Below are 270,383 nucleotides of genomic sequence, written 5' to 3'. Positions count from 1 at the left end.
ATTCAATCACTGAGATGTAAACAACGTCATTCAGAGTGGTTTGGCGTGAAATGGTTTAATGTAGAAAAACTTACAGACTTAGATTTCTTTACAGTGGTGGTGATAGGAACCAGAGGTCACCATGTGTACAATACAAATATAGACATTTTATTTACTATCCAAAACCACCAGTGAACCTACATGTGTCTTATGAGTTTTGATATGGAATGCTGATAATGGTGAAATAGTGGTAAGTCAGAAAAAATACATTTTCTTTGTAGGCTATTTTGCCTGCCTATTCACAAAACTATGTCACAGACATGAGGCAGTTTATTGATAACCATTTCATGTAATAACTTTCTGTCAGGGAGCTTTTAGAGGAATTTAACTCTGAAGATGTCTGGTTCCTATCACCACCACTGTGAACAATTCTGAGAAGTTCTAAGTTTCTCTTCAACAGAGCATTTCACATTAAAGCACTTCCTTAAATGAATCTTACTAATTTTGAAGAATCATTTAAGAATGTTTCTTCTTCCTGAAAATGCTAGTTGCCCTTTACATTGCGTTAAAATTCTGTCATGAATGGAGGAATAGAAATGCTCCATAATTAATTAGAAAAAGATCTTTTTTGCATCTTTTTTGCAAAGCCCAATCCTTTTTCACCCCTCGCCCCTTCCACTTAGCCCAACCCCTCCGTTTTGCGCGTTCATGCCTAGAGGTAGGTTGTCCCAATGTTTTATGAGATAGAGGGGTAGGGTGAAGTGTTAGGGCTACACAGCCCTCCAAACTGAGATTTGGAGGGCCATATCTGAGAATGTTATAAGAAAAGAAAATCCGGCAAGATGACTGCGCAAGCGACCAAAGAAACCCACAAATGTGAGGATTTTCTGCGTTAAAAAATTATAATAAACATTGTATTTTCTTAGTTTAAAGTCGTTTCAGTGTATTATGTATATTATGTATATTAATACTAGTAGTATGCTGATGTCACGGTAGCCAGCAAGCTATATTTCTAAAAATTAGAATGAGAAGCTGGCAAATATCTGACTTCAGCTTTATATCACCGAAGAATTAGGGGTGGGTGATAATAAATAATTGTCTCATCCCGCCTCTTTGCCCAGCAGTGAGGTTGCTGAACTTTACCCTCCTCTGCTGTCACTGCAGGCTGGCAGGGTCGCCTACAGAGCAGCGCTAGTAGCTGTTAATGAAGTAATGTTTTATTATTTGAGGGTCCCATTTCGTAGAGGAAGATTTCTACCCCTTGTAACTCAATTCCAAAGGGTAAGAGTAAAAATAAGAAATGGGATTAGGACTTCTATTAATTTTCACTCCAGATACAAAAGGTTTCCTTGCGGTAATAATGATATGTAAATGCAGAATCGGTAAGATCTTGTATGTAAGATGGAGAGTCTTTTACTTTCAGAGGGAGAGAAACCTTATTGACCACTGGAATCTCAAAGAGTTCCACCAGTTTCGCCTCCATCATATAAAAGAAATGGATCGGCCTGTCTGGCTCAGTCACTCTGAGTGTGAAGTGTTTGCCAGCTCTGATCTGCAGAGGCAAGCGTGGACAGGACTCATCTGTGGAAGAGTGAATTGCTCTGCTTTGCTCTGCAGCTGTGTTAACATCAGCCGCTCCATCCATCATCTTAAAATACACAGATTTGATCCCAAACTTTCAGCACGTCACAACAGCATTCAGCTTCTGCATTCATACACCACGCCTTACAGCAGTGATCTAGTCTCAGGTTGCTCCACACCCGTTAGGAATTACGTATCGGTAAAAAGGTGTCGGTCTCATGTACAGTAACTCGACAGATGCCCAAAGGTTAAAGTTAATCCACTAACAGACTAAAAACTGTGTGTTGAAGTGGTAATATTGGTAAGGTAAATGTAAACTAATGTGACCAATTTGCTTAGTATAGTCGATGTCCGAACAAAACTTGTATCTCCATTTTTGCTGATTTTTAATTTAATGCCAGTTGCCTTCTTAACATGTTAAAATTTAGCGATGAATGGAGGAATAGAGATGCTCTAAAATTACTTAGAAAAAGATCTTTTGACCTTAATGTTCATTTATTTTTCTTTCCTTTTGTGAAGTTAGCGTTTTGGAGATGCAAGATTTTGTGATGATATGCTGAATGTGTGAAAAATGCTGTGCACTGCAGCTATGAGGCTAATGTAGCCAGCTAGTAATGGAAGCTTATACTCTACTGATCAGTATTATGAAAACTGAACTAAACTGAATCTCTTTACTATCCCAGCTTGAATGAATACTTTATGGACTTCACCTCTAAAGACTTTCGAAGACACTGACTGTGTTTTTGGACAGAACCTCACTTAAGTCTGTTTCTGAGCTAAATTAATTAAAAGGACATGTTATATGTAAATGTAAAACTATATTATCTGCATTTGATTTAAACCAGCATTATGCAAGAATTGTTGTTTTTTGCTCTTGGGCTCCCCCTACCATTGCAGAATGTTGTTTTACTTTTACGCCACTGTTGTAAATACGAATCATGCTGTGAGCCCCCCTCATGTACACGTGCATTTGTTGAGGAGCTAAAGGATACAGAATCCGACTCCCCTTGTATGTGTGTTGCACAGGCATATGTATGCTACAGATTTCTATGTTTCTGTAAACAACCAGAATCACAAGTGTAATCTGTAGCATCCATATGCCTGTGTGACATGCATGCACGGGAAGGGGAGTCGGATTCTGCTGGCTAGACAGAATTTGGCACAACACTGGCAAAGTCAACATGAGATGAGAAAGAACCATGTTGGCTTTTAAGGTAGAGTAACATTACTGGATTTTATTACAGGAAACTTTCCAGGCTTACTTGGCGTGAGATTGAGAAAAAACTGCAAAACTCTGTGAGACAGGAATGACACAGGTAAGGTTGCAGCCTACGTCACAGTTTTTCATAATAACATTAGCAGGGATGTACGCTCTGCTGTCGAATTTTCGTTGTATTCCCGTAAGCCGTGAGACTGTCTTCCATCCTTTTATCTCTTTTAGCTTTTAGCAACAAGTAAAAGCCAGTCCAAGAGTTAGCATTGTCTGGTCTCTTTGTTTGGGGGCAGTCATGGGCTGGAGGTTAGGGAATCAGCCTTGTGACCGGAATGTTGCCGGTTCGATCCCCTCAGCTGACAGTATGTGACTGAAGTGCCCTTGAGCAACCCCCATCTGCTCCCCAGGTGCCGTGGATAGGGCTGCCCACCGATCTGGGCAAGTGTGCTCAATGCCCACTAGTCTGTGTGTGTTCACAAGTGTGTATGTGGTGTTTCACTGCACGGATGGGTTAAATGTGGAGGTCTAATTCTGATGTGTTCAGACACAGTTGGCTAAAAAAGGTTCATTTTTTATTTTCACTTCCTCCATCAACATTTTCTTTGGTCTTTTGGCAGCCTCTGCCATGTTGTCCATGCTGGGAATACCGAGCTACTTCTTATAGCTAGCTAAAGACCCATAGCTGTTGGAGTGTGACGTTGTGGTGTAAATCATTAGGCAGTTATTGCAAGAGGTTTCGTGCCCACTCCTCTAAAGTTACATAGCGCTGTAGTAGGCTGCTCTGGACTGGAGTGGCGATGACAGAGACGCCATTCTCCCTAATACAATTCAGTGTACCATTAAAATGATTTTAAAGTTGTTATTTTAAGGTAAAACTGTTACATAATAAGTATCTGCACAGTAGATTTAGAAGACTGGGTTCATTTATTTCTGATTATAGGAGAAGATGCTTTACTTTGCTGAATGTATCCTTTTTCTGATTCTGTGAAATAAATATTTCTACCCCCGATGCTTCTTCATATGTTAATGTATTAAGATTAAAAAAGCAGTTTAATTCAGGAAATACAATGCATCTCTGAAGTTCATGAGTATATTCTAATGAGTGATTATAGCTACTTTTAGCTGTATTCACTGTATTACTGTCACTGTATTTAGCTGTACTTGCTATATTAATGTCCCGCATACCTGCAGACCAGTCAGGTCTTAGGCAGGTGGTCGTTATGTTTTCATTCATCGGTATGAAGCCCCCCAGCACATCACAATATCTTTGTGATGAGTTGGAGTTCCAGAACTAATCATCCAACATCACTCCCTGACCTCACTAATGATCTTGTTGCTGAATGCAATCAAATCCTCACAGCAATGTTCAACATCTAGAGTAAAGCCTTAACAGAAGAGTAGGGGCTGTTATTGCAGCAAAGAAAGAACAAACATTCTATTAATACCTTTGATTTCAGACGAAATTGGTGAGTGGATTAGTGAGTGTCTATAAACTTTTGGACAAGTTGTGAAGGTACTATGTAATTGGTTCAGATCAGCATTCTCACTGTGAAAAGCTTTATGATTACGGGTCGCGATCTGTCCCAGCCGCTCTGTGTCTGTGAGGGATTTCCCCCATTGCTGACACACTGCACGTGAGCGGAGAGCGAAGGAGCTGTTACGTAATAGTGGGGGAGGAGATGGAACTGCCTCTGTCCCTCCATGCTCCAGTACACCAGTGACTGGAGTCCACAGAGTCCACTGTCTTTTTTCTTTATTAAGAACAAGAGCAAGACCGAATGCCTATGTCTGTAAAACCCAGTACAAAGACAACACGGCCTTTTCATATGGGGGCTTTTTCAAACAATCAGGATAAGAATCACGAAGTATGTTACACATACAAGGAATGTGTCTTGGTGAGTGCACGCATGTAACATACTAAACAGAAGAGTACACAGACTTGTAAAGTGGAATTCAACCCATTTTTTCAAAATCTTGAAATCTGCTTAAATGGTTAAGATGTAAACAAAGTCATTCAGGGTTATGTGATGTGAAATGCCTTGTTCTAGAGAAACTTATTGTTTCCATTCACGGCAGAGAGGTATATGCAGAACATTGTGTGGTAGCCAAAGCATAACCATTTCACATCATTCTGAATGACTTTTACATGTACATTAATTATGCAGAAATTTTGAAAAATCTGTGGAATTCCCCTTTTACAGACGGGCAAAAGATTTTTTGGTATAATGGCAGTGGATGCATTTCTGTTAGTTGATATGAAAAGGGAGCTCCTACATATTGGATAGTTACACTGAGAATTCCACCAATTTTTCAAAATTTCTATAGAATTCAATCATTTGAAAACGAAGTCAGTTTGAGTGGTTTGATGTGAAACTGTTCATTGAGAGAAACTCACCAACTATGTTTACAGTGGTTCTGATAGGAACCAGGCGTCACACTGTCTACAACACGAATATATAGTCATTTTATTTACTTTCAAACCACCAGTGAATCTACAGGTGTCCTCCAAGTTCTTATATTTAAGGTTTATCATAGTAAAATAGAGATAAAACTGAAATAAATACGCTTTTGCTTTACAGCTCCTTAGATGTACCTCTCTACCATAAATGGATTTTTCAAAAATACTGTTTTTTAAAGGACAAAACCTTGATTTAAACCTACTGTCAGGCATCAGGCTGCGTATTTGTAACCATTTAGTTTAAAGGGCCCATATCATGGAAAACCCTTCTTCTTTTTGAGAGTTTGATGTAGCACATAAACACTGTTAAAGTTTCAAAACGTGCCATTACCTTTCCTAGTCCATACTGTCCCTAAATGGAAACTGATCTGCACACCAGCGTGTTGAGAATTCATCGTTTTTTGTGATGTCAGTGCCACACAGACAGACAGGGAAAAATGATTTATAAGAAAAATGAGCTTCTGTGAGGGAGCTTTTAGAGGCATTAAACTCAGACATCTGGTTCCTATCACCTCCACTGTAAACAATTCTGGCTGAAGAGGTTCCTCTATATCAGAGCAGTACACATCCAGCTGGGTGACTTTATTCACATCTTAACCATTTAATTATGCAGATGAAATTTAGAAAAGTGGGTGGAACTCCCCTTTAATGTGAAGCTCGGTGCGCACCATGCAACGAGGCAAGCGCATTCAGAGAGATTTCTCAGTTTAGCCAGGTAACTGCCGCCCAGTCGGTCGAGTCTGTCCAGTAGGAGAAGAGCTGAGGGACATTCCTACTGGACGATCCACATCTTTGGGCTTAATATATCTGGATAACTGAGATATCCTGCTTGGAAAACCGCACGAGGCTGAACTTGGCTTCCTATTCGCCAGCTTCTTGTTCGAATTTGCCCGTTCCACCTTAAATGGTGCAGCAGTTCCATTCTGGCGTAACGGCAGTAACGGCTGCACTATTTAAGGTGGAACGGGGATATTAGAACTAGAAGCTGGCGAATAGGAAGCCAAGTTCAGCTTCGTGAAAAACAGCATCGTTTTGACGCTGTGGGGACATCTGGCGGGTCCTCATGAGGAAAACACCCCACAAATATAGAAATGTAAACGCGTCTGTGTGTGTCTGTGTGTGTGTCTGTGTGTGTGTGTGTGTGTGTGTTTAAACTCCTGCGCCTGCGCGTTGGCCCTCTGTGTTCGCCATATTGGAGTGTCCGTAGCCCAGGCTAGCAGCGTTAGCAGGGCTTCAGCGCTCCTGTGCGGTTTTAATCTCGCTGTGTCGTTTTTCCGTTTCTCCGCTGTTTATTCTTACCGGCGCGGTTGATGCTCGCGGGCGGCTGGCCGGTTGTGTCGGGTCGGTCTCGGGGCTGAGCGGCGGCTCGCCGGTGGATTCGCTCTGCGGGGGTCGGCGAAGAGGAGGAAGGTGAAGTTTGGATGGATCCGAGGGTCGCCTGGATTCAGCCGGAGCAGAAGGGACCTGCCAACGCGCTGTGGATGCATGTGTGGGAAACCTCTCAGGGACTCCGGTCCGGCTCCGGCAACCACCACCACCACCACCACCATCACCACCACCATCATCATCATCACCACCTTCATCACCACAGCCACGGCAAAAACGCAGCAGCGGCGTCGGCCAGAGACGCGTGTAACGTTAATGTTAATGTCATCGACCCCGCATCCAGCATTAGCCACCATCAGCACCACCAGAGCAACGCCGATGCTCGAAGCGGCGCCGCGGTTACCGGTATGGCGATATTACCGAACGATATTAACCGCGATATCCAGCCGCTGACCAGGACTGGTGGAGACGGGGAGGACAAAGCTGCCTCAGCAGCTTCTCCTTCTGCACAAACTGGCACGGACAGCCCTTCCACGATAAGGACTAACGAAGTGACCACTGCTGGCCTCGTGTCTGGAAACATGAACCAGAACACCGGAGGCGCCCGCTTCTTGCTGAACTTTGCCGAGAACATCTTGAACAATGTCAACGTCAACCAGCACCATCACTACCATCATCATCCTCTCCCTCCTCCCCTTCTCCCCCCTCATCCGAGGTACCCTCAGCAGGAGCAGCGGCAGGACTGCATGAAGCGCCACCCGTTACAGCCCGCCGGCTTCAGCAACCACCTCCACCATCACCCCGGGCGGAGGAAAAGTGACAACAAGGCCAGCACGTACGGCATCAACTACTTACTCTCCAATTGGACTAATGGCAACAATGTGAACTCCGGCACGCCTTGGAAGACCCGGACGTACAGCCCAGGAGTCAACGGGTGATTATCTCATTGGTCTTTGCTGTGTTTAGTGTGTGTAATGTGCTGGGAAGGTGATTTCTAGCTACGTATTTGTGTCAGAGTCTGTGAATGTTTGCCCTCTGAAAGTAGTGGCTCAGCAGGCCAGCTGGAGCAGGATGTCACAGGTGAGGGCTGGTTACCTCTTTTTGCAGGGTTGGGTCAGTCGGTCACTAGAACTGTAATGATACATGTTTTCAGGTTCAATACAATTTGTCCAAACTCCCTTTTATATACTTTATCTTTTTTTTTTCACTTTACTCCTATAGGATGCACCAGATGCCTAATTTTGATCATTTACAGTGGTTTCCATAAAAGACAGCAAATGAAAACGCTCATACGAGAATGTGGTGGATATCAGCTATACAGTTTTAAAGCAACCAGCCTTTATTTCGACTCAGAAGTACATTGGGGGTGACCCTCATTTACAGTGTAGCCGAGCAAATTACAAGGAATTGAAAAAGTTGAAATGAAATTTACCAACTAAAACAAATTTAAAAAATCAAGACAAAAAAATAAAAATAGAATAAATAAAATAAAATAACAGCTCAAACAGAAAACGGGCAAAAATAAAATCAATAAAATATATAATAAACACATTAACATGAAGAAAAAGAACTAACTTGGAAAGTAAGTAATTAGAAAAGTAAAATTTTAGAAAAATCGAATTATTTGCTAGAACAGAACATCAAATAAAACAGTTGCAATAAAATATTAACAATGTGTAATTATAGCAATAATATTATTAATAATAACAACCATAAATATGAATAATAAAAATGAATAAATAAAAGGGGAGAGAAAAAATTAAACTCAACTAAAACAGTTGCAGGCTGTCTGATGGTGTCTAGAGACTAAAAGTTCTAAATTTCAGTAAATAATATAAATAAAGATAACGTGAATATGGAATAGGTATTCTATATTCAGTTGAATACATTTATATAATACTATACAACATTCGATAATAAACAGTATAGAATAAAGAATAAAAAGTATGATCCACTTTGATCCACTACTAAAAGTAGGCCGTCATGCTCAGCCTACTCACACTACTACTATACTAGTAATAAGAGGCCGATATCATAATTAATCTTTCCTCACTTTCTTTAAATGAAGGAGTTTGATGTTGTGTGTAACCAAAAACATACTTTCCTCAGGTTCCATATATGGAAACTAAGCTGCAAAAACAGCCTGTTTTGAATTCACTGTTTCTGTGATTTAAAGAAAACACGTTTACATACATCCAGCATATTTAAACATTCAGCCTATAGCAGTTTAGCCCCGCTCATTCATAATGAAGTTATAAGGAGTGTTTCAGCTCTGAGTGCATTTTGAATGAGGTACAACACAGGGCAGCCAATCAGAACAGAGCTTATTTAAGTATTAGACCTAAAGGCTCAGCAACGAAAACAGCCTGTTTAATTCTAAGTGTTAAAGAGAGGTTGCGAAATGGTGATGTAACGGTGAATTATGGCTGTTTTTGGTAAATAAAACCATATATATGTCATAAGGGGACCTCAGGGGAAAATAACAATACAAACGAAGGGTACGGGCCCTTTAACTGATGTGCTGATAACTATTACCATACTAGTTTCTGCTGATCTCATTCTGATGCCTGTTAGCAGATCAGTGCCATCTCTAGCTCTGAATGTCTGTTTTTTCTATTATTCTATTCTACGTTGAAATCGTTACACATTTATTGGTCACCTGTCCATCCTGTGTGCATTCCTCCATGTGTAGGAGGATATTTTGCAGGCCGTACAATCTGCCTGCCCAGTTTTGTTGTTGCAGTCTTTCCAGTGAAGGCTCTCTCGGGCCAGCTGTAATTCCTCAGAACCCTTTAGGGGTCATTTTTTTCAGTAAAGCTATGCTTGGTGGCCAACATCTTAGGGATTTTTCTTCCAAGATCACATATTTTTATGTAACTATTTTTTGTATTTTTATGAAGGGTTTTCAGTCATCCAGATCCAAGTCCAGTAGCCTTGGCTACTTGTATTAGACATCACATTCTTATTGTCCCAACCTGGACAGTGAGTTGCCTCAGCATTAAGATAAGAAGTGATGAAAATGGTGTTGGTGGAAAAGGATGTAGGTGATCTGTCCATTTGGACAGTAAGGCCCCTTTTCGCAGACGCAGATTAAGCCTGGCCTTAGACTAAAAAGGATTTCCAGTGAAGAGCAGCTGGCTGTCTTAATTCAGTCCAGGCTGTGGGACTGTCCTTAGATGTCCCCCTGAAAAATAATGTTCTGTGCAAATTCTTGTTGTTGAATATGCATGACTGGAGTCCATTAACCACACTTAAACATGTCTTTTGTAACCAGTGCATGTCATAGCATGTTGCAGGACCTGGCATTCGTTTGGTTGCAGCAGTTTGGGACATTTCTTGTGAGGAAATGTGTTGAGGATATTTCACATCTGGCACCACACACGTCATAGGGTTAAGATTTGGACAGTTCAACTCTTAGACAGTTACGGCAAATGTTCAGTGACCACAGCTATGTTTATGAAGGGACTGGCCGGTTCAGCGCTGCTTTATTTTAAGTCATATTTAAAGCCAGTGGATGTTTACTTCCTCTCTGTGTTTTTACAATTGGCAGTTTAGCTGGTACTGTCAGTGTCTCAGCTAGAAGGCCTACATTCATAAGTTATGGGGAGTGCTTCATGTGGACCAGCAGCTCCAAACCCAGTTCCAGAACATATTGTTCAGATCCTGATCTTGTTCTGCCTCTAATGGGATTGTGTAATGCTGGTATTAAGATTTCTTGGCCAGCTACTATAAATGAGTTCATATATTTGACATTTAATTAACTCCTGCCGAGCTGGACAGTTTTAGTGACTGTTAGAAATGAAAAACTGCCTACGTGCTCAGTTAGGCTTTAACCAGTAGGTGGCGAAGGCTCAGTGAAATACGCTTTGTGTTCTGGAACCAGAACAAGGTTTCAAGTTATTTTTAAAGCTCTTTAAAGACGGAGCCAGAAACTTTGATTTTAGTTTTTTCATTTTTCATTTATTAGAGCTTCTATTAGAGCTTATTAGATACTTCTCTCTGTCTGCTCCTACGAAACGTTAGCGTAAGTTTTGCTTCAGACCACATCGGCTTCTTTAACATTTGTATCATTAGCTATTCGCCTCAGTTTAAACCCAACACTTACGTTTAAAAGTGTCTCCTCAGCCGCCGTTCACTCCTCCGCAGACGCTGCCATGTTCTTGGATCATCGCCGCCACACAGTGAACCTTGGGATATGTTAGCTGGCGAAGGAGCCACCCATTGGATCCTTCGTTTCTCGGTCACATGAAGGAGCCTTAAAAATGGGACATCCTAGTCGTGTCGCTGTGATACAATCGGTCTTCAAATGCAGACTTTGAAGGCTGCAGCCCCTGAATTGGGAAGCAGCTAATATATATTGCTATTGGGATAAATGATGTCACAATACTATATGCTTTTCTGAACATATCGTGCATATCGTCAGTACTTGTCCAACACTGGGAAAACTATGTTTCATTATAAGGAGAGCAAAATTAGTCCAGTTTAACTGGATTTAGTTCACCACAGTATTCAAAATAATGAAGGAATATCGTTGTGTTCACAGTTTTAGATAGTAGTATTTAAAGTGTAGCTCTACTGGTTCTTTTCTCTCTGTTCCAACTGATCACATGTCTGAAAAAATAAATATTGTGACATATGGTGTATCGTGGAAATTTCTTAAGGTATCACGATATTAGATTTTTGCCGTATTACCCACCTCTAGATGATGGTCAGGGATACTTGATTTGACCTCTCTGTGAGCAGTAGGGGTGTCAGAATAGTAGACTTCAATACCAATACCATGCATATTGATATGCTTGATACCAAAACGATAAAAAAGGGCCTATGTCTTACATTTTGTAGGTTTTTTCACTGGTGATGTTTATATGGGTTTGTGCATCTAAAGCAACAACAACAAAATGTTTACATGACCGTTTTCGAGCCTCAATTTATCGTTCTGAGTTAAACAGGCTACTATTATACATGGCAAGCAGGCAGGGCTGAAACACTCCTTATATCTTTAGCATTAATAGGCAGAGCTAAACTGCTGTAGGCTAAACAGGTGGGTATATGAAACTTTGTTGGTTTTTGTGCCTAATTTCCATATATGGTCTATACGAACTGTTGAGTAAATGGCTTTAGCAGTGCTTATGTACTACGTCAAGCTCTTTTATTTCACAAAGAGAGGATACACGATATAGGCCCTTTTAAATAAAGAATTGATTTAGGATGTGGGATTGTTTATAATGTTGTATTGAAGATTTATCGAACTTTCAATACTTCGTACAACACTAGTAGACAGGAGGTAATCAAATGTCAAATGTGCCAATTCACTCAACATCAGCTCTATACGATATCGTTCTGTAACTGGAGTTGGAGCCACTAGTCAACATGAAGCCCTGCACATAGCTGTTCTAAGTGAGACACTGAGTGTGTTTACATGCATTTAATAATCCGATAGCTGCGGAAAAACAAATTTTGTCAGTAATCCGATCAATGCGTTTATATTCACTTGGGTGATCAGATAATGTGAAACTCCATGTCTGCATGAGTCAGACAGTAATCCGATTTCTGCTTTGCTGCCAGCCGGTAATCTCACAGAAGACGACGTGATGTAAACGTAACAAAAAACTTAAACTTTGTGACGTAGCTTTTTAAAAAAAAACATTGCACCGGTTTACCAGAAAATATGAACGTACGTCAGCTAGAAGATGTAGAATATTTAAATCCTTTATTTCGTCAAGCATGTATTTGTTTTCAGCATCGCCCCAAAAGTGTTTCGCTGCGTCTCGCGGCAACTCTGCTTGCTTATTTCTTGTACCCCCGTCTGTTTCGCACACGCGCAGACTGAGAAATCCGAAAGAAATCAGAGTAAGAGTTCACATGCACCGAGAAATCAGATTACTGAGCTAAAATCCAGCTCTCTTTATCAGATTTCTTAAACAGATTTTTAGACCTTACTCCGATATAAGAAATACGCTGTTTATGTGACCATTTGAATGATCAGATAACTGCTCGGATTTTTTGAGTGCATGTAAACACACTCGCTGACATTGCCAGCTCAACTGCTAACTGTCAAACTAAAAGGAGAACATTGAGACCTTGCCATGCCGACAGGCTAATCCTGACCAGTAAACGCAAGCAAGTCAGACTAATCAGCTGAATCCCATTGTATGATTATTTCACTAGGTTATAAAACAAATGTGCATGTATGTGTCGTCATCCCTCAGTGAAGACCTGTTTTGCTTTTCCATCCTTCTCAGGCACATCAAACATCTGTGCAAAATGAACTTCAAAGCGAGCAGCGTTCATTTTCTTCAGCTGCTGTTTCTTTGAGCAAAGCAGTTCTCTTTAGCACTAAACTTGAGCCTGCTTGTGTAGAGGGCACAGTATTTAACTGGACTTATTCTGACTTTACATTAAAATGGCTTCTGCGGTAGTACTCGAGTCTGAAACTGACGAGCCCAGCAGCTGATTGAAGCAGATTTGTAACTGTGGGATGGAATTATGAATATTTCCCCTTAAAGTATGAACTAACGTTTTAATACAAATCGTATTAAAAGCTGCAAATCGAACCAATTAAACTTTGAACATTTATCATAATTAGAGATCAAGGCTCAGGAATAAGGAATGACAGTTCAGTCTTCTGTCATGTGCCAGGTTTTTGAATCTGCCTTATAGGGGGTGCTGGAGGGTAAGGCAGTCCAGATTGTACAGTCAATACCATCTAAAGTTAAACCAGACCTTCATAAATTGTGGCGCATGACCAGGAATTGTTATGAGAGAAAATGATCGATTTCCCTTCCTTGATCGTTTGAAAGAAAATGGCAAGTATTTGTATTGACACCAAAGTACTATTCAGCATGTAAATTAGTGTAACTGAATAAGACCTTTTGAAGGTGAACATTAGGAGAGATTATCTTATGCAAACATGATTTGGCAAGTTTTCATGCTCCTTATGAAAAACTGGCCTAAACCTGTCGTTTAATATGCTGTTCGTCATGTTGTGAGGTATTCTGAAGTGCTGTGTTGTATCCCAGTGTATTGTATCATTGAATGTGTTTTACATGCACTTCATAATCCGGTAACTGCAGGAAATCCAATTTTGTCAGTAATCTGATTAATGCATTTACATGCACTTGAGTAATCAGATAATGGGGAAACTCTGGTGCTACATGAGTCAGACAGTAATCAGATTTCTGCTTTGCAACCAGCCAATAAACTCACAGAAGAAGACGTGACGTAAACGTACTGTAAAGCTCAAACTTCGTGCCACGGCTTTTTTTTTTAACACATTGGCCCACTTTGCCTGAGAATATGAACGTACATCACGTGTAAGATGAAGAATATTTAACTCCTTCATTTCGTCAAGCATGTATTTGGTTTCCGCGTCTCTCCCAAGTGTTTTGCTGCGTCTCTCAGCCGACGTTTACCGCCGTCTGTTTTCATGCATGCGCAGACTGACTAAGAAATCCGAAAGAAATCAGAGTAAGAGTTCACATGCACTGAGAAATCTGATTACTGAGCTAAAATCCAGCTCTCTGTTTTGTGTCTGTCCTCTTATCCGGTGTCGACCAGAGGAGGATGGGTTCCCCTTTTGAGTCTGGTTCCTCTCAAGGTTTCTTCCTCCTTTTGAGGGAGTTTTTCCTTGCCACTGTCGCCAAGGCTTGCTCACTGGGGGCTCGGACCTGGATTCTTTGTAAAGCTGCTTTGTGACAACATCTGTTGTAAAAGGCGCTATATAAATAAATTTGACTTGACTTGACTTGACTCTCTTTATCAGATTTCTTCATCAGATTTCTAGACCTTACTCCGACCTAAGAAATCGGAGTATTCTGTTAACATGACCATTTTAATAATCAGACAGCTGCAGAAATCCGATTATCTGTTTGAGTGCATGTAAACACACTCATTGTTCTCTCACTACAATACCCGACATGTAGCATGCAAGTATGTGTGCAGATGCAGAGATGGTTGTTTTTTTTTCATTTTCAGAACCACATCATTTGTGAAAGACATGGTAACGAAAAAAGGCTGTTTAATTATAAGGGTTAATGAGATGTTGGAGAAAAAGGGTCATGTAAAAATGACAGTTCAATTGACTGACGTCATAAATGTAAACAATAAAATGAAAGAAAGAATGAACGTAGGGTACGGACCCTTTAACAGGGAATTCTGTCCTGTCACACACTGAAAAGTCTGGAAAAATGTCCTGGATGATTCCATCCCAGATGACTGTGTATCAACACCACCTGCCACTCGCAGGTGCTGTTTGAGCTTTTTTGCGAAAAGGAAAAAAAGCGGAGAAACTGAAAGTGTTACAGGCTGAGTTGCCCATTTGGTGACCCAGTCGTTTCTTCTTAACTCTTAATAACGGTTCAATAAGAACCATCTGTCTGGTCCAGCTATTTCAGCAGATGTGCTCGGTCACATATTTAAAGGCTCGAGCAGGAAAGCGTTTGCTGATTGTGTATTATGCCTTTCTTCTCTTCTGCCTTGTGTCCTTTTGTGTTCTTGTTGTGAACAGATTGCCTACCAGGCAGAGCTGTAGTTTGGGGCTGTCTAGTTAAGAGCCTCGATTAATAACTGCTTTCTCGTGTCTCGCTAGTGATGTGTGGCTTGTTTGCACTTGCACTTTTTCAGACTCTAATTAAGCCGTCTGTGGGGCTGTAACGTATGTTTGTTTTCCAGGTTGTAGTAGTGATCACTGCAGGTTGATACCCACAAGTCTGATATCTTTTAGATGTTATTGTAGATGGTGCTTTGATAGCACAGTCCTATCAGTATCAGCTTTCTCTGTGATTTCCTGTTTGAGATCTACAGTCAACATTTGTGCAACAATTCTCGATAATTAATTCACAGTTTCACTGGGTGAGATTTATATCGCCTGTACTGATATACTGTGATATTGCTTTTCAGATTTAGTGGTATTTTTAGTTATATATTTTGAAGATGCTATAATAAAGGTGATATAATGTACATAGTATAGTGATGTTCATGTTGCCAAGTACACTGTTGTATATTAGTGTATTGTGCGCATGGTATCCAGGACCTGACAGTTAACTGCACTGAATGCCATTTGCTGGGTCTACAGATTGTTTTGGGGGAAAAAAAACCAGTTCAAAATCCATAAAGATGTAAAATAATTTAAAAAGTAAGAAAGGTAATAGAACAATCCAAACTGAATTCTGTATAGTAATTATGTAAGAATTGTTTCACAAAATAATTCAGGGGTTAGGGTTTCTGACAGACACCTCCTAATAGAAATTACCCCATAAACCATGATTTTGTATATATTTGGTTTATTACGATCTCAGTTCATGCAAATTGGGTTTAAATAGATCATATATCATATATCATATCATAATCCATGTAAATATCCAAGGTCTGAATACTTGTTTTTCTGTGTTTTAGTGTTTTGTTTTTGAAGAGCTATAAATGCATATATTTTGTTTAAAAAATGTGTAACAAAAATGACCGTTGTGGAAAAAAACCCTTTAAATTCCAGAGCACAGAAACTCCTCCTTCCCCAGCAAACTGTAACAAACCCTAATTTTGGTTGGTGTGATTTGTGAATGTTCTTGTCCGTTCACACTCTTCTAGAATATTATCTCCTGCATTCACACTCTTCTAGAATATTATCTCCTGCATTCACACTCTTCTAGAATGTTCTGCCTCCATTCACACTGTTCTAGAATGTTGTCCCCTTTTCACGTTGTTCTAGAATGCTCTCCCTCTGTGTTCTAGAAAGCTCTCCCTCACACTATTCCTGACTCCTCTACTGCACACACTGTTCTAGAATGCTCTCCCTCACACTATTCCTGACTCCTCTACTGCACACACTGTTCTAGAATGCTCTCCCTCACACTATTCCTGACTCCTCTACTGCACACACTGTTCTAGAATGCTCTCCCTCACACTATTCCTGACTCCTCTACTGCGCACACTGTTCTAGAAAGCTCTCCCTCACACTATTCTTGACTCCTCTACTGCGCACACTGTTCTAGAATGCTCTCCCTCACACTATTCCTGACTCCTCTACTGCACACACTGTTCTAGAATGCTCTCCCTCACACTATTCTTGACTCCTCTACTGCACACACTGTTCTAGAAAGCTCTCCCTCACACTATTCCTGACTCCTCTACTGCACACACTGTTCTAGAATGTTGTCTGCCTTATTCATGTTATTGTAGAATGTTGGGCCTCATTCATCAATATCTTCCTAGGGTTTTTCTTAGATATCTTCTTGAGAAAGGTCCTAAGAAAATGTCTGTCAGATTCTAGAAGAGCTCTGCCCTTTTGGAAAATTTAGTCTAATGTAATAAAAATATATTTTTTTAAATGTTTTATCTGTTTGGCCCTCAGCCCACCACAAACTTTGTACTTTGGTTCAAGTCTGGATGCACCAGTTCATGCAGAATGTTCACCCTAAATTCAGACTTTTCTAGTATTATACCCCTCCATTCACACTGTTCTAGACTTTTCTCTCACATTCATACTTACTGGTTCCTCAGTTCTTAGTCTGGAAATGTGTAAAGCTGATTTCCAACATAAGAGTGTTCGTTTTTTTCTGGTTATTTTTTGGTTATTTTTAGTGAGTGTTAAAGTGTTTAACATTAAACCCGAGCTGACTGTCCCTAACTCTATAAACCAGACTGTCCCCCATCAGTGGCCTGGTCTGAAAATAATAAATAAATACATATTTTTCTTTTCTCTTCTTTATCCAAGGCTTCATGAGGAGATTATAGACTTCTACAACTTCATGTCCCCTCGTCCTGAGGAGGCCACTATGAGGCAAGAGGTGGTTGACCGAATAGAATCTGTCATCAAAGAGCAGTGGCCAAGTGCTGACGTAAGTGAATGGACGATTATTGTATACAAGTGCGCGCACACACACACACACACACACACGCACGCACTATGCAACTGCACAGAGCGATTTGTGTAGGGCCAGATGGGCAGGCTTGTGCATCGCAGATGTTAAAGTTGCACAGACTGGGATTTCTAAGTACAGCTAAAGAGCACGTTAATTGGTATCACTAAGGTAATGAAACGAACTGATCCTGCAGAGTTTGCCGTAGTGCAAAATGCAGTGGCTGCTGCTTGAAGACAACAGCATCCCTGCCCTAATTTATTAGAATTTTCTTTCTCAGATTGGCTGTTTTACCTCTCTCTCACTCTCTTTGGCTTTCACTGTCTCTCTCTCTCTCTCTCTCTCTTCAGGTTCAGATATTTGGCAGCTTTAGCACTGGACTGTACCTCCCGACCAGGTGAGTTGTTCTCAGATTCTTCTCGGTGCACAAAGATGAAGACCAGTCCAGAGTCACACTTGTCAAATAGGATTCATAATGACATGTTGTTGATCTGCAATCACATCTGCCCATTTTTCAATCTCTGAAATTAGTAGGCAAAGCTGACTTAATGTAAGAATTGTTAAAAAAAGGTTCTGCTGTTGTTACAATGTCAGGCTTGTTACAATAGACGAACCCTTTTTGGTCCTACATAGAACTCTTTTCAAAAAGGTTCTGTACAGAACCATCTACACACTAAAAAACACTTTCATGTTACAAAGAACCCTTTAATCATGCCAGGGGTTCTTTGAGTGTCTATGGTTCTACTCAGAACAGTTTTCCTTACTTAAGGACCCTTGAAGAACCATCGTTTTTAAGCGTGTACTGATCAAATTACAAATTAAAATCAGTTAACATGTCCTCTACAGAGAACACACACAAATATGGCATTTCACTGCAAGTTGTTAGTGCACAACGTAATTTATTTGTTGTGCGGAGTTTAAAACATTGGGGGGAATAGAACATAAAATAGGTCATAACTTTTGCACAGCCAACATTTTCTCTTTTATTTTTTTCCAGTATGTTAAATTCAGCAAACAAACAGCAATTGTGCAATAAAATCTGCAGAGGTCTGTTCTTTGTAGAAGATGTGTTCATTTATTTCCTTTTGGAAAATCAACAAAACTTCTTATACAACTGTCACAGAAATCACAAATACAGTGCCTGTGAGGTGATGTATTGCTACTCAAGCTGGGCACAGGATGCCTTTTTAATGTCAGGCAGTTTGCAGAGGTGCAGTTTTAGTGGTTTGTTTTGTTTTTTTGTCTGGTTGTGTTTGTGTGAGGGGGGAGGTGATGCCCCACTGACATCTGCTCACATGCCCTGGTGAAAACTAATCAATTTCCAGATTTTTGAAGGAAGGGCTGTTATTGATCCAGGTTCCCTGGTTGTGGACCCTTGATCCCTGATTTAAATATGCGAACTTTAATGCGTCTTTAATATTTGTTTTACTACTACTATTATTAGTCTTTTTTATTTTTATTATTATTATTATTATTATTATTATTATTATTATTTCATTCTTTGTTATTATGCAATATCTATGAAATGCCTAATTAGTACTTGTTGTTGTTTATTTTGTAGTGACATCGACTTGGTGGTGTTTGGGAAATGGGAGAGACCCCCCTTACAGCAGTTGGAGCAGGCCCTCCGAAAGAATAATGTGGCGGAGCCGTACTCCATCAAAGTACTTGACAAAGCTACGGTGAGAGACTTACAGATACCACCTCCACAGCCCCCTGCCTGACATTTAGTTAGTTGCAGGGAAATGCAGGGATGCACAGTGATATGGGAATCGTATTAAAATGGCAGGGATGTCAAGCTCAACCATTAAAAGGACAATGTTAAAAAACCTCAACTAACTCTATTCCAGGTGGATCTACTCTCATTGGCACACATGTACATGAAAAATATCACATATCAGCATCAGTCAAGAATCCCCATATCCGTGCAGCCCCAGTGAAACACATGCATGTTATGATGTTCGAGTTATTCGATTAGAGAACCTTTGATTGGTTTTGTGCTTTTGAAAGACTTTTTTCTGTTTTTTGCTAATCGTGGCATTTTTCACATTTCCAGATTTTCCTCACTCAAAATGTTTTATTTTCAAGGTACCGATTATCAAACTGACAGACCAGGAAACAGAGGTCAAAGTGGACATCAGTTTCAACGTGGAGACTGGGGTCAAAGCTGCCCGCTTCATCAAAGATTATGTGAAGGTAAAGCTGCATTACTAGTTTGTAGGATACAATGACTGATTAGGACCAGTTATGAGGAACGAAGGCTTCCCAGTGGGAATAGCCGTTACTGGAAAGCCTTTTTGGGAGCTGTTTTAATCACAGTGATGGTGAGCAGGATCGCATGATGTAGTACAAATATGCACAGTCGGCAGTTTGAATGCCTGTAGTAGTTTGTGACCTAGATTTGCCAGGTGCGTAACGAGCTGGCGTTGGGCATGTAGCATCCTGGATTGTTTGACTAAGGCTGGAAGAATGTGGTCTGAACGTTTGGTGGTGGAAGGAGTGGAATATCGTCATATTCTTGACACATTTCTTTTTGCTCCACATACCTGCGAAACATCATACGGTCGCTTTTGACAGTCAGTCAACTTCATAGACCTTCGCCTGCTCCTGAATGAGTGTGAACAGATAAGGATGCGTTCAGTGCATGCGAGGTTCTCAGCAGAGGGGTCTGTTTTTGAGGCGTGTAGCAGGATGACTGATTGCTAGCATTTCTCTAGTGTGTGGATTGGAACATGAATAAGAATTCCAGCGTACTTGTTACGGATCAGTAGGCGATAAATATCTAGAACAGAGGTCTGTTGAAGTCATTTTTACAATATGCAGGATTTGTCATGATATTTGCCTTTCTGAGGTTTGCTGACAAGTTAGAACAGACAAAAACGCACCAACAAAAAGGTAGTAGCTTTAAAAAAAAAGGAAACACATTTGAAAAAGAAAAGTGATTTTTTTTTATTATTCAATTTGCAAAAAGCAAGTATTTGGGAAGGAGTGGGAAGAAAAAAACAATAGTTGGTAAAAAATAAATTAACGGAAGTATTTAGGAAAGAATGAGAAGAAAAAAGTTAAAATAAATTAATGAAATTCATAAAATAGGATAATAGGTTGACGTGTGTGTGTGTGTGTGTGTGTGTGTGTGTGTGTGTGTGTGTGTGTGTGTGTGTGTGTGTGTGTGTTGCTTATTGTCGAAACCAAACCTTGCATCTCCAAACTGGTAACTTTACAGGAGAAGGACAAAAACATACTTTACTTTTAATGTAAGTCAATGGAACCAGACTTCTTTCCAAGTAAATTTGGGTCATTTCTTTTGGTCTGTTCATCATAAAATTTACACACAATGTAAAGGTCAGGTATTTTTAAATTATGTAAAAAACTGAAAAATGACAAAAATGGAGATACGAGGTTTTGTTCCGACAACAGTGATAATTATATAATATGTGTGTCTATAGTTTATATATATATATATGTAAGCATTTGGACATTAGACTGTTCTAGCCTTGGCTTTTACTGTGGTTGTTGCTGGTAATTCTTTATCCCTGGATGTTGTAGTGTTTGTCTCTTCACATTGTTTTTGTGTTTGCTTCTCCCTGCGAGTGTGAACATCTTAGAACGTGAGCACACACACATTGCCAACACGTAGATCATTTAAATGTCTAGATACACTAGCTTAGAGGGCAGTTAGCACCCCCTGTATTTTGGTATAGTTCAGCCTAGTGTAGCAGTTCATTTTCTGTTAGCTCTGCTAAATAGGCAAGATACTAAAATACAGCCTAGTGTAGCTTTTTATGGCTTTCTTTCATTTAGTGCTGTCCATATTGTCCCTCCCAAGGTTGGGTTAGCCCTGCAGGACCCCGGTAACTCTTGTCTACCAGTGTCTGTTTTACGTTTTTTTTAAATGTCTAAGTCCTCTGGTTTTGTGGTTTTATTTGAAAATAAAACTCATGGCTGTTATGTTTGGCTGGTTTCTTCTCTGGTTGGCCGCCTCCATCTGCTCACTTCGTGAATGTTACTGTGCCCACATCCACCTCTATACTGTGGGAACATTACATATCAAATGCAAATGTTTTTATTATTCAAAAATTAACCTGCTTTGCAAGATATTCAGTGCAGACGTGAGACGTTTAAGAACTGACGGAATATGGATGTGGGCCAATTTAAAGCAACAAAAAGGATTCCGCAAATCGTGTTTACATTAATCAAAGCAGGGAAATCTGTCAGCCACCGGGTGATAAAGCAGTAGATTGCCATGTCTAATGAAGTTTAAGCTACCTCTTCAAGTGAGCTAACGCTAAAGCCAAAGCACGAGCTACACCAAGCAGATGCTGAAGAGGACCCGTCATCTTGTACACGAGGTCTTTTTAGCAGACCTTAATGAAATAATACAACTAATAGTGTCCATACGAGAAACATTAATACTGATTTTTAAGCATGATGTTTAGAATCACTGTCCAGTACTTTAATGAACAGTAGGGCTGCTAAAATATTTTGATAGTCGATTATTCCTGTGAGGAGCAATGCGCAACTGTATTGTTATCCGATTTATATCATTCTTCTTTTTATTATTCCAACTCCAGATTGTCCGGTCTGATTGTGTGATTCAGGCCTGTATACAGCTTTTTGATTGGATGCATGCTTTCCGTGTAGCAATGGAATTGAGTGGAATTTTTTCCCATAGGAATGAATGGGATGAAAAATTTCATAACAATCTACTGGACTTCTGTTTGCCCGAAAGACACCGTTTCGCATATACAATCTCAGGGCAGGCCCCCAAGCACGAATTCAGTGTTGTTCTGACCTGCACTCATCTGTTTGTCTTTTTTTTTCCCCATCCCTTGTTTCTCCCTTAGACTCCCATTCATTTTCACCACCACACAAGCTCTATTACTTCTTTGTCCGACAACCACCAAAATGCATGTACTTACTAAGGATAGGACCTCAGTCTCTACTGCACAGCCGTCCTGACCCGCATTCCTCCATATGTTGTTTTTTCATCTCTCGTTCCTCCCATAGAGCCCCATTCATTTTCACACACAAACAAGGCATATGCTTTTCTTTGCCCGACAGCCACCAAACTACATGTACTCACTCAGGACAGGTCCTCAAGCTGTAATCCACAGCCACACTGACCCGCACTCCTCTATGTATTGTTTTTTCATCCCTCGTTCGTCACGTAGACTCCAATTCATTTTCAACAACGCATAGCTAACACTTGGCAACTCCCTACAAACAACTAAATACACACCCCATACACCATTGCACCTGCCTAGCAACACCTTAGCAACCACCTGGGATATCATAGTAACCACTGCGCAACCATTCTGCGTTTCCTTCAGGAAGTGTACGTTTCTAGTTAGTTAATGTTGTAGCTGGTCAGGCTGCAACATAATTTAACCGGTTTAACATTTTGATAGGCTAGTTCACTAGATGAGCTGTGTGTGAACTGCTTTCAGTTTGTAATCAGAAATGTTTGAAGATTAATGCTGAAATGTTGAAGTAATGTTGATGTCAAATAATTGTTTCAGCCCTGCTGTACAGTCCTGTTTAATCTGACTGATTTATCAAGCTAATTCTTAGCAGCTAGAAAACCTGCTTAACTCCCTGGTCTTTATCCACAGATTTGAGAAAAAATATTTATTAGTTTATTATTTTTTTTAATTGTTCTTGTACATCAAATAAAGGTTAGATTTTTGTTAATATTTTGAATGAAAGATCAAACAGATAAGCAGTAAGGATTGTTTTTACAGCCTGTTTTGCTCATGTTTAACAAGGGTGCCAATGTTGGTGAAGGGCACTGCTTTGCTCTGTAATGCTAGACATCATATTACATTGATTGTTAGCAAATACAGCACTTGACTATACCCCCATATATATATATATATATATATATGCGCCACAACAACACATTGTTGTATCTCCCACCCTAGTAAGGACTTCACATGATGAGGCTGTGCATGTCTTACACTCACTTTTTGCTGGGCTGGTTTTCAGTTTTTGGTGCTCTTTCTTTCTGGAGTCGGAGCCAGAACGTTGCTGCTGCTCTGCGACTGAACAGATGGAGAAGTCCCATGTGAAATGAGGCTTTCTTTACCTTCCTTTTCTGATCTCAGTCCCGTGTCTTTGTTTCTCCTACAGCTGACCTGTCCCTCCTGCTGCCTGAGTGGGTTGTCTAAAGCTTCTCCATGTTTTTTTTCTCCTCCTTCTTTGCAGAAGTATACCGTGCTGCCTTACTTGATCTTCGTTCTGAAGCAGTTCCTCCTGCAGAGAGACCTGAATGAAGTCTTTACTGGAGGCATCAGTTCCTACAGCCTCATCCTGATGGTCATCAGCTTTCTGCAAGTGAGCCACAACAGCTTACGTGATAGTTTGGTGAAAATACCGTTTGATATACTGTCCATCAAAACTTTGACAAAATGTTACATTTCCAGCTATGCAACATGCTTTATGTCCATGTTTATAGATGTAAGTATATCATGCAGTGTCAGAAGCGACATAATCATGTGTATTTGAGATTGTTTCCTATCTAAAGAGCCATGTTTTAAAGGGCCTGTGTCCTGCTTTTTCCCCCTTTGAGGTCTGGTTATAATTGTGGGATTTTTATGTACCAAAAATGGTCATAATTATTAGACCATTAAGACCATTTTTTAACCTCTTTATCCCTTGGAATTATACACATTGTTGTTACTGTGCCTTTAAGACTTAGAAACCTCTTATCTACAAAATGGTAACTGTACAGGAGAGGGGGAATAAAACTTTCTTGAATTTGAATAAAGGTTAATAGAACTAAATTTTTTAATTGATTTTTCAGCTTTTCAGTTTTTTAGCACTTTGTAAAGGGCAGCTGGCAAATTTTAAATTCTGTTTAAAAAAAAAAAGTACAGAATGACAAAACTGGAGATACAAGGTTTTGCTTCTGACAGTAGCGATAAAATAAATGAGCTCTGTTGTTTGGCTGTCCTGTATTGTGCCTCATTCAAAAAGCACTCAGAGCTGTAACACTTCTCAGACCTTCATTATGAATGGACAGGGTTAAACTGCAGAAGACTAGATAAGTAGATAGAGGTAAATTAGTTGGTTCTCTAACATCACAGAAATAAAGAATTCAAAATGACAGCTTAGTTGCCATATATGGACTGTATGGACTGGACAGTGAACAGTATGTTTTGAACTTCTAACAGTGTTTACACAACTTCAAGCGTCAAGGAAAATTTGATTTCCATAAAGCCAAATTTCATGCCCTTTAACTGAAATGAAAGTTGTAGTATGTAAACATTTTCCAAAGCTTCTAAACATATATTTCGCTCCTCAGCCCATACAGTCCATATATCAACAATAAGTTGCAAAAACAGCCTGTCTTGAGTTCATAGTTCTTATGGTGCCACAAAATCCAACACTTTTATCTATTTATTCACCCTACAGCATAACAGCAAATGAGAACAGAGCTCCTATATATATATATATATATATATATATGTGTGTGTATATGTGCGTGTGTATGAAATTGTAAAGGCACAGTAACAAAAACAGCCTGTTGTATAAGGTATAAAGAGAGGTTGGAAAATGGTTACACAAGAATGAATTATGGTGTTTTTGTACATAAACCCACACTATTTTCAGAAGTAGACCTCATAAAAAGAAAAGACAAAAAAAAATGTTGGTTTATGGGCTTTTCAGCTTTGCATGGCTTGTGGAATGTGTGATGATTTAGACATGCAGTTTGCACAGTGCTAAAGGATAAAACGTATTGTTCTAATCCTTGTTAGTTATATTAGCCTCATAGCTCAAGTCCAAAATAAAGAAACAAGCCTTAGACACTAAAATGTAGCCAAGTAACTACACTTGGGGTAAATGGATCATTTTATTATATTTATCTCTTTGGTCTGTACTGTATGGGTCAGTAGCTGTGTGTGAGAAGAGGCTTTATGTTCTTTATGCTGACTGTTGCTTGTTCCTGTCTTATAGTTACACCCACGATTCGATGCCCGAACTCCGAACACAAACCTGGGCGTTCTGCTCATCGAGTTCTTCGAGCTGTACGGCAGACATTTCAACTACCTGAAAACGGGCATCAGGATAAAGAACGGCGGAGCGTACATGGCTAAAGAGGACATCATGAAGGCCATGGGCAATGGCTACAGGCCCTCCATGCTCTGCATAGAGGACCCTCTGCTGCCAGGTGCTCGTTTGCTCCTCAACCTACTCGTGACTCGTCTTCAGCAAATAAACTGACAGATGTTATACTGTAGTTGGTTCAAAGTGAATTGTAGTAAAACCTGCAAGTTTGTTGATAAGATATAATCATCATGTATTTAACTGGCTTTTTTCCTGATTGATATGTCAGGTAATGATGTGGGCAGGAGCTCGTATGGAGCCATGCAGGTGAAGCAGGTTTTTGACTATGCCTATATCGTCCTCGGCCACGCAGTGTCACCACTGGCAAACTCCTATCCCAACAAAGACAGCGACAGGTAGGATATACATGCGCACGCACAGTATCATGCTCATCTTTTCTTACCAGGTGTCCCCTATTAAAGGAATCCGTATTGTGTTTGTGTTGTCAGTAAGGGCGTTTTCACACGAGAGCTTTTTCCGGACCCAGGACCGCTTGCTCTGTGAGTGCGAAACGTTTGGTCAAGGGTGAAAGCTGTTTTTGAGCCTGGGGGCGGTCCAGAGAACCGATCTCTGGTCCTCTCCGTGGTCTGGGGTTCACTTCCAGTGAGCTCCGATGCGGTGTGCCACGTGTGTGGAAGCTATTCACTCCTGGCGCTGCACTGTGTATGAGCTTGCGTGATTTGTTCGTTTTATAACATGACTTTTCGACTTATTGTATTACTTTCTTTCTAAAGTTTTGTGATAGCAAGGAAAGGAGTGTTGCGGACAAAAAGCGATGTTGTTCTCCACTTGAGTGTTCGTATTTTCCTTGGATACAAAGCAGCAAACGAATGATGGTGCCTACAATTTTGCAAACCTGCACGCAGAAAAAAGTGACGTATGGAATTGCGCAATCGATCCATAGTTCAAATGGAATTCTTGGGTGTGAAAACAAGCCGGTGATAATGAGCCCCTCCCCCAAACAAGCCCAGAATGGAAGAAAAATGAAAAATGTCTAGAAATAAATTTTTATTATTATTATTATTATTATTATTATTTTGGACTAATTTTTTGTCCATTTGCACTATATTGAGGGGAAACAAGTAGTCATACACTTCTGTTTTTGTTATTTAATATACTTCCAAGACATATAGACACTTCAAATCCATTATGTACGTAATTTTTGACTGTGGACTTAATATGAAGAAAATGTATGTGTTCATAAGTGTAAACAAGTATCTCTAAAAAACAAAATTGATAAGGAAAAAAAGAATTCAGACACTATATTAAAACACGTGTGTGCATAGAAAAATAAGTCAAGTTCTACATATTAATGCTGCAGAAAAAGTGTTTCACCTGTTGTTGCCATAAAAGAAGCTGCCATTGGTTGTAGTAGAAATCATGGTGAAGGAGCTTCTTAAAGTCCTCAGGGACAACATTATTAAACAACACTCTAATGGAAAAAGCTACAGAGCTTACAGAGAAGGAAGGTTGCATGCATGATCCCTTGAACACCGCACCCACAGTGAAGTACGGAAGTTCGGAGCATCATGATGTGGGGCTGCTACTCTGCAAACGGTACTGGGACATTACATGTTATTGAAGGAAATATGAATGGAATGATTTATTAGGAGATATTGGAGAATTTTATCTCTAAGGGCAAGAAGCTAAATCTGGGAAGAAGATGGACGTTTCAACAAGGCAACGACCTCAAACATACAGCAAAAACAATGCAAGACTGGTTTCTAAAAGTGTGAAGGTGCTTCATGGCCTAGACTTGTATCCCATTAAAAATTCGTAGAGGATTGTGAAATTGTGAGTCCATGAAACGGGTCTTCATGAGGAAAGAGCCAAAACTGAACCGCAGTGATGCAAAAAAGCTAGTTACTTTGTTACCAGAGAGGCTCTAATTGGCAAAAACAACTTCTAACAAAGTATGATGTTATTAATCTGTGGTCTCTGAGTCCTTTTGACTATCGATTTCACTTTTTAAACATATTTAAACATATTTGGTCGTTCATATTTATAAATATGAAGTGAAAAGACACTGTGTGTAAATGTAAAGTGGAAATGTGCGCTGGAAATCTCTAAAATAACAAAAACAAAAGTATCTGAATATCTGCCATATTGTCACACTTGTGCATGTCACAGTAAAGTCTGCACAATAAAGAACTTGACTAAACTGCTCTGCTCTTTGCTCTTTTGCTACAGCACATTGGGGCGCATCATTAAGGTCACCCAGGAAGTGATCGACTACAGGGAGTGGATCGTTCAGAAGTGGGGCAGCAAGCACGTTTCCCGTTCAGAGAGGAATGGCGGTAAGCTGCCTGTATCCCTTCTCTGCCCCGGAGTCTGAAGAGCTGTAGATGAGGATTAAATAGGTGTTTGGAGGGGGTGGAGCTCTTCCGAAGTTCACTAAAGTTAGCCTGGTTAGCTACTGTAGGCTAAAATATTGACTGAGCTGATGATCAAGCCACAAGTTTGGTAGATTAAGGTGTGGTAGCCTTGGTAGCTTACACCATGCACATAGCAAGCTAACCAGCTAGCCAGCTCCATTTTCACATAATCTGATTGTGATTTATTGAAGATGACCACGCATATAATTAAATGTTTGGTTTAGTGAATCAGCTCGCCAGAACAGTTGGTTACAGTGAGCTCAACCAGCACAGTTAATTAATTAATTATTATTATGGGTGGCACTGTGATGCAGTGGTTAGCGCTGTTGCCTCACAGCAAGAAGGGCCTGGGTTCGATTCCTGGCCGGGCGACCAGAATCCTTTCTGTGTGGAGACATGCAGTCAGGCCAGTTGGACATGCTAAATTGCACCTAGGTGTGTGTGTGTGTGTGTGTGTGTGTGTGTGTGTGTGTGTGTGTGTGTGTACACGTCAATGTGTCTGGCGACCTGTCCAGGGTGCTGCCTGCCTTCCGCCCAGTAACCGCTGGGATAGGCTCCAGCGCCCCCGTGACCCAGAGTCAAATACATTTTGTCAATGCTAACGCTGTTTATAAAAGTCACTGAAAGATATTGTTAAATACTCTGGAGACACAGTTTACACAGAGGGTGCTGAAATGCTTTTTCCTAGTTGTTCTGCCCCGTTTTAACCCCTGTCTGTAGGTCTCCCACTCCACAACCAGTATCTCTTTGTAGTATGCAGCATCCCAGCAGTTGGTTAAAATGCTGATCAGGGCTGGAAATCTAATTGGACCTCTGCAGAATGTCACTTGTCTGTGATGGGGAAAGTGTCTGTCGCTCACTCAGCAGTCCGTCCACCATACAGTCCCTTTTCTCCTCATTAATGAGCTTAAATATGATGGATGACTTTTATTAGGGCACAACATTAGTTCTGTAATGGTGTGCATAGCCTTTTGAACACTGACCAAGGGAGCTCTCCCAAATGTCAGAATTCTTTGCTAACTTCTAGTGCTGGGAAAAGTGGTCAGTGTATTATCACCCCTTCTTTGTTTATATATATATATATATATATATATATATATATATATATATATATATATTGTGTGTGTGTGTGTGTGTGTGTGTTACAGACTTTTTTGTCCTTAAAAAAGCAAATAAATACAGTTTCTAACTATCGGGTGTGCTCTGAGTGGTATGGCTGTAAGCACCTTACAGCACCTGGTATTCCCAGGCAGTCTCCCATCCAAGCACTAACCAGACCCGACCCTGCTTAACTTCCGAGATCCGTCCAATAGCCGCTGCCCCATATAATTCGATTGTGTGTTTGTTTGTTTGTTTCTAACTATGTGCTAAGTAATATAGTCAAAGTAAAAGTAGGAAACACCAATTGTGAATAATGAACTACGGTACACAAACTTCATAGCTGTAAAATGGAGTGGAATATGTGCACCCTTTCAGTGTCCCTCTAGTCGTATAATGCTAAAGTTTCCTAGATATTATACAGCCTTAAAGGAATAGTTACTCAAAACATCTAATGCACCTAAATTTTGACTTAGCCCAGATGTAGTCAGTCAGCCAAGGGATGTTTAGAGCCTAGTTTTTTTCTTGTGTAGTTTAAAACTGGAGCTATAAGACTTCCATTGCTAACAATCACTAGAACTCAGTCACCCAAATCATTTAAAATGCATCCCCAAACTTCCCCAGTCAATTTAAACTGCAACCAGGTCTTCAGGTCACGCAGACTTGCCAGTGTGGTTTAGAGCACAGTTTGACTTAATATGAACTATTTAAATGAGCAGAACTCTGCAATGGGCAGCCATTTCAACAACAGGGCTGGTATTTACAAAGCAGGACTGATCTTGGATCAGATTCCTCTGTATTTAGTATGAACAGAATTGTCACAAATTCTGATTCTAGATCAGCACTCCGTCTCCTGAGGTGGTCTGTGAACACAGACCCTGTTGTCTGGATTGTTTGCCTGCTGGTTTGTTCACAGTGAGTCATACTGTGTCCTGAATGACACTGAGAAGTTTGACCTTAATGAAGACCTGGATGCAGTTGAGCAGACAGAGGGAAGTGTTGTGGATGTAACTAAGTTCTAGTGTTTGTTAGCCTGTAGCCAGACTCCAGTCATGTCTTGGCTGATTGACTACATCTGAGCTAAGTGAAAAACTGGGTAAATTTGGGTTTTCCACACCCTTCCTTTAAAGACGAGTTCTAATGACATTCTCATATTCTCTCCGTGTGCATGTTTGTGCAGGTCCGGCTCATAAAGACTCTGTGGATCAGGCGGACCCCAGCGCTCTGCTCGGTGTGGGTGTGGAGGAGCCGCCCCAGAGGGACTCTGTTTCTCCGAACAGTGCCGACTCACCCATGTCTCTGTCCAGCCCCCAGCAGCACTCCTCTGCCTCCTCGCTGTCCGGCAGTGATATCGTAAGCCTTAAACCGCTCCTCTTCTGAGATTTCACCCAGCAGGATTTCTCAGTGTAGCCAGATCACTGAAGGTCAAAGTCAAGCCTGTCCAACAGGAGAAGATGTCAGGGACGTTACTGTTGGACTGTCCTCACTTTTGCCTTAAAGCCACGATTTGACCAGAGATCAGAAGTACAGAATTTCCCCCCGAAACACAGTCAATCAGCCAAGAATGTAGCTCACAGAAGTTAACGCTAACTGAGTTTATCCTGTGTTATGAATGTATATTTACAACTGTTTACTCTTTCTGACCTTACAAACACGTTCCTTATTTGTACCTGTCTCTCTCTCTCTCTCTCTCTGTCTGTCTTGCTCTCTGATGCTCTCTGCCTCTCATTGTCTCTCTCTCCCTGCCCCTCTCTTTCGCTCTCCCCCATTTGCTCACTTTCTTTTTTTTCCTTCGCTTTCTTTCGTCTGCATTTCTTTTTCTTTTCTTTTGCTCCTTCTCTCTCTCTCTCTCTCTCTCTCTCTTTCTCACTCTCACTCTCTCTCTCTCTCTCTCTCTCTCTCTGTCTCTGTCTCTCTCTCCCTCTGCAGGACTCAGACTGTACGCCCTGTGCAGCTCCAGCAGTGACGTCCTATCCTCTGCAGACTGTGGCCCTTGGCCCGCTGCCTGCTGACCTGCAGATGGGCAAAGCTAACATCAGCGCTCCGCTCTCAATGCCCCCGACCAACCAGGTGAGCGCAGACAGACAGCATTCTGCTTTGAGCTGCATCTCCTTGTGAAAGCAGTGGGGCAGGGTGGGTCCGGAAGCTTGCAGACCTTGCTGACTTATCCGAACTAGGTGTTTGCAAGTCCACCATAAACAGTAAAGGCCCAACATGTAGTTACACCATCTGCTCCAGCTTCTCCACTGACTGTACCGTTATGTCTTCGTTTATAATGAGATAAGGCCTTTAAGCCGACTGGGCCTTTAAGCCGAGCAGAGTGTCCCTCTGAGCCTGACTGAGCATTTAACACAGGAGGAGTCACATATTTGGTAGTGTGGGGATAAATGACTGTCTCTCTGCAATGACTGAGATTGGGCTTTGTTGTTCTTGGATAGTTGTGCTATTTCTATCAATAATTGCTAATAAAAGGCTCTTAAGCACAACAGTAAAGTTAGCAGCAGCTGTTTTCCTCCTCTTTTTTGCCTGTACTGTTGTCTGTACCAGTAGTCACCAACCTTGGTCCTGGGAATCTGCCTTCCTGTAGAGTCTAGATCCAACTGCAGTCTGCCACACCCGCTACAGCTAATTAACGTCTTCAGACGTCCTTGACTGACTGGATCAGATGCATTGGCATTGTGTGATGGGAGGAGCGGCATGTTAGACGTAGGTTGGAACTGAACTCTGCAGGAAAGTAGATCTCCAGAAAGAGGATTGATCACTAGTCCATACAAACCCACATCAGTATAGGATGATTCTGTGTACTTGGACATGAGTATTACTGCACCACCTGCTCAGTTCTGTCTGAATGGACCACAGTCTGGGTCTGGCATATGATTTGAAAGTGGACCTGCTAAAGATGAATGTGGTTCAGTTCTTTTACTGGTAAGCCTGCTGTGGACATTGTTGGTATGTAAACTGAAGGTGTTTAACTCTGATTTCTCCCTCTTAGGGGAGAGTGTCGATGGCAGGGAGTCTTCCTATCCACGTTTTACCTGGCAGGCAGGTATGTAAAGGTCTTACTGTCTTACTTCCACAAGATAACAGTCCCACTAACGCTCTGCTGAGTCCCAAAAATGTTTTGGCTTCCCTGGTCAAATTACTTGTTCTGTTGATTTTAGAGCTTTAGAGTGAAAATAAGTTAACATTAACACGTCTTCTACAGTGAACACACTTCTGCACATCTTTATACACAATTACTGTTTATTAGCTGAATTTCACATATTTGACAAAAAGTTATGGCCCATGTTTTTGTTTTCAGTATGCTAAACCCAGCAAATAAATGTAAACTGTGCACTAAATATGCAGACAAATGTGATAATTGTGTGTGTTCTCTGTAGAGGATGTGTTAACATACTTTCTCTTAGAAAATCAACAAAACATGTAATTGGACTGGGGTGTTCAAACTTCTTGCATATGGCTGTGTTCTTATTTTGGAGCGGCAACAAATTCATAACTGGCTACAAGAGCTATTGGTTTTGTTAAAGAACAATTTTTTTTTTAACTATTATTTTATAATAACAGTGTAGAGCAGATTGTGTTATTTGTTATTTAAACAAATTGTTTTCATACACTCTCATTGTTGAGTATTGTTTTATTATTTGATTTTATGTTTGTACTCCAGCACTTTATTATTATTATCATTATCACTATTATTTATTACTTATTTTCGTTGCTAAGATTCTTGTTTTTGTGTGTTATTGTCAAAACCAGTAAAATTTCTGACCTCACAGCAATTTGATTTCAGGATGATTCTTCGGGAAAATAATCTGTGCATTAAGAAATCTTAAATTTCACATCGCTTTGATTCGGTTTGATTATTTATTTTGCTACAATAGACAGTTATTTTCAAAATAGGTTTTCAAAATGTTTAAGAATATTGGTTGGTAAATACTTGGCGACCTCAAGGAGAGTTTTGGAAAAGATTTAGCTAACACCCTCACATATATCAGTTAACAGTGTGATGTTTATTTATTTGTTTTTTCAGTATAATGTTTGTTTGTTTGTTTGTTATGTGTTTCTTGAACAAATATGTGTATATTGACTAAATAGCTTTATATAGCTTTTTCACTGATCTCTATGAATGTAGCACAGGATTTCAGAATTGATGCAGCCGATTCCTGTCGCCATCATGACACATGCATGCAAATGCAGCACACTTCAAACCCATTTTTAACACACAAACTTGGTCAACTTGACACCTTATGTTCTTCTCCTCTGTCTGTCTGTCTATCTGTCTGTCTTTCAGGCAGGTCCCAAGTTCCCCCTGAAGGGCTTCCACAACCCTGCAGTGGTGCACAGCCCCGTCCTGGCCAACCGCAGCCACATGCAGTATAACCGCAACCCGGCCCGCCGCAGGAAGAGGGACAGTTTGCCGGCCAGTGTCAGCAGATAAACACCACAGCGCCCCCTACCTCCAGCCCCTCTCTCACCCTCCTCTTATCATCACCCTCCTCTTCCTATTCGTCCCTGTCCCGTCTTTAAAATGATGCGAACTCAACGGCCTTCGCCCCTGCTGGTGGGGTGTGGACGGAGAGACCAGCGGTTCCTGCCCCAGCTCACTGCAGTAGCTGTGGTCATGGTGGTGCTACTTTCACTCTACCACACAATCTCTGCATGGTTTCTCTTTCTTTCTTTTTTTTTTTGGTTTTCTTACCTGAACGATGCCCTTAAGGATGCTTCAGAAACAGAAACATCATTAACCCCGTAACGTCCTTTCACAAGGAAAATCTGTTTGTTTTATGTGTTTGTTTTTTTTGTTGTTGTAAACATTGTCTGTGTGATTTCATTTTTAAATCTTCTTTTAATGTTTGTTTTGTTTTGTTTTTTTTGCCTTAAAGGACCCCATCTATAGATGGGATGTGCTGGATTAAGGCTGTTGCATCATTGGTTGCATCAGGGGGTTGGTTGGAGGTGAGGGCGAGCGGGTTGTGTGTGTGTTTGTTTTTTTTGTTTTTTGTGATGAGGCCGTTACACACTTAGTGCGTCACAAATAAACAAGACACGAAGACGAAATAGTTGAACACTTTTTTCACCACGTCAAAAACACAGTGGACGCGTCAATTTTATTGGATTTTTGCCATGTTGTTCATGGAGCAGAAGCAACAAATAAAATTGGTAGATTGTCTTAAAGTGCTAAACTGCTCCTTCATAAAAAGTTCAAACAGTGACATTTGGTATACTGCATTTTGGGAAAGTGACAGAAGCACAGAGAGTTTCACTGCCTCATACAGGAACTGAAACTTTAAGAGCTTTTGCACAGACATCTCTGTAACTCAATTTGAGCTGATTTTAGAGATGCTAACACAATCCGTGATAAAGCAGAGGACAAGCTAGGCCTGTCACGGTTAAGATTTTAGCTAACACTTAATTTCCATTTAAATAATTGAGCTGAATGATTGTCTTTTTTTGTTCACTGTATGCAGCTTTTAAAGTACAATGTTGGCTGATCAGCTGTCAATACTTAGTTACTCCCAACTGACAACAGAAACAGTAAGAGCTCAAACAGACACTCACTGCTGCCCTCTAAAGGTGTTATTAATAAGCATCAAGTAAATATTACTCACTGTCACCATCTAGAGATGTTAACAAACAACAGAAATGAACAAATATTACTCACTACTGCCCTCTAAAGTTATTAACTGCCAAATAAACAATTACTCACAGCCACCCTCTAAAGGTGTTATTAACAAACATCAGATAAACAAACATTACTCACTGCTGCCCTCTAGAGGTGTTATTAACAAACATCAGATAAACAAACATTACTCATCACAAGTTACTCACAAATAAACAAACATTAGTGACCAACGCCCTCTAAAGGTGTTACTAAGAACAAATAACCATTGGTCACCGTTGCCCTCTAAAGATGTTATTAACAAATGTTCAAATAAACAAATGTTAATCACTCCTGCCTCTAAAGGTTTTATTACTAATGGTGGTGTTAACGAACTTCGAATAAACAAACATTGCTCACCGCTGCCCTCTAAAGATAATAACAACCGTCAAATAAACAAACATTGCTCACTGCTGCCCTCTAAAGGTGTTAAAGCACCAAATCAAAAGTAAGAACTTGTTTTTTGTGAGAGGCATTGTGTTTTTGTCTTATTTCCCTTTTTACATTTTAGCCTAAAGGATGAAATTGGATCCTGTTCACCTGTTTGATAAACATATGGTTGTGAAAGCTAACAAAAGTGAAAAATAATCCTTTTGACGTTTGTTAAAAGTTCCAGTCGATGGGACACTGAAGCCGATCAGTCCGCCTGGCTGTCGCCATGCCAACGGCAGAGACTACAGTGATTGGCAAGTGAGTTCATATCACCTGTGAAAGTTCACAACAGTCAAACAGAGGGCGAATAAAATAATGTCACATATTCACCTTCCATTAAATAGTGTTCGGCGTGCAAGATCTCATCGGTAATGCACACGGTCTAATTGATTTATTGATGGTCGATTAAATCGCGCTCTGTGTGTAAAGGCCTTTAGTGCGTATGTGAGGCACAAACATATGAGTGGGTGACTCAGAGTGGGTTATTTGTGCAATAATTTCTTAATTTTTACTTTTTCCACTTTAGATAAGAAGCATATTTATGTGTTGTGTCATGTTTTGTTTTTTTAAATGCTTTTATTTTTGTAGAGTTGTTTTAATTTTGTTAGACCTTTATGATCTCTGTCATTCCTTTCCCCATTTACAAAGGATGCACACTCTGAGCTTTATTTGCGTAACCTCAGATGGCTGAGATGCGCGCACGTGTGTGGTGTGTTTGTAAGTTTGTTCATTCTGTGGAATGATTTTATCGCTCTGCCTGCAGGTGGCGACATTTATCCTAGATTGTGCATTATTGGAGCCCTTCTTAGCACTCAGCTGTCTTTCCTGTTTGTTTTAAATAACTTGTTTCTTTCTGTGTTTGTGTGTGTGTGAGCGAGAGGGGGTGGTTGTATCTCGTCAAAACCTTAATAATATATCTGTCTTACCTATAGCTTGGCTGGAAAGTCTTGGCTTAAGTTAGAGCTGTGCTGTGTGGCAGCCAAAGAAGCCTGTTTTCCGTTGTTCAAGCCTCTGTGGTAGACCCAGTTCTAGTGTGCGTGTGATTCCCTTTTAGATCGCTGTAAGTACATAATGAGGGGTGCAGGGAGCCTGAACATGCAGTTAATGCTGAGTGGCCTCTTAAACAGTGCAATTTTATGCAAAGTGTCCACCTCAAATTCTTAGGGCTGTTTTTGCACACATGGATTAAGCCTCGTCTTGGGCTGAAGTGCCAATGGTGAAGGGGAAATCCGCAGATTTTTTAGAATTTCATCATAATTCAGTCGTTGGGATGTAAACAGCCATTCAAAGTGGTTTAAATCAAGAGAAACTTACTGACTTCTTACTGATTTCTTTACAGTGGTGGTGATAGGAACCAGGGGTTGTGATGTCTTTAACACAAATATAGCGACTATCCAACATGACCAGTGAACCTACACGTCTTCTGAGATTTATATGTAATGTTGATGATGGTAAAGTAGTTGTAAATCTAAAAATTAAGTTTTCTTTGGGGACTGTTTTGCCTCCCTACTTGTACCTCCCCAACACGAATGGATTAAAATTAATAGGTTGAAATGCATTTAAGCCAAAACCTGATCACAAAACTATCATAAGACATTGTGTCCAAACATAAAACAGCATACATCTACCCATTTCATGTGATAACTTTCTGTGAGGGAGCTCTTAGAGGCATTCAGCTCCTCATAATACAGTTTAGGCCAAAAGCTTATCTCAAAACTGTTGTAAAGTAAGATCAGGCAGTGTATTCTGAACTGTTTTATGTAAAAACTTTTTCGCGAGGGAGCTTTTAAAGGCGTTTTTGAGAGTTTCTCTAAAACAGAGCATTTCACGCCAAACCATTCTGAATGGCTGTTTATATCTGAACAATATAATTATGCCAAAATATAGAAAATTTGCTGGAATTCCCCTTTAAAGTCCCATTTAATGTTTAAGCTTAATCTAGACATGAGAAACAGGCCCCCAGAGCTGTGTTTGGGCATGAGATCAAACAGCGTAGATGAGAAAGGGAAACTTACTATGATTCCTTTCTGGAATCTTTAATGTGCATTTCCAGGTACTTATTGTATTGCCTTGCCATTTATTTTTATTGTTTTTATTTTGGTCTGAATTCTGTACTGTACTGTATGGTTTCCGTCTGTATATGGCACACTAAACTGTATTGCTGTTACTCTGAGCGTTACAGGCATACAGGTTATTGTTACTATGCAAAGTGGAGTTCCTCTTGAGCCTCTCTTCGTTTGTCTCTCATGACGGCGCCTGCTGAAAGCCAGCGAGGACAGAAACGCGACAGCGCTTTCAGCTGGCCAATCAAAGTACATGTGAACAGTTCCTGTATGCAAGTTCAGTCTGTTTAAAAAAAAATGGAAAAATGAAAGAGAAAAAAAGTATTTGGACTCTCTGAACACCGCCTGCTCCTCTGAACTGGACTGATTTAGCAGCGGACTCTCTCTCTCTTTCTCTCTCTCTCTCTCTCTCTCTCTCTCTCTTTCTATTTACTTTTTCCTTTTCTCTCCTCCTTCTTTTTTTCATTTTCTTTTCCTTTCTCTCCATCTCTTTCTGTCAACCTCTTTTTCTTTCTTCTTTCTCATTCAACTCTCTCTTTTATCTCTCTCTCTATCTCTCTGTCTTCCTCTTTATCCCTCTCTCTGTCTTTATCGCTCCCTCTCTTTATCTCACTCTCTCTCTTTTTCTCTATTTCTCTCTCTCCCTCTCTTTATCTCACTCTCTTTATCTCTTTTTCTCTCTCCCTCTCTCTCACTCTCTTTTTTGTCTTCATCTCTGTCCCTCACTTTATCTCACTCTTTTTTCTGTCTTTATCTCTCTCCCTCTCTTTATCTCTCTTTTATCTCTCTCTCTATCTCTCTTTCTCTCTCTCAATGCTGTTACAACAGCCCTAAAACCATGTTTGTGGCGACTGCCAAAAAAAAACAAAAAAACAGAACAAAAAAAACAAAACAAAAAAGCAGACGTTGAATGCCTCCTGTGTATGGAATGACTTTTGCCGTCACAAAAACTTGTCTGTAAAGTGCTTTTCTGAGGTCTGATCTGTCACACAGAGACTGTACACACTCCCAGTCTAAGCTGCAGGAGGGTCCTTTGAACTCTGGACTTGCCCACCTATCGATGCAATACAGCTAATATAACCACGACGGCAGTGTCCGCTTTTAGGTAGAACCAGCGTCCTTGCGAGTGGTCAGACACTGGGCTGCTCATGAAGAGGGTCCTGCTTTCTGCCAGGAGTTTGTCGGACTGGTGGCCGTTGGTGTTGGTGGGTTTGGCCTCAGTGGCCGCGTACTGTTAGCTCAGTGTGACTCGCCCCTGTTAGATGTCAGTGAGTGATTTTAAATGTACCTTTTTTGCTGACGTCTGTACTTTTCGCAGTGGCCAAAAAGCACTCCTGAACTTCTCAACGCAGAAAGTCCTCCCAGCGTCCGAGAGGTCATTTAGAGGGACGTTTGTTTTTGTTTTGTCATTTTATTTCTCTTCAATATTTCTATGTACTTTTTTTTCTATTTTATTTTTTAAATAAAAGTCTCAAAACCGTCCACACGTGTGACTCTGCAAGCATCGTCAAAGTTTGGGTACTTTTCATTATAAGTGTTTTACTGGCTGATTGTCAGTTAAGTGCCACACTTCTTAATCTCAAACAGCAGAATCTCACAGTCTTAAAGGGGAACTCCACTGATTTTTCAAACATTTTCTGGATAATTATGTCACTGAGATGTAAACAAAATCATTCAGACTGGTTTGATGTGAAATGGTTCATTTTAGAGAAATGTACAGACTTCGATTCCTTTACAGTGGTGGTGATGGGAACCAAGGGTTGCCATGTCTACAACACAAATATAGCCATTTTATTCACTATGCAAAACCACCAGTGAGCACATGCCGTCTGGGTATTTATAAGTAATGCTGATGATCCTAAAATAGTGAAAAAAGAAGTTTTCTTTTCGGACTATTTTGCCTCACAGGGCCCTTTATGCACCTTGCCAACATGAATGGATTACAGTGAATGGATTAAAATGCATTTAAGCCAAAACCTAATCACGAAACTATCATAAGACAAAATGTCAGACATCAAGCAGCCTGTATCATTTATCTGTATATATCATCTATCCATTTCATATAATAACTTTCTGTGAGGAGCTTTTAGAGGCGTTAAACTCTTCAGACGTCTGGTTCCCATCACTACCACTGTGAACAATTCTGACTCTTTTTCTATAAAGGAGCATTTCACACCAAACCACTCTGACTGACTTTGTTTACATCTCAACCACTGAATTATGTAGAATTATTGAAAATTTTTAAATTAGTATTGCAGCCCTGGGGGTGGAGCTACCCAGAATACTTTGTGTTTTGGCTTTCTGTTTGTCGTTCTAATTTTTCAATATTTTTTGTGCTTTACAACATGTTATCCTTCTGCTACAGGTTAGGTTTGGATGCATTGTATACATTTCGTGCACTGTTGGTTTTCTAAGTGAAAATAACATCCTGTACAGAGAACAAGTGTACATGTGGCATTTTTCTGCAAACTTTAACGCACAATTCGTGTTTAGTCACTGAGTTTAATATATTGAAAAAAATGTAGAATATAAACTGTGCCACAACTTTTGCACAGGGCACTGTTTTTTTTTTTTTCCCCAATATGTGAAATTCAGCAAATAATTGGTAGTTGTGCATTAAAATGTGCAGAAGTGTGCTCTCTGTAGAGGATGTGTTCACTTATTTACACTTATTTCAAATCAACAAAGCATCATTTGCCCAGGGGTGCTCAAATATTTGCATATGACTGTATTTTTCTAATATTACCATGATGTTTGAGCTGGAAAGGTTGCGAGTTTGAATGAAAAAGGCGCTAATTAATTAACATAATATTATTGCCCAATACTAATAATTCGGAGGGTCACTAACATTGGCTGATATTATTGCCAACCAATATATCGGTTGGGCCCTATTTTGCAATTTCAAGTCTAAATGCATTGAAGACCGAACCCCCTTCTGGTGATGAACCTTGTAGGTGGGATGAACATTTGAAAAACTACAAGCAGATACAAATTCCAAATTTGTGGACAGTAGGTAATAAAAAAAAACAATTAGTGATTGGTAAACTGTCTTTTACAGGTATTTAACTAAAAAACAGCAAAACAAAGAGGTATTTAATACACACACAAACTCATTATCTAAACCGCTTATCCTCCAGGGGGGCCGGGGTGCCAGAGCCTATCCCAGCGTCCAGTGGGACGAAGGCAGAAAACACCCCAGTCCATCATAGGGCAGACACACATACTCACACCTAGGGCCAATTTAGCATCTCCAATTAATCTGACTGCGTGTCTTCAGACTGTGGGAGGAAACCCACGCAAACACGGGGAGAACATGCAAACTCAAATTCCCCCGCCCGGGGAATCAAACCCAGGCCCCTCTTGTTGTGAGGCGACAGCGCTGACCACTATTAAATGCCTTTATTGATTAGCTTTATTGATTATTGTAAATATACACTAATTCCAAATTTGATGCCTGCAACACATTCCAAAAAAGCTGCGACAGCAGACTGGGAAATTTGTGGAATGATCAAAAACACTTGTTTTGGAACTTTTCACAGCTAAACAGGTGAAAGGTGATGCTATCATGATTGGGTACAAAAGTTCACCACTGTGTGAGTAAATAGTGCAGCAGTTTAACAACAACGTTTCTCAACGCACAAGCAGAAAGAATTTAGAGATTTCACCATCTATGGTCCATAAAATTATTTCAAAGAATCCAGAGAAATCTCTGTGTGTAAAGGGGAAGACCAAAAACCAATACTGAATGCCTGTGACCTACGACCCCGCAGGCAGCCCTGCTTTAAAAAATAACATGCTTCTGTAATGAAGCCACACAGACTTGGGAATCCTACGGAAAACTCCCCTCAACCAACACAGTTTGTTGCTGTGTCTACAAATGCATGTTAAGACTCTATTAAGCTTATCTGAGATGGACAGATGCGAAGAGGAAATGTGCTGTGGTCTGATCCGTCCACCTTTCAAACTGTTTTTGGAAATAATGGACATTGTGTTCTCCAGGTCAAACAGGAAACGGACCTTCCCGGTTGTGACCAACTCAAAGTTCAAAAGCCAGCGTCTGTCATGGTGTGAGGGTGTGTTAGTGGGTAACTTGCACATCTGTGAAGGTACCATTAATGCTAAGGGGTACATACACATGTTGGGCAACATATGCAGGCATTTAGATTGCAGCATACGTTATTTTCAGAGATGTCCCACCTTGCATTCTGCATGTTACAACAGTGTGACTTCATAGTAAGAGAGTCCAGGAGCTAGAAAGGCCTACCTGCAGTCCAGACCTGTCTCCTATAGAAAACACGAAGCACAATATAAAGCCCAATACATACGACAACGGAGACCCCAGAATGCTGAGCAGCTGAAGTGTTATATCAAGCAAGAATGGGGAATAATCACGCTTTCACAACTACAGCGATCAGTGTCCTCAGCTCCCAAATGATTATTGAACATCATTAAAAGGAAAGCTGATAGGTAACACAGTGTTAACATGTCCCTGTTATCATTTTTTATTTCAAAACTGTTTAATCAAATATATTTTTGCAATGTATGAAAATGGCCAAAGGCATTTGTTAAATATATCTTCAAAATGCATTTGAATTTGAGAAATAACTAAATGGTACTGACTTGTGTGCTTTGCATTGTACTTTGCATTAACCATGTGCAAATGCAGTAAGACAGTCACACAAAATATATCAAATAAACAAGATATCAAATCATAACTGCATTTTCACAGAGTATCAATACCTGTAATACCTGCTTTTGTCATGTTAAGGGTTCATTTGCTAGTATTTAAAATGAAGATACTAGAATACAAATTCACTTCAAAGGGTATCCAAACAGTGCATTAGACAGTGTTTTGGCTATACGTTATTTATTACTAATAATAATAATAATAATTTATTACTAATTATTTACATTTCTATGTGTAATGTTTCCCTTTACATTTTCAAATAAATCTATTTGGTTGGTATGGCAATATATTCTGAAATACATTGTAGTGTTTGGAATGTATTTCAGTATGGATTGCAATGCATTTGAAATGTATTTCAAATATATAAAAATACATATCCTCATATTTTTTTAGAATAAGCCTATATACAAAAAACAATAAAGTTAATTACATGAAACATTAAATATCTTGTCTTTGCACTTCTTTCAACTGAATAAAGGTCAAAAAGGCTTTGCAAATCGTTGTTGTCTGTTTTTTATTTACATTTTTTTCTACTGTCCCAATTTTTTTGGAATTGGGTTTGAATTTGAGGGCAGGCTGTTTGCATTTTTCCTCACTAGCTGGCTAGACTGGAAACCACACATCACATATGTGCTTATTAGCTGCTACATCAGTGGCTACGCTATCAGTCAGGATTTTAAATGGTTACCGTGCTGAAAAAAGACCATTAGAACCATTAGGAATAAAACTTGATAGATTTTCTTTCTAAGCAGAATTGACTTAACAGTGACCACTAGTTTCACCTTTAGATCCTATTAGGAAAACGTCAAATGCATCTGGAATCAGTCTCAGAACATCTGTTAAACCATTAGAGTCCTTTACGCTGTGACATCAACCCATCAAGCAAACACAGAATACAACTACCTTTTTTTGTTGTTATTGTTCTGTAGTTATTGATTAAGAAGCCTTAGGATAATAAATAATAAAGCTGAAATTTTAAGGCTATAAACCAAAAAACACCTTTAAAAAGGCAACATGTCCCTTTTGATAGGCAGTGTAATTGTTATGAACTGTTTTATTAGAGTGGCTGTTCTAGAAAAACCAGCATAGATCAGCATTGCTGGTCACCAGCAACACCAACATATCGTCGCTGTCCAAACAAAAACAAGTATCTCCAAAACAGTAACTTTACAGGAGAGGACAAAATGTTCTTAACTTTTAATGTAAGTCAATGGAAAGAGATTTTTCTCGAAGCAGTTTTGGAGGATTTCTGTTGGTCCGTTCATCACAAAATTTTCACACAATATAAAGAACAGCTGTTTTTAAGTAATGTAGAAAAGTAAAAATCACAAAAATGGACATGCATATTTTTCTTTGGACAGCGGCAATATGTTGTGTTTTGGATGCTGGTCAGCAGCAAGGGAAGGTGATAAGCTCATCACTACTAAATCCAGCATATTTTGTGTTTTGACGCTGGTATGCTGGTCAACCAGCATGACCATGCTGAGGTGCCCAGCTAAAGCAGCACTAGACCAGCAAAGACCATCTTAGGCCAGCATGAAGTGTGTGCTGGTCTGTGCTGTTTTTTTCAGCAGGGTACTCTGTGCTCCACCACTGGAGAGCGCCATAACTCCATAGTTCACCACACAGGGGATGGAAACTGCCGATATGCAGCTGCTTTATCTTGGTGGCTCTCATTCTCTTTAATCCCCAACCAGGACTTTAAAGGCTCTCAGTTTCTCTTTCTCTCTCTTTGTTGTCACTACTTTCCATCAGTTCTATGATTTAGTGTGGCTTTGTGGTCCTGTTGCCACGTTATTAGAAATGTCGGAGCTGTAGAGAGAATTGGAGTTAGTCGATATATAGTTTTGTAGAGTAAATGTAGGTATGTATTTAAAGGGTCAACATCATAGACATTTAATTTTCATTCATTCTTTTTAACAAAGTAAATAAGGTATGCTTTGTAAACACTGTTAAAGTTTAATCATACTGTCTTCATGCTCTTCATGGAAACTAAGCTGCAGCCTAGTTTGAACTCATCATGGTTGTGATGTCACAATCATGGGCACATTTACCTTTAACAGTAGTAGTTTTAAGGTCCAATTGTGCACCTTAAATAAGTTTTTCAACCTAATGTTTTAAAACAGAGCTATAAAATAAAAAGCCTGGAGACGAGACGGGGTGTGTGGAGTCAATACAACTTAGAAAATATAATTTCAATGGATTATGGTACAATTATGTTCCCTAACTAAAGGTACTGAGATGTACCCTTGAGAGTACCCCCCCAGTGACAAGAGGGGGGCTGCCCCAGTGACAATTTCGTACCGTTATTTCTAAAAGTGTAATAAGGACTGATGTGAACTCACTCTCTCTCTCTCTGTCTCAAGCAGTCGTGCTTCCGGGTGAAAGGAGTGCCCTAGCATAATGAGATAATGATATAGAGACACAATGAAATGAAGAAACACAGACTGATGGACACACAGAGAAAGTGAGAGAGAGAGAGAGAGAGAGAGAGAGAGAGAGAGAGAGAGAGAGAGAGAGAGAGAAAGAGAGAGAGAGAATGAAGGTGAAGTCTGCTGCCCTTTGAAGAGGCTGTACGGAGGAGTCTGAGACAGAAAATAGCCTCAGCAGCAGGATTAGGAGGGATGAGCTGAAGGAGAGGAAGAAGAGAGCATCAGAAATTTGCTTAAATCTCTCTGGGAACTATTACGGCTAATGAGCTCCAGCAGGCCTGAGGATGAATAAACCAGTCACCTTTTCTCACAATTAAGGGGGCTCAAAATGGGATTATATTTTGCAGGGATTCTTATGCTGTTCTTGTCAATGTGGACACAAAAAGAGTTTATTTTATACCAACACAAGGCACTGCTGTGTTACCCCAGTTCAGTATTAGGAATGTTGGCGCTATAGAGAGAACTGGAGTTCGTTAACAGACAGTTTTGTACAGTATTTTTTTTCCATCTATGGCCCTGAAATATAGGTTGCCGTTTGTCCAATTGCAGTGCTAAATTTCACACGTTCTCTCTATGGTCCAAATATGGAAACTTAGCTGCAATAATAGCCTGTTTTGAATTCATCACAACCATAAACAGCTTAACATATGACCACCCGTTCAGCCCATAGCAGTTCAGACTGCCAGTTCAGGTGTTCTTACTAGAAATTCAATACTTTCACTGAATTACTGTTGAAATTCTGTGTCATTCAATACCAAATTTCACTTCCTAAGTCCGTCTTATAAGCATTCATGAGACAATAAGCTATTGAGTTCAGGTGTTTCAGCCACACCCATTGCTAACAGGTGTATAAAATCAAGCACACAGCCATACAGTCCCCATAGACAGACACTGCCAGTAGAACGAGTCGTACTGAAGAGCTCAGAGACCTTAAACGTGGCACTGTTATAGAATGTCACCTTTGCCACAAGTCAGTTTGTAAAATTTGTGTCCTGCTAGATCTGCCCTGGTCAGCTGTAGGTGCTATTACTTTTCAAATGGAAGCTTCTAGCAGCAACAGCAGCTCAGCTACGAAGCTGTGGACCACTCAAACTCACAGTGCTGAAGTAAAAATCGCCTATTCTCTGTTGTATAACCCACTGTGAGTTCCAAACTAGCTCTGGAAGCATCATCAGTACAAGAACTGGGTGTCAGGAGCTTCATGAAATGGGTTTCTATGGCTGAGCAGCTGTACACAAGCCTAAGATCACTATGCGCAGTGTCAAGTGTCCAACATGCTCATATAGGTGTGATGGTTAGCTGTCCACATACTTTTGGCCATGAAGCTGACATATAATGGAAAACACATTTTTATTTCTTCCAACAATGTATATCAGGACAAATAAGAAAATTCCTAAAAATGTTCTGTAATGTGTTTTGGAATGAAAACCTTCAAATACAGCCGCTCTCTGCTCACAGTGAGTGCGTTTACATGCACTCAATAATCTGATCATAATTGGATTTCTGCAGTTACCTGATTATTCAAATGGTCATGTAAATAGCATACTCTGATTTCTGAGATCAGAGTAAGGTCTAGAAATCTGATTAAGAAATCCGATAAAGAGAGCTGGATTTTAGCTCAGTAATCAGATTTCTCAGTGCATGTGAACTCTTACTCTGATTTCTTTCGGATTTCTCAGTCGTATGTGTGAAAACAGACCACGGCACCGGAAATAAGCAAGCAGAGTTGCCGCGAGACGGAGCAAAACACTTTTGGAGCAACACTGAAACCAACTACATGCTTGATGAAATGAAGGATTTAAATATTCTTCATCTTCTAGATGATGTATGTTCATATTTTCAGGTAAAGTGGCGCGATGTAAAAAAGCCACGGCATGAAGTTAGAGTGTTACATGACATCATCACATCTTCTTGGGTTGCAAAGCAGAAATCCGATTATTGTCTGACTCATGTAGAACAAGAGTTTCCCATTATCTGATTTCCTATTAGCATGTAAACATGTTGATCGGATTACTGACAAAATCTGATTTTCTGCAGTTATCAGATTATTAAGTGCATGTAAATACACTCAGTCATTTCTGGTGGTTAAGACATGGTTTGTTTATTCATAGAACATATCGAAAAAAGCATAATTCAGTTATGGGCATCAAAGTCAAAGTATTGGTATTGAATAATTTTGAGCATACCCAGTCTGAGCTGCTCCTGCAGGCAATAGGGTTACTGGAGTGAAAGAAGTGGGAAAAGATTCAATGTGGTGCTGTTCCTGGCTGCCAGGAAGCAGATGGATCATTACTGCCTTCCAAAGAATCCAAAATGAGTGACTGAAGTTTGTTTTTCCTGCCGTCCCTAAGGACTTCAGTGTTTGTATCTCAGCCTGGACTGGTTTTTGAAGGAGGCACAATACACGACAGCAATTCAGAACAGAGGTAATTTACATATATGAGTCTTAAAGGCACAGGAAACAGCCTGAGGACAAAGAGAGGATGGAAAATGTTCGTTTTGAAATGAATCAATGGTTCAGGTCCATGAAAACATACATCACAAGTGCACTTCAGGTACAAAATAAACATAAGAAAGATGCTACATATGAGCCCTTGTAGCTTTCTGAAGCCTCTTAACATCATTTGCAATTTCCCTATGCTGGTCTATGTGCTTTCTCGAGTGCACTAATGCCTGTGTATCAGACAGAGCTGATGGGAGTGCAGGCAGAGAGGAACCTGTTGCCAGGAACCAGACAGCTTATTTAGCTTCATTAATACTTCCTCTCTGAGCTCCACCATTATGTCTGTGTAATTAATTACCTTCTGCATCAGTCTACATACACGCAGTGTAGGTGAAATCCTCTCTGTTTGCACTCTCTCCACAACTCCACTCCCACTGACACGCTGCAGTGTAACTCACTTAATTATACAGACAATAGCTTGTCGACCTGTGTGGCAAGGAGCGTTTATGGAATCTAACAATAACCGCTGGCAAAGTATTATTCACTGATGAGCACATGCAAAAATATGTATTTTACCATTATAATTTATTTGTGCAATGCATTTAGTTTCAGGGATATTACATATATAGAACTTAATAAAGGAGAATTCCACCAATCTTCCAAAATTTCTGCATAATTAAAACACTGTGATGTAAACAAAGTCTTCCAGAGTGGTTTGATGTGAAATGATACATTGTAGAGAAACTTGCCAACTCCACTCCAGGAACCAGGGGTCACTACAACTAAAGAATCAACACCTTAAATGACCAGGGCCCAAGTTTTATTACACACTTCTATAACCTAAGATTAGCTCCACCAGTTTGCATTGAAGTCCCTGTAGTTACTGACTAGTAAGCCTGGGATTTTAAGGGGTTAAAGGGAAATGCCACCACACACACACACATAGGCTAGAGCCTATCCCAGCGGTCATTGGACAGAAGGCAGGAAACACCCCGGACAGGTCTCCAGTCCATCGCAGGGCGGAAAAAAAAAAAATCAATGGTTGTGTGGTAGACATAGTCATTTAGAGTGGTATGAAATGAAATGGTTCATTCCGGAGATTTCTTTACAGTGGTGGTGATAAGAACCAGTGGTCATGATTTCTATAATGCAAATACACCGATCAGTCATAACATTATGACCACCTCCTTGTTTCTATGCTCATTGTCCATTTTATCAGCTCCACTTACTATATAGGTGCACTTTGTAGTTCTACAATTACAGACTGTAGTCCATCTGTTTCTCTGCATATTTTGTTACCCCCCTTTCACCCTGTTCCTCAGTGGTCAGGCCCCCATGGACCCTCACAGAGCAGGTACTATTTGGGTGGTGGATCATTCTCAGCACTGCAGTAACACTGACGTGGTGGTGGTGTGTTAGTGTGTGTTGTGCTGGTATGAGTGGATCAGACACAGCAGTGCTGCTGGAGTTATTACACACCTCAGTGTCACTGCTGGACTGAGAATAATCCACCAACCAAAAATATCCAGACAACAGCATCCTGTGACCACCGATTAGGACTAGAGGATGACCAACACAAACTGTGCAGCAGCAGATGAGCTATCGTCTCTGACTTTACATCTACAAGGTGGACTGACAAGGTAGGAGTGTCTAATAGAGTGGACAGTGAGTGGACACATTGTTTAAAAACTCCAGCAGCACTGCTGTGTCTGATCCACTCGTACCAGCGCAACACACACTAACACACCACCACCATGTACCATGTGTATAGTCATTTTATTTACTTTCCAGCACCACTGGTGAACCTACACATGTCAAACCCATTTAAGTTTTATATATATTCCTGATAATGGCAAAATTGTGTAAATCTGAAAATAAAATGTTTTCCTTTGGTTTTATTTTTCCATACAATGTCCTGCAAGTACCTGTCCACAATGAATTTCATTTCATGGAATTCTGTAAAGGATGCATTAAGCTCTTCAGACATCCTGTCACCACCACTGTAAACAGTTCTGACTCAGAACAGAGCGTTTCTCATAACACAGCTCTGAATGACTACATCTTTTACACTTTTACAACTTAACCATTTAATTATATATTCCCTTTAAGAGGAATATGCTTTGTAAGAACTTTATTACACGCTATATGACAGAGATTATGTATTCGAATCAGACTTGTGCGGCATGCAGGCTCTGCCCGTGCCGTACCCAGTGAGATTACGTTATCAGTCATACTCTTTTTGGCACAATCCAGGATGCAAGTATAATGCAGCTAAAAGGTAAGTTAGATTAATAAACAAATGCATTTTAACTCATCCCTAAAATCTTCTCCACCTCACTGATTAGAAGGCTGTAAACAAAACCACTTTAATTGTGCTCGTGTTGCTCTGATCATCAGGCCACAGGTGCATCATGTGCAGAAGACTTTTTATCTGTAAAAATGTATATTAATTCTAATATACAGCAGTTAATTCTATTGTTGATATAGTTAAATATCAAGAAACATCCTCAGAGAGAGGAGCTGAGAGGCTGAGGAAAAGATGCAAGGAAAGGAAATGAGGATGAACAATTAAAGACATGAGATACATGCAATTCTTTATGTAATGCACAATTTTTGGAAAAACTGAGCCCACTCATACGGAAATCTGATATATGACCATATATGCACATATATATTTTAAAGGGTTAAGCATAAATTTCAAAATATATGGTCATATATGTTGTGTACATATATGTATGTATTAAATATTGGACATATATGTACAAAATACAGATCAAACTGCTATGTCTGACAGGTGGGTGAATAAAATATGGATCATGCATATACTGTATGTCCGATATATGTTTGATATAAACACTGAAAGATTTTTTAAAGCAAAAATCAAAATAAAATACAAAAATGTATATAACATGAAGCTAGCATATTTGATAATGATGACGTTTTCTATCATATATTTTTTAAATATATGATAGAAAACACAACATATATGTTTGTTTAAACAATTGCAAATAAGTTGGCATATATGTCACATATATGTGCATATATGACCAAATCCGAGGTGGATATAAGAGAAGCTCATAAATGCTAATATATGTCACATATTTGAAATCCATACATTGTCATATATCAGATTTCCATGTTGGCAGAAGTAGTGCAGTGGTCATTACGGTGCTGCTTAGACAGCAATGTGAAAGGAATTTCAAATCCAATTGATCGTTCCAATCTTCATCCCGTCTCTGATAATATGATGTGTTTCTGGTTGGAGATTCTGATGAAAGCCTCATTTCACTCTGCTAAAACTGACTCCTTTCTGGTTACCATGGTGGCCGGACTCGCCGCATGTATGCACTGAGAGCACAAGTACTGCTCTCAGGTGATGACTGGAAAACACAAAGCTCATGTTTGTCTTCACTTGTTATCAGTACTGCAACAGTCTATTAAACACAAATCCCTTATTTTCCCAGCAGATTTTTAAATGGGTAAAGGTGCCATTTTGTGACTCATTTCTTGTACGAGTCATAAGTTTGATGATGTCTACTCACAAAGTGTTTTATTTTTACTGTCTTCCACATTTTAGAATAACAGTGAAGACATCTACACTACGAAATGACACAAACAGAATTATATAGTGATCTTATTGTGGCATGCGCCCGTCCCCTGGGCCCTGATGATGGCTGCGAGAGCCGGTGGGCTCCGCTTTCCTGCCAGCTCTCACGGCTGTAATCGGGGCCCAGGGGATGGGCGCATGACACACTTATATTTTTGATTATTTGTCCTGATGTAGTTTTGCACACTATTGGCGTTCTCTCAAACCATGTGAATGAGAAAAGAACATTCTAGAACAGTGTGAATGAGAACTTTTCAGAAAAGATGAGTGTAAATAGAGGAGAATGTTCTAGAAAGTGTGAAAGGGGAGAGAACATACTGGAAACTGAATGTGAATTGAGGAGAACATTGTAGAACAGAGTGAATGGAGGAGAACGTTGTAGAATAGTGCAAATGGGGAGAGAACATTCTAGAAGAAATGAATGTGAATGGAGGAGAACATTCTACAGCGATGTGAACGATAAGACAACGTTCCAGAAGAGATGAGTGTGAATGGAGGAGAATGTTCTAGAATAGTATGAATGGGGAGAAAACATTCCAGAAGAAACAAATGTGAATGGAGGGGGACATACTTAGAACAGTGTGAATGATGGGAGAACACTCAAACATAGTAAAAATGGGGGGTTATTCTGAAACGAATGGGGGTATTCTAGAACAGGGTAAATGTGAAAACATTTTAGAAGAGTGTGAATGGATACAGATTATTCTAGAACAGTATGAAAGGGGAGAAAGCATTCTAGAACAGTGTGAATAATGGAGAACATCCTACAATGTGAATGGGAGAACATTCTACAATGGCATGAATGGAGGAACATTTTAGAACAGTGAGAATGGAGGGAGAACATTCTAGAGTGGCGTGCTGAAACGTCTTGTCTTGGGGAGGCCAGAGTACAATGTTTGTGGTGGGCCGAGGGCCAAAAAGACGAAGTATACAAATAAGGAAGATAAGCAGGTTTCAAATTTTTATTTATTTTATAACATTAGACCACATTTTGTTATTAGAATACTTTAAAAATACAATTTTAAACTTAAAATAAGAAATTAAAAAATATACAGTGTGTGGTATCATTTTTTAATTCATTCTCTGACTGGGTGAGGGGGTGGGATCAGGGTACCCATCTGGTGGGCCTAATCAAACATCCTTACAGGCTAACTTTGTCCCCCAGCAATCACACTTGGGTACACCGCACCAACTCAGCGTTGCTGTTTGTTGGAAGATGCTGGCTCTTAGTCCTCAGGCCTTAAGGCAGGAAAATCATGGTTGTTCAGACGTAGTGCTGAGTGAACATTCTCAAGTTTACACGATTTGTTGCATTAAAGTATTAAAGCATGATTCACAGAAGTTCAGACCGATGTCACCCAGCAAGTGGGAGAACCTGTTTTTCTCAAAGTTGGTTGCAGTTTCTACTTTCGTCTCTTAGCTAATTTCCAGCTTGTGCTTCTCCAGCCTCGTACTGTACACGTGTTATCAAAGGCATTTCATTAGTGCACACAGGCACCGAGTAGTTCCTTCTTCAGCGTGTCCTTATTCTGTCATGTCACCCTTTTTAAAGCAGGTGTTTTGCATCCTGTATCCCCATTTGGACGCATGTGAAGAAAGAGAATAAACAATCAGGACTACGTTTCCCACACTGCACGTCAGCACGTTTAAAAATACAAAATGAGAGTTGTAACTTTTTCTTTACAAAAGTTTGGGGACACCAAGTTACCTGCTGATAGCCTGATACAAAGGAGCATGTTTGCTTTGTTGGTTTGCAGTAACGTCACAGATTAATGACTAAGGAGGTTTTTTGGGGGGATCAAAGACAACAACACAGAGTTGTAAATATTAGTGACAGCGCTATCCTGGGAATTAATCCATGCATTTCATCCCTTGTTTGTGATCTCATCAGCAATGAACTGAGGTTGGTAATCCAGAAAGTAAAAACCATCTCCAGGATTTTGTTCCAACCGCCTGACCAGCTGTGCCGCTGATTTGAGCAAACTAGAGAAGCCAGGCAACTGGAACAAAATCCTGAGGAGGGGTCCTTTTGGACCTGGATTAACCACCGCTAGCACTCAAACCTTTCAGGTGTTGAAACCAATCTTGGGCCTAAAGAGTGTCAACATGTGCTTTTAACAACAATTTGGGAAAAAAATCCCCAAATCATTGTTTAGGTAAATTCTGGTCTCCGTATTAAGGAGAACACCTGGATGAACAGAAAACTCAATATACTCAAAGGATTAGCACATAGCTGTTTTACGGTGACGTAACCCTTTGTAGGTATATTCATTTAGTTGTTACTTAAAGAGAAGCTCTGGCCAAAATGAAAAATGTAAGAATTGCTGCATCTGTTGTAAACATGCTTATTCTGCTCCTACAGCAGTGCTGCAACGGTCTTGAGGTGAATTTTTCTGCTTTAAAGACTAGGAAAACCTATTTCTGATAATGTAGTTTGAAGGTGGAAGGAACTTTTCAAAAACTACAGCTGCTTTGTGGGGGATAAACGAGGGGAAACTGTTTGAAATGTTTTTTTGTTTTTTTTGGTGACACTTTATTTTGAGTGGTCTTTTTTAGATGGAACAAACATTTAACGGACACTCAGTCAGTTTTGACACACATGTCAAAAACATATGAGGGTTAGGTTTTGGGTTGAGGTTGAGGTTAGGGTTAGGATTAGGGCCAGGGTGAGGGTTTTGGTGAGGCTCTGTAAGGTTAGGTTTTGTGAATGGAAGTAACATATTAACAATACATCTCCTTAATGTAAGTAATGTATCAACAGAACATCTACAAGATATTTACTTCAGTGTATTCAGATGCTTCACTACTTCACTGATATGTTGTTAATATGTTATTGATAATCTGTTAAGAGTTTATTAATCATCCACAAAGGACCACTCCGAATAAAGTGTCTTTATTCTGCTAGATGGCCAGTGCAGGACGTCTGATAGATAATTGTACTGCAAAGTGAAATATCATGTCTGTATTTATTAGCCTCCAGTGGCTAAGCTAGCAGTCAGGATTTCTTTATCACACTGAGGGGGATCCACTATGGTTGTATGACATATTTGTGTGATGTAAGTGTAGTAAGATAACATTAATGAAGAAAAGCAATATAAAATTGTGAATTTGGTCAAAGTGATGAGGCTGAGGACTGCAATGCTGTTCTACATTCTAGAACAGTCTGAATAAAGGGAGAACATTCTAGAAGAATTGTAGGACAACAATCTAGAACAGTGGGAATGACAGAGAACATTCTAGAACAGTGAAGAAAGGGCATTGCATTATAAAGCAGTATGAATGGAGAGAACACTTAAAAACAGAATGAAGTGGAGAGAACATTATAGAAGACTATAATTCTAGAACAGTGTGAATGAGGGAGAACACCACAGAACAGTGTGAGTGGAAGGAGAGCATTCTAGAATACTGTGAATAGAGAGAGAGCATCCTAGACCAATGTGAATGACGGAGAACATCCTAGAACTGTCTGAGTGGAAGGAGAACATTCTAGACCATTGTGAATGAAGGAGAATACCCTAGAATAGTATCAATAAAGGGGAGTGTTCTAGAACATTGTGAATGGACAGAGAACATTGTAGGAAAGCGTTAATGTTGGAGAACATTCTAGAATAGTGTAAATGGACAGAGAGCATTCCAGAACAGTATGAATGAGGGAGAACACCCTAGAATCATGCGAATGACGGAGAACATTCTAGAACACTGTGAATGGAGAGAGAACATTCTAGAATAGTGTTAACATGGGAGAAGACCCTAGAACATTGTGAGTGGAGAGAGAGCATCCTAGAACCGTGTGAATGAGGGAGATCGTCCTAGAACAGTGTGAGCGGAAATAGAACATTGTAGAACAATGTGGATGGACAGAGAACATTCTGGAACATTGTGAATGAGGGAGAACACCCTAGAATCATGAGAATGAGGGAGAACATTCTAGAACACTGTGAATGGAGAGAGAAAGTTCTGGAGTAGTATTAACGTGGGAGAACACCCTAGAACATTGTGAATGAGGGACAGCGTTCTAGACCATTGCGAATGGAGAGAGAGCATCATGGAACAGTGTGAATGGGGACGTAACACGCTAGAACAGTTTGAATGGACAAAGAACACTCTAGAACAGAGTGAATGAGGGAGAACACTCTAGAACAAGGTGGATGGACAAAGACCATTTTAAAACGGCGCAAATGGAGGGAAAATCGTGAATTCAGTCAAACCGATGCAGCTGAGGGACGCAGTGCTGCTCTACAATATTTAATACCTCAGGACAAATGACATATTAAATGCTAATTTTAGGCCAGAAGTTCCCTTCAGCTGAAAAGTAATGGGCAGAAAATTCAAATTTCAATAGAAGCCAAGGTGTCCTCAATCTTTTGACAAGCTGTATAATTTCCCCTTCTTTGGTTACTCCAAAATACAATTTCTGACCATCCACTTTCCACCGGCTCGGCCTAACTCATGCCTTTCATTCCTTTATCCTTTCTCTTCTTGCTGTGTCGTCATTCTCTCCTTTCACACTTCTTTGTCAGCTCTTTCTTTCAGAGAAGTGAAGGTCCTCGCCTCCGTGTGCTTTCTTAAAAACTCTGCCAGAGCCAGAATGTCCCCTTCTCCCTCAGTCCCCTGCGACAGCTCTGTCCGGATTAGTTCCGGAGGCAGCAGCCTGAGACCGGCCTGTCTGAGCTCAGTCGCTTCACATAGGCCGCTCCGGTGGCTCTGCAAATTAAAGGCAAGAGAGGATTGTTGGATTTGCATGTCACCTTCAAGAGCAATTTCGTCTCTAGTGCAGGCCGGGTAGACAGGATTGAGTCTCATCTTGACTTGATTAAATACTATTGAACTGTGATTGTGGAATTGGGCTCTTGACCTTCATATGTGAAATAGAGACAATAATCCTTTGCAAAAAAGCAAAAAAAAGTCATTTTGTGTCATTGACCTTCTCATATTGATGCAGATTCATCTCGCTAGTGCTCAATAACAGTGACTGAAAACTGACATTAAGAGGATTCAACCCAAGATTATGGCTGTTACCTTTACATGCTCGTTGGAGGGTCCTACTTCCCACTTGTAAAGTCGTAATTGACTGTTTGCAAAATAATGATCATAATCACTGCAGGCGACCGTCTCTGAGCACTATCTTCTCCATAAAGCAAAGGAAAAACTCTTCAGAACAAACCTGCAGTGAGAACGCCAATGGTAGTAAATTAGTAGGAATGATTATGATAAGAAATGGTGGAAAGGTGTTTCTGATAATGGGGGGAAACAATGAGGAGAGGGGAGACATGGTGAGCAATAACCTCTTCAACTCCTTGAGACTACCGGTGGTTCCAAAACACACTTCGTCATATTCTTCATAACTTTTTCATAAGCTACATTCAAAAGGTGGGGGTCGTATGAGAGCTGTAACTGTCTTCTTTCCAGTCAAATAGATGGGTGATGTAATTTTAAACCCTTATAATAAAAGAAGCTGAACTCAGTTTTTTTCCTACTGAAAGTCGACCCATTTTTCCACAAATCTGGACTATAAACTATAAACAGACGGCGTCTCTTCAGTGATCTGCTCTGTAAAAATTATTTTTATAAAATAATACAAAGAGCGTCTAAGATTTTTGGCTTTCAGCAGTAAATTGTAAGCATATAGCGATATGTATGATCATAAAACACATTCTGTTAATTTGAGGGGTTGCTTTACAAAAAAATTCAGATGGAAAAACCAAAATATACCCTGGTCAATAAGAGGATATACTTTCACAAAAGAATGACAAACATGACAGTGATGTTCATTTGTATCCACAATGCAAAAAATTTAATCTTAACAAGCCAGAAAATCTTGAAAATGAAAAATAGATCATGCTTTTTTATTCACAGATTAACAGACTTGGCTAGATTTGTATGTCTGTATTGTATGTATGAGATTCCTCAACTTGCTTTTAGCTCCGTTGTCTACAGTTATCTTACTTATTTAGACAAACGAGCTAATTATACTGACTTCCTAAAATGAAAAAAGATAAAAGTTTTGAGGCTCTCCATTATAAAAGAGGAAATTTCAAGAAAACTTTACTCATTTTAAAATTTCAAGTTGAGTGAAGTCGGACTTCATACTCTCCAAAACATTGCAAAACATTGCATTCTTAAAATAAGTAAAGTTGTCTTGAAATTTTTTTAAAAACTATCCAAATTCTTGAAGCTAGCTGATACAAATCTAGCCTAGTTTCTTTGATATGGTGGCCGCCAAGACTCTATTCATAGTACAATTAAAAAAAACTTTGCTAACTCATAAACGCACTGCAAACACAGAAAACACTTTCATACGAGGCTTTGCTCCGAAAACAGCTGTATATCCTCCATTTTTATTTTTCTACATTTCATGATGATTGAACCAATAGAAATGCTCCAAAACCTCTTCACATGAACTTTGAACATTTTTGCCCCTCTTATAAAGTTACCATTTTGGAAATATGTGTTTTTCTTTAGACAGCCAGATAAGTTATTACTAAACAAAACAACAACAACTATAAATATGAATAGAAGTGATTCCGGCAGTGGTGTATTTATTTTTAGTTAGTGGTAAAATAGATGTCAAAAGGACAACTGCAGTCTTTCTAAGCTAAAATATAAGAAAGTGACCTCTTGGAGAGCAAAACTCTCTTTCTGATGGCCGTGTTTCATCCAAGAGGCAGCTGTATGATATACTGAGCTGTCTGGTCTAGTCTCCTCATTGATTACAGCATTACGACATGGCCGCACAGGGATATGAGCTACAGCGCGTCATCATCATTACTGAGGCCAAGTAGCAATAATACCTAAAACACTTGAATTAGATTAGGTTCACACCATGAAAAAGGAAGGTCATCCGGATACAGTGGTACAGCTGCAGCCACTCGTTTGCGAGTGCGTGTGGATCCGTGTGTGTGAGTGTAGCTCTAAAGAGCCACACGGTTAATGAGATCATCAGGCCATTTCACTGGGCAGACTCAGTGGGATCACGGTCCGGGAGAGAGCCGCAGTCGGAGCCATTAGAGCAGGCCACTGTAATGGAGACGGATTAATGAAGTCCCTCAGCGCTCTTTTTAAAACGCTGTGCTAAACCATATATACTCCTTCATTACACCTGTTTAAAGAATGGGTGCGTATCACTGCTGCCGAGGTGTTACGTGTGCTTGCTAAAGTGTGAAAGGCCATTTTTTTCTATGTGAGCTTCCTTACTGCCTCACTTCACGCTTCAGCATTTCTGAAGTGATTTGTAAGTGCATGTGTCCAGAGCTCATCATTCCACTGGTGCTGTAATCTCTGATAGGGTCACTCAGTAATGTCACCCTGAAACGTAATTACCTTAGATGATGTATATAATTGCTGGGGAAGGGCCGATCAATACTGAAATATCGATATTTCGGATGCTGACGTTTCCTTTTAAGAACTGACCCTTGCATAAAAGCATCAATACAGAGTTTCAGCATTTAGTGCAGGGATGTCCAATCGTACCCGCGAAGGGCTGGTGTGGCTGCCGGTTTTCGTTCCAAACAAGAAGGGCGCACCTGACTGTTCTCTGTTCATCAGTCAGTCTCAGTCTGTAAACAACTGATCATGTATGCTCTGCTTTGCTGCAGTGAAAACCTGCAGCCACACCAGCCCTTTGCGGATAAGGTTGGAAACCCCTGATTTAGTGTGTCCACTCCTTACCTTTGTCTTTTTCTATTCTTTTCAGCAGACTCACTTTTAGCTTTTCAAAGAAATCTGCAGGGATGTTTTTCCACACCTCCAAAGATCAGCCTCAGAAGTTGGTTGCATTTTTTGCTTCTCACAATCCAAGAAATATCAAACACATTCAGTGATGGTGAGGTTTCGGCTCCAGGGCAAGCTCCAACCTTTTGAGGGTCCCCAGCATTTGTATCAGTATAAATGCTTTGCTTTCTGTACATATCAGAGTTAGTATAGTTTTGAAATTTTCAGTGGTTTTTATTTTTATTTCGTTTTTCATTTTGGTTTTAATTGCAGTTTAGTTACAGTTAGTCTTAAGGGTGCATCAACAGTTTTACTTTTGTTTTACTTTCTGAAAAGTAATAGTTTTAGTCTCAACCTGGTATAATCACAGTCTAAGTATCTAAACCTGGATTAATCACAGTCTGAGTATCTAAACCTGGATTGATCACAGTCTGAGTGTCTAAACCTGGATTTATCACAGTCTGAGTATCTCTACCTGGTATAATCATAGTCTAAGTATCTAAACCTGGTATAGTCACAGTCTGAGTATCTAAACTTGGGTTAATCACAGTCTGAGTCTGAGTATATAAATCTGGATTAATCATAGCCTGAGTATCTAAACCTGGATTAATCACAGTCTGAGTATATAAATCTGGATTAATCACAGTCTGAGTATATAAATCTGGATCAATCACAGTCTGAGTATCTCTACCTGGTATAATCATAGTCTGAGTATCTAAACCTGGTATAGTCACAGTCTGAGTATCTAAACCTGGTTTAGTCGCAGTCTGAGTATCTAAACCGGGTATAATCATAGTCTAAGTATCTAAACCTGGATTAATCACAGCCTGAGTATATAAATCTGGATCAATCACAGTCTGAGTATCTCTACCTGGTATAATCATAGTCTAAGTATCTAAACCTGGTATAATCACAGTCTGAGTATCTAAACCTGGTTTAGTCACAGTCTGAGTATCTAAACCTGATTAATCACAGTCTGTGTATATAAATCTGGTTTAATCACAGTCTGAGTATATAAATCTGGATCAATCACAGTCTGAGTATCTCTACCTGGTATAATCATAGTCTGAGTATCTAAACGTGGTATAGTCACAGTCTGAGTATCTAAACCTGGTTTAGTCACAGTCTGAGTATCTAAACCTGATTAATCACAGTCTGTGTATCTAAACCTGGATTAATCACAGTCTGAGTATATAAATCTGGATCAAGCACAGCCTGAGTATCTAAACCTGGTATAATCACAGTCTAAGTATCTAAACCTGGATTAATCACAATCTGAGTACCTAAACCTGGATTATTCACAGTCTGGGTATCTGAACTTGGATTAATCTATTAGTATCTAATAATTAATAATTAGTATCTAGACCTGATTAATCACAGCCTGAGTATGTAAACCTGGTATAATCACAGACGGAGTATCTGAATTTGGATTCATCACAGTCTGAATATCTAAAGCTGGATTAACCACAGCCTGGGTGTTTTATGCTGGCATAATTACAGCCTGAGTATCTAAACCTGGATTAATCACAGTCTGAGTCTCTAAACCTGGTATAGTCACAGCCTGAGTTCATGTTCCTTTGACTTTCTCCTTCCTTATGCAAGTAGATTGTCATTAATCCTTTCAGAAATATGAATAAATTGTATTAGAACTGTACTGTCTTTTGCGTGGTACTGTATACAGTGATTGGCCAAAGATTTCTTGAGGATTACAGTTTTACAGCCCTACATTGGATAGTTTATCTCACACCTTTGTCCCAAACCAGAACATTCTGTGAATGATCACTGAAGCTATCTTTATCATGTGTGAGTGTCAGAGAGCAGTGCACTGTTTTGGAAGGACTGCTGATTTCTAGTTTTGTCGTGTCACATCTTCTCACGCTGATGTTCCACATGAACAGAAATGGATAAGGAGAAACTAATCTAAGATAAAGAAAAGAACTGAGTTTTTGACTCTTCCTCTAAAATGTATCACAAAGCAAGAGAGCATTTCCAAATATTGTCTTAATTTTAAATGATATCAAGTTTATCTGCTTTATTTGACCAGGTTAGCTAATGTTATGTCAGTTGCCACTTTCTGCTCAATTTTTTATTTTATTTAAAATAAAGTATTATGACCCTGTAACAGATTAATGACACTTAAAATGGTTCTTTGCATCATAAAATGTTCTTCAGATTGCTAGAGAATGTGCTGCAAATGCTTCTATATAGAACCTTTTTGATAAGGGTTTCATAAAGCACCAAAAAGAGTTCTATTGTTAAAAGCTAAAGAACTCTTTTTGGTACTATATCGAACCATTTTTGCTAACACTGTAGGACATTGTTGTTGTTGAGAAAGCACAACGATTTGCCCTTTTTCTGTGCACAAAAAGCCTTTGAAAGGTATTGATATTGGTATTGTGATATTAGCCTTGGTATTTCATGGTTTCATTTATCAGGATATCACCCATTCCTGATAATGGGTCTCCTGCATACTTTTGCCACTCAAAGATATATACAATTGGATCATTTTCCTCAGTAAATAAATGACAAAGTCTAATATTTGGTTGTCTTTATCTACTTTTAGGACTATTTAGTGAACGTCTGATGAAGTCAGAGTTATACAATAATATAGAAAATGCTAAAAGGTTCACAAACTTTCAAGCACCACTGTAAATGATACAGCAGTTACATTCAGATGCCAGCACAGGCGGTAGCGCATAACAAAGTGGCACCAAGAAGACAAGAATGAAAAAGCTACCCAAGGAGGATGAGGACCTAGCCGAGCAGGTGGGCAGAAAAAAATTCGGACCTTAACTTAGTTACCTTAACTTAGTTACCCTTTTTCTGTGCACAAAAAGCCTTTGAAAGGTATTGATATTGGTATTGTGATGTTAGCCTTGGTATTTCATGGTATCGTTTATCAGGATATCGCCCATTCCTAATAATATCCCGATCCTTGCTGACTGTTATCTGGTGCTCCTGCAGGCCCAGAAGCTTTGAACCTTGACCCATCTCCCCTTATCTGCATCAGCAGAGGCACACTGATATTTCTGTTGGTCAAACCTTAAGGCGTAGAGTAAAAAGTCTGATTTCTCTCGCTAATGAGAGCCCCTCACCCCCCCCCAAACACACACACACACAAATACTGTGCTCCCGCTAACGCCCGTCTTCCTGTGTTTGTTTACAAAAATAGCCACTTAAATCTCAAAGTTGAACACAGCCCCCTAAGCTAGGCTGACTTCATTAACATTGCAAACCGTGTGCAGCCATAAAGCAGCTGTGAAATGAATCGGTTGTGGTCTCTCTGGACAGTGCAAGGACTGTTGATTTTGACATACTTCTACCTGAGAGATCAACCACAGCACTTGGACACAATAGCCACGACTTGTTTGCATGAATGGCACGCTGGCCAAGGAGCAAATACACAGTTACTCTATTCACTGCCTTAACAAAGCTGATTATTATTTACATTTGAAATAGACTCGAGCCTTAACACAGGGACTGAAAGAGCCTCTCTAATTGCAGATGGAATTAACTTTCCAGGAAATATGCAGATTAGCTTAGACCGGGTTGTATTTCACATTATGATTACAGTGGAAAAGGTAGTAGTATTTGTAAAACAGAGGACTGTAGTGCAGTGCCACTGAAAGTTTCCTGAATATTAATTATGCTTATCATCATATTATCAGATGCTTATCATGAATTAATAAAGAAAGTCCACTTTCATATTATCAGAAATTGTGAAAGAGCCTTGTACAGGTCATTAATGCAGTTATTCAGGATTAACAAGGAGTTCGATTCTGTTAAAAAAGCCCATGTCCAACATTTTTTTTTGTTTTATTTTTCTACCTGATGTCCACTGATATGATATTTTTCATGGGTCAAATGACCTCAATGACAGTTTCCAGTTTAAAGACTCAGAAAATGTCTACAAAATGATGGATCTTTAAGGTTGGAGAAACTTTTGACTTTTTGCCCCTTTGGTTTTCTTTTTTGTTTTTTGTTTTTTTGCTAGCTGGTGAATGTTGTTTTCCTAATGTCACTGGAAACTGAATCTTATATATATATATATATATATATATATATATATATATATATATATATATATTTCCTCTGTTTGTACACAGTCTGTCTGACTGTGAATTGGTCCAAACTTTTTAGAGAGGGTTTTGTAACCTTTTCCAGCCCGATGAGCATCAACAACTCTTCTTCTGAGGTCCTCAGAAATCTCCTTTGTTTATACCATGATACACTTCCACAAGCATGTGTTGTGAAGATCAGGCTGTGATAGATCCCTGTTCTTTAAATAAAACAGGGTGGCCACTCACACCTGATTGACATCCCATTGATTGAAAACACCTGACTCTAATTTCACCTTCAAATTATCTGCTAATTCTAAAGATTCACATACTTTTGCCACTCAAAATGTACAATTGGATCATTTTCCTCAGTAAATAAATGACAAAGTCTAATATTCAGTTGTCTTTATCTACTTTTAGGACTATTTAGTGAACATCTGATGAAGTCAGAGTTATGCAGAAATATAGAAAATGCTAAAAGGTTCACAAACTTTCAAGCACCACCGTAAATGATGTAGCAGTTACATTCAGATGCCAGTACAGGCGGTAGCGCATAACAAAGTGGCACCAAGAAGACAAGAATGAAAAAGCTACCCAAGGAGGATGAGGACCTAGCCGAGCAGGTGGGCAGAAAAAAATTCGGACCTTAACTTAGTTACCTTAACTTAATCACCTGGCATTAGGTTTTATGACTTTACAAAAACAATTGATTAACACTGGGCTATCTTCGGCTCCATATATGGACTGTGTGGAGTGAATGATCGATTTCAAAATTTTATATGCTACATCAAGCATTCGAAAAAAGTGAAGAAAATGTTTTTCAACGTGTCCTTTAAAAGCACTTTTGCAGTGAACCATCTTTTCTATGTGTCTTCTTCCCATTTCTGTTCTTTAGTTTAGGTCTCACTCTAAAAATAATGACAAGAAATCACAGTGTCTCCTCCTCAGCTCCTGAGCCTGCATATCTGCTGCCCCACCTGAAGGACACTCACTGTGGCCTAATTAGCAGAGTCCATCTCTGATAGTGTTTAACACAACTGACTGCTGAGATAGAGTGGCTAAATGACTGACTGAGAGAGCTGGACAATAACAGTGCAGACTCTTTTTCATCTAACTATATGTAGAGCAATTAATTATATAATAATATGAATTCCCACCTACTTGTTTACTCCCTTGGATTAGTGATATTATGTACTTTTTTAAACAGGTTGGGTCCATTGCCTTATAAATATTTTACTGCTTCATATTTAGTTCCCAGTTCCTTTTTGAGTTTAATTTTCTGGACTTATTTCTTCACATTCTCACTTTAGCATATTGTTTTAGACCAAAAAGGACCAAAAAACAGAAGAATAGAGTCAAATAAAATTCAGTTCCAATTAGGGGTGTAATGATACACATATTGATTTTCAAATCTGAGGCCAAGTTTCAACTTCATTTTCAATAATTTATGTGTTAACAAGGATACACAGCAACACTTTACGTGAAGCTGTTATGAAGCAACACCGTTTGACTGTTAATAGCACCCCCTTGAATTTTCAGCCTGCTAAACATGAGTGAGTGAGTTACAAGCCGCTTTCCTGAGATGCTTCACGCATCACAAAGTGATTTGGCTCAGATTCTCTAACACAGTTAGCAACATCTTCTGCTCAGCCCTCTACAGCCGGCAATATACTTCAAACAAAAACAGCACTTTGGAGCAAAACGTTGTCTTTTTGACCAAAATGTTGCCCTGGTTTAAGTTTGTACAGTGCAGTGTGTGCTGCTTACTGAACACAACTCCCAATCACTGAGTCGCTTGTTCTGAGAACGTTCCTTTACTGCGATTGATCTTAATCACCATGTCGCATGTTCTGAGATTTCCCTCTGACTACAATTGGTCCTAATCACCATGTCATTTGTTTTGAGACCTCCCCTTGAATGTGATTGGTCCTAATCACCATTCCATTTGTTTTGAGACCTTCCCCTGACTGTGATTGGTTCTAATCACCATTTCATTTGTTTTGAGACCTTCCCCTGACTGTGATTGGTTCTAATCACCATTTCATTTGTTTTGAGACCTCCCCCTGACTGTGATCGGTCCTAATCACCATGTCGTTTGTTTTGAGACATCTCCTTATTGTGATTGGTCCTAATCACCATGTCATTAGTTTTGAGACCTCCCCCTGACTGTGATTGGTCCTAATCACCATGTCACTTGTTTTGAGACCTCCCCCTGACTGTGATTGGTCCTAATCACCATGTCATTTGTTTTGAGACCTCCCCCTGACTGTGATTGGTCCTAATCACCATGTCATTAATTTTGAGACCTCCCCTTGATTGTGATCGGTCCTACTCACCGTGTCATTAGTTTTGAGACCTCCCCCTGACTGTGATTGGTCCTAATCACCATGTCATTAGTTTTGAGACCTCCCCCTGACTGTGATTAGTCCTAATCACCATGTCATTAATTTTGAGACCTCCCCTTGATTGTGATCGGTCCTACTCACCATGTCGTTTGTTTTGAGACCTCCCCTGTCTGTGATTGGTCCTATTCACCATATTATTAGTTTTGGGTCCTCCCCCTGACTGTGATTGGCCCTCATCACCACATTATTTGTTGTGAGACCTCCGCCTGACTGTGGTTAGTCCTAATCACCACATTGTTTGTTCTGAGGCCTCTGATTGGGCCTAATCACCTCATCATTCAATGTAAAACCTTCCCCTGACTGCAACTGGTCCACTGCACAATACAAGCTTCTAGCAGTGCTGAGATGCACACCGAGTTCTTGTTAAGTACATTAATTCCAGCCTTCCCAGCAGAGAGAAGGAAACGCGTTCATATGCCCCCACCTTAGCAGATTATGGCAGTCTGAAAGTGATGGTGCGTAAGCTGACTTCCATTGCTGAATGAGTGGTCTCCTGCCCAACATAATAGCAGTCTCAACCAATTCAGTGTAGATAGAGGGAATTGTGTCTTTCAGAGTGGATGGGTCACCCAATAGAAAAGGACGAATGCAAAAGGGGTCTTTTTGGCCAACAATTCTCTGAATACAATCGTGAACTAATGTCCAAAAGTCCTGTACTTTGGGGCAAGACCATGGGACATGAGTTAATGTATCCTCATCAGTGCACTTCCAGCACCTAGGGTCGTTTTTAAGGTTAACCTCATATAGTCTAGAGGGTGTCTAATACATTCTGTTAATAATCTTGAATTGAACTAACCTAGTGTGAATATCGTGTGACATGATCTTTGAGTAACGTAGAATGTTGGTCCATCCTTCGTAATATCTGCTGTTTTTGCTTTTTTGCTTTTTCATACTCCACCTCTCTCTGATTGTCTCTGATTGTGCAAGTAATTATTATTGCCATGCACTAGGATCTCATTCCCACAGCTTACTAAGTCATGGCCACACATTAGGATGTCATTCCCACACCTTACGACTTAATTATCTTGTTCCTACGCCTTACTAAGTTACAGAGCCCCGCTGGTGACGCAAGAGATCCCAGTGCATGGCCACAACCTAGTAAGCCGTGGGAATGAGCTCTTGGTGCATGGCCACAACTTAGTAAGGTGTGGGAATGAGATCCTAAAGCGTGGCCATGGTTTAGTAAGGCATGATCTCGTTCCCACGCCTTACTAAGTCATGGCCATGCATTAGGATCTCATTCCCATGCATTATTTTTATTTATACAAGATGTCACGGCTCTGTAGAAACATAAACATAAACTTGGTCAGTGTTGTTTAAGCGCTGGCGAGATCTACAATATGCTCAGAAAAGCACACTGTGATGTAACTTAGATTGCCATATTTCCCATTTTTTAATTGTTACAGTGCTGATATTTTTAAGCATATGATATCATGTATTGTAGTAGGTTGAATGTAGATGTTATGATTTGTCTGATTGAGCTAATTTTGTACTATTTTTCAATAGTAAAACGTGTACTGTGAGTGAGTGAGTTACACTCTGAATATCCCTCATCGCTGGAGCTGTTGGATCTCTGGTTCTTCCGTCACTCCTCCCTCCTGTTTCCTCTCCTCTGTCTCTGCCCCCTGAAATACTTTCTACCTCGCTTTCCTTTCTCATACACAAACACATGCCATAGAGTCACTTTCTCTCTCGCTGACGCTTCCCCTCTCCCTCCCACTCAAACAAACACTCTCTCTCTCTCTTTCTCTCTCTCTCTCTCTCTCTCTCCCTGTCTCGCACTCTCTCTCTCCCTCCCTCCCTTCCTCCCTCCCTCCCTCCCTCCCTCTCTTCCTCTCTCTCTGCTCCGTGGCTGCTGTGCTCAGTTCATCATGTTGGCTGGAGGATGCTGCGCACGGGCATTCTCTCTCTCCTGCCCCTGAGCGCTCACCCGGAGGAGGACGAGCAGGAGCAGGAGGAAGAGGAGGAAGAAGAAGAAGAAGAAGAAGAAGAGGAAGAGGAGAAAGAGGAAGAGGAGGAGGCGGTGGAGGAGGGCTCCGGGGCCGGCGGGGTCCAGGCTGCTGACCCCATGCTCCGGTCTCACAGAGCGTATCTGCTGGAGGGTCCGGAGGAGGCTGGCCTGAAGTCTCCAGACTGGCTGTACGAATCTTATTACCGCATGAGCCAGCAGCACCCGCTCATCGTCTTCCTGCTGCTCATCGTCATGGGAGCCTGTCTCGCCCTCATCTCCGTCTTCTTCGCCTCGGGACTGGTGAGGGCACGCACTCCAGCTTTCCTCTCTCTCTCTGTGTCTCTCTTTCTCTCTCTCTGTGTGTGTCTCTCTCCTATGTGGTGCAAGTACTTCTTCACTCTTCTTTTTGTGCTGTTCACTCTCACTCTTTTCTGATGTATTTATTGTGTGACAGCTTTACTTTTCCGGCTGTTCTTTTTCCTTTCAGCTTTTCCCTCATTCTCTCTTCTTTTCTTTCACTACAAAATCTGCCGTTTTTACTTTTGCTTTTTCTACCCCACCTCTCTCTCTCTGTGCGAGTTATTCTTTACTTTTTTTGTACGGTTATTGCTCCCTCCCCTCTTTCTCTCTCTCTCTCTCTCTCTCTCTCTCTCTTTCCCTTAGATAGAAAGATAGATGCATAAACAAAGTGACAGTGCGATGTGCGATCTTTTCTGTCTTCCACTCTTCCCCATTTCTCTCCTTTATTTACTCACTGTCTTTCTTTCTTTCCTTCTTTCCTTCCTTCTTTCTTTCCTTCTTTCTTACTCTCATCACTTTTCTCTCACTTTCCTCTCCATTTTTTCTCTCTTTATCTCTTTTCCTCTTCTCTTCTATTTGTCCCTCTCTTTTTGTTCTCTCAGCTCTCTTTTTCCTCTTTCTTCCACTCTTCCCTGTTTCTTTCCTTTATTTATTCACGCTTTTTCTTTCTTTCTTTCTTTCTTTCTTTCTTTCTTTCTTTCTTTCTTTCACTTTACTTTTCTTTCTCTCTCCTCTCCATCTCTTCACTGTCTCTCTTCTCTTTTTTCTCTTTCCTTCATTCTTTCCTTTATTTCTCTATTTTCTCCTTTTCTCTCTTTTTTATGTTCCTCTTCTCTCCTCTTCTTCTTTCTATTTTCTTCTTCTCTCTCGTCAGTGATCTGGGTGTGATATCATTTCATTGGTGAATCTTTGTGGATGGGTGGATTTTCTTTGGGGATCCTCATTATTATTAATATAACTATTAGGATGTAACATTCTTTAATTATTAATGCTTCAATAAAAGGGGTGTTGAAAGTCTTCTCTCTTCTTTTTCTCTCCTTTCTGTCTCTCTTCACTCTCCGTTTCTCGTTTTTTCTCTCCCTTTCCCTTTCTCTCTCCTCCACCTCGCTCTTCTTTTTTATGTCGTTCTCTTTTCAGCTTTTCTCTCATTCTCGTTGTATTTTATTACAGTTCCTGCTCTTCTGAAAAGGTTTTCAGTTGCTTTGAGAAGAGTGAATAGATTCTTAATGTCATTGTGAAATTAGTCTCGTAACTGTAGTCTGTGTTTAACAGTAATTCTGATGGTATTTTACCACAGCAGGATAGAATGAGGTTTCTTTGTACCTGTGGTTCAGCTGTTCTCTCTCAGGAGGAGAGGAACTCCAGGCTTTTCTCTCATTCTCTCTCGTTTTCACGCATGGTAGTGATCTGGTGATGGTACTTCATCACCTTGGCTGCTCTCCCTGTTCTCCTTCCCCATTCCCTCTCTGCTTCTCTCTCTCTCCTTTCCCATTCTCTCTCTGTCTCTCCGTCTCTCTCTCTCTCTCTCTTTCTCTCTCTTTCTCTCTCCCTTTCTCTCGGTTTGTGACCAGCTTGTTTTGGAAAAATCATTTGGTTGCTTTGAAATGTGTGCAATGTGTCTTCATGCCAGGGTTGGTTTTGTGACGTTCGTCTTACTTTGATTTTCTTCTGCAAAGTAGATCAGCGCTCAGTGGAGACCCATAAAATGTTTCAGTTCAGTTCGGTTCAGTTCAGTTTCAGTTGAAGATGGAGTTATTAGCATGATTACTCTAAATAAAAGCTCTCTAGTTTGGTAGGGGGGTGAAGTCTAGCTCTGGTCATCACAGTGCGTCTGTAAGAGATTGAAAATGTGCTCTATTTCTAATTTGGTTTTTCTTACATATGTTCTATAAATTCATACTAAATGTTTTTGTAACTGAAATGGTTTGAATATCTTTTAATATTATTTGGTATTATTCCAGTTATGGTGTGTCAACGCTGTAACTAAATATGGTCAGTAAATCAAATTGAACTGAACTGAATTGAACTGAAATGAATTGAATAGAACCTAAACAGTAGCTTTACAGTAGAAGGCAAAAACATTCTTAACTTTTAATGTAAGTTAAAGTAAAAGGGTTTTATTCCAAGTTATTTTGGAGCATTTCTATTGTTCCATTCATCATAAGATTTTCACACAGTGTTAGTAAGAGCCACCATGTTCACCAACTTTTTCAGGGGTCGGCTACATGCGGCTCTTTAACTGTCCTTTTGAGGCTCCACAGCAGAATTAGATTTTCAGATAAAAATAAAATAATCCTCCTTTACAGTAAAATAAAGCTCTGCTGATCGTTCAACACAGTTTTAGCAATAAAATGCTGGAGTTAATGTAGAACTGCCAATTCACCCTTTAACCATGAGGGTTGGTGCACAGACTGCTGGTCGCCATAGCAACACAGACAACAGCAAAGATAAAGATTGAAGACGAACATGGATCATTTGAAGATGAATGGACTTATTTTCATTTATAATCACTCCAGGTTGTTTCCTGATACGTTTAATCTGCAATGAGAAACTGTCAAACACTAAAAAGTCACAAAGATAAAGTCAGTTTCTCATTCGCCAGCTTTTTGTTCGAATTGTTCCGTTCCACCTTAAATGGTGCTGCAGTTACATTCTGGCACCTCTGGCACCATGTAAGGTGGAACGGGAAAATTCGAATAAGATGCTGACAAATGAGAAGCGACTTGTAAAAAATCGAACGTTGAGAGATATTTTACAAGAAACTATTATATTTTTGGAAAAGTTTCCTGCTGGAGATTTGAGAAAAGCAGCTATAGCTGGGCTGAAGCTTAAAGCAGAGCAAAGTAAGTCTGCGTTTTTGTTCATATTATATGTTTAGCCTATTCAAGTACATTAGCACATACTAGGGGTGGGGATCTCTAGGCATCTCACGGTTCTATTCGATTACGATTCAGCGGGCTGCGATGCGATTATAAAATGATTATCGATGCATCTCGATGCATCTTTTTTTTCTATAGCATTTGTATTTTCTCACTGTGTGAGCTCAAGTTTCGAGTTCAAGTTTCAAGTTTATTTGTCATTTGCCCAACATGTCAGGACATTTATTAATTGAAATGCTTGTGGTGAGGCTCAGCTAATCACTCTACAGAAAGTAAATAAATATAAATAGAAGAAAAACCATCTGAAATATATTAAATATACACAAAATATACACAAAATATACACAGAATTTAGAGACAATATACTTTTAAAGTGACTAAGTAACTCGGTGTTGTTATTTAAAGTGACTTGGTATTTTTAAAGCAAAGTATTTGTAATGATCCATGATGAATTTACTTCCAGTATCTTTTTTAATAAATCAAATGGAAGTGATGTGGCAAGTGAACTAGAAGACTTTCATTCAGGGCTCTTGTTTGGAGCACGAGACGCTGCTGCCACTCATCTGCGATAAAATGCGCAGTTACGGTGAAATAAGATCCAGTGGTGATGGATGACCACGCAGCACATGTTACAGCTGTTCTACACGTTTTGTTTAGTGATTTTATAACTTCGGTTTTGGTCTCGTTGTAGAGAGTAGGGCAGGGGAATCGCTGTGTCAGTAAAATATCTTTGAGACGGGACGTGAGCAACATAGCGCGAAAGCCCTGTTTCACAACGACTGAGGACCGGCGTGCAGACTGCAGGTCGCATAGCAGTGATGCGTTATTCGCGTTTATAAGCAGCGCAGTTGGTTTCCTGGTACATTAAACAACAAGACACTGTCAAACACTAAAAAGTGGCGGAGCTGAAGTCAGCTTCTCTTTCGAATTCTCCCGTTCCACCTTAAATGCATTTACATTCGGCGCCTCAGTTACAATTTAAGGTGGAACAGGTAAATTCGAACAAGAAGCTGGAGAACAAGAAGCGACTTCAGCCTCGTAAAACAGTCGAACGCTGAGAGACATTTAACTGATCTACTTCTGAGGAAACGTTTTCAGGTGGAGATGGGAGGAAAGTAAATCTGCGCTCTCGTTTATATTGTTTAGCCTATACTAGGACATTATCACATACTGAGACATACTGGACATTAAATGTTGTGGCTCCCAAGGTGGTTTGATTTTTGTTGAAAGGACAAAATGTCTCTTCTTATCATTTGTGTTGTGACTCCTGACCTAACCTGGCTTTAATGCAGAGGGAGCCGGTCGGATTTCTCGCTCATCCAGCTGTGTTTTTGTTATGTGCCGCCACAGACTGTCCGGGCGCTGCACTTCCGCACTTCCAAGTTCTGCCTTTTGCATCCGTCAACATTACATTATAGATTAAATATTTAGAAAATCGATTTTTGACATTTGTGAATCGATTGAGAATCGTTCACGTCCGCATCGCGATGCATCTAAGAATCGTTTTTTTCCCGCACCCCTAGCACATACTGAGACATATTTACAGCCAAGAAGTTAAAATGGACGTAAAATGTTGTGGCTCCCAAGGTGGTTTGATTTTTGTTGAAAGGACAAAATAGCTCTTCTTAACATTTGGGCTGTCAACCTATATTACTATTGAGTTTTACCTCCTTTGCTGCAGTAACAGCCTCTACTATTCTGGAAAGGCCATTCAGCCACAAGAGCATTATTGAGGTCAGGTACTGATGTTGGATGATCAGTTAGGGAACTCCAACTCATGCCAAAGGTATTGGATGGAGCTCCATCACTCCAGAGTTCCACTGCTCCACAGCCCGATGTTGGGGGGCTTTATACTCCCTAGCCAACACTTGACTTTGGGCGTGGTGACTTTAGGCTCATGTGTAGCTACAGAGAATCCTATTCTATATATCAGCACTTTTCTTTAAAGTTTATCCAAGTTTATCCAAGCTGTGTGTCAGCACTGGATGTACCTAAATGTAGCTGAATTCACCAGAAGTAAAGTCTGGACACTTTTGGACATGTAGTGTCTGTGTCTGACCCGTGTTCTATGCTGTTGTTATAAGAGGGTGTTGAACACCTTATCAGGGAACCAGCAGCTGCCACACAATAGAGCAGCTAATGGGGCAGAAAATGCCAAGAAATACAAACTTCAATCTATCTCACCTCTCGACCTTTTCATATTTTATTCCCTCTGCTCATGCAGGAAGTCCTTTTCTTTCTGGAAACACTTATCTCATTTTTACAGCGCAAACACTGTGATTGTTGAGCGTCCGTGGCACACCAAAGCATGATTACACCAGCACTTCAATTCTACAGAGACTTACACAGAGAAAAAAGGGCAGATAATTGGAAAAAGCAAGTGAATTTGATAAGCTCAGTTCATCATTAGCTGCATGTGAAATGTATTCTGAGACAGTGTCAGAGGAATTTGCTTTAAAGTTGTGACAAATGTTTTTGAAAAGGCTTTCAGTTGCTGTGAATTGATTTCTTGTGGCGGGGTAGACATTGTGAATTTCATCTTAGAGTGATTCCATGAAAAGCATGCTGATTGAGGCCGTAACATTTGATACAGAGTATAAAAGACAAAATCTGCTAATGTGTGTATTTCAAGCTTAAATATATTAATTGTTAATAGGTTCATCCATTGTTTAGTATGACAAAGTGCATAAACTATATAGCAAATGATTATATATATCGCTGTTGTCGGAAGAAAACCTCATATCTCCATTTTTGACATTTTTCAGTTTTTGACATGGTTTAAAAATACCTGTTGTCCCTTACATTGTTTCTAAATTTCACGATGAATGGACTTAAAGAAATGATCCAAAATGACTTGGAAAAAATTCTGGTTCCATTAACTTACATTAAAAGTAAAGAAGGTTTTTTTCTTCTAGTGTAAAGTTACCATTTTGGAGATACAAGGTTTTCTTCCAACAACAGCCATATAGACATATATATGTATGTAGATATGTATATCTATATGTATGTATGTATGTATGTATGTAGATATGTATTTACAATATAGATATATACATACATATAAAATATACATATACATTAAATTTACAGTATATATAATATAAATGTTCAGGCCACATTTTATGTTTTATTTATTAATTTCTCCAATATGTCTTAAATGGCCAGGGCCAAAGGGTCTAAAGATTTATTAGACACTTCTATAATATAACCTGTAGTTACTGAATAATAATTAGCTTAAACTCAGCAAATAAATACAAAAAAATTTGCACATTTGTAGAAACATGCTACATTTAAGTTCCGTATGTTGACTAATTTTCACTTCGAAATCAACAAAGCATGTAATTTGACCAGGGGTGTTCAAACTTCTGCATACTACCACATCTTCCAGACGGCATACATTTGGAAATGATGAGAAGAAAATGTATTGATACATTTTAAAATATACTGTAATATCTAAAGATAAGCTGGCTTATATATCATATCTGACTAACTGCCAGGCCAATAATCAGTTGACCCTCAGTATTTAGTTTCTCTCTGATTGTGTAGATGAGGTAGAGTGATTGAGTTGGTGCCGCTCTGTGCTGGTTCGGCTGTGTTCTATTAGGAGCGGGTGAACTTGTGGCGTGGCGGCCTGCGAAATGTTTCTGTGTTGTGCATTAAGTGAATTCTAAAGCAGGTTGAATTTCATGTTTATCAGCGACAGTGAGGCAGAAATGGGTGCAGTTTTTCACTCAGCCAGATGAGGCTTTTATGAGTGAGATTTGATTTCTAACGATCTGACTCCCCGCTTCCATCCTTTTCAAATTACACTGAGAGCCAAACCTTGGGCTGGTGTTTTGGCCCACAGCCACACAACCAAACCCTTACACACACACACACACACACATACACACACACATCCACTTTTGACTCACAATCCATTTTCTTTTCGGAGCTCAGCTCCTCCACAGAGACAGTGCAGTGGGAGGCACTCGGCTCTTCCTCGGTTCGAGTGCATCTGCATAAGTGCAGGATTTGTGGAAGTGTGACAGGATCGGGGTTTATTGCTCTGGGACACTGATTAAAGGCGGTCCACTGCTGGAGAAAGAAAATATTCCAGTGGAAATAAGAGGAAGGAAGAGGAAATGATCAGCTCCCATAAAATCCATTCTGTAATCCTTTTTAATCACTTTCTTTACAAGCCCCAACACCATGAGGCCCAACTACACAGATCTTCACATACTCTATGGGCCAGATGTACATATGAGTGCAGGCACAGCTCAAGATGTGCCAAAAAACAGCCACAATGTTCCTAAATTTAAAACCTGATTAACTAAAACTGCAGCTAAAACTGTGCCAAACAGTGAAATAATAGAGCCAAATAAATAAAACTTCACTGATGAAGAGAGAATGGTGTGATAAATGAAGTTCTTTCCACTCAAAACATTCTACAAGGGTGTTATTTTACTCTAGGTAAGAAAATAGAGAGTATAAAATGATAACACAGACTGTGTGCACTTATTGCTGCTGCGTTATGGTGTGTTTTGCGTCACCTTTTCTCACATATATACAGGGTGTCTCAAAAGTAAGGAAACACCCATAGAAAATTAAAATGGTTGGCAGACATTGATCCAATTTTAGACACAAGCTGTGGGGGAAGAGGGGAACCTGTTAGGCCACGTCTTGGATTCAACTTCAGTTTTACAAATGGGAAGGTGGGTGTGTGACACATCAAACTGGTAGAGAACTTCACCAGAAAAACAGTGGTGTGCTTCACGTCAGTGTAACTTTATTCATTCTCATGTTGAAACAGTGATTTTATGTGAAACCAGACAATTGACCGTAAGGTCTACAGAATGTGTTCAATATGCTGTCCACCATGTGCCGTATCTTCACAGAGTAAACTCCATAGATAGAGGGTGTTTGTGTCTGAACAGTATCAGTATTTCTGTTTGTTGACCTCACCACTCACCACAAAGAAATTTGCTTCATCACTGAATAGCACCTGATAGAGAAAATGAGGGTTTATCTGAAGTTGCTGTGTCACCCCTTCTGCAAATTCTATCTGACAGTCTGGGTCATCCTCGGTCAGACAACGTGAGCTATGGTGCGGGCTCTTGCTGAATGAGGCCAGAACAGTGGGTGCTGTGGCTACATCTGTAGTGTTTTTTGCTCATCCAGCCTTCGGTTTATTGGTGAAAGAACCTGAAATGAGGACGATCTCAACATGTTCTGCTTGGGATAATGCCATCCTTCACAGCCTGAACAGAGGAAGAATCACTGTTTTAACATGAGATTGAATGACAATATGTTAACAGGAAGCACACCACTGCTCTTCTGGTGAAATTCTCTACCAGTTTGATGTGTCACACACCCACCTTCCCATTTGTAAAACTGAAGTTGAATCCAAGATGGCAGTATTCAAGATGGCTGCCATGTTGGTGACATGGACTAACAGGTTCCCCTCTTCCCCCACAGCTTGTGTCTGAAATTGGATCACCGTCTGCCAAACCATTTTCATTTTATATGGGTGTTTGCTTACTTTTGAGACACGCTGTATATCTCGTCCTGAGAGTTTGAACAGTGTTAAGGCCCAGTCACACTTGTATTCATTTCAGTGGAATTCACTGTGATGACCTATGCTGTATTTCAGACTTCCAGAGTGAAAACATTTTAGCTGTGAAACTTCGCACTGAGTTCATTTTGGTTGAATTTTGACACAGAAATTTACATCTTCTAACAGCAGCACTACTGCTTTGGCTTTGCTGACTTCTGAAGGGGTAGAGCTTCATAGCAGTACTGAACCTCCAAAATGCAGGAAATGCTAATTTAACCATTTTTTTAGCACTGTTTGGCATTCTTCCCCACTGGCTATAAACACATAAAAGGGAGATGGCATGATATGCAGTCAATTGGAAGATTATCTATACTTTTGCAGTTTTGCAGACTGTTTAGGGAGAGTTAGCCAGCTCGCTAACTGCAATGTTAGCCCCACAGCTGCACACAAGTCATCCCTCTGCCACCAACCATGCCACACCAGTTATTTTCACTGATTATGTTCACTTCTGTGCCATTACGGTTTATGGTTAGCAAGTTAGCACAGACATGGAGGATTTGTTTTGTTGTCAATTTTCCAGACCAGCCAAACATGTTTTTTGAGACCCTAATTTATGTCTGAATGCAGGGGAAAGTCAATGCAACACCAACCGCTGCAAATGGTCAAGCCTTAATTTGAGTGGCATATGCAATCAGCCACACTGCTAAAATCTCTGCCATCCCTCAGCGTATGCATGAGGAAGAGAAGCACATTTTGCATTTTATCATCCGCATGGCCCAGAAATTGCGTATTTAGGCTCGTGTGTTAGTTTCAGACATACAGTGCCTTGAAAAAGTATTCATACCCCTTGAACTTTTCCAAATTTTTTCATGTTACACTCACAAACTTAAATGTATTTTATTGGGATTTTATGTGATAGACCAACACAAAAAAGCAAGTAATAATAAAGTAATAATAAATAAAAATGTGAAAAGTGTGACGTGCATTTGTATTCAGCCCCCTGTACTCTAATACCCCTAAATAAAATCCAGTGTGACCAGTCACCTAATTAGTAATTAGTCCACCTGTGTGTAATTTATTATTAGTATAACTAGAGCTGTTCTGTGAAGACCTCAGAGGTTTGTTAGAGAACATTAGTGATCAAACAGCATCATGAAAACCAAGGGATACACCAGACAGGTCAGGGATAAAGTTGTGAAGAAATGTAAAGCAGGGTTAGGTTATAAAAAAATATCCCAAGCTATGAACATCTCACGGAGCACTGTTCAATCCATCATCCGAAAATGGAAGGAGTATGGCACAACTGCAAACCAACCAAGACATGGCCGTCCACCTAAACTGACAGCCCAGGCAAGGAGAGCACTAATTAGAGAAGCAGCCAAGAGGCCCATGGTCACTCTGGAGGAGCTGCAGAGATCCACGGCTCAGGTGGGAGAATCTTTCCACAGGACAACTGTTAATCGTGCACTCCACAAATCTGGCCTTTATGGAAGAGTGGCAAGAAGAAAGCCATTTTTGAAAGCAAGCCATAAGAAGTCCCATTTGCCGTTTGCCACAAGCCATGTAGGGGACATAGCAAACATGTGGAAGAAGGTGCTCTAGTCAGATGAGACCAAAGTTGAACTTTTTGACCTAAATGCAAAACGCTATGTGTGGCGGGAAACTAACACCACACATCACCCTGAACACACCATCCCCACCGTGAAACATGGTGGTGGCAGCATCATGCTGTGGGGATGCTTCTCTTCAGCAGGGACAGGGAAACTGGTCAGAGTTGATGGGAAGATGGATGGAGCTGAATACAGGGCAATCCTGGAGGAAAACCTGTTAGAAGCTGCAAAAGACTTGAGACTGGGACGGAGGTTCACCTTCCAGCAGGACAACAACCCTAAACATACAGCCAGAGCTACAATGGAATGGCTTAGATCAAAGCATATTCATGTGTTAGAATGGCCCAGTCAAAGTCCAGACCTAAATCCCACTGAGAATCTGTGGCAAGACTTGAAAATTGCTGTTCACAGAAGCTCTCCATCCAATCTGACTGAGCTTGAGCTATTTTGCAAAGAAGAATGGGCAAAAATCTCAGCCTCTAGATGTGCAAAGCTGGTAGAGACATACCCCAAAAGACTTGCAGCTGTAATTGCAGCGAAAGGTGGCCCTACAAAGTATTGACTCAGGGGGCTGAATCCTAATGCACGCCACACTTTCCAGATTTTTATTAGTAAAAAATTTCGAAAACCATGTATAATTTTCTTTTCACTTCACAATTACTTGCTACTTTGTGTTGGTCTATCACATAAAATCCCAATAAAATACATTCAAGTTTGTGGGTGTAATGTGAAAAAATGTGGAAAAGTTCAAGGGGTATTTATTATCAGTATGACTAGAGCTGTTCTGTGAAGACCTCAGAGGTTTGTTAGAGAACATTAGTGATCAAACAGCATCATGAAAACCAAGGCAGGTCAGGGATAAAGTTGTGGAGAAATGTAAAGCAGGGTTACGTTATAAAAAAATATCCCAAGCTATGTACACTCACGGAGCACTGTTCAATCCATCATCTGAAAATGGAAGGAGTATGGCACAACTGCAAACCAACCAAGACATGGCCGTCCACCTAAACTGACAGCCCAGGCAAGGAGAGCACTAATTAGAGGAGCTGCAGAGATCCACGGCTCAGGTGGGAGAATCTGTCCACAGGACAACTGTTAATCGTGCACGTAATGTGAAAAAATGGAAAAGTTCAAGGGGTATGAATATTTCCAAGGCACTGTAGAGCTCAGGCAGAACGCCTGAAGCTGATGCAAAAGGCTCAGTATGTCAGGCCCTGTATGTCTAAAAGTTTGTAGACTCCTACTCATCCGATGTTTGTACACATTTTTTTGCAGCCTCTACTCTTCTTGAAAGTCTAGATTTTGGAACATTGCTGTGAGGATTTGATTGCATTCAGTCACAAGAGCATTGGTGAGGTCAGGTGCTGATGTTGGATGAATAGTTCTCGATCACTCCAGCTCATCCCAAAGGAACTGGATGGAGCTCCATCACACAGAGAACACAGTTCCATTGCTCCACAGTCCAGTGCCTGGGGCACTTCATACCCCTTTAGTCAGTGCCTGGCATTGGGCATGGTGAGCCTCATGTGCAACTGCACCAGAGTGTCCCATTCAATTGGTCAATGCTTTTCTATAGTGTGCCTTAGGGAACACGCTGAATCTGTAGGTCCTTCTTTTATACTCTACACATATACTGTACTTTTATATAAATAAAAGCACAAGATTCAGCTGTGGTTGAGTTTTAGAATGAAATCTGTTATTCTTCATTTTAACAATATCGTCATTGTTCCGTTTCAACTACAAAGTGATCTCACAAGCATACTGTATCTGTACCACGATATAACAATCATTTAACAGAGTATTTGATTTCAGGGATGGATTGCAGCCACCCTCTCTTGCACTTCTGATCTGATCCATTAGAGTGCTTTACATTATTTCATGTGTTGTAAACACTTGAGGGAGATATCATCTGCCTCTGTTTCTTCTGATTCCTTAAGAACCCTGTGATCTTTTATGGTTTTATTTTTAAACTCTTAAACGGTCAGGAGCCACTGTCCAGTCCAGGTTTCTATTCCTCACTTCTATTACTTTAAAGAGACATTTTATTCGGCGGTAGAATAACCCAATAATGGTGGAACACAGTTTAAAGTGACCGTACATGTTCAATGTTTTAAGCTTGTTTGCTCTGAGAGTCAGATATAGTACTACACCATGGACATGTGTGAGAACAAACCATTACACAGCAATACTTAATGCAGAAATCTTATAACTCACTTTGAAAGTATATTTTATTGGCCTGTTTACCACTGTTAAGGTATTGCTAATTTTCACTAGTACACTAATGGAGTTTTTCAAATTTCAACTCAAAGCCTGTAAATATTGTTGGAGCCTTTTTAGCTTCTGTAATGAGGACAGAATATGATCAAATTAGCCCCAGAAAGTCTGTTAACATAAATAAGTGAATGCTGAATTGGTTACTAACACACAAATGTAATGTTTAGGATATGTGACATCACAACACTGTTTTGCACTCCAGTTGTGAAGCTGCAGCTGTGATGGTAAAAGTATGAAGACTAGATGAGTGGGCAGGGTCATTTGAGTGGTGGCAGGGCATTTGCTTGATGTGATGTAGCATCTGCATGTTCAGTCCCACACAGCAATCGGATTTCGGTTTGACTAACTGGAGACACGTCTGAATACCAAGTGTAAATGCATGTTCCTAAAATCTTATCAGGATAAAATCCAGAATCTAGACACATGGAGTGACCAGGTGTAAATGGGGTATGGGAGGTTTCCCACCTCCAAGTGGAAAAAAAATATTTTTATTGTATTTAAACGTCCTTCCAACTGGAAATTCTCACTTTGAAAGTCAAGGTTTTTCTATAGTTGCGGTTCTGTGACATAATTTCACCTCCATATCATGAAAGACTGAGTTTCCCTGGCTTCTTTGAAATACTGTTTGAAGTAATAAGTAAACACTGTTAAGCCAATTTCATACTGGATGCAACACAGCGCACATGGTAATCCGCAACCACTCCACAGTGCTTGTTATTTCACACCAGATGTGACACACACATGAGGCAAAAGCTGTTTCTGTTTGTGCTGCATTTTTACAGGATGCAAATGTTTTTAGTGTTGCTTAAATAAACTTTTATTGCTTAAATAAACTTAAATAAACTCTAGGTAGAACTTTAGAAGATCTCACTGAAGAGGAGGAGATGCACGTGGGTTCACAGCATTAACCTATACAAGCAATGTGTTGATTTGTTTATTAGCCTAGATCAGGGACGTCCAATCTTATCCACAAAGGGCCGGTGTGAGTGCAGGTTTTCGTTCCAAACCAGAAGAGCACACCTGATTCCACTTGTTTAATCAGTCAGTCTCACTCGCTAAACAACAGATAATGTGATCTCCTGCTTTGTTGCCACGAAAACCTGTAGCCACACCAGCCCTTTGCAGATAAGATTGAACACCCCTGGCCTAGATTGTATGTTGTAGCATAAATGCTGTATTTCTCTGCTGTTTTTACCTAAAACTGGCACCACTTGTGGCACATGTCAAATATAGACCCAAAGTGCATTTTATTCATTCACATCACATGACAGTAACACACAACAGCAACTCATTTACATATGTCCACTTATTCTGCCTACAGCAGGTTAGCCCCGCCCATTCATAATGAGGTTCTAAGGAGTGTGTTAGCTCACAGTGCTTTTTGAAAAAGGACAACCAATCAGAACAGAGCTCATTTATATCAGTCTTAAAGGCAGTGTTACAAAATCATGCCTACTTAATTTCAAGAGAAAAAGAGAGGTTCGAAAATGGACGTAAAAATGAACAGTGACTATTTTTGGTACATAAAACTACACAAAAGTTATAAGAGGACCTCAACAGAGAAAATGCAAGAAAAATGTAGGATTTAGGCCCTTTAAGTTTCTATTTGATTAGCATGAGCTGTTTTTTTCAACACTTAAGTGTTCATTGAGTTTTTTACAGTAAAAGAATGTCGCAACAGAATAACACCAAAGTGCGGAAAAAAGGGGTGTCTGTGCCACAAAACTCTTATCAAATAAGTTCATTTAAAGGTGTAGTATCCTTGTTTTTGTGTGTATTTGTCTCTATGTATTTCTATGGTGTCATACATGGTCCATTTCTGCCACCTGTTAACAAATGTATTTTGTCTCCATGTGCTATTTTTTACGATATCACTAAACACTGGGGGGAAATGTGAGGTTAAACTGTGCCAAAACCTACATCCACTCAAAACAAATGAAGCACTAACCAAACAACTCTTTAATACAGCAGTAAGCCACAAGAGGCAGTGTGTTACTGCGATTTTAAAATCACAAAATCTCAGGAAAGTCACAGTAACGCTCGGCCTCTCATGGTTTATTGCTTTTATAAAACGGTGGCCAACATTAGCATCACAAAACGTGATGAAATACAGAATTTTTCAGAAAATAATTTCTGTTTCAGTTTTAGTGATAATCGACATAAACAAGTATTTCGCCAAGAACTGTGCCTTTATCGTTGCCAAGCAACCACTGAATGAGGAGAATGTTCGGTCACCCATTGCTGTATAATGCTGTCATTTCATGAATTTTAAACTTCATGTCGTATAAGAATGGACATATGACAATAGCACTGTTCAATGCAGACATTTCGCTTTATAAGCACTTTTTGGTCACCAAATTACCACTGTGAGTCTTATTTAGCACCAATCCAGCGGCGCCCCTCTTCTCACACTGGGGTTGAATCTCAAATGGCTCCCCGCTCCCTACATAGTGCACTACATAGGAGTTTAAATACTGGATCCTGCAGCCCAACAGTGCAAAATACAGCTAAAAAACAGTCATTTGGGATTCAGACACATCCACACTCAACAAATGATGCACTGTTTGGCTGTAAAGGCTACAATTTCCAAACTTTCATAGCTAGAACACTATTTAGGGAGTAGAAGTTGTTTGGGATTCAGCCTGGGTTTTACACGACTTCTGACTGAATAACAAACACTTGAGGCATGTAAGCCATTCAAGTGACATTTTTTAGATGTTTATACTGCCGTTTTACAGTTAATCAGACTGTAAGTACTTTAATTCAAGCCTGTCATATGAACGACAGAGATGCTTAGGCTGTTTATTATCTCTTAGCCTGTTAGCTAGCTGACCGGCCTGGTTCTAGTTAAGAACATAAGTTGCCAGCCCCCTCAGTTTAAACAGAAACTGGTTCTCAGTATACTCGGTGGTCATAGTTGAGCGTATATCATGGATTTTACAACAGTTTCGAACACAGCTCAACCAATCAGATTTTAGGACCAGAACTATCCATTTTATAATTCCAATTTAAATGTTTTTAGAGCCTTTTAAAGTCTAGTGTATTGTGAGTGTCCATCCAACATCAGCTAAAGCTGAAGTTGCATGAACACTTTTAGATGAGAAGAAGGAGATTCCGCATTGGAATTCCTAGTTATATCATCAATGCGGCATAAACCTTATAATGTAATAATCCTGTGAACTGTAGGGGTTAAAGAGTTCATTATAAAGGACAGTAGGAGGCCATTACCCAGTAATAATAATGCCTGGATGATGGATTGTGTGTTTCTGGGAACTGTAGTTTTATCTCCGTGACCACCCGAAGGGACGTATGTTCACTTTCCAGTCTCAGTGCAGTGACAAGCTGTACATCTGCTGTTGCAGACGTGTAATCGTCTACAGTAATTGCAGCCTGTAGATGTTCAGCTCTGTTCAGCACTCTGAGGCCTCAGTACATGAGAAATGCATGTGGCTTCCTGTGGTGAAGGTGTTAATAGGCTCTGGTTACTCCCACTGCACACCCACACGCACAGAAACAGATTAAAAATATACCAGCAGGAACAAAAAAACAAGTGTTTCCCTATCAGTCAGGTTTTTCTCTCCTGCTCAGTTTTATGTCTTCTTAAACAACAGCAGAGAAACTGAAGCTGTGGCTCACTGTGGCTCTGTGTGTGTCTGTGTTTGGCAAGTTTGCTCCAAATTGCTGACACCGGGTGACATTTCTCACATTCCTGTCCCATCAGCAGGTCTGCAGCGGCATCCGAAACCACAGACGCATACAGTCATATGCAAAAGTTTAGGCGCCCCGGTCAACTGACATGTTTTGTTGATTTTCCGAGTGAAAATAAACAAACATGTTCTCTACATTTTATATTTCATTTTATTGTTTTCTAATATGTTAAACTCAGCACATAAACAGAAATTGTGCACTGAAATATTTAAGAGTGTTCCCTTCAAAAGATTTCTTAATTTTCACTTAGAAAATGAACAGAACATGTCAAACTATACACATTCAGAGGAGAACAAGGCGAGAACCTAACACATTTTGGCTTTTCTTAAAGGGAAATTCCACTGATTTTTGCATAATTAAATGGTTGACACATCAAGTGGTAAGTAGTCATTCAGAGTGGTTTGTCATGAAATGCTCTGTTCTAGAGAAGTGTTACCCCTGTACTTGCGTCATTGCACTGGTTATTATAGAATTGAATTTAAAGTTTTATTATTCACTTTTAAAGCATTGCATGGCTTGTCTCCCAGCTATATCACTGACCTCCTCTGCTTCCATTCCACCTCATCAGTCCTATGATCTTATAATCCTTGTTGAATGTATTGCATAGTCTTGATTAGTTAGTAGTGGTTATTTTAATTGATACTATTGTGCAGCACTTTGGCCGACACTTGTTGTCTTTTAAATGTTCTATAGAAATAAAGGTGACTTGACTTGACTTACCAGTCAGAATTGCTGACAGTGGTGGTGAAACCAGACGTCTAAAGAGTTTAATGCCTCGAAAAGTTACATCACAGAAAGTTATTACATGATTGTTAGGATTGAATGGTTATGAATACACTGCTTGATGCCTGAGACATTGTTTTGTGACAGTTTGGAGAAGGTTTTGCTCTAAAATCAATCTTTTAAAAGCCATTTCTGGGGAACAGGTGTATGCAGGGTAAGAGAGTGCCTAAAGAAAACTTTATTTTTAGTTTTATCATTCTTGACGTTACATATAAAAAACTCATGTGTATATTCATTGATGGTTTTGGATAGTAAATAAAATATATATATTTGCATTGTACGTATTGCAGAAAGTTGCATTTATGGTACAAAAACAGTTTTTAGGGTGAAATATTTGATTTTTGATTTTTGTCAAAATTCTTTGGTGACGTTTGCTTGTGCCCCGCTCTCCCTTACATGCATAAAATACAACAACACAAACACACACACACACAGTGTGCAGTCAGACAGAAGTGTAGATCAGGCAGATGAACAGGAAGAGCCTCTATAGTGACAAAACAGCCTGGTGATGAGGAGACCGTTGGCTTTTGTAACGGCTGTAAAATGGGTTTAAATGGATTTAAATGGGTTCAAAAGCTCAATCAGTGTGCTGCGTGAGTTCTGCCCTCTGTTCGCTGGGAGCAGAGAGGCTGCTCTGCCAGCTTCCGGCTCGGAGTGATAACATAGGCATCCAGCAGCGCTGCGGTGACAGAGGTTAATGCAGAGAGTCTACTGTTCTAGGGCTAATCATGCAATCAGAGACTGAAAGCACTAATTGGATTTTGATGTGTTCGTTTAGCATATTCATATATACTCAGTCAAAGCTAGGAGTGAAAAACTCTCTGTCTTTCTGATATTATATGTACATATATATATATATATATATATACACTTATAGGGTCAGATGTCAGAAATGGAAAACAGTGGCAGTTTTATCAGTTTTATGCAGTGCAGGCTCTACCTAGTGAGCAACATTTGTTGGCTCCAGATGCCTACTATTTATAGAGAGACAGTTGTGAACTGCTGTTGTAAAATGAGTTCACCACATCTGTTTGTTAGGTTTTGTGAAGCTGAAACTGAAAAGTCAGAAAGTTTAAGTTGAACCTGCTTCATTAGACAGACTCCAGATCCACTACTTCTTGTTGTCCAACTACAAGCCAAAACAACAAAACACCACACGAAAAACATACCTTTATCTCTAAGCTTTTTCTTCTCATCATTTCCTTTTCTATTTCTTTTGTTGGCTGCAGATGCATACTTTTTTTAGACTTGATCTTTTTCTCTTTACTTGAGCATCTTAACAGTACAGTAATAACCCAGAAGCTGTTAGTGGGAGTTAAGCAGCTGCTTATGTCACTTATTAGGTAAAGCCAACACTGCATAGAGCAGCCACTGTTTTCCATTTCTAACATCTGACCTGTCAAGCTATGTATCTATATATCTAGAATCCTATTCTCTGCAGGGAACAAACTCAAATATGACATTTTCTATTTATTTGCTGATTTTGACATATTGGAAAAAAATATAAATGAAATATAAAATAAACCAAAATGTTTGTAGAGGCCATATTTTATGTTTTATTTATTTTTTATTTTTCACAAACGGTCAGGAGGCCCAAAGTTTTATTTCAGACTTCCATAACCTAAGAATAGCTCAGCCAGTTTGCATTGAAGTCCAGTTACTGAATAACAAGCCTTAGTATGCAATAATCCTGATATTTTAAGGGTTTAAATTTAGTGTGCAGAATATTTATTTAGATAAATAAAGTGTGCAGAAGTGTTATATATACACAGACCTGTTGATAGATAGATAGATAGATAGATAGATAGATAGATAGATAGATAGATAGATAGATAGATAGATAGATAGATGCAAGTTTTATGTGAATGTAAGTGTGGTAGTGATGGAGACAGTGAGGCAGTGTGAGTTCCTCCAGACTTCATTGAGATTCAGTGTGTGTGCGAGTGTTTTCCTGCTCCCGCGGGTGTCTCCCCTTACGTCTGGTGACTCATTCAGCGCTGACGGTATTATTTTAGACTCACTCTACTGGCTCCAACTCTTACCCACTAATCAGATCACCCATACACACCAGGCCATTTACCTAAAACATAACTCACACACACACACACACCGAGCATATGCTGAACGATGAGGAAATCACTGAAAAAGAATTCTGAAAAAGTCAAAAATACTGTTAGAAACTCCTCTGAGATGAGAATATGTTTGGAATTCTCTATGTGTGAGGCCTCTCCTCCGTCTCTGCTTCTCTGGAATGTACTGTCTGTGCTGTAACAGTGTGACCCTGAGGATAAAACTTCATGCATTTCAGAGCGACGCCCCCGACACACATGCACAGACAGAAGAGGAGCGAGAGGAGAGACAAAATGTATAAAGGTCATGTTGACTTCTGAATATTTCATACACATGTTGTCTGCCTCCTGGCTAATGTGTGTGTTGGAAGCTTTAGATATAGACCTAAAGTGTGTCATGCAGGTTTGTTAGGGCATATCACTCCAAACTTAATCCTCCAGATCGCCTGTGAACATATTCAATGGTGAATATACTGTCTGTAATGTGTTTATGGATATGTAATACACTTAGAGAGTAGAGGTGTAACAATACAGCATATCATGTTGTATTATCTCATATCATACTGTACTATAACATGTTGCATTGTGCTGTTTCATAATGTATCACATTGTCTCATAGCTTATTGTATTGAATCATATTGTATCATATCACATTGTAGTTATGTATCGTATTCTGTCATAGCATAGTGTATTGTATTGTATCGAGCTGCAGCATAACGTATTGTGTTGCACTATTATGTATTGTATTGTATCATGACATATTGCAGTGTGTCATAACATATTGTATTATAATGTATCGCATTCCATTATAACATTGTATGGAGCCATATCATATTGCATCATAGCATATTGTATCATAACATATCTTTACCTATTGTATTATACTGTATTGTATCTTAATGTGTCGTATTGTGTCATATGTATTGTATTATGCTGTATCATATTGTGTCATTACATTGTATTGAGACATATATTACATCATAACATATTGTATCATAACAAATCTTATTGAACCAGATTATATTGTAACATATCATATTGCAACATTACCTATTGTATTACACCATATTGTATCTTAACTTATCGTATCATGACATATCATACTGTGTCATCCCATATTTTAATTTTATTGTACTTTATTGTATCTTAATATATCAAATTATATCATTGCACAGTGTTATTGCATTGTATTATATCATAATGTATCATAATATGTCATATTATAACATATTGTATTACATTACAACATATCATACTCTCAGCACATCGTATTGTATCATATTGCATTGTCATATGTCATAATGTATTATATTGTATGGTATTGGATCATAACACGTTGTTCCATATTGTATAATAGTGTATCTTGTTGTACCATATGATAACATATTGTACTGTATTATATCATATCACATTGTACTGTGACATCATACTGTAATTTAACATATTGTGTTGTGTCATAACATATCATATCACAACTTGTATTGTATCTTTGCATCATGTCTCTAGTGCATAAGCCCAGGGCTTACATATCAGCCTGTGGCAAGTGCATTAGATCAGGGTCCTGTGAAGCACAGCTTTGGTCTAGTGTTTGGTCCAGTATATGCTGTTAAGAAACAGTCTGAATGGATGCAAAACTCCACTGTGCCATTCAAAGGAAGTACAAATATTGTATGTGTGTTGAATGCTGTATTAATGTAGGGAATGGAAACATTAAAATATTAACATAAGGCAATACTTTTTATTTTGCTACACTGTTACTGTTACTGTTAGCTACATTTTTCATTCATCAAGGTACAAACAATGTAAATGTTCCCTCAAAGGTACAACAGTGTTTTTAAGGTCCAACTGTGAACTTTAACCCTCTATTGCATGGTGTTGCCATATCTTAATTTTACTGAAAAGCAGTAAAACAAAATCTGTGTTTTCCTATTTAATTGTGGAAAAATGGTCTTTTACTTTGAAAGGACAAATACTTTATGACATCACATGACCAGAGATTCTTATTATGATGTTGTTATTACCATACATTCCAAATACCAACTGAAATTGTATTAATTTCCATTTTATTTGTAAATATTGGGTCATACATTTCACTAATTATAAGTTGGATTTGTTTGGTCTTGTTTTCAATAAAAGGACGTTTTTAGAGAAAAAATAGATTTTATTTCATGGTGCTATGGTATGATTGTGCATTGTTGCCATATGGCAACAATTTGCCAAATATCCCACTTTAAATTTTTTTTTTTTCAAATATTTCCATTATTTAAATTTCAAAAACACATTAAAACATTTTTATCATGTTTAAGTAATAATTCATGCAATAGAGGGTTAAATATTGTTTTTTTTTCCCAGGTGAAAAGTACATATTTGTATCTTTTCATAATCTAATGTTGTAAAACAGAAACAATAAAATAAAAAGCCTGGAGACGAGACGGGGTGCGTGGAGTCAACACAACTTAATTCCAATGGATTATGGTACAATTATGTTCCCTGACTAAAAGGGTCCCACCCCAGTGACAAGAGGGGTACTGCCCCAGTGACAGTTTTGTCAACAAATGTACTGAATCTAGACAGCGCTGTTTCACATCGAACTGAATTATAAATTTGTGAATAATGATAACTTTACTAAATAGATATAAATTATTTAAATTAATAAAGTATAGATAGATTGATGTACTTCATTTGGAGGGGGGTAAGAGACAGAAAAGGCTTTCAAGATTGATGTCATTTCTCTTCTTAAAAACATACATACAGTACCTCTTAGAAAAGCACCCAACCACAAAAACAACAACATAAACAAACAGATTTAAGGCTGCTGTGGTTGGTTTTACTGCTATAGACCACGTTTTCTCTCTTCGTTTGCTCCTGAAAGCTCTTCATTTTATTGTTTTTGTGAACAGCAACCTCTTTTTCTCTCTCTACAGGACATAGAGGAGCATGTGGCCTTCCTCATCACCGTGCCCACCACACTGGCCATCTTCCTCACCATCTTCATCCTCGTCTGTATCGAGTCCATCTTCAAGAAGCTTCTCCGCCTCTTCTCTTTGCTCATCTGGGGCTGCCTGGTTGCCATGGGTTACCTCTTTATGTTCTTCGGAGGGATCATCTGTCCGTGGGACCAGGTGAGACCAAGAAACAGCTCAGAATTCCTGTCTCACCTCACACCATCCGTTCTTTAAAGCCCATGCTCCTGTACTGACCATAAAACACTGGCCAATTAGTCGTTAGCCAGTGGATTAATTAACTGCACACATGACTGATTGGACTCTTTCGCTCACATAATCATTCATTTATTCAGAACATCTGTTTTCCTGTTTGATTCTACAGAATGTCGATAAATTGTAGGGAGTAAATATTAACTTCGTTCATACATGAGCGCAGCTAACGGCTTCAGCACAGCATTAGCGTGAGTGCATGACTAACAGTCATTATGAAAATGCTCTCTCTCTCTCTCTCTCTCTTCCCTCCACCTCTCTCTCTCTCTTTCTGTCTCTCCCCTCCACCTCTCTCTCTCTCTTTCTGTCTCTCCCCTCCACCTCTCTCTCTCTTTCTCTCTCACTATCTCTCTCTCTCTCTTTCTGTCTCCCCCTCCACCTCTCTCTCTCTCACTATCTCTCTCTCTCTCTCTCTCTCTCACTGTCTTTCTCTCTCTTTCTGTCTCCCCCCTCTTTCTCTCTCTCTCTTGCTCTCACTATCTCTCTCTCTCTCTCTTTCTGTCTCCCCCCTCCACCTCTCTCTCTCTCTCACTATCTCTCTCTCTCTCTCTCTCTCTGTCTCTCTCTCTCTCTCTCTCTCTCTCTCTCTCTCTCTCTCTCTCTCTCTCTCTCTCTCTCTCTCTCTCTTTCTGTCTCCCTCTCTCATGCTCTCAAATGTATTCCTGTTTGTTGTCCAGCTACTTTGTCCAAACTCATTTAGCAGCTCCATACAGCACCTAATGCACCAGCTTTCGGCTCAACACTTAATTATGATACAGTTTCAGTCCATGTTTTGAAGAAGCGACATCAACAGAGTGCCAGTAGCAACAGAAAGCAGCTCGTACTATCCAGGCTACTCACACTAAGTGTGTTATTAGTGTGAGGATAGCGCTGAGATAAGGAGTCCGTTCATTGAAGAATGAATGTGACTCGGTGAGTCATCTGAACTGTAGGCCGTACATCACTTAATGGAGGGGAGGCGACCTGGAAATGAGCAGAGGTAAAATATGTGCAACACTGAGTGACTCTGACTCAGAAGATTGGTAACACTTCACTGAGGAGCTCCAGCAACAAGAGCTGTGATACCTAATGCCCTGCATCCTTTTCAGAGTAGCTTCCATAAATAGGACCGAAGCTGCTCCTGTGGGAAGTTGTTAACATGCAGTGTGTGTGAAGAGCTGTTGCTCTACTCTTAAGCTGTGGCAGTGCAGAGTCTGAGCAGTTGTACACAGTTTGAAACCTACTTACCTGAAATGTAGTCGTCATGATTTGTTATCATAATCTTGCCTCTTTAGTTTTGCACAGGATATACAATGTTAATGCAACTAACATATGGAGCCCCACTGGCAACATCCTGTATAATATGTGTGGCCATGACTTAGTAAGGCGTGGGAACAAGATAATTAAGTAGTTGCCACGACTTAGTAAGGTGTGGGAATGAGATCCTAATGCATGGCTATGACTTAGTAAGGCATGGGAACAAGATCCTAATGCATGGCCATGACTTAGTAAGGTGTGGGAATGAGATCCGAATGCATGGCTACAACTAAGTAAGGTGTGAGAATGAGATCCTAATGTGTGGCCATGACTTAGTAAGGTGTGGGAACAAGATCCTAATGCATGGCCATGATTTAGTAAGGTGTGGGAACGAGATCCTAATGCATGGCTATGACTTAGTAAGGCATGGGAATGAGATCCTAATGCATGGCCATGACTTAGTAAGGTGTGGGAATGAGATCCGAATGCATGGCTACAACTAAGTAAGGTGTGAGAATGAGATTCTAATGTATGGCCATGACTTAGTAAGGTGTGGGAACAAGATCCTAATGTGTGGCCATGACTTAGTAAGGTGTGGGAACGAGATCCTAATGCATGGCTATGATTTAGTAAGGTGTGGGAACGAGATCCTAATGCATGGCTATGACTTAGTAAGGCATGGGAATGAGATCCTAATGCATGGCCATGACTTAGTAAGGTGTGGGAATGAGATCCGAATGCATGGCTACAACTAAGTAAGGTGTGAGAATGAGATCCTAATGCATGGCCATGACTTAGTAAGGTGTGGGAAAGAGATCTTAATGTGTGGCCACAACAATCTCATTCCCATGCCTTACTAAGCTGTGGACACGACTTATCTCATTTGTATGTCTTACTAAGTTGTGGCCACGCATTAGGATCTCGTTCCCACGCGTTAATATTATTTTTATTAATATGGGATGTCACCAGCAGGGCTCCGTACTAACATGTAATTGTTAGCTACTCACCAATTAGCACCGTGCACACTGCCTGCCTAATTCATCTCACACTTGCCTCAAACTGTGATGAGTAGTTGGCAGCCAATAACTGTCCAACCCTGCCCCATCCATTAAGCCATAATACCCACATGCATGAGCCTATATCCTTCCAATTTCCCAAAATTCATGCATAAATACATCTTTTCAATGTAAACAAAGTCATTCATAGTGGTTTGATGTGAAATGTACAGAACTGTTCACAGTGCTGGTGATAGAAACCAGACGTTTTAGATGTTTAATGCTTATAAAAGTTCCCTCACAGAAAGTTATTACATGAAATGATTAAGAATATGCTGCCTTATACCTGAGACAGATAGTTTTGAGATGAGCTTTTGGCCTGGAAAATATCTTTTTTTAATCCATTCATCGCAGAGAGGTACATGCAGCATGTTATAAGGCAAACTAGTACCCAAAGAGAACTTATTATTCAGATTAGCCACTACTTTATCATTGTCTACATTACATATAAAATCTCAGAAGATGTGTAGGTTCAGTGGTCATTTTGGATTACAAATAAAATAGCATTGCAAATCCTGGTTCTAGTGTATTTAAATATCAAGCCAGACTTCAAGCCTGTGCGTGTGATGTTTAATATGTAAAGAGGTAAGACGTACCTAATGCACCAGCTTTCAGCTCAACACTTAATTATGGTACAGATTCAGTCCATGTTTTGAAGAAGCGACATCAACAGAGTGCCAGTAGCAAAAGAAAGCAGCTCGTACTATCCAGGCTACTCACACTAAGTGTGGTCATTTTGGATTACAATAAAATAGCATTGCAAATCCTGGTTCTTATCACTACTAGTGCATTTAAGTATCCAGCCAGACTTCAAGCCTGCGCGTGTGATGTTTAATATGTAAAGAGGTAAGACGTGGTCTGAGAAACTCACGAAATCCATTCTGATGACTTTGAATGATTCATTGAATGATTTTTTCAGGCCTTACAAAGTGACTCACAGCAGCTCACGCACATCATGTTTTAGCATTTTTTTCCTTACAAAATAAGTTATGCAACTTCTTTCAATTTTAACTAAAACACTTACATAGTGCAGCTTAGTTGACTTTTCCACTCCACCTTAAATGGAGCCGTGGTAAAATGGTGCATTTTACAGATACCAGAATGTAAGTGCTGCACTATTTAAGGTGGGATGGAAACTTTGAAAAAGAAGCTAACTTCAGTCTCGTTTGTGCAAAGTAAGAAATAAAAGTAGGATTTTTTTTTCAATTGTGAGCTCCAAGTCTTAAGGTGTTCGGTGTGACAAGCAAGCTGGTGTCTTTGAACAATGCTTAACGAACACCTCAGTTTCATTTTTGTAGCCTACATTCCTGGAGCACGAGAGAAATTCAAGGTTCAGCCCCCCTGGAGAGAAAACAGAGCTACTTTTTGTTTACTTTGTTTTGCAATGCTGCTGGTCATAAGCTACCCGCCCAGGGTGTTTCCTGCCTTCCGCCCAATGACAGCTGGGATAGGCTCCAGCTCCCCATATGACCCAGAAGGATAAGTGGTTTAGATGATGTGTGTGTGTGTGTGTGTGTTTGGGTGTGTGTGTGTGTGTGTGTGTGCGTGTGTGTTTGGGTGTGTGGGTGTGTGTGTGGTCATAAGCTGAAATACCCTCTCCTGGTTGATTGAGTGGAAGCGTTCCTATCAGGCAGTTAAGTGAAAGTAAGTTTAGGATGGTACTGAGGGTGGCCAACAGAGTTGGCAGAGATAAACAAGTCCTTTGCTTAAGTAAAAGTACTAGTACTCAAGTAAAAGTTGAAGTATGACAGATTTTTTACTCAAGCAGAAGTATTAAAGTGCATGCTCATAAATGTATTTAAAGTAAAAAAGTATTTCTTTAAAATCACTTCTAATTCAATTAATAAACAGGATATCTTTTTATCGAGGTTACATATCCATGAAACTGAGCTTACATAAGGGTTTATACTAGAACTACATGCATCATCCACAGAAATCCACTCTTCTGGAGCACCCAGATACGTTTACATGTTTGATTTCCTTTACAAGGATTTAAGATTGACAGTGTTGCAGAGATATAAAATGGATAAATACATAGATTGATAAAACTAAAGTTAAACTAAATCAGCTTTATCACCCTAAGAACATCATCAAGATCAGAGATTTTCAGACTAAAGCAGACCTGGAGAAACTGGTCCACTCTTTCATTTCTAGCAGGATTGATCACTGCAATGATCTCCAAACTGGACTCCCAAACAGACAATCAAACAGCTTTAGATGATTCGAAATGCAGCTGCCAGAGTCTCACTAGGAGTAAAAGAAGGGAACACATCACCCCCCCCCCACCACCACCACCCCCCATTCTCAAATCCTTACACTGGCTACCAGTCTGTTACAGAACTTTAAGATACTGTTACTGCTCTATAAATCACTCAGTGGTGCAGGACCAGCATATTGCTTTCACATGATGCAGAGATATGAGCCGAGCAGAACTCTCAGATCATTGTGAACTGGTCAGTTAGTCCTGCCGAAGGTGAAGACTAAATATGGAGAAGCAGCGTTTAGCTACTATACTATCTTAAATGGAACAGACAGCATTAGAAGAGCCCCAACACTGGACACTTTTAAATACAGGCTGAAAACGTTCCTATTTAATCAGCTTTCAGCTCAGTTTAAAGCACCGTTTCTAGCCCCTTTTTTATCCTAATCTAATTTTTTTCACCATCTTTATTTAATTTCTAGTTTGATTTTAAATTTAATGTTTTTCTCTTTTAAACCTATTGTTTCAAAATGACTTTACTTCTTTTAAACAAGTCTGTATTTCCTGTATTTCCTCATTTGTGAAGCACTTTATATAAATAAACTTGCCTTGCCAAAAGTAAGGAGTCTGTTTTGAAGAGCCAGATTTTTCTTTTGAACTGTAGTGAGGAAAACTAAAAAGTATTACGTGACAGAAACACTAATGTGAACTTGTCAGGAAGTCAAAACAGATCAGATGCTTGCAGATTAAAAGACAAGGTTTTAGTTTACTTGAGGACTTTGGAGGATCACAAAGAATGTAGTCATAACAGGCCAGGGTCAAAACCAGAGAGCACGATTACCAAAACAAACAGGACATCCAGAGAGAGTCCAGTAACCAGTCCAAGTTTAAAAAAATTAAAGAGGTCAGTAATGTTTAGCAATACAACAAAAAGGGAAAACAGAAAAAAGACAAGTGAAAGACACAAAAAACGGGTCATACACAGATCAGGCTTACAGAGAGAGAACACTCAGTATGCGAATGCTGGCAGTACAATAAGATAGACTAAAGCCTGGGCTTAAATACTCACTGACTGATTACCAGTAATGAAAAACAGGTGCACAGACTCAGAACTCTGATGAGATGGAGCACTGGAATGTATTTCTATTTGTAGAAGGTGGTGACAGGGTATGTGATCCCCCCACTGACTCATGGGAAATGGAGTTCCTTAGACAATCCATGGACTCAAATGAGCCTGCAGGAGAGAGAGAACAGGCAGATGAGGTGTCCTCAGCAGGAGTTGATACAAAACTACAGAAATCACAAAGTTCTTTGTTATCTACCACTTCTGGTGGCCATTCAACATTCAGGGGTAGCCAGTGCCACCCTGGCCACCCTTTTGGGTACACCCCTGCCCAGCACCTAACTAACATGTCTTAGCTGATCGACTAGGATTGGGGTAAGGGGTGAAAAATGTGTACTTTCAGATGGTAGATATTAAAGGTGAATGGACGCAGGATGCTTTATAATGCTGCCACAGAATCATTATCAGCGATGTTAGAGCCGCTCTCTACGCGCTCTATTTAAAGACGCCGCTCTATTAGTGCTTCAAAGGCTTTCGCCTAAGTGGCCTAAAGTGGCTTAATGTCCTCTTGGAAGAGTTTAGATGGTTGTTACCTGACAGTGGTGGCGCTCGGGAGGGCTTTTAATTTATGCAGAATTTTCTTGCCTGTGATTATTCGATGGTTGTTCGGGGAAATGGTGACAAATCATTGTAATTTTCCAGATATACTAATTTAGCAGCCACATCCTTCACATCGTATCTAATTTTGTCTTTTCTTTTCTTTCCATTTGCTTCTTCCTTTCTCAGGATATTAATACCTGTTGGTGCTGCATTATTAAGAAGCCTGCTCTGCTCTGCTGGCGCTCTCCTCTCTCTCTCCATCTCACTCTCTCTCTCTCTCTCTCTCTCTCTGGCTCACTATTGGTGCAGTATATGAAAGCAGACACCAGAACTAACTCTTTATCACCTCAGTCCATTAAGCTCATACTGCAATTGCTCTGTTCAAAGCCAGCGTGATCAGGTGGCACTTTGAAGCATTGCTGTACTTTCACAGCTCTTAGCGCGCTCTATAGCTTATTACAGTTGACAGCTGGAAGCTGGGGTCCTTTGTTCACGGGGGGGTATTATGGACGGTTGGGAGGTTTTAGCGTTTAGGTTGGAAGCGCAAATAGCATCATGGAAGAAATTGGCTTGGCCCATGACACGGGTCCTCTGGCGTTTTGGGGGGTCAATGTGGAGGCAGAAACACAATGGCAAGACAATTGTGTTTGAGTCAGCCCCACCAGGCCTCTAAATGCCATTGTGTTTATCCTCCGGGGGGAAAAGCGCAAAGTCAGGGGTGATTTGGTCTAACAAACACACTGACCGCTGGCTTCTTTTAGACCAAGAGTCAGTGTCAGTGGGAGTTCATGGAACAGTCAGAGGGTCATTGTTCCGTGTTTCTTTAGTCTTCATGAAGCCCTGCACCCTGATGAGTGATCGGACAATGCCTGGGAAGTTTTCACCGATGCTCCAAGACCCTGCTGACTCAGAAATGACCACAGAGGGGCTTGAACTGAAACAAATACAGATGCACTACTGATCAAAAGTTTGGAATCACATGTTATGTAATTTTTTGTTGTTGTTGTTGTTATTTTACGTGCAGTACTCATACAGTGTAGATTGAACTACTTTAAACTAGACCACAAAAGCTGATTTTAGATGTTTAATCCAGTTAGTATTTTGGGAACAAGCAGTTACAAAATTATATGATATACCATAGTTCAGTATTTCCTCAGCACTTTTAAAATATGAGAATTTCTGGACATTCATTTTAGAACAACTTCATTCTTAATGCTGTAGAGCAGCTTTCCCAACTGAGGCCAACATTTAAAGTTGATTTAGAGTTACTCTAACCCCACCCCTGCACCCAATAAAGAAACAAACATTTGTATAAGCATTATTGACATTTTATTAATTTATTACATTAATTGGTGTGGACATGCAGCCACTCATGCTCTCACTGGATGTCAGTGATGTAATTTTCATGTTCAGATTACAGTCAAAACAAAAGCTTTATAATGGAAAAATCAAAAAGTCAAAATGCGATTAATTGCGATTAACTGCACAAAGTAATGTGACTAACTGCAATTAATAGCACAAAGTAATTTGATTCATTGCAGTTAACTGCAAAAAATAATGTGATTAATTGCAATTAACTACAGAAACTAATGTGCTTAATCATGATTAATCATGATTAGTCAAAATTGATTGTTTAATTGTTTGATAACTCTAATTATTAAATTCTTATTTTCCACTTAAGGTTATTTTTGAAGTACTTTTATTAACAAAATGTAGTGTAATGTTGTAAAAATACATTTTAAAACATTCAATTTGAAACCTACCTACCTTCTTTTTTGTATAATACCTACATTTATTTGTTAACATAAGTATATTTTGTTGACTTTTTGGACCTCGGCCCACTCCAAACAGTGAGACAAAGACAAAACCCCTGCTACAGAGTTTTCTCTGTCATTTTAGAATCAAAGTACAGCACCATTTATCATCCTGGACCCATCAAACATTTCATTACAGCTTTCTAGCACCCTATTTTATAACTGCATAGGTCTAGGGTGTTAGAATCATTTCATACATTACATTGTTGAAAACATTTACCTAAAACTCAAAATTGAAACTGCACAACCCCTGGATGTTCAAATCCATATCGATTAACTGATATCGTATGTCGGTGCATCCTCCACCGGAGCTGCACAGCCAGTGTGTACAAACAGAGTGATTTCTTTGATTGACAGTTTCCTATACCACAGGGGTGGTCATAACAAACCAACAGCAGCACCGCCTTGTTGCTCTTAATAAATTCATTACCTCTTCAATGATGACATCCCCTCAGCGGCCGATCAGCAAGTCTAGCTGCTTGCATCATTCGCAGTAGCGAACATGAGGGAAGAAAGCAAGGACACCTGTCAGCATGAGGCTTTATTGATGCAGATGAAAAGAGCGCACTGTATGACACACAGCTCCACACTGTAGGCAGTATTTTCCTCGGGCAGCCCAAGTCTCCATTAGAGGAACGTTAAAAGCTAAAGGCCTTTTTATGTTGTTCAAAAGAAAGTGCATAATCAAACTCTTTAATCAGGAAAAGGGTGGGAAAAAAGTGGATCTTACCCACCTTCCTCCAGTCAGCCTGCGGCCAGCGCCGGAGAAAAGCACCCTGAATGCGCGCGGCCCCAGAGGTCCTTTACTTCCTCCAATTAAAGTCATTTAGCTCTAATCAATAGGCGCCCTGGAGGCCGTGTTAGGCCATTATATCCGGGGTGTGAGAGTGAACGATGCGGAGGGTCGCGGTAGGAGGGGAAAAAGGATGTATGGTTGAAAGGGAGAGAAATGGAAAGATCAGAAGGCTGTTTTTCTTCCTCTGAAGAATCATGCTGCATCAAAGAGATGTGCGTCATCTGTGAGTCCATTAAATGTGCATTCATATTACACTGCTAATTAATCAATTAGTGCGAGGTTGAGGGTTTTGATTCCAGATTGTGGTATTCTTAACCCTTTCACAAGTAGGTCCCACCGGTGGGCTTAGCCATGGCTGGTCTTTAAATAGTGCGGCCGCACCGGTGGGGTTCTAACACTGTGTTGGCTCTGCAAGACCTCTGAAGGTGGCCTGTGGTATCTGGCACCAAGACATTAGCAATTCTGCCAGAAAGATTATAAAATTTTTATATCCTCAATGGAATTTTACAAGTTAAAAGATAACAATTCAGTAGAAATTAAAGAGTATTTGGCGTAGGCCCTGTCCCTGCTGGATAGAGACGGCAGAGGCAGAGCCTACCCCTGGACAACCAGACAGTGACCCAACTGGTGGTGGTGGGGAGGAAGGAGGGAAACATCAAAACATAGACACCTGAAAGCAGCAGAATGGGTACGCAAGTCGAGACAGGTGTAGGCCTGTGATTGGTCAGGAGTAATGAATGAATGAATGACATAGCATTAGAGTCTTCCTGGCAGGACTTTTCCTAAAGCTTCCTTTTCTGTATGTTGCGAAGTGCAGCTGCTGCTGATTGGACTTCCTGTCCAAGCACATCCAGGAATTTATCAATCTATTTATTTATCCAAATTCCATGAATTTGGAGAACAGGGCAACATCTTGAACTCTTCGTCTTCCTCCTCAAACCATTCAGAAACAATGTGTGCAGTGTAGCAGGATGTATCATCCTGCTGAAAGAAACCACAGCTAGTGAGGAATACCATTGCTATGAAGGGGTGTACCGGTCAAACTGATGTCCACATGAATGCTCAGGGCTAAGGTTTCAGAGCTGAACATTACACAGAGCATCACACTTCCCCCCACCGGCCTTCCTGGACGTCCATGTGATGTTAACAGAAAACAGGACTCAACAGATCAAGTGACCTTCCATTGCTCCAAGGTCCAGCTCCGAAGCTTGCATGCTTATTGAAGGGCACTGTGTTCTGTGTGTTGGGGCACATTTTTCCCGTAACCATCATTGAAATATTTTTGTGACTTATGTCACAGTGGCCCTTCTGTCAGTTAGGGATAGACAGGACCGATCACTGCCCTCGCTTTGGGCCACAACACTGTTGCTGGTTCATGGTTTGCCCCTCCGCGGACCACTGTCGGTAGGTTTTCACCGCTGCTGACTGAAAGCACCCCACAAGCCTTGAGTTTCAGAGATGACCTGACCGAGTCGTCTGGCCATGGCAATTTGGCCCTTGTCAAAGTTGCTCAGGTCTTCACGTCTGCACACTTCTCCTGTCAACTATAAGAGCTGACTGGTCACTTGTGTGTGGGTTTATGAACCATAAACAGTCATACCTCATTTTTACACAAACGTTTTACAACCTCTCTTTATCCCAAAGGGATATTCAGACATGAAACCATGTTTGTTTACACAGACATGAATTACTGGATATGATGACTAAACCTCCTTCTGAGATCATGTGGTGAGATGGGGAAGTCATCCTATGTTAATAACACCCACTGAGGCAGCATTAACATTATACAACAAGTTACACAGCAAGGCTCTTGCTGGTAATGGTTCCTGTGGCCATTTGCAATAGACTAATTGCAACAAACATTTATTAGCCTGCTGCATGCTGTGTATCTGATGCATTCCATAGAGTATATGGCAAAGCGGAACATTTCCCTGATACTTCTTTTCGTGAGTGAAGGACTGTATTTGCTTTGTGCCTCTAAAATGCACACTTACCACACAGCCATGCTGTTCATTATGTGCAACCGGTGAAGACTAAAGGCGGGTTTTCACCCATTTAGTCTACAGCAATTAAGCCCCATCTGTTTACAATGAAATTATAAGCAGTGTTTCAGCCTGGACTGCTTTTTGGCTGCCCACAGTATAGGCCGTCCAGTCAGAACAGAGCTCATTTACATATAATCAGTAACAAAAACTGCTTATCTTTAATTAGGGATTCAGAGAGGTTGATACAATGGTCATATAAAAATTAATTATAACTGTTTTTGTTATGTAAAGTGATAAAAAGGTCATAAATGGTCCTCAGGGACAAAAATAAAAGACAAGAAAAATGTAGGGTAGAGGTCCTTTGAAGAGGCCCTTCCTGAACCGTTTGAGGAAGCACATGGTTAGCTGCTCCCTCCAGAAGTGATTAAGAACTAGGAAGGAAGGGTCAACAAAACTACTTTTGGAAGAAAAAACAGAAAATAAATGCTGAATAGCATTTGCTTAATGGTGATGGTGGTCTGGAGGGAGGAAGTTTGCTGTCTGAAGCTCAACAGCCTAATGGAACAAACTGCACTGAATACCCTGTTAGGGAAATCTGAGCTGACTACTCTACTGTTCAAAAGCTTCGAATCACTTGCCATTTCAATATTTTTTTATAAATAATTTATACAATGTCAATGTAAATATGACAAACTATTCAGCAATTGCTATTTTTAGATGTGTTGTTGAATATTTCAAGTACTATGTGAACAAGAATTTATGATATTTATGAAATTTATGAGATTACACTGTAATTACCTATTAACACATATTTTTGTCAAGTTATCTGCCTTGAGATTTGATCTGTATTTTTGGAATACACTGAACACCGATGTTAATTTTATTATATACAAATGCATTGGATTCTGTGACATCACGAAAACAGTGAACTAAAAATGGGCTGTTTTTGCAGCGCAGTGTCCACATCTGTATGGAGATTGTATGGTGTGGGGAATAAATTGCATGTTCTGAAACTTAAACCATGATTCTGTCCTAAATCACTCTCTCTCTCTTCTATTTCAAACAATTGAGGAAAAAGTGAGGAAAAAATGCGATTTGGTCCCTTTAAATATTCCCATCTACCTACCAGGAAAAGAAAGCTTGAGCACATCACTCCTGTCTTATTTGCTTTATACCAGCTTCCTGTCAAACTTCTCCTTGATAACAATATATTGTATAATGTAATGGCCTGGTATAGTGCTCTGTGGAGTGTTATAGTGCATTACAACATAAGGGCGTATCTGTTCTTATGAACAGATATTATAGTGCGTTTTGGAACCTGACCTTATCTTGCTTTATAAAGTGTTATGTAACTATAACTATTTAACCCTTTTACCAAGCCAGGCCCAAAGTTTATTACACACTTAACAACCTAAGAATAGCTCCATTAGTTTGCATTGAAGTCCCTGTAGTTACTGAATAATAAGCCTTAGTATGTAATAAGCCTGGAATAGTAAGGGGTTAAAAGCAATAATACAAGCTTATGCCTGGTATTATAAGGTGTTTTTTGTGTCATATAACACCTTTTAAATGCATATAAATGCAGCTACTTAAGAGCAATTATACAAGCTTTTGCTTGTTATTATAAGGCACTATGCATGGCAAATAATGTCTCACAAATGCATTTATAATGCATCATAAATACAGGATTTATAACAAGTGTTACTATTTTTTATATACCTCCTAAATTTTGAGCATTGCAGAGAATATTAGGAATGCAAACTTGATAGATGCTTTTAAATCCAGATTAATAACATATTTGTTTAAGCTAGCATATCACTGTTGTCAGAAGAAAACCTCGTATCTCCATTTTTTTTTTGTTTTTCAGTTTTTGACATTATTTGAAAATGCCTGCTGCTCCTCATATTGTTTGTAAATTTCAAAAAGAATGGACCAAAAGAAATGGTCCAAAATGACTTAGAAAAAATTCTGGTTCCATTGACTTACACTAAAAGTAAAGTAGTTTTTTCCTTCTCCTGTAAAGTTACCATTTTGGAGATACGAGGTTTTCTTCAGACAGCAGCGACATACCAAGATTATTGTGATTCATTTTCTCTTGTTGTTTATACTGTTATTGTAGAGCGTAGTGTTTTTAGCTTTCCAATGTTTTACGTATATTTCTATGTAAAGTACTTTGAGATTTTGTGACTAAATTGAAATGTGTTGTTATTATTATTATTATTATATTATTAAATGATAAATCTCTCAGAAATACAGACTTTAAATTCTAGGCTTACAGGTAGTAGTAACTCTTTTTAAATTAGTCATTTATGTTCAAAATGAAGTAGTTAGCATATCCTGTATGTGTCCATATAGTGAGATGTGATCTCAATGAAAGCTTGTCCATCTCAAGAAGAATATAAGCATCTTGCTTTGCTACAGCTGTATGCAAATTTTGAGGAGCCTTAATCAAATAACCTGTTTTGTTGATTTTCTCAGTGTAAATAAGTGAACACATCCTCTACAGAGAACAAGCTTCTGCACATTTTAATGCACAATTACTGTTTGTTTGCTGAATTTAACATATTGGGGAAAAAAAACTATAAAACTAAAAATAAAAAAATACAATCTGGCAAGTGAAAAAGAAAGAGAAATATTTTTTAGAATGGCAAGAAAATGGCACATTTAAGAGAGAAAATCTACAAAACATGTCATTTGACCAGAGGTGCTCAAACTTTTGCATGCGATTGCATATAAACTACAATGTACATGCATTTGAAAAGCAGGTTAAGGGTGTGGCTGCTTTACTTAAGAGTGACTTCATGTATATGATCACTCTGTCCACTACCAAGACCCAAAAATAGGACCTTGTCTGGTTTATATGAAAGTCTTAAATAATACATAATACATAATTGCAAAATGAAATATCTTTGATTAAGTTTCATACGTTTCCTCAAGGCTGTATTAATAATAAGCTAAAATTATCATCACTGTTAATATTTGATGAACTATTAAATTGGTTTTGTGATATTTTGAGACTGCTGTGTTAGACCTTTCACACTGTGGGAGGTAAATTTTCAGCAGTAGACTACAGCATCGCGAGAGACCGCCTCTTAGGAGAAGGGGAGGTGTTGTGTGTGAACGTTTATGTCTCAGAGCGAATCATATTGGCAGGAGTGTGTGAAGTGCAATGGTGTGTGAAAGTGAGATGGCTTACAGTAGAACTGATTGACACCTACAAACTGCTCCAGAGTTCAGACACCCTGCTAACCTGAGCCGACAGGGAGTCTACTGTCTCTGCAGTAGTGCGGTACTTCATAAAAACGCAGTGGGAGCTCGCGCCATATGAGTCAGAAATTTTATTACACTGTTCCAAAGCATAATGAACTCAGTTTTTAACATCATCTACTCCTCTGTATCATTTCATATATCTGACGCACTCTGGGCCAGATGTACTGAGACTTTTGTGCGAGTATCAGGTGCAATTTCAGGTGGATGTTATGCACAAAATTGGCAATTTCTGCACCAAAAAACCCCACAAAATTAGTGTGTATTGTATCGTTTTTATTGATTTTTCCAGAGGTACTTCTGATAATATTAGATATATAATAATCCACACATAGAATGAAAGGGAAAGTTAAAGCAAAATAAGTGAAGAAAGTAGGATACATTCATCATCACTGAATGTGTTTGGAATACTTGAATTAAATACAGGCAGAAAATACAACCAACTTCTAAGACTGAACTTTGAAGGTGTGGAAAAATATCACTGCAGATTTCTTAAAAAAAAAACTGAAAGCAAGGCTTCAGAAAAGAGTGGATGAAAAGTTAAAGATTGGACGCACTAAATGCTGAAAAAATATTATATTTAGTTGTTAACAGGGATGCATTGATACCGATACTGGTAAATACTAAATGTGTTACTCTTCCTCACACATATGCATTAAAGGGAGGATCACGCAAATGATGGTCACAGACTATGGAAATGTGGATGATTACATATACCGTTAATAAAGCTTGGGCAACTAGAAGCGGACAGTTTTGCATGAACTTTAAATGAGCGGCAGTGTCTGAAAAAAGACAAAGGCACAGGCCTCAGAGACGTGCTTAAAGCATATTCACCACCAGCATGGCACTATTTCAGCTCTCAGTTTGAAAAGATATGGTGGCACTCCACAGGTCTCTGATGAAGCCTCTGCTCGCCTTCACTCTTCCAGCTTAGTAGCATCTTGTGATTGGGGGAGACCAAACTAGCAGGTAGAACTGGACACAAAAAAACTGATCAGAGAAAAAAACCAGACGAAGCTTTATTGTCATTCCTCTGAACATGGCCAGGTTTTGAGCAAAGACCAAGTTATAGTTCCTTCAGAACCACAGTGCAAAAGTCAAGATGTACAATAAATACAGACAGTAAACTGTTCAGTTCACCAACCATTAGCACAACAGACATTAATGCACAGCTCTTAGCAGCATTAACTATTTCATAGATGTATTGTTCAGCAGAATAAACTGAGTAAACTGAATCTTTAGCAGCACATTAAATTGTCAAGAGTGCTGACAATGTGAACAATAGAAAGTGTCTTCGTGTGAAGTGAAATGTAACGTCTCTTGTGTAAAGTGAATAGGTGCTGTAGGTGGAGAACAGCAGACGCCGTCGAGTTCTTCTCAGTCTGGGTTTGCTGTGGATCAGTAGTCGAAGGGCAGACCTGGTTAAAATGCACAGTGGAGGCCGGACGTCCACTAAACAGCTGATAGGGGAAGAAGCAGCCGAATTGGCCTGTCAGTCTCAATCCTGCTTCACCAACCAGACAGGGCCTGTGCTATACATTTCCACAGGCCAAAATTGGCTATGCATTTCAAAGGAGATTATGCATTTAGCTCAGCCAACCTTGAGACAATGACCTGATCTCAGGGCCTTCTAGCATCAATGAGGCTGCAACCGCAATTACATTTTAGGATTAGACAAAACTCATGCGTGTGATTCCTACTCATGGACAAATATTGTGCTTTGCTTTGGCTAGGCCTGTCACTGGCCATTAAATTAGAAATCAAGTAGTTTGCTGATTCTCTTGATGACTAATTGAGTAATTAGAAAACAAAAAAATGAACTGAACAATAACAAAACATGCAGAGGCTTCCAGCAATTACAAAACACAAACCCTTCCCAAAACAGTTGGGACGGTATGTGAAATGCTAATAACAACAGAAAACAATGAATTCAGTTCTGTTTCTGTCTGTATGAAACTGAAAGCAGTTTGATGCTTCATCTTACGAACTTTATAGTTTTTCTTGTTAACATATGCTTAATCCAGATTTGATGTCTTGAACACATAAAGTTGGGAGATGAACAGGTTTACCATTGTGTTACATCACCTTTTCATTTATCAACACTTCATATTTGGTGACCAAAGATACCAACTGATCCAGTTTTATACACAGAAATTTTTGCCCTTTTCAATTATCCTTTAAGGCATAGTGTACAATTCTGGAGAACTACTGTTGATATTTGAGCTCAACAGCAAAACAAATACGCCCCTTTCTTCAGTGCTTCTTCAGAAGCTCTGTGCCCCAAATTCATGGACGTACATTGCCAAGGTGAACGTCACTGGGCTAGCAAACTTGTTTTATTAGGTCTCCGTGGCCAGAAAACCCTTCACAAACATTACACAAAGAAATACCATGACATAACATTAGAGCGAACAATGACATAGCAAGTGATGTAACTAATGTTAGCTAAGTTGTGGGTTGAAAAACTGTCATTACAGTTGCTGCTGTGAAGCTAACCAGCTGCTATCACAAACAATACAAAACAATTCTGATCTATTGGTTCTGTAAAACAGCAAGAATAAGTTAACGTAACCCACCTGTCCAGCAGGAGTAAATTTCTTAACGTTCACATTTCATGCCTATCAACTCTCGATAAAGCTGAAGTCAGCTTCTTTTTCGCCAGCTTCTTGTCCAAATTTTCCCATTTCACCTTAAATGGTGCAACAGTTAGGCTATATTCAGGTGCCTCAGCTTCTTGTTCGAGTTCAGGCACCATAATAGAACTGCTGAACATTTTAAGGTGGAACAAGAAAATGCAAACGGGAAGCTGACTTTAGCCTTGTCAACTTTTGGAGGTCTATTAACACAGCTCTTCGCCCTTGCCTGATCTAAGAACTTCTTTCTCAATCTTGGCTCTTCAGATTGTCTCCTCTTTGGCTGTTTTTTTGGCCATCTCTCCTTTTTAACATTGCGTGGCGTTCAGCACGTAGGCCAGGGGTGTCCAGGCTTTTATTCCAACAAAGTAGATGCACGCATGTAGGTGTTGAAGACTGAGACCATCTGATTAAACGAGTGTGTGTACCCCTGCTTCTTTGGACGTGAAACCTGCTTCCACTCCACCGCTTTGCGGATAAGATCGGGCACCCCTAACATAGCCCCTTCCCTTCTCCCTGTCATTTGCATGAGCATGAATGTTGCTGATTGGCTAGAATAGTGTAGTGTTTCTCGTCCTGAGCCACTTTGCTTATTATTCAGTAACTATAGGGACTTCAATGCAAACTGGCTGAGCTACTCTTAGGTTACAGAAGTGTTCAATAAAACTTTGGGTCCTGGCCATTTAAGACATTAAAGTGCTTTTGGTGGATTTTTACACAACACTAACCCCCAGTTTAGTCAGTGCCAGCTCCCACCCATAACTTATGACCCCCCTGTAGCACAGTGCTCCTTAAGTGTGGAAGGCTCCTGATCACAGAGGGCCGAAGCATTACATCGCAAAATGTAATAAATCTTGTAAGACAGAAGCCTGACAACAAATTTAAAAGTTATTCCAGTTGTTATAATATCTTGAAGAACAGATTATATTAGGAAGGCTTGTGTGGTGGCACAGATCAGCTGTTCATGACTGCAGTCACACAGTTCTCCTTAACAGAACCTGTACCACTGTACTTATACTTAAGTAGAAATATGAGCCATGAGAGGCCATGCATTACTGCGATTTTATCATGGGGAAGTGTGTTCTAAAACTCCCTTTCCTGTAATAAAATTGCAGTAATGCACAGCCTCAGGTGGGTTTTGCTTTTATAAAAGGGTGGCCAACATAAAATATGATAAAATACACAACTTTTCAGAAAATATTTTTTTATTAATAATAATCGACATAAATACGTTTTCCACCAAGAAATTTAGTTCCTTTAGAGTACGATATTGTTGCCAAGCAACCATGGACCGCTGAATGAGGAGACCATTCGGTCACCCATCACTGTACTACAGTCATTTCATAAATATTTTAACGTTTTGTCATATAACAATGAACATATGATAACACAGCATTTTTAATGCAAAAACCTTCGCTTTATAAGTACTTTTTGGTCACCAGATTACCACTACAAGTCTTATTTAGCACCAATCCAGCGGCGCCCCTCCTCTCACACTGGGGCTGAATCTCAAATGTCTCTCTGCTCCCTACATAGTGCACTATATAGGAATTGAAACACTGGATCCTGCAGCCCAATGGTGCAAAATACAGCTAAGAAATAGTCATTTGGGACTCAACCACATCCACACTCGATAAATGATGCACTGTTTGGCTGAAGGGGCTAGAATTTCCAAACTTTCATAGCTAGCACACTATTTAGGGCATACAGAGCCATTTGGGATTCAGCCTGTGTTTGATGCTACTTGCCATGTGAAGTGTGTAAGTCATTAAGGGGAGATTGTTTAGCCTTTCATACTGCCGCTTTACAGTTAAACATATTGTAAGTACTTTAGTTCAAGCCAGTGACGGTAATGATGGAGTGGTTTAGGCTGTTAGCTATCTCTTAGCCTGTTAGCTAGCTGACCAGCCTAGTTCTAGTTAAGAAAATAAGTTGCCAGTCCCTCAGTTTAACCAAAAAATGGGTTCTTACTTCATCAATATACTCAGTGGTCAATGTGAGCAGCATTACAGAGATTATTCTATCAACAGCACAAGGATTTTTCATGACGTGGCGCAGTGATACAGAATTATTGTGAGGCGGTCACAGGTGTGCATATATCATATATTTTACAGTGGCTGTGAACGCAGTCAGATTGTAGGACGCAGTCAGATTGTAGGACCGGATCTGTTTCATTATTAATATTTAACCCCATACAAACCCGTTTTTTATTACACTTCTATAAAGAAAAGCTCCATTAGTTTGCATTGAAGTCTGTGTAGTCAATGAATAATAAGCCTTAGTACGTAATAAGTCTGGAATGTGTTCCTACTTCTGTGAAATAATGACTGAAGTAAAAGTAAAAGTACCTTCCCAATAGAAAAACAACTTATAGAAGTACAAAAGTAGCGGCTAAAAAAATAATTTAAATACTGAGTAAATTTGCAGTGGAACTTTCAATAGAGAAACCATGTTTTGTTCTACTCTATTAACCTCTTTTTATGCACTCTTAGTCTAAATTAAAATGATAAACATCAAAGGTAACAGGTGTGTCCGTTCACAAAGCAGCACAGATGCTCTCACTAACTGAACAGATTTAAATTAGTAACTGAAAGGCAATGAAAGTGAAGGTCAGTGAAGTTAATTAAAAGATATTATCATTTGAAAAAACTCTGGAAAGCACAAATCCATAAAAAAACACTTGAGTACATGAAACTGACTAAAACAACTTGTTCTTATTCACCTCTGATGACCAGCAAACAGCATAAAAAATCTTTCACAGATGGAGCAAAGTGGGTTTACTTGAAAAAGAATCTTTTTCCACAAAGGCTTTGAGTTTTGATGTGAGAACATTTCAGACCATGAGGAGATTTTGGCTTCATCCAGACCAGCAGTCATTTCTGAGTTTCTGATACTATATTGATGATGACTTGTTTGTTTTTTTTTGTGCTGTATCACAACATTCCTGTTTGTTCTTGTCTGTCTCTCCATTTGCCTGTTTAATGCCTTTGTTGAGATCTGTCTGAATCCTGATAAACCTCTATGGGGGAAACGTTTCATCACCCACTGATCTCCCTCTCTCTCTCTTTCTCTCTCTCTCTCTCTCTCCCTCTCTCTCTCTCTCTCTCTCTCTCTCTGTCTTGCTCTCTCTTATTCTCTCTGTCTCTTTCACTTTATCTCTCTCCGTTCCTCCCTCTTTCTCTCTCTCTCTTGCTCTATCTTATTCTCTCTCTGTCTCTTTCACTTTATCTCCCTCCTCCCTCTCTCTCTCTCTCTCTCTCTCTCTCTCTCTCTCTCTCTCTCTCTCTCTTTCTCTCTTTTATTCTTTTCCTGTCTCTTTCACTTTCTCTCCCTCCCTTCCTCCCCCTCTCTCTGTCTCTCTCTCTCTCTCTCTCTGTCTTTTTCACTTTCTCTCCCTCCCTTCCCTACCCATTTTCAATGTTTACCAAAATAAAAAATGATGCAATTTATTATTATTTAAACCTCAGATTTCTTGGCCTTTTCTCATTTTCTGTGAAATAACACATTTTTAATGACTTCACACTGTTCACCCCCTACACATTTATATTACATATGTGGTGTTGGGCTGAACCCACAGGGAATAAAAGTGTGGAGGTGCTGTGTCCTTCACTCTGTTCTCCTCCTACATGGCCTGCTGTTAGTGTGTGTGTGTGTGTGTGTGTGTGTATGTGTTTGTATGTGTGTGTGTGTGTGTGTGTATGTGTGTGTGTGTGTGTGAGGGTGGACAACCTGGACAGGCTGCTGACTGGCTACAGCTGCTAAAGGAGAACCCTACGCTGGACACTTGTGATATTTTAAACATCTGGTCTTTTTACATAAATTGTCATGACTGTATTTATTTAAAAACAACAATGTGGTGGGTCCACCAGACCACTGAGTAACACACACATCAACACCATGCAAGGGTTAACATGGGGAGAGAGAGAGGAAACTCACACAGCTCTGCTCTGCATGCCAGATTTTCTGGATTTTGATGCACTTTTAAGATATCTTTGCAAAATTCTAGATGAAACCTTTCTATGGGATTTATGTCCCCATACTTTATATGATTGTTCCCCATACTGCACTAAAATATAAAGGTATGGTTTTAATGACATAATTATATATCTGTTATATCTAATATACTATCTAATATATATATATATATATATATATATATATATATATATCTTTATGGTACAACCTTAACGCATGTCACATCCGTGTGTGAAGAATTCTGTTTTTTTATTCCCAATTTTAATTGCACATTTGTTATCATCATAGCTGTGTCCTAATTCAGGGGCTGCATCCATCGAAGGACGTGGTCTACAAAGGTGTGTCCTTCGAAGGCTGCATAGACCCGCGAAGGCTGAACTGAAATGATAAGGTCTGCGCTACGGCTGATTACCATTTGTATTGTAACATTTATATCGTTAGCTATTCAACTCGGTTTAAACCCAGTATTCATATTCAAGTGTCTCCTCAGCCACCGTTTGCTATTCTGCTGACGCCGCATTTTCTCACCGGCACGCAATGAACCTCAGGATATGTTAGCTGGGGAAGGTTTTACCCGTTGAATTCTTCTTTGAGGAAGAAAGAAGGACACATTTCTCGGCCGCATTTGAAGGAGCCTTCAAAATGGGACAGCCTAGTCACACCGCTGTGACACAGGCCTTCAAATGCAGCCTCTGAAGGATGCAGCACCTGAATTGGGACTTATATTTGGATTTAATTATATTACAAAGTTTTGTTGTTTCTTCTTCTTCTTCTTCTTCTTCTTCTTCTTCTTATTATTATTATTATTATTATTATCATCATCACCATTATTTTATTATTTATTTTTATTATCTTATTATTATTATTTTTATTATCTTATTACTATTATTATTATTATATTATGATCTTGCTCGCTCACTCTTTCTCTGTCTCACTTCCTTTCTCTCTCTCTCTCTCTCTCTCTCTCATTCTCTCTCACTATCTGTCTGTTTCTCTCACTCAAACTGAATCAAATTAAGTCAGACGTTAATTGGTATAAAGTGGGAACGCTATGCTGCTAAACTTGCTGCCAAAGCAATTTATCTTGATTGGTGTTGTTATTGTTAATATTCATAGAAGAATCTCACAGATAATAAAGAATGAAAAGCAAGCTTGGATTATAACTCTCTCTCTCTCTCTCTCTCTCTCTCTCTCTCTCTCTCTCTCTCTTTCCCCCTTTGCAGGTCTCCTTCTTTCTCTTTATAGTCTTTGTGGTTTACACCATGCTGCCATTCTCCATGCGGGATGCCGTCATTGCCAGTATCCTCACCTCCTCCTCACACACCCTGGTGCTCAGCATCTGCCTCTCGAACACCGCAGAGCACACAGAGCCGCTCGTCTGGCAGGTAAACATGCATCATATGATACACTTCCGATCAAAAGTCTGGGAACATCCAGCTTTTTACAGAAATGTTGGTAACACTTGTACTCTGCTACATAACATTGACATAACCACTCTATGTCATGGCAGAAGTCTTCTGTTGTCATGACACATTTTTAGTAATTTGGCAATGTTATGTTTAGTAATATAATAGTGTCATTACTGTTAAGTTTCATGACAGATTCTATAGTGTTTCATATCATAACAGCTTATGTCAGATGCTAAGTTTTGCTAAGTGTAGTCATGACATCAAACTTTATGACATATGTCATGACAATAACCCATAGTGGTAACATGAAGCTGTTAATTTCTGAAATCTGTCATGAAATCATGGTTATGTTGTGTTAAAAGTGACACAAAATGTGTTAAAGCAGGTATGTGTGTTCATTCTTTAGAGAGTAATAAAAACAGAAAGTATATTTTCTTTGATTCGTAATAAATGTACTTATTTACTTATATTTTGTTAACATACATTCACTCCAAACTGCCAGCAGCACATTCCAAAACGCTGGGACAGGGGCATGTTTACCACTGTATTGCATCACCTTTTCTTTTAACAGCACTGATTAACGTAGTCATTTGGAGACTGAAGATAAACTGATCCAGTTATGGAATAGTTTTTTTTTTTTCCATTGTTCTATTAAACAAGTCTTCACCTGTACGACCATGCTGGGCCTTCACTGTCATATTGTACACTTCACAATGCCCCACACATTTTTAACAGGAGACAGTTCTGGACAGGCAGTCTAGCCCCTGCACCCTCTGATCACACAGCCATGCTGTTGTAGCATGTGCAGAATGTGGCTTGGTGTTGTCATGTCGAAATAAGCAAAGGTTACTCTGAAAGAGGTGTCATCTAGAAGGCAGCACGTTGCACCAAAGTACAAAACCTCGGAACAAAACTTTGTGTCTCCAAAATGGTAACGTTACAGGAGAAAGTAAAAAAAAAAATATATATATATATATATATATATATATATATATATACGCATGTGTGTGTTATATACCATGCAGACTCTTTATTTCCATAAACAATTTGAAAGGTTAACTCGTCAGATCACAATAGACATTCCACTTTGCGTCAGTCAATTTCAGATGAGCTTGAGCCCAGAGAAATTGGCGGTGTTTCTGGATGTTGTTAATATATACGGCTTCCACTGTAAGTAAGTAAGTAAGTAAAGTTTATTTATATAGCGCTTTTTACAACAGGTGTTGTCACAAAGCAGCTTTACAAGGAAATGAGCATTACAAAAAGAAGTCCGGGTCCGAGCCCCCATGAGCAAGCCAGTGGCGACAGTGGCAAGGAAAAACTCCCTAAGAGAAACAGGAAGAAACCTTGAGAGGAACCAGGACTCAGAAGGGGAACCCATCCTCCTCTGGTCGACACCGGATAGTAAACATTGTTAGTATAGAGTATTATAGTACAAAAAACAGGGTAAAACGTGAAGGAAACAATTAATTTGAAAGTACAAAGTACAGTCTCAACTTGCATTTGTGGATGCAGTTATGAACTTCTGCACCATAGAGGGTGCCCAAAAATCCTTACAATAACTCATTCAGATATGTTATTTTTAGACTGGTGGATTATTGGCTGATTTATTTTTTGGAAAAGTGGTGAGCTTCGACCTTCATCCTTGCTCATAAAGGACTGGGCCTTTTCTACATGCTTCTTTTATGTTCAAGCATAATTGCATCACCTGTTTAAAATGTTTTTGTACATTTTACAATTTTTCTAGTCTTAAATTTCATCATCTTCATCTTTAACCGCTTAATAGAGATAGGGTCACTGTAACAATGATTTTGATAAGATAAAACATTAAATCTCTTGTTTTTATACTGTTTTTGTTAAAAACAGGTCAAGGTCATTGGTTTCTGTTTTTAATTGCTTACATTTTTGGAATTGGGCCATATATTAAAAGCACTATTTTTTATAACTCAAATATCAAAACTAGTCACAGGGCACACACCTCTTTTTAGTTATGATCACAAATATTTACATGCTATTTTTTCCCAACAATAAACCTGCTTCTTTTATATGTTAAGTTACTGCAAACTGAAAAATGAAACACGCTTATTTGTGAAAATGAGGCTTTCCCTAACTTTGACTGGGTAAGTGTATGTGTTGTGAATGCAGGTGTCCCTTCATTGCTATTTTAATTGCTAGGACAACAAAATAGGCAGCTGGTACCAGCGTGTGCCACTTGAGCACCAGAAAGTTGTAAATAGGACGCAGCTTGTCCTATAAAACTTCGTCAGAGCTATAGAGACCTAGTGTGCTTCATCTCTCTCTGTTGCAATGCCATTTTGGTGGCCTAGCTGTTGTGGTCTTGAGTGGTGGGCGTGTTTCTCAGGCTGCTGTGGTCTGCCAGAGGGACCTGCAGGCCAGACGGCTTCCCCTGTTTAATGACACACTTCATCCTGGCCAGAGCTGAGCGTCTGGCAGAGCTAAACCCAGAAAGATCCCACACTCAAGCCATGCCGCCGGTCCACGCCAGGCTAATCTCTGAGGACAGGCTGCTCTGTTCTTCTAGAAAGTGACCCAGTTAAGCAGCTTTATTTTGAGAGATATTGATGTTTCCTTTAACCTGTAAATGCAAGGCTGTTTCTCCAGCTGTTCCTACATATTTCAGGTCATTAGCATCTGGGCATACATCACAGTGCATGAATCAAGGCAAACTGCCTTAATAGTGTAAAAGTGTCAAAGCATTTTACTGACAATAACAATATGCATTTATCTATCTATCTATCTATCTATCTATCTATCTATCTGTATATATATTGCTGTTGTCAGACGAAAACCTTGAAAAAACCTACTTTACTTTTAATGTAAGTCAATGGAACCAGACTTTTTTCCAAGCAATTTTGGGCCATTTTTTTAGTCCATTCTTCATGAAATTTACAAACAACGCAAAGGGTAACAAGTATTTTCAAACTATGTCACACAAGGTTTTTTTCTGACAACAGCAATAACAGTAATAATAAAATAATTGTTCCATTTATTGAAGATAAAGATTTACTCAAAGTCTATTTCACCCGTGTGAAAAAGTAATTGCCCCTCTAAACCTAATAACTGGTTGTACCACCCTTGGCAGTAACAACTGCAATCAAACGTTTGCGATAACTTGCAAAGAGTTTTCACATCACTGTTGAGGAATTTTGACCCACTCTTTGCAAAATTATTTTAATTCAGCTACACTGGGGGGTTTTGAGCATGAACTGACCGTTTAAGGCCTTGCCACAGCATCTCAATGGGATTCAAGTCAGGACTTTGACTCGGCCACTCCAAAACCTTAAATTTGTCTCTTTTGAGCCATTGAAAGACGGACATGCTTGTGCGCTTCGGATCATTGTCCTGCTGTATAACCCAACTGCGCTTTTGAACTTTGGGTCACAAACTGATGGGCAGACATTCTCCTTCAGGTTTTTCTGATAGAGACCAGAACTCATGGCTCCATCAGTTATGATAAGATGTCCAGGTCCTGCAGAAGCAAAGCAGCCCCAGACCATCACACTACCACCATCATGTTTGACTGTTGGTATGATGTTTTTATGGTGGAATGTGGTGTTAGCATTACATGTTACAAGATGCTTTTTGGCAAATGCGAGATGAGCCTTCATGTTCTTTTTGGTCAGCAGTGCTTTGAGTCTTGCAGCTCTCCCATTGACGCCATTTTTGCCGTGTTTCTTTCTTATTGTGGAATCATGTACATTAACCTTAACTGAGACAAGTGAGGCTTATAGTTCTTTAGATGTTTATCTGGGTTCTCTTGTGACCTCCTGGATGAGTTGTCAGTGTGCTCATGGTGAAGTTTTGGTAGACCGGCCCCTCCTGGAAAGCTTCACTACTGTTCCAAGTTTTCTCCATTTGTGGATAATGGCTTTCACTGTGGTTCGCTGGAGTCCCAGAGCCTTAGCAATGGCTTTGTAACCCTTTCCCGACAGCTTTCTGAGACCTTCTAGCCGCTTCACATTGCCAGACAGGTTCTATTTAAATGATGTTTAGATTCAACAAGTCTGGCAGTAATTATGCATGGGTGTGGCTAGTGAAACTGAACCCAATATATATGTTTGCATGTATATATGTATGTGAAATATATGAAATAAAAGGGTAAGGTAGAGGGAGAAATACAGTTACTAGCGACTTAAAGTATGCATTTCAGGGTTTAAATGTGTTAAAGGAAATGTGTTCATGGAAAACCAAAATGATTCTTTAAATAAAAGAGTTTAATGTAGTGTTTAAACATTGTTACAAAATATCAAAACGCTGATTGTCACGTCCAAACTAAGCTGCAAAATAACAGATTTTTAAGAAGACGACAGCCGATCATTCTGATTGATAGCTCATTTACATATAGCTTAAACACACAGTAGCAAAAACCAGCTCTCAGCTCTAAGAAATAAAGTTCATGTAAATGTGAAATATTTCTTTACTCTATTTACTGAAATACTGTAAAAATGTAACATATGGGTCCTTTAAATGAGAAACCAGTTATTCTTACTCAAGAACACCAGTGCTCATGTGCTGGGTGTTGAAACGTCCTTGCAGAACTCCTCGTACTGGCCCACTTAGTGAGGAAATCTGAGCTTTTTCTGAAATTTAATGTTTTAACCAGAGGTTAATAGTGGCAGCGGTCGCCACGGCAACGCTATGGTAACACGAAGGGCTTGGATGCTGTCGAAAAGCAGAGCATTTTCTTTCACAGAACCCTCAAACAGCGACCTGCTGGTTCCCCATTAAGCTCAAGCAGTGTGCTGTTTGGACGGTTAGAGCGTTTTGCCTGTATTCCTTCATTAAGAGGCCTTTACATTCAGACCTGCCTTGACATCTGAGTCAAATCTTTGAGGTACTCTAACCACAATCACTTCTGTCTAATGTTTGCGAGAAACTGCCACTGTTGAGCTCTCATTAACACTTTATTTTGATAGTCCACTCTAGATGCTTTGTGGATACTCAGTCTGTCTTTAACTAACATTCACCTAAATATCTATTAAATGCAACTGACCGTGAAGTTGGGTGTGATAGATTTTATCAAATTTAGCCCTGACCTTAAATGCTAAACCCTAATATTACTTCAGCACAAAACCTACAGCTGCTCCCCACATTAACTCTCACCTTAATGTTGCTGAAGTATCTCCATAAAGTCTTAATAATTGAAGTACTTGTAGATCATCTTTAGGAGATCTTCCAAATAAAGTGTGACCAAACTGGCGCTTGAGACCCCTCTCCTTCAGACCTTTCAGGTTTTTCACGCTCTCTCTGTTCTTCCACTGAAAATAAATTAACCACACTTAGATTACAGGACTCTTGAGCAGGGGCTTAGTATCATATTTGTATGTCGTAAGTCAGCGGTGTGATACCAGGACTGTGAGTTTGTTTTCTAATTAAAGCAGGAGTGCCTCACTGGCCCTGATCTGTTTTCAACCTTTTATGGCTACTACTCAGTAATTACAGTTAGCAGAGTGATATATTAACAGAGCCCTCTGCCTCTAAGTCCACACCTAATAAAACTCGCTTTCTCTTTTTTAGGGCAGCCCCTCTGAGACCACAGCCTCATTTCCATATAAAACACACTGTACATAAGAAATGTACGAACGAGACATTCTACAGAAAAACTGCACACTATTGCAAAGTTTACATATTATTATTAAAGCAGAAGACTGGAGAGTGGAGAGCTAAGACCATTTAACAATAAATGGTCTTAAAACGCTGGAGTTGTACATGTAAATGAATGTACAACTGCTAATTCACCAACCTTGAAGATTGGCGCACAGACTGCTGGTCACATAGCAACACAGACAAGTTTCGCCTAGCTAGTAGCTAATAAAAAGATAAAGAGAAAGATTTAAGATGAACATAGATCATTTGGAGACTAATTATTTGCGTTTATAAACTCAGCTGGTTTCCTGATACGTTTAATCTGCAACGAGAAACTGTCAGACACAGTCAGATTTGTTATTCGCCAGCTTTTTGTTTCGAATTCCACGTTCCACCTTAAATGTTGCAATAGCTAGCTAAATAGTTAGCTACATTCTGGCGGTTCAGGCACAATTTAAGGTGGTACGGGAAAATTCAAACAAGAAGCTGGCGGACAGGAAAAAGACCTTCACCACTTTGAGAGACATTTTACAAGAAATTATTCCACGTTTGTGAAAACGTTTCTTGCCGGAGATGCGAGAAAAGCAGCTATAACTGAGCTAAAGCTTAAAGCAGAGAAAAGTAAGTCTGTGTTTTTGTTTTTATTGTACTTTTTAGCACATATTGACACATATATAGCACCAAAAAGGGTTCTTCTATGTAACAGGCCTGACATCGGTACAATAGAAGAGCCCTTTTTAGTGATATACAGAAACCTTTTCAAAAAGGTTCTATATAGAACCATCTACAGCACATTCTGCGTCAATCTGAAGAACGCTTTCACAACGCAAAGAAACCTTTAATCATGGAAAGGGTTCTTTGAATGTTCTTGGTTAACTGTCACCAGGCACGTCCCTAAAAGACACATGTTCACTGGTCATTTTTTTAGTAAATAAAATGGCTAGATTTGTATTGTAGTCATTGTGACCGCTGTTTCCTCGCATGGCTGGCACATGTTCATGATTCTATGAATAACTCTATCTGGTTCTCATTGTAAACAAAACACTTCAAATCCTTTGTTACTGAGCAGCTGGCAAGATGACACATCAGCAAACAGATCTAATCGCTCGTCAATTCATTAAGATTAAGATTAATCGGTTATTAATTTTATGTAATTGAAAACAATAGTGAGTTTCATGTAGCGAAAACACAATTGCTGTTTTTCGTTGGCTACTTTGGAAGAGAAATGTGTTGATGTGACTCATTTGAATCAAATAAATTCAAAGCACCATTTTTCAGGGCAAGTGGGTCGGACCTGAAATAGCAAGGAAGGAAGAGAAGAATCAGAGGATGTTAAAGAGAGGAAGAGAGATGTGCTCGTCCAAAGGCAAAGCGGAAAAGTAAACAGCATCTCAATAGAATCCACGCTGAATCTGAATTTAATCTCACCCAGCCTCTTCTAAGGACAAGCATGGAGAAATAAAAGAAAGAGGAGCTCCTTGTTGACTGTGTGCTCTTAATTGATGAAGAGCACAGTGTAATTGCCTCTGCTGGACCAGTTTAATCTGCTAATAATGACAGTCTGGCTTACATTGGTGGGAGGTTTTTGGAGGCTAATTAAAATGACTGACATTTTTAGCTCATCTGCACAGTGAGTGAACCTTTACTGCGTGCAGTTTTTATGCCTAAAGCTCACCGAAGCGCAGGACGTTCCTGCCAGTTCGAGACGCTTTCCTACTGTATCTTATGTCATGGTTTATTTTGTGGCTAATGTTTTAAACATTGCCTGCCATTACTGTAAAAATGCTGTATTTTTGTATTCAGACTCTCCACTTTACTCCGAGTGCCTTAGACACAAAAGCAGCTCTCAGATTCGGGGAACATCTCTCAACTGATTAAGCACAGAAATATTTATTTAGAATAGACCGCCCTGCATTTATTTAATATCCAGGCCAAAGAACTATTAAGTGAGTCATTTTGTGAGAAAACATCTATTTAACAGAAAATGACACATAAACCACAACAATTAAATATATAATTTTTTTTCAGCATTGACTGTATCCACTCTCTTTTCCATACAGCTTCTTTTCAAGAGACTTGCTTTCAGTCTTTCAAAGAAATCTGCAGGGATGTTTTTCCACACCTCCAAAGTTCAGTCTTAGAACTTGGTTTTGAATTTTCTGTTTCTCACCATCCAAATAATCCCAAACACATTCAGTGATGTTGAGGTCTGGACCTCAATATTACCTTTTGACTTTCTCCTTCCTTATGTAGAGCGAATTATCTATCATCCTCACAAATATCTCCTCAAAATAAATAACTTGTACTTAATTACCATTTATTTTCTTAATATTATCTTATGAAGTCATGATAGTAACTTGTTTTCTTAAAATGTTGGTGTATCCTGAGAAAGATGACTTATTTTTGAGTGGAAATTAGATTTAGGGTGGTCTCTGACTTTTGTACAGTAGGTGTACAGACTGTAGTCCATCCATTGCTGCACAGTTTCATAATATCAGCCCCCCTCTATTCCTCTATGCAGTCACTAACGTAGCTTTTTATCATTTGAGACGTATTGCTAAAGTTTGGCTTGGTGGAATTTTAGTCCATTCCTCCAAACAAAGCAGCTTCAACTCTGTTACGTTGGTGGGTTTTCTCCAATAAACTGTTTGCTTTAGGTCCTTCCACAATAATTCTGTAGGATTAAGGTCAGGACTTTGACTTGGCCATTCTAAAACATTGACTTTATTCTTCTCTAACCATTCTTTGGTAGAATGACTTGTGTGCTTAAGGTCGTTGTCTTGCTGCATGACCCACGTTCTCATGAGTTTCTACTTACAGACAGATGTCCTGACATTTTCCTTTAGAATTTACTGGTATAATTCAATGATGGCAAGCTGTCCTGGCTCAAATGCAGCAAAATAGGCCCAATCCATGATACTACCACCACCATGTTTCACATATGGGTAAGGTTTTTATGCTGGAATGCAGTGTTTTCATTTCTCCAAACATAAAGCTTCTCATTTAAACCAAAAAGATATATTTTGGTCTCATCCCTCCACAAAACATTGTTCCAATAGCCTTCTGGCTTGTCCATGTGATCTTTATCAAACTGCAGATGGGCAGTGATGTTATTTTTGAGAGAGCAGCAGCTTTCTCCTTGCAACCCTGCCATGCACACTATTGTTGTTCAGTGTTCTCCTGATGGTGGACTCATGAACATTAACATTAGCCACTGTGAGACAGGCCTTTAGCTGCTTAGAAATTCCCTGGGTTCCTTTGTGATCTAGTACGCCTTGCTCTTGGTGTGACGTTTGTTGGTCGACCACTCCTGAGGAGCATAACAATGGTCTTGAATTTCCTCTGTTTGTACACAGTCTGTCTGACTGTGATTGGTGGAGTCTCTTTAGAGATGGTTGTTGTAACCTTTTCCAGCCTGATGAGCGTCAACAACTCCTTCTTCTGAGGTCCTCAGAAATCTCCTTTACGTTGTGAAGATCAGGCTGTGATAGATCCCTGTTCTTTAAATAAAACAGGGTGGTCACTCACACCTGATTGACATCCCATTGATTGAAAACACCTGACTCTAATTTCACCTTTAAATTATCTGCTAATCCTAATGGTTCACTTACTTTCACCACTCACAGACATGTAATAGTAGATCATTTTCCTCAATGAATAAATGACCAAGTCTAATACTTTTGTCTCATTTGTTTAATTTAATTTTTCTATTAAGACTTGTGTGAAAAGTTTTAGGTCAAAGTTATGCAGAAATATAAACAATTCTAAAGGGTTCACAAACCTTTAAGCACCACTGTATTTGGGTGGCGCATCATTCTCAGCACAGCAGTGACACTGACATGGTAGTGTGTGTGGTGCTGGTACGAGTGCATAAGACACAGCGGCGATGCTGGACACACATTAGTATCACTGCTAGGTTGAGACTGGACCACCACCCAAAAATATTCAGACAGGAGAGGCTTATCAGTCATGAAGTGAGGATGGCTAACTCAAAATGTACATCAATGGATGAGCTACAGTCTCTTACTGCACACCAGCAAAGTGGAGCTACAATAGGAGGTTTCTAATAAAGTGGCCAGTGAGTGTAAAGGTAGCTCTCTGAGCATGTCTTGCTAACTGAGATGGTTTTCTCTCTCTATCTGTACAGATCCTGGCCAACATCATCATCTTTATCTGTGGGAACATGGCAGGCGCCTATCACAAGCACCTGATGGATCTCGCTCTCAGACAGACCTACCAGGACACTTGTAACTGCATCAAAGCACCAATCAAACTGGAATTTGAGAAACATCAGCAGGTATGGAAACACGGGATGCAGCAGAGCTTTTCTACTCTGTCTGTAAGCACGTAGAAGTGTGTTTTCAATGTGAAACATGCATGCAAGTATGTAAAGCAGCTGTGATTACTTGATTAAATTTGATTACTTGATTTAAAAACTAATGAATCTATTAAAACTTGCCTTCTCAGTGAACTGGAAGTAATTAGTTGGCAGTTTGCATGATGCTAATGCATATTTTAAAGAGCCCATACCCTACATTTTTCTCATGTTTCCTTTTTTCCACTTTTTATGTTTGCTTGTTTTTATGAGCCAAAAATGAACATAATTAATTTTATATGACCATTTTTCAACCTCTCCTTTTCATTCAGGCTGGCTGTTCATGGTTAAACTTTCACACACCTAGTTGCATGTTGTGAGCTGCCTGCAACATACTTTCTGTTCAACTTGACAGTTACACAAAGCAATTTAAACACAAAGCTGCACACAAAGCATTCAATTACTCTGCTATGTAGCCAAATCTATAGTTATTTACTATATGATTGTGTCTTTTTCCAGCCTTTGAAAATGTATGTTTAAGTAGCCATTACAATTGTACTTGATATCTCACTCATTCTGTCCTAAAAGCACAGCGAGTGCATCAAGGAGCTTGTCTTGCAAGAATAAACAGTGGCACAAGCAGCTGTTCAAACAGCTGTTAGCACTAACTAGCTAGTTAACACAGCTTGTTACAGAAATGTTGCTTTGAGAAACTCGTATTTGTTGTCATGCCTCAGGAAACCCACAAAATGGAAAACTACCAGCCTTGAGTCACTCGCTCTCCTTTTCAACTGCCCAATAAACCATCTTCTGTCTAATAATATAGTGAAATTATTGGTTTAAAATCGACATGATCATGTGAGGCATTACTGCTGTTTTGATTGGTGTCATTGTCATTTTGGCCATGAAAGTTGTTCCACAAATTTGAGACCCTTGCAACCATTGCAACTGAGTTTCAAATGAAGTGCAGTCTGCTGCATATTATGCAACTCAAGTGTAATATAGTGTAATGTAGGTTTCAAGTAATGTTGCACAAAGCTTTCACCATGTAAAGCTAGCCTTCAAAATGAAAAGGCCATTTTTGTTATTGTTCCATTCAGAATGTAAATAAGTTCTGACTATTGTGCCCCATTCAGAAAGCAGTCTTGGCTAAAAACTCCTTATAACTACAATGTGAATGGATGGAGCTAAACTGCTGTAGGCCAAATAGGTGGGTGTATGGACAAGTGTTGGTTTCGTGACATCGCAAAAATAGTGAATTCATATCGGGATGTGTCTTTGCAGCCTAGTGTTGCGATGTAAACAAAGTCATTCAGTGTGGTTTGGTGTGAAATGGTTTATTGTAGAGACACTTACAGATTTCTTTACAGTGGTGCTGATAGGAACCAGGAGTCACAATGTCTACAACACAAATATAGCCATTTTATTTATTATCTAAAACCACCTGTGAGCCTACATGTGTGTTCTAGGTCTGTGCCCAGTGACGGTTAACTGGGTTACTGTGGTAACAGCCCCCAGTGATATTAAAAGGTTATTTTTTTAAGTGTTCTTTTATTATCAGTATAATTACAGTCATGTGAAGAAGTAAGTACACCTCATTAAATGTATGGACTTTTTCAACATATTTGGAGATTTCAGGTCTTCATTTAAACAGTATTGAAAAATAAAGGTGATATAATTTAACAAGTGACACTTAGAATGCATATATGTATATATACATCACTCAAATTAAACTCAGGTGCACTTGATCAGGTGCTAATGATTAGTAGACCGTTAGAGAATATCTTTGAGGAACCAGTTTTATTTAAACCTCAGACATCCTGTCTGGTTTGCGCTTTGTTACTGGAGTGTGTGTATCATCATAACTAGCTTAAAAGAGCTCTCTGAGGCCTTCAGAAAGAAAGTAGAAAACTATGAGTCTGAAAAGGGGTTTAAGATATTCAAAATATTGGAAATCAATCATTCCACTGTTTGGAAGATTGTCTACAAGAGGAGAACACTTAAAACCACTGCCAATTTGTCCAGGCCAGGCTGCCCCAGCAAATTTATCCTGAGAGCAGACCATAAGACGCTAAAAGGAGTCTCTAAGAACTCCAAAATTTCATCACAGGATCTGCAGGTAGATTTTACCAGTTTTGATGTAAAAGTGAATGCATCTAGCATTAGAAAAGACAAATTTGATCTGCATGTGAGGCACTTCTGAGTTCTTGTATGTAATTATGTTGGCAAAATAGTGGTATATGCAGAAAAAAAGGTTACACTTTGCCTTACAACACCCTGCATGTACCTCTCCACCATGAACAGATTTTAAAATTTATGTTTTAGGCCAAAACTTTATCTCAAAACTATCGTAATCCAGTATTTCAGGCCTGAAGCTGTGCATTCACAACCACTTCATGTAATAATTTCTGTGAGGGAGCTTTTAGAGGCATTAAACTCTTCAGATGTCTGGTTCCTATCAACACCACTGTGAACTATTCTGACTGCTCTAAATGACAAACTACTCTAGATGACTTTGTTTATATCTTAGCAGTTTAAAATTGCAGAAATAATGAAAAAAGAAAATTACTAGTTATATTTACTCTGTAATTTGAGCATAGTTTGTTATTGTTAAATCCATTGTGTTTGGCCTTTTTTAAAACTTGGATCACTCCACACCATAATCACAGATTTCCTTAATTACTAATATGATTGATAATGCCTGGCTCTGCAGGTCGGTAGAGTAAGTGTAGCTTCAGGAGGGTGAGTGAGGGCTGGAGAGTAATAGGGGTCTGTGGGGTTGTTAGTATGAGTCATCCATGCAGTTGAACACAAAGGATCATTATGTCACTACAACCGGCTCTGAATCTACCAAGGCCGAGTGAAGCTGAGAGTTGTTTTGGCCAGAAATAGCTCAATAACCCCCACCCTGTCCTTCCTTTCCGAGCTGGGTGGGGTGGAAGTTTGTGTAAGACTTCCTTCTGGCTGCTTTTGCTGCGTTTGTTGGTTTTTATCCTGTGTGAAATGATTAGAAAGAGCCTCTAGGAGGTGATAGTGAAGTGTGTGAGATCCAAGCAAGTAGACAGAGGCTGAGCAGCTGTTGTTATTGTGAAATTATCTGCATATACAGTATGGCGTAAAAGTTAAAAGAGACCAACCTTTTGTTAATTTAATTTCCAGTCAAATGGCCATTAAGCATAAGTTACTCATTTTTTAAAGTCAGGAAAAATTAAAAAATAGAAATTTACACAGAAGCATCAAGTATTACATCTAATCTCCTCACAAATACCTGCTGAAAAATGAATAATTGGTTCTTAGTTGCTGCTTGTTTTCCCAATTTTGACATTCGATGTCATTATGATGACTACTTTTCCCAAAATTTTGACATAGCATCTTGAAATAATGACTCATTTTTGACTGCAAAGTAAATAAATACATGATGCTGTACTGTACACACCTGCAAATGCAACATTTTCCAGATGTCACCTGCGCTGTTGCTCTTTTAGCTCCTTTGCGGTGCAGTTATGCTCCACAAATCTCCCACTTTCCCCACTCTCTGTCCCTGTTAACTCATACAGACACTCTTTTGTTATTTGGCTCCAGGCTTTTATGTTCTGCTGTAATTACCGCTGAGATGGATGGCAGCTTTGCCTCAGTACATCACTAGTCACTCTGGTCTGCCATGTGTGGCACAATGTGTTGGTATTTTTAATGAACGTCATCAGCAGAGCCTGACGGCCCTCTGCTTTTACCGCCACTTCACTGGAGCTGCTCTGTAGATGGACTGATCTCTCGCTACATTAGCTCAGGCCATATCTGCTGACTGACTGTTTCAGTAGCTAAGCGCTTCATTTCCCACTGAGGCTCCACTTGAGGAGGTGAGCTGACATATAGCCTGGAATATGTTATTTATTCACTTACTTACTTACTTACTTACTCACTTACTTACTAGACTACCTGTGGAATTACTTAAATCATTTAACACTAATAATAACAAAAATAATAATAATAATAATAATAATACATACATTTTGCATTAGCTGTGGTGTTCTTAGAGCGTAAAATAGAGGACCCATAAGAAGAGCATTGAAGTCGTAAAGATCCGAAGATATAAATGCGGTCGTTTGTGAAAGTTTAGCATCCTCTACAGAGAACTTAAATATGACATTCTGTAAAATATGCTATTTTTACTATATACTTTTACATAGGACATATTTTATGTTTAATTTTTTCTCTATATGTTAAATTCAGTAAGTAAATGTGCATAAAAATGTGCGGAAGTGTGTTCTCTGTAGAGTTTTTGTTCATTTATTTTCACTTCAACAAAATAAACGAAATATCTCATTTGACCAGAGGTGCACAAACTTTTGCACACAACTGCATAATATGCTTGGCATCAACAAATGTGAGCTATGACTGAATGTGGGCTATATCCTTCAAATCAAAGAATGCAGACTGTCTCATTTTGTTGAAAGTGACACTGAGATTTTAAACCTGTGAAGATGATTAAAAGACATCGTGAGCTGTGTCCACAATAAAGTCAGGCCAATTCAATCACTTCAATTTTATTAGCTAGGTTTAAGGACACTAATACACAATCCAGGATTTAATATCCTGCAAACAATTTTTACGTATTAATTAATTTATTTCTTTATTTATGGATGCCTTTATCTGCCTTTACCTACCACGCTTACCTACTTTTGCAGACACCTGATCGTCCAGCGTTTCTTCTGAAATGAAGAGTTTTAATAACGTTTGTCCTCCTTTACTGCAGTAACAGCCTCTTCTCTTCTGGCAAGGCTTTACACTAGATGTTGGAACATTGCTGTGAGGATTTGATTGCATTCAGTCACAAGAGCATTAGTGAGGTCAGGTACTGATGTTGGATGATCAGTTCTGGAGCTCCTGGAGGTCTTTATACCACTCTAGCCAACAGGCATGGTGACCTTAGGCTCCTGTGCATCTGCTCCAGAGCACCCCTTTCCTTTTGGTCAGTACTTTTCTATGGAGATTATACAAGCTGTGTGTACAATTGAAATGGGTGCTGAATTGACTGACCAGAAGGGCTATCTGGACATTTTTGGGCATGTTCATTTTAATTTTTAATTAATTTTCCCAGCTTCCCAGCTGTAGTCAATTCACGTCAGCAACAGTCTGAGAAACATGTGCGCTGAACCTGAAGCCGATTGTGAGAGTAAATGGCCTGTTTTGATAATAACACGTTGATTTGAAAGCGTTTCTGTGTGTCGTTTTTTTAAATGTCAGGAAAATGCACCCGAGTCAGACCATAATTAACCTTCCTTTTGTGCCCCCTAAGTCACAGTTTGCTCTGCTCTGAACACACTTCATCTGCAATTTCACTGCAGTTATTGGGCTGGAGCCAATCTGCTCCTTTATTCACGACTGAGTGAAGAGAACAGCATCGCAGTACCCATCTGCTCAAATTCACAAGTTTGAGTTTCGCTGTGGTTGTGATTTCTGTAGTTGATTCATTTGGCTCTTTTTCTTCCATAATAGGTCCTTTTAAAGCCATACAAACCATTGTGATTATGTCACCTTCACTGTAAACAAATTTACAGGGGAATTCCACCCATTTTTTAAAAATTTCTATGTAATTCAGTCGATGAGATATAAGTGTGTCAGAGTGGTTTGATGTGAAATGGTTTAATGTAGAGAAACATGATTGATTTTTTACAGTGGTGCTAATAGGAACCAGGGTCACAATGTCTACAACACAAATATAGATATTTTATTTACTATTCAAAATGTGCAGCAAACTTACATGTATTTTTTTAGATTTACATGTGATTGATAATGTTAAAATAGTGGTAAATTAAAAAAAAACTTTGGATACTATTTTGTTTTTTTTAATATGAATGGATTTTTAAAATATGTTTTAGGCCAAAACTTTGCCTCAAATCTATCATAAAACAATGTCTCAGATATTTGACAGCATACCACTTGTCCTTCAGAGGTCTGGTTCCTATTACCACTACTGTTAACACTGGTCTGAGTCAATAAGTTTCTCTAGAACTTCACATCAAACCATTCCCACTGACCTTGTTTACATCTTAAGTATAAAATTATTCAGAAATTTGAAAAAAAATCAGTGGAATTCCTCTTCTCCTTATTCAGGAAAATAAAAGTCTAGATGCCGCAATATTTTACCTCAACTTTCTTACCTATAGAGCCTAAGAATTCTGTGTTTGTGGTCATTTTCACCCTCTCTTTAACCAAAAGGAGCGCCTTCTGCTGTCCCTGCTGCCCGCACACATTGCGCGTGTGATGAAAGCGGAGATTATCCAGAGGCTGCAGGGGCCAAACTGCGGCCAGGCCGAGAACACCAACAACTTCCACAACCTCTACGTGCAGAGACACACCAACGTCAGGTAGGACCACACTGCCCAACACACCACACATATCTCTGATATATCGTACCCTTGACATTATAAGGTTCTATCTGTGTTCTGAGCGGCTTTGAGATGTTGATCTTCAAAGATTTTTTATTACAAATAGCAAAACTGATACGTGGAACACGTCTCTATGTACATGAAAATGACAGACACCCTAAATGTATTCTAAATGTGCAGTATCAAAGTCCTATCAAATCTGTAAGAACTCACTTTCTGCTTGGAGTTATAAGGTTCTGTCTGGCAAAACATGAAAAGAAGTGATGATTTTCACAACACAAACACAAACAGTTTACTCATAATTTGTTTTTAAACATAAATCAGCGTTGTAACAGACATTTATTTTTTGCTTTAGAACAAATCATCTTTTTCTTATTCAAAAAAGCATGACATTAATGTATTAAATTCAAAGGTCAGTGCTAAATATTTTGTCCAGTGCAGAGGTCAGTTTTAGGTAGAAACCATTAGTTTAAGTTTCCTTTAAGTTAGAAAAAAAAAGCTACTGTGATAAACCGTCCCCGCAAGTTTGTATGGCAGGTGAGTCTAAAGGCCATATGAGGTTGTGTTTTATATCAGAAATGTGACTGTAATGCACCAAAAGGTTTTATTTTGGGAGAAAGAAAAACAAAGAAAAGATGGATGAATAAATGAAATTAATGTTTATATTGTAAATAAGAGCCCATGAATTCAAATGTTCACTATTTAATTACCTTTAAGGTTCATTGCTTCTAAAATGTAGGACAATAAGAGTTTTTAAAAGCACTAAAAGAAGACAGGCAGAGTTTCAGCAACATATTTTCATGTTTCATAAAGTTTTATAAACTTTTCCCGCAGTCACTGAGCAGTAAGGTGACATGACAAAGAGGCAGAACCTGACTGGTCCTGAACCTGATTGGTCCTCCTTTTAAGTAATTTTATTAAGTAAAACAATACTATACTGTACTGTACTGGCAGATAATTTACCTTGTTTTCAAGCACATTTCTTAAAACAAGCAATGTTATCTGCCAATAAAGTGAAATGTTATTTAATAAAATTACTTAAAACAAGTAAAAAAATGTCTGGATATAAGTTAAATTATCTTAAAATAAGCTTACAATGGGAGGAATATTTGATATATCCACTAGATTTAAGATAATTTTACTTTTTTTGCAGTATAGACATCTAGTTCCTGTCACCACCTCTGTGAATAGTTCTGATGGTAAATTTCTCTAGAATGGTGCTTTTCATATCCATCCACACTGACTTTCTTTACATCTTAACAAGTGATTATGCAGACATTTCGAAAAAATTGTGGAATTCAGCTAAATATCCCAAATACAAGTGAGCGCTGAGAGTTCTTGTGCATTTCTAGCCTCTATAAATACATAAACATACTTGATATTCAACCATACACCTTTAAACAGAGATCAGATATTAAAGAGATTCTTCAGTTTTATTCAAAACTGCTTTCCTTCCATCATATGGAAAAACAAGGAGTCCTTTATGTTTTTGAGGTAATATTTTGCTTCGCTTCAAAGCTTTACTCTTCCCCCGTAATATGTTTTTCATCATGGTGAGAGCATGCTGAAGGGACAGCGCGGCTCATTATGAGGGGCACTCGTGTTTGTTTTGCAGGAAGAGGGAGATGGCTAGATGTTTCCTCTGACCTCCCACAGCACAACAGCTTTCTGAAGAGCCCTATTTGTGTTAGAGTACAGAGGCACTAATTTACTCCGGATTTCACAGAGATCTTAAGCCTCGGACTTCACAGCCGTGCCATTACAGTGTGTAGAACACTGGGGGAAGTACACCCCTCTCAGTGTGAGGTTTCATGGTGCAGAGCACTGATAAAACAAGAAGGAGGGAAACATCAAAATTTGATGCAATAGCAGATCACATGACTCTTCTATGTGAGCAGTAACAAACGCAATAGTCTGAAAGTTGTTTTAAGCAAAAAAAGTCAAATTTACATCATCCCAACTGTAGCTGATCAGTCAAGACATCTTTAGCACCTGCTTCCTTAGCTTTGCAGTGGAGCTACATTGCTAACGATGGAGATGGAAGATGCAGCTAACAAGAAATATCAGCTTGTAGCCACACGTTATCACTGAGTGAACTCCCTGATCAATTCATCACTTGGATTAAACCGCATTAAGTTGCTACACTGCAAAAAATGGTATCTTATCAAGTTCTTAGGTCTAATCAATATATCTAATATTTCCAATTTTGAGATGTTTGTGTACTTAAAGTAAGAATTTCTTTCTTATTTCTAGATGTTATTTACTTGTTTAGGTAATTTTATCAAGTAAAATTTTCTCATTATGCTGGCAGATAATTTTGCTGGTTTCTAGCACATTTCATAAAATAAGCAATATAATCTGCCATTATAGTGAGATAATTTTACTTAATAAAATTACTTAAAACAAGTAAATAATGTCTAGAAATAAGATAAATAATCTTAGATTCAGCTTGCAACAATCGTAACAGATGAGATATTTGATTTATTAACTATATTTAAGATAATTTTACTTGATAAGATGCAATTTTTTGCAGTGTAAGTAATCTCAAAAAGACTTGCTTATGTGGTTTCTGACAGTGTATGACACTGTCTGCCTGGGCCCAGATGGTGAGCATGTCATCCCCATGAGCACATATTTTTTGTCCAATAGAGACAAAACAATAGCAAACAATACTTGCAGATTAACAATAGCAATACGTACACATTAACAAGAGCACAGGTTAACATAAACTCAACAACTAATTTATGTCCCTCTACGTTCTGAGCAGTTTTGAGATATTGAGTCCCTGTGTCCCTGTAAAGCGTCTGCTCTTCACAAGCAAAACATTTACAACAATGAAGATGATAAAATTAAAATAAAAAAAAATTAAAGGTTAAAATCTGACAACTAGAATTTACATAATGAAAAAATAAAGCAGCAAACTTAAAAACCTGAACCGTCAGCCATTCTAAACTAAAGCAGGCTGACACAGCGGGCGTGGAAGTTTCTCCCATTTATATCTTACCTTTGATCACTACCAACAAGGACACAGCAACTGTTTTCATTAACTTGGGTGGCTAACATTTTATGCTTGGCTTTGGAAATGGGCATTCTCTACTCTGTCAAAGTATCAGGTCTCGCTGTTACAAATCCCTCAGATACATCTTTTGAATTTCTGACACTTGAAAAACTCAAAGCACATTCAATAAATACTCTCACGACTAAAAAGCCTGAATTAAAGTAATGGTGCACAGTGGAATGGCTGCTATGCAGTGATTGGAGGAGAAAATGAAGCAGCGTGTTTGGGAAAGACGTGGAGAGCATCAGGATTATGATCATCCATAACACACTGATGAATTCATTTAGTTCATTTTTTCACTGTGCCTCTAGTAAAGTTCCCACCGCACGTCAAAACAGCTGTTTAGGTTTAGTTATAATTGCCTGCGGGACCCCCTAGTGGTTCCCATGGGATTCTCCAGGCCTAACTATCCCCTTAAAGGTCTTTTATGGTGTTTTGACAGCATCCTGTATGCAGATATTGTTGGATTCACTCAACTGGCCAGTGACTGCTCTCCAGGAGAACTGGTTCATATGCTCAACGAGCTTTTTGGCAAATTTGACCAGATAGCCAAGGTACTGCACACACCACAGTACCTCACTGCCATACATACTTCAGCATGTAATACACTTCTATCTATCTATCTATCTATCTATCTATCCACTGTATATTATATGCCTTAAACTTTAAGAATGAGTGGTGCTTCCAAACTTCCATTTAGTTACTGAATAATTCATAGTCTGTAAAGCATTTTGAGGTGCCACTGGTATGAAAAGTGCTCTATAAATAAAAATAGAATTATTATTGTTGGATATTATAGTAGATTCCAGAATTATAGAACATTTAATAAAAGTTCATAATAGTTACTGAAAATTCATAGTAGTAACTCAATAATTGAAACTAGATTATACTGTATAATTCAGAGTAGTTATTGAATCATTTATAGTAGTTACTGAATAATTCATAGTAGTTGCACACACACACACACACACACACACACACACATTTCCTTAGCTGCTTATCCTGCTGGGTCGCGGGGGAGCTGGAGCCTATCCCAGCAGTCATTGGGTGGACGGCTGAATCATTTATAGTTCTTACTAAAAACTTATAATAGAACTGAATAACTCAGAGTATATACATAATAATTATAATATTTACTAAATAATTCATTGCATTTGCAAAATAATTCATGGTAGTTAGCGAATTATTCATAGTATTATAAATTTAAATTTAAGTTTATATGGTTTTACATTTTATAATACAGACAAATGTCATTTAAATTTTTTTAAAAGCCATTTAACAGTTCGTTTTGCCTTTATGTTTTTTGTTTTGATACCCGGTGTCAACTTGAAGAGGACGGGTTCCCCTTTTGAGTCTTGCTTCCTCTCAAGGTTTCTTCTTCTTGCTCTTAGAGAGTTTTTTCTTTCTACTGTCACCCCTGGCGACACTCATGGGGGCTCAGAGCCAGATTTTCTGTAAAGCTACTTTGTGACAACACCTGTTGAAAAAGCACTGAATAAAATTTGGCTTTGAGTTTGAATAGTAGGTCTGCAGTTTAAGGGGTTTATGACTGTGTTTAGTCTAATCAGCTATAATTTGTGTCTGTGTTGTTTGTGTTTCAGGATAATGACTGTATGAGGATTAAGATTTTAGGAGACTGTTATTACTGTGTGTCCGGTCTGCCTGAGTCTCTGCCTGACCATGCCAAGAACTGCGTAAAGATGGGACTGGACATGTGTGAGGCCATCAAGTAAAACACCACCCCTTCTCTCTCTCTCTTTCTCTCTCTCTCCCCCACTATTTCTTTATTTCTTTCTCTCACACTCTCTCTCTCTCTCTCTCTCTCTCTCTCTCTCTCTCTCTCTCTCCCTCCCTCTCTCTCTCTCTCTTTTATTCTGTTACTGCCTTTCTCTTCTTGCGCATCTCTGTCTCTTTCTCTCTTACACTCTCGCTTGCTCTCACACTTTCTTTCTCTTTGCTTTGCTCTCTCTTTCTCATTCTCTTGCTCGCTCCCACTCTTTTTGTCTTTCTTTCTCTCTTTCTCTCTCTCTCTCTTTCTCTCTCTTTCTCTCTCTCTCTCTGTGGCTGACTGTATTGCTAGAAGCTGACATGACTTACATGAAAATTAAAAATTAAATATAAAAATACAAATATAAAAACAGTCACTAAATTATTCTAGAAAATAGTCACTATGTGACTACATGTGATGTAGGCTTATAGCAATATGTTAGAAATGTAGGCTCATAAAGACTCACTGTTTAATAACTATGAATGAAAACCCCTTGCAAATACTACAGACATTCATAATGCAACATTAGATACAGCTAAAAGTTTAAAAAGGCTATTAAAAAGATTTTCATTATTACCTAAAAACACAGTAAGATGATAATAAGAAAATAAAATACTGCATTATATTAATAGTAAGGCTCTTTGTCCTCCAAATGAAGACAAGGTTGAAATTGATTACACAGAACAGTTTGCATCACTGGCCTTCTGTCAGTACCATGAAGAATATACTGTAGAGTATGATGAGTTCAGTGCAGAAGCCTGGACACAAATCTATTTTTCACTGTGCTGGAGACTCGTAGCTCTTATTGTCTGTTCTACCTCATCGTGAACTGAAGGTTTGAACTAGTGCATCAGTCACAGTCTGATCACTAAATGTATCCTGCATGTATACACAAACATACACACTCACTTTATTCAGGCTTAACTGCGACAGGACTGGAGAAGATATGTTGATCCACATCAGCAGTGGCTGCATACAGAAGCAAACAATCGCATGCATACAACACATACTCACACAGTAACTCACACATCTCAACACCAGACACTGGAACTACTGTCATATTCTGATATGTGCATTGCTAAAAATATTTCTAGCATGGAATAAGACAGTCCACTGAATGCATTATTCAGACAACCAGTAAAGTGTACTGGGAGGGGGGGGGCAAGAAAGAGAGACAGAAAAGAAAAAAGAGGGAGTAGAGAGAGAAAGAGTAAGGGGTAGGAGAACAAGAGAGAGGGGGAGATAGGACAAGAAAATGTGGGGAGAAGGAGGTGAAGTGAGATAGAGAGGGAGAAAGAGGAAGAAAGAGAGGGAGTAGAGAGAGAGAGAAACCATGAGGTGGAGGAGAAAGAGGATGAAGGAGAGGGGGAGAAAGGACGAGAGAATGTGGGAAGAAGGAGGTGAAGAGAGAGAGGGGGAGAAATAGGAAGAAAGAGAGGGAGTGTAGAGAGAGAGAGAAACCATGAGGTGGAGGAGAAAGAGCAAGAGGATGAAGGAGAGGGGGAGATAGGACGAGAGAATGTGGGGAGAAGGAGGTGAAGAGAGAGAGTGAGAAAGAGGAAGAAAGGGAGGGACTAGAGAGAGAGAGAAACCATGAGGTGGAGGAGAAAGAGAGAGAGGATGAAGGAGAGGGGGAGAAAGGACGAGAGAATGTGGGGAGAAGGAGGTGAAGAGAGAGAGAGTGAGAAAGAGGAAGAAAGAGAGGGAGTAGAGAGAGAGAGAAACCATGAGGTGGAGGAGAAAGAGCAAGAGGATGAAGGAGAGGGGGAGATAGGACGAGAGAATGTGGGGAGAAGGAGGGGAAGTGCGATAGAGGGGGAGAAAGAGGAAGAAAGAGAGTTAGTAGAGAGAGAGAAACAGTGTGGAGTAAAAAGAGAGAGATGATGAAGGAGAGGGGGAGATAGGACGAGAGAATGTGGGGAGAACGAGGTGAAGTGAGATAGAGGGGGAGAAAGAGGAAGAAAGAGAGGGAGTGTAGAGAGAGAGAGAAACCATGAGGTGGAGGAGAAAGAGAGAGAGAATGAAGAGAGAGGGGGAGATAGGACAAGAGAATGTGGGGAGAAGGAGGTAAAGTGAGATAGAGGGAGAGAAAGAGGAAGAAAGAGAGGGAGTAGAGAGAGAGAGAAACCATGAGGGGGAGGAGAAAGAGAGAGAGGATGAAGGAGAGGGGGAGACAGGACGAGAGAATGTGGGGAGAACGAGGTGAAGTGAGATAGAGGGGGAGAAAGAGGAAGAAAGAGAGGGAGTGTAGAGAGAGAGAGAAACCATGAGGTGGAGGAGAAAGAGAGAGAGAATGAAGAGAGAGGGGGAGATAGGACAAGAGAATGTGGGGAGAAGGAGGTAAAGTGAGATAGAGAGGGAGAAAGACGAAGAAAGAGAGGGAGTAGAGAGAGAGAGAAACCATGAGGGGGAGGAGAAAGAGAGAGAGGATCAAGGAGAGGGAGAGATAGGACGAGAGAATGTGGGGAGAAGGAGGTGAAGTGCGATAGAGAGGGAGAAAGAGGAAGAAAGGGAGGGAGTAGAGAGAGAGAGAAACCATGAGGTGGAGGAGAAAGAGCAAGAGGGAGAAAGAGAACGCAGACTAGTACCAAATAAGTGGAAAGGAAAATAAAGAAAAAGAAAAAGAAAACAATATAATAATGATAATAAAATAAACATAGAAGAGGAAAGTTTATGAATGAACTTGGCTGATAAAGCCGATGCTGTGGAATCTGTGACCCCCTTTTTTTTAAGAGTGTACATCAGCATTCTTGTGTATTAGTCTACTTACTTTGGGCAGTAACAGTGTTGATCTAGTGTATTGTATTTGTGTGGAATTGATGTACACATCTGAATTGAGTCAATTCAGTGCATCACTTTTTCACTGTAAATATGTACACATGTACAGTAACTACGGTTTATTGAAGCTCTAATAGTAACTGAACTCGCCAGGTACTGTACAAATCTAAATAGCGTGTTTAATAAATCAGGAATGCTGCCATGCTGACATATGACGTGTCATTTCAGGAAGGTGAGAGATGCCACTGGGGTCGACATTAACATGCGTGTTGGAGTGCATTCTGGGAACGTTCTGTGTGGCGTAATTGGCCTCCAGAAATGGCAGTACGATGTCTGGTCACATGACGTCACTCTGGCCAACCACATGGAGGCTGGAGGTGTACCTGGGTGAGCTTTTTGTACTGTCTCTCTCCCTCTCTCTCTCTCTCTCTCTCTTTGTCTTTGTATTTGTGATGAGCGCTATTAAATCGATCAAGGGCTCTTCATGTTAATATAAACATCCTGTGGAGAGCACTCTAAAGGTGCTTGTGGGTGATGATGAGTTTTTGTTCGACTAAAAGACAATAAAAGCCGCTCTGTCTCTTTCATTATCTGGGTGCCTCGTTCCTATTATACACTTAGCGTCCTCTCTCTGTGAGCCGCAGAAGAGGGTTGATGTAATATTTCTCGTCCACGTGTTTTGGTTGAAGTGTTTTCTCTCTCCGGTGCGGCTGTTTGTCCTGTGTGCTGTTCCACAGACGGGTTCACATCTCTTCTGTAACGCTGGAACATTTGAAAGGGTCGTATAAAGTGGAGGCGGGAAATGGACAGAGCCGAGACTCGTACCTGAAAGAGCACGGCATCGTTACTTACCTGGTCATCAACCCCAAGGTATGAAAGAGACATACATACATACATCATCTAAACCGCTTATCCTTCTGGGTCGTGGTGGGGTGCTGGAGCCTATCCCAGCCGTCACTGGGCGGAAGGCAGGATACACCCTGGACAGGTCGCCAGTCCATCGCAGGGCAGACAGACAGACACACACATTCACACCTGGGGCAGTTTAGCATGTCCAATCGACCTGACTGCATGTTTTTGGACTGTGGGAGGAAACCCACACAGACACGGGGAGAACAAGCAAACTCCACACAGAAATGACCCTGGTCGCCCGGCCGGGAATTGAACCCAGGCCATTCTTGCTGTGAGGCGACAGCGCTACCCACTGCACCACCGTGCCGCCCCTGAATGAGACATTTAAAGGGAATAATTCAGCAAAAAAAATCTAATTCACACATCTTTAGTTTAGAAATGAAGATACAAGGCTAACGTTGCTAACACACACTAGAAGTCAATAGTCACCCAGATCTTTTCTGTAAATTCATCCTCAAAACGTCTTTCGACCCACTCAAACTGCACCCAGGTCTTCGTTAAGGTCACACAGACTTGTTGATGTTGTTAAGACACAATAAAACTTACTGTAAACTATAAAAATGAACGAAACTTCACTGTGTAGCTGAACACAGCAGGCAGTCATTTTAGACAACATGCGATGAATTCTGACCTCCCAGCAGAGTCTGACTCTGTGTAAATGCACGTTATACAGGCATATGGACACTAGAATACATCCAAAATTGCTGTTTTATTTGAAAACATATATGTTCAGTTTGAAAATTCAACATTAACAGTTATGTATAAAAATAAATGACAGAAATCTCAAACATCATCTGTAGGCCTGCATAACTTCTGTGTATACAAAGAGTCAGATTTTGTCACCCGTTGTCTAAAATGACTGCCCACTGCGTTCAGCTACGTTGTGACGTTTTGTTCATTTTTATACTTTACAGTAAGTCAAAGTGTCTCCTAAACCAGGGTTTCATAACTACTGAGCGATTGACAACACGTGGGCAGTGAAGCACGCTCTGGTGGGCCCAGGGCTGTACATACCCATCATGATCACAGAGCATGGTCTTGCTGGTTGACCAGCTTACCAGCATCCAAAACACAACATATGCTAGTTATGCTGGTGACCAACCATGCTGGTCTATGTGTTTTTTCTAGAAGGGGTGAGCCAGTGCCACTAATGGCACTTTATGTCATAAAAATCAGTAAAGAATATTGTCTCAAATGTTTTAAATGGTAAACAATATTAATAGAAGCCACAGCAATGCAACAGAAATGTACAAAGCAGCCTCATTTATTTTTTGACCCTTGCCTTTAGAAACAAAATACACTCCCCTGACGCTTCACTCACCCACTCACAAGCAACTGTAGACGATTCTTTGCAGAAACATTCCACTTAATTTGCCTCATTTCTGGTATAAAACAAGCTCACATTGGCTTAACGTGTAGATGTCTTATGTTCAATGATACTCACTACATTCCCACTATATTCCCACTAAAACAGCACTAATGACAACAACTCAAACAGAAATGCACAGTAAGACTGGATAAGTAGGTCACTGCTGTGCTCTGCTCTTTCAGTTAAGACCTTAAGATTGAGAAAGGACAGAGAAATATCTTTAACCTTTCTTTCTTTTTTTTCTTCCAAAAAAATTTGAATGTAGAGCTAAATTAAGACTGGTTAGGTTTTATTTATTATAGGAGTTTATGAATAACCGCAATTTATAGTTTATCACTCATGTAAAATGAACTAACATACAAAATTCATTCTGTTTTGTCTTTTATTATATTTGAAATCTTGACTGTCTTGACTGAGCCTCACCAACTCACAATGGCAAATCATTAAGCTTTTAATGATCTTAACAACAAATCATTACTAGCTTTTCCCCTTTGATTTGAAGCTTGGGGTGGCATGGTGGTGCAGTGGGTAGCGCTGTCGCTTCACGGCAAGAAGGGCCTGGGTTCGATTCCTTTCTGTGTGGAGTTTGCGTGTTCTCTCCGTGTCTGTGTGGGGTTCCTCCCAAAGACGTGCAGTCAGAGATACTAAATTGCCCCTAGGTGTGACTGTGTTTGTGATTGCATATGTGTTTGTGACTGATCTGCGATGGGCTGGCGACCTGTCCAGGGTGTTTCCTGCTTTCTGCCCAATGACTGCCGAGATAGGCTCCAGCAACCTCCACGACCCAGAAGGATAAGTGGCTTAGATAATGAGTGGTTAAATTTGCAGAAAGCCGTTTATAGAAAGAAGCGTCAATATTGGTTAACTCAGCACTGATGGCATCTCACAGCTGAAAAAACATTGCCAAGCTAGTTTGTGCTGAATGTGAGACCAAATAATCTCTATAAGAGTTAGATCTGGACTCTGACTGGCCAAAACTGTTAGTAAAAACCATTAATAATTTTGGATTGGGCCATTTTTTGCATGAGAGTGTACAGAGCCAGCTTTTACATAGAATTTAGCACTGAAGCTCTAAACACAAAATAGTTTTTTTTCTCCTTTCTTTTTTTTAATTTCTGAAGGACACTGCAAATTTTGATTTCTATGATTGGACTCTAATTTGCAACCTGACCTTTAAGCTACTTTTCTGGCCAAATTTTCAGGTTCTCAGGATCAGCAGTTGAGAAATAATTAAAAAAAGTTTATGCAATTTTTTTTTTGGTTGTGGGCCTTTATGGTGTGATAAAAAGTTGAGATTTGGAGTGCAAAACTTAGAGAACCTCTGTTTTAAACCACATTCACAAGTCTATGTGACCTTAATGAAGAGCTGGATGTGGTTTGAGTGGATTGAGAGATGTTTTGGGCACGTATTTATAGAAATGACTTGAGTGGCTATTGACGTCTAATGTTGGTTAACTACATTAGCCTCATAGCTCCATGTCTAAACTGAAGAAGCAAAATTTAGACACATCTGGGGAAGCAGAAAATCGTGCAAATCTGATTTATTTCTGTAATTGTCATACAAATTACATCACATAATTATTTAAATGTAATTAGTGCTATGGCTGTAGGATGATTAAGATAATGACTCATGATTAATCACATTATTTCCTGTGGTTCATCACAGTTATTCGCAGTTGTCTTATTTGCTCAAATTTGACCCTAAAGACATTTTTCTCCATTTAAAAAAGCAGTTCATTTTGTTATATTTAGCTATATGAGTGGACAAACCTTCATCAGAAGGGTCCATATGGGGGTCCAAAGGGTCCAAAATGAACAAAGTTTTGAGTTTTCATCACAAGCAAGCACTGTCAGTCACAGATTCTGTCACAGAAACACAGCTGAGCTTCAGCCTAAAGTACTACAGAAAATGTTAAGTACTTAAAAAATGGGTGGTTATTGTAGTAACATGTTAGTAACAGGTTAACCTTGACAGCTCCAGTAATTACGTACTTAATTACATCGTGAATTAGATAAGTTCATTTACATTCAATTTATATTTTGTATTGACAGATTCCAGTCCACACTGGCAAAATATATCAGCAGATATTGCAAAGCAAAAACAAAATAAAGAAAGAGGACTGTACCCACAGCTATAACTTTTCATCAAATACCAATCATAATAAAATATCTATTCTTTTACTTACAAACACAAATGTGGTATGGATGGAAAATTTGGAATCTGCACTTTCAACAGAATTAATTTGAAATCACAACCTGATTCTGTTCCTGTGATAACTGCATCTTCCAAGGGTCAAACACGGACTCCTGACCATCTTAAATGTCTAAAGCCCAGATGGTTGTGTTGTATTGCACTGCACGAGTAAAATGCTTTGGCACTGGTTTGATGGTTTCTTGGAAAAACAATGGTGTCGCTTCCTCTGATTGAATTAAAGCACCTTCGGTAATCAGATTTAACATCCCCAGTGTCTGGCAGCCCCTCCACAGCCCTTTACTTCACCATCAGTTCAAGCATAAGCCGTCCTCCGTAAACGTCTCCTTTGAAAAGCGTCTATTTACTGTGGCAACCTGGCACAGCGCTGAGCAAAACCAGACGCTGCAACTCAGATGATCCCAGAATGCTTATGTTTTTAGATGTGTGTGGGTTTTTTCCTGCCCACAGAAATCACTCAGCTTGGCAGCGTATATTCCTACGTAACACCCTCTGCTTCTTTTCAAATCTGGTCATTTATTTTGGCTCCATCAGTGGATGTTTGTTCTTGCCTATGGGCTCAACAGCGGCTGCTCCTCTCCTGAGGGATTCCTGCAGGTTTCTGTTCTCCACCTCTAAAGCCTTTCAGCAGGCCGACCCGCAGCGGCCCACGGCTCCTCCTACGCCACCTCTCGACTCACAGCGTGCGCTAAATTTAAGATTGATCATGCTGCTATTCTTGCGCCATCTTGAAACTGCTCTTGATTAATTGCTGCTTATGTTGCTTCATAGTTCGAATTGCTGATTATATACCAACATAGTTCAATTTCATTTGGTTCACTTATGTGATTAACACACAGTCTCGGTGAATTTTGGCTACGATTTTGCACTTGAAAGAGAGTTTGCTCATGTGGAAAGTGTCCCAAGCTGTCAGGATGAGATCTAAATAAAGTGCTAATTAGTCATCAAAAGTTTGAGGACATATTGCCTTCTTTTAAAATTACTGTTACTTTTCAGTTATGTAACAAAAAAATCTCAGGCCTCAGGCACTCAAGCACTTCTAGGCCTTCAGAGAAGGCCTAATGACTTCTGGGAGCTAAAATTAATGTTTGTAAAAAATACTTGCTTTTCATTTTCACCCAGTAACATTGCCAGTTCATTCAGTCCAAGCTGAAATGCTCTTTAAAAAACTCCAACATGAATGGGTGGAGCTAAACTGCTGTAGGCTGAATAGGTGGAAATCTATAAATGTTTTGGCTTTCTTTGATATCATAGAAACAATGAATTCAAAACAGGCTGTTTACAGCTTAATTACCATACACTATATAGACAAAAGTATTAGGACACACCTCCTAATTATTGAGTTCAGGTGTTTTAGCCACACCCATTGCTAACAGGTGGATCAAATTAAGCGCATAGCCAGAGTGGGGCCGGCAAGTGCTGAAGTGCATAGTGCCTGTTCTCTGTTGAATCACTTACTAAAGAGTTCCAAATTGTCTCTGAAAGCGACATCAGCAAAAGAACTGTGTGTTAGCAGCTTCACGAAATGGGTTTCCACGGCCAAGCAGCTACACACAAGCCTAAGATCAAAATGCATAATGCCAAATTGGGGTGTGTGGTGTAAAGCACACCGCCACTGGACTCTGGAGCAGTGGAAATATTCTGTGGAGTGACGAGTCATGCTTCTCTGGGTGAACTAGAACTGAGCTTGCGAGCCAGGCCCTCTCGTCCAACATCAGTGTTTGACCTCACAAACGCTCTTCTGGATGAATGGGCAAATGTTCCCACAGACACTCTCCAACATCTTGTAGAAAGCTTCCCAGAAGAGTGGAAGCTGTTATAGCTGTAAAGGGGGACCAACTCCATATTAATGCCTATGGATTTGGAATGGGATGTCATGAAAGCTCCTGTGGGTGTGATGTGTAGGTGTCCCAATACTTTTGTCCATATAATGTATACTGACTGTATGAACTGGGAGAATGAACAGTGCAATTTGAACCTTTAGCGCTGTTTATGTACTACATCAAACTTTTCCCTGAAAAAAAGTGAGGTTTGGTTTTCCATTATATGGGCGCTTTAAAAAAAAATTGAAAAGCAAGGTGTTCCCAAACTTTTGAAGGGTAGTGTACCTCCAAGTGTACATGTCCAAACATGAAATTCTACACTCTTAAATGCAGCCAGGGCTTCAGTTGGAATACAGTGAAATAAGGTGTGTTTTGGTGATTTTTACTGTCTTCCTTTGTTGTTACATGCAAAGCTTTATATGACCTTGTTACTGTAGTTTCTCTGCTCTCACACACAATGATCATCTACATCTGCGAATCATACTGTATTATGTATGTATGTGACGTACTTTAACTCCCAGGGTGAGAGGCGTAGCCCGCAGCTTCACTGCCGCCCCCGTCCCGCTCTGGATGGGGTGAAGATGAGGGCATCTGTGCGCATGACTCAGTACCTGGAGTCCTGGGGAGCGGCCAAACCCTTCGCCAACCTGCACCACCGAGACAGCATGACCAACGAGAACGGCAAGATCAACACACGCGTGAGTCTTAGGCAGCCGTGAAAACAGTTTCCAACTGTTTATCTCAGCAGTGTTTGCCAGTATAAATGCTACATAACATTGGAATAAATACAAGTAAACATACAAGAATGTTTAGTTTTTTTTAAAAAAAGTTATGAATATGTTGGTTAGGAGAATACAGTTAGAAGAACACAGGTTTGGTTTCTGTTCTTTCTCACTGCACTCCAGCCATCGCATGGATTTCGCATGGAGTTCAGTTCCATCAGCAGCTCCTGATTTAATCTAATGAAGGATTGATTAGATTAATTAGATACTGTATGGTAACCTTAAATACTGGACCTCTTCCAGGAGAGCTTTGGAAATTGCAGATACACACACATCAACTCACAGTGTACTCTTAATTTGTTTATTTGTATTTATTCTAACGAACAACTAAATCCTACTGCCCTCACTGCCCAGATAAATAGCTTAACACATCAATATATATTACATCATCACAGTCATGTCTTTTAGTTTACTTTAGGCAGTAGTTGCACTGCAAGAAATTATATTTTGTCAAGTGAAATGATCTGAAATCTAGTCGATATGTCTAATATTTCTCATTTTGAGATGGTTGTGCACTTATTTCTAGACATTTTTACTTGTTTTAGGCAATTTTATCAAGTAAAATTATCTCACTAAACTGGAACATAATTCTGCTGGTTTCAAGCACATTTGTTAAAACAATATGGGGAGATAATTTTACTTAATAAAAATACTTAAAACAAGTAAAAAAGTCTAATAATAAGGTAAACAATCTTAAATTAAGCTTACAAAAATCTCAACAGGAGAAATATTAGATTTATTGACTATATTTAAGGTAAAAAGACACTTTTTTTGCAGTGTGTGTGCTCGTAAAAAAGTGGAGTAATCTGCAAATCTGAATGGAGTACAGTACTCCAACAAGTGAAAAATTGGGCTTTTTCTTTAACAGAAATTATTACATCATCAGATTTTCTTTTTCCTTTTCAGGATGTGCCAATGGGGCACTACCATTTTCAGGGACGATCAGAAAGGTCAGTTTTCTCTCTGGACATCATTAAGAAAGAAGAATTTCTGTCTAGAAGAATTCTACTGTTTTATAGGGCTGTCACTATAAGTAATCTTGACTTTATAAGTAGCCTGAATACCACTACTATGATAATGCTGTTTTCTGTTAGCACCAAGCTAGCAGTGGTGATCACTTCCAACACAGGGTTTAAGCCAGCTCTACTTGTACATGGATATCTGAAGGATTTGAAAATTTTAACAGACACTGAAGTGGCATCTTTTTCACTGTGTATTTTGCGGTTTTACAGTGAATCTTTGGCTAAAGTCTGTCTCTGAATATTATTGGAGCAGCCTGTTAGGCTGAGCTGTTCAGCTTAGACCTTGAAATGAAATATGCTGCTTCATATACACTTTTACTTCATACATAAATACATTTGTGGGATCCTGCTGGTGTGGGTTTATTCTCTTTCAGTGATACCTAGAAAAGCGGCTTAGCTCCCCCTCATGGAGAATCATCAGGCTGCTTTATTATGACCTGTGTATTATTCAATTGGCAAACTAGTTACTAGGCTGATTCACTGAGAACGTACATTTTCATCAATACATTTTGTCAATTTTAATTGAGTAATCATGTCAGCCCTACTGTTATCCCATCCATATATACAAGTGTATAATGAAATGAATATTCTTGCAGGGCCTTAGCGCAACATACAAAACAATATAAAGGCCAAGCTAGTGAGAGTGTGCATAGTACAAGTACACACGACATACAATGCAATAAATTCTGTAGAATAAGTGAAGCCATATGTAGCATTTAATGGTAAACACATTTTTTATTTCTGTAATAAATGTAGTATTAATCGTAATATAGCATTAACGTTGCTTGTATATATGAAGCCCACTCCCAACAACAAATTTCATCAACTATAATTTAATTGTAGAAATTATAAGTAATATAGAAAGTGGTCTGTGGTGCAGTTTGGAATAAATAGCCCTAGTACATTTTTGGCACTTTTCATTTCATTCAGAACAAAATCCCAGAAGAAGCGCTTTGAAGAGGAGCTAAATGAAAGGATGATTCGCACAATTGATGGCATCAACTCACAAAAGTGAGTAGCCCTATTCTCTTCTTACTCCAATCTACAGCAGACTCCTCTCATAGACACCACAAGAGCATCCAGCAATATTTCAGTGACCACTAAGATGGCCAGTTTATTCTATGTCTAACTCCTATAATTGCCAATCATCGTGTTATTCAGATATGACTGCTCTCTCTGTTCTTGTCCCTTCTCTTGTCAGACAGTGGCTGAAGTCTGAAGACATACAGAGGATATCTCTGTTCTTTCACAATAAGACTCTGGAGAAAGAGGTACGTTCTCACAGCACAACCTGATTCTCAATATTCAAATTTTAGCCTAACTAATTCGTGTGTGGAGGCAGATTTAGAGCCTAAAGCCTTTTCACTTCTCTCCTCAAAATGTTTTTTGTCTTTTTCTACACATACAGTATAGAGCAACAACTTTGCCTGCCTTCAAGTACTACGTCACCTGTGCCTGCCTCATCTTCTTCTGTATTTTCATAGTGCAAGTCTTAGTCTTGCCAAAGTAAGTACTCTCCATAAATTTCAACCCATCTTATCTAACGATCATGTCCTAATTGTGAGCAACTATTTGGCCCCACAACAGTTATACTAGGTTACAGGACCTGAGTGACAGTAAGAACGGGAAGAAAGATGGAGACACAAACCGATAAGGAGAAGATCAATGTGTGGTAGAGACGGGCAGCTCCGCGCAGATGGATATGGATTTTGTGAATCAGAGACCGAGCCGCTTTAGAAATTATGCCTCTTTAAGTAGGAAGTCAGACAGAAAAATCCATGCGAGTCGTCGGTCTAATTTACTGTGCGCGTCGGCCACAAGCACTTTCAGAGACCCGAAAGCGTCCATCGATTTTTCCCTGTAATGTGTCCTCACTTCCTGGCTCCGTCTTTATATCAACTTTATAACACCATTAAATAAGCTGCCATGAAGGACCAGCACTAACTTTTATAACAGCATTAACGTTTTATATGCAAAGCCCACCTGGTGGCCAACTCTATATTAGCAATGACGTTAACAATAAAGCTGTATAATAGTGAGAGCATGTAGAGTCGTATGCAAAAAACTTATGAAACGTATGAAAACAGATGTTCAAATGTTGAATTTCTAAGCAAAACTGTCCTCCACAGAGAACATTTCCTATTTATTTGTTGGGTTTAATATATTGGAAAAAAATAAGACATAAAATATTAAATATGTTAGAACTTTGCACAGACCACATTTTATGTTCCCAGTATGTTGAATTCAGCAAATAAACAGTAATCGTGCATTAAAATGTGCAGAAGTACATCCTCTGTTGAGAATGTGTTACTTTATTTTCACTTAGAAAATATAAAAAAAAACAAACACTTTTGCATACAACTGTACTAAACAGCAAATAAATCACTAGAAGTAAGAAACAGTGATTAAAAGTCAATACTGTCCTTAGTTGAAGGCACAAGTAAGTTACATTCACAAATAGGACCCAACTGTTATGAAAATTTGATACCAGTGTTAAGGGCCTAAAAATTCAGATAATATTTAATATTGCCAGATAATATCGAATATTGGCCGATAATTATTAGTGGCATTATTCATAAATAGTCTGACTCCTCACACCATCTGTAGAGGCCCAGCTGCAGTGCGCTGTATGTTGCAATGACTCTGTGATTGTAGCCCTCTGACTCAAATACAACTTTCAATTGGCAAGTCAAAGCAGGAGAACTATAGATAAATCAATGAGCAGCAAACTAACAAAAGCAACAACAGAGCCTCCAAGTAACACTGTAACCAGAATCCACAAGCTGTATGAACGAGAGTAAGGGGCTCCAATTACAGTGGAGCTGAACCTGACTATGTATTATATACACTATATATACACATAATCGGTGCAATCATTGGTGGGAACATGCAGCCACTGTTGTTCTCACTGGATGTCAGTGAATTTGGAAAATTGGAAATTTTGTCTACTCTGTGGAAATTATGTGATTGTCATGTTCAGATTCATGTGAAACCTAAGTTGATACAATGAAAAATAATGCTAATAAACAATTGAAAGTAATAAATACATTCTAATTAAGCATAATTTGTCCACTCACAATAAAATGCACTGCTTTTAAAGTGGAAAAATCTTTTTTGTTGTTTTACTTCAGCCAGTTCAACTTATTAAGTATTAAGGTCACATAGTTAAAATAAAAAAAAAAGACAACACCTGCCACCTTCTTGACCCAAAATTGTCCACCAACAAAATTGTTCACAATGGTAATATTTATGATACACAAAACACACTTATTTATTTAATTGCATTATTTATTTGTTTGTTTTTTGTTTGTTTGCTTATTTAACTCTGCTAAACATACTCTTATTGCACAATATATACATAACCAGTGTCTAGTGTTGATTCCAATGCCAAATAAAAAGTTGTTTACCAAAAAATACAAATAAATATACATACTTTTTAAACTTTACCTCACATTCAGCAAGCACATCTGATCGAGAGCCGTAGAAAACAAATATGGAGCAGTGAGTACAGAAACTCCTTTCAGCATTGGTAAAAAAAAAACATATTAATAATAATAATGTGATCCTGATGAGTTATCTCCTACACCTTTTGTCAGTGGGTTTTTCTTTAAAGAAAGAAAGAAAGCCTTCATCTGTACCTTATAATAATGAGTCAGCATGTTCAACATAATAGTGGGTCTATTTGTCCAATTTCCAGTAGGAATTGTTCAAAATGGGCACAACAGCAATAAAGGAAACTGTTTTAGAACAAAATGCAGCCTAACTGCTTATTACTGATGGACTCGTCCATCGCCTAGTGGCTCCATTATTTTTAAACAGCAGTATGAATAGAGAGCGCGGCGTGATTGTGTTTGTGTGATGTGCATTTTCTGTATCTTAATGAGTAAAAGCAAGTGTCCCTCTGTTACATTTGCCCTTTAATGAGCGGAGCTTTTGTTTCACGCAGAACTGCTGTCCTCGGGGTGTCGTTCGGATTGGCCTTCCTGTTGCTCTCTCTTATTCTTATCATTTGTTTTGCTGGCCATATTCTGGTAAGTAAAGCACTTACATTAGACAGATTAACCATGTTTGTTTTCTTTAAAAAGGTTGATTTACTGGCAAGTACATGCGTCATTTTCTTTCACGCACGATCATAAACTAAGAGTAGATCATCTTCTTTGCCTAGTGTAGTAAAATGGACTCATTTTGAGTAAGAATTGAGGAGAAAAACAGAAAATGAGAAGAGAAACAAGAATCAGGCCATAGAGCTTTCCTACAATTAGTGATGGTCTACATGTCCATTAAAAATTCCCTTTTGCCCCCCAGTCAGCCACCTTCACTGAGACCGCACAGTGCATGTGTTAGGTACTGACACGCTTGATGAAGTGATATAATAATAATGAGAAGAATAAGAAGAAAGGAAAAAGGTGTGTAGCACCTTTCGTATGCAAAAGTTTGAACAGCCCAGTCTAATGACCTTTTCTGTGGATTTTATAGGTGAAAATAAGTTAACACATCCTCTACAAAGAACCCATTCAAATATGGTATGTCTGCCAATTTTAGTGCATAATTTCTATTTGCTTTGAGTTTAACATATTGTAAAAAAAATAAAGCATAAAATATAAAATGTGCCATAACTTTTGCACAGGCCACTTTTTATTTTATGTTTTTTTTTTTTCCAATGTGTTAAATTCAGTAAATAAAAAGTAATTGTGAATTAAAAAGTGTAGAAGTGTGTTCTCTGTAGAGGATGTGTTGACTTACTTACTCACTTAGAAAATCAATAAAACATTTACTTTGACCAGGGGTGCCCAAACTTTTGCATATTTTTTTGTATAACAAAGCTCAAAGTGCTTTACAGAGGATTAAAAGATGAAAAAGAGACAATAAAAATGACCACAAATATAAAATCACACAATAACATAAAATCAGCAAGAATATTCAAAAATAACGTAAAAACAAGAAACACAAACCAGTCAAATAGTGGAGAATCTTTAGAGGTAAAAAGGTGCTAAAAATAACAGTAATAATGAAGGTAACACTTTATTTGGATAGTCCACTGTAAATGCTTTGTAGGTGCTCATCTTGCATTTAACTTACATTCAACTAAATATCTTAATCTTTGCAAGCCTTAACTTCAACCTCAACACTAAAACCTCAACCTAATCCTGCTACTATTCCTAACTTGAACACCAAGACCGTCACAAATCAGAGTTCCACCAGGTAGTTCCTTAATAATGTGAACATCTGTAGGTCATCAGTTGGGGGGTATCCAAATAAAGTGGGACCATAAAAAAAACAGTAACAACAGTTATAATAGAAATTATACAGAAGTAACAGCAAAAATACTAACAGTACAAAGCAAGTAAAACAGGGAATTTATGAAGAACATACTTTGTAAAACTATTTTAGTTGCTTCTTAAGATGTTGTAGTGATGTTGGCTGTCTAATCTCAGTTCCGATTATTTAGGGGGGGCATAAAAAGAAAAAGATGCCACAACACCATCATTTTTTGTTAACTTTGAATCTTGTTACCTTTAATTTGTTTTTTTTTTAATCTTGTGTTTTTTGTAGGAATGACATAATATTTAAAATAATAATTTTAACTTATGCAAGTTTATACTTTTGTTCATTTTGTTCTTTTTTTGTTTTTATTTTGAGGAAATCAGCTCAGTTTCATCGTTAGACAGTGCATGTTTCCGTGTTTCCTTGTTTAGAGAAGATCATTCGTCTGAGTGCTTTTTAATTGAAACCTTACTCCATGAATCAGATCCTCTATTAATAAGCTTTAAGTTACAGGTTTGAAACCACTTGTTAGAGAAAACTGTACCATGAGAAAAACAGAATTGAGTCAGTGAGTGAATTTTCCTTGGTTTTCTGTAGTAATAGAACATCATGAGTCTCACATCTTCACAACATCACAACCCTCTCAGATTTTTCAGTGAAAATGAAATGTCTGATTCTCTCTGAAAAGGTCATCTCTTTCTCTAATGGTCTTTTTTAGTCTCTCAATCTCTCCCTTTGCAATCATGGCCTGTAATAGTAGCAACAGAGTTGTTCAGACAAAACTGGGCTCCATCCATCTATAAATACAGTGAAGACTGTGACGAACTGGACAGTGACATACAGTTAACAGTAAAATGTTAAATTATCTTTGGTCCATATGATCTCAGCTCTGAGCGCAATTTCTGAAGAAATTTTATTTATTGATCAAACCACATTGATAGAAAGTGAGTTTTTGTCAGCTCATTTGTCCTACTTAATCTAGTCTTTTGGTCACATGGGACGGCTACTGATTTTGGTAACTCTGCTTCATAACATTGACATGAACATGCCATAAGCATGTCATGGTCGTATCGCCATAATGGTAACTTTACAGGAGAAGGAAAACATGCTTTAAACTTCCAGTGTAAGTTAATGTAAACAGATTTTATTCTAAGTCATTTTGGAGAATTTCTATTGGTCTGTTCATCATGGAATTTTAACACAATGTGAAGGGATGTTGGTGTGATCAAATTATGTAAAAAAAAATAAATAAATAACACAAAAAAATACACAAATTGAGATACAGAGGTTTGTTCCTGTAGCAATGACATGTCGTGAGTTATAATGACAGATTTCTTCAGTAATATTACAGTGTCATGTTACCATTAGTGGCAATTGTCAGGAAATGTGTCATAATGTTTGATGTCATGACGACTAAGTAGAGAACACAGTGAATCAAATTAGTACATGACATAAACTGTCATGACGCTACATTCTGGCGTCTGTCATGACAATTACCTCACACGACAATGACATATTAACCACACAGGGATTAGCGTCCTTTATATACATCATCCTCCATTTCAGCCAACCAGCGTACGCTGTGAAAAATGTCTCGTCAGATCAACCCTAAAAAAGGTACTTCATGTGGTAACAAGCAACTGAGCTAGTTTTATTCAACTTAAAAATTTACACTGATCGTTCGTTCAAAGTATTAATTTATGTTGAAAAAAACAGTTAAATTATTTGTATTAATTTTTTTAGGTTGATCTGACGAGCCTTTTTCTACAGTGCAAGTGAGCGATTTTTGTAAATAGACATGCTTTATTGAACAGTGTATAATTAGATCAAAAAATCCAAAAAACAAAAAAGAGTCAGCAAATACAAAAAAAACTAAAAGCAAAAATGGGCAAAATGGATAATATATTTATATCAAACTTAGTGAAAATGGGTAGTAGTGTTTATGAAAAACATAATTTGGTTTAATTGTTGCAATGAAGTTTGAGTGGCAGTAAAGGAGGCCATCATGAGACTGTAAAATCAGAATCATTCAGAGACTGCATGGTGAAACTGGCGAGAGTGTACAGTGATTTACATGATTTGTCTGCTCCTGTAAAGTTACCACACTGCTTTGATCCCAGCAGTGACAATATGTACTGTAATGAACCGTCCTGCTGTCAACTCATCCTTTGTCCTCAGTTTGCACCTGGTTCTCAGTCTGTGCGTCAGTATATAATGAGTCTAGTTTCCAAGCTTCTAAATCCAGCCCGCTTTGAATTTATGAGACTGCCAAAGTCGACCTTGAGCTGAACGCTAACCTTAAAACCCTGTAAAAAAACACAGAAAACCCGCAGCAGCAGCTTAAATGATCTACTTGCTTGTTTACTGGGTTATTTCTGATGTATTATTCTCCAGCAGGGCGTATGTTCCTTTCCCTTAATCTGAGTTATGTTATATTGTGGGGACCGGTAGGAAGAAACAAACAGCTTCTTTTGGGCTCCAAAAGCTCTGTGTGCTGCCTGGGTTTGTGAATGGAGTCTCCACTTGGCTCCATCCAGAAATATCAAGAGTTTTGTGCTGCATTGCAGCAGGCAGCGCTCTGACTCCTTTTAGCTCCTCGGATGTGAGTGGATCCATTTTCCTAAACTTGCCGCTGCTGAGAAGCGAAACTGGATGGAGCAAATCTCTGAGAGGCGTTTTGTTCGGTGCTGAAAAGAGCTCATTGTGCGTCTTAAGTGTGTGCCTGAGCACATCTGACACTGCCTGTTTCCCAGGTGAGCAGGGGTGCTGTTTCTTTCTCGCTGCTCTTCACGTCTTTGGCGGCCCTGAAGCCGGAGCTCAGAAGAGAGCTGTTATGCACTCATTGAGGATCGAGTGCTTCAGAAATGAACAGATGGTCGCAGCACAGTTCAGCAATGCCCTGTCAAACGTTACACAACACCATCCACAGACACAAATGCACTAAAAAGAAAACCAAAAAAAAAAGGTTTGGAAGGTCAGTGCATGTCCCAGAGTAGAGAACTTACACAGACATTATAAAAACTGAAGGTAAAGGGGAATTCCACTGAATTTGTCTAAAGTTCTGCATAATTCAGTAAATGAGATGTAAATAAAGTGACTCAGAGTGTTTTGATGCGAAATGGTTCATTGTAGAGAAACTAACTGATTCAGATTTCCTTACAGTGCTGGTGATAGGAACCAGGAGTCGCCAAAGCAAATGTATTTACTCTCTAAAATAACCAGTGAACCCACACATGTCTTTTTATATGTAATGTTCAGAACTGGAAAATAGTATATCTGAAATCCTTTTGGGGACTAATTTGCCTTACAAAGCTTTGCATGAACTTCTCCACCACGAAATGTATCTATACAACTATCACAAAACAATATCTCAGACATCAGGCAATGTATTTGTGTAACAGGTTCCTGTTAGGAGAAGTTTTGTAATCTGTATATTTATAGTAATTTATTTTTTTATTTATTTTATTTTATGACAACAGATATATAATACATGAGACAAACAAATAAGACATAAAGCAAGACAAGCCAGTCAAAAGTCCTGACAGACAGACAGACAGTGCATAAGGCAAACAATAAAAGTGAGAAGCAAGACAAACCGAGCATAAAAATTTCATGACAACAGGCAGTTTACCGAACAAATAAAGCTAAAAAAATCTGTATTACTTGCATACACATATACACGCACAAACACATACACACATTCAGCATCTTTGTATCAAAAATACAATAGTCTACTGTAGTAATCTATGTCAATAATAACTAGGTAATATTGCCTTGCTGTACAGAAGAAAGGGAGAGCCAGGGTGCCCAACCACCCCATCCCCCTGTTAGGTGGCTTTTAAAGAAATGAAATGTTTAAGCGCTGCACAAAGTCTTTGCTAAGAAAAAAAAAAAAGAAAACAAATCTAGAAAAAAGGTGCTTGAATCAAGCTAAATTATATGTCAGTATGATATGAAATGTTTACTTAAGATTAAAATTATAAAAATAAGGGTTTTATACAGCAAATGATCTTAATCTCATAATCAGTAAATATTCCATTAGTCTAAAGCATTGTGGTCAGATTTTAGTAACATTAATTTGATCTAATGTTATAATAATGATCTAAAATTAGCACAAAAAGCTAACATGCGAAGCTTGATTTAAGCATTTTCTTAAAATTTTATTTGGGGGGCTCTCGAGTGGCGTAGGTGTTGGCCCTATCATCAGGAGACTAAAGCGTCTAAAGTCAACACTGTTATGATCAAAATACTATACGTTTATGAAAATGCTTCTCAAAGTGAGGCATGAAATGCTAAAAAAGCCAAAGTGATGAACACAGTAGCAGCTCACGTGGTGACGCTGCTAACAATGATGTCTTGACTTAAACTTTACTTATTCTAGAAAGGCTGGAATAGTTTTAAGACTATAAAGCTAGTCTAAAGTTTAAAGACTATAAAGTTCTTAATGAAGTAAAGTTGTCTTGAAATGTCTTCTTTCATAGTGGAGAGCTTTAAAACTTCTCTTAATTGGCCTATCACAATTATTACATAATATATCACAATCATTTGAGATGATTGCAGTTATTTGAGGCGATTGTAATGATTTAAACTGACTGCTGTCGTTTTCCACAGTCGTTAGATTTTGTAGTCATATCATGCTGCAGCAAACAAAATGAGGCAAATAAAAGAAAGCAGTAAATGCATTGCTTGAAACATCATGAGGCTTATGAAAACAAAAAAAATCTAACTTTTAACTTGCTGCTCCAACATTCAGAGGACAGAGCTAAGTAATGTTTGTTAGCTATGTGGCTAATTCAGCTATTTAGAGTGGTCCTTTGTAGATGATTAATAAACTCTTAACAGATTATCAGTAACACATCAACAACATATCAGTGAAGTAGCCCTAGTGAAGTATCTGAATACACTGAAGTAAATATCTTGTAGATGTTCTGTTGATACATTACTTACGTTAAGTAGGTGTGTTGTTAATATGTTACTTCCATTACCCAAAACCTAACCCTAACCCTGACCCTAATCCTAACCCTAACCTTAACCTCAACCCAAAACCTAATCCTAACCCTGGCTCTAGTCCTAACCCTAACCTTAACCTCAACCCAGAACCTAATCCTACCCCTCACATGTTCTTGACCAGTTACTGAGAGTCTGTTGAGTGTTTGTTTCATCTAAAAGGACCACTCAAAATAAAGTGTCACCACTAATTCTTGCATTTTTAGGATGTTTGCTGGCAGAATCTTCTTCCCTTTATTTTCACTTTTGTGAACCATATATATCAGTCTGTGTAACTAAATGCTGGTGTGAGTGTGGGTGTGTGCAGTGTGCACGCAGCATTGATTCAACAGTACAACCAGTGTTTAGCTACAAAGTAAACATAGCTAAAAGTTGGCTAATCAGCCAAATTGGCCACTTTAGACCTGTTTGTTAATATCCGCAAAGAGTGAACAAGAAAAAACAAACTGTTAATCAGAATTATTAATATGAAAATTAATCATTAGTTAAAATGTAACGATTGTGACAGGCCTACCTCTCAAAATCGTTTCTAAAACCGAGCTGATTAATCTCATACATACGAGTCTAATCTAGTCTATTAATCTTCAGATAAAAAACACGATTTGTTGGTCATTTGCAAGATTTTTGGCCTTGTTAAGGTTGATTTTTTTGCAGTGAGACGTCTGGTTCCTATCAACACAAGTGAACGGCTCTGGAATCGGTTTCTCTAAACTAGAGTATCACATCAAACCACTCTGAATGACTTTGTCTACATTGCAAATACCTATTTATGCATAGATTTTGAAAACACTGGTGGAATTCTCCCTTGATCCCTTGTCTACAGGTCCAAATCTGTTTATAAAGCCGCTGTGGATCACATATCATATCATATCACATGTCCTGCCTTGACTGTACTTGATTTACTTAAGGATTCTTATGTGAGGAGAATTCAATTTGTCTGCTTTTTTACAGTGTTGCCTCAGACGTTCGTACTTGTGTGTTTGACGCGCTTCTTATTCATCAGAAGCGTGACCCTGGGCGCTCAGCAGAGGAGCCGATATGCTAATGACATTAGTGGGAGTTAAAGCTCATTTTCACCACTCTCTCTTGTTGCCGTAGCGATGGGGCACCGTGGCCTCCTGCTCTCTGCCCTGGCTCCCGAACTCCTCCACACTCGATGCCAACAAGCCCTGGATACGGCTCGTGCTCACCATGGCAACCACCGCTCTCATCCTGGTCATGGCCGTGTTCAACATGGTGAGTATCGTGACTGCCAAAGGGCTTCACATCCGCCGTGCCCCTTACAGTCAGCTCCGCCACTCTGCTCTCCATCAGACTCCATTTATTCGCACTTGCGCTGGTATCACACGTTTTTTTGGGGGGGACAGAAGTGGTTTTATGAGTCAGCTGTTCAGGAAACCCTGGAGGAATACTAATGCCCGGAGGAATGGACTCAGACCTGCTGTTCATCTGGCCCCAAAATCAAGTAGGGAACTTTATCATTATGAGTGTAAATCTCAGACTTTACAACAATTTGAATTGATTACGTTTTTTTGCTTAAAAGCTCAAACCATGGAGAGCAACATTGTTCTCACTTTTTAATGAAAAAAGCTTGAATGTAGTATGTAAACCAGGGGTGTCGAACTCAACCTCTAAAAGGGCCAAATCTGTGGGCAAGTTATGTTTTTATTTCATTTTTACTTAACATTTTGCCATTTGTTTATTCAAAATGTGCCAAAACTGCAGCAGCAAAATAGGCATTAAACACTTATTTAAAAATAATTCTAAATAAAATAAATTGTTTTAGATGTTTTTTTTAACACTGCCTATTTGCTTGATCTAGACACCAGGCATCTTTTCTTTTTGTGTAACCGATGGCTTATAGATTTTACATTTACATACACCTGTCTTAACAAAACAGTAACAAAAATAACCTGTTTACTTTTACAGGTTAAAAAGTGGTTGAAAAATACTTGAATAAAAATGAATTATGGACATATTTGGTACATAAAACCTCACAAATATCTTAAAAACCAAAAATGTAGGATACGTGCCCTTCAAGAAGTGACACCATAAAATCTTACAATATACTACAGTTATTTTGATATAATTGAAAATTATTTCTGAAAATACACCTAATTCACAACTGTGGCTGGAGGACCTATCTGCACACAAAGTATAGACCAGGGGTCGACGACGTGGGCTCTGGAGCTGCATGTGGCTCTTTTACTGCCATGTTGTGGCTCCACAGCAGATTTAGATTTTTAGGTAAAAATAAAATAATCCTCCTTTACAGAAAAATAAAGCTCTGCTGATCGTTCAACACAGTTTTAGTAATAAATGGTCTTAAACGCTGGAGTTAATGTAGAACTGCTAATTCACCCTTTAACCCTGAAGGTTGGCATGCAGACTGCTGGTCACCATAGCAACGCAGACAACAGTCTTGTCTAGCTAGTGGTAATTTGCATTTATAATCACTCCAGCTGGTTCCCAGATATGTTTAATCTGCAGTGAGAAACTATCAAACACTAAAAAGTCACGGATCTGAAGTCGCTTCTCATTCGCCAGCTTCTTGTTTGAATTTTCCTGTTCCACCTTAAATGGTTCAGCACTTACATTCTGGCACCTCAGGCACCATTTAAGGTGGAGCGGGAAAATTCGAACAAGACGCTGGCGAATGAGAAGCAACTTCAGTCTCATAAAAAGTCAAACACTGAGAGACATTGTACAAGAAACTATTCTACTTTTGTGGAAATGTTTCCTGCCGGAGATGCGAGAAACGCCGCTATAGCTGAGCTAAAGCTTAAAGCAGAGCAAAGCAAGTCTGCGTTTCGGTTATATATTTTTAGCCTTTACGAGTAACTATATTAGCACATACTGAGACACATATACAGCCAAGATAGTAAAACAGACATAAAATATTGTGGCTCCCAAGGTGGTTTGATTGATCTCTGGTATAGACAATGAAGATAATAAACCAAGCTTTTTAATATTGTCTTTACATTGACAAGAATAAATGTCAATGTTTTCAATGTAAAAATAATGCTAATAATAAAACAGTAATTTACAGAAATGGAATGTAATTTTACAAAACTATCACCTTTATTTCACAGACATAAACGCTGCTACTGTCATTACTATCATTTTTACGATTTTTTTACCAAGGGCATCCATAACCAGAAGGAGAAAGTTAGTGAACAAACTGAAAGTAGGCTCAGCAAAGCCATTGCTATGGATACCAGGTTGTCGCTAAGGTGTTGCTTGCCTGAGAATTGTATTTCTGTGAAAAAAAAATGAGTTCATACTTTATGGATTATTAAACTAGCTTTTAAAATTCCAAAATCAATGCAGTTGGTTCACCACCCTCAGACTGACGCATCATGATGCACTGATCCATTTTGACATCCCTATTTATCACATTATCACAATCAGCTTAACAAGCAGGTCAGCATTATGTAACCTAATGGAGCTGAACATCAGCACGTCGGTACATTAATAGCGAACCTCCACTCCCTTTTCTATGCCGTCAGTTTAAAGCCTAATGATTTCAGTGACCTTTGTGGTCAAACTCTAACTGGAGGCAATTACCTACACACAGAACAGGCCATCCACTACACGGTTCTGAAATGGCCTGAGGTGTCTGGATGGCCTGATGTCTGGGATGAGAGCAGGGAACCAGCACTGGTGAAACAACCAGCACCTAAAGTCTTATGCATTTTAGCATCAGCTACAATACAAGTAGACTTTGTCTCTCAGTCTGTGACAGAGGGAGAGTCTCTGAGTATCCTCAGAGGAACTGCTCAGATAGAGAAAGGCTCCATAAAGATCTATTTATTAATCCATTTTGAGTCACATTCTGTGAAATAGATTTATGGATCATATATTTTATAAGTTCACACTCCATTATATGTCAGCTCTTCACATAAAATAGGAAAGATGTTGAGTCCTCAAGCTCAGCGTTTATTTATATGATTCTCACAAGGACAAGGGCTGCTTAAAGCAAGTTCAACAAACCGAGGGATTTAGTAATGTTGCTCAGCAAGCAAGGGTTCTGATAAAGCGCTGGATGTAAGTTTTGTAGCTGCGTCTTCTCTACAGTCAGCTTTAATGAATTTGTCTTGACAAAGAATCTTAGCAACCACCTGGGATGCCATAGCGTTGACCTAGCAACACGCTAGAAAACCACCTGGGACAACCCAGAAACAGCCTAGCAACACTTTAGCAACCAACTGGGATTCCATAGCAATGGCCTGGCAACATCTTAGCAACCGCCTGAGACATCATAATACTGCAGCAATTGCCTAGTAACATTTTAGCAACCACCAGGGATTCCATAGCAATGGCCTAGCAACACCTTAGCAACCACCTGAGATACTATAATACCATAGCAGTAGCCTAGTAACATCTTAGCAACCACTTGCGCTACCACAATAATGGCCTGGAAACATCTTAGCAATCACCAGGGATTCCATAGCAATAGCAACACCTTAGCAACCACTAGGGATACCATAACAATGGTCTGGCAACATCTTAGCAACCAACATGGATGTCATAATACTGTAGCAATTTCCTAGCAACACTTTAGCAACCACCAGGGATTACATAGCGATGGCTTAGCAACACCTTAGCAAACACCAAGAATACCATAATACCATAGCAATATTCTAGTAACATCTTAGCAACCACTTGGGATACCATAATAATGACCTGGCAACATCTTAGCAACCACCTGAGACATCATAATACTATAACAATTGCTTCACAACACCATAGCAACCACCAGGGATTCCATAGCAATGGCCTAGCAACACCTTAGCAACCGCTTGGGATACAATAATACCATAGCAGTAGCCTAGTAACATCTTAGCAACCACTTGCAATGCCATAACAATGGTCTGGCAACATCTTAGCAACCACCTGGGAGGTCATAATACTGTGCAACTGCCTAGCAACACCTTAGCAACCACCAGGGATTACATAGCAATGGCTTAGAAACACCTTAGCAACCACTAATGATACCATAATACCATAGCAATAGCCTAGTAACATCTTAGCCATTACCTGAGACATCATAATACTGTAGCAATTGCCTCACAACACCTTAGCAACCACCAGGGATTCCATAGCAATGGCCTAGCAAAACCTTAGCAACCACTAGGGATACCATAATACCATAGTAATAGCCTAGTAACATCTAAGCAACCACTTGGGATACCATAAAAATGGCTTGGCAACATCTTAGCAACCACCTAAGATATCATAATACTGTAGCAATTACCTAGCAACACCTTGCAACCACTTGGGATCCCATAGCAATGGCCTAGCAATACCTTAGCAACCACTAGGGATACCAGAATACCATAGCAATAGCCTAGTAACATCTAAGCAACCACTTGGGATACCATAAAAATGGCTTGGCAACATCTTAGCAACCACCTAAGATATCATAATACTGTAGCAATTACCTAGCAACACCTTGCAACCACTTGGGATCCCATAGCAATGGCCTAGCAATACCTTAGCAACCACTAGGGATACCAGAATACCATACCAATAGCCTAGTAACATCTAAGCAACCACTTGGGATACCATGACAATGGCCTAGCAACATCTTAGCAACCACCTACAATTTCATAGCCATGGCTTTTTTACACCAACTTTAAGTTTGTTCTAGTTATTTATGCCTTTGGTAAGTCTGGGTAAGAATAATGAAAATTAAATTAAAAAGTGTTTTTGTGGGTAAATAGCTCAGTCTAACACTGAAAATCTGAGAGAAAATCTTCAGATCCCCCAGGGTCCTAAATTCTCTCTTTTGGACTCCCCTCTTAGTTCACCCTATAGGTTCTCTTGATGGAGTTTAGGTCAGGAGACTCGGACCACCCAGTCAAAAACTTGATTCTTTTATTCAGTAAACAATGAAACCAATTTTTCTGTGGATTTGTTGTGATGTTTTGGATCATTGTTCTGCTGGAAGATCCAACCATGACCCAGTTTAAACTTTTGGCACTGTACTATGCATCCTAAGGTTCTCGCAGTTTTCTCAGGCTAAATTTATCTCACTCAGGGGTTAGATTTCTCTCATATTGTCAGTCTGAGACTGAGCTAATTAACCACAGAGTTTTTTTTAATGACGCTTTTACCAAGGTTAAGGTGCTGTCTGTACACAGTGTGAGGATGAAATTCTGAAACCTCTAAAAAAGAAAACTTATTTCCTCTTCACTCATGATTCAGTCAAGGTTAAGAAACGCTTAAAACTAGTTCAATAAACTGGCTTATTCTGTTATGTTGCTCAACACAGAAGATTCTGAGGACATGCTGGGTGAATGTGAGGGCTGCATCTTTTCTAATCTGTAGAGACTGTACTGAGCTCTGGTCTGTAGCGGGTGATCAGTGCACCATATCAGTGACTGTACAACACACAAGCAAACAGATGCTAAGAAAGAGGCAGTGGAAAGTCTGGGAACATCATATATTCTGGTTTTCTCTGCTCGTGGCTCCACTGAGACAGAATCTGATCTCAGGTGCCTTAGTCTGCAGACGAAAAGAGACGCATGTGATTAACCGATCGAGTTGCATCACCTCCAGCCCTCCGGCGCAGTCCTGAGGACGAAGCTAAAGGTTTAGCATTTGGACACAAATCGATTTCACACATTAAGCGCTCTTGTTTGCTTGCTTCTCTGGGTCAGAGCTCTGACCCCTAATCAAATCTCAGGTGTGTGTGTATGTCTGTGTTAATGCATATATGCAGGCCTGTTGTGATTTGTTTGCATCATCTTATTCTTAGAGGTGTTTGTGTGAGAGACAGGGAGTTTTTTAAGTTCAACTCAGCCTGATATATACAACTACAACTAAAAGCAATGGTTCTAAAATAAATCTCCCCTTGTCCCCAAAAGTATTTGATGAGCCGAGACATAATGTAACCTCAATTTGGTCATGTGGTTTCTGATTCAGGCTGTCATAAGATGGCTGCTACTACTGTTTTTAGTTATGTAATATACTTTTGTCCGTTTCACATTTCATCAGAATCATAGCAGTTAGTCTTTTAGAAATTGCTTAATAACTCAAAACTGTTTCGGGCAAATATGTGATGATTAAGGCATGCAGTTTGCACCGTGCTAATTGGTAGTCAAGGGACCATCGTCAGGTGGCCAAAGCCTACATACACTGTAAAAAAAGGATTTTCAATATCAATAAGTACTCTAATTTTTTTACATGCAAAATACATTTCACAAAACCTATCACCTTTATTTCACAGTCATTTGTGTTTATTTTAATGGCTGTTGCTCTTATTACATTATTATGGTAAAATACAGAAAGAGGAACCAATGAAACTGTTGAATTACTGTAAAGGCTATCTAAAGGCAGGGGACACAATGCAGGAGCATCAATTAAATAGATTCCTGATGTTCCTGACATGAAGACTCAAACTCCCCAGCTAAACAGCTGATATAATGATCAATATAATAACAATAGACAGTATTACTGCACAGTTCTAAAAATGTGCCCAGAAAAAACTGCTTTCAAACCTATCACTGGTGATTATAACTAAATAAAACAAAAACAGTTTTGTGTAGCTTTGAGTTTTATTGTGAATATTTAAAAATAAAAAAATTTTAATTGGATTAAATTCCAACAGCTGTTTCACAGCACCATTATGAGCATAGCGATGTGTGTACTTTACAGGCTGCATGAAGGCAATAGTGAGCAGTTCTGATGTAACTGAATGTTCTGTTCCAGTGGCAGAACTTTTCTCACAAAGCAGTGCTCCAAACACGGACGCTTTTATAGCGCAGGTAGACAGCAACTGCATAATTTTGAAAGAAGTGAAAGGCAGTAAGGCTTACTGCTAGGCTAGCTGAGCGCTGCTGCACACAGCTGCATCTCAGTGTGTATTCATTCATGCAGCCTCTCTGTTTGGGTTTCATATTTGTCTTTCATTATTGCAAACACTTAGGTGAAAGAGTGGCTGTAAGTTTTCCTTACTTCATAACTACATCAGCCTCGTAGCTCCAGTGCAATACTAAAGAAGCAAACTTCCGACACCAAACATGCCTTGGCTCACTGACCACTTTTAGGGTAAGGGCAAATTTAATTTGTTGCTAAATTAATGCTTTTAGGACAAAGAGCAGGAATCACTATGAATGTTTAGTGTATATACAGCACCTCATGAAATTCTCTAAATGTCCAAAAGTTTGTAAACCCCTGCTCATCCAATGTGTCTTCAGGAATGAAGGGTATTATTAGAGAGTTTTACCTCCTTTGCTGCAGTAACAGCCTCTACTCTACTAAAGCTTTAGTCTACATGTTAAAACATTGCTGCAAGCATTTCAGCCACAAGAGCATTAGTGAGGTCAGGTACTGATGTTGGATGATCAGGTCTGGAACTCCTTCTCATCCCAAAGGTATTGGATGGAGCTCCATAACTCCAGAGAACACAGTTCCACTGCTCCACAGCCCGATGCTGGGGGCTTTATATCCTTCTAACCAGCACTTGGCATTGGGCTTGGTGACCTTAGGCTCATGTGCGGCTGCTCCAGAGAGTCCCATTCTATTGGTCAATGCTTTTCTGTGGAGATTATACAAGCTGTGTCAGCAATCGCTGCACCTTAAAGTAGCTGAATTCACTACTTCGAAGAGGTGTCCAGATACTTTTGGACATGTGTTAACATGTTTTGTCACTTTTGGTGTCTAGTTCTTTCTAGAGGATGAGAAGCTGATTACAGTAGCTGCACCGAACATCTCCAATGAGAGCGCGTACAGTGTTCATGGTCAAACCACTCAAGTCTCAGACAACAAGTTCTTCTTGCCTGTAAGTACATTTTATCATTATAGCTGCTCTTTTTATATGTTTGCTGTCAGTATCCTGTCATCTGCCGCTGCTCATGGTTCAATTAAAACAATTTTTACAACTCACTTAAAAGGCTAAGAAAGACAACAGGATGTCATACTGTCATATTGTGCTGCGATTCTTACTGTGGAAGACTTGAAGGGCCCATATCATGGAAAAACAAGTTTTCCTTTTTTTCATTTTGTAAAAGTTTGATGTAGTGTGTAAACACTGTTAAAGTTAAATGCACTGTTTACTCCCCAGTCCTGAATTAAGCTGTGAAAACAGCCAGTTTTGAATTGTGATATTTATTTCAAAAGACGACACATTTACAAATATCTGCCTGCTGCAGTTTAGCTCCTTCTATTCACACTGAAGTTATAATGCCTCTTTCAGACTAGGCATTTTTTTGAGTGAAGCATCATACAGGCAGCCAATCAGAAAAGAGATCATTTATATATATATCAGTCTTGAATGCACTATAAGAAAAACTGCCTTTGTATTGCTAAGGAGAAAAAGAGAGGATGGAAAGTGGTCATGCAAAAAGGGATTATGACTGTTCTGGTATGTAGACCTTGACAAGCCTCATAACTGGACCTCAGGATGGGATGAAAAGTGTAATAAAACAAGCATGTAGCATATGGGCCCTTTAAATTGTGCATTGCTGCGTAGATTAAAAAGATTAAAGGCCTCAGATTGTGTGTCGGCAGTTGCATTAAGGGGAATTCCACCAATTTTTCAACATGCACGATTCAATCATTGAGTGTCAACAAAGTCATGCAGGATGATTTGATGTTAAATTATTCATTGTAGAGAAACTTATCATGTTGGACTTATTTACAGTGGTGGTGATGGGAACCAGGGATCACAATGTCTGCAGCACAAATATGGCCATTATATCTGCTGTCATCATTTTAAACAGTCAGTATACCTACACACGTCTTCTGAGTTTTTAATGTCGATGATGGTAAAATAATGGTCAATCTGAAAAAAATATTATTTTCTTTTTTAAAACTATTTATCTTTACAACACCTTGCATGTAACGTACCATGAATAAATTAGAAAAACACATTTTAGGCCGAAATCTTATCTCAGAGCTATTGAAAAACAATGTCTCAGAAATCAGGCAGTGTATTGGTAACCATTTAATGTACTAACTTTCTATGAGGAGTTTTTGGAGGCATTATAGGCATTATACTCCTGAGACGCCTGGTTCCTCTCTCCACCACTGTGAGCACTTCTCAAACTTCTCTAAAACAGAGCATGTCATGTTCACCACTCTGAATGACTTTGTTTACATTTTAACCATTTAATCACACAGAAATGTAGAAAAATATGTGGAACAATTGAATTGTATTTCTATGTGGCAAAAGCCATTATAAAGCTTTGGCACACAAAACACTCACTCAAGCTCATTTTCTCATGTAATAAGTCAGTCAGCTTTTTTGTGTTGTTATGTGTAGCATCCAAAGTCAGCCTCTTTACAAATCACAGCACAGTGATTGACATTTCACAGCTAAGCGCTGGCGAATATGTAGTGCTTCTCAGCTCCTACCGGTCCTCAGCAGCCCATAACACCTACACAGCTTTGTTGTAGCCCAGCAGAAGAACGCCAGTTGATTGTGTGCCAGAACAGAACAAAGCTGAGCAAAACATGTTGCGTTAGGGGGACTGGAGGATGCCAGTGATGAGCACGGGTCTAGCACCTTCACATGTTTACTGCCAAACAGATTGTGCTTCAGATGGTGACGTGATCATCACGTGGATCACGTGCCTTTAGACTGTTCCAAACTGTTCAAACACAAGCAGAGAAGCAACCTGTTGTTTCATGCAGTTCCAAAATGTGGATCTCACTTCCTTTAACATATTCTGTTTATGCTCTGTTACCAGGAAGCCGCTCACAACTGTCTTTGCTTAGCATCGCTTCATTTTAACATGTAAATGTTTGTGTTTTTTTTACACTTTCACAAAACATTGAGATACATTTTGAAATGAGAAATTAATTACAATTTCTCTTTAAAATTAGTTCCCAATAAACAAATCTCTGGGAGGTAACGTCATAGTCATAGCATACTATATTGTAGCGTTCCCCTTTATTAAACAGAACACTGCTTTTGCACAAGTCTTTGTGCTTTATTACACAGCTGTAGTTTGCCACAGCCACGCCGTACATGAGAGAACTAACAGTTTGCTCTAAGCCTAAGCTACGTCCTGCTTTCACAGACATCAGAGTGAGACTGCCTAAGTGCTTCCTAGTCAGAACACAGTCAGCAGCTCGACCTGCCTTCAGAGCAAGAGTCCAAAAGAAGTCAAGTCAAAGTTTATTTATATAGCACTTTTTATAACAGGTGTTGTCACAAAGCAGCTTTACAGAAAAAATCCAGGTCCAAGCCCCCATGAGCGTCGCCAATGGCGACAGTGGCAAGGAAAAACTCCCTAAGAGTAAGAGGAAGAAACCTTGAGTGGAACCAAGACTCAAAAGGGGAACCCATCCTCCTCTGGTTGACACCGGGTAGTAAACAGCAAAAGAACCCAACCAATAAATGCTCTACCCAAAAATTAACATGCTCACGTTTTTAAACATGCTACAGTATCATGTAATTTCCTAATTTGTCTCCACTCATTTCTCTGTTCAGCCTGTCTTGCCTTCCTAGCTCCACCCCTTAGTTATCACTGTTACCTGTGTTTAGTCTTTTTTTTAGTCCTCTTTGCCAAGTGTTTCTGGTCGTGTCTGTTTGTATTTATAGCTCCTGTTTCTAGTGCTCTTTGTCTTGTGTTTGCTATGCTACATCATTTTGTATGTCTTTATATCTGAGTTTCTTTGTGTCTAAGGCAGGGGTCGGCAACGGCTCTTTTCCTGCCCTGTTGCGGCTCCACAGCAGAATTAGATTTTTAGGTAAACGTAGAATCATCAGCAAAGCTTTCTTTTACAGTGAATGACTGATTAACACAGTTTTAACAATAAATGGTCTTAAACGCTGGAGTTAATGCAGAACTGCTAATTCACACTTTAACCCTGAAGGTTGGTGCGCAGACCGCTGGTCACCACAACAGACCACAATCTCACCAAGCTAGTAGCTAATAAAAAAGAGAAAGATTTAAGACAAACATCGATAATCTGGAGACTAATAGACTTACTGGCATTTATAATCACTCCAGCTGGTTTCATAATACGTTTAAACTGCAGATATGCCTACTACTTCAGTAAACAGTATATGGCACTGAATCATAATGCAAGTTAGTCATTATGATGTTCTGGACCTTTGCTTGCGGAAATTTCTTTGACTGGACCTGAATTTTAATTAAAGACCTCTGCTCTACAGAGAACACGCTTAAATATGACATTTTTCTGCAAATTTTAATGCGCTACTTCTATTTAGTTGCTTAGATTAACAAAAAAATCATAAACTATAAAATGTGTCATAACCTTTGCACAGGCCACATTTTTTGCTTTTTTTCCCCAATATGTTAAATTTTGCACATAGACAGTAACTGTGCATTAAAACATGCCGCAGTGTGTTCTCTGTAGAGGATGTGTTCACTTATTTACACTTAGAAAATCAACAAAACATGTCATTTGACCAGAGGCGCCCAAACTTTTGCATATAACAATATGTAAATAAGTCTGAAATGATTTGTTATTTTCTGTTGAACATATTGACTCTGACGATGTTGTATTTGTGCTGTTTTGTAATTGTGTTGTGTTGTATTTGATGTGTTTATGAACAGTAGAAGTAGTAGAAGGTTTGTGCTGAATATGGAGGACATACTTATTGTGCTCTCTTTGCCCTCAGACAGCTTGAAAAAATGTCAAGACAGAGAACATTCAGAGTCAATTATTCATAAAGATTTCTTCTTCTTCTTTAACCTGTCTGTCTGAGCCAAGTGAACCTGCACTGATGGTCATTAGAAATCTCTGTAGAATGACTAAGGCAGTTGTATGTATGTGGTTTGTGTGGTAGGTTCCATTGTGGCTCTCCCAAAAGACACAAATACACAAAACAACTAACCTGAAACTTCACAGGATCAGTGTCTGTAATCATGTGATTAAAAAGAAGACATTAACCCTTTAAGGTCAATATCCCTTTTTATCCCCTTCAACGGTGTTATTGCTCAGTGCTCTTATTGCATGTATTTGCTATGTAAAAAAAAATGATCTAACAAAGTCTAGAATTCATAGATTTTTATGGTTTTTGTGTCACAAACTACCTTTTTGAACAAGAAAACATATGAATGGGAATTTACTTTGCACTTCAATCAAAAGGTGGACAACACTTAAGTAATTGTAACTTGTTAATATGTTTAAATATTAAAATTGAAGACTTGTATTCAATGAATTCCATTTCAAAGATAGTTTTTTTTTTTATTCTCATTAAGACCCTCAAGATATTACAAATGTGCCTTAACCTTTGTACTGGCCATATTTTATGTTTGTTTTTTTTTTTCTAAATATGTTAATTTCAGCAAATAAACAGTTATTGTGCACTAAAATGTGCAGTAATGTGTTCTCTGTAGAGGAGGTGTTAACTTAATTTCACTTAGAAAACTTTTGCATACAACTGTAAATAGCCTATAGCAGGGGTCGACAACATGCAGCTCTGGAGCTGCATGCAGCTCTTTTACTGTTGTGGCTCCACAGCAGAATTAGACTTTTAGGTAATAATAAAATAATCCTCCTTTACAGTAAAATAAAGCTCTGCTGATCATTCAACACAGTTTAACAATAAATGGTCTTAAACTCTGGAGTTAATGCATATTAATGCATATTAAAGGGTTAATTCACCCTTTAACCCTGAAGGTTAAACACACAGACTGCTGGTCACAGCAACACAGACAACAATCTCACCTAGTTAGTAGCTAACGAAAAGGCAAAAAGGGAGAATTAAGACAAACATTGATAATTTGGAGACGAATAGACTTATTTGTATTTATAATCACTCCAGCTGGTTTCATAATACATTTAATCTGCAACTCGTTCAGATTTTCAAGTTTGACCTTAAATGGTGCCTGAGGCAGCAGAATGTAACCGCGGCACCATTTAAGGTGGAACAGGAAAATTCAAACAGGAAGCAGGCGAATGAGAAACTACTTCAGCAAGAAACTTGGGCTATAGCTTAAAGCAGAGCAAAGTAAGTCTGTGTTTTTCAGTCTATACTAACACATAAGCACATACTGAGACATATTTATCACCATCAGGAGGAGATCAAGTTAATGCTCTGTTTATGTTTACAAAACGTCTTTACCTGAAAGACACATAAATGTTGCCATGGTGATGGAGAAGTTATAATGATCTAAGGAGAGTTTTGTGAGTCTCTTTTATCTGTTAAATGTTGATAAAAGGGCATGAGGAAGGAGCTCAGCACCTTTTCTCATGGTGACTGTACATTTAGTATTATTTTCTTTGGCACTGGAGAATGTATTTTTAACGGTCAGAAATCTATGGTGTCTGCCCCCCACCAACCGCCCCCCGCCCCAGGACCCTCCATCGCTGTGCCATTGACATGGACACACACCGACTACTCTTGGGACGGATTTTAATGAGTTAAAGGGGACACAGCCAAAGTCTCTAAATGTATGTGAGGTGTTTTGTTTGACAGGTTTTAAATTTTGTGTAAATGATGAATTTTTGATTGATTAATTTTTTAATTAAAGAAAAAATTCCACTTCATTCTGTTTTACAGGACTATATTTTGTCTAAATTGTAGATCTCACTGTCTTTCCCATCGTTTTCTCTTCCAGTACTTCATCTACAGCTGTATCCTGGGGCTGGTGTCCTGCTCCGTGTTCCTGAGGATAAACTATGAGCTGAAGATGCTGATCATGCTGGCTGCAGTGGTGGGCTACAACATCATCATCCTGCAGACCCATGCTTCTGTACTGGATGAGTACAGCACAGCGCTCTATAGAACCCAGCCACTGGACAGGTACCACACCTGCACCCACTCGCACAGACCCTCAGGAGGACAGGACAGGGGGGTGTAGAATTGTGATGGGACTCATAGGTGAGATGGAAAATTGTGAGGGCGATTTACCGAGTAGCAACAGAAAAAGCCCCTCCGTCTCCATAACGCTGGGGATTATGAGTGGCAGATGCTGAGATAGCAGGCTTAGTGCAGATTGCATTGGATTGATTTTTTCCCAGATGATTGACAGCTGGAGCAGGAAGGGTGCGTACAGGTAATTTAAGGCACTGACCGTTAAGCCAGACCATCTGCCGGAAAATCTGTCACTCTCTCCGTTTTCTCTGTCTGTTCATCCTGATGTACTTTATGGTTTTCTTTCAGTAACAGTGCAGTTTATAACTGATCTCCCTTTCTTTCTTATTCATTTTACTTTTTTCTATCTTCTGCTCTTTCCCCCATTCCTTTCTTTCTCCCCTTTTCTTAATACCTTCATTTGTTCTTTCTTTCATTTTACTTTTTCTGTCCTTCTTCCTTTCTTTTTTAGTATTTTTCTTTCTGTTATTTTTTCTCCCTTTCTCTCCTTTTCTTTTTCCTTCTTTCTTTTTTCTTCCTTCCATTTTTTGTCCTTTCTTTTTGCTCTCTTATTTTTCTTCTTTTCTTGTCCTCCTTTTTTCTTTTCTGTCTAACTTTTAATCCTTCCTTTCTTGTTTATTTCTTTCCAATTTTTTCTTTCATTCTTCTTGTTCTTTGGCGTTTCCTTTTGATATTATCTTCCTTTCTTTTTCTTTCTTTATTTCTTCCTTCCTTTTGTTTTTCTTACTTTCATCTTCTACCTTCCTTCTTTTCATCATTCTTTCTTCCGTGTTTTTCTCTTTTGTCTTTCTTTTCTTTTACTCCTTTACTGTATTTTCTATTAACTAACTTTTAAGTTCTTTTTCTTTCTGATTTTTTCTTTCTCCCTTTTTCTTCCAACTTTCCTTTCTTTTGCTTTCTTCTTTCTTTTCTGTCTTTCTCTCCTTCTTTCCTTTCTTTATTTCTTCTTTGGTTTCTTTTACTTTCTTTTTTTACTGTCTTCTTTTCCTTTTCTTTTTTTTCTCTTGCTTTCTTTTTCACTTTCTTTTTCTTTTTCTTACACTGTCTTCTTTTCTATTTCTTTCTTTTATTCTTTATTTTTCCATTCTACTCTTTATTTGGTTTATTTCTTTGTCTTTTTTCTCTTGCTTTTTTCTCTTTCTCGTTTACTGTTTTCTTTTTTCTCTTGCTTTCTTTCTTGCTTTTTACTTTTTTCTTTTCTTTCTTTCTTACTCTATTCTTTTTTCTCTTGCTTTCTTTCTTTTTTACTTTGTCTTTTTTCTCTTACTTTCTTTCTTTTTTACTTTGCCTTTTTTTCTTCTTTTCTTTCTTTCTTTCTTTCTGTCTTTCTTTCCTCCCTCTGTGTAGGTGACTCAGAGATTAGTTTTGGCCTGAGGGCGGAAGGGAAAGTTATAATATGTAGATTTGAAATTCTGACATTTTGCTCTCGGCTACTGAGCTTACAAACCTGAGTCAGACACCCACCCGAGGTGCTGCTGAAAAGACCTTTCTTCTCACTGAACCCACTTACCAAAGATCCGCTTTTCCCTCTCTCACTTCTTACTCTCTGAGTTTTTCCTCTTTGGCTTTTTCCAGGCCGGGTGTTCTGAAAGACTTGAAGACGATGGGTTCTGTGTCTTTGTTCATCTTCTTCGTTACCCTGCTTGTGCTGGCGAGGCAGGTGGGTCTCTGATTTGTGAGAACATTCAGACGGTGAAAGCTCTCCGCAGAACACAGGCACTTATGTGAATGTTGTTTATTAGATTTTTTTATGTGGAAAGATTTTTGAATTGTGTGCCAGTTTTGACTCATCTGCATTAGAAAGGTGAACTCATTCACGTGTAGTGACGGCTCGTTGTCAGGCACAGACGCAGCTGCATTCACACTGCAGAGCACCATCAGCTATACATGGAACATATGGACCATAAAGTCTCTTAGAAATATTCATCTTGGTCAGGACTTCCAGTGGAAAACAATTCTTTAAGGTGTCAGAACTACAAACCCCAAAAAGATATTATCACATTCATTTCTCTTTAATTGCATCATTAAGCAGCTCTTCAGCTGGAAATAATGCAGATGTATCCCAGGCAATTTATGAAAAATAATAATTGTAAACCCTTCATTTGTGAGTCATTTTTAATTGGTCACTTCTGACAAGTAATTAACACAAATGACTGATTTGAGAGCAAAAGCCCAGAAACTTTGGGCAGCAGCTGAGTCACAGTTAACTAAACTACCAACTAAAGTCATGAAGCTACAGCAAAGTTTCAGCAGTAGAAAATAAAGTAAAGAGAGTAAAATTACTACATTATTGAGGTAGTTTGTCTCATCCTCCTACTGAGAATTACAGTACATTTTGCTTTGTATCAAAACAACCTGATATCATTTACAAATAATGTAATTATTTTAAGGGGCTGAACATTACGAAAAAAGTGCTTTACCTAAACACAAATAAAAAGTAGAACCTCACAGTCTCAGATAACATACACCGATCAGGCCTAACATTATGACCACCTCCTTGTTTCTATGCTCATTGTCCATTTTATCAGCTCCACTTACTATATAGGTGCACTTTGTAGTTCTACAATTACAGACTGTAGTCCATCTGTTTCTCTGCATACTTTGTTAGCCCCCTTTTACCTTGTTCTTCAGTGGTCAGGACCCCCATGGACCCTCTCAGAGCAGGTACTATTTGGGTGGTGGATCATTCTCAGCACTGCAGTAACACACCACCACCACATCAGTGTTACTGCACTGAACTACAAAGTGCACCTATATAGTAAGTGGAGCTGATGAAATGGACAATGAGCGTAGAAACAAGGAGGCGGTCATAATGTTATGCCTGATCAGTGTAAATATTGTAGCACTTGGGGTGGAGCTACCCAGAATTCTTTATGGTATGTTTTCTGGTAATTAAAGTCGCAGCATACGATTCTGGTTAATGATTGTTTATATTTGAACTCTGCCCCCCAAATTCATGAATACACACTGCCAAGGCGAAAGGCACTGGGCTGGCAAACTTGCTTTTTTTAGTTCTTTGTGGCCATAAAACCCATCTACATTCTACAGACAAATACCATAAAATAACATTAGAGCAAATAACCACACAGCAAGTAATGTAACTAACATTAGACAGGTATTGGGTTAGCAAACGGTCACTACAGTTGCTGCTGTGAAGCTGACCAGTTGCTGTCACAAACATTAGCAAACGGGACAAAACAATACTGACCTATAGGTTCTGTGAAGCAGAAAAAAAAGTTAATGTAACCTGTCAAACAGAAACAGAGCAACTTCCTCATCCGTTTTCATGCCTTTCAACTCTCCATGAAGCTGACGTCAGCTTCTTTTTTCGCCCACTTCTGATGTTGCACTGATGCTGGACTAGGCTCTCAGTCAATGGTCCAGTTCAGGGGGGTTGAGGTAAGGGCTCTGTGCAGGCCACTGGAGTTCCTCCACAACAAACTCATCAAACCATGTTTTTACAGAGGCTCAGTCATGCTGGAACAGGAAAGGTAAAATGTTTGCTGTAGCATTAACATCACCCTTCACTAGAACTAAGGGCCCAAGCCCTAAAAAAAACAGCCCCAGATGATTATCCCCCCACCACCAAACTTTACTGTTGGCACTATGCCTTCCAGTAGGAGACTGGCATCCTCCTGGCATCCGCCAAACCCAGATTCATCCATCAGACTGCCAGATGGTGAAGCATGATTAATCACTCCAGAGAACACCTTTCCACACGTTTCCAGAGTTCAGTGACAGCATGCTTTGCATCACTCCAGCTGACACTTGGCATTGTGCATCGGGATCTTAGCATTTTGTGCAGCTGTTCAGCCATGGAAACCAATTTAATGAAGCGCAGCTCTTAAGCTAGAACTGATTACATATTTTAAGAGTACAATCTGATTTTGCAAAATTTTAGGAGCACTACTTTGCAATAAATCTCTGCTGTTAGGGCCGACTGATATATTAGTTGGCTGATAATATCAGCTGATATTGATGACTCAGTTTTATCGGTATCGGTGAAATTAATACAGGCTGAACTGGTGAACTGGAACACAAAACACAACCACGGTTATTGCAAAACATGTGAAATGCATCTAAACCTAACATACAACACAAACTACTCTTTTTTATTAAGAGAATTAATGAAAATAAGAAAAATAATATGTAACAGAAACCAATACCGCGTGACAATTGAGAAGTGACAATCATATCTGTTCAGTAAAGCGCTGTTGAAATTTTATATTTATAAAACTGAAACAAAAATTATGGGTTTTTGAAATTTTTAGCCCCTTAAAGTCTGTATCTTTATCAGTAACAACATATTCATAGCGGTCAGGCCCTAGGTGGTACAGCAGAATCAGTTTACTGATTACAGAGTTCTGACTGAGCCTATAAAGCGTATTGTTTAACTCTCTGTGGTAAATGTGTGCTCATATACCAACCACACAAAGAAAGATGTAATTTGTTCAGTATAACAGCCTGACATACCAGGAAAAGTCTCCAGTGTGCTGTTTAACACAGTTGCAGTGTGTGCACTGAGTTTTCTCTATTTTTCTGCTTTGTGAAAATCACACAAGGTGATCAGATGTCTGCATCTCTTTACCTCTGTGTCCTCTTGTAACAGAATGAATATTACTGTAGGTTAGACTTTCTCTGGAAGAACAAGTTCAAACGGGAGTGTGAGGAGATCGAGACGATGGAGAACCTCAACCGCGTGCTTCTGGAGAACGTTCTGCCAGCTCATGTGGCGGAACACTTCTTGGGTCGTAATTGGAAAAATGAGGTGAGCATATGCAAAATAGACACGTGTGAACAAAAGCAGAGTGAACACAGCATACAGTGCATCACACATACAAACAACTGACCAAACAACCTGATGAAGCAGTGCAGCGCTGCAATCTCAAAACACTCAAAAATAAACGCTGAATCAATTCACATCATCCCTGATTCTTAAAGTCATTCTTAGAAATCTAGAGTTAACATGGTTTTGCTATGTCAATAAAGTTCAACAGAATTACACTGGTAATGAACCACATTTGATTTACATTCTGTATCATTACGGTACAGAAGTCAACACTTTTTTTGCTTGAATAAAGCTTGGACCATTTAATAACGTAAATGTAGACAAACAATTATCATCTGCAGAATTATCACGATAAGCATGATCGAAATTCAGTTACAAAGCAACTGTGAGCCTAACTCATAGCTGATGATGATAATTACCATGTAATTACCGTCTAGGTTTGCTGCCATTGCTTAATAATTCATAATCCGGCAATGTGACAATATTTTGGTTTCTAACCAAATGAGTGCATGCAATGTTTTTTATCACGCTGTTCTATTTTAAATACTGAGGTTAAGCCCACTGCCTTTTATTAAAACAGGGTTAAACGAGCCAAAGAGGAGAAGCTAATCTATGAGGTGGAGCTGTATGAGCAATGAGACATTGCTAGCCTGCTGGAAGTTGTTAATCTGCGGAGAGCTACTGATATTGCTACTACTTTTAAAAGTATTACATGAAAATGTGTAGATAGATCTCTTGAGCTATTAGCTGATAAGTTCGTAGTTTGTTTACATTAAATCTTGATGAGGAGACTGAGGTTCCCTATGTAGACATCCTGAAGGCCTTTATTTAGTAGCCGTTCTGTGCAGCAGTGCTAGATTGGAGCTATTTTTCTTTGTGGAATGTTAATAAATGTAGTTTTTGTGTCATATTTGTCTCAAAAAGTGATGAAACTGTGGTGTAATGGGTTTGCCTTCGTAGCTGTTTGTATTAGCACAGGTATGCTAATCTATGGCCTTGCGCCTGTGACCGCAGCACACCAGTGCCAATATCTCACCAAGGCCAATTTAGATGTCCAAAAATTGCAAAAGCATGGCAAAACTGTAATGCAAGGTTTTCTGTCTGCAAAATAAGACTAAATAGATTTTTGAAACCAATAATTTAAGTAAGTGTCAAGTTTATCCAAATTATTTGTACAGTCATTCTAATCTACTGGTAGTAAAAATGTGTATGATAGAAAAGATTACATGCACTCATTTGGTTGGAAACCAAAATATTGTCAAACTGACGGATTATGAATTATTAAGCAATGGCAGCAAGCCTAGATGGTAATTATATGGTAATTATCCTCATGGAAAATGCAAGCTATTGAGCTACTGAAAACCTTTCTGCAAAATAAGACTAAATAGCTTTTTAAAACCATAATAAAATATCTCCTCACATCATTTGGATTAAGTGATTCTGAGGCTCTAGGCAAAGCACAGGAATGGGGCCCCCCGGTTAAACATTTTTAAATTAGTTGTGGCTCTGTGCAAAAATTTTCCAAAAAATCTTTGGAAAAAGATTTCTTTTTCCAGGATTACAGTTTGAGAGAAGTGATTAGTAACTTGTAATGGATTACTCTTTTTGATTAACACTGGAGTTATCCACACTAACATTAACACCAGTATTATGTACAGTCTGCTGAGCCTGTGCAGCACTGTATTCTGACTGAATAAAACTTTTTGCTTTCCTTCTTCTTTGTGCATTTCTGTGTTGCTCTTGTTGCACTGTGTTTGCTTTATTAGCTTTTGCCTCTCAACACCCAGAAAATCACACAGAAGAAGCTCCTCTCCATAATGTAGACTATCAGTTGTTGATAGCAGTCTGTCCTAGTGCTGGGCAGTATTGCCTCAAATCAACATCACAATTAATTTGTTGTACCTCGATTACGATTAATGAATGATTATTTTGTTTTGACAAGGTTTGTATTGTAAATATGTGCCGCACATCTTAATGTAAATCGTCTCAACAGCCAGATCGGAATTCATGCGACTTTTATGTCAATCCAACTCGACATTCATCAAAATTTCTGCTGCTGAGGCCTAATAAACATTTGGGGTGATATTTCTGTACAAAAGTTAGAAGAGACTTATCCAAAACCCTCCGAGTTTGAAAACTTGAACCTGCACTTTCAACAGAATTTCTCACCCTGTCTTAATGAGATATGAGTAAGAAATGATTTTCCCAAATTTAAGAAGCACTTCAAGGCTACCACAGGTGTCCTAAACGGGTTAAAACCAGTGTCTTGGCCCCCTCCTCTCCACATTGCTAATGGTGTCTGCTATCATTTCTCACAGGACCTCTACCACCAGTCATACGATCTGGTGTGCGTCATGTTTGCCTCCATCCCGGACTTCAAGGAATTCTACACCGAGTCTGACGTGAACAAGGAGGGGCTGGAGTGTCTCAGACTTCTCAATGAGATTATAGCAGATTTTGATGAGGTACAGAATGCTGTAGAAACACGTTCCCTATGCTGAACATCTATTTCGTCGCTGTCAATTTCACTTTCAATTATGATTGGAAAAGCTGCATGAGACCTGAATTTTCTGGGATAGAACTGCCATCATTGATCAGCGTGACCACATATTTGTATTAACGTGAATGAGATCTGAATATAGGGGTGATGTCTGGGACCCGGGCATGTCCACTGAAAACAGAAAAAAGTATTTAACTATAAGAGCGGGTCTTGCATTCATTTTATGCATGTCCTTGTAATTCCCTATCCAACTTTATGTCCTGCTATCATTGGCAGTTACTCTCCAAGCCCAAATTCAGTGGCGTGGAGAAGATAAAGACTATCGGCAGCACCTACATGGCTGCTACTGGACTTAACGTCACTCCTGGACCAGAGTATGCTCAGGTAAGGTAACACATTTCTCTGTGAACGGTAAACTAGACATGTCATCTTAAGTTTCTTGGAGGTTTAGTGGTGCTGTCCTTGGTGCTGAAATTTTGGCCTGTCTTGATTTGCTAACTCTTTATCAAACCTCACATCTCAATAGAAGTACATTAGAGACGCATCAAAATCTGCCCCCATCACTCAGCATGATGCTAGCCATCATGGGCATCTTTTAGCTGATGTAAGAGAATTGGCAATTAGTGTTCTCCTTCAAGCATGTTGAGGTGTCCAAGGGCTTTGTGTTAGTTTAAAAAGATGGGTGGGTGGGTGGAGACGGGTGGAGCTTCACATATTTCGGAGGAGGCACATGTTAGCCTTCACTCTCCCAGCTAAGTAGCATCATGTGAAAGGGAAAGACCTAGCTAGTACATGGAATTGGTTGTGACTAAATCAGGGGTAAAATCCCCCAAATAATACCTGAAAATACAAATCAGTGAAATGATTCCCTCTCTCTGTGTCTTTAAGGACCATGACAGGCAGTACATGCACATTGGCACAATGGTCGAGTTTGCCTTTGCTCTGATGGGGAAACTTGACGTTATTAACAAACATTCCTTCAATGACTTCAAGCTGCGAGTGGGTAAGTGAGAGAAGTGAGTGACAGAATCATCCCCCACTGTAGCCTACATTTTACTCCTGCATTTTAGTCTTCAGCTCTGTTGATCGCTGCATGCATTCAGCCTGAAAATGCTGTAATATAATCAATTTGCACTGATTCATCAGGGATCGTCTCTAAGTAATCAGAGTAATTACATATGCCTCAAATTATGCAGGCCAGCTCTGAATCATCTCAATGAGTTTCTGGGACCAGTGAGTGTGTCCCAAATCTCTCAGCATTTTAGGAAACCAAGTTCAGGATAGTAGGTATTGTAGAAAAAAATGCACAGATGAGTGATCACACTGTATCCAGGTTTCTTTGTACTAGTAATAGCAGAGGTGTCCACTGGCACAATGACTTGTCAAAGCCCACCTTTAACAAAGTTGTGTTTCCTACTTTTCAGGAATAAACCATGGACCAGTGATAGCGGGGGTAATAGGAGCACAGAAGCCGCAGTATGATATCTGGGGAAACACTGTGAATGTGGCCAGCAGAATGGAGAGCACAGGGGTCCTGGGGAAAATCCAAGTATGTTCCTGTTCTTTACTACTATGCAGTCCGTGTGGCAGCATTTCATGTTCTGATCATCTGATTTAAAGAATTAAAGAGGCCGTTTTTCTTACTGTGCCTTTAAGACAGATTGGACAGTCGCATGCAAAAGTTTGAACACCCCCCGTTTAAATGACGTTTTGTTGATTTTCTAAGGAAAAATAAGTTAACACATCCTGTACAGGCAACAACCTTAAATATGGTATTTTTCTGCAAATTGTAATGCACAATTTTTATTTATTTGCTGAGTTTAAGATTTTGGAAAAAATAAAACATAAAATAAAATGTGCTGTAACTTCTGCACAGGCCACATTTTAAAGTTATTTTTTCTCCAGTATGTTAAATTTAGCAAATAAGCAATAACTAGAATGTGCAGAAGTGTGTTCCCTGTAGAGGATGTGTTAACTTAGGTTCACTTAGCAAGCCAACAAAACATGTTATTTGACCAGGGGTGCCCAAACTTTTGCATTTGATTCTATGTAATGATCTTTGTTCTGATCGTCTGCCATGTATTGTACCTCATTCAAAAAGCATTCCTGAATAACTATAACTTTAAAACGAATAGGTGGTTAAACATCTATAGGTCGAATAGACTGATATATGTGAATGTATTGGTTTTTGTTACATCACAAAAACAATTAATTCAGAACGAATCGTTTTTGCAGCTTAGGTTCTATATATATGGACCATACAGACTGGGGAAACTTTTAAATATGTTTACATACTACATTAAACTTTTTACTTTAAAAAAGGAAGGAAAATTAGATTTTCCCTCATATGAGCCCTTTAAGACTGAATATATAAGTCATGTGTGCGCTTTGGGGATTGTTTCTCAGTCTTCTTTTGTTATTCTTTATTCCAGGTAACAGAGGAAACAAGTCGGATCTTACAGACTTTGGGATACATGTGCTCTTGTCGAGGGATCATCAACGTGAAGGGCAAGGGGGACCTCAAGACTTTCTTTGTACACACTGAAATGACCCGAACCTTATCACAAGGGAATGTAATGCCTTGAACTTCTCATATACAAAACCAAGAACTTAACCACAAGTACAACTGCACACATAAAAACAGCTCCCACGCTCTGTCAGACACACACATACAGTATAACTCTGGCCTAGAGGACGTTTCTACAGTGTTTCATCTTCTGAACCACCAGTAAACAGATCTACATTTCTCACCAAGGAGTGTTTGGACTCATCAGCTCTAGAGGCTCAGATTATGAAACCCAGACAAGTCACTGTGCGAGCGACCCAGTACTGAGGAGAGCAGATGAGGGTGTGTAAAATAATAAAAAAATGATTTCATGTGTGTTCATGTTTGGTGCCACCATTTTCTTATCCATTAAAGAATTTCTATATAAACGTCTCTGTCTCCAATTATATGTGAACTACAGGACTACTTTCACAAAGAAAGCTTATTCACAGCATAATTCAATCGTTGAGACGTAAAGAAAGTGATTCGGAGCGGTTTGTTGTGAAATGCCCTATTCTGGAGAAACTTACCGAGTCGTTTACAGTGGTGGTGATGGGAACCCAGATGTCTGAAGTCTTAAATACCTCTAAAAGCTCCCTCACAGAAAGTTACTACATGAAATGATGAATGAGTGTCTGTTGTTAAAAAAAATATTTTTTCAGTTAGTTTTGAGCTAAGGTTTTGGCCTAAAATATATTTTTCAAAATATATTCATGGAGGAGTGATATATGCAGGGTATTGTTAAACAAAACAGTTCCCAAAGAAAATATATTTTTTCAGATTTCACTATTATTATGTACAGAAGAACAGCATATTAATCCAAAGCACTAGTACCCAAGAAAACAATTTTACTTTTGTGGAAAGAGCCACAACCACCTTTTTGAACTGCATAGAAAAATTTATATTGGAAAACATATTACTGGAACAAGTGTCCTATTCTTTTAAACCAAAATGTAAACTATACTATAAAATGTGTAACAAAGATGTAGAGTATTTCAATTTGAGACTTGTAGCTCTGTAATACTTTATAATATCTTTGTATTTATTAGTTGATTTATTTATTATTCTCATTTTTTATGACTTTTGGAACTTACTTTTTCAGATCTATCAATATTGTACAAATATCACTATTGCGCATAAAAACACAGAAGACAAGTGTGGGTTCACTGGCCATTTTGAGTAGTAAATAAAATGTCTATATTTGTGTTGCAGACATCTGGTTAACATCACCACTGTAAAGAAATCAGAGTTGGTAAGTTTCACATCAAACCACTCTTTGTTTACATCCCAAAAACTGAATTATGCAGAAATCTTGACTTCTCCTTTAATAGTCATGGGAAAAAAATAAATGAGAAGGATGAAAAATATATTTTATTGTTTTTAGAATATACATATAAGTAAATGTTTGGACTGATATCAGTTGCAGAACTCATTTCAATAATAATCTTTTAGCATTGGGTTCTGTATCTTATTTCCGTTTAGGGTTTGAAACACTGACATTTCAGTTGTTCTCATATGTATTTTATACCCCATGGGCACTCAAACTGGAACAACAGACCCATACCCCTCCTCCAGCGTTTTGGTAATTCCATTCTTTCTGTAAAACTCTGATCGTATGTGAGCAACTCGGACGAACTGGCGGCCCGGCTTGTAAAGGAGTGGTTGCACGCGTCGCCCGTACTCAGATGATGACAGCACAGCTATGGGCCTTGATGATTCCTGAGAAAGGGTTGGGCAGAGGCAGAGAGGGTTGTAAAAGAAGAAAGTTTTACTGGTATGAAGCTGCTTCCTTCCTCACCCTGACTTTATCTGAAAGGTCAAAGGCCTTTCTTTCTCACACACATTCCAAAGACCAAAGCCTGCTAGACTGAGTGAATGTTATGCACCGACCTTATTAGTGGAGATCTGGTTTCTTGTATGTTTCACATCTAACCCACATCTTACAGGCCTCACCCAAATCACAAACCGAGGATAATCAGCTGCCCATTTCAATACTGGTTTTAACAAGCCCTCATCCACTTGGCCTCACCATTTCCCCTCAGGGAAATCCCTGACACCATCTTGAGGGCTGTTCCATTACTTCATTAGCTCAAGTGAAGTGTGTTAGATGAGTCGTAGGAGGAGACCAAGTAAACGCTTGGTGAAGATGAAGTGTTGACCTTCAGCAGCAAAACTTGCCCAGAAATCACCACAATCTGAAACATTTATCTTTTTGTAAATCCCCACAAAATGGTGAACAAATTTGTTTATGAGCTGCAATGGTAGAATTTTACATACATTATGTTGAAACGTCCCCAAAAAAAAACTTTTGCACTGTAATGTGTGCATGGCTACCCGATCAGCTCGCTGAAACTAACCTAGCTGAGGGTGACTAAGTTTGAACTGAAAACTCTGCACTGTCCACTCCTCCCCTTCTGCTGTGAGTTTGTGTAACATAGGCATGACATATCAGAGTGGTGAGTCAAACTGGGTGAGGGCAAGTTAAAAAAAGCAGCCCATGACTCGTCTCAGGAGTGATGGATAAGGATTAAACCTTAAATTCTAACCAGGCGATTCTGAACTCTGCAGAACAGTAAATCTCAAACAGGGCTGTGATGTAAAAGATCCAGACAGCCAGTCAACGGAATAGGCAATAGGAATGAAAGGGCTGACCACAGTAGCTGTCCAGTGATGACAGTTTTTGCTTAAAGGGCCCATGTCAGAGAAAAACAAATTTTCCTCACTTTTTTTTCAAATAAATGAGTTTGTTGTTGAAAGTAAGCACTGTTAAAGTTTCAAAAGACAGCATTCACTCAGCAGTCTGTACAGTCCGTATCTGTAAAAACAGCCCATACTGAATTTGTTATTTTTTGGGATGTCATAAAAAACAAAGTATTTAAATATACCTATAGATCCACCTACTCAGCCAACAGCAGCATTTACATTGGCATGTTTCAGCCTGGTCTGCTTTTTGATATGAAACAATATAGGTCAGCCAATCAGAACAGAGGTCATTTACACATATCAGTTTTAAAGGCATAATAACAAAAACAGCCGGCTTGTAATTCTAAGTGATGAAGAGAGGCTGGAAAATGGTCATGTGTAAACTGAACAATGACTGACCCTTAAAAATGGACATATGAGTGGAATTCAGGGAAAAAATACAAAAAATGTATGATATGGGTCAGTTAAGTTTTGTTCAAGTTAACCGAAAAGGTTTGTAGGGAAAAATTACCTCGCTGAAAATGTCCAACCCACGGTGCTTGGCATGTTCTCGGTCGTCACGGTGCAACTTGTTATCATAACCTTCGACTCCACGATGTATGCAGTCATACAAATACAGTTCTGCAGCCTTAGAGAGAAAAAAGGTATAGAACTTTAAAAAAAATGCAGGTTGTCAGAATGAAAGCTAGATATCTGTAGGCATGGATTTCATTATAGGCACTTTCTTCAGAAATGTATAGATTTAGCCTATGAGTCTGAATTATTGATACTTCTACTACTAATACTATTGAATAACACGCTTTACGTTTTACATTTCAAATGTTTTCACTGATTTCTATAATAAACCTGTTTTTCTCTCTAGAGTGGAGCGGCTATCCCCTTATGCTTGGTCCCACTAGACAGATCTGATTGGGTTTCTTTTACTGGAGGACAATAGAGGACACTAAACATCCCAAAAATCATGAGAAAAATAAAAAATAGCAAGTAATTCACATTAGACACTGACTGACCAAAACTCGTCTTTGTGAATTTAGTAACGTTTCACCTTCACATTTTAATACTCAATTAATTCCTGACAGTGATTCTCACAGTGAAATATCACTACTTAAACATTGCTGGATTATGACAGCACTAATAGGAGACTCTTAACCCTCATACGATGTCCACAAATTAGGTACATCATTGATGTTTGCAAGTCAGTTTTGACCCAGCATGGCTAAACCACCTCAAAACAGTCCTGGAGAATATGTTACTCGTTTAATTGACTTTACTTGCCAACTACTTAGATATTCACTTATTTTATTGTATTTTACTATTGATAATTACCTTATTTACCTTAAAATTGGACATTTGTTTTCATTACCAAACACACATTTTAGAGCATTTTATGGGTTTCAATTGCTATTTTGGATGTAGGAGCTACTCCTGTGGACGCTTGGGCCAATCTGATCATATTTTGAGGTGCCATTCTACCCTGAGTTTCAGAGGGGGGCTGAGGAACGTGCTATTTGTGCATATTTTAACATGAATGCCTCCCATTTCGCTGCACATCACATTCCTCATCAGCGAGTAATTTCTCATGCTCTGAATTGATTACAACACTGTCCTCTGTTTCAGACGCTTCTTCTCCTATTTCGCTATGAGCGTCTTGCAAATCATGGCCATCTTCTTGATCAATGATTTCATGGATTTCAAACACTGTGAACCTCTTTTTAGCCATTATGGTGGCAGCAGACTGAAACGTGCTGAGAGAATTGTGAGCTCTGTCCTGCACAGGACCCTAACATCAGTTTCGCCCCTCAGTGTGTGCAAAATCTTACAGGTTATGCTCATAAACTTGATCTGACCTCTATATCGCACTTCATTGGAAGGTCTGGGTTATACTTTACCACAAGAAATATTTAGCTCCTGTGTCTGTGTGTTAGAGGTGGGCGAAATGGCAAAAAATATAATACTGCGATACTTCGAGAAAATTTTACCACATACAATATGTCAAGATATTTATTTTTTCAGATGTCTGATCAGATGGAAAATAGAAAAAAAAAACCAGTAGTGCTACATTTTTAAAAATACTTTCAAACTATGATTATTATTCAATATTTGTCACATGGTGTTGCACTGAATCCAGTTAAACAGGACTAATTTTGCTCTCTTTATAATGAAACATGCAGTTGGTCAGTGTTTTACAAGTACTGACGATATACACATGTTCAGAAAAGCATACTTATTGTATTTTAACAATTTAATCACTAAAACAATATACATTTTCATATTACCCAGCTCCACTGTGTGTATGAAAGAGAAACACTGCACACACATACAAGCAGGAGGCATGAACTGTGTGTGTGTGTGTGTGTGATTCTGAACTACAGGGTAAAATTTGAACAGGATCTTTGTACCCAAATGTTGTAAAGACTTCATAAAAACATCAAATCTGTCATCTTTATTTTTACACGTTCATATCATCACTGTTGAGGCAACACTGGTGAGAAGTGTAGCTAACTTACTGGTAATTTTAGAGACAGTGTAGCCTAATAATGGTCAGTTTTGACCCGGAACACGACAAGAGAGTTAAGGTATTTTACTACACAGCAGAAGTCCTTATTATGTGGCTTCCAGTGTCCAAACCTGTCCGAAAACAAAGTTAGCTAGCGTTAAGTTAGGAGTTAGGCTAACTTTAGCTGCTATGTAACAGGTGCCGTGATGTTATGTTAACGTTAGCCGGTTTAAGTCTGAACTTCAGCGTTACCTTGGGAATGCAGTTGAAATATCTGCTTTCTTTAGGTTCACTTCTTCTTGGTGGTATGAAGCTAAACACAGATAACGTAGAGAGAGGTCTGACCTTCGCTTCAGATATCACGTCCATTTTAAGTGCTTTTAAAGCGTTAATTGGTATGAAAGTAACGTTAGAGCTAACACAGCCGGCCAGCCTCGGTTGCTCGGATACGAGTCCGGAGAGACGCGCATGCGCAGTAAAGCCAAACAAAGAGGAAAGGAGAGAAGAGTTGAAGTACAAGAGTTAGAAAACACAGAAACATATTATGTAACTATGTGGATTTTAATGAACAATGTGGAAATAAATAGCATTTTATTTCTTTATTTATCTATTTGTATGTATGTTTGTTTGTTTGTTTTAAGCCACCAGTTGAATGCATTTAGAAAGATCAAGGCTGTGGCTTCTGCTAACATTTGTTTTCAAAGTTCCCCATATACACAGAAAACATGCTTTTCAAAGGGTGTCAGTATAAATTAGGCATATATTTAGGAATATTTCTGACATATATGCACATATTAAATACTGACACCATTAGCGACACACAGTCGTGTGCAAAAGTTTGGGCACCCCTGATCAAATTACATGGGTTTTGTTGATCTTCCAGGTGAAAATAAGTAAACAATAAGCTTACAGAGAACACACCTCTGCACATTTAAACCGACAGAAGGGATACTGTGGCAAAAGTCACAGAAATTTTCAATGATGCATCATGAGAGGAATGTGTCACAACACACAGTGCATCTCTCCTGCATATGGGGCTGCAGGCCGCAGACCAGTCAGACTGCCCACACTAACCCCTGTCTGCCATCAAAAGCAATGGGCATGTGAGCACTGGAACTGGACCAAGCAATGGAAGATGGTCACCCAGTTCTGTTTTCGTTACCATCACGTGGACGGCCAGGCATGTGTGCGCCACTTACCTGGGGAAATGATGGCACCAGGATGTACTGTGGGAAGAACACAAGCCAGTAAAGGGAGCGTGAAGCTCTGAATCTGAAGCCCCTTCATGGCAATGGTATTCCCCAATAGCTGTGGGCTCTGTCAGCAGGATGATGCATCCTGCCACACTGCATACATTGTTCGTGAATGGTTTGAGGAGCGTGACTAAGAGTTTGAGGTGTTGCTCTGGCCTCCAAATTCCCCAGATCTCAATCTGATCAATCGTCAAGAGATGGCTGGAACACCAAGTCTGATCTGTGACAGCTACACCTCACAACTTACAGGACTTGAAGGATCTGCTGCCAACATCTTGGTACCAGATACCACAGGGCACCTTCATCTTGGAGAGTCCGTGCCTCGGCATGTTGGAGCTGTTTTGGTGGCACGCAGAGGAGCAACAGCATATTAGGCAGCATATTATTATGTTTGGCTCCTTGTTGTTTATGTAGGATATTAAGAAATATGTGTACACATATTTTTCCAAATTTGGAATTCTGGTTGTAAGACATCAAAAAAAAAACTTACATTAAAAGTAAAGTATGATTTTTCCTTCTCCTGTAAAGTTACCATTTTGGAGGTACGAGGTTTTGTCTCGACAGCAGCAATATGTATTTTCCATATGAGATCAAAATATTTAAGAAACATACAGCAAGAAACAATATTAACCCAATGCACTGGTGTTGTAGCTCTACATGCCCCGTAATGTGCCTGTTTTGGTTTTTGTTTCTGCATCCTGTTCAGTCCCACAGTGCCTACATTATGACTCATGTCATTGTAAGCACAGAGTCCAACAAAACAAAGCAAAATAAAAAGCAAAATGAAGCCTTTTCCACAGGAGCAGGGTAAAGCCACAATGTCCATCACCAAAGGAGTCAAGATCTTTATAAATAACTTTCACACAATGAGTGACTGTAGTAAGCACCACTTAGTGGAAGCTTTTGAAGTGACAAACACCATACATGGGGTACTTTTGTTGTTGTTGACATTTTAGGGAAGTGCTCTCGAAACATGCTTCTGTAATACCTACTTCATAATGTGACTTTTTAACATTTTTGAAACGGATTTATCCACTTTTGCGAGAGCACTACATCATTCTCCAGCTCACAGTGTGTGTGTACAGGGTGAGTAGGCAGTTTAGAAGGTGCTTGGTGGGATGATTGATAGGCATATATGGGTTTGCAGTGGCAACATTGGAGCAACTTCAGCTTAAGCGCTACTCTCAGTTGTAGTACTCAATGGATGAGAACATCCTGCAACCTCCAGCTTTGTGGTTGCTAAGAAGTAACCCCGAGCAATGAGCTGCCCATAATCACAGAACGTAGGAGTGCTAGGGGGTTTTGTGGCATTGAACAGCCTTGATATACTGCGATCCATCCTTGTCATGACCGCTTTCTACAATGGGGCTTTTGCATTGCACTGCAATATTAGGTACTCCTTCCTTCTACCTACACATTTTATCAGGTACACCTACATTCTTATGAAAGATGGTAAGGCAATGGTTCAATATAGAACCATGAACACTCACAGAACCATCCGCATGCTTAAATAGTTCACTGCATGGTGAAATGTTTCTTCAGATTGATGGAGAATGCGTTGTATGTGGTTCTTTTTGGTGCTCTATAGGACCCTTTTCAAAAAGATTCGATATAGAAAAATATACATTTCTCAATGCAAAGAACCATTTAAGCATGCAAATGGTTCTTTGAGTGTTCATGGTTCTATATAGAACCATTGACTTTACAAAAGACCCTTAAAGAACCATCTTTTTTAAAATAGTAGTGCAAAAAACATGAAAGTGACATTTAATGAATAAACAACCACAACATAATTTTGCTATTATGTCACAAACAAGTTGATGCTCTCGTCATGCCACTGACATTTAACATTAAGCTAAACCCGTTTAAGATTGTAAAATTATAAACAATGAATATATCATGTTGCAGGCTGTGAAGGATTCGTTTGAAATGAGCTGCATTATGAATAAGATACAGAAAAATAGTCATCAGGTCTGTCTGTTAAGAAAGTGGATCTCTGTGTGAGTCACTGGTGTACAGTTGAGTCAGTATCTCTATAAAGGGCCCAATAAAGATTTTATTAACCCCCAGTAATTACACCACTACATACAAGTACACTCTGTAGAGGTACAATAACGTTTGCACAATCTATCAGATTCCTTTGGTCATCACTGGTCAGCTTCTGACCACAGGGCCACTGTTGTCCAGATATTATTCGGGTGGTGGTCCGTTCTCAGCATAGCAGTGACAATGTGGTGTGGTACTGGTACAAGTGTATCAGACACAGCAGTGTTGCTTCAGTTTTTACACATCATTGTCACTGCTAGGTTGAGAGTGGGAAAAAATATCTAGCCAACAGCTGCTCTGCGATAAGAAACTTACCACTGGTGAAGAGCTAGAGCCGATATGTCAAACACGAGGCCCGTGGGCACAATTTTATTCTGTACTACAACATCCAGCATGCACTGCAATGTGATGTGTGCTAGTTCAAGTACATAGGTAGGGTTAAAAGATTCCTAGGGACTTTTTTTGGAATATTTCAAGTTTTCATGTTATATAATATAAGTGCCTATATTTTGCTGCCCAGTTCAGGTTTTAGCAAAATGTAATTTGAAAATGAAATAAAAACAAAAACGTTCTCTGGCCCTCTGATTTGTCGAGATTTTTTAATATGGTCCTTTCAGTGGTTGTGTTGACCCCCAGGGTAAAGGATGGCTAATACAAACTGTGCAACAATAGATGAGCTACAGTCTCTAACAAGGGAGGGGTTTCCAATGAAGTGGCCAGTAACTGTACTCAATGTTTTAAAACCGCTGCAACACTTGGCTGCCAACATGTGCCTAAGAAGGATGCTTTTAGATGACAAATCATGCCTATGGAGAGAGCTATCCTGCTACAGGATGATGCTGCCCTACCTTAACCTGAACTTTAGCCCAGGTTGCTGCTGACCTTTCCACAGTGCAGCCAGTAGCTGTGTTTCAATGCCAAGGATGCAAAAACTTCATTTCTTGGCCGTTACTTCACTGAGAGGTGCCTCTTTCGTCTGTGAGAAGGACTCAACTGGTGCATCCTTCAAGACCTTCAGTCACCCAAAATGTCCACCACTGTGATGTGTCAGTGCAGCCTTCTCAGACTCGAATGACTCAGTCTTGAATATGCATGAGTGAGCGCTGAAGAGCAGCCTTCATATACCAGTGCTAGGAAGGTCTCTCCTACCTCATCTGCAGCCTTCACTCTGGAATACGCCTAATGAGACAAACTGTTGCGTATGACGTGACGTAGGGCTGCTTTCTTTTGTGCCGGGTCTTCGTCTTCTTGTGCCTTTTCCACAGAATGACCATTCCCAATGCCTGCATGCCCCCTAGTAGAATGGAAATAAACTTAACCCCTTAAATGGTCAGGGCCCTCTGGCAGGCCCAAAGTTTTATTACACACCTCTGTAACCTGTAGCTCAGCCTGTTTCCATTGAAGTCCCTGTAGTTACTGATGTATTAAGCATGTAATAAGCCTGGACTTTTCAGGGGCTACATATTTTTTGATTACTATAATCAAATAAAAAATATTTTTCACTGTAACCTTTATCAGATTAACTAGGACAGTGTTGTTTAGTGTGTGAAATGTTGTGTCACTGTGTTGAGCTGCTAGTGAGCAATGAGGGGTGAAAGGGGAGGGGTGAGAACCCCCCGCTGTGAGAACAATTCACTCCTCTCCACAAAGACCGCTGTGCTGAGATAAACAAACAGCACAACTGCAGCTTTCTTCACTTTACAAAATCCCCTACAACTTCTACAGTAAAGAAATAGCATTTAAACACAATAAAAACACTTTTAGAAATGTTGCTCAGCCAAATAATATCTGGTAAGTGGTGGTCCAACAGGTCCAACTGTTATCTAACAGTGCATTATAAAGTGGTACACATCAGTTCTTTCTGTGTACCAAACGAATGCTCTCCTCCTCATGAGCGGCCAGGGAGAGAAGCACCTGGAGGGCTCCTATAACAGCTCACTCCACACATCCACATCCCTGACCAGTACAGCTACTCAGTCCATTTTGTTGATGCCTATCTGTTCGAGACGAGAGTCTGATGGCGACTTAAAAAGATGCTTGGGGTTGCTGACGGAAATCAGCAGTTGGTGAAGGTGATGAAAGCACACAAGAACACACACACACGCCACAGTACTCACACGGTTCTTTTATCTCAGCATCAGTCCACATGTTGAGGCGACGGTCAGTATTTTCTCCATAACAGCCTGGTCCTCACTACTGTAGGAGGGGTACTCAGACAGAGACCACAGGCCACATACATGCAGCTTCTTTTCAGGTTTAAATAGTTATTTATTACATATTAAACATATTGTATCATTTTGCTACTGACTCTGGAGGTGGGTGTGGCTAGGTAGCTGGTGACATGCAAAGGCTCATTATTGTCTGTTTGTTTAAGTCACGTGTGCATACTATTTGTGTTATTTAGAGTCGGGGGCTGTGGATTTTCTGTGTGAGGGGGAGTCACCATCAGGGTGAAGGGTGTGGCTGTTGGTGACCTCCCCCTCGAGCTAGGTGTCCTGTGTGTGTCCCTTTCTGCCAGTGTGTTCAATAATAAGCACTTCTTGCAGCAGAATCATGGCCATCCCTGTGTTTCTTATTCTTCTGCTGATGCTACAGTATTAAACATGACATTTCCTATGCGATCATGTGCAAAAGTTTTAATACCCCCATCCAATGACATTTTGTTGATTTTTTTAAGCAAAACTAAGTAAACACATCCTCTACAAAAACAAATATGACAATTTCTGCTATTTTTAGTGAACATTTTGGTTTACATATTGGGAACAAAAATTCTAAATCATAGAATAAACATATAAAAGGTGCCACAACTTTTGCACGGGCCACATCTTATGTTTTATTTTTTCACAATATGTTCAATTCAGAAAATAAACAGTAATTGTAACTTGAACAATTATATATATATATATATATATATATATATATATATAGATAGATAGATAGATAGATATATACACACACACACACACATATATATATATATATATATATATATATATATATATATATATATATAACATTACTATTTGGGTGGTGGATCATTCTCAGCACTGCAGTAGCACCGACGTGGTGGTGGTGTGTTAGTGTGTGTTGTGCTGGTCTGAGTGGATCAGACAGCAGTGCTGCTGGAGTTTTTAAACACTGTGTCCACTCACTGTCCACTCTATTAGACACTCCTTCCTTGTCAGTCCACCTTGTAGATGTAAAGTCAGAGACGATAGCTCATCTGCTGCTGCACAGTTTGTGTTGGTCATCCTCTAGTCCTTCATCAGTGGTCACAGGATGCTGCCCACAGGACGCTGTTGGCTGGATATTTTTGGTTGGTGGACTATTCTCAGTCCAGCAGTGACACTGAGGTGTTTAAAAACTCCAGTAGCTGGTCTGATCCACTCGTACCAGCGCACCACACACTAACACCTGCAGTGTTACTGCAGTGCTGAGAATGATCCACTACCCAAATAGTACCTGCTCTGTGAGGGTCCATGGGGGTCCTGACCACTGAAGAACAGGTTAAAGGGGGCTAACAAAGTATGCAGAGAAACAGATGGACTACAGTCTGTAACTGTAGAACTACAAAGTGCACCTATATAGTAAGTGGAGCCGATAAAATGGACAATGAGCGCAGGAACAAGGAGGTGGTCATAATGTTATGCCTGATCGGTGCATAAGACAATGTTTATCATCAAAGTAAAGTTATATTTATTTATTTTTAAATAATTGTAACATAGGATATACAATCATTTTACTGCATTTTTACAATTTAAACTGAAAAACAAGCATCAGAACTGTAGTTTCACATAAAAGTCATAATCCATGAGGTCGCTCCTGTGACGTGCTGTTTTTCCTGCACAACATGACTGAAAATCACTAAGGTAAACATTTATAAAAGGAGAATAATCATAGTTTTTTGTTTGTTAATTTAAGAATAGAACCGAGAATACACGGACATTAACTTTGCACGGTTTATTCTTAGTTCGAGCTCAGTTTCCTGGCTTCGGTGTTGTGGGACGCTGTTTGCCACCATAATGGCAGAATGACCTACTAACAGAGGAAAAACAAAATAACAGAAAAAGAAGAGATTAATGACAACTTACTTACACATTAACAGAGTACTAGAGAGAAAATAGTCTCAGAATACTGTCATATGTTGCGTGTTTGGTGGTTTTGGCTTCTTTCAGAATTGTCCTTTGGTGAACAAGAGCAAGCTTTCCTTTTACTTCAGAAAAACAAACCTTTCTTAATTGAATATCTTTGAAGTACACCTACTGTGAGTTCATCCTAAATCTCTTATTTTTCATAGTTATTTTTGCCAGCTGGTTGCTTTTATCTCTCTTTTCCTATTGCCCAGATGATAAAAAAGCAGTGTCTGCCCTCTAGTGGACATGAAAGGTAAGTTTTGACCATAAGAAGCCCCATCATCTTTGAGTGCTTTTTCAAAGATAAAATCTTTATTATTTTTCTTAATCATTATTTATATTTCATGTAAAGATTTAATATTTTTGTGCTTGTATGTTTGTTGAGAATGCTTGTAATTGTTATGGTTTACTATGAGGAAACCAAAGACAACCAAGTTCTATTCTATTTTATTCTATTCTATTCTATTCTCCAGGTCTCAGTGACATATACATTAGCCTGTGATCCTCATTAATGAACAGTCAGTTCCATCAATGCACCAATAAATCATGTCACATGAGGGAAAAACCTCAAAGCGTGAAAATATGAACACAGCATGCTGAATAAACGGCCCGTGAGCAATAGAGCAGTGCGCTGCATGACATTAATGTGTTGGACATTATATTTTCACGCTTTGAGGTTTTTCCATCATGTGACATAATTTATGGGTGGATTGATGACACTGACCGTTAATTAACGAGCACAGCAGGCTAGTGTATCCGTCACTGAGACATAGAGAGCCCAGCTATAGGAGCTACAACTGAGCTGCACTGTTCCTGTTCTTAACTGTCTATATTAACATAACTAACATTTTATTTCACGTTTAAAAAAAAAACTTTGTATAAATTTGTCATTGTTGGGCTGTAGCAGTGGTGCAGTGCTAAAATCAATAACAAATACACAATGATTGATGATTTATTCTTTAATTTCATATTTTTGGAAACGGGTGATGGGTGAAAAGCCTAAATAAAGTGGAAAAGCATCCTTCAAACAAGATGCTTCCAGACAGATGTACTGCATGATACAATTAAAGGGCCCGTATCCTGCACTGGTCGTGCATTGTATTTCCCCTCTGAGGTTCACTTATAACAGTTGTGAGGTTTTAAGCACCGAAAACAGCCATGATTATTCCCCAACCTCTCTTTATCACTTACACTCTAAGAAATAAATCATTGTATGAACTTCATTCCATTGTGCCACACATTTCCTTTGAATCAAATACAGTAGTATACAGAGTTAGCTTACATAGATTTTTTCAAACTCAATATAATGTTTAACTGTTGATGGAACAAAATTGAAACAATTCAGTGCAATTTATTTATTAAGTGTAATTAGAATGGGATTCTCTTTGGATCAGAATAACCAGTTTTCATTCAGTGAAAAGCACTTTCATTAATTTTGTCCATTTAACGCAAACTAGCTACTTAAACCAACACAATTCATTTATTTTATGTGGACATACACCGATCAGGCATACCATTATGACCGTTTTATCAGCTCCACTTACTATATAGGTGCACTTTGTAGTTCTACAGTTACAGACTGTAGTCCATCTGTTTCTCTGCATACTTTGTTAGCCCCCTTTTACCCTGTTCTTCAGTGGTCAGGACCCCATGGACACATTCTCAGCACTGCAGTAACACTGATGTGGTGGTGGTGTGTGTTGTGCTGGTATGAGTGGATCAGACACAGCAGTGCTGCTGGAGTTTTTAAACACCTCAGTGTCACTGCTGGACTGAGAATAGTCCACCAACCAAAATATCCAGCCAACAGCGTCCTGTGGTCAGCGTCCTGTGACCACTGATGAAGGACTAGAGGATGACCAACACAAACTGTGCAGCAGCAGATGAGCTATCGTCTCTGACTTTACATCTACAAGGTGGACTGACAAGGTGGGAGTGTCTAATAGAGTGGACAGTGCACCACAAAGTGCACCTATATAATAAGTGGAGCTGATAAAATGGACAATGAGCATAGAAATGTGGAGGTGGTCATAATGTTATGCCTGATCGGTGTATTTTCTGTTTGTAGGTACAACAACTCTGTTAGTTCATTTTTTGGGTGTATAGTTAAAGAGGCTGTTTTTTGTTACTGTGCCTTTAAGACTGGTGTATGTAAATGAGCTCTGTTCTGATCGGCTGTCCTGTATTGCACCGCATTCAGAAAGCAGTCCAGGTTGAAACACTCTTTATAAATTCAGTGTAAGTGGGCAGAGCTAAACTGCTAAAGGCTGAATAGGCAGATATGTGCAAAGGCAATGGTTTATGTGACATCACAAAAACAGGGAATTCTAAAGAGGCTGTTTTTGAAGCTTAGTTTCAATATGTGGACAGTATGGACTGGGGAGAGAACAGTTCTGAAACCTTAACAATGTTTACATAAATAAAACATATAAAATAAAACATATCAAATGAGCCTTTACTTTTGCACAGGCCACATTTTACTTCTTTTTTTCCCCAGTATGTTCAATTCAGCAAATACACAGCACTTGTATCATGACCGGGGAGCCCAAACTTTTGCATATGACTGTATACATGAGACAAAATGTATTATCAAAATAAAAGTGTATTTATATGTTTTTAAATAATTGTAACACAGGACATAAAATCATTTTAATATATTTTTACCATTTAAACTGCATAGAGAGATAATGTCACTTACTAAAATCACTTAAAACAAGTAAAGAAGTCTAGAATTAAGTAAGAAATATTGATATATTGACTAGATGCAAGAAAATTCACTTAACAAGAAACCACTATTTGCAGTATAAACCTCTCATTACAAAGACGAAATGACCATTTGAGAGGTCAGTGGTGTAAAAACTATCTGCACTGGTCTGCAGAAAAAAGTGACCATGTTCTCCACAACTGGCAGAGTGCATGTGCAGCACCGGTAGCTCTGTTTTGCTGTGGGGACCATTTTGATGGACAACACCAACTGAGAGAACATCTTTTGAGAGCAGAAAGGTGTTCCATCCCTCCAGTACAGTCCCAGAGACTTGCAGTATAAATGCCGAGACACACTGAAGCTGTTCTGGTGGCTCATGGAGGCCGAACTCACTTTACTAAGACACGTTATACTAGTTTTTCCTTTAACTTGTCACTGATATGCATGTAGTTATTAAGCCAATGATTTTAGTAGCAAATGCAATCACTACATTAGCACTGCACAGTCCTGCTATGCCACCTTCATAAAAGGCCTCAGTTTCATTATCCAATTATATTCTCGATCTGCACCCACACCACCATGACCTGCATTAAAGCCTCCATCTCTCTAATCACGTCTAAACAGTTTCTCTAAATCAGGCCCAATTTGTGTGAAATGGTCCATTCCCTAAGAAAAAGAGCCCATTTTGTACATGAAGCCCTGCTGAAGCTTTTTTGTGGTACCAGCTAAATGAACCTTCAGGAGTCTGCCTGGAGACCTGATTGAGCTCATTTTAAAATCAGCCATTGCCTGCATTTACATGCCTGTCGAAGGCTCTGGACAAAGACCAATCAGGGAAACCACACGACTCATTAACTGTGAGAGCAGCAGTAGAGTTATGAACATGGATATTTATAATTTTGTAGAAGGGGAGGGCACCTTTAAAGACACCTTCTGATGAACCTGAGGAATGTCTAAAATTACAGTACAGATATTTCACAGAAATCTCACACCACTGCAGATATACACACGTTCACATCTCTATCTATATCCCTCTCTCCCACACGCCTGCTGCTTATACGCCCATCCGTCCAGATCATTACTCAGGAGTGAAGGACGAGATTAAATGGAGCTAAATGGAACAAATATTGCCGAGTACACACCACAAGAAAACACATGGTCAATTAGAATTATTTATGATTAGAAAACTAACCACACACATGCAGCTGGATGCAAAAGTTTTGGCGCCTCGGTCAATTGGCGTTTTGTTAATTCTCTAAGTGTTAATAAGCTTTACTACGAAAGCGTGACTTGTCTTGCTGTGCAAATCTTTTGCATACCACTGTATAGGCCACCACATGGTTCACCTTTTATGAAGGTCGGTTTCAAGGGGATACTGTAAAGGAGAAAAGTCTAAATCATGTTATTATTTTAAAATGTTTTGTTGAAGTTACTATTCCGTATTTATTTATGTATCTTTTTATTAATTAATTTATTTATTTATTTCTCTATATCATGGAAAAACAAATGTCCCTTATTTTTTTTTAAATGAAAGAGTTTGATTTTATTGGTTTCTGTGTTATCATCGCACATCTTGTTTTCTGTTTAGTATTTAAAAAAAATTCAAATAGGCTGTTTTTGCAGTGTATTTTGTAGATATGGACTGTATTGGAGTGAACTGTTTTTGTGATGCCACAAAAACCAAAACATTTACCTATTTCCATATATTCAGCCAACCTTAGTTTAGCCCTGCCCACTCACACTGAAGTCATAAGGAGTGTGTCAGTCTGGACTGCTTGTTTAATGAGGCACAATGCAGAGCAGCCAATCAGAGCAGAGCTATCTGTCTTAAATGCACAGCAACAAAAATCAGGCTGTTAAATTCTAAGGGACACAGAGAGCTCTTGTAAAAATACCTTATGTATGTTTTGGGCACAGAAACCCCAACAAACTTCATTGGTGGACTTCAGGAGAAAAATCCACATACAAGAAAAATGTACAATGTGGGTCCTTTAGGTTTGACACATCTTGTACAGTTTTGTTTGCCCAGAGCTCCCCCTACTGGACTGGATGCGTATCATAATTGTAAATAGATAGCTACCCTTAGAATACTTAGTGTTGTCTCTTTTACACCTAAACATTAATTGTATTGGTGGAGATGGATTGACGTTTAGCCTCAGTGAGTTTTAATGTTAGCAGCAGCACAGATGCCACAGTTTTTGCACTCCACATTCCTACATGAAGTGTATGAAGTGTGAAATATCTGGGATCCCTGCTGGGGTTAATGATCTCTCTCACTGCTCATCTGCCTACAGTCAATAATTCTCTGACTAAAATATTTAAACTAAAAAATGAGATTCTTTCTTCTATTTTTTCTGAACTAAACTAATATAAGTTGTGATCATAACTTTTGAGTTAAATTTAAACAACATATATTTCACAAAGTAGAAGACAGAGAACTAAAACCAAAAATATTTCAGATTTTTCTGTAATGAACTTCGCTGAAAGGTTCAGATGATGAGCTCCGCGTCAGTGATTAAGAGACCGTCTAAAAAGTGCACACAGCGGACTACTCCGTTCATTTAATTGAAACATGGATTACCAAAGACCACCTATATGAATGACTACTATAATTTTACTATCTTTCATCTTTCATCTTATCATCACTTTCTGTCTTCTCTACCTTTTGATATATATATATATATATATATATATATATATATATATATATATATATATATATATATATATATATATATATATATGAGGTTTTCTTCTGACAACAGCAATATCTATATATATATAGCCTCACATCTCTAAAATGGTAACTTTACAAGAGAAGGTAAAAACACACTGTACTTTTAAAGTCAAAGGAACCAGACTTTTTTCCAACTCATTTTGGGCCGTTTCTTTTGGTCCATCCATCATGAAATTTACACACAATATAAATGTCAGAAAAATGAAAAATAATAGCAGCGATATATATATATATATATATATATATATATATATATATATATATATATATATATATATATATATATATATATATATGTTGTCTGAGACATTGTTTTATAATAGTTTTAAGAAACCCTGTTGTTTTAAAATCCAGAGATATGCAAGGCAAAACAGTCCTCAATAAAAACTAAAAACATTTTTTCATATTTATCACTATTTTACCATTATCAACATCACATATACAAACTCAGGAGACATGTGTAGGCTCACTGCTGGTTTCTGATAGTAAACAAAATGGCTATATTTGTGTTGTAGTCATGCTGACATGCTGGTTTTTCTACAGTGAACCATTTCACCTCAAACCACTCCGAATGACTTTACATCTCGACCAGTGAAGTAAGCAGAAAGTTTGAAAAATGTGTGGCATTCCCCTTAAAAAAATGCACTTTCAGACGGTCCCTTAATCACTGCGTTTCTCAATCGCTCTCTTCAGAGAAATTAAACCAAGACGTTTGTGAAACACATTGGTTTTTGCTTCCTCTGAGTGAAGAAAACGTCTGGACAGTTGTGTTTGGACAAAAAGCATAAGACTGAAGTGTCAAACAAATGTTTGTCTACTTCAGAATGGAAGACTTAGATTCAAATCACACAAATAAATTAATAAATAAATACACACACACACACACACACACACACACACACACACACACACACACCCCTCGTGGAAAATGAACATGCTCCATGTTTACGTTCCCCGGAGCCACACCTACAGACAAGACACACTACGTGAATGTCGTTCCTCAGACTTGGGCAGGACTGGACTGGCCTGTGGGTTTGGCCTCGGAAACGAGGCGGCGCTTTAATTCATACGACACATGAAACTAAACTTGCGGCTTTGGAGGTCCACAGTCGGACAGCGGGTTCGTTGTTAAGCAGTTGGTCGTGTTTGTCAGGAGTTGCGCTGAGCGGCGTGGACTGACCGTGAACCTCACAACTTTAAGGAGGTCTCAGAGCTTCGAGAAGACGCTGCGCTGCGCTGCGCTGCGTGCTGAGCGTTTGTGAGCCGCTCTTGTGGGAACAGACCATGTGCAGCCAGGAGTCACCTTAAGGTAACTGACTGCCGCTGACCAAACAGCATTTCTCACCTGCTTTGGTTGAAGCTCAGGATGTGTTTGAGTGCTGAATATTAACTTAAGTCAGCGCGGCTGTGAATGGCCTCACTCGCCGGCTTCTTATTCGAACTTATCCGTTCCACCTTAAATGTTCATTCTAGAGCTCGGAGGCGCCTGATTGTAACTGCTTCGCTGTTTAAGGTGGAACGGAGAATTGGAAAGTAGCCTCGTAAAGCTTTGTTTTTGGGTAGAATTAGCTGTAAAAGTGATCTGTATGTCCATGAAGTGTTTTTTGACTATGACGTTTTCATTCGGTGCCAAATTATTATTTATAATTTGAAAAGAAATCATAAATAGAAGGGCAGACTGAGTACAACTGTAATATTTTTATGTTTCTTGCCTCACCATATGTACAGAAATCAGATGGCTTCCATCCCCAGTTTTTTACTGGGGATGGAAGCCATCTGATTTCTGTACATATGTTTCTTTAATCTGCCTGTAAGCAAATTCAATGTCGGTGTATATAGATAGTTCACATTTTGTACAGTAAGTGAGTAAAGGCAGGGGCAGTGGTCACAGTGGCATGGGACAGTGGTCACACTCATTTGTGATACTGTAAATTGAGCTATAGCATAATAATAACAGAAGCATCATTCATGTGCAGTACAGACACTTGAAGCCTGTTACAGCTCCCCTGTTGTAACTGTACTAGGTCTGCTTACACATAGCATGAAGAAGACTGTAAGGGCGAAAAACAGCAAATCTCTCTTTTAAAACTGCAGATCTGTCAAGTGAAGTGCTCCATCAAATCCAAGCCATCCTGACATACATAGTCATTCCCCTCGTAATCCCCCTGGGCCACTGACTCATTTTCTAGTTAACCTATTTACAGAAATATGCCTGAAATCACACAGTGTTGCTTGAAAATCCCTCTGCTCACTGTGCCGTCTTTTTCTTTATTTCCCCCAGACTTTCCTCGACCTTCCTCTCCATTCTTAAGCTTCCTAGCTCTCTCTGCCTCTCTTTTTCTCACTCGCTCTTTTTCTCAGAACAAACAATCATGCGTCGGTTCAGTTCGGAGGGATCCCTGTTGGACCTGGACTTCCTGCCCTGGAAGAAAGTGGCTTTGAAGGATGAGAACCACAAAAAAGAGGAGAAAACGGGCACGTACAGGCAGGCCTCGCTCCAGGAGGACGAAGTAGACAGGGGAGCCGTGTCCCTGCCTTCAACACCTGCTCCCCGTGAGACGAAGAAGGAACTCACTAAAGAGCACAGCATTAGTGTGGAGAATCTATCTGACCTGGACAAGTCCTCGGGGTTCCTCAGGGTAACTGGCCTCAACGAAAGCTTCAAAGCCTACAGCGACAGCCAGCTGGCCCCGGATACCATCGGCAGCGTTGAAAGTGTGGAGAAGGAGGACATCCCGCCTCCGTGTCCATCAGCCTCATCCAGCCCCTTCAACCAGGAGCACCACCACCATCGAATACAAGTCAGGGCCAAGTTATCGGCAGCAAAACTGCATCTGAAGAGTCTGTTTGGACAGGTAAAGTGAAACTTCTTGCAGCAGAAGGATGAGTGATATGATTTTGGATATATATTATTGATGATAAAAGTAGTATTCCTGACTATGTGTTATTTGAGGCAGGAAAAGTAAGAGAGGGTAACAAAACAAAAAAAAATGTAATTAAGACAGTTGGTTGGAATATAGAAGTATTGTGCAGTCTTAAAAAAGGGGTTCGGTCCTTGTAGAATGACGTTTGCTCCTCTAAAAACATCTCACAAAAGAGATTTGTGATTACCAGTTCAGTAAGGATGTAACAGTATATCGCATTGTATCGCATTAAATCCTGTCGTATTGCAGCTTACCATTGCAGTGTATAGTATTGTATCGTCTTATATCAAATACTATCACAGTGTATCATATTATATATAATTGTATTATTGTATATCGCAGGATATCGTGTTATATCGTGTGGTTTTGCAACATATCGTATTGTATTACATCATATCATATTGTCATATTACAACATTTCATATTGCAGAATATCATATATTGCGGTGTAACATAATGTATTGCTGTGTATTGTAATGTGTTGCAAAATATATCATATTGCAGCAAATCGTGATGTATTGTAATGTATTGCAGGCTAATGTATCGTATTGCGTTGGAGCGCATCATATTGTATTTTAGCATATTGTATTGCATCAGAGCGTATCGTATAGCGTCGTAGCGTATCTCATTGCGTCACAGCATATCATATTGCAACGTAGTATATCGTATTGTATTTTAGCATTTTGTATTGCATCGCAGTATATGGTATTGCGTTGAAGCGTATGGGTTTGCGTCGCAGCGTATCGTATTGCGTCGCAGCATATCATATTGCATTGTAGCATATTGTATTGCAACATAGCGTATCATATTACGTCACAGCGTATGGTATTGCGTTGCAGCATATGGTATTGCATTGTAGCATATTGTATTGCAACATAGCGTATCATATTACGTCGCAGCATATGGTATTGCATCGCAGCGCATCGTATTGTGTCGCAGCGTATCGTATTGTGTCGCAGCGTATCGTATTGTGTCGCAGCTTATTGTATTGCGTCGCAGCATATCGTATTGCATTGTAGCATATTATATTGCGATGTAGCATATTGTGTTGCATAGGACGGTATCACATTGCGTCAGAACGTTACGTAATGTGTTGGAGCGTATTATATTGTATCAGAGTGTATTGCCTTGCATTGGAGCATATTGTATTGTATTATATTGGAGTGTATCGTACTGTATCATATTGTGGTGTATTGTTGTATCATGACTAGCATGTTAGCTTTTGGCTATTAGCTAGTTGCCTGAGTGTTAGATTGAAGCACTGTAAAGCACTTTATTATATTTAATTATCACATAAATATATAAACTCAAGGCACATTTTCAGCCACTTACTATTTTTACTGAATTGAAAAATGTTTCAAATCGAGACGCCACTGTAATGTAACGTATTCTGATTTTTGTATATTGTTACATTCCTGATTTTAAATGTTTAAAGAACCTTCAAAAAATGTAATGGTTCTGTATCAGTTTAAGAGTTTTTCCAGAACCTTTATGTGGAGGTTCTTTAAACTTTAAAGGGTTCTTCACACAGATCTCATTTCCAAAAATGGTTGGTTCCATTGAAAGGTTTTTTGGGGGACCCAAAGTGGCACTTCTATGACATCACATAATCCTCTTTGCCGTCTGTATTTTTAAGAGTGTGGTTGTCTCTGATTATATAGAGTTGAGTGTTTCCAGGCTTTTACCTTATTTAACACAAATAAGGGTGTTTCCGTTCTTTTATTAGTCTCTAGCAGATCTTTAGAAGTTCCTGTTTGTTTAGATTTCTGTACAGTGTGTACTCATTCTCAGGTGTTCATGTTAAGGTTGTTGTTAGGATAGTCATTACACATTGCCTGAGGTAAGTGTAAACATGTGATGTAACTGGTGGAGGTGTGATTATTTAGTCTCTGTAGAGTTGCGTTTGTATCAGCTACTTTTCCTGCTCACATCATTTGCCTCTTCTGGTGTTCACATTAAAAGTAAAGAGTGAGTACAAAAAGTAAAGAGTTGTTTTGGAGCGATGCCACAGAACAGCGCTGCCCAAAGTGTGGCCCACGGGCCAAATTTGACCTGTGAGGAATTTGATTTGACCTGCCAGAAAGTTAATCAAGCACTATCCCTTTACCCAAACAAATTTAAATACTGTATATAAATTAAAACAAACATTTTTTATATTATATATATATATAACTTGAATTTATATTTAATATATATTTATATTTAATTATATAAATTAATTTCTCAATTTCCTTTCTAATTTGTATTTTTGGTGTATTTTAGTTACAAAATATAGTGTAAAAATATCTGTTTAAAAAACTTGATTTTCTTTATTTATGTATTGTTTTGTTTTTTGCCCCTCAACCCACCACAAACACCCCCAGGTTGACAAAAAGTTTAGGCACTCCTGCCATAGAATAACCATTCAGTAGTGGATGGTTTTTAAAGGAATATTTCAGCAATTTTTTAAGTCAATGTCCTACATCTTTAACATGTGGTCACTTATCACAGTGAGTAATTAAGATGCTTTTCCTTGTACTTAACAACAGAACAGGAAGTGTCTATGATTCAAAGCATGCTATAATAGCAGCTAGTGGACAGTTGTGCCCATGAGCTTCTATTATAAGTGAGTTTTGAGTAAAGAGCTGTTTTTTTTACTAAGCACAGGAAACAATGTGTAAATTATTATCTGTGTAATGTGACTGCAGACTCGGATGCAGCAAATATAGTTTGAAGAGCCCGTATCATACATTTTTCTACATCTTATGTCCTTCCCTGAGGTCCATTTATGACATTTGTGTTGTTTTCTGTAGCAAAAACTGCCCTATTTCATTTTTACATGACCATTTTCCAGCCTCACTTGACCCCTTAAAGGGCCCATATCATGGAAAACCAAATTTCACTCACTTCTTTGAAATGAAGGAGTCTGAAGTCATGTGTGTAAGTGTTTCAAAATGTGCCATTCACATCTCAGTCCATACAGTCCATATATGGACACTATGCAGCCAAAACAGCCTGTTTTGTATTAACTGAATTCATTCAATCAGAACAGAGCTCATTTATCTTGTATCAGTCTTAAAGGCACGGTAAGAAAAACAGCCTGTATTATATTAAGGCATGAAGAGAGGATGGAAAGTGGTCATGTAAAATGAATTATGGCCATTTTTGGTATGTAAAAACACACAAATGTCATAAGTGGAACTCAAGGGGAAAAAAACAAGAAAGAGGTTAGATAAGTAAGATATAGATAAACAGGCTGTTTTTGTTACTGTGCCTTTAAGACTTATATATTGCTGCTGTCATTTTTCAGTTTTTGACATAATTTGAAAATACCTTTTGATCTTTACATTGTGTGTAAATTTCACAATGAATGGACCAAAACAAATGGCACAAAATTACTTGGAGAAAACTCTGGTTCCATTGACTTACATTGAAAGTAAGGTATGTTTTTTCCTTCTCCTGTAAAGTTAACATTTTGGAGATGCGAGGCTTTGATCCGACAACAGCTCTAATCTAACTGACTGTGCCTCATTCAAAAAGCAGTTAGGGCCAAAATGTCACAATATTTACATAAAACATGAGAAAATTTGTTTTTTCATGATATGGGCTCATTAAGTTGAACCACGCAGGAGTATTCCTTAATCAGCACGCCTCCAAAAAACTCGTTTCTCAAGCGGGTCTTTCCTGAGATATTGCTGTGATGTTCCCTCGCTGCGAATGAGCGCAAATTCCAAAGAGCATGTGGGAGAACCCTGGTGTGTTGTCCTTTCGTGTTCATCATATTGGCTCAGCGCTGATACTGAAGGCAAGCCCTCCTTTAATCAATGACATCATGATACGTTTGGCCAGGGATCAGCTCAAGCCTAAAGCAAACATCTCAAAGGCCACTTTGAGACTTGGAGAACCCTTCCTTTGTCTTAAAGACAGCTGGCTAACACCAAGACCGGCCTCGCTCCTTTAGGTCTCATGTTCTGCTTTTCCACGACATTAATAACTCTAAGTACATTAAACAAAGCGTTGCATAAACAGCACCTCTGAACTGGCTCCAGTTCCTCTGAATTGAAGTGATTGCCTGGGAAAGAGCTAAGCGAAGAAATTTGAGCTGCTATGTGCATGTCTGTGTAATCTTGTGTGAAAAAGCCTCCCTTCTTTCTTTTCACTGCAGAGTCCACACTCCTCCCATTCAAATCTTACGGCTGCGGAGCCCAGAGAGCAAGAAAGCAGGTAAACCCATTTTAAGATCACAACAAACGTCCAGGTGATGTGAGTCACTAACCATGTTGTGCTGTTGAGAGCAAAGCCGTGTTCAAATGCTCTTCCTCAGGGTGACGGTTTGCTGTTATATTATATTATATTATATAGATGTGGGCGTTGGCTCCACTGAAACTGAGGCGCACAGCTCTATCTGTTTTTATCTGCTTTATCTTCCTCCACCTCAAGCAAGTGGCATGCTTTCTTTTGTCCTTTGACCTCTCATCTTTCTCCTTCACGTTTTAGTTTTCTTCATCCCTCGTTCTTTATTGTCTTCCATTTTCCCCCGCAAAGTATCCACTGTCGAATTAACACTCGCAGTGTCAAATGAACTCTTACGGTGTTGAACACTGTGCACTCTTGTAGGTACAGTGTTCTATACAGTGCCAACAAAATGGCTTGTAATAGAATCTAAAGCCTTTTTGGTGCTACTGATTTTTTTTTTAAAGGTTCTTTAAAGAACCATATACAGTCACATGCATTACGTGAAATTCCATGTGTTGTTTATAAGTAAAATAAGTTAACGCCTCCTCTACAGGGAACAAACAAATATGGCATTTTATGCAATTTTTTGCTGAGTTTAACGTATTAGAAAAAAGTAAAACACAGCCTCTCAGGCCACATTTATGCTTTGTTCCTCAATATATTTAATTCAGCAAATAACCAGTGATTGTGCATTAGAAGTGTGTTCTCTGTAGAGCAGGGGTGTCAAACGCAACCATTAAATTAGGGCTATTTTAAAAAAAATATGTTTTTATTTCATTTTTACCATTTTAACATTTTGCTATGAACTGAATGAGCCACTGTTTATTCAAAATACGCCACAACTGCAACAGCGAAATAGGCATTAAATACTAATACTAATTCTAAATAAAAGTAAATTGTTTTTTTAAATTTACTTGAACTGGACACCAGGCCTCTTTTCTTTTAATGTAACTGATGGTCCATAGATTGTTGGTGGGGGGTTAGAATGCACACTATGTTGCAGTGCATGCTGGGGACCGTAGTGCATCTCAGGCTAATAAGAAAAAAATTTTAAAACAATTTCCCAGGCCAAATAGGACTGTGTCACAGGCCTGACTTGGCCCGCAGGCCTTGCGTTTGACATGGGCTTTAGGGAATATAGAGAACAACCATTTAATCATGCTAAGAACGATTAAACAATGAAATGGTTCTCTGACTTGTAGTGGTTCTAAGATTTTGCTAGGCCATTACTATGCTATCACAGGTGGTCACTAAGGTATTGATTCATTGTTTGAACGAGCACCGTATGAACATTGTGAGATGAATCAGTTAAAAAAAGCACAAGCAACTTTGTGATCCTGCAAAAAACTAGTGGTTCTAGCTCGAAAACTGTAGGAAGAGCAGCACTGCAATTTTTTGACTATAGAATAGTAATAATGAGAAAAGCCAACTCAATAATTATAAGTAGTAGATCATATAGAAAATATAATAAGTGACCATCAAAAAATGCATTTTATGAGCAACAACAATTTAGGCAATCAAATGATTCTTGGAGTTGTCCTGGTTCTGTAATAACCATTGTCTGAACCCTGAAAGAACCCCCTTATTTCTTTCCATTATTTATATGTTTAATAATAATGTGTCTTTTTTTTTTTTTGGTTTGTAGTACCAAAGAGAGGCGCTCTCGTTTCCTGAAGCAGTGGAGTCAGGTGGGCCATGGAAAGACCCGGCTCAACAGAGAAGAAGTGGAGAAATGGGGCGAGTCACTTAATGACCTACTAGAAAGCAGAGGTATGAGATAGAATCCACTTTTTTATTGTTGTTGTTTTTGCCTGTTGCTTGTTTTAGGTACAGCAGCCAACCTACTCAATGCTTATTGACATCTAGTTTGAGCAAATCAGTTTGTTCCAGAATATTTCAGTGGTGCTGCAGTGCTGTACTCTTACTCTGGCGTATTCTGTGGGAAAAGCCTTTGACCTTTACATTGATAACAGTGCTTTACATTGAGCCGTTTTTAATCCCTTCCATACTCCTAATTTAACACACCAGAGCTTGTATTCACAAAGCTTCTTACACAGCTTCATGAGCTTCTCAGCAGGCCCAGATTGAGTTAATGGAGCCTTCAGGAGCATCAAAATAGGCAAATCAGGTGGATCTGATTAGAGCTGTAATAAAACTGCAGTAGACTCAGCAGGGACCCAATTCAATAACAGTCACTGCACTTGGTTGATGGGTACTTGAGTTAGTGACTTGGACCCGAGTTGCACCTGAGTTGCATGCAGACTGACTGTGGATTGAACAAAAGTCCACAATAAAAAAAAAAAACTTCAAATGTGACTCTGAGTCGGTCCTCAAAAGCTTGAGACTTGACTCGGACTTGCATCTCAAAAGCTTGAGACTTCACTCAGACTCGCATCTCAGAGACTACAGACTTGAATCAGACTCACACCTCAGAGACTACAGACTTGACTCAGACTGAAACTTAATAGACTTGAGACTTGACTCAGACTCAAAGCTCAGGCGCTTGAGACTTGACTCAGACTTGCATCTCAGACAATCATTAATGGACTCAGACTCATGCCTCACACGCTTGAGAGTTGAATCAGACTCATGTCTTAGAAACTCTAGACTTGCCTCAGACTCGCACCTCATAAGCTCGAGACTTGACTTGGCTTGCACCTCAGACACTCGTGAATTGGCTCAGACCCATGCCTCACATGCTTAAGACTTGACTCAGACTCGCACCTCACACACTTGAGACTTGAGAATGGAGACTGGACTCCAACTCGCACCTCAGAGACTGAAGACGTGACTTCCCTCAAACACTCGATTCGACTCAAGACTCGAGGCTTGACTTAGACTCCCAACCTTGAGACTTGACTCTGATTCACGCATCAGGCACTTGAGGCTTGACTTGGATTCGGCCCTCAGAGGCTGGACGCTTGCCTCAGACTTGTGCCTCAACCTATGAGGCTTGACTTGGAATCGTACCTCAAGCACTCAAGCCTTAACTCAGACTCACAGCTCCAAAACTTGAGGCTTGACTCGGATTCACAACCCAGATGCTTGACACTTGACAAGGATTCACACCTTAGAGACTCATGACTTGACTTGGATTCACACCACAAATGCTCAAGGCTTGACTCAGACTCACACCTCAGAGACTCGAGACTTTATGACTTGACTCTGACTGTTTAGTGCAATCTAAACGTTTGTCATTACATGAACCATGACTTACAGCACAGATTTGTCTGGCAGCAAATACAGGGAGAAAGTGACGCAGTAAATGTGCCTGGTGCACTTCCTCCAGCCACAAAGTCCAATCATAAGTGGTTACCGGACACGTTCATGACACATGAAAATGCCAGGTGTAAACAACTATGTTTTGCTGTCTACTTGTGATCAGATCACTTGAGGTGGATGTTAATACCAGGTATGAAAAGGGCCTCAGGCGTTATATTTTTACTTTTTTAATTTTATTATTTACACAAGAAGGTACAGTTAATACAAACAACAAAAAAGAGAGAATGTGCCAAGTAGAAGTAAAAAACCTGCCTCAGATTTGCACAAAGTGACTGTTGCTCACTTAGTGTCCTGCTGGATGGCAGACACGAGAGATAAAATCAGCACTGTTGTGTGCTGTGTGGTATGTCACAGAGCTGGATTTAATCCACGGTCTGTTTACTCTTTGGCATTTCCACTGCATTTCTAATACTGGATTTCCTTTGTCAATCACAGCTTTTAGAAGCCGCTTGCTCAGTACTGTTTCCTTGATTGCTGTGTTGATTGCAGCAGAGGGCAAAAAGAGAATGTTTAAGGGACATTTGTGCATATAAACAGTGTACTGCAAAACGCAGTCATCCCATGACATATCACACATCATAAAAATAACTAGGTCACATTCACAGTAGGTCTTAGCTTCAGGAATTTCAAGAGAGAAGGTTCTGACCAAAGTTCAACTTGCAGTTAGGCATTGGATACGTTCTGTCTTAGTCTGGGAGCATCTAAAAGTCTTCGCTCTCTGTGTTTGCGCTGTGTCGGCACTGTATGCTTCGGAGGTTCGTCCATTGTCTGTATGACACATGTATCTGATGTTACTGTGGTTCCTCAATCATAGCCTGCAATTTGTGGAACATTGTGTTGTAACATCTGTGTTAGCAATGCCCCCCTCCCCTTCCTTTTCCCTTCCAGCCACGATTATTTTTTCCCTTGAGAAATGTTGCAATCAGTGGCGCAAAGGCGAATTGTGTCAGCTGTAAATGAAAAGGGAGAGTATTAAAGCAATAGATAAAGCAGGTATAATAGCCTTAAAAGTCCCATATTGTACATTTTTCTTGTATTTTGTTTTACTTGATGTCCAATTATGACATTTGTGTGGTCGTAAGTCATTTTTACTTGTTTTTTTTCCAACCTTAGAATTAAACAGGCTGTTTTTGTTACTGTGCGTTTATAGTCTGATATATGTAAATGAGCTACGTTCTGATTGGCTGCCATGTATTGCGCTTCAATAGGCAGTCTGGGCTGAAACACTCCTTATAACTTCAGTGTGAATGTGCAGAGCTAAACTGCGGGCTGTAGGGTGAACAGGCTGAGATAAATGCACTTGTTCTTTGTGACATCACAAAAACAATCAACACAAAATAAGCTGTTTTTCTAGCTTAGTTTCCACATATGGCCTGTATAGAATTTAGAAACTTTTAGTAGTACATTTATGAACTTCAGCACAATCACATGCTACATCAAACTCAATAAATTTAAAAAATGTAAAGAAAATGATGTTTTCTGTGATATGAACTCTTCAAGTCATTGTTTGGTTTCGTTCAGTTTGTAAAACAAAGCCGCTGTGACACTGTATATGCGTGCGAATGTCCCATCTGTGTCTCCTTTCTCCAGCCCCCTCCCCCCATCTTGCTACAGCGTGTCCTTAGAGACTGTTTAGTGACAGTAGAAAGTCAGTAAGCCCACCCCTCCCTTCTTTTTCTCTCCTTCTCTGCGTCAGTGGGTGTGTCTGTGTTTGGAGCATTCCTCCGCTCTGAGTACAGTGAGGAAAACCTACAGTTCTACTTGGCCTGTGAGCAGTACAGACAGTCCTCCAACACCTTCAGTCTGCAGAGACGTGCCAAAGAGATCATCGCCACCTACATCCAGCCTGGAGCTCCCAGAGAGGTGGGACGCACCACTGTGACGCTAAACCAACACAATGTGCTAAATATTGCATAATCTGCAGGTTTTAAGAATGGAAGCAGGAAGAGGTTTTGCCCACAATTAGCACATTATTTTCTGCCAAAAATCAATTTTTACCCTTGTTCTGAATATAATTATTCAGCCAAGACATGTTTGCACTGGACCTGGAAGGCTAATGTACCTAATTCACCTCTCTAGCCTTGGTTTATATATTATAAAGTAATAGTTTGGTAATAAAACACCTTATTCCACATGTATTCAACCAGCAAAGACATTTGGTTTGCTGTGAGACTAATGCAGCTGACAAATTAAGGCGTATAGCCACCAGGTTAGTGCCTGCAAACTGCATGCCTAAATCAGCCACGCTTGCCTCAAACTCTGTCAACCTAGGTGATCTGAATTAGACTGGTTTATGTGGTTTCTGCCACTGCATGACAACTGTTAAAAGTATGTCGAGTCTGATTTTTGTCTGTTTTTATAGATAGAAGTACATCAGATACCACATAAGGAAGTCTGAGATTACTTAACGAGCACTTAAAGGATTACCACTCAAAACCTTTGCGTAATTCAGTTGTTGAGATGTAAACAGTGTCATTCAGAGTGACGTGAAATGGTTCATTGTGTAAAACTTGCAAATCTGAATTTCTTTACAGTGGTGGCGATGGGAACCAGGGGTCGCAATGTCTGTACACAAATATAGCCATCTTGTTTAATATCTAAAACCTACACAGGTCCTCTGTAATGTTGATAGTGCTAAAATAGTCGTAATTCTGAAAAAATAACATTTGTTTGGGGACTGTTTTGTCTGCATGTATCTCTCTGCCATAAATGTATTCAAAAACAATACAGGTTTTTGGGCAGAATCTTCTCAGAACTATTAGAAAACAATGTCTCGGGCGTCAGGCAGTGTATTCATAACTATTTCATCTAGTAGCTTTTGGAGGCATTACAGTCTTCACATGTCTGGTTCCTATCACCACCACTGTGATCAGGTCTGACTCTGTTAGCTTCTCTACAACAGAGAATTTCACATCAAACCACTCTGAATGACTTTGTTTACATCTTAACCGTTTAATTAGGCTAAAATGTTGCAAAATCATTGGAGCTTCCCCTTAACATCAATAAAACAGTGCATGTTTATACGTGTCCATGTTTCTAACTCCTCTAACTCTTTCCTCTTTATCAGATAAATCTGGACAGTAAGACTCGGGACCTGACGCTGCAGCTTCTAAAGGCCCCGTCCCACAACTCGCTATGCCACGCCCAGAGGCGCATACGCTCTTTACTGGACACGGACTGTTACCCTCGCTTTCTCCAGTCCAACGTCTACCTCACGCTCTTGGCAGACGCTCAGTAGGACCACACTGGGCACGGAGACAATGTGAAGAGCAGAAGGACATTTAATTGACTGAAAAAGAGTTACGGATGGACAGATGAACGCCTGAACGAATAAGTGCAGGCTCTTTTTGGTCGGAAGCCTGATTCCAAACACTGGTTTGAAAATCCTGAATAATTAATTGATAGAATGAGCACGACTACTGTTTTTTTTTTTTGTTTGTTTGTTTGTGTCCTCTGAAGTTAAAGATTGTTAATATATTATGGGAAACAGAACCGAGTAGCAGTCTAAGCAAATACAAGAATGCTGACGTGGTCTTCTAGTGTAGTACATCATTGTCCAGAAAGGCAGCTGGCTGAAGTCATGGACATTACCAAGGCCTGTAATCATTAAGATGAAACCTAACCGGAGCTGGTGCCCATTACGTGTCAGTGAGCAAAAGCAGAATGGCATGCTGACAGAAAGGAAAAACCCGTTGGGCAAGCTTGGACCCTCCTGCCAATGGAGGACTTGTAGAGCAATAATCAAATCAATGTGGAGAAACAAAGCTTCTCTTTAGGTCAGATGATATAAGACACTCGTGTAAGGAAGTGGTCCCTTTCTAAAGCCTCATTACAGTAACCTCCTCAACGGTTGCCGTGGAATTCCTTTGTTTGGCAAACAGGATTGTTGTAATGTGAGCAAAGGAGCCGGGGCTGGGAATAGAATTCGTCTGTTGTTACTTGTTTTCACATGGCTGTATCATTGACATTTAGAAATAAATAATGTTTTATATGGTTTCTGATCCCTAACATTGCTCACAAGTCTCAAGATGTCATGAGGTTTGTTCTGAACACCATAGATTAACGGAGCAGTTGGCAGAAAGCTCAACAGAAAGCCATTTCGAAAGGTCACCAGGTGTATTTTATGTCCCAGTGTCCTCTAAAACACGCTGTAGAGTGTGAACTGTACCAGCAGGATGAAGTGCTGAAGGAGACTCACTTTCAGCAGTTGCCAAGTTGGGTAATTCCTGGAAATGTTGTCATTTTCATCACTGCCCTCTTCATAGAGCAGTAATACGTTTGTGTACATTTTAAGTGAGTCATGCATGCACACTATTTCAGTCTTCAACAGGCAGCTTTAGCTAAATGTTATACTTACAAATTCCTCTGTGATAGCGCAAATGAGTGCTAACGATGACTGCAGTACCAGTGATTACCACAAGAGGCTAATGTAATCAGTATGTAAGATCCAAGGCCATTTTCCCCGTCACCCTTCAAAATATCTGCATAATTCAGTCGTTAAGATGGTTTGATGTGAAATGGTGCATCGTAGAAACGTACAGACCCTGATTCCTCGACAGTTGTTGTGAAAGGAACCAGGAGTCACGACATCTACAGCGCAAATGTGTCCATTTTATTCGCCGTCCAAAACAAGTGACCCTACTTGGGTCTACTTTTACAACACCCTGCATTTTCTGCTCTACCATGAGAGGATTATTAAAAAATATCAATGTTTCAAAACTATTGTAAACCAATGTCTCAGGTCTGAGGCACTGTATTTATAACCACTTTGTGTACTCATTTCCTGTGACGTCACTTTAAACTCTTCAGACGTCTGGTTCCTCTCACCACCACTGTGAACAATTCTGACTCAAGTTTCTCCACAACAGAGCATTTCGTATCAAACCACTCTGACTGACTCTGTCTTGATGATTTAGTTATTCAGATATTTTGAAAATCTGGTGCCCAGTGACCTCTGGGATCGGCTCCAGCACCCCCAGTGACCCCGAAGGATAAGCGGTTTAGAAAATGTGTGTGTGTATGTGTAAAAAATTTGATGAATTATTCAGATACTTTAGAAATCTGGTGGAATTCCCCTTTAAGACTTGCTTTACGATCTTCAATAGAAAAATTGAAAAAAAAAAAATTTCAATTCAATTTTAATTGTATCGTTAATCTGTAGATAAGATTATATTAGGACTTGTTACAGCACTGAGTGTTACATGTTTCATGAATTTAGGGAATAAAAATAAAATTCATTCAGTTCGTTCACTTTTTTATTTATTTGGAAATACAAAAGTCCCTGAATCTCCATAACACTGTTTTTCATGAGGCATTGAATGCATGGCTACAATAACAAAAAACATTCAGCTACTGAGTTAAAACGCTGCTGCCTCAGTGGTGAAACGTGCAGCTTATTTATGGCTGTTTATCTCTTTCACATTATTTATTCCACCCCCTTTTCTTCCATGAGTTAGTTGGGAGCATGGGAAGCTTTTACTTTCCCTTTATCTTTTTTGTTTTTAAATAATCCCTGCTTTGTTTTGCTCCTCATGTCCTCTGGTTCCCCTCTTTCCTCTGATCTCCCTCCAGCTTCTCTCTTCATGCTTGCGTGCACCTTGTCACCAGGGCCTCGTGCTGCGATGTTCTTGTTTCTGTCGGACCCACTGGGCCGTGCAGCGTCTCTCTCCGACTGTCCAGGACCAGCCGCCCCTGCCTATCCCCCTCTCCACCTCCGCTGCTCTGTTTCTCTTCACATCCTCCGCTCCTCTGGGCCAGGGGTCGCTCCCTGTCCTCATGCCGTTCTCCTGGACACGGCTCTGCTTGCTTAAAGTCGCCTGCTCTCTCTGCTCTGGAGCTGCTATGGAGGCCGGCTGTCTAGAAACAGGCCTGGAAACCGGCAGCGGCGGGAGCTGTGTGCTGAGGGAGGGAGATAAAGTGGAGGAAGGAGATTAAAGAGATGATGAGGTGATAGTTCACCAAAAAAATCAAATTTACACAATTATCAAACAGCTAAGACAGGTTGGTGTCCACAGTTTGCTTCTTTTTTCTTTTTATTTTTTGTAGTCAAATGGCTAATGTACCCAACAAATAATGGAATCTTATACCCCCCATAGGCATTATGAAATCTGCACGTCCAAATCATAAACTTGCGGAATTAAAAGGGAGTTCCACCAATTTTTCAAACATTTCTGCATCATTTAATTGTTGAGAAGCAGTCATTCAGAGTGGTTTGATTGACTGTAGAGGAGCCGTGGTGGTGAAAGGAACCAGGGGCCACAATGTCTACAACACAAATATAGCAATTTTATTTACTATACAAAATGACAAGTGTCTGAGTTTTTATATGTAATGCTGATAATCATAAAACAGCGAAAAATGTGCCTTACAACAACCTGCATGTACCTCTCCATCATGAATGGATTTGAAAAAAACTATCATAAAATAATAATCAGGCAGCATATTCATAACCATTTCATGTAATAATTACATTCCATAATTTAGATTTTAGAGGCATTAAACTCTTCAGACGTATGGTTACCACCACTGTGAACAATTTCACATCAAACCACTCTGAACGACTTTGTTTACACCTTAAATATTTAATTATGCAGAATTTTATTAAAAAAATGGTGGAAGGTCTTTGTATGTAATGGGGTATAACAATGTACCCAGCGCGCGATTCAATTCGAGCAATTATGCAAATTGTTTTGTCCTCTTTCACATGCCACATTCATTTAAAAAATGTTTTGTCTTTGTTTAACAACTCTACGTGCACGTTCTTTCTAATTCATGGTTAGTTCAAAAATGTCTACAATAGAAAAGACTGCAACTTACTGTAGTCTATACAAATAGAACAGCACCAGTTAATGAACTATGCACATATATACTTGGAAAGATCATTACATAGATTTTCAGCCATCCAAAGAATGCTGGGGAATATGCAAATGAAACAAAGACATTCAGGTACATGAGATCTGCTCTCTACCAGGAAGTAACACGGACAACCTTGTCCCGAAAAAGGGCCGACGTGCCAGCTGGGAAATATTTTGGTTTCCAAAAAATGAAAGCCACTGGAGGATAAGCAGTCTGTGTATATTTATCATTATAAATTATTAAAGTAGTATTAGTAACTTGCCCAGCTGGTAGTTATATGGCGATTATATAACCATTAGGAACAATCTGAGCTAAGGGCTAAGTCTCTGTGAGACACTCACATGTGGCGCCTGCTTTATTTGGATCACGATAATATTGTTTATTCCACTACTTCTGCAGATGATAATCATTTGTGGAAATGTACATTATCATCCAAGCTTAATTAGTGCTGATCTGTTGGTGTTCAAACAATGCAATTACATTAGAGGGCAGAATTAATAGAATGTCCATTCTCTGGTGCGCAGTCTCAGTTTTACACTGCAATTTCATTCAAAACTTAACATCCTACATTTTTCCAGTTTTATTTTTTATCCTGGTTTTATATTTCATGATTCATTTTTACATGACTATTTTCCAACCTCTCTTTATTCCTTAGAATCAAACAGGATGTTTTTGTAACTGTGCCTTCAAGTCTGATATATGTAAATGAGCTCTGTTCTGATTGGCTGTCCTGTACTGTACCTAGGGCTGGGCGATAAAACGATAACGATAAGTATCACGATATAACTTTTCCTCGATAGAGCGATACGACACGTTCGATAAATGTTCGATATAATACACCGTTCTCACACCTCCACGTTCAGCGAAAGCCTTGGTGGCGTTTTCTACTGCAAGGAAAGCGACTCTACTCTGCTGTCGCCAGGAGAGGGCGCACTTCCGAGTTTTTCGACATGATTAGAGAGGGAGGGGGCCACGAGGAAGATGAGTCTTTAGCAACGGCTGAAACGCGGAGTTATACATTCCCTGTTTGAGTGGAGCGACCGGCGATCTGTTCTCCTGTGACCGAGTGTGAGTGACGAGGTCAGTGGTGTAACTATACTGTCCTACAGCGAACTCACCTCTTTCTGTACATCCTAACCAGCTTTAGCAGCGTTAAATCACAATCCTCACAACTACAGCGCTGTTACAGCGCTCGGACAGCCATATTTAAGTATTAGTGCATTCCCAAGCAACGAAAGTGAAAGAAAGAAGTGGGTTCATGTAAATTACAGCCCTGATTTAAACGAAAGTAAACTGAGGAAGCTTTGAGGCATTGGAGAGCGGGAGAGCGCTAGCTTTACAGGCTAGCTGTTTTTAGCAGCTGGCTAACTTGAAGCAGCGCGCTGTCACTCCACAACACGGACAATTGATGATACTGTAGATCAAACAAGACACAAAAGCACCGCTTTCAGTTTAAACATACCTAAAAGGAGGACTCTGTTTGTCTAGTGTTGATATTTTGCGGTTCACCCCTTAAACTACTACGATAGTATAGAGAAATCCAGTCGTCTAGCTGGTGTCTGAATACTGTGATGTCGTGTAGCGGGGTAGCCGAGCGCTCGGCACCAGCTAAAAATAATGTTTTCTTTCTTAAATTATGACTATTACAAAATAGCCGTGCTTTTCCAGCTGGTAGAAACAGCCCACCAGACACTTTCTCCCACTCTCCCATGACAGATCTGTGAAATGTTCCACTGTTTGGTGAGTGTTTGTCGAGTTCCGACCATAAAGGATAGTTTAAAACAGCAATTAACCACCAGGAGCAAAAATCAGCCTTCAAACCTGAAATAAATAATGATTAGACATTAATCGCGGTATGTATCGATATCGAACGATAGGAATTTTGTTTATCGTGATAACATTTTTGGCCATATCGCCCAGCTCTAACTGTACCTTATTCAAAAGCAGTCCTTCTGACTTCATAACAGTCCTTATAACTTTCTGATTCTAGCAGTATCTGAGCTCAGGACTGGCTTTCTCTCTGACCTATTGGTAACTAGCAAAGATACTTTCTCTGGATAGACAAAGCACTTTTTGTAAGTCGCTCTGGATAAGAGCGTCTGCTAAATGCTGTAAATGTAAATGGATTGGAGAGTGGCCGATGCATTACATGCTTTAACAATGTTTCCATGATACATCAAACTTTCATCAGAAAAAAAACAAAAAACAAAAACTATTTTCCATGATACGGGCCTTTTGTTATTGGAGCCAAACGCTACAAACTATTCATGCTATTTATATCAAACGTCAACGTAGCTTTCAGTTTCAGGTTTATAAAGATCAGAGCCTGGTCTTGTATGACTGGAAATCACTTCCTGGGAATGTTGCCAACATGACTGAAAAGACTTTCCTGTAAGGACACATTTGATTGGTATTGAATCATTGTTAGTTACATTAGCCTCGTAGCCCTCAGTGCAAAGAAGCAGCTATGGATACCAAACATCTTCATTGGTAATTGTGTAAATTTGTTTTGTTTGTTTTTTTGGCCAAACTATCACTTTAACATGGATAAAAACAAGTCTCAAAGATCAAGAGAGGTCTAGATAAGAGGTTTGAGACATGAAGGAAGGAAGGAAGTCATATGTTGTTTAAAAGGCAATTAGCAGCACATTAACACAGACTTTATTGCTGAGGGTTTATGTCTGTGTCTGGCGGCCGTTTGTGCCTTTTTCTGACTCTGCGTCGTCCAGTGCTAGCAGACAGAAAGCCATCGCTAGGTGAAGCCAACCTTTCTGCTGTGTTTGTGTGTCCCCGTGCGTCTGCCTGTCCCCCTGTGTCACACACATTCTCACTGAGCACTGCCTTCAGCCCTGAGGAAGCACACAGGACAATAGCTAACAAGGCAGCACCTGGAAAATGTAGTGTTTTGTGGACCACAGCAACACTTTGCATGCACTTCGTTGCGCCTCGTGGCTCGTAGCCGAAACAGAACGTTACCTGGCAGCTTCAAGGTGTTCAGCTGTTCCTCCAGTAAGAGCCCAAGGTCTCTGTTGCTGATATGGCGACTGTAGAGGTTGCTTCTGGCAACCAAACCCTGATCGCTACAGGAGGGGAAGGGAAAGTAGACACGCAATGGAAGGGAGGAACATGTGCATTGGGGCCAGGCAAGACCAGGACAAGGTGAGAGGGCAGATTCGGAGGAGGAGGAGGAGGAGGGGGGAAGTCATGCCATAAAGTAGAAATGATCGAAAAGAAATAATAAAAAAGAAAAAGAGAAAGAAATAAGAAAGTACAAGAAAGAAAGGACACAAAAGTAACATAATTAGAAAACTCAAAAGGCAATAATATTTCATGAACATAACATACAGTGAACAAAACAATATCAAGTGAAGGGAGACATGCAATGATCATGTAATGTTCAAGTCCTGAAAATTAATAAGCTTCATTGTTAAAAATACTCAACTTGACTTAATTCAGTTTGTGAATATTATGGAAACTCATTCCCGCCTTCTCCGTTTCTGGCAGCGATATGTTAAAATGTGTTAAAATGTCTTAAAATGTGATTTATTTTCTTAATATTTTGACTTCTCAAAATACTACTTATTTTCTCAACATTTTGACTTAGTATTTATCGGCTTTCAATATAATGAGACCAAATTTTGAGAAAATGTCATTATGTCATGACACATTTAGAGAAAGTATTTTTTTCAAGATGCTAAGTAAAACTGTCATTATTCCAAGATAAGTCCAAATTTTGAGAAAATGAGTTATTTTAACAGTCACACTTCAGAAAATACAGAATTGTTTTGAGATAACAGGTCCACATTTCGAGGAAATAAATCATTTCAAAACCTAAAAAAAATACTCAACTTCATTCAGTTTGTGGATGTTATAGAAACTCATTCCCGCCTTCTCTGTTTAAGACAGCAGTATGTTAAAATGTGTTAAAATGACTCAAAATATGATTGATTTTCTTGATATTTTTGACTTGTTATTTCAAAATCTCAACATTTTGACTTAGTATTGCAACAAACGTAGTGGCATACTAAGCCATACTATGTAAAAAAGGAATTATTTCAGACTAATTTTGAGATTAAAAAACAAGTCATTATTTTGAAATACAAGTCCAAATTTTGAGAAAATGTCATTATTTCATCACTACAAGACCATAATTAGAGAAAAGGTGTCTTTCTTTCAGAATTCTACATAAAACTGTGAGATAATAAGTCATTATTCCAAGATAAGAAGTCCAAACTTTGAGAAAATAAGTTATTTTAACATAGTAAGTCACACTTAAGTAAATAAGGTGTTATTTTGAGGTAACAGATCCACATTTTGAAGAAATAAATCAATATTTCTATTATTACTACATCAAAACTTAAATAAATGATTTCAGTATGCTAAATAAATTGTGACGTGCTGCCGTCAAAAGCAGAGATGCAGAATGTCAATTTATTTCTCCTCTGCCTGGTGGGAATGACCTCCACATTACGTAACTGTTAGAAAAGTTAATTAATTTAAGAAAAAAAACAGATGAACTGATTTTTTTTGTTCAACTTTTATTGTGTGTGGATCAAAATGTTCAGGAGAAGGAAAAAGGTAAAAGCTTCTCACAATAACAGTAAAGAAATGTACCAGGTTCAAACCTCAGTTTCAGGGGTAATTTTTACACTTCTCTAGTTACTGAAAGCTCAGGCTTTACCAAACGTATAGCTCCTCGATGGAGCAAGGGCAGGGAAATTTCAAAAACCTACGCACTCCTAGATACTTCCCTTCATTCATTACCACATTATGTAAAAACCCAGCGATCGCGCTGCAGCACTCTTAGGCCTCACTTCCACAACACGGTTACAAAAACGAATAAAAGAACAGAACCAGTTAAGAAGTTAAAAAACAGCCATCTCCAAGGCTGTGAAGTTCTAGGTTAAAAGGTTGAAGGTCAATGAAAGCCGAGCTGAGATCTATTTAGAGAACTGCGGAGATTTGAGTGAGGCGAAAGCAAAGCGCAGAGGAAGAGAGAGAGCGTATTTAGCATTTTTGAAGATGGAAAACGTTTGAGGTAAAGAAGAAAAGATTCAGTTTCATCAATATCAGTGCAACAGTGATGATGAGAGGCAGGAGTGGGGGGGGGGAGTAATCGTGTGAAAATGATAATGTCATTCCAGGGACAAAAGTGGAAGAATAGGAGAGAGAGAGAGAGAGAGAGAGAGAGAGAGAGAGAGAGAGAGAAAGAGGAAAAGAAGCAGTTTAGAGAAGAGCAAGGAGAAAATGATCTGCTGGAAAGAGTGAAGAGGCGCTGCAAACAATGAGACACTAATGAGAGGATATTCCAGTTTCTGCAGCCAAATCAGTCATGCAGTTTAAACATAGAAGTGGCCAGACTGGACACAAAGGCCCTCACTGTCCCTTAGTTCTCAGTGTAACACAGGGCTTTTGATTGTCTTTTCACCACCCAAGCGCCTTCCTGCTCTCATAACCGGCCTGCAGTGAGGATCAGCGCCGTGCTAACAAAGCTACAGTCGGTCTTGCAGAACTGGTATGAACTTCACCTGAGCTACGGTTTGAACTCTCAGCCTTTCCAAGCATGCAGGACAGAGTGAATTGCATCAGTCCTGGTGTTTCACTATTACACATCCTGTTTAGTCTAGATTCAGACACAAAGGAATGGTCAACCAAAAAACATAACACAAATTTCCCCTACAGGAATTCTGTGTATTATATTACCTCCATTAGCCTCACAGATCAAGGTCAGTGCAAAGACACCACTCAATCATTCAGGTTGATCAGAGCCTTGGTTGACTGACTACGCTTGGAGGAAAAGTAGAGGGGGGGGGATGTAAATTAGATTTTTTGGTGAGCCATTCCTTTAATCTGGGTCGGTAAAATCAGCTTGTTTGTGGGCTCACACTTAAGTTCCTCGCTCTCCAAATACATACAGTACTGTACAAGTCTTGGGCGCCTAAGAAAATTATATTTAAAAAAGCATGCATGAATGTGCTAGATCTCCAGGACCAGATTCACAAACAACTTTCTTAGGAAACAACTTGTGAAGATCCTTTAAACACTAAGAAGTTAAGAATCTTGATTTGCAAATAACATCATTGTTCTCTTATGTAGGCTATGGTGGATTTTACTAAACAACAGGAGATACACTTTTAATTCGTATTAACTTTAATTTCAGTTATTTAGTTTAATCTGCTCAGTAGGCAGCAAAATGCAGGAAAAACATCAAACCAAGTGTTTAAAAAAATGTAACAAACAAGAACTAGAGGTGACGGTGGAAAAAACAGCCGACAGGAAAAAAAATCCTCTTTGAAAATACGATAATTGGGGGGTGACGGCGGAAAGCGAGAGATGGAGATGGGCGAGAGTAGCAGAGGCATCTGATAAATTTAGATGCTTATCTTGTCAACTTTTACAGCAAGAGGCTGTTATATGTTTTCAAGAACACCACCTGTTCTTAGAATTATTCTTAAGAAAACATAGGAGAATTCTTTAAGAGTAACAATTTTTCACAATGTTTTTCTTTTTAAATAGGATTTTCTTTCTTAAGACACTTTTGTGAATCTGGTCCCTGGTTTGTCCAGTCAGTACTTCACTAAATTAAATCAGGTGTGCTGGTGATGGAATTGAACAAATCTACTGTTGTATGCAAAAGTTTGGGCGCCCCTGGTCAAATGATGTTTGTTTCACATCCTCTACAGAGAACACGTTTCTGCTCATATATATATATATATATATATATATATTTTTTTTTTTTCCCCAATATGTTAATATATCTTATTTTACAAGTACTGTTCCTTGCATATTAATGCGCTGTTGTCAAAACAAAATCTCCAAAATGATAACTTTACACGAGAAGGAAAAAACCTACTTTACTTTCAATGTAGGTCAATGGAACCAGACTTTTTTTAAGTCATTTTGTGCCGTTGTTTTTGGTCCATTCATCATGAAGTTTACACACAACATAAAGGGTAACAGGCATTTTCAATGACCAATTAGGTCAAAAACTGAAAAACGACAAAAATGGACATTACAAGGTTTTCTTCCGACAGCAGCGAATTTCATACTAATAATTGGGTCTTAAGATAAACTAGTAGAACACGCCTAAGGTCACAGGGTTACAAATAAAGGTTCCTAAATGGTTCTAGGATTCTGGATATACAATTTAAGGAAAAACCTTTAATAGCCTTTTTTAAGCTTCATTTTACCTGAAAAATGGTTCTTCACACTCACGTCTCATGTACTAAACCCACTCTTTAAAGAGCGATTTATCAAAAGGTTCTTCTGGAAAACTCTTTTGTGGCCTCACTCTAAAGAACCCCTTTTGGCAGCTTCATTTTGAAAGCGTAACAGTGAGCAGTCTGAACGGGACAGAGGTGTGGAGAAACTCGTACCTGGTGCGTTTTGTCCTGCAGTTGTCGAGGGGCTGCGGGTGCAGCGTGGGACCCTGCCGGACGCCTGGTGCCGCTGTGGGGCGAGGAGGACCGCGGCTGGGGGAGGATCCCACACTGAGGGAGCGGGAGAACGGGGAGGATACCGCCAGAGGTGGCGAGGGAGGAGGGGCTGCCGAGCGGACAAACGGCCACGGCAGGACCTTCTGCTCCTCTCGCACAACTTCACAACAGAGAGAAGGAGAGAGAAAATGATTCATTCACTCTATATTACCCCAAACACCAGTTACACTTTCATAGTGTTACCAACAGAACCAAAGAACCAGCAGAAATGGTGAAAAATGACTTGGAAAGAAATCTCGTTACACCGACGTCCATTAAAAATTAAGAACGGCTTTATTTAAAGTGACCACTTTGGAGATAGAAGGTTTTGTTCCGACAGTGACGTTAAGTATAATTATAAAATACATAAAACTCTGACAGCCTTCTCAATTAGTGCTCCTCATTTTGAATGAATCATTTTGACTTGTTGATGGTAAACGAGCCCTAGAGGTGGGCCATACAATCATATTGTATTTTTAGAGTGACAAACAATACGCTTTTCTGATCATCCCGTGGATATCGTCAATACTTTACTTTAATAATTACCCTCCCTATTTGTGACCGTTTCAAGAAGTTATTCAAACTAATCTTTTTATCTTGTTTCTTCACAGAGTCAGTCCACTGGGCACTGCATGGCTATGTGATTCCTCTTGTGTGCCTGGTTTGTAATCTGTGGTCTTATCTCAGTAAATCGTCACTCTGGCCATTTAGGGGGTTCTGGGGCCAGATTTACGGAAGCTTTCCTAAGAAAAAAAACGTACGAGGGATCCTATAACAAACATTAAGTTGTTCCTAAGAATGTTCTCAAATGCAAGAAGTTCTCAAACAAAGAAAGTCTGAATTGTTTTCGTATTCGCTGTGAATTATTTGTCAACTAGATTATCAATATCATGTTAGATTTTACAGATTACACCAAAAATTACACCATATTTCCATTAACCTGTTATTCAGTTTAATCACATCAGCACCCAAGAACAGCAAAATTAAGGCAAAACAAAATTAAAACAAAATTTAGCAAACAAGAACCAGGAGGAGAAAACAACCAATGGAAAATCATCCTTGCTTCATTTTAATTGTATTTTGTAAAACGTATTCAAAGTTACAGTTGAAGAGTTTTACTTTGTCAATTCTTACAAAGAAATTAAAAAAATTTAAGAAGATTATCTTTCCTAAGACACTTTTGTGAAACCAGTTTCAGGAGTGCTTTGGGTACTAGAAAAATACTACTACTACTACTACTACTACTACTACTACTACTACTAATAATAATAATAATAATAATAATAATATTATTATTATTATTATTATTATTATTATTATTATAATAAAAGCACAGCAGCACATTAATCGCAGGTAAACTATACAGAATAAATAATATCATGTTCAATATTATATATAATAAGTTAAATGAGTCATATCCATTGATTCTGTTTGAATGATTTGTATTCACCTCTTCTCTAGTTCTGCAGTTCTGCTTCATACTATAAATAGCTTATGGGCAAGATTTGCATTTACAGTCGTTTTAGAAATGCTGCTAAAAATAGCTGAAAAAGCTGTCAGCAATGTTTCTTTATGATTCTTTGAGCAAATATGGGCATATTCTGGTGGCAAAAATCTCCATTTGGTGCTTTGTTTGACCTCCTGGCGCATGTTGACTTCAACATGTAAACATATTTAGTGGATCACATTACTGAATGCACTTCACATAAACTGTTTTTTCTGAATGCAACTGACCGGCCTTAATTCACACTTACCCTCTCTCTCCATTAGCGAGTACGGCTTGATCTCTCCCTCTGGCTTTTTTGGGGGAACCTTTCTCAGTGGGACCACTGCGAAAACAGTAACCTTGTCACAAATGGCTTGTTACTCAGTGGTCAGTGAAACCGCTATGAGTTCTGGCTAAAAGCACACAACACTCCTCATAAATATTTATGTCCACAAATATTCATGTGTTTACTGAGTATGTGTGCGCTGGCCGGCATTCAACTGCTCTACTGGGGAAAAACACAGGCGTTCTCTGTGCTGCCTGTGCTGGGAAGCTGTGGGTTTATGATTATGGACCGTGTGGATGGGGAGTGTCTGAGGGACAGACTGGGCTAGCATGAGCAGAGGTGAACGTGCTGTTTCAGAGGGTGGAGAAAAGCGTTCTGCCAGGCATTATATGCTTTAGGGCTGTCACGATTACTCGATTAATCTTGATTACTCAATTAAAAACAACTATTGAATAAAATGTAGAATTGGTAGTGATTAGTTGGCAATCTGCATGGTGCAGATTCTTATCTTAAATTTCTTTATTGGTCTCTATCACAGTAAGAAACAGAGCTTTGAGCCAGTGTTTTTTTTTTTTTATTAGTCAAGTCTTTTTAAAGGCTTCTAGTTTATCTTTTTTCCCCAATAAAGTACTTAGGAATCTTTGGAAAGCTCTGCATGGTTTGCTATTAAAGAGAAATTCCACCATTTTTTAAATTTATTACATAATTCAGTCACTTAGATGTAAAAAAGTCAATCAGAGTGGTTTGGTGTGAAATGGTTCATTGTATAGAAACTTATTAAGTATGATTTCTTTACAGTGGTGGTGATAGGAACCAGGGGTTGTCGTGTCTACAGCACAAATGGAACCATTTTATAATAATATACAAAACAACCAGAGAACCTAGACATATACGTATTGTTGATGGTGGTAAAATTTTGCAAAGTTTGCTAAATTTTATTTGCAGAATATTTTTGCCTTCTCATGTCCTACATGTATTTCCCTGCCATGAATGGATTAAAAAAAAAAATACATATTTTAGGTCAAAATCTTCTCAGAATTATTGTCTCAGACATCAGGCAGCGAATTTGTAACTAAAATGTACATTTATAACTAATAAAATTTAATATAATAACTTTCTGTGATGGCATTAAACTCTTTGGATGTCTGGTTCCTATCACCACCACTGTGGTGGAGACAGGAAACTTAAGAATTTACAACAGAATCTCGAATTTCACATCAATTCACTCTGAATTACTTTTTATTTACATCTTAAGCATTAAATTATGAAGAAATGTTGAAAAAAAATCAGCAGAATGCCCCTTTAATATGATCAATAATGACAGCCCTATACTACACAAGGTGGTGTGACAAAAAACAACATGAGAAAAGAGGCCAGGGGCAAAAGGGGGTGGAAGACAGTAGAAAATAAAGATTCTTACAAAAAGCCGTACAACCCCTGATCCGTCACAGGGGAGGGAGGCGTGCCTAAGAATTTAATGAAACAAGAATGCAGCCACGATCAAAACCGTACCCCAACTCTACCAACGCCAGCGTCACCACCCACAGTGGAAAGCATTCTATTACACCTTCTGTTACACCAGCACGTAATTGTGTCATGTAGCACACACTCAGGTATGGGCTTGTTCAGGCTTCCATTATGCAACACAGCAAGAAAATCACAGGCTGAGTCGTCAATCTGGAATTTAATCTGCCACACTGAGTCACCGCCGCCCTCACTCCCACCATGAACAGCCACCCGCAGGTGAGCCGTGGACGCTATGTAATAAAACAAGAAGGACAAGCTCTATTACTTGAGTTTTTTTATGTGACGTACCTGGAAACACTGAGTGCCTCTGGGATGCTAATGGAAAAAGACATCATACGGGACACCACGCCCTAAACATGACGTGAGGCAACGGAGCGGTACTTCTAACTTTGCTTATTGTTCCACTGACACAGCGTAAGATTAACATTCCAACCCCAAAAACGCCCCCAGAACAGCACTTGATCTTACCTGATCTGTTCCTGAAGAAGCCATCAAATACCACAAAGTTATTCACCTAACAGAAGACGAGAGGAAAGAATCAGAGATGTGTGATTTTATTGGAAAGATCTTGCAGATTCTGAGCACAAGTGTTAGTATAAAAGCACTTCTTTCACTTGCTAAAATTAAAAAGAGCTTTTTTTTAGCATTTGAGCAAATGACTGGATTTACAGTTTCTTTTGAACGCAGGTGATAAACAGCATTACGACCATCTTCATTTATTGTTTAACTTAGTTCACCTTTTCCAGTAACTAAGATGCAAAGCATTTATAGCAGAGTGAGCTGGATTGTGGTTTCACAGGTTATGTGATTGTGTAAACGATAACACCTGCTTGACAATGTAAACACATCTTAAAAGCGACAAAGCTCAACGGCAGGCGATGGTGTGGTGAGATAACATAGGTAAATCATACCTGAGGCACACTGTGTTTAAGTTCAAAGTGTTTTTCTAGAAAGGCCAGGAATTTGGGTGAAGGTCTGTCATACGCCATCTGTTCGGGCTCCACCTTCTTGTGCTAGGAAATGGGAAAAAAAAAAACAGAAAGGAAACCAAAAGATAAGAAAGACATGAGAACTATAACAGGACTGATTTTGTAGGGTCATTTCCAAACTCACTGTAAAAGATAAGACCTTTTAGGAGATCACCTTGGCTATGTGCTAAGTGTCATCGCCATTACACGAAAACTATGTATCTCCAGCTGCCCTTTACATGGTGTGAATATTTTATGATGAATAGACGAATAGAAGCGGTCCAAAATAAACCATTTACTTATTAAACTTATTAAAATGTTTTGCTTCTCCTTTCCTTTGTGTCCATTTCAGGTACTTTGAAACTTTTAAATTCAACTTGTTTAACTTTTAAATTCAAATGTGCACATTTTTGGGTAGCGCTGGTCAAATTACACTTCTTGGTGATTTTCTAAGTGTAAATAAATTACACATCCTCTACAGAGAACACACTCCTGCACATTTTAAGGCAAAATTACTGTCTATTTGCTGAATTTCACATATTGGAGGGAAAAAAAAAAATAAAATGTGGGATTTAAATTTTTTTTATATGTTAAACTACAAAAATTGTGAACTACAACTTGCATCACATTTTTAAATTTGCTCTCTAGAGTAGGGGTATCAAACTCGAGTAAAAGGGCCATATTAGAAAATCTCAACAAATCCATGGGCCAGAGAAAAAATGTTTTTATTTTATTTTTAATTAAGGTTGTGCTGTAACTCAAACTGACCACTGTTTATTCGAAATATGCAAAAAACTATAAGTAAAATATAGGTACTTGTAGTAGACCCTGAAATATTACATAAATACTTGAAATATTCAAATTTAAATGTCCCCAGGGCTCGACCTACCTGTCTGCTTGAACTAGACACCTGGCATCCTTTCTTTGCTGCACGTTCATTAAGACTTGAGGTCAATTTCTGAGCTGCTGAGCTGACATTAAGAGTTTATTTCAGTTGAACTGCAGCTGAAATGTAGTTAGTGTGTTTGGTGATATGACTGGTGTGGAACTGTGTAGAACTGAGGTATACGCGCTGTCCCATAGATTGTTGTTGGGGTAGGAGAGAGTGCACATAACGTTGCAGTGCATGCTGGGGACTGTAGTGCAGCGCACTGTAAAACAGGTTAATATTAATAGAAAATTAAAATACCTTTGCGGGTCGGAGAGGATTGTGTTACGGGCCTGATCTGGCCCACGGGCCTTGTGTTTGACACTTAAGCTATAGAGGATGTGTGAACTTATTTACACTTAGAAAATCAACAAAATATGTAATCTGACCAAACGTGATCAAACTTTTTAAATCTACAACTGTGCCCACCTTCTTTATTTTCTATACTTTGTCTTTTTGACCCTCGGCCCACCATAAACATCACACTTTGCACCTCAGAGACAAAAAGTTTGGGCATCTATGCTCTTTACAATATCAGTACTAATGACCAACCTCCAGCATGAAGCGGAAAAGCTCTAGTCCATATCCATGTCTCTGCAGGTTCTCGGTCACATAGAAGTCCAGCACACACAGCGGCTCTGTCTCCACATGCGCCCCCCGCTGGTCCTAAAGGTTAATGCAGCATTTAAAGGAAGATTTATGTCTCACCCATTCAGCAAAAACACACAGATACACAGTGAAAACAGAAAGGAAAAGCACCTACAAGCAGAAACAGCTTCTTGTATCCAACCTTCAGATATCCCACTGCAACACCCCGACCACTGTGAAGGAGAAAGACAAAGGAACAAAAGGGAGACGAAGAGACTGTTAGTGACAGCTGAGCTGAAGTGGAAATCCAGTCTTGTGTTCTTGCAACTATAAACCTTTTCAGTACAGACAAATCAGGTTAATAAAAGAGATATTTATTAGGGGTGTAGCAGAATGATGTTTGATTGTGAGGTCAAGATTCAATCTGATTTTTAATAATGACCTAAATTGAATAGAGCTCTAAATATTTTACACATTAGCTCATATAGAACTCTTTCAGTGAGGGCACAACATAAGTGGTAAAAATCACAACATATAGAATTTATAAGCAACTTCAGAAAAGAAGCCCAGTCATTTGAGCGTGGGTACATGAACAGCATAAGCCCCACCCTGTCCCCGCCCACTTTTTTTGATAGATGGCACACAGACGTCTTGCTTTGACAGCGGCGACGAGAGTGAGGGCTGTATCACATTTCAAGCATTTAATTTTTTTTCTGTGCTGAAATCATTGCACCCCTAACCTCTGAAGTTTATCATCATTTTGTAGCCAGTGATGCAGCCATATAACGAACTCTGGATCTAATTCTTTAACAACCTTGTAATTCAGAGAATCCAGTGATACGGGGTACACAACACAAAACATATTGCTGTTGGAATATTGGTTCACCACAGGATGCGACAGTGATCTTCAAAAACACTGTTCATTTTCCCATAGACAAAAACTGCTTTGAGTTCCATATTTGGGCATGACGCCGACTACAGAATGATGCACGACTCCAGAGGTCTTTGCTGAATTTTCAAGCAATTCAAGGAAATCACACCTTTAAAACAGCCAGAACTGAAATGGAACAGAATTGCACACTGCTGTGGGCAAAAAGAGAGAAAGACGCAGCCTACCCATTACGCTCTCCATCCTTCAGCAAGTAAAGATAGTGTCTGTTGGACTGGAGCTTTGCAGCACTTGTTATTGGTGCAGGCAACTGCTGGGCCTGAAGAGGAAATATTATATTATTTATGGTTAAAGTAATTCTGTAGGTATTCATCAAAAACATTAAGTGAAGTAAACACTCCGGATTTCCCAGACATGGATTAGGCCTGGTCTTAGGGCCTTTATACACCTAAAAGTCCGGACCAAGGTTCATGTTCTTGTTACATTGTGTACATTTGATCCAGTTAATTTTGGTCTCACATTGCAATTTACACACCTACGTCCTGTCATCATCACCTACGCAGACTGTGTCTCCCTATACTTAACATTGCTTGGTTTGTAGAGGACTGTGTGTCTGACGTCAGCGTGTTGCCAACTTGGTGCGTAGCCTTTTCCATTTGAATGAGAAAAATTAATATTCTCTTTCTACGATCCTCTTAAAAAATAAGGTATTTTTATGTTTTTCCAATTTGACTTTTTCACTGGACCAAATTACAATATTTCGTCTCCTCCTCTCCCCGTGTGCTACCATGGCTTATTTTTGCTTCTCTCCCAGTTCTTTTTCTTCTTCTGTTGTTTAATGGGAGATGGGTTGAGCTGCCTCAACTTCCTGTAATTGGTCTGAAAGTCCGAACCATCCAAAAAGTGTTTTCACACTGCAGACGAACTGAACCGTGGTTCATGTTGATCCAGTCCGAGACTTATTTTGGTCAGACCAAATTTTTGCTCTTTGATCTGGACCGTGGTCCGAGGCACCTTTCACACCTGCTATTTTGGTTTGGACCGAACTGAAAAGTCAGAAGGTTTGGACCAAACTAGGTAGGTGTGAAAGCACCCTCAGATTTAATTGCAGTGTCAATGGGAAATCACCACTGGAAATTCTCCTTAGTCCAGGCTTTGGCTTAATCACGGTCCAGGAAACTGGCCCTGATTGTAATAAAATGAAATCACCTTGGCTGAGGCCTTTCCTAATTCATCAATGACGATGGCAATCTGGTTCTGGGCATCAGGTCTGAAATAAAAGCACATAATGGGTACTTTAAAATTGATTAACAATAAAACTATGTTTTATAATAACATAAACCTTAATAAACTGACCCACTGTACAAAGAAAGTCTTTTTTATGTGTCTTTCAGATTAAAGCAGCTCAATTTTAAACGTTTAGGGAGACTTTTCATGAAGATTTTTAATTTCTGACATCAGGCAACATAAGCTGTGGCATAAAATTAAAGGGTCCACATCGTGGAGAACAAAACGTCTATCGCTTTTTTGAAATACAACAGTGAGGTGTAGTCTGTAAACACTGTTTCAAAATATATCTTTCATTTCCCGGTCCATACAGCCCACGTAATGAAACTGAGCTGCCAAAACAGCCCATTTTGAATTCACTGTTTTTGTGATGTCAGAAAAACCATCCATCCCTCTGGCCTATAGCAGCCACAAAGTCACAAAGAAGTTATAAGGAGTGTTTCAACCTCCGCTATTTTTTGAATGAGGCGCAGTACAGAGCAGCCAATCAGAACAGAGGTCATTTATATAGATCAGTCTTAAAGGTACAGTAACAAAAACAGCCAAGGGATGATGAGGGGTTGAAAAATTGTAGAAAAAAAGAAGTGAATTACGCCTGTTTGTGGTATAAAACCACACAGACGTCATAAGCAGACACTAAGAGAAAAACATAAAAATAGATAAAAAATAAAGAAAATGTAGGATATGTGCCCTTTAAAACAGGCAGACACAAAAATGAAAAAAGTGACCAACCTAGTATGAATTTGAATTCATTGTTCAAAAACAATAAGAAAGCAATATCAAACGCATCACAATGCATTTTATGTTGAGTGCATCAAAGAAAAGGCACGTGAATGCTAAAAGACCCCACCTGCCCACCTGCCCACCTGCCCAAGCCTCATGGCACAAGTGCCCTGCATTGTTCGCTTGGGTTCATTATCTGAGTGACAAAGGCAGAAGTACGAGGCTGAAGCCCGCTTCTTGTTCGAATTTTCCCGTTCCACCTTAAATAGTGCAGCAGTTACATTCTGGCGCCTCGGGCATTCGAACGCCTGCTGCATCATTTAAGGTGGAACGGGAAAATTAGAACAAGAAGCAAGAAGTTTCGTTCAATAAATACACATAAATCACATCACCAAGAGAAAAAAAAGAATACCTTCCGTATGGTTTTCGGCCAGCACACAAATTCTGATCCAGCACAGAGATTGTCTCCGTGAACAGGGCGTTCAGGTCGAAGGGGAACTCCATCGCAGGGGGAGATAAAGGAGCTAAAGGCTGGTGGAGAGAAAGCTCAAATCTGCAGCAGCTCTAAAGACCTTCAGACGGAGGAGCTTCACCAACATCACCATCAGATTCTCACTGCATCGTCCTGCACACAAGCCACCAAAACACAGCAGCCGAGCCAGCAAGACGATCTAATGTTTAGAATATGTAGATACAGGACAGATCTAGTCATGCCCGGGTCTGCTGTGGTGCCGCTGCCTCGGCGCTGCTGCTCTCCCTCATTGTGCCGCCGCTGCCGCTGTCACTCCCTTCAAACAGCGCGATTCAGGATTAGCGCTACAACACACGGAGCTTATAGGATTTCCTGTGAGGGCTGCAGCGCTTCTTCACTCCTGGCCAAGTAACTTAAAACGCCAACACGTTTCTTGGAGCTTTTCGGTTTTTTTAGCTTAATAAAATAAAAAAAAAAAACAGAAAACGCCCAAACGGCTTTAATCAGAAAATAAATGTACGTCTGTAATCCGCCTCACTTCCGTTTCCTCTTAGCAACCACGAACCGTGTTTACATAGCAACGCAAACAGCTTTAGCCCGGCGCTATTTCAAAGCTAACTGACCTTATTAATAAAAAATAAATGAAAAATCTATAAACTGATAACGTGAAAAGGAAATGTACTCGTTAATCATTTTTAATAGACTTGTTCTAAAAGTTCACAGAGCCCTGCTCGCATAAAGAACTGATGATCTTCTAGATTAAAAAACAACACTTTAATTACACTGAAATAGTCAGTGTAATAAAAAAAAATTATAGTAAAAAAGTATAGGAATTTATTCATGGTTGATTTAGAACTGTTATGGCACGTTTACTGTAATGTAGTTCATAAGCATTACAGCCACTTAAAAACTAGGGTTCTTCAGGGGTCCTTTAGTCACGGCAACTGGTTCTATTCAGAATCATTTCATGCTTTAAAACCTCTTCAAATCCTGGAGACCACCGGTGGTTCCAAATCACACTTCGTCATATTCTTCATCCATCCACCCATCGTCTAAACCGCTTATCCTTCAGGGTCGCGGTGGGGTGCTGGAGCCTATCCCAGCTGTCATTGGGCAGAAGGCAGGATGCACCCTGGACAGGTCGCCAGTCCATCGCAGGGCAGACAGACAGACATACACATTCTCTCTCTCACACACACACACACACCTAGGGGCAATTTTAGCATGTCCAATTGGCCTGACTGCATGTTTTTGGACCGTGGGAGAAAACCGGAGTACCCGGAGGAAACCCACGCAGACACGGGGAGAACATGCAAACTCCACACAGAAACGACCCTGGTCGCCCGGCCGGGAATCGAACCCAGGCCATTCTTGCTGTGAGGCGACAGCGCTACCCACTGCACCACCATGCCGCCCCATATTCTTCATAACTGTCATATTTCATAAGCTGCATTCAAAAGGTGGGTGTCATATGAGAGCTGTAACAGTCTTCTATCCAGTCAAATAGATGGGTGATGTAATTTTAAACCCTTATAATAAAAGAAGCTGAACTCAGTTTTTTTGTCTACTGAAAGTCGAACCATTTTTCCACAAATCTGGGCTATAAACTATAAACAGATGGCGTCTCTTCAGTGATCTGCTCTGTAAAAATTATTTTACAGAGCAGATCAGCATATAGTAATATGTGTGATCATAAAACACGTTCTGTTAATTTGAGGGGAGCTTTTACAAAAAAATTTACATTTATTTCATGCAGTTACTGAGTAATTTGCCTCACGATTTGGTCATGTAAATTCAGATGGAAAAACCAAAATATACCCTGGAGAATAAGAGGTTAATGGTTCTTGGGGAAATGGTTCTCCAGATTGATGGAGAATGAATTGTATATTTTGAAAATGTGTCTATATAGCACAAAAAGGGATGCTTCTATAGTTACAATGCCAAGCTTGTAACAATAGCAGAGCCCTTTTTGGTTCTATGTAGAACAATTTTCAAAAAGATTCTATACAGAACCATATACAACACATTTGGAGGAACCATTTCATCATGCAGGTCTCCTGTATACACATGCATAAACATACACTCATACACAAATATCTCTGCGGTGCAGTGTAACAAAATGAATGAGATGAATTAAGTAGTTAAATGAATAAACCACACATTAGTGAATTAAATGGTGAATCAGCCCTGAAAGCAGGACTCTTTATCAAACAGAAACATGATGCTCATAAATGATTTTAGTGAAACAGAATTATATCGACTCCTAGACAGGTTTCATTTTACCTCCTCTCTTACCTTTCCTCACGTAGATCTAGTCTGTGGATTCGGTGGTTTCACAAAATTGTGAGGAGCATTGAAGTTCATATACTCTGATACTGTAACACAGGTGATCTCAAAAAGACTATACAGATGCCATAAAACCAGAGCGATGCATTTTAAACCACATGTGACAGTTTTCTATGCAGACCTGGTCTCTTTCTATTATTCCACTGTCATTACCACTGAGCAACTATATTGTTTTTATTCTTAGAAGAATTGTGGACAGTAATAAACCATAACATCTCTTTATTCCAATTTTTCCTCCAAGATTGCATCACCCACATATTATTTTTCTATATTGACTTTGTCTTTAGTATTGTCAGCTTCTCAGTTAATTAATTCATTAAAAACAGGAGAAGACACTCATACAATTTCTATTTGTTTGTAATCAAATAAACAAACAACTAAATAAACAGCATAACATACATTCAGCAAGCTTATATCCTGCATTCCGCAATGTAATACTTTAACAGTTTCCCTCAACAGAAGAGGTTTTTTTGGGTGTGATAGTAGGAATAAAGAACCATAATGTGATTCTCCCTGTGTTAAAAAAGATGGTTCTTCAAGGGTTCTTCAGTAAAGGCAATGGTTCTATAAAGGCAATGGTTCAAGGTTCTAAAACCTTGATTTCTATATAGAACCATTTTGTGCCTAAATGGTTCTTTGCATGGTGAAATCATTCTTCAGATTGATGGAGAATGTGTTGTATAGGGTTCTATAAAGAATCTTTGTTCTATATGACACCAAAAAGGGTTCTGCTATTGTTACCATGTCAAACTTAGTCACAGTAGAAGTTCTGTATAGAACCGTATACAACAAACTATATATCAATCTGAAGAACGATTTTTACCATGCAAAGAACCAATTTAAGTTCTAAATAGAGCCATTGCCTTACTAAAGAACCCTTGAACAACCATCTTTTTAAGTGTGTAGTCCACTGCATAGCTTATGGCTGAATATAAATGGCTCATGCGACATTAGTTCTATTTGCTGTAGAGCTGTTAGTGCACTTCAAAAAGAGAAGGGAGGAATTTGAGATTCAGCCACAAATGGCTGTGGCTGAATCTCAAATTGCTCCCTTCTCTTTTTAAAGTGCACTAACTCTTCTGTTGAGGGAAACTGTTCAAGTATTACAATGCGGAATGCAGGATATGTGCTTGCTGAATGTATGTTATCCTGTTTATTTAGTTGTTTGTTTATTTGATTACAAACAAATAAAAATTGTATGAGTGTCTTCTCCTGTGATGAATTAATTAACTGAGAAGTTGACAATACTAAAGACAAAGTCAATATAGAAAAATAATATGTGGGTGATGCAATCTTGGAGGAAAAATTGGAATAAAGAGATGTTATGGTTTATTACTGTCCACAATTCTTCTAAGAATAAAAACAATATAGTTGCTCAGTGGTAATGACAGTGGAATAATAGAAAGAGACCAGGTCTGCACAGAAAACTGTCCATGTGGTTTAAAATGCATCACTCTGGTTTTATGGCATCTGTATAGTCTTTTTGAGATCACCTGTGTTACAGTATCAGAGTATATGACCTTCAATATATATATGATTGGCCACATTTTACTTTTTGTGTTTGGGTTTTACTTTTCTGTGTGAATATTCTAATAACATAATCACAGTCATATAGATTTTTCTGTAGATGAAATGCATCTTATTAATAATAAAATAACAATTTCATGAAAAATCTTATAAATAATATAATCTTTATGAATTTAAGCGTGTTCATGGATTTTTCTTTTTTTAATCAGGCACTTTCTTAGAGCCTAAATCAGGATCTCTATAAAACCCCGCCCCGGATCAGGGCGCCGCTCTCTGAGTGCTGCGCGTGCTGTGGGTGAGTGACGGACACGTGGCTACAGATTTAATGTTGACTTTTATTTATGAAACAGTTCAGATTTGATGTAGAGACGTTAAATTTGTGTTTTGTGCACCGACGAAGCTGAAGTCAGCTTCTTGATCTAATTTTCTCGTTTCACCGTGCGGAACTGCTGTACCATTTAAGGTGGAGCGGGAAAATGCATAAGAAGCTGGCTGCACGAGGCGCTTCGCCTATTATAGAACAGCTCAAACGCCTGTAGTCTTTCTGCATCGGCTTTTTGTTCGACTTTTCCGTTCCACCTTAAGTGTACTGGCGCCAGAATGTAACTGCTGCATCATTTAAGGTGGAACGGAAGAATGTCTAAATTGACTGCCATGTTATAGCAAAACTAAATCTGATGTAGTTTGTGCTTCGGCTTTTTGTTGGAATCTTCCCTTCCACCTTAAGCCAGAATGTATCTGCTGTACCATTTAAGGTGGAGCGGGATATGAATAAGAAGCTGGCTGCACTAGGCGCTTCGCATGTTATAGCAACACGAACTGCTGTAGTGTTTGTGTTTCGGCTCCTTGTTCGAATTTTCCGTTCCACCTTAAATGTGCAGGCGCCAGAATGTAGCTAGGGGCCTGGTCAGTTCCCCGAAATGGCCTCTACCTCGTGGCCTAGTGAAGTCTGAGATGGGTTGTAAAGTTTTACAGGTTTAACTCGTGCTTTTTTAATTTTTCTTGTAGGAGAGTAAAAATGGGCCTCCACTGCAGATATTCTGAAAACGGTGAGTTCAAACCTGTCATTTAGATTCCTGTACCTCGTGCTGAACATGTGTGGATGATTCCTAAGACTAGAGTCTCTGATTCCTACATGAAGCTCTTCAGTGTGCTGAACATGTTCTGTTGCTGCTGCTGTGCTTTTAATAGTTAAACTCTATTGAGACATTAAAGGCTGTGTTGCTTTTGCAGGCTTTACAGGGTGGACTGAAGATGGGACATAGCTGCTCGTTTCCCCGAATGGTAAGTGGCTTGAGGCCAATGTTGGGGCATTCAGACCCAGTATCTGGTACATGGACACTTTCATTTGATATGTTTTTTTTTTAACCAAATGCAGGGGATTGTTTAACTAGGTGTTGGTCTGTTTGGTGCTAGACTCCATACAGCCGTAAAGCAGTTCATTTGAAATGAATTGCAAAGAGTAAAGCATTTCTTCTGTGCTTTATTTCTGTTGTCCTGTGACTATTTGTTTAACCTCTTATTGACGGGTATATTTTTTCCATCTGAATTTACATGACCAAATCGTAAGGCAAATTATTCAGTAACTGCATAAAATGAAATTTTTATTTTACTTATTTTAAAAGCTCCCTTCAAATTAACATGTTTTATGATCATAAACACATTGCTATATGCTTACAGTTTACTGCTGAAAGCCAAAAATCTTAGATGCTCTTTGTATTTTTTATAAACAATTTTTTTACAGAGCAGATCACTGAAGAGATGCCATCTGTTTGTAGTTTATAGCCCAGATTTGTGGGTCAACTTTCAGTAGACAAAAAAAAATTCAGCTTCAGGTTTTATTATAAGGGTTTAAAATTACATCACTCATTTATCTGACTGGAAAGAAGACAGTTACAGCTCTCATGACCCCCGCCTTTTGAATGTAGCGTATGAAATAAAGTTCTGAAGAATATGACGAAGTGCATTTTGGAACCACCGGTGGTCCCACAGAGTTGAGAATTAAGTATACAACTTGGAGTTGAAATGTTTCTGAAGTAGAGCTGAGAAGGGGCTACTACTCTACCACAGCAGAATATCACAAGGAAGTTACTTTTTGTGTAGGAATTTTCTAATTGTTGAAGGCACAGTGTGCAGTGTAAGCAGTAGAGCTGCCTGGTGGTGAACTTGCCCGTGAGGCATGATTGTGTGCACATGAATATGCACAGCGTTGCTTTTATGCTTAGTGACTTGTGTTCTTGAGTGATTGAAATGGCAGTATGCATTTAGTACTTTAGATAACTTAATTATCACTGTTGTCGGAACAAAACCTTGTATCTCCAAAATGAGAACTTTACAGAAGGAAAAATGTACTCTACTTTTAATGTAAGTGAATGGAACCAGACTTTTTTCAAAGTAATTTTGGGTCATTTCTTTTGGTCTATTCGTCATGAAATTTACACACAATGTAAAGAACAATGGGTACTTCAGAATTATGTTAAACAAATGATAAAAATGGAGATACAAGGTTTTGTTCCGACAGCAGTGTTATACATATAAACAATTTTAGTCTTGTTTAGGATATGAATATATTCACTTCCATTTGCTGTGAACAGGTTAGGCTCTGCAGTGTTTTCAGCAGTCAGCTTTAATGTATTTTATTTCTTTCAGCAGGGAAGTTACTTGATTTGATGCCATTGCAGCATGGTGCTGTAAGGGAAGCTGAAGTCCTGGATGAGGTGAGGATATCTTTTGTATTGCAAAGTGTTAATTTCCAGCTTGTGTAATGATGATTCATCAGACTAGAGTCTCTGAGAACATGATGTTGTTTAAAGTGCACTGAACACAGCTCTACTACAGTGTTTGTGTAGCTGGAATCAAAGCAGGGTTAATTAACCTTTTCCTTTTATTTGCAGGGTCAGGATGGTGGTGTATACCGTGACTACAGAAGCTCACTCAGTAAGCACTTACCAACTTCTCTAGCTCTCGGTACTTTGAGTGTTAATGATGATTTGCTTTTTCGGTTCAACTGAAATGAAATGAAGTTTTTCTCGCAGCGCACTGAAACACTGAACTATGAATCCAGCTGAAACTCTGCTTTTCCTCAGATGTTTAACTTGTAGATTCCTGTTTTGTAGGATGGAGTTGGCGCTGTGGCGGAGGGGAACGTTTTGCAGAACAAGATCAATTATGAAATGAGTTGTACTGTGTACTGAACTTGTACTGAACAGTTGAATCCAATAAAGCTCTGAATTAAGTTGATTTTTGCTTTCATTTTTCAAATGTTAACTTTTAAATGAGCTATAGAATTTTTTTTTAATGAAGTCTTCATGGTCAAGCATGTATGAGCTAAATATTTTGATCTGGATGATGGTTTGTTTGGAGTATGTTCATCAGTATTTCTAAAGTCCAGTCCTGTGGAGTCCACCTGCTCTGCACAAACTGTAGGACAGGAGTTGGAAGATATTATATTGTGAAAATTGGAAAACCTGCTGGATTCCAAAATGTTTGAAGAGAATATCCAGAAGTACTTTTAGTCCAATCATGAAGTTTTCACACAAATGAAGGTTTTGTTCTAGCTGTGATGTGGACTCTGCAAAATGCATCAATTATTTAAATGTCAGTTTTGTGGTTTGTTTTTTCAGCAGATCAGTTACTTTATACTTTTCCCTCTTGAATAAGTCAGAGGGAAAACTTAATTAGTTAAGCTTGGGATGTTGGAGCAGTGAAGTGGTGCCTGGATCCTGTGTAAAATAGTGGGCTCAAATTCCAAAAACCTACCTAAACAAATCTACAGCTAAATTATCTTCCTAGCAACTTTCGGGTCAGCAGAAAACATCTCGACAGTTCACGTCAACACTGCTGTAAAGCTAGTAATGCAGCGGTACAATAAAACCGTGTTAATCTGGTGGAGGAAGATTCTGGCTACAGGACTTTTATTATGGAAAAGGGACTTTATTATTGCTATGAAGGCTGGTTATATGTTCCTTCACAGTATTTTATCATTAGATCTTTTGGCTAAGTGAGTTTATGACGTTTATGTATCCTGAACATTTGTCGATGTTAGTAGCGCTAATCCATGCCTAATTCCTTCTACGTCCACATTACAGTCAGACAGTGCCTGCTCACAGAAATGAGTCTTTTTTTAATGTATAAAACGTTAAAGCACACAGTAAGAGCAAAGCGAAGGAAATGGACACCAGTTAGCTCATAAATATCTATGTAAAAAATACGTATTTTTTTTTTGCCCCATTTCCCTTTAATGACAGACATCCACATCGTTTTGTATCATTGTTCACTTTGACATTAAAATATACTGAATGATAACGTTAAAAGCAAAAAATAAAAGCATCCAAAATAATAAACTAAAAAAAAATTAACAAAACATTAAAAAAATTTTTTACGTGTTTACAGTTTATCTTTCAACCAGGTTACATGACGTCAGCGTGAAGTGAGCCACAGTTGGGCGAAGTTTGCCGCCGTAGCTTTCAGCTAAAGCAAACTAGCCAAACCGACGCTGCAGGGAGACTCCGGTGATGTGGCTAGATAACAAACTCCGATTTCCAATAATTATGGCTTAATTTAAAAGATTTTATGCCGATGAACAGTGTCGCTGTGAGCTGGAGCGTTGACATTTTCTGAATATTTTAACCGCCGAACCGGTAACTAAAGGTGCTAATTGTGGCTAACTTAACCCGAGACACTGGCGGCGGCAGCTCCAAGGTGGTCGTTGTTATTGTCCTGGATGTGTTCAAAACGGGTATATTGAACCTAAAAGTGAGTGTAGTGGCAGTTTAAATTAATAGTTTAATAGACAATTAGGGCTCGTTTTAGCCGACTATCTAACTACGTGTTTTTACGCTGTTTTTTCTGTTTCTGTTAAGGGCTGAACGGGTGTGTCTCTAATTCGTCTAGGTGAACTTGTTCTTCAGCACAGGTGAATGTGTTGGGCGAAGTTTCTTATTCGTCTTCAGTTCAGACAAAAGATGGTGTTTGCTTGCGACTAGAAGAGGTTTTTGCAAAGATGGTATTGCCTTTATACCGAAAGTGGTCGCTTTCATATTGAGTGAGCACTCAGTAGTTTGTATATGTGAATTTGAGTTCACTTAACCTGTAAGTTAAGTTAGTTCAGGTTTAGTTTTAGGCCGAAAGGTTCTGTTTTCTCCTCTTCAGTTGTGTAAAGTTGAACAAAAAAACCATGACAGCTGTTGTAGGACGTGCGTTGGCTTGGGTGAGCCCAGGAAACTTGTATCGCCCTTGGGGCAGCAGAGCCAAACCAGAAAAATCTGAAAAAGCCTTCCCAAGTGAGGGTCAGCTGAAAAGCAGGTGGAGCCTGTGGGGGTTGACCTCGTGGGTTTGGGGCAGGCAGAAGAATCAAAGTGACCAAAAGACACCGACAGAGGAGTTCTGGGAGGCACAGGAGACGTACAAACCCTTAGAAATAGAAGACCTGAGACCAGAAACGGCGGCTCCACAGAGTGCTCCACGCTGGTGGAGCAGGATGCTTCCTTCTGCTTATTTCTTTTGGCCAAGAGCAGCCAAAGCTGATGGACTCCTGCAGAGAAAGTTCGCCGGCTGGAACGAGACCTTGGAAAGAGACTTTGACACCAAAGATGGAGAGCTTTCAGACTATGGTACCCCTCCACCGTCTCCCACACCTCTTTCAAAGGGGCCATCTCCATTTCAGGTCTTGGCCCGCACGTGGACTGGAGAAATCCTTCCAGAGCACTATGAGATATGCTTCAATTTTCTTCGCCACCTCTTTGACCTGTTTGTGGTTGGATTCCTCTGGACAGTCTCCCCGCCTACCAAGTTGGTTCTTGATGTCCTCGGTGTGCAGGGTGGCCTGAAACTGTGGCTTCATGGCATGGCCATGTTTTTTGTGTCTTCTGTAGGCATGGCTGGTCTGCTGTGGCTGGTTCAGGAGTACCTGCCTCAGTTCGCTTTGGTTTATGGCATCGTTCAAGCCCTGGTCATTTCTGTCAGCCTGCGACAGAGTGTGATCCTGGGAGCGGAGGATGAGGGGATAGATGGAAGGGATAAAGATGAGGAGGAGGAGGAGGAGAAGGATGATGAACAGAATGGAACCAGTTATGGCACCACGGAATAAATGAATGGATGTGCCTTGGAAAAAGTCACTTTTGGGTAGGTGCTTCCCAGTTATTTTGCTTTTGTGCTACTACTAGCATGTTTCTTTTCGATATAGAAGTAAATACATCTGTTCGTTCAGGAGAACTGAAGTGATATAGCATGAAACAATGATTTACAAAGAAATGCTCATAAGAAAAAAGCTATTTTGTGACTGTATTTGCTCTGCTTATGTCATGGTGGATTTCCAAGACACTTCAGTCCTACCGTTCTGTCTAGTCCAGGCCTAACCCATTTGTTTCAGTGTCCTAACCTTTTGCTGCAGGGAGTGCTATTTTAATCCCGCAACCACTGTAAAGCAACTGTGACATTTTCCAAGGGCCATGAAACCAGCCTGAAATGAGGATATGCAGAAGCTTGCTCCTTTAATATCGCTGCTAAGCTATCTAGCTGCTAATTCTTGCTTCAATAGAAAACTGTAATTATTCAAAGTTGAGGGACAATTTAAAAACAGGCTTGTGCTCACTGTATTTCACCAGTGCACCCTCAGCTACACAATATTGGGTGTTATAAAACCACCATTTGATTGTATGAAAAGGTACGTAGTCTTTCTAATAGCTAGAAGTAAAAATTTATATCATTGAATGTCCAACTAAAGAGACAGTCAGCTTGGCCCTGTAAGTTCATGCTGGTAAATAAAGAATTGCAAAAGGTTTATTAGCATCTCAGTATTTGAGTATGATCTGTAGAACCTCCACAAGTTGTGATAAACCATTGTACTGCCATAAAGTGGAATTACACCAGTTTTTCAAAATTTTCTGAAGCATATAATCCAACCATCAAAGTGTAAAGTCATTTAGAGTTGTTGGTGTGAAATGGTTAACTGGAGAAAAACTTACTGTCTGGTTCCTATCAGCCCCACTGTGAACAGAGCATTTCACATCAAACCACTCTGAATGAATTTGTTTACCTTTTAACCATGTAATTATGCAGAAATGTTGAAAATCTGAAATTTTACAACTGCTAAACTGGTTTAAATGGAGTGCATGACTTTTTTTTTTCCTTTTTTTTTTTTTAGTTACACCTTTCTCTGTCTTCTCAGGCTGTCTATGGCATGAGGAGTCCTGTGCCTAGCTGTGATATAGCTACATACTGACCACTTGAAAAGAGCCAACCAGGACTGATTAAGGCTGTACGATGTCACTGAGCATCTGAAGAGGACATTAACTTTACCAGCAATCCTTATTCTCAGTTTAATGTACACATTCTCTACAAAACCCCTAATCTACAAGGCACAACCTTTCCTTTTACCACACTTGTAATCTACTTTATATAAAACTCTTAAGAGAAAAAGTGCAATGGACCAGAAGACGGACGATCTGTCTTCAGCATTACTGCCAGTGTGACTGTGAGATGTTGACATTCACTGGAAAGAAACTCTTCAGCGCGTGAGGAACAGAGAGAGGGTTCCCTGCCGCTACTTTTTCGAGATCGTTTTACCCAAAAACTTCTATGGGAATTTACAGAGCTGTTTGTTTTTATCCTTTTGAAAGAGTTGATTTGGAAGGGAAAGATTACCAGACCTGAATGTGGAATGGTGACTCTATAGGTGTTAGGGTTTCTTATCACCACCAGCTATTTAACTTCAGATGTGTTCTTTTTAATGCGACATTGCCTGACTCAAACATTTACTACACTCCAGTTCCAGTATTTGTCTTTCAGTGTACTTTCCCTCATTTGTGTCATTACAGTAAAGATATGCTGTTTATGCTTGTATTTACCCAGCAAGTCCATAAACATGAAGTTTTATTTCATAAGGGTACTTGGGATCTTTGTGGTCAGTAGGCCTTAGTGCTGGGCGGTATAGATAAATTTCAACATAGCAATGTTTTCCAAATGTATGACACTCTTATGGCGTCAGATGGTATCAATTATTAATGCTAAATTAGCATTAATAACGTTAATGAACCCACACCTCTTGAGTACTGCTACTCTGTCCTTCATAGCTTGGTTGGAGCTGCTCCTAAGTTTACACTAAAGGGAATCTTATACAGTGCTGTAAATGTTAACCAGGCAGAAAACCATGCAAGCCTGTTTCTGCTTGAAAGTCATAACGTGAAAGTGTTTCATAGTTATGACTTAATATCACATAAAAATGCCTTACTATCTCATAATAATCATACTATCTCAGAAATATAATTACTGTCTCATAATTAATATCTCATGAAATTGAGATAGTATCTCACTATGACTTAATATCTCATAATAATGCTTTGCTATCTCGTAATAACAATACTATCACAGAATTATAATGGCTATCTCATAATGTCTCATGAAAACGAGATAGCATCTTACTCTGACTTAATATCTCATAATAATGATACAATCTGCGATTTATAATAGCTATCATTAGTATCTCATGAAAACGAGATGGTATTTCATTATGACTTAATATCTCATAATAGTGCTTGACTATCTCATAATAATGATACTATCTTAATTATTGCTATCTCATAATTAGTATCTCATGAAAACGAGATAGTATCTCATTATGACTTAATATCTCATAACAATGAGTTTCTTATAGTTTTTGATATACTATCTTATGATTATGACCTGCTATCTCATTGTGGCATCTCATATATTAAGTAGTTGGGTGCTAAATCATAAATTAGATACTTTCATTATTGTGAGTTATTGAGTAATAATTATGAGAAACTTTCTTATGAAACTAATTTATTAAATTGTTAAAAAAACATTTTAATATGGTACAAAATAGGCTTCCATATAAAACATTTGCAGAAAGAAAAATAAATGTTTAGTTTTTTGTCTGATTCTACAATCTGAAGCACAGAGGAAGTGGCATGCTTTACAGTTAACTAGGTTTTAACTACGTTACAGTTAAGTTTTAGTTATTAGTACCGCTTAAATGAAATCAGTAGCAAACCAATATACCGGTACAGTTGAAATATCGCCTACCACTAATGATCCTAATGAAATGATAGGCTGTAATCACCTCTGCAAGGCAGCCAGACTTTGACCACCATGTTACACCATATTGTATTAATGCATTATTTTTTGTTATCATTACTGTTGTGTTCTTACGCTACATTTCCTGTTTAATGATTCTGATCTTTGAGTAATTCCTCAAAATCATTAGGTTTGTTTTTTTCTGTGCTTTGATGAGATGAACTGCATGTTTTGTTCTGTTCAAGTTCAGTTGTTTAATCTCACATCATAGCTGTTTTATCTGTTGGTTACCTTTCTCATGTTTTTCTGTACACTCTTTTGGTCACTACGTGCCTCACATTATATGTAATGTGTTGTCAGCGAGGGTTTGTCTTATAGCCACATGTTTCACAGCACTACACACTTTATTGTTTGCAGATAAACATGATTGCTTGGATGTCTGTGCAATTGCTTTCCTCTTTATTACCCTTTTTCTAAGTGTCCACCATGCGTATAGCATTGCATGGTTAGTGGTATGATATTCTAGAGCATCAGAATTTCTATCACAGTAAATATCATTTTTGAAATGCTCTGTTGTCATGTGTACCTCCAATACCTCCTGTGTCTGACACACCTGCACATGTCATAGCATAGTTACTGCTTATTAAGATATTTTCTTTTGTAACTGTGTCACTGCTCAGTGAAATATAATAGTTAAGTGCATAGAAATACTGTGTACACTTGGTCCTGTATGGGACTGGATGGACATGTGATGGGACAGACAATATGAGCCTTCAGTAACACTTTATTCAGAGTGGTCCTTTGTAGATTATTAATAAACTCTTAACAGATTATCAATAACACATTAACAACGTATCAGTGAAGTAGCAGCAGTGAAGCATCTGAATACATTGAGGTAAATATCTTGAAGATGTTTTGTATATGGTTGCTCTCGGAAGAAAACCTTGTATCTCCATTTTGGCCGTTTTTCAGTTTTTGACATAATTTGAAAATGTCTGTTGTTCTTTACATTTTGTGTAAATTTCATGATGAATGGACCGAAAGAAACGGCCCGAAATGACTTGGAAAAAATTCTGGGTTCATTGACTTACATTAAAAGTAAAGTGTGTTTTTTCCTTCTCCTGTAAAGTTACCGTTTTGGAGATATGCGGTTTTCTTCCGACAGTAGCGATACGTATTGTTGATATGTTACATTAAGTATACTTAATATGGCACTTTCATTCAGCAAAACCTAACCCTAAACCTGGCCCTACTCCTAACCCTAATCTTAATCTTAACCCAAAACCTAATCCTAACCCTCACCATGGCCCTAATTCTACTAACACTAACCTCAACCTCAACCCAAAACCTAATCCTAACCCTCACCATGGCCCTAATTCTACTAACACTAACCTCAACCTCAACCCAAAACCTAATCCTAATCCTAACCCTGGCCCTAATGCTAACCCGAACCTTAATCTTAACCCAAAACCTAATCCTAACCCTCATTCTGACCTGAATCTTGACCCAAAACCTAATCCTAACCCTAATTCTACTAAAGCTAACTTCAAACTCAACCCAAAACTTAATCCTAACCCTCACTCTGGCCCTAATCCTAACTTTAATCTTAACCCAAAACCTAATCCTAACCCTCACCCTGGCTCAAATCCTAAAGCAACCAAAACCTAGTCCAGTTAAGTCCAGTTATGGTGTCAGTGTGTCTGTAACAGCTTCTTGATGATGTTGAGATGGTCTGTATTAAACCTGTTCCATGTTCAGTTCCTCTCAGGTTAAACAGCTACAGATCTGAACTTGGTCAACAAATAAAGTGAAAAACAGCTGAATTCAGCAAATTATAAAGAGATTTTATTCGCGCAGTTAATTAAGTCTCTATATAATCCACTGCATGAATTCACTGCTGCTACATCATTGATATGTTGTCGATGTTACTGAGAGTCTGTTGAGTGTTTATTTTGTCTGAAAAGGACCATCAAAATGAAGTGTCACCGAGTCTTCAAACTGTCCTCATACTAAAGACCAACTTCTTAAATAACCACTGTCTGGCACACTGAGCCTGAAATAGTTGCTATAGCTGAAATAAATCTCTTTTTTCTCCGGAGCATCTACGCACGTTGGTGTTGTGTGTCATCATTTCATAACAGATTTGCTGACCTCAGGTCCATCTGGTTGAGTATCCTGTGTGAGGCTGAGAATAAACAAGCTAGAGTTGGTGAAAGAGAGGCTGAAATGGATGCTATCAGTTTAATTCTTGTTGCCGTCCTCAGTGCACCTTTTGCCTAGCAAATGTGTTTTAAACCACTGAGCTACTATTTGAATCAACCACAGAGTATCTGAGCAGCCTTTAAATGCAGGTGTAGAACGGTAGATGAAGAAAGCTTGTTTGAAAAATGATTAAAAAAATGGTTGTGTTTAGTGTTTATTAGTCATTATACACAGGAGGCCCAACAAACAAAATTCATATCATATTTGTATCCTATTTCAGACATATCCACTCTTTACCTTTGTTACAGCTCTTATTCTTTTGCAGATACCTGCTTTCAGTTTTTCAAAGAAATCTGCCGGGATGTTTTTTCCACACCTCCAAAGTTCAGTCTTAGAAGTTGGCTGCATTTTCTGCTTCTCACAATTTAAATAATCCCAATTACAGATTTAGTCTCACTAGTCCATAAAACTTTAATCCACATCTCAGATGTTCAGTTTTGGTGTTTTAGTGCAAAATGCTCTTTCTTGTCCATCTCCTTTTCTCAGGCGTCTTGACAGCTACACATCCTTTCAGACCCATAGCGCTGAGTCGTCTTCTCACAGTGGAAGGATGGACAGAAACACCTGTGGATGTTTTCAGATCTGAAGCAGCTTGATTTTCTCCTCTCTCTCAAAGATGAAAGCTTTAAGTGCTGTTTATCTGATGGGGGCAGTTTTGGTGTTTTGGTGTTTTTCTGACTTTCCAACATTTTTTTCTTTTCTTAAGTTAGGAATCAGTTTTTTAATAATTAAAAATGAAACGAGTTTTGCTGCAGGAACGTATAAAATTATTTTAATATGATGGAAGTAAGCCAAATTTTTGTGTCATAACTAAAAGTGGAATGCTGTAAAAAAAAAAAATGAAGAAATGTTTATTATGTCCAGATTTTAAAATGATCGAGAAAGCTCTCAAGAATAAAGTTATAATAAAACTTACATTCAAAATGCCTCGTATTGGAAAAGTGGAAAATGTTACCTCCTCAAAAACAAACAAAAAAACTGAGATACTGAAACATCAGCAATTACTACTAGTGATTCCAATATTTTGTGTGTGTATGTGTGTGTGTGTGTGTATATATATATATATATATATATATATATATATATATATATATATATATATATATATATAATATTGTTCTTGGAAGAAAAACCTCCAAAATGGTAACTTTACAGGAGAAGGAAAAATCATAATACTTTTAATGTAAGTCAATGGAACCGACTTATTTCCCAAGTCATTTTGAGCCGTTTCTTTTGGTCTGTTCATCATGAAATTTACACACAATGTAAAGAACAAGGCATTTTCAAAATATGTCAAAAACTGAAAAACGACCAAAAATGGAGATACGAGGTTTTCTTCCGACAGCTGATATATTTATCATGTTCAGACAACTCTCAGAAGCATCTGATCTACTCATCAGAGGCTTTTGAGTCCATGCAGTTTGAGAGCACACTGTCATTAAGCCAAAAACAGGACATATCAAACACGATCTTAAAACTTCAAATATTCTACTTTTCATTCAAATTGTTATGCTGACAATAGAATTTGTAATGAAAACCTGTCTGTTAAATTAGTTAGAGATGCAAAAATAAAAGCATTTTTCACTAGTCATCACAGGCTTTTGGCCAAACCCCCCAAAACACCACTGTTTTTAAATTCAGCACCTGAAACTGAATGAAATTTGACGACAACATAGAATTGTACACTTGATCTATTTATTCATGTTAAATCAGCTCTGTTATGACTTTGCTTTGTACATACAAGTGCATTCACATTACAGGAAGCCTCAATACTCTGATCATGTGGTAGAAAGTGGTGGCGTACAGGTGGGTGTTAGGACATTCCTTATAGGAACGAGTTGTAAACAGTTGTAAGTAGGTGTGCAGAACCTCATTGGAAGATTTCGCTGTCTGTTCAGGTCAAAACCACATCTCAGGCCCGTTTTAAAGCTCAACCAAAACGCACATTAATAACCAGCACAACTCCTATTATTACTCCAGCAGATCCCTGGGGGGGGGGCCTTTATATAATACCTTAGGCCTTACATGGGCACCTCTATTCCACTAGTTTTAATCCTTGCATTGCACCAGTAAGATGCAGATGTTGCTCTGAAGTGTGTGGTTTACAACACAAGAGTGAATCTGAAAGTGAAACTGACAGTGATGGTCCACGTGGTCTCCATGTATGTGCTGTAGTTGAAACATTACTGACTGAGTCTCCACCTGAAAGGAATTCTTCAGTTTTTCCACGCACTTTCTATCTGCCACGTGTGTGTAGTATGGTGTGTTGTGCTAAAATGCAGTGGTGTGCAAAAGTTTTGGCACCCCTGGTCAAAGTAAATGTTTTGTTGATTTTGAGTGAAAATAAGCAACATGTTATCTACAGAGAACAGACAATCACTGTTGATCTGCTGAATTTAACGTACAGAAAGAAAAAGTAAATAAATAAAACGTTTCCTATGGAGCCCCGCTGGTGACATCCTGTACAAATAAATGCGTGGCCACGACTTATTAACATGTGGGAACGGGATTCTAATGCGTGGCAATGACTTAGTAAGGTGTGGGAATGAGATCATGCCTTACTAAGTCGTGGCCATGCATTAGGATCTCGTTCCCACGCCTTACTAAGTCGTAGTCACGAATTAATTATTTTGTTCCCACGCCTTACTAAGTCGTGGCCACGCATTATTTTTAATTATAGTTTTACGACATGTTAAACTCTCTAACATTTGCAGGAAAATGCCACATTTAAGTTTGCTCTCTGTAGAGGATGCTTTAAATCAGCAAAACATAATATGACCAGGGGTGCTCAAACTTTTGCATAGGACTGTTCACTCATGCTTCAGCATCTGCCCACAGAGTTGTAGTATAAACCAGTTCAGAGAAGACACAAAGTTTAGAGTAAAAGTTTTCTGCTCCTCCTCTAAGTAGGAGGAGTATAACAATTATAGATTCGGCCAAAATCGGAATCAGCAGACTTTTACTCCAAACACACAATCAGCAATCGGCCAATTTATCTTTTTTCATGTAATTTGCCCAAGGGGTGCTCAAACTTTTGCAGACGACCGTATATACCACAAACTTTTATAACAAGTACAATCTGGGATCAGATCCACCTGCATCAGAATCATAGAGAACTAACATTTATTAACTTTTAAGCAGATACTTTGTGCAGTAGCCCAGCATCACCTGCACATTCTGCTCTTCCAGAGTATAGCAAATACATCATCAAATATCTGTTTGAAATATTAGTCAAATCTAATGTGGGGATGCACAATCACAATCGGCAGATATTTGCTCTGAACATGCGACTGGAGATCAGCCAGTTTTTTATTTTGGCTGATTCGTGGTGCATTTTTGTGAGGTAAATAATGATGATGCTCTATTTGAATGCTGCTACTAGACATGGTCCAAAACGTAATGGGATAATTATACGAGTTATTGTGTTATATGGCCAGCTGACTGGTACACGATGAAGCTTTATTTGATTTATTTTACTGAAATAAGTGACTTTTCATTGAAGAATTTGAAAGGCCAGTTCATTCAAGAGAGTAATGTTATTTATGTTGTGACTTTGGCTAATAAAAGGTGCTGGAAATGTTTTTTTTTATGTGTGTTTCATCCAGTCTACACAGAATGAATACATCATAGAGAAATCAGGATCAATCATATAAATACGCTGGAAACACTGCAACGAATTGTATTATGTCGTTCAATATTAGTCTCTCAATTCTATATACACAAATATTGAACTAAACAGACCGGTGCAAATAGCGCGTATGAACCCACTATAAAAGTATATTGCATTAGATATAAATAAACAAGCCCAGAATGAGGGCAAATCGTCCCTGCTCTAAAAAAGTATCGCTTCATCTTTACCTCAAAATCAAGAGCAGGGAGGAAAAGCACACGCCTCATAAGCACACAGTCATATGCAAATGTTCGAACATCCCTGGTCAAATTACATGTTCTGTTGATGTATAAGTAAAATAAGTTAACACATCCTCTACAGAGAACACTTAAATATGACATTTTTAGTGCATAGTTTTTATATTATTTGCTAAATGTAACTGTAAATATAAATATTGTAATAAAAATAAAAGAATCATTAAAATGTGTCATAACCAACACTCCAAATTTTAGGTTTTATTTTGATTCTATATGTCAAATTCAGCAAATAAACAGTAATTGTGCATTAAAGTCTGCAGAACTGTGTTCTCAGTAGATGATGTGTTCACTTATTTTCATTTAGAAAATCAACAAAATGTTATTTGACTGGGGGCACCCAAACTTTTGCATACAACTGTATATTAGCTTGTGACAAATTATTATAACATACACCGATCAGACATAACATTATGACCACCTCCTTGTTTCTACACTCGTTGTCCATTTTATCAGCTCCACTTACTATATAGGTGCACTTTGTAGTTCTACAGTTACAGACTGTAGTCCATCTGTTTCTCTGTATACTTTGCTAGCCCCCTTTTGCCCTGTTCTTCAGTGGTCAGGACCCCCATGGAACCTCACAGAGCAGGTATTATTTGGGTGGTGGATCATTCTCAGCACTGCAGTAACACTGACGTGGTGGTGGTGGTGTGTAAGTGTGTGTCATGCTGGTACGAGTGGATCAGACACAGCAGACTACAAAGTGCACCTATATAAGTGGAGCTGATAAAATGGACAATGAGCGTAGAAATAAGGAGGTGGTCATAATGTTATGCCTGACCAGTGTACTGTGCTTTTATAACGTCAGTGGAAACACTGCCATTTTAAAACAAGGTGGATTTTCAGTCACCTCTTATTTTTGATGCTTTAAATAAAGACAATGCTGTATTGTTTTGAACTGAATGTTGAATTTTGTAAAACATTACACCCTAATTAAAGCACAATGTGTGTAAACACCCAGAAGGATAAGCGGTTTAGATGATGTATGTATGTATGTATGTATGTATGTATGTATGTGTGTAAACAATTGTCTGTGGTAACCAACTATACTATACAAATGTAGCAGATAGAGATCAAGTGGAAAAACTTTAGACTATTCCTTTAAACTGACCCCCTATGGGGACCCACTCATTTCTAATATAGTCCTAGTGGATGTTTTGGTCCTCTCTCAACAAGACACTGAGAAGAAGAGAGCAAGAGGGATCATCCGTTCTTATTCTCAGTCTCAACGTCATCAAATTCAGAGTTATGATTCCAGATCTTTCTTTTAAAATCACTTTATTATTGACATCATGCTGACATCACTGGAATATTACATCATTTCTCTTGCAGTACTAATCACCTGTGTTGATGTTCATAGTCTTTGCTCCCTTTAAACAGATTTTAACAGATCGCTCATGTACTGATGTGTTTAAATCAATTCCAATCAACACCAAACTGTTTTTCAATCTCAGTCCCCTTTTAACTTTGCTTCTTCTCCTGAAACAGTTGCCATGGTGAAGCTTCCTGCTTGTTCTATGTACATGCACGGTGCCTTTAATCATATCTCGTGATTATACTCTGATTGTCTAAGTAGAACAGAATCAGTAGTGACGCTATTAAATGAGATGACGGATGGAGGAAATTATTCACTGTGCTCATGTGGATGAGTGAAAGTCTCTCGACGTCTTCGTTTACTTTACACTGCGTGAAGTGCATCACGAGAGAAAACACAATTCGTTCACGCACTCAGTAAAAATCACTTAGATCATCTCAAGAGTCATGAAAAAGCACTGCATTACATCTTTAGAAGCTTAAATAATCACATCTTCTGTGTCTACTCCAACAGTAATACTATTTTCAATATTTTCTGAGAAGGTTCCGATCTTCGCTCTTTGGGTTATACAACCTTTATCGAGGTTTCAGACTAACAATTAGGGCTACACAATATATCGTTATTCATTATTGCAGTGTTGGCCTTTTCAATACTGATACTGCAAATGCGCTTTTTGCATCCTGACCAATCACAGATGATCCAGATTAATTTCTGCGGACATTTTGATGAATCAAAGCATTCACATGATCCAACAACACTCAAAAATGGGATCAAAAAGTTTTTTGCATAATGCCACATGCAAAAGACTTGGTTTCTTAAAAAGCCTTTCATGGACAGATCTTTAGAGAACCACTTACATAAATTGGATGTAACCGTAAAGAGCCTTTTTTAAGTTTAAAGAGCCTCCAAATAACGTAAAGGTTCTAGGAAGTACACCTAAATTTGTATAGGGCCTTTAAATTATGTGCAGGTTTTTTAAACATTAGAAAAATGTTCATCATGGTCAAAATCTCTTTTCAATCATGGTTCTTTTGTGGCGTCATTCAAAGAGCTTTTTGTGGCACCTTTTTATTATTTAACTTTTTTTAATAGTAATTAATTTTGGTAGGGATGCAACGATATGGGAAATCAGAGCTGATAACGATATTTAATATTTTTCCAGAGCACATTAGTGCAGTAACCCGGAATCGCCTCAATGTTCTGCGCTTCCAGAGCACATTTACATTTATGGCATTTGGCAGACGCTCTTACCCAGAGTGAGCTTACAATTAGACCATTTTACACAGGCAGGTGAAGGTAATGTTAATAGTCTTGTCCAAGGACTCTTACTGGTATCGTGTAGGGTGCTTGCCCAGGCGAGGTACTGAACCCCAGTCTACAGCGTAGGAGGCAGAGGTGTTACCCACTACACTACACCAACCACAACATTGTTCCCATACATATCTGCAGATATTCATACTTATAAAGTGTAGAAACTGGGACTAGATCGACCTGGATTAGCATAACAGAGACATATGACTCGCTGTAGTGTTACAAATGCAGTAGAACAAATGTAAATATTTTAGCGTAGTAACCCAGCGTCACTTAAATGTGCTGGAGCTCAATAAATACATCAAATATCAGTCTGAAATATTAGTCAAATCTAATCTAGGGATGCATCAGAAATGGCCAAGATTGGAATCGGCTGATTTTTGCTCAAAACTTGTCTGAGCTTGACAATCAGCCACAGTATTTTTTACATTGGCAGGTCTGTGTGGCAAACATTGTGGTAAATAATGCGAGTCAGGTAAGTGCACTTATGTGAATGCTGCTGCTGCACTTGTACCAAAATGACTCATTGTACTAAATAGCCAGTCGCCTCTTGCTTTCAATAAAGCACTTATTTACCTAGCACATTATTTAAACAGGCAACTGATTCTTTATTTAATCATTTTAAGTTTGGTTCATTAAAAGACCAAATTATGCTATTTATATTGTGACTTTGGCTAATGGAAATGTACTACTGTGTTTCATGTGTTCATTTAGCCCACACAGTGTGAATTAACACACTGTGAATAAAAAAAAAATGTTCTTTAAAATCCATTGGTCAATTCAACTGTAAAAAAAATCAGAATAGGAACCAGACATAAGAATGTATGACTGGTGCATCATCTGTCTAATGCGATACTAATTTGATCCCAATATCATCATGCATCCCTACATTCTGGCCAATCTTTAACCTTGTGACATCAAGGTGTTTTACTACACTGCAAGGCCTGCTGCAATCACGATATGCAGCAATATATCCACAACGCCGTATTTTGTCAATATTGTGTAGCCCTACTCGGAACCTTGGTTGGAACCTTGTTCTAACCTTCAGAAGCATCTGCCTGGCAGCCTGACGTTGCGAGACGTTTACTGCAACAGACCATTACACTACACAATCACTGGCTCAAGCTTCGTCAGGGCTCTTAATCCTTTTTACTTGCATTAAAAGAAAAAGAAACTATGTGAGGAGACAGAATTGGTATGATCGTGTGTGAATGTTCAAGACAAATAAATAAAGAACTTTACAAAAAGAAATAAAAATCAACCGTCCTATGTACAACGAAGCCAAAACTTCCATAGCATTCAGATGGCAAGAACTGTCAAGTCTTCCTACTAATCACATTAAAAGATAGCAGAAAAAAAAAAAACAAAACAAAAAACAAAAGTGTCTTCCTGCATTTGCCTACAAGCTTCCGCTCATCAAACCGCTATCTGAAACAGCAATGCGGTGACTGAATTCAATGTGAGTAGCTGGATGTAAAATTATGAACGTGTCGTCCACCCTGCCCTTTACTTTTTCCCCCACCAAATAACTTCCCTCTCACTCCTGATTAGTGAGGGTTTGTACCCCCGGAGCCAGGGGGCGCTGTAGCCCCGCCGCTCCCTCTCTGTCCATGAGCTCTCCCGTGTCCCAGAATGCAGTGTGCGCTGCCGCAGCCTTCTTCGTCCTCTCCCTCGCTCTCCGTGGAGGATTCGCCAAACTGCCGAGGCTTCTCGTAAACGCAACAACCTGATTAACAAGATTGGACGCTCCGTGTTAAGATGAGAGAAAGTGCTGTAAAGCTTTTCACAACATCTGAAACGTTTCTATTTCGGGCATTTGGGCTTTTACGCTTTCAAGTCAGCCACTCTAAGCCCCAAGTCTAGCATTTAAAACTTGACAAAGATTTTCCTGGCTAGATTCACATTTCTTAAAGTGATAATTTGGTGAAAAATCTGATGTCAAACAGACTTACTTATGCAGTTTCTAGTCCAGTAAGCACGCTCTCCATGAGTTACCATGGCAACAACCCCCAGTGCCGCTAAAAACCTCATTTATTGCCAGTAGGCCTGTCACAATTATTACACAATCCCCTGATTGCAGTTATTTAAGTTGATCACAATTGTTTTACACCATTCTAAGCTTTCACAATCTTGTGTTTGTTGCAACAAGCAGAATGTGATCAGTTGAGAGCGATAAGGAGTGTATTAACCACAAAACTGCATTAAATACAGTTTCATGGCCAAATTAAAGATGAAATATTACCATGAATTTGCCGAACTGCTACTGTGTTTAGCTATCCAACATACTTCTATCCATTTATATAGATAACAGTATGTCAACATGTGTCAAACTACATAAGCAGGTCTATTCGAGATTACTTAACAACTCAAGACAGTTTAAGTAAGTTTGCGATCACTTAGACAAGCAGTTTGCATGACGCTAATTGGTGGGATCTAAACATCTGTTATCTGTTTCCTACATCAGCCTCGTAGCTCCAGTGCAAAACTAATGAAGCAAACTTCAGACATTCAGCGTGTCTTGGCTGACTGACAACTGGGGTAAGGGTTAAGGGAGAAAGTGCATTAGTTAGATTTTTCACTGAACTGTCACTTTAAATTCTGATCTGATGTATAAGAAACAAACCATACTCACACTTTGAGGACCTCCTACCCAAATGTTCATTGTCCACCGTGTCACTGGACCACTCAACCTTTTTCTCAGTCTTCCTCTTTCGAAGTTTGATGGTCAAGCTTCTCCCCTCCTACAGAATACAGAAGAGTCATGAAAAAACCCATAAAGACAACTGACCTCAGAGAGTCTTAAAACCAACAGTTTTCTTACTGTGATCAGTAGCCGTGACCTAAAAGGAACACTCCAGCATTTTTCAACAATTTTAGTCAATAATTATGGACAATAGTTCCCCCTCACAAAGCACACTTACTAGAAACCTTGTTAAGCACCTGCCTATTGGCTTATGTTATTACTGAGTTCCTATTCAATGAGATATTTGTAGAGGAGAAATTGTCAGTGGTAATCGACTGTACGCTACAGATGTGGCAGATACAGATTAGGTTAAAAGCCCTGAAGTATTCCCCTAATCCTGTCGACGTAGGTGACAGTCAAGTCCTCACAGAAAAGTCTGTTCACTCAACGCCCTTTTGATAACATCCCCAGGCACTTATTTCTAGTCATAGAGGACCAGGCTCCAATCTCTTTGAATAGGGAGAGACCTAGAAACCCCAAACTGAAAGCCTTAAAGCAGCACTATTTAAAGATTTTGAAAAAATTAAAATTAAAATTAAAGTAGTCAAATATGATATGTGCGCTGCTGCAAGTCGGCCTGCAAAACCTGCAGTAATATTAAAGTCGGGTCCGATTTGGCAGGAGTTTTTCGTCATACATCTTTACATGTTAACGTCACACACACAGGCTCAAAAAGAAGGTCCGGCGTGATGTTTAGGTTAAAATGCAGAATCAACATTATACTGATGAAGTTATGATGACAGATAATTCACTCTGATCTTCAGAAGACACATCTTTCACCAAGTTTTGACGGACTTCTCTTTGAATTCTCTTTCAACATGCTCACAATCATTAGTTCATCCACTCAGAAAAAGGGGTCCAAAGCATAATCCACGTTATAAAATTCTTGTGCACACTGCGCGCATTACATATTTCCACCAGAGAGGTCGCCAAATCCCCAAAGCTTACATAGTGTAGATTTAATATTTCAAAAACTTGAAAATCACTGGTAAAATCTGACAAAAATTACAAAATAATTTGTAGCGCTTGGCTAAAATAACACACAAAACATGTTTTTCCAGAGTGTTCTGGCTACTGCACATGCAGCCATATTTCCCACTTTCCACCACCTTGTTACAAGCATTACAAGCTATCTCATTCATTTTTCAACGAGTGAATGTATTGGCTGTGGCATGTGGGCAAAAAAGTGAAAACAGCAGCTTCAACACTTTTGATTTTGCTAAATCACTGATAAAAGTGGGAGTTTTTTTTTTTTTTACTACAGCTGTTAGGTCTGTTGGCGGAGTGGAGCTGACCACTGAAAATAAGTGGAGATGAAAAATAAAAGCAGCAGATTGTGACTACAACCCTCATTTCACTTCTTATTCTTCGTTTCACATCCTTCGCTTCTTATCCCAGCAATAAAAATGATCAAGGCAAAAAACTGTCTGCTTGCTTACGTCTGAAAAAACAATTCTGCTGACTTAAATTTGGTTACTATTTAAATGCACAAACCTGATTAACTGGCTTTGCGTTACACCATAATGAAAAGACAAGCTAAGGGAGGAGGGGTGGAGGGGTGGTGGTGGTTAATCAAGGCCACACTAAGTAAACAAACATTTAAGCAAATCATGCTATGATGTCCAATTTCCTACTATATTTGTGATTACACTTTATACTTCATTTTCAATAAGGTGAGCAGCCAGTTCATTATTTCTTATCATACTCCAATATAACGGCACTAAATCATATGCAAAGCTTAAAGGAGTCAGACCGTGGCTCAAAAAACAAAGATAGCAAAATCCTTGCTGCCTACTAATGGAATTAAGCCCCTGTTGCAGCAGCAGGGATGAAGAGCCACCCACATAAACAGACCAGGTGTGGGAGGATTCTTCACACAGTGATAGATTATGACAGTCCTGATGAAGGCTAGGCTAGTCACAGGTGAAATGCCTTAAAGAACATCTCTGTGTCTAAAGAAAACACTGTGTGGGGATCAGGGTACAAAAACGCATGTCAGCAGGCCGGGGTCAGTGAAACGCCGCACGCAAAAGATGCTAAATTCTGTGAAATCCATTAAACAGATGAGAAGCCTTGGGATAATAACTGATATTATTGAATATCAAGACTATTTACATAAGAGCTGAAATTATACAGATTATTATTCCTTCATTCTCTTTCACAAACCATGTGATTACTTTTAAACTGCTTTGCCTTTATTTAACAATTTCCTTTACACAACCATCTAATCTGTGGTTAGTTAAAGATGTATAGAGTGCAGATGATTGCACTTAATTATAGGCTACACAAACAGAACATCAACTAATTAACGCCACATAGAAAGACTACAAGGTACATTTTCAGTCTGGCAAAGACAGCTAGAGAAAATGCAAATGAAACAAAGAAACTGGTAAAAAGACACAAGCTTGTTCAGAAGAAGGGTGCCAGACAGACGCCTCCGCTACAGACCAGACCCAGTTTAACAAAACTGAGCTGGATGATGCATCCAAAAATCATAATGTGACATAATTGTGCATTATTTTAATCATTATTTTACAAGGTAAAAAGGGAATTTCACAGATTTTGTCCAAATTTCTTCAGAACTCAATCATTAAGATGTTTGGTTAAACAAAAATAAGTGGTTTGATGTGAAGGGGCTGACTGTAGAGAAAAGAATCAACTCTGATTTCTTTACAGTGGTGGTGATAGGAACCAGGGGTCACAATGTCTACAACATAAATATAGCCACTTTATTGCTATCCAAAACCACCAGTGAACCTACATGTGAGAATTTTATTTGTAATGTTGATAAAATTATGGTTTGAAAAAATGTTTTTTGAGTCCTGCAGGTACAACTCCCCCATTAAAAGATTTTAAAAATATGTTTTCGATTAAGACTATGAGGAAACAATGTCTCAGGCATCAGGTAGTGTATGCATAACTATTTCATGTAATAACTTTCTGTGAGGGAGGCTTCTTCAGATGTGAGGAAGGCTGCTTCGTCTGGTTCCTATCACCATCCGTGTGAACAATTCTGACTCAATAAGTTTCTCTAGAACGAAGCATTTCACATCAAACTACTCTTAATAACAATATTTACATCCTAAACGTTTAATTATAACAGAAAAGTTTGAAAAATCATTGTAACCCCCCTTTTAAAGCAGAGCAAATGTACTGTACAAGCCCCTCACCAATCAAGCCATAACACAGGACATTCAGTCACAATTGAAATTTCCTCTTCTGTAAACGGACGACAGCTTTAACACCGATTATCTAACAGAAATATAGCGGCAAGAGATGCAAGCAGATTCCCTTCTACAGTAATTATAGACCCTTTTTATAAACTCACTAATATCAGCCTAGCAAGCCAACCACTTCCTTTGTGATTACTGGCACTGGATGCACTTACAAGTAAGTCTTCTTAGACTGGTTCAACTCAATCCCAGTGAAACTGTACAGAATCCATACAGCCTTGCAGAACCCATGAGAGAATGTTAATGGGCTCATATCCTGCACTTTACTCGCCTCCCTCACCCTATTTATGTCCCGGAGGTCCACTTCGTTGCTGTCCAAAGAAAAACAAGTATCTCCAAAATAGCAGCTTCACAGGAGAGGGCAAAAACAGTCATACCTTTAAATGTAAGTTAATGTAAAGAGATTTAATACAAAGTGATTTTGGAGCTTTTCTATTGGTCCATTCATCATGAAACTTTCACACAACATAAAGGACAGCTGGTGTGCAGAAAAAGATGCAGAAAAATAAAAATCCACAAAAATGGAGACGCATGGTTTTCTCTGGGCAGCAACGACTTAACATTTGTGAAGTTTAATGTACCAAAAACAGCCATAATTCATTTTACATGACAATTTTCCAGCCTCTGTTTAACCGTTTAAACAGGCTTTGTTACGGTTCTGTCTCAGCTCTGTTCTGATTGGCTGCACTGTATTAAAAAAGCAATCTGAGTCAAAACACTTTATAACATCAGTGTGAATGGGTGGGGCCAAACTGCTGTAGGCTATATAGGATATATGGAAATGTGCTGATCTGTGTAACCACAAAAACAGCAAATTTAAACAGGCTGTTTTTTTTTTAGCTTAGTTTACATATATAGACTGTATAGACTGGGGAGTGAGTGGTACCTTCTGAAAATGTTTACATACTAAACCTAACCCCAAAGATACGGGTCCTTACAGTTATATACAACATCCAACAACATGCCGTCAGCCTGAACCATAAACCACAAACATTTCGGACCAGTCCAGTGTTATTACAATCAGTTACTATTTTACATAACCTTTAATAACAAACAGTGTGCATTGTTGACAATACTTCATTTTAATCTAAATTTTGTTCAGGTTTGAATAGTTGATTATGTGTGGGGGAAAAGTCTCCAGAAATGACACATTAAAATTTATACATCTGCTGGTCATGAAGCCTGTTTAAACATATGTGCAAAATCTACGCACTTAGTCTGACACTAAACTATAACCAAGTTTACATTTTTCATGTTGCATCATTTCCATGAAAAAAAGTAAATAAGGGACAAGACATCTGCCGGTATTCAAAAATAAGCTATGTCAGGATGTTCAATACAGACAACATTGGTCCTTATTTACCAACATCTTGAGTTTTTTTGTAAATGTGTTCTTGAAAAAGGTCCTAAGAAAAAGTCAGATTAATCACGTTTTCTTAAACCGCAGAACTGTTCTCACCTTTGTGCTCTTGAGTGTGTAGATTCTGTTCTTACTCAAGAACAAATCCCAAATAAGAAAACACTGGCGAATGTCAGAATCTTGTTGAAAACTGTGTAAATTTCTACGTAAGAACTGTTGTTGAATGAGGCCCATCATTATTGTGGGACACTCTGAAATACAGTCCTGCATTTTAGCCAGATGAGTGCAGTTTCACCATAGCATTTTTATATATTCGGTTCCACACGGTCCCTGTAGATGGTAAGTCTGGGGTTCCTTGCTTTATTTGATGTATATTGGTCTGAACACGTTCACAGCTCACCGCAACGGCCGCAGCGCGTTTATTTCATTCTACCAAGAAAATCAAAGGTCCACCACTCAGCCCGAGAAAAGACGCAAGTTAATAAAATCTGATGCCCAGGAAGGTCTATAAAACAGAATTACAGGAATTAATGAAGACTGCTGTGTCATTATTCAAAGAGCCATCAGGGAAGATGAAAGCCACGAAATGTACCTCAACATTACTGCTATTTTTTAAGAAAATGACAACGCTACATGTATGCACAAATATTATCTTACACAGGTAGTGTTTTTTTCTTAATACACTGATGTGACATCATAAAATATGATAAATTGCTAAGTAATTACTCTAATACATATTCAATCAGCACATGCCTATAAGACACCCTGTAAAGACACCCAGGGGATATATAAATTTAAGTCGAGGCTGAAATCAGCTTCTAATTCTCCTGCTTTTTGTTCGGATGGTCCCGTCCCACCTTAAATGGAGCAGCAGTTACATTCTGGGTTAGGCGCGGCGCCAGAATATGCTACACCATTTAAGGTGGAACGGGAGAATTCGAACAAGAAGCTTCGGAAATTTAAGCTAAAGTGAAAGATGGTCCAATAGGCCCATCTTTGGGCCTATGGTCCAAAAGGCCCATCAGGGATATGGTCTTAGATTTCAATAATAAATACGGACAGTGTACTGTTGCATTAACAACTTCACAATTAACATGCGATTATGCTATGATACAAAGAGAACAATATTTCAAAAATAAGAGTTAATTCTAAGGAGCTTCTGGGTAAAAGACTCTTCAGTCTGTTGGACCTATCCAGAACTAGGCTTACCTAAGTAACTATGGATTATACAAGAAATAGTATCTGTTATTAGATTTGTTTTATTAATTTTAACAAATAAGAAAACCAGAAAAAAATTAAGTCAGTGCAATTATTGTGTTTTAATGTTACAGGCCAATCGACTGGGCCATAAGTGAACAGGAATATCTGTAGTCTGTGACCGCTGCTACCTACCTGTGTTCAAAAAGGTGAAAAAAGGACAACTTATGGAAAAGCATACCTGCCTAAAACATTCAGACGTGCTCAGAACAGTAAACTAGTCCTGGGACAGTTATACGATTACATACATTCTGTTATATAACAGGTTTAAACACAAGATGGGCAGAATTCACTGTACTGAGAGAACTGCCTTTCTCCATTAGCAGTACGTTACAGTTCCTATAGGGCATTTTTGCTGTATCATTCTACACCCAGTGGAAGCCTATCGGACCATCTTTCACTTCAGCTTAAATTTACGAAGCTTCTTGTTCGAATTCTCCCGTTCCACCTTAAGTGGTGCAGCATATTCTGGCGCCTCGCCTAACCCAGAACGTAACTGCTGCCCCATTTAAGGTGGGACGGGAACATCCGAACAAAAAGCTGGAGAATGAGAAACTTGATTTCAGCCTTGTCTTAAATTTAACAAAAGAACAACAACAAATAAAGCACTGCTGCTATAAAACGCTACTAGAATCTAGAAATTACATGCTTTTTAGCCCAAAAAACCTCCGGTAACCGCCCCAGAGTGAAGTTACAAGAACCTTTAGTCTGTCCCAACCGTTAACGTTAACCCAGAGTGCGGGATGTGAGGGCGGTGATGGTCACCTGCTGAGGCGGCGGAGGAGGCGCGCCCGTCGGCACCGTCTCCGTTATCGTCTCGCTGGACGGACCAGGGACCTCCGCCATGCTCACGGTGGCTCACGAAGCTAACAGCTCCCTCCTGCAAAACAACGGCGAAGCCTCTACAGTCTAGGACGCCCCCCTGGATGAGTCGCCTGGCTATCTTTAGTGCTAAAACGCATATAAACAGTGGAAAAACAGGCCCACAGTGACCGAGAGAGGCGGCGTAGCGCTGGACGGAGATCCGTGAGACGAGCGCTGAGTGCAGGCCGGAGGAAGCAATTCACGGACGGACCAGCTCCTCGCTTTTTGTGCTCACCTAAATACACGTCGGCGGGGGAACGACGTGTACCCAACACACGAAACGCAAGTTAAAACCCGACTAATTTGAAATAGCCTAATTTATTCCGAGTCGGCGGCGTCGTGGATGTTTTTCCCATTTGTGTGTTTCATCAAATGCAGCGTTTAGTGTATAAAATCGTGTAGGAACTGACTGAAGCTCCCAACATGTCTGCACCCTGAAGAGCCACACAGGCTGAAGGTAGGTTAACTCTGACTTTCCCTCTATTTACTGTGTACATTATCTTAAATACCTCGTTTTTACACGATATAATATGATATTTTATTTATATAATATGATATTTTTATTATATACTTTTTTTTGCTCTATTGTTTTGGATCCTTTTTGCTTTCTGTTTATATTGCCTGTTTATTTCACGAAGTTCCACCTTAAATAGTGCAGCAGTTACATTCTGCCACCTCAGGCTGACTGCTGCACCATTTAAGGTGGAACGGGAGCGAACTTCAGCCTCTGTTTCATGTCCTGTGTTTTTCTCTTTTAGTAGTCATTTTGATTGTCTTTGGGTTGTTTGAAAGTGATCTATAAATGAAACGTATCATAAATATTGTTATAAACTAACCATGCCCATCCTGAATCTTTCAAATTCATCCAAGTCATGCATAACCTTCATCACTTTTTGTTTGAACCAAACTTTTTCAGGCATAAAACACTGCTGATATGTGACATTACTTAAATGAATAACTATCTGGTCTTACTGTTTCTTTACCTGCTCTAAAAGTAAAAGGGCTGGTCCTGCATCTTCTCAGTCTGTTAACTGGGGGCATCAGTTCAAAACAACCATCTCATTAATATTGTAAGGGCACACCAGATAGTTACATACATACATACATACATCATCTAAACCGCTTATCCTTCTGGGTCACAGTAGGGTGCTGGAGCCTATCCCAGCTGTCATTGGGCGGAAGGCAGGATACACCCTGGACAGGTCGCCAGTCCATCACAGGGCAGACAGACAGACATACACATTCACACACTCACTCACACCTAGGGGCAATTTTAGCATGTCACCAAGTAGTTAGGAAGGAAAAGATGGTCCAGAACTCTGCTCGCCTTCTCACCTCACTCATGCCCGGTCTAATCATCACATTACACCTGTTATCCAAAATCTCCACTGCCTCCCTGTAATGTACCACATAGGTTTAAAATTTCTCCTGCTCACCTATAAATCCCTCTAACGTCTCACTCCTTTTTACTAGTCAGAGCTTCTTCTCCCCTATAGACCCCCCTACCTTACCATTCTTCTTATCATTTCCCCATCCAGCCTCCACAGTCTCAGTGATCAAGGTTTCTCCAGATTTGATCTCCCCTCTGGAACTCTCTTCACTTACATGTCAGACAGTAAAAGTTCAGTTTTCGTGTTTAAATTAAATCTCAGAACAAAGCTCTTTTCCCTGGCCTACAGTAAACCCCAGACTTACTGTGGAATTCAGTCGTTTTTCTACATTTCTGCATAATCAAATGGTTAAGATGTAAAGAAAGTCATTCAGAGTAGTTTGATGTGGACTGCTCTGTTCTAGAGTCAGAATTGTTCTCTTTGGTGGTGATAGGAACCTGACATCCAAAGCATTTAATGCCTTTAAGAAAATTGTTACATGAAAGAGTTATGAATATGCAGTCTGAGACGTTTTTACAACAGATTTCGAGATAAGCTTTTGGCCTAAAACATACATTTTAAATCCGCTCACAGTGGCAATGTGCATGCAGAGCTTTGTATGGCAATATACCGCCCAAAGGCTGTATGGCAGTATACCACCCAAAGACTGTATGGCAATATACCACCCAAACCCATTTTTCTCAGATTTGCCGCTGTTTTACTATTATCAACATTGCACGTGCAGGTTCACTGGACATTTTGGGCAGTGAATATTTATATTTGTGTTATAGACATTGTGACATTGCTGTCCTGTTACGACCATGGTAAAGAAATCTGACTCATTATGTTTCTTTACAATGTACCATTTTATATCAAACCACCCTGAGTTACTTTGATCATATCTTAGCAATTGAATTATGCAGAAATTTTGAAAACTTGGCAGAATTTCCCTTTAATTAAATGTGTCTATTATTATTATTATTATTATTATTATTATTATTAAAAAGATGGAAAAAAGATTAAACTAAGAGCTCAGAAGTCTGGAAGCACTAATGATGGTCTAACAGACACGGTTGCTTTTTTTGCTTTTGTTTTCTTTCTTTCCTAGATAATTTGTACTTTTTAGAATTTCATCTTTTAACATTTAAGCCCACCTGTTTGCTTTTAGGCGATGTGGCGGCCCACCTGTGGCAGGTCCCTGAGGGCAGGCGGTGGAAGTTTACCCAGAGTGTGGAGCACATGGGGGCGAAGGCTGTGCTCTCCAGCAGCTCAGCCTCCACCTTCCTCCGCCTCCTCTTCCTCCTCACAGCCCTTACATCCTCATAGAACTCAGTCGGAAAAGGCAAAACGGAAAAGAAAGAGAGAAGAGGCCATACTCGATAGTGTAAGTCCATGACATATTACTGTTGACTAATAGAGCATGTTAGTGTTAAATATGAGTCATTTCATTTAAGCTTTTGCATAGTAACACATTGACAGTGAGTGCACTGTTTATCTTGTCCTTTAGAATGTTGATAATGTTGGGATGAAATGGTCAGAAAAAGAGAAGATACTGTACACAGCTGCTGTCTCGCCTGGAGAGAGGAAAGGTACTGCGTTTTGTTCTTATAATGTACATTCATTCAAACTCAAAATATACTGAGGGAGAATCTCAGGGGTGGAAAATACTTGAGTAAATGTACTTCGTTACTATATTATAAATCATTTTGTAAGATTTGTACTTTACTCCCGTATCATTGTAATTTAATAATTGTACTCTTTCTGCATTTCTGCAAGACATTTACTTTTTACTTACTTATATACTTGAGTATGTTTAAATGCAGATACTTTTTTCTTTAACTAAAACAGATTTTGGGCTCCATACATCCAGTTTTAACTGAGGAAGGTTTTGACAAAGTGCTCATACGGTCACATGCAAACGTTTGGTAACCCTGATCAAATTATGTGTTTTATTGATTTAATTTTTTTTTCTAAGTGAAAATAAATTAGCACGTCCTCTGCAGAGAACACACTTCTGAATGTTTTAATGCACAATTTGTTGAATGCAACATAATTGTAAAAACAAATAAAAATTATGACACATTTTATATTTTAGGTATTAGTTTATGTGGCCTGTGCAAAAGTCATGGGAGATTTATTATATGTTTCATTTTTTTCCAATAAGTTAAACTCGGCAAATAAATAGAAATTATGAAAATCAAATAAACAGCTAATTTGACCAGGGTGTTTAAACTTTTGCACGCGACTTTACTTTCACTTAAGAACGGTTTCTGTGTATTTTTTGCACCCCTTGAGAACTCTGATTTACGCTGGTAAAGAAGAAAAAAAAGAAACAAATAAAATAAAAATATCAAATAAAATATCATTGAAACATCAATGTAATAAGTTATAATAACAAATAATAAACTAAAACTTTCTTTGTGGAAAATGTTATGTTTATAAAGAGCAAACGAAACAAGAGAGCCGAGCTTTAGAGTGTGTTGTAAAGTATTCCAGCTTGATGGTGCACAGTAATTAAAACCGGTTCTCCAAGCTCATTAAAAGCCTGATGTACTGGAAGTATAATCTGCTCACAAGAATGTCTTTTGTACAGCCTATTGTCTATTGGCTGATGAGGTCCTTACAAATAAACAGAAGCCAGTTGATTAGTTGTAGACTGTCTGTCCAAAGATATCCAGACTCCTCTTCGATTTACTAAATTTAGCCACTCTGAAGGGAAATTCCACTGATTTTTCAAAATATCTGCATAATTTAGTTGCTGATATATAAACGGTCATTCGGAGTGGTTTGTTGTGAAATTGTTTATTGTAAAGAAAATCAGATTACAATTAAGTCTACAATTAAAATGTAGCTATTTTACTCCAGAAATGAGTGACATGTCATCTACATTTTTTATATGTTATGTTGATCGTGATTAAATTCTTTGGGGACTGTTTTGCCTTACAACAGCCTGTGTGTGCCTCTCCACCATGAATGGTTTAAAAAAATTATGTTTTGGGCCAAAAGCAATCATAAAACAATATTGCAGGTATCAGGTGATATATTCATTACCATTTCACATGACTTTCTGTGAGATGGCTTTTACAGACAATGAACTCTTTGATTGCATCATTTCTATCACGACCACTGTGAAAACTTTTGACTCAGTAAGTTTCACTAGTATGGAGAATTTCACATCAAACCACTGTCACTGACTTTACATCGTAACCATTTAATTATGCAGAAATTTAAAAAAATCAGTGGAATTTCCCTTTTAAGGGTCACCCATTCCAAATGTGCAGAGGAGCTCTGGAGACATGAGCTCAAGGTCTGTGGAGCAGTCAAAATATGTTCTCAGGAGTGTTGGACGTCCATCCAGTACCTTTAGGATGATTTGGAGTGATCCAGAACTGATCATCCAACATCAGTACCTGACCTCACTAATGCTCTTATGGCTGAATGCAATCAAATCATTACAGCAATGTTCAACATCTAGTTTAAAGCCTTCCTAGTAGAGTAAAGGCTGTTACTGCAGCAAAGGAGGAACAAACTCCCCATTAATATCCTTTATTTCAAAAGAAACACTGGTGTCTGCAAACCTTTGGGCATATATTGTACATACAGGTAATACATTGAAACAAGCTGCTCTGTGTTTGAAAATACATGTACTGATATAATTATGACATTGATGTTTAATACATACATACATCATCTAAACCGCTTATCCTTCTAGGTCGCGGTATTGATGTTTAATAACATTTTAATAAAATTTATGTCTGTTCATGCTGTTTTCTCCATAAGACACCACTGTGCCCCTCCCGCAGTCCTACAGCCCAGAATATGTGGAGTCCTGCTGGTATCCGTGGTGGGAGAAACAGGGATTTTTCAGCCCTGAGAAGCATGTAAGAGAAGAAAAACACATTTGAAACGCAAACCAGGCATTTCCTCCATTCAAATCAAGTGAACAGAGAGACGTGACTGATTGCACATGACAGAACACAGACTATGTTCTCAAACTCATCTCATTCATTTTCATTTTCACTGTGCTACTGCACATTAACCCTTGTGTGGTGTTGATGTGTTTGTTCTGTAGCCAGTCAGCAGCCTGTCCATGTTGTCCACCAGCACATGCACAGATATACAAACACATGCACACACAGACACACAGACACTAACAGCAGGCCATGTAGGAGGAGAACAGAGTGAAGGACACAGCACCTCCACACTTTTATTCCCCGCTGGTTCACCCAACACCACATGTGTAATATAAATGTGTGGGGGGTGAACAGTGTGAAGACACTGAAAATGGGTTATTTTATATGTTCTTCACAGAAAATGATCAAAGGCCAAGAATCTGAGATTGAAATAATAATAAATCACATATTTTTTTCTTTTTGTAAACATTGAAAATGGGTCCCACAGACCTGAACACCACACAAGGGTTAAATGAAAAAAGTAAAATGATTGGTCTCTGGTCAGCAGTCAGGAGTCCGCAGCTACCTTTGCTTGATACCCAGAAATAGGACAGAAGGTGGTTTAGTCAGTCAGAGTCATGTTGCAAGACAAAGATGAATTCCACTGAATTCTGAGTCTCAGAAGTGCAATATTCATATCGATTAGCATTGAGTTTAACATACACTAACGTTCAAAGGTTGTAATTGCTGTTCAGAAGTTTAGAATCAATGTTGTCAATTACAGAAAATAAATTTAGTTGCTTTTAAATGTACCAAATGAATCTAGTATGAGAGTCCTGTACCACTTTAAAGCTTTCAAATAGGTAATATGGCACTAAGAAGCAGTAAAAAAATGAACTAAACATTTTGGATGTGTCCATAATGATAAACAGGGTTGTTGAAGTTTTAAAAAAATCCAGAAATCTTCAAAAGTGGACATCAAATCTTATCACAGATAACATCATTTTCTTCACTTCTACTTCACAGAATTCCTAAAATGCTGCATAAAACATGTAAAAATACCATTTGATGAATGGTATGAAATTTTAAATTCGCATCGTTTGAGTTATTATTGTATAACATAACAAACATTATGAATATTAAAAGTGAATGCAAGTCTAAACCTGTCTAAACAAAATGAATAGTTTAAGGCCTGCACTCAATCTGCACTCAATCATTGCTGCTTGGATGAGATCTTTTTTCTGTTTTTAACATCTATAATTAACATTTTATTGTTTTTTTTTCTTCATTAGAATGAGCTGCCACAAGCTGTGGATAGATATTTCTCCCTCTGTATCCCCCCACCAAATGTGACGGGCACTCTGCATCTTGGTCATGCTCTGACGGTGGCGATAGAGGACGCTCTTGCTCGCTGGTAACTACTGGTGCACTTGTTTGAGTTTGTACACAGGCAAATGAGGATATATATATATATATATATATATATATATATATATATATATATATGAGTAAATTCATGATAAATTCATGTTTTATTAAACAAATGCATTAAAAATCTGGATCTTTTCTCATGTACTCTACTGCAATCAATTTTTTCAGAAATATACAGCCAATTGTGTTGCAGATACATGCATGAAATGATTCAAATATGCTAGTTCTGTGCAGCTTCATCATTATTTAGAACTGAAGATAAAAAATGAAGACAGGTTAGATGTGTCTAGAGTGATGAACAGAGCTGTAGATCATTCTGAACTGTGTGTAAAAGCTGTAGAATGACATTATAATGAAATTTAACATCAAGAATGCCTTATATTTGAGAGCAGATACTTGACTAAAAATGACTGTAGATGTATGATTACATTTATTATTTATTTTTATATGATTTATTGACACATTACTGATTAATTTGCAATACATTGATTTTATAATTTTTTTATTCATTTCATAAACATTAAATTTATTTGATTTATATATTAATTTCCTCTTGGTGATTTGAATACCAAGTGAACGAAACACTTATAATACATTTAAAAGCACATATTTAAAACTACACTGCGTACGTTAGTGTATGAAACATTAATACTGTTGTACAAATGATTTATATAAATGATTTATATGAAAGCAGTTCACAACAACATTGATGTACAAAAATTACTAGTACTGTAAATGATTCCAAACTTTTGAACAGTAGTATATGGGAGAATCTTTTGCAGAACTCAGTGGAACATGGCTCACTAATATAAATGCAGGATCAGGTGCAGCTGTGCTGAGCTTGGCTTCACTGATATAATCACTTTTTCTTGTTTAGGCGGCGAATGCAAGGCTACAAGGTGTTGTGGGTGCCGGGCTGTGACCATGCTGGGATTGCAACACAGGTATCAGAAGCAGTTTGTTGGCCAAGAGTACTTGTACATAAAGTGGCCCCAAAAGTATTTAGACATTTGTGCCATACTCATAAAATGTATTAAATTCATTGTGTTTGGAAACAAAATGTCAAACAAAGTGGCATTTATTTTAAACAGATCATTTCAAGACTGCAGTTTTCTTTTTGGCAAAGTATTCTTTCCAAAGGCAGCTTGTTTCAGATCATTATGTCTTCGCAGACTTCTGTGGGTTTGCATCCAAAATGCCTTTGTACGCTTCATGATCACATCAATAAAGAGAAGTTTACAAACACCACTGTAAGAAAAACAGCCCCACACTTTGAAGTTTCCATCTCTGAGCTTTACAAAACCTGTAAATAAGTCTGACCGGAGTTCTTCTTCATACTCTCTCCACACAAAGAGCCTATCATCAGTTTAATGTTGCGCTGAAAGTGCTTTTGTTAAACATTTTATGAAGTAATCTCAAGAATTTCACTAGTTTTCCAATGGTTTTAATCAATGGTTGAAGCGTCCAAAAACTTTTGGTGTCGCTGTATGTATGAGAAACTTGTTGTGGTAGAGTTGCATACATAAATGGTGAATATGGAATACAAATAGTAAAGAAATAATAAAGAATATGCAGAGGCGCAGACGCAAAGAGCATCACAAAATATAGAATACAAGCAGTCGTATGCAGGGATGTGGGAGGGTGATTTAAGTTTGGGGTGCTGAAATTTTAAGCAACATACGTGTGATTTGAACGATGATGTCATGCAAAATGTTTTGCTTCTTTCTGTTTGATTTTTTTTTATACTTTACATGGATCAGAATGTGTCATACTGCACTATAATGAGGCGAGAGATGAAAATTTATGCATATAACTGACACATCAGGCTGCTGATGCACATCATCACTGTGCTCTCATTCTGGGCAACCTTTAGGCAAATGAGCTGAGAGGCGACCAGTCAGATTGTTGGTAGCTGATTATGTCACGCCCACAGTCACACAGTGAGATTTAACGCTGGGAAGCACACTGAGCGGGAGATACGGTCGATAAAACGTTATTATTACGTTAGATGTTCAAACAGTATTAAGCTGCTAAGGGGCTCAGAACTGGCCTTTATCTCTGCACACACTTTCTCTCTTTAAACCTCAACCTACGTACGTTTTAGTGACGAGCCTGAAAAGCGGCTGAGGTTGTCTAGGGAGGCGATTCGACTTGCTGTAATGAAAATGCATTGTTAACTTAAATAGGGCTAGGCTACTGTAGATTTTAAAAACATATAAATAAAAATGTAAAATACAAACATCTCTAAAATAAGCTTGCATGAGTCTTTGCTATGTTCAAATTATTCGAAGTTTCAGATTTCTGTATTATTGTTGTTTTTAGCAGATGCAGTCCTGAAATCAGGGGGTGCTGCTGCACCCTCAGCACCCCCACATCCTATGGACCTGGTTGTATGCAAAAGTTTGGGCGCCTCTTCTCATCCTCTACAGAGAACACATTTGCATAATGCATAATTTCTGTTCATTTGCTCAATTGAACATATGGAAAAAAAACATAAAACAATGTTTAAAAACATGTTAAACTCTGCAAATAATTAGAAATTGTGCATTAAAATGTGCAGAAAATGGCATATTTGGGTTTGTCTACTGTAGAGGATGTGTTCATATATTTTCACTTATAAAATCAATAAAACGTAATGCAAAAGGTTAACTCAAATATTTGCATAAGACTATATACACATTTTTGCTTTACTAGACAGAGATCGTAAAGGATGTATTGTGACTGTAAGTAAACCCCTAAGTGTTAT

The 270,383-nt window shown here is 39.0% G+C and overlaps 8 protein-coding genes, 2 long non-coding RNA genes and 1 other non-coding gene across 13 annotated transcripts in view; 8 read left to right on the top strand and 3 right to left on the bottom strand.

Annotated features, from left to right (window-relative positions):
* The first annotated feature begins 6,382 nt into the window (after nucleotides 1-6,382).
* Nucleotides 6,383-33,916, top strand: tent4a (terminal nucleotidyltransferase 4A). The gene is made up of 13 exons (XM_036565640.1): nucleotides 6,383-7,491; nucleotides 17,266-17,389; nucleotides 17,761-17,807; nucleotides 18,972-19,092; nucleotides 19,499-19,606; nucleotides 23,615-23,743; nucleotides 25,367-25,580; nucleotides 25,746-25,872; nucleotides 27,707-27,813; nucleotides 30,170-30,342; nucleotides 30,919-31,059; nucleotides 31,982-32,035; nucleotides 33,278-33,916. Exons 1-13 carry the CDS (start codon nucleotides 6,653-6,655, stop codon nucleotides 33,422-33,424), a joined length of 2,331 nt encoding a protein of 776 aa, XP_036421533.1. The 5' UTR covers nucleotides 6,383-6,652; the 3' UTR covers nucleotides 33,425-33,916.
* Nucleotides 33,917-66,339: 32,423 nt separating this feature from the next.
* On the top strand, nucleotides 66,340-178,174 carry adcy2b (adenylate cyclase 2b (brain)). Its single transcript, XM_036566194.1, has 25 exons — nucleotides 66,340-66,733; nucleotides 88,517-88,714; nucleotides 110,655-110,816; nucleotides 120,595-120,744; nucleotides 126,982-127,130; nucleotides 130,652-130,763; nucleotides 131,811-131,938; nucleotides 134,984-135,142; nucleotides 135,493-135,625; nucleotides 141,593-141,769; nucleotides 142,760-142,803; nucleotides 143,806-143,886; nucleotides 144,077-144,146; nucleotides 144,284-144,381; nucleotides 146,822-146,906; nucleotides 154,246-154,383; nucleotides 161,819-161,935; nucleotides 167,694-167,878; nucleotides 169,526-169,610; nucleotides 172,560-172,718; nucleotides 175,058-175,204; nucleotides 175,516-175,623; nucleotides 176,128-176,242; nucleotides 176,664-176,788; nucleotides 177,672-178,174. The coding sequence occupies exons 1-25, from the start codon at nucleotides 66,368-66,370 to the stop codon at nucleotides 177,822-177,824; spliced, it is 3,444 nt and encodes a 1,147-aa protein (XP_036422087.1). The 5' UTR covers nucleotides 66,340-66,367; the 3' UTR covers nucleotides 177,825-178,174.
* Nucleotides 178,175-179,305: 1,131 nt separating this feature from the next.
* cunh5orf49 (chromosome unknown C5orf49 homolog) lies at nucleotides 179,306-183,435 on the bottom strand. Its single transcript, XM_036566192.1, has 3 exons — nucleotides 183,237-183,435; nucleotides 180,999-181,115; nucleotides 179,306-179,503 (listed from the first exon to the last, which is right to left on the bottom strand). Exons 1-3 carry the CDS (start codon nucleotides 183,351-183,353, stop codon nucleotides 179,324-179,326), a joined length of 414 nt encoding a protein of 137 aa, XP_036422085.1. The 5' UTR covers nucleotides 183,354-183,435; the 3' UTR covers nucleotides 179,306-179,323.
* A 13,448-nt stretch (nucleotides 183,436-196,883) lies between these two features.
* Nucleotides 196,884-210,961, top strand: si:ch211-152p11.4 (regulator of G-protein signaling 2). The gene is made up of 6 exons (XM_036566191.1): nucleotides 196,884-197,166; nucleotides 198,139-198,712; nucleotides 202,926-202,984; nucleotides 204,642-204,766; nucleotides 207,975-208,141; nucleotides 209,346-210,961. The coding sequence occupies exons 2-6, from the start codon at nucleotides 198,230-198,232 to the stop codon at nucleotides 209,514-209,516; spliced, it is 1,005 nt and encodes a 334-aa protein (XP_036422084.1). The 5' UTR covers nucleotides 196,884-197,166; nucleotides 198,139-198,229; the 3' UTR covers nucleotides 209,517-210,961.
* A 559-nt stretch (nucleotides 210,962-211,520) lies between these two features.
* On the bottom strand, nucleotides 211,521-230,226 carry atat1 (alpha tubulin acetyltransferase 1). Of its 2 annotated transcripts, XM_036566189.1 has the most exons (12): nucleotides 229,703-230,226; nucleotides 228,490-228,550; nucleotides 227,508-227,599; nucleotides 226,567-226,624; nucleotides 226,356-226,469; nucleotides 224,819-224,920; nucleotides 224,376-224,421; nucleotides 222,363-222,437; nucleotides 220,510-220,729; nucleotides 216,110-216,213; nucleotides 215,901-215,982; nucleotides 211,521-212,176 (listed from the first exon to the last, which is right to left on the bottom strand). In XM_036566189.1, exons 1-12 carry the CDS (start codon nucleotides 229,792-229,794, stop codon nucleotides 211,879-211,881), a joined length of 1,344 nt encoding a protein of 447 aa, XP_036422082.1. In that variant the 5' UTR covers nucleotides 229,795-230,226; the 3' UTR covers nucleotides 211,521-211,878. The 2 variants fall into 2 exon arrangements, with proteins under 2 accessions (XP_036422082.1, XP_036422083.1); XM_036566190.1 differs by lacking the exons at nucleotides 211,521-212,176; nucleotides 215,901-215,982; nucleotides 216,110-216,213 and adding an exon at nucleotides 217,657-218,085.
* Nucleotides 230,227-233,889: 3,663 nt separating this feature from the next.
* Nucleotides 233,890-236,358, top strand: LOC118805035. The gene is made up of 4 exons (XR_005007025.1): nucleotides 233,890-233,930; nucleotides 234,644-234,684; nucleotides 234,869-234,919; nucleotides 236,285-236,358. It is a non-coding gene; the product is annotated as an uncharacterized LOC118805035 (long non-coding RNA).
* Nucleotides 236,359-236,395: 37 nt separating this feature from the next.
* On the top strand, nucleotides 236,396-236,459 carry LOC118806256. The gene has a single exon (XR_005007092.1). It is a non-coding gene; the product is annotated as a small nucleolar RNA SNORD52 (small nucleolar RNA).
* A 67-nt stretch (nucleotides 236,460-236,526) lies between these two features.
* LOC118805036 lies at nucleotides 236,527-236,875 on the top strand. The gene is made up of 2 exons (XR_005007026.1): nucleotides 236,527-236,572; nucleotides 236,752-236,875. It is a non-coding gene; the product is annotated as an uncharacterized LOC118805036 (long non-coding RNA).
* Nucleotides 236,876-238,090: 1,215 nt separating this feature from the next.
* Nucleotides 238,091-243,545, top strand: cunh6orf47 (chromosome unknown C6orf47 homolog). 2 transcript variants are annotated; one of them, XM_036566187.1, is made up of 2 exons: nucleotides 238,091-239,758; nucleotides 240,804-243,545. In XM_036566187.1, exon 1 carries the CDS (start codon nucleotides 238,812-238,814, stop codon nucleotides 239,721-239,723), a length of 912 nt encoding a protein of 303 aa, XP_036422080.1. In that variant the 5' UTR covers nucleotides 238,091-238,811; the 3' UTR covers nucleotides 239,724-239,758; nucleotides 240,804-243,545. The 2 variants fall into 2 exon arrangements, with proteins under 2 accessions (XP_036422080.1, XP_036422081.1); XM_036566188.1 differs by having other exon boundaries at nucleotides 240,780-243,545.
* A 6,576-nt stretch (nucleotides 243,546-250,121) lies between these two features.
* ppp1r11 (protein phosphatase 1, regulatory (inhibitor) subunit 11) lies at nucleotides 250,122-261,020 on the bottom strand. The gene is made up of 3 exons (XM_036566186.1): nucleotides 260,845-261,020; nucleotides 254,119-254,227; nucleotides 250,122-253,212 (listed from the first exon to the last, which is right to left on the bottom strand). Exons 1-3 carry the CDS (start codon nucleotides 260,923-260,925, stop codon nucleotides 253,034-253,036), a joined length of 369 nt encoding a protein of 122 aa, XP_036422079.1. The 5' UTR covers nucleotides 260,926-261,020; the 3' UTR covers nucleotides 250,122-253,033.
* Nucleotides 261,021-261,253: 233 nt separating this feature from the next.
* The window catches only part of vars2 (valyl-tRNA synthetase 2, mitochondrial), a 33,387-nt gene continuing 24,257 nt past the window's right edge, over nucleotides 261,254-270,383 (top strand). The window contains exons 1-6 of the mRNA XM_036566184.1: nucleotides 261,254-261,400; nucleotides 263,482-263,697; nucleotides 263,821-263,902; nucleotides 266,094-266,194; nucleotides 267,499-267,620; nucleotides 268,515-268,581. Coding sequence (XP_036422077.1) covers nucleotides 263,485-263,697; nucleotides 263,821-263,902; nucleotides 266,094-266,194; nucleotides 267,499-267,620; nucleotides 268,515-268,581 — 585 coding nt within the window. The 5' untranslated portion in view covers nucleotides 261,254-261,400; nucleotides 263,482-263,484. The remainder of the gene's footprint in view (nucleotides 261,401-263,481; nucleotides 263,698-263,820; nucleotides 263,903-266,093; nucleotides 266,195-267,498; nucleotides 267,621-268,514; nucleotides 268,582-270,383) is intronic.

The sequence above is a fragment of the Colossoma macropomum genome, unplaced genomic scaffold (assembly GCF_904425465.1).
Source record: "Colossoma macropomum unplaced genomic scaffold, Colossoma_macropomum, whole genome shotgun sequence".
NCBI lineage: Eukaryota > Metazoa > Chordata > Actinopteri > Characiformes > Serrasalmidae > Colossoma > Colossoma macropomum.
This window is presented reverse-complemented; position numbering and strand designations above follow the sequence as displayed.

What these genes read in the sequence shown, in the direction of transcription:
- tent4a (XM_036565640.1), top strand. Translation starts at nt 6,653, where the DNA reads ATGGATCCGAGGGTCGCCTGGATTCAGCCGGAGCAGAAGGGACCTGCC. An exon ending in TCATCAAAGATTATGTGAAG is followed by an intron (nt 19,607 to 23,614) that starts GTAAAGCTGCAT and finishes CCTTCTTTGCAG; the next exon opens with AAGTATACCGTGCTGCCTTA. An exon ending in CCCAACAAAGACAGCGACAG is followed by an intron (nt 25,873 to 27,706) that starts GTAGGATATACA and finishes CTTTTGCTACAG; the next exon opens with CACATTGGGGCGCATCATTA.
- adcy2b (XM_036566194.1), top strand. Translation starts at nt 66,368, where the DNA reads ATGCTGCGCACGGGCATTCTCTCTCTCCTGCCCCTGAGCGCTCACCCG. An exon ending in GACATGTGTGAGGCCATCAA is followed by an intron (nt 131,939 to 134,983) that starts GTAAAACACCAC and finishes GTGTCATTTCAG; the next exon opens with GAAGGTGAGAGATGCCACTG. An exon ending in ATAAGACTCTGGAGAAAGAG is followed by an intron (nt 144,147 to 144,283) that starts GTACGTTCTCAC and finishes CTACACATACAG; the next exon opens with TATAGAGCAACAACTTTGCC.
- cunh5orf49 (XM_036566192.1), bottom strand. Translation starts at nt 183,353, where the DNA reads ATGGACGTGATATCTGAAGCGAAGGTCAGACCTCTCTCTACGTTATCT. An exon ending in ATTTCAACTGCATTCCCAAG is followed by an intron (nt 181,116 to 183,236) that starts GTAACGCTGAAG and finishes TTTCTCTCTAAG; the next exon opens with GCTGCAGAACTGTATTTGTA. An exon ending in GGTTGGACATTTTCAGCGAG is followed by an intron (nt 179,504 to 180,998) that starts GTAATTTTTCCC and finishes ACCCTTTCTCAG; the next exon opens with GAATCATCAAGGCCCATAGC.
- si:ch211-152p11.4 (XM_036566191.1), top strand. Translation starts at nt 198,230, where the DNA reads ATGCGTCGGTTCAGTTCGGAGGGATCCCTGTTGGACCTGGACTTCCTG. An exon ending in CCCAGAGAGCAAGAAAGCAG is followed by an intron (nt 202,985 to 204,641) that starts GTAAACCCATTT and finishes TTTGGTTTGTAG; the next exon opens with TACCAAAGAGAGGCGCTCTC. An exon ending in AGCCTGGAGCTCCCAGAGAG is followed by an intron (nt 208,142 to 209,345) that starts GTGGGACGCACC and finishes CCTCTTTATCAG; the next exon opens with ATAAATCTGGACAGTAAGAC.
- atat1 (XM_036566189.1), bottom strand. Translation starts at nt 229,794, where the DNA reads ATGGAGTTCCCCTTCGACCTGAACGCCCTGTTCACGGAGACAATCTCT. An exon ending in GGCCGAAAACCATACGGAAG is followed by an intron (nt 228,551 to 229,702) that starts GTATTCTTTTTT and finishes CTTTTATTTCAG; the next exon opens with ACCTGATGCCCAGAACCAGA. An exon ending in CTCGCTAATGGAGAGAGAGG is followed by an intron (nt 220,730 to 222,362) that starts GTAAGTGTGAAT and finishes TCTGTTGTGAAG; the next exon opens with TTGTGCGAGAGGAGCAGAAG.
- cunh6orf47 (XM_036566187.1), top strand. Translation starts at nt 238,812, where the DNA reads ATGACAGCTGTTGTAGGACGTGCGTTGGCTTGGGTGAGCCCAGGAAAC.
- ppp1r11 (XM_036566186.1), bottom strand. Translation starts at nt 260,925, where the DNA reads ATGGCGGAGGTCCCTGGTCCGTCCAGCGAGACGATAACGGAGACGGTG. An exon ending in CTCCTCCGCCGCCTCAGCAG is followed by an intron (nt 254,228 to 260,844) that starts GTGACCATCACC and finishes TGTATTCTGTAG; the next exon opens with GAGGGGAGAAGCTTGACCAT. An exon ending in GGGTAGGAGGTCCTCAAAGT is followed by an intron (nt 253,213 to 254,118) that starts GTGAGTATGGTT and finishes CTTGTTAATCAG; the next exon opens with GTTGTTGCGTTTACGAGAAG.